The sequence below is a fragment of the Clinocottus analis genome, unplaced genomic scaffold (assembly GCF_023055335.1).
Source record: "Clinocottus analis isolate CAN_PGR_092001 unplaced genomic scaffold, fCliAna1.0.p SCAF_21, whole genome shotgun sequence".
In the NCBI taxonomy this organism is placed as follows: Eukaryota; Metazoa; Chordata; class Actinopteri; order Perciformes; family Cottidae; genus Clinocottus; species Clinocottus analis.
The window spans coordinates 6,135,974-6,358,473 of NW_027175943.1; the positions used below are offsets into that span (position 1 = coordinate 6,135,974).

At 43.5% G+C, this 222,500-nt stretch overlaps 12 protein-coding genes, 2 long non-coding RNA genes and 2 other non-coding genes across 18 annotated transcripts; 3 read left to right on the forward strand and 13 right to left on the reverse strand.

Moving 5' to 3' along the window:
- Positions 1-1,691: 1,691 nt before the first annotated feature.
- On the reverse strand, positions 1,692-2,960 carry LOC137792586 (homeobox protein HMX1-like). The gene is made up of 2 exons (XM_068588323.1): positions 2,510-2,960; positions 1,692-2,230 (listed from the first exon to the last, which is right to left on the reverse strand). The coding sequence occupies exons 1-2, from the start codon at positions 2,958-2,960 to the stop codon at positions 1,692-1,694; spliced, it is 990 nt and encodes a 329-aa protein (XP_068444424.1).
- Positions 2,961-4,357: 1,397 nt separating this feature from the next.
- LOC137792644 (homeobox protein HMX1-like) lies at positions 4,358-6,171 on the reverse strand. The gene is made up of 3 exons (XM_068588387.1): positions 5,940-6,171; positions 5,280-5,423; positions 4,358-4,897 (listed from the first exon to the last, which is right to left on the reverse strand). The coding sequence occupies exons 1-3, from the start codon at positions 6,169-6,171 to the stop codon at positions 4,479-4,481; spliced, it is 795 nt and encodes a 264-aa protein (XP_068444488.1). The 3' UTR covers positions 4,358-4,478.
- A 25,268-nt stretch (positions 6,172-31,439) lies between these two features.
- LOC137792285 (alpha-2 adrenergic receptor) lies at positions 31,440-34,414 on the reverse strand. Its single transcript, XM_068587892.1, has one exon. The coding sequence runs from the start codon at positions 34,343-34,345 to the stop codon at positions 33,044-33,046; it is 1,302 nt and encodes a 433-aa protein (XP_068443993.1). The 5' UTR covers positions 34,346-34,414; the 3' UTR covers positions 31,440-33,043.
- Positions 34,415-62,376: 27,962 nt separating this feature from the next.
- LOC137792587 (protein Dok-7-like) lies at positions 62,377-86,828 on the reverse strand. Its single transcript, XM_068588324.1, has 14 exons — positions 86,675-86,828; positions 86,503-86,548; positions 84,780-85,010; positions 82,771-82,971; positions 79,250-79,369; positions 75,168-75,266; positions 74,045-74,832; positions 72,411-72,459; positions 72,102-72,223; positions 71,642-71,759; positions 70,704-70,792; positions 69,390-69,459; positions 64,623-64,802; positions 62,377-62,582 (listed from the first exon to the last, which is right to left on the reverse strand). The coding sequence occupies exons 1-14, from the start codon at positions 86,726-86,728 to the stop codon at positions 62,446-62,448; spliced, it is 2,304 nt and encodes a 767-aa protein (XP_068444425.1). The 5' UTR covers positions 86,729-86,828; the 3' UTR covers positions 62,377-62,445.
- A 969-nt stretch (positions 86,829-87,797) lies between these two features.
- On the reverse strand, positions 87,798-99,927 carry LOC137792370 (hepatocyte growth factor activator). The gene is made up of 14 exons (XM_068588028.1): positions 99,834-99,927; positions 99,688-99,751; positions 99,122-99,215; positions 97,529-97,602; positions 97,288-97,431; positions 96,010-96,141; positions 94,313-94,423; positions 93,847-94,021; positions 93,045-93,142; positions 91,755-92,019; positions 90,594-90,733; positions 90,128-90,268; positions 89,054-89,193; positions 87,798-87,980 (listed from the first exon to the last, which is right to left on the reverse strand). Exons 1-14 carry the CDS (start codon positions 99,885-99,887, stop codon positions 87,807-87,809), a joined length of 1,806 nt encoding a protein of 601 aa, XP_068444129.1. The 5' UTR covers positions 99,888-99,927; the 3' UTR covers positions 87,798-87,806.
- Positions 99,928-101,458: 1,531 nt separating this feature from the next.
- Positions 101,459-134,861, reverse strand: LOC137792009 (regulator of G-protein signaling 12-like). Of its 3 annotated transcripts, none has more exons than XM_068587345.1 (18): positions 134,683-134,861; positions 132,079-133,966; positions 130,352-130,444; positions 117,252-117,273; positions 115,120-115,289; positions 113,493-113,585; positions 112,925-113,068; positions 112,104-112,286; positions 111,831-111,981; positions 110,970-111,067; positions 110,555-110,740; positions 110,139-110,212; positions 109,895-110,021; positions 109,343-109,442; positions 109,115-109,173; positions 108,532-108,643; positions 107,712-108,275; positions 101,459-102,601 (listed from the first exon to the last, which is right to left on the reverse strand). In XM_068587345.1, the coding sequence occupies exons 2-18, from the start codon at positions 133,879-133,881 to the stop codon at positions 102,333-102,335; spliced, it is 4,248 nt and encodes a 1,415-aa protein (XP_068443446.1). In that variant the 5' UTR covers positions 133,882-133,966; positions 134,683-134,861; the 3' UTR covers positions 101,459-102,332. The 3 variants fall into 3 exon arrangements, with proteins under 3 accessions (XP_068443446.1, XP_068443445.1, XP_068443447.1); XM_068587344.1 differs by having other exon boundaries at positions 111,831-111,984; XM_068587346.1 differs by lacking the exon at positions 130,352-130,444 and having other exon boundaries at positions 111,831-111,984.
- A 1,109-nt stretch (positions 134,862-135,970) lies between these two features.
- Positions 135,971-138,710, reverse strand: msantd1 (Myb/SANT-like DNA-binding domain containing 1). Its single transcript, XM_068588064.1, has 3 exons — positions 138,281-138,710; positions 137,875-138,171; positions 135,971-136,835 (listed from the first exon to the last, which is right to left on the reverse strand). Exons 1-3 carry the CDS (start codon positions 138,532-138,534, stop codon positions 136,544-136,546), a joined length of 843 nt encoding a protein of 280 aa, XP_068444165.1. The 5' UTR covers positions 138,535-138,710; the 3' UTR covers positions 135,971-136,543.
- Positions 138,711-142,043: 3,333 nt separating this feature from the next.
- dtx4a (deltex 4, E3 ubiquitin ligase a) lies at positions 142,044-153,599 on the reverse strand. The gene is made up of 9 exons (XM_068587930.1): positions 153,367-153,599; positions 150,918-151,655; positions 150,395-150,857; positions 145,166-145,227; positions 144,699-144,860; positions 144,519-144,580; positions 144,116-144,436; positions 143,935-144,024; positions 142,044-143,818 (listed from the first exon to the last, which is right to left on the reverse strand). Exons 1-9 carry the CDS (start codon positions 153,572-153,574, stop codon positions 143,588-143,590), a joined length of 2,337 nt encoding a protein of 778 aa, XP_068444031.1. The 5' UTR covers positions 153,575-153,599; the 3' UTR covers positions 142,044-143,587.
- A 1,114-nt stretch (positions 153,600-154,713) lies between these two features.
- Positions 154,714-154,785, reverse strand: trnaa-cgc (transfer RNA alanine (anticodon CGC)). Its single transcript has one exon. It is a non-coding gene; the product is annotated as a tRNA-Ala (tRNA).
- Positions 154,786-155,556: 771 nt separating this feature from the next.
- Positions 155,557-158,378, reverse strand: LOC137792474 (uncharacterized). The gene is made up of 4 exons (XR_011078102.1): positions 158,244-158,378; positions 157,699-157,811; positions 157,278-157,404; positions 155,557-156,555 (listed from the first exon to the last, which is right to left on the reverse strand). It is a non-coding gene; the product is annotated as an uncharacterized lncRNA (long non-coding RNA).
- A 1,481-nt stretch (positions 158,379-159,859) lies between these two features.
- On the reverse strand, positions 159,860-169,289 carry coro1b (coronin, actin binding protein, 1B). Its single transcript, XM_068587757.1, has 11 exons — positions 168,807-169,289; positions 167,195-167,400; positions 166,821-166,943; positions 165,786-165,915; positions 164,431-164,612; positions 164,166-164,285; positions 162,843-162,947; positions 162,583-162,728; positions 162,007-162,064; positions 161,537-161,842; positions 159,860-161,449 (listed from the first exon to the last, which is right to left on the reverse strand). The coding sequence occupies exons 2-11, from the start codon at positions 167,396-167,398 to the stop codon at positions 161,327-161,329; spliced, it is 1,497 nt and encodes a 498-aa protein (XP_068443858.1). The 5' UTR covers positions 167,399-167,400; positions 168,807-169,289; the 3' UTR covers positions 159,860-161,326.
- Positions 169,290-170,850: 1,561 nt separating this feature from the next.
- Positions 170,851-170,938, forward strand: trnar-ucu (transfer RNA arginine (anticodon UCU)). The gene is given in 2 exon segments: positions 170,851-170,887; positions 170,903-170,938. It is a non-coding gene; the product is annotated as a tRNA-Arg (tRNA).
- A 631-nt stretch (positions 170,939-171,569) lies between these two features.
- Positions 171,570-181,017, forward strand: LOC137792518 (oxysterol-binding protein 1-like). The gene is made up of 17 exons (XM_068588251.1): positions 171,570-171,870; positions 172,732-172,901; positions 173,006-173,214; positions 173,326-173,494; positions 173,892-174,003; positions 174,199-174,382; positions 174,600-174,717; positions 175,010-175,067; positions 175,264-175,428; positions 176,478-176,723; positions 177,376-177,496; positions 177,710-177,813; positions 178,007-178,102; positions 178,485-178,669; positions 179,612-179,847; positions 179,965-180,003; positions 180,103-181,017. The coding sequence occupies exons 2-17, from the start codon at positions 172,765-172,767 to the stop codon at positions 180,243-180,245; spliced, it is 2,322 nt and encodes a 773-aa protein (XP_068444352.1). The 5' UTR covers positions 171,570-171,870; positions 172,732-172,764; the 3' UTR covers positions 180,246-181,017.
- A 2,453-nt stretch (positions 181,018-183,470) lies between these two features.
- Positions 183,471-185,976, forward strand: LOC137792522 (N-acyl-aromatic-L-amino acid amidohydrolase (carboxylate-forming) B-like). The gene is made up of 6 exons (XM_068588254.1): positions 183,471-183,739; positions 183,816-184,011; positions 184,167-184,260; positions 184,365-184,472; positions 184,591-184,703; positions 185,731-185,976. Exons 1-6 carry the CDS (start codon positions 183,471-183,473, stop codon positions 185,974-185,976), a joined length of 1,026 nt encoding a protein of 341 aa, XP_068444355.1.
- A 62-nt stretch (positions 185,977-186,038) lies between these two features.
- Positions 186,039-190,873, reverse strand: LOC137792523 (claudin domain-containing protein 1-like). Its single transcript, XM_068588255.1, has 4 exons — positions 190,084-190,873; positions 189,295-189,402; positions 188,871-189,008; positions 186,039-188,062 (listed from the first exon to the last, which is right to left on the reverse strand). Exons 1-4 carry the CDS (start codon positions 190,373-190,375, stop codon positions 187,842-187,844), a joined length of 759 nt encoding a protein of 252 aa, XP_068444356.1. The 5' UTR covers positions 190,376-190,873; the 3' UTR covers positions 186,039-187,841.
- Positions 190,874-193,194: 2,321 nt separating this feature from the next.
- Positions 193,195-195,236, reverse strand: LOC137792382 (uncharacterized). Its single transcript, XR_011078097.1, has 4 exons — positions 194,688-195,236; positions 194,372-194,433; positions 194,140-194,288; positions 193,195-194,039 (listed from the first exon to the last, which is right to left on the reverse strand). It is a non-coding gene; the product is annotated as an uncharacterized lncRNA (long non-coding RNA).
- Positions 195,237-222,500: the final 27,264 nt, after the last annotated feature.

Here is a 222,500-nt window from a genome sequence, read left to right on the forward strand (position 1 = left end):
TATTGATGTCAAAACCATTTGCCCTTTCTCCTTGCGTTGCTGCTTTAATTCTCATAATAATCCAAACTGTGTTTGGTGCATGTGATTATGCAAATTATTTAGGAATTATATTTGAAAGTCATATTAGTTTTCCCCATGTCTATATATTTTGTATTTAAGTTTACTTAAGATTTAAGAGTCATCCTAATGCAATGATGTTAGAATGGAAAATGCTCTCTTCCTCCCATAAATCTGTCTGAAGTTATGAAAGTTATGAAGCTAATTTCAACAGTGTGAATTCAGATTATGTCTTTCAATAGATGGATCATCATATAATCACTAAAACAATAAACATGTATAGAGTTCTCAAGAGTTAATGCAGTTGGCTGAGACACATTACACATTTACACACATCACACTAAACATTTACTCAAATACTCTGATTAAGTCATGTACTCTGGTTTTTCCATTTTATGCCACTTTTTTTTTTTTTTTTACCTCAAATTATACTTCAAGTGCAAATATTGCACTTTTACCTCATTTATTTGATTGAGTTATACTTTGTAGATTTAGATTATCAATACAAAATGACAAAGCAACTAATCAATTATGATATCCGAAATCTATTCTGAAAATATTCTATAAATATTACTTTTACTGGTACTTTTAAGCATATATTTGGTACTAATTCTTTTGGAGGCTACTTTTATTGAAGTAATATTTTGAATGCATAACTTTTACTTGCAACAGAGTATTTGTACAATGTATTGCTACTTTTACTTAAGTTAGACAATATATGAATTTTACACCAACGCTAATAAATATGATGGATGGTGAACTAATAAATTAACTTCGGGATTATTTCTAAACTTTGTTTGCTATGAAGCAAATCATTGTACTTGTTTTGCTCCAACTCCACTGCGCATGTAAACCCAAAACTCCTAAACTTGTTACCTATGATTTCTCATTTTGAAGATGACTCAAACTGTCGTTGATTGTTTGTTTTTTACGCGGCACTAAATGCACAATAAAAAATAATATAAAACGTAATGAAACGCAACGAATAATCAAGAATACGGAAATTGGTTCTCTTCGCTCATCTTTTGTCCGAATATTATTCAGCTCACACACTCTTGCAAAATTGCAAATATTACACTTTTATTGCAAAATTCATCATGATATAGAACTGTCTGTCATATGAAAAGTCAGTGAAAACAAACAAGTGTTTCGTTATTTCATAAAATGTATAATAATAATAATAATAATAATAATAATAATAATAATAATAATAATAATAATAATAAGGCCATATAAATATAAACGGATTGTTGCTCCAGAAAAAAAACTTATTTTAAAGTTCAACACGCGGGACGACGGAGACAACGTGAGTGACGTGGAGCAATAAAGTTGATGCAGAGTTGACGTACATTCGTTCAGATGACATTGCGCATGTTAAGCTTTCTAATCAAACGCCTTAAGCATAATAATATCATTAATAATAATAGTATAATAATAATGATAATAATACAAAAAAAAGTGGCACATGCATGTCTTGGATTAGTTGATATGTTGACATTAGATTTGGGAAGATTTGTATTAAGTAAAAAAAAAAAAAAAAGAATCAAAGAAAGAAAGAAAAAGGGACGGGACGGCCCTACAGCCAAAAAAGGAGAACGCGTATGTCCGACTGTCCACACACTGTCATCTGATCGTCAGTCTGCATCAAACAGGCCAAAGTATTTGCCCGTGTTGGAGAAGTAGATGTAAGGCGCGGCGGTCGCGGTCGGGTACACAACGGGGAAAGGCATGGGTAACAAACATCCGCCCAGCAGGCTGCTGTCTTTGTAAAAAGTGGGTAATTGCACATTTTTGCCCGCCTCTGAGAGGTGCTCGGCGGCCAGCGGCCCCTCCATGTCCGTGGATAGCTGTCTCTTCAGCTTGTTGCGCCGGTTCTGAAACCAGATCTTGACCTGCGTCTCGGTGAGCTGCAGCGAGCTGGCGAGGCACGCTCGCTCCGAGCTGCTCAGGTACCTCTTCATGTCAAAAGTCGCCTCCAGCTGAAATATCTGTCTCTTCGAGAAGATGGTGCGAGTTTTCTTCTTCACCATGGCCTTAGAGTCCGCGGTGGGCTGCTGCTCGGACGTGTCCTCCTCGGCCGTGTGCGCACTTTGCGCTGCGGGACAGCAGCCGGAGGTCAGCGGCGACGTGTTTTCCCCGCAGTCCAAGCGCTGGACTCTGGGCTTCCTTTGCGCTGTGGATGCAGCGACACGAACGGGCTTCAATGCGTGCAAACACGTACACGGAAGCTACACAATTAACCTGATTTAATAATGTACGGCGGTCTTTAGCATTTATGAAAAATAATTGAAAGAAAAAGCACCAGTTTCTTGTATTTTCATCCATCCTTACGCACCATAAACATCTCTATCAGCCTCAAACTGTGTCTATTTATACAAAAGTATTCTTCCTAAAACACTTGAGACACTTTCTAGTGTCTCTGCGGGTTCCCAGCCCACAGATTCCCAGGTACCTGTCTCGTCTGATCCGCTGCCGTGCCTCCTCCGGACGTCCCACGTCTCATCGTACCGCGCGTGCACATCCCCCTTACATCCCCCGTCCCGCTGCTGCTGCTTCGCCCCGTCCGAGTCCCCGCTGCCCCGCTGCTTCAGGTTGAGGATGTTGTCGATGGTGAACGTCAAAGAAGCGCTCCGGCTCGGGGCATCCTCTTTGCTCATGTTCCCCGGCATTTCATCTGCTCCCCCGAGAATCCCGACACAGCGACGTCTCCGGACGCTCCGAGCACCATTGCTCCGCGGCTCCGACTGGCCGCGCGCAGAGGAGCGAGGGGTGCGACGCTCCTCACCGACCCGGAAGACTGCGGTTTGGCGGCTTGTGATTGGGCGAGTGGTGGAGGCCGATGAGGGCGGGAGGCAGAGTTTCGTCTGGCTGCCATATTGGAGCTTTAAACACTTTCCTGTCATCGAGACCGCTGCCCGCTTACTCCACGCAGCAGATCGAGATCAGAGTTCTGTTCAGCTCCCTTTGATTAAGAGTTGGAATCTTTCACTTAAATAATATATATATTTGCTTGATATCCAACTTTTTTGTTCACACCACAGCTTGACATCTCTTTGGGGTCACGAGAACAATATGAGCTAAAATATAATTACATCGTTTCACTCGTGAAACGATCGTGTTTATGTTGATGTGTGAAGGCTAAACTTTCTTGTCTCGCTTTAATCCAACGTTTGATTTTGTCCACTATTTTACCATATGCTAGATGTCTTTCTATGCAAGTCTATTTCTGGAATCAAAAAAGAATTATGAGATAAAAATAAGTCCTAATTATTAGATGAAAAGTCATAATTATGAGATAGAAGTCGAAATTATGAAATAGAAAGTCCTAATTATTAGATAAAAAGTCATACTTCTGAGTTAGAAAGTCAGAACTATGAGCTAGAAAGTGAATCATGAATTCTTATTTCAAAATTTCGACTTTCTATTTCATAATAAATACTTTTTTATCTCATAATTCTTTTCTTTTTCTGGCAGAAATGGGCCACTTTGCCACTAAGGACGGAAAACAAATCTAATGTCGCCCTGCAAGTATAAGCCCACCAAACAATTTGTGCATCCATTTTATTAACATGTGAACATAACAGTGTACAAAAGTATGAATTCAAATATTCTTAAAATAAACAAAAACTGTGTCAAAGTATATTGCTACTAACATGCTCACACAGCTATCAAAAGACCATTTCATACATGATCAATTTTGTGTTCCCAAGGTGTGTGTATGGGCTTACAAGGATAAACAAATGATTCATAGCTGTGTGTGTGTGTGTCTCTCTTTGTAAACATATGACAAAAATCTGCATGAGGCCGGAATGCAGATTGAAAGCAGACAAGGAATTGAAAATGGAAGTTTGGGGCCTGATTATGGCCGTTAAAGTGGGGCTAAAACACACACACACACACACACACACACACACACACACACACACACACACACACACACACACACGCACACACAATATTACATTCACAATTTGTTTGCACCGAATCTTAAACTGTTTACAAAGCCTGATGCACAGTATGCCACAGGGTTGTTTCACAAGTCTTATTTGACCCTCACGTGTAACTCGTCTGTGAAACAGCGTTGCACAATCGAACTATACCATGAAACCGGTGTAAAACATCTTCAGACTGAGCTCAGGTTTGTGGACGGCTCCACAGGACCCGAACATACCTCTACATCTTGCACTAAACCTCAAAATCACAACTTGTAAAACAACATTGGGGAGGAGAGAAAGTTTTGTTTTAAGGGTTAAAGCAGCCACTCAAAGATCTTCTTAAAAACTTAAACGCAGGATAAATTAGCTTTATTATCAGTGCCTGAAACTGAACTAGTAAACATGTTTTCCAGCATCTTTATTTGATTCATTTGTGTCAAAAAAAGAAAGAAGTTGGTCTCTTCCGAGTCCCCTGCACCCTGAAGGTCACCCGGGCCCAGTCATCTGTGGCGTGATGAACGACACCGGGTGGCTGAAGTGGGAAGTCAATGGATAGTTGACGGCGTTGGCGAAGCCTACCACCGGCGACGTCACTTGAGGCAGCTTGGTCAGCGCGGCGATGTTCTCGCGATACAACGCGGGAACTCGGACGACCCTCTGAGCGGCGAAAGTGACGCCGGCGCTGCTGGCCTCCATGTCCGCCGCGACCTGCCTCTTCCACTTGTTCCTGCGGTTCTGAAACCAGATCTTCACCTGGGTCTCGGTGAGCTGCAGCGAGGCGGCCATGCCGGCGCGCTCCGAGCTGCTCAGGTAGCGCTTCAGGTCGAAGGTGGACTCCAGCTGGAACACCTGACTGCGGCTGAACACCGTGCGCGTCTTCTTCTTGCGCGCCACCCTCGTGTCAGCTAGGACGAGGAGGGGGAACGGAGACATGACAATAAGTGGAACAGGATACAACTCCAATGGGAAGCATGTGTTGGGATAAAGGTTAGAGTTCCTGGAAAGACAATTAGCCAATCCAGAGAATCAGATGGATGAAACATCAAGGTACGTATTGACTAATATGACACAACGACTCTAGGAACTATTAGCTAAAATCATGCAACGTGGTATATAACATGCCATTGGCTGCTGGTGCCCTCTGTCAAGTAAAATAATCCAACTCCACCGACACGTTTGTGAAACCGCAACAACTAAATATCCAGAGGAAGCGCTTCAGGTGCACTGCGCATGCGCGGGGCTCTCTTGCAGGCGTAGGATCCAGCCTGTGCATATTGTTGGCCTCACCTGTATCGCAGCTGTAGGAGGAGCGCGCGTCCTCCTCTCTGTCATCCGTCAAACTGTCGTCCTCCTGCGGCTCGTCCGGCTCCTCCCGCCCGGTTGAAGTTGGAGAATCCCGGTCGCCCGTTGGCGCAGGGTCCGTTTGAGGACCTGAGGAAGGTGGGGGAGGTCAATACATCACTGATTAGGTTGCATTTCGCTCACAGCAAAGCATTATCAAGCGTCTTTCCCGTCATACACGGGCGTCAGATCTCCGCTGCTGGTCCCTTTGGGAGCACCAGAATGACACAGTTGTGTTGATGCCAAACACACTGATAACTGGAGAGTTACGCAGAGGAAGGGACGCGCCCAGCTCATGGGGCATGTCCTCTCGTGGCCCGTTGAAAAACCAGAGTGAGATATACACTATGTGTTTTTTTTAATGTGAGATGCATAAATGCTGGACTCTGTATAGCCTCATTCTAATCCAGATGATGGGCATTGCTATATTGCAACGTGTTTACTGAGGGGGTAACATACTTGTTGAAACCACAGTTTGTAATCCCGACTCAACCCTGTGAAAGCAGATTATCCAGAATTACCAGCAGTACTTTTCACAACGTGTGTATTTCCGTGCTCTGTATGAACAGATTGGGATAGATCGTATATACAGACAGGTGCACTCACTCCTCGACGTGCCGCACACTGGTGCTGTCCCGCTCCAGTGCAGCGCTTCGCCGCCGTTCAGACGCTTAGCTTCCGGTCCCGGACAGACCACCGGGCTGCGGACGGTAACTTTGGAGCTCGGGGTGTCCGCGCGCTCCTCGCGCGAAGCCCCTCTGTACGCGGTCCGCAGCAGATTCTCAATGTAAAAAGACGGAGGACCCAGCTTCGACCTCTGCGCTTTATCATCCAGCATGTTTACTTCGTCTGTCCTTTAAGTAGCTTTCTCCTTTTTTGAAAAACTCCAAATCATCAGCAGGAATGCGTCTTGGTTCCAGAGTGTCCGCTGCTCCGCGTGAGCCATGCCGGAGCAAGCGAGAGCTCTGCTGTCTGAGATCCAGACCGGGATTTCGTCTGGAAGAAGACGAGGAATAACACAACACGAGACTGTCTCGCTCTTCGGAGACTCCTCGTGTAAAGCTGTGTGATGGTCTGCCTTGAGGGATCGTAGATCCAGTATTTAGGTCAATTAGGGGAGCAAACCAAAGCAGAGATGCAGCGCTGTCCTCGGGGCTGGAGAGATGGAGAAAGCGTCATGAAGAATGGCACAGTACCGCCTATTGGTTACATCTCACCATGCACACTTTGGGTTTGCCATACACTCTGTAAATATATTATTCTCTCAATTTGGGCTCATTTCGAGCGCATTTTTTTCTATAAAGCGGCACGTGCTTGGTTAATAATTAATATACGCTTTATTCACGAACATGGTGAAATTGTTTCTTGGTCATGGAAGCTTCTTTGACTTTTTATGACTGAGAAAGGTTGTTTTTCACTTATTCATCTCAAACTAATTCTGAAAACAAGATCAGTAAAAAAAAAAAAAAACACCAATCGAGCATAAAGAAGTGGTAATTAAAAAATACATTAAAATAAACAAATGGAAAAAACTATGTTGTGCTACAAATATTATTATTATCAGATTTTCAGTTATATTCATTATCAGCCAAAGTTGTTTTACGTTTGTATTTTATTTTTATTTTTGTCTCATGTGATTTTTCCACAAAGTATACTTAAAAAAATCACATCTGGGCCCTTTTCTCTCATTGCATAATCTATTAATATATGCAAATATGGATTAATCCACCCAAAATGTCTTCCATTTCACTCAGAAGTCCATTCTCTGTATTTAGAGGTTTCAATTGCCACATCACAGGCTTGTGATGTCACAACCTTTGCTCTCATGACCCGGTTCAAACTCAGATTTAAGGAGCAGATGGACTTTTCTCATTTTCAGCAGTTGAATGTAAAAGATGATCTTCTAGTGTCAAACTCTGAAGGTCAAAGTAACAATAAGCAAAACACATGTATAAGTGGGCTTCAACTCCTGTAAAAAAAAAAACACACACACACACAACAAAATATAACATCCAAAGTAATTTATGCTTCTGCCCGCGTTGTTTGTTTGCAAACATGCATTTCTAAATCGAGCACAACACCCACAAGCCTCAGCAGAGGACGTCGCCTCACCGCAGGCCTCTGAATACGTCTCACTTTCACGCTGATTGGCAGGCCGGGACGGCGTCTCGCCGTAAGAAACCTTATAAATCCTAATATGAACACTCAAGTGTAGCTTATCCGTGAATACATCAGGGTTTTTTCCTCGGTATTAGAGCCTACGCTACCTTAAATGTCCGTAGATGGAGTGACAGTGTGTTCCAGCTTAACATGAGTTAATTAATGCTGAAGGTGGAGAATGTTTAGTCAGCTTGGAAGCTGTGAACGGTGGAGTAAAACACCACTGCCTTTGGAGTTGTAATAGGATTTAAACACTATGAAAAGCTTACTTTCATCTGGAAGGAGCCTTGAACAAATGCTCAGAACATTCCAGGCTGCAGGTTTTCAGACTATGTCCATCCACTCTTATTGCATTAAAATATTTCCTTCTTCATTTTGCAAAGAAAACCTTTCAAGAAACAGGAAGTAAAGAATCCCAACAAGAGGAAAGTGAACAGTGGTAATCTTGTCCGTGTGTTAAATCCCTGCACAGCTGACCGGCCATCGGGGAAGAGAGGCAGAGAACAACACGGCGTTTGTTTTCTCAGAGGAGTTAGTGGCACAATTGTTCCCCATTGTGCCACTAACTTGACTTTATTTAAGCCTCTTTTGCAGTAATAGCCTATCAACCTAATACTCCGGATTCTGGTTCGGGTGTAACACCTCACAGATATTTTTTACAGGAATTCCCAATTTACAAGGGAGTTTCAGACAAGTAAAAGTGATTAAACTCCTTATACAAGATGCTTTGTTTATTTGTCCACTCTGTGGCCTGAAGTAACTGCAGCGTGTGACGTATTTATAGCTGTTTGTGATTAAAAAAGGAGGGTTACGAGTGGCGTAATATATTGTGGAACGATTTCAAATCTGATGCTCGAGTTGAAGAAGAATTTGAAAACACTGCAGCCGTCAAAACAACTTGTATTATTCTATCAAATTAGAAGGAAAAAGGCATCTTTAGTATGATTTATTAAGTGTTTAATACTCAACACATCCGCTAATCGGCTTCATAAGGACTGTGTGGGTGTGAGTTATCCGATTTTGATGACAGAAACCAAAAAGCCTCCAAATGTCTTAAAGTCTGATTCAAATGTTGCCAAACCCTGATTGGTGCATGCGAGTATGTGACATCATTTACCTCCCAAATGTAGCCACGCCCATGTCAAACAGAGACAGAATAAAATAACAAGAACCGTTTTGAGGAATCATCACTGAGACGGAGAAGCTGCTTCAGCAGCAGAGCCCATTAACCCGACGTCACAGGATGAAGAGTTGCTACTCCTCCTCAGAATGATTCACTTTTTAATCATTTCTAGTGACTTCAAGATGTACAGAGCAACATGTAAAAAGAAAAGAACAAAAAGCAGGAGAAACAAGAATGAACACTTTGCTGAAATCCAACTTTTCTTCTTGCTCCCTTGAGTACTTTTTAAAGTATTTTTCTTTTGTGCACAAGTGTTTTAAGGCTTGTCCTTAAGTGCCGAGTAATTTCAATGTGGTATTTCTATCTCGCTTCGTGTAATTAAATGCTTTTTGGTCAGCGGTTTGTGAAGAAATACAGAGACATGGCAGAGAAAGGCAGGGCCATGATTGCTTCAAATGACCTCACATCCTATTAATCTGGAACTATTGTCTAGGCGATAAATAACCGTGGGAGGTTAGATTTTACAGACACTTGCATGCAGTTGAGGTGTTTAAAAAGATGCAGAATCATATTTGCAGAATTGAGCTTTTCTGCCGTTTTCTCCCCAACAATCTCCCTCCAACAATAATTCACACAGACATGTTTTTGTGTCACTTTGAAGCTCGCTAGAACCGATCTCGCGCCACAATTACCGAACACTTCCTTTCCTGTCTGGCCTCATTGTGAAGCTCTGCACACAGGCGTGCTCAACATCTCCTAATTGATGATGACTGCAGCCTCGCAAGGTATATGTGATGCGATGAAGGACTTAACCTCAACATTTCCTGCTGCAAGATCTCTCAGGGTGAGAGTTGTGTTACTTATTGTTTAGCAATACATGAGAAATGTATTTAAATTCAATTTGAAACTCAGAAAATACATTTGGCGACTAAATGCTCATGTAAATGTACTCTGTTAAGAATTATTACACTTTTTTTTTTGCTGTGGTGAAAAAACAATGAGCTTTTTAAGCAAAAGTAGCAACAGCGTAGTATTGCAGTTACAAGTGTACTTCAATAAAAAGTATACACATTTGATATGCAAAATGCACTTCAAGTATCAAAAGTAAAACAATTCATGAGGCAGATTAACTATAAAATGATATATTACATTATTCTGTCTTATAATTATCCTCACTGATGTATTTTAATGTTGTAGCCGGTTAAAGGGAAGCTAATTTCACTATTTTACATTTTCCATAAGCTGATTATATTTGTGTATGTTGAATCTTTTGTATGCAGAGTACCTAAACTGTATTTAAAGTAGCATAGCATACAAGTAGCCTGTACATCAAACTACCCCCAAGTACTTCTTTCTTTCCACTACGACTACATTTTACTCTTTGCACGAGATGAGATCGTTGATTTCATTGAGCTCAAAAGAAGAAGTGCAGGACAGCAAATCTCTGCATTTCTCTCTGATTACTTTGATTTCCCGACGACTGTTCACCCGAAAGGAAAGCAGAATAAATCTAATACATATTGGGGTCCTAATCCGGTATCATTAACAGTGTATATGTTTGTCTTCCAGCCGGATGACGATAACTGTATTAATAGTCTGCAGGGGCAATCCTCCACATCATTACTGGCACTATAATGGGCTTCTGTGGCGATGCAAGCTGTTGAGGTTAAAGCCATGGCCTACAATGCAATAGTTTATATATGAGGTCAGCAAGGTCCAGACATCTTAGGTTGGCCTAAACAGAGGCAGTCAACCAGAAGGCCCCTTTCTGCCACATCAAGCGTGGCGCTGTATTGACGACTGCGTCTGATTTCCAGCTCTCCTGAAACTCCTCACCGTCTGCGCGGTTGCTCTACTTCGCCAGCAGTCGCTTCTTTTTCTTTTTTTTTTTCCCCCTCCTGCTCACAATGCTGAATTCCCATCAGATGAGATTTTAAACACGCTGTTTTCTGGCAGTTTGTGTCAAACAGGTCAGCGCTGGAACCCTGCGTGAAAACAGACCTCCGGGCTTCCGCTGTCACTTATCAGAAATGTTACTTAATCTGCGTTTTATACCTGCTCAGAAACTCCAAAAAGAAAACTCCAGATTACGAGCATCGAAACTGACACTCCTGCTTAATCCCTATTAGCCCTCACTTTGCTGCACCCGGAGTCCAAGTCATCCCCGCACAAACCAAAAGGCATTCTGGGAGCTGTTTGTTTGGTTGTCAGCTTCTGCGGCCTCTCAAAAGCCTGGCGACAAAAAAAAAAAGTTTTTAGGTTCGAATTTTATCCCTCTAGCCTCCAACGAAAATGCATTAGAGTCTCGGCTGGACTGAACTATTAATGCCTGTTTGTTTAACCCTTGCACGGCAAATTAACCCCCGTTAGAGCCACCTTGTCAGCTCAAGACAAAGGGGGAAAAGGCTTGATATTTTAACCACATTACGGCCTCCACACCCTGTCTCTGTGACTGAAAGAGTAGAGCAAGAACATGTTCTCTTTAAGAAGCAAAAAACACAAACACCCATTGAAACAATTAGGAAAAAAACAAGCTTTTGCATCATTCTCATCAACTTATTGAAGTGTCTCGCTTCCTCTAGGATCCAACGATCAGCGCCTTTTCCCATGCACATTACAGTGATCAGGGTTAATCATGGGATAAGTGCAGCCGCCGGCAGGTACGGTATATACCTACACAGGAAACATGTCTTCTCCCTGTGGGTGCGGGGCGGGAACGAAGGAGCACTTCAGATGGATTACAGGCCCTCCACAAATACCAGGACTTATGGGACATCAGATCAATGAGAAAACATCAGCTCCCCTTTAATACCGCTAATGTCTTTAGCTGTGCCAGGAACTGGGGGTCAAATGTTAAGGGAGCACTTGATTCTTGGGATCATTTCAGCTAAATAACATTTGAAGGAAAGCTTTTTTTGATAATGCTCAATCTTTGAAGAGGCTTTTCTAACTTTTTTAAGCAGCCATGTGTCTAATGATGGAGCATTTCCTCCCTGTGTGCATGGCGTCCGGAGCACACTCTGACTCAGACGGCGTTTCTTTACGTTCAAACTTCAGGAAATGTGCAGGAAAAAAATGCACATCCAGCTCAGGGAATCGCGTGAGAAAGAAGGCAGCGGCTGACTGCCGAGGAGAGTGCACTGCCCCTCGAGGTCAAAGCACTTCTGTCATATTAGCTTATACACAGGATCCATATTTTTTAATAAATCATGCCCCTGAGGGACACTGGGAGCACACAGGCTGTTAGATGCGGCCTGCGTGTACTTTCTCGTGTGCTATTACTGCTGAATTACACTTAATGAGGAAAGTTAAAGAGTTTAATGTGGACCATATCGATATGCAGCATGTAGAAACGTGTCAAATATAAATTCCTCAAGGCAATAACATTTTACAAACTTATACATCTTGTACAGATTGCATAGTTTGTCCTTCTAAGTTAATTGAGCGGACGTGCAGATACAATTACAAAGCAAAAGACCAAATGAATTTAAATAGAGAGTATTGAAATTCATATTTCTGATGATTCTCTCGACCTACATGAAACAGCCTATAGGTTTATAAGCTCTCCTTTCCTTGTGTTTCCTCTCCGTTGGGCCTGAAGAAGAGAATAAACATGTGATGTGTCCACTCTGACTCTTTGGTTGGGCTCGGGGTCGATCTATACAGAGTCTGATTAAACATACATGCAGAAAGGCAAGAAAAACGCAGAAGCGGCAGGAAAGATGGACGAGTCCACTTTAACGTTTGCCTGCAGGACACATCTCCAGCGTCGGGTTTTCTCTCCTCTTGTCACGCGAGTCCTCCGTGCCGCTGCCCCGGGATCGAACCCGCAACTCTGATGTGACGCGCGGACACACGGAGAGTCAGCGGGCGAAACAACATCTGCTTCTTCTCTTTCTCTCTTTTCTTTTTTTTTTTAAATCCGTGTCCGTGACACACTCGTAGTTATTTAGACGGCCGACAATGTGTGTATAACTTGTAAAAGGATGGAAGCCGACATGTTGAATGTGACTTTGTAATGAATATAGATGACGCCACACGTACATTTATGGATCGTTGAACATCTAATTATTATTATTATTTTAGGGGAAAAGATGCAGAGTAAAACTTTTTTTATCCTGTTGCGTGAGTTTTTTTTTTTGTTTTTTTTTACAAGACCAAATCTTCTGCTCGGATGTCTCGAATAAAACTATTTTAGATTTCTCAAACTTTTAAAAAGATTTGTTTCAGAAAATGCATTATGTTTTTCCCGGTTAGGCCTGTAACTTCATTACTTTTTTAAAATGATTTTAGAAACAAACATCTCTAATCTTTTACAACCGTTTTGCGGCCCAACTTTTGTCAAACTCAAACCAAACTTTAATTTAAAGTGAAGTCGAGATCAAATCAGAGTTATTCATTAATAGCAGACTACGGAAGACACAAGTATTTATACTTCAGCTCTGATTCGCTTTGGCTCCGTGAATTCAACGTAATATAATATCACAGCCGACTTTAGGCTTTTTATTTATTATTTATATCTCTCAGTCTGATTGGCTGATCTGTAAAACCTACAACTGATAAACCGAAACCAATGACCTTTAAAACAGCCTTTAAAAAATATCCTAGAAAGAGATTGGAATTTTAAACCGTTTGCAAAATGTGTTACAGCATTTATTTTTACGAATAGCATTTATTGATTTTGCAAATAAAAGTCATCGAACCCCAAAAACTATCCAAATTAAATATATACTTAAAAATTAGGATTTTATTTTCTTCTATTGTCCATCTTAACGCATTTCACATGTTTTTCACTTTCAGGTGTTTTATGGAATGATTAACTTACTTTTTTTTTAAATCAGAAGGCTATATTATTTTGAAAATTAGTTTTAAAACTATTGCTTTTTGATGAAAAACAACACACTGAACAAATTGAGTGTCTGTCATAAAACAAGGTTTAAAATTGGGATTTGTAGAATCAGCCTATTTTAGCTATTTGGAGGAGTTGGATGTTTATTTCCATGGCTTTAGGTTGTGTACACTTTACACTGCTTTCCTTTTTTATACTCTCAACATCTGAGTTAAATTATTGTATAAATGCTTCTTTTCACACATACTATAATTACAAAGAACCCTGGAAACAGGCCCACTATTTTGGCCAACTTTGTCGTATAGTATATCTAAATATAAGCAGAATGTGTCCAACATACAGTAAACAGGGCAAGCTGTAAAGTTCATCACATTTAAAGCACAACACAATGTTCCAACAACATGTGTTTCTGCTTAGAATGAAACAAACCAACAAATATATCAGAGACATTTCTTCTGAAATGGCCAACAAGCGCTTTCAATTTAAAAGTCTCAAAGTCTCACCATTGCTGCGTGTGTGTGTGTGTGTGTGTGTGTGTGTGTGTGTGTGTGTGTGTGTGTGTGTGTGTGTGTGTGACATGAAAGAAGCGGGCTAATGTGAAGTTGTTTCAGAGGGAGGTCAGGTCACTGAAGCGCCTGCAGCTGTTTTTAAGGCTGCGAGGCCGAAAACGCAGCGTATTGTAATCTGCTGTTTGAGTTCAGTGTGTGGAAACATATAAAAAAAAAAATACACTTTCATCTGCTGTCTGCTCTTGATTAATGCTCCTCTGCTTTATATCTCTTACTGGGTTGAAGACACAACAGACCGAGAAACACATCAAAAGGGTGACAGGATGTGATTGGTTAGAAAGTTCAGTTTTATTTGTGCCTTTGTAATGATAATGTACAGCTGGACACCAGTAATACAAACTAAAGTGAGTCATTGTTCAACGGAAGTACAAAAGCCATGCACAGTTCTGAAATACTGCGTTAGATTTTTTTTTGTATTGTTTGTGTAAGTATTTCATGCCCGCCGCCCGCCAGCGGAGGGCAGCAAAGCTCAGTTCATACCAATCAATAAGTTTATTACATGAAAACATCCATTTTCAGCCACTTATCCGGGGTCGGGTCGCGGTGCCGGCAGGCCCAGCAGGACGACCCGGCCTTCCCGCTGACCCGCAACATGTTCCAGCTCACTGAGACCCTGAGACGGTCCCAAGCCAGCCGGGAGATGTAATCCCTCCAGCGTGTCCGGGGTCTTCCCCGGGGCCTCCGACCAGAACACAGTAGTAGTTTATGTTTGGCATGAATTATAGAGAGAACCACTGTGAATAATATAATAATTCATATTACATTCAAGATGTTTACTTGAAAGCATAAACCAAAAGCGTCTCTTGTAAAAATTCAAATGTGACCAAACTGGGAAAATAAACCAGTTGTAGTTGGAAAAATATATATTTTTACACTTTGTAATTAATAATCATGTCCACCATCAGGAACTGAGAAAAACAATATTGTTTGTTTTTTTTGGTTAGTTTGAGTTCCAATACATTTTAAAGTTAGTTTTGAAAGTTCATTGTACGAGTGCAATTAACTGCAGACGTGAACTGACTATGACGTCATGGTTGTAATACTAAATCCTTACCACGAGGTGGCAGCGTCGTACTTCACAGCTGGTGTATCGTTTCTTCTGTGCGTTTCATTTTAATCAGCCATCATCCAACAAGAAGCTAGACAGACATATAGAAGCGATTATGAAGCCGCTCAGACAAGGAGCATTTTTTAGAAGATCTTGTATGGACCCAATATGAAAAATATGTCCATCTATATGTAGATCAACAAGTGTAACTATGTTGTAGTCTAGAAATGATTGATTATAGTTTAAGAACATCCATCACACACGTAGAGCAGTTTCCTTTTGAATGTAAAAAAAGGAATAATGAACAGTATTTACTACTTTTACAGTACAAATGCAGCATGTTAAAATACATCATTCTCCGTTGTATGCTCACTACAGTAGCTCCTTGTTTCCCTGCAGAACTCAGAGGCTCATAAGCTCCAGTGAGGGCTCGAGGACAATCAATGGAAAGCTCATTAATAGGTAATGTACTTGAGTGAAATGGGAAAAGCCTCATCTATCAAGAGGATTGTAGGAGCTGCTCCAGAACAAAATTACATTATCATGCTACCTGAGATTATTATATCTCTGACTTTATGAGGACAAGATGACATTCAAAGCCCGGAGATATTTCCCATTAGAGACGCTCACGTGCACATCTTCATCGTTGAATAATGTACATCATCAGAAGTCTCTTCATACAGCTGACTTCGTCCAACCGTCGGGGCGTACTGCATGCAGCACTCTGTCCTACTGGCTGTAGATCAGCTCCTTCTCCCTGAACAGGAGCTCTGCTTTTCATAGTTTTGATCCTCTTTTCTGTTGGTTATGACAACAATGTGAACACTTTAACCCGATTGCCACTTTATTTGTCGGTAAAATTAAAAGAGCACCTGAAATGTCAGTAATAATCCCTCATTGTACAGAACAACTGAGCGTGTGCGCAACTATTTTTATTATTATACAGTTTGTCTTTGCTTTCTTTTCCCAATAAGAGACAAGTTTAAAAACACACACACCTGGTTTAAGTCTTCAGTGGTTATTCAAGCCACTTTTGGAGAGACACAATAACATGAGCACCACACAATGACTCTAAAAACATGATTATGATGAACCTAAAGTTCAGTTTTTGTTGTGACGTTTCAAGGCACTTTATTGTAAAGGCTCAATAATGTTTTTTTTTTCTCTTTAACATTCCAGATTGGGATTGTATAATGTCTTATTGTGCAGTGCAGACATGTTTTCAATCTTTAAAACAGTGTGTCAAAGGACAGATTGCTATGAATTTTTAGATTTTTAGGGCAACTGCCTGTTTCTGAGTCATGCATCACTTGAGGCCGCTCTGATCTGGACCAGAGCCGGCGAGAGTTACACATCACCACCAGTATCGTCATGACCGGACCAAGTGAACGTCCGGTCTGAGGCCCGGAGCTCTCTCTGAAACCTCCAAAGAGAGGACGAATAGAGCGGTTTGGTCCCCGAGTGCATTTTGACCGGCGCAATTAACACCTGCTGGGGTTGAAAATTACGACGAGCACCATTCTCTGGCAATTATGCACGGCTGGCTGGAGACCCTGCGAGTGACTGGGCCCATGTGCATAATGCACGGCTTAATTCATCACAAGGAGACGCAGCGCGCCTGCTCTCGCCACAGCCCACCGAATGAAATTAGACCGGCAGAGATATCACCTGTCACAAGGCTCTTGTGCCGAGACAAAACTAATCTGAGCAATTGTGCAACGCAAACTCTCTTTAGAGAAAAACTCTTCCATCACAATGAAGATTGGCGGTACTGCTTTCTTACCTTTTGAAAATCATCAATATGCTGGGAGGCCGTTCCTGAGAGTCCGGGGTTGACGTTGCCTTCACGCGGCTTCCTCAGCTGTAATAGAAAGTTATTTCATTCTCCAATGGAAAACATCTCATTTAGCATGACAGTAAACACAGAACAAAGGAGACGCTGCAGTCCAACCTTGGAACATGCGCCCTCATCTCTTATCTGAACGCAGGACTAATGCAGTGTGAGCTAAGTTTGCATATTTAAAGATAATTGAACCTCAAGGAATAACATTTCAGTTTGTCTGTAAAAAACACATTCATTTCAAGAAAGTAGCAAATATCTTGGAGGAATGATGGAACAGTTCTTTTAACAGGATTTCTTGTTGAAATGCCAGATGAGGTCGATACTGATAGGATACAATCTCATGTGAAATAGGGTTGACTAAAATGACCAAATGATTGTTTTGGCGTGACTAACTGGACTGCAATATTCAATAATATCTGATGAAAAACTGCATTCCACACAAGACAAAGACAACATTTTACAATAGCCGACAAAGTTAAGAGAGAAAACATTTGGACTAAAAAGACTTTTCACAGCTAAACTGGACTAACGCGTTTTGACTATGAGGGACAAAAAAATAGGACAAAAACCAAATAAACATTTTCATCTAAAGACTAAGAAAAGTTGCTTAAAATGAACCCTGGAGCAGTGTACGCCTCACATTCTTCATAAAGCATCACTCCTCGGACATCATTTGCATCCTGTGAATGTGAGACTTGTCGCGATACATCACGGCTGTTTCCGTTCCCTCCACATGTTGTTCACGCCCTTTACCTCCTTATCGGCCTCCCAGACGGTGCTGCGGCTCACAGGCTCTGTGCTCCGTCTCCTGGCTTTTCTCCGGCTAATGGAGAGTTTGTCTCCGCCGGCTGCAGGTGTCCGTTCCTCTCCACCTGACTCTGACGGTGCAGGCGGGCTGCAGGTGATCACACACCTACGACGACTTAATCACAGGCTCCCACTAATAATCCAACAAAAGTCCTTTGTTTGCACACTGCGTGCAGCACATGTGACTGTGCTGTTCTGCAGACCAACACACACACACACACACACACACACACACACACAGACACACACACACACAGACACACACAGTTGGACAGTTTGATTGGAATTCATGAGCTTCACCAGCATTGAGTGACAGCTGCGTTTGAGACTCCTCGTCCCCGATTGGTTGTTTTACTGAAATCTTGCAAATGGCATTAGGAGCAGTAGAAAGAGGCGGAGGGACCTGTTTTTGTAACATGTTATCAGTTTTGTGATCTACTCTCAGGATACAGGGACAGTTTTTATTAAAGTTACCAACTGTAGCTTGAATGTGAAATCCCTTCCTGGTTCTCTTGTGCAACAGTGTGATGAGTAATCTTCAGTAGGAGCCGGTGGAGACACTTGAATACTTTCCCTGTGGCTGCATTGTGCTCTCCCTCTTTTAGTGGAGACATCTGTGTCTTCTCTAATGGACTTTCCCCTTTGTGATTGGCTACCCTGCACAAACACTGCACGGTCCAGAGACAGCCTTGATCTTTCATTTTGAGGAACTGATGCTAATAGCTTGAAGTTTAGCGTTCATGTTGTTGATACATTGAGTACGTGGGTGGATTATAAAACCACATTTTGCCTCGAGTTGTAAGGGTTTTTGGTGTCTTTGGGGTCTTTTTGTGTCTCTTTGTAGTTGTTGTGCATCTCTTTGTAGTTGTTGTGCATCTCTTTGTAGTTGCTTGGTGTCCATTTCAACACATTTTGTGACTTTTTTTGATCGTCCAGTAATCCATCCATCATTCAATGCTTCCTCCTCACTTCCCTGTAGCTTGCATGCTGTCACACTAAGTTAAGATGCTGGAGATATCTGCTAAACATCAGCTTGTTAACATTATTATAAAGAGCGTGTTAACATGCTGATAAAAGCATTCAGTTCAAAGCGACAGCATGCTGTGCAGCGAGACTATTGGTCTTGTTTAAACATGTTTTATCAATCAAGTGTCATCCCATGTAATTAGTTTTTTTTAATTATCTCACACTAGCTGACAGTAACTTTGTCAGTTAGCAATGCTGAGTGAAATTAAAAGCTTGCTTTGTTTATATTGCTGCATTATTCCAGCAATGAGGAATACACGTCAATGTCACAACAAATGGAGCCATAAATGGTTTTCCTTTGGAAATGTTGGATCTTCACTCGAGGTAGAAACACAGATGTGTGTGTTTGAGTGCTGCACTGCATGAGTTTGTGGTGACATTTCTATGGCATTTTTGTACACGAAGACCTTCCCCATTGTTTCTGCCGAGTGGAGCTTTTATATTCTCCACAGTAATTTATGGACGACAGTAGGGCCACATTTGCAATTTAAATCTACAAGAAAACTGCAAACCCAAAGCTGTGATGGATCAATTTCATGCATAAACGTACTGTAAACTGATTTCTTTGCACCCAGGTCTCTTTCAATCAGTCCATCACCTCCTAGACCTTGACTTCTTGTTATCCATGCTGCTGCATTATTTACCAGTGCCCTCTTATCTCGACTCTTACTGTGGGAGTGTGGTCATTATATTATGCATGAGGTAAAGAAATACACAAGTTGGCTGTTGAAACGATGACATTGTGAATAAAATGGGACCAAAGTCAAGCGCGAACCCGAATATCTGAGCATGAGGAAGAGTTCAGAAGGTGCCGAAATATAGGCCAACTATATTCTTGTTCCAGATGGTGAATCTATTGTTTTATCAAGCATCTTTCTCCTCCTTTTTAAAACTAATCTAACCCCATCTCACTTCAGCTGACCTTTGCAGGGAGTGTTTTGTGAGTAGTGTGGATTTGCAGAGATAAGGGCCACAGCTGAGGCAGGTGTGGATTTAATAGCAGCTCCCCGGAGGTTCGAGCAATATGAACTCCTTGACAATAAGCTTTACAACACTGAACATTACCAAAGCTCTCACATGAGGGGATGCACTTCACTCAGAAAGACTTTGCTTGGAGGAGCGCACATAGAAAAGTTACTTCTTAGAGTAATTGAAAGGCTTAGAGAGAGCGTTGATGTCAAAGTTTACTGCTGATTGCCGAGTCTCCACTTTAATTAATCCTCTGAAACATTTGTATCTGTGGCCTCTCAACTCTTAATTCCACCATGATGGGAAACGGTGTTTCATCAGCAGCGAGACCAACCTTCTGTTTCAGCGCCGCCCTCGGGGGAATCAGCTCGCAGCCGGCGCAAACTAACATTCGCTTTATTGACTCAGAAAGCAGCACGACCACCTGATGGCATGGATGATAACAGCAACACCATGTTGCCATTAGCAGCCACACTGATCAGGAACGACAGCAGCTGAGAGGCGGTGATACATCAGAGGACCGAGCAGGAAACAGAAGCGCTCGCTGAATCCACTTTTTCCTCTCGGATCGTCTAAAAATACACAAAATATAGTGAAAATGTACGTGCTTGTGTAAGTGATTGTGTTATATTTGATTATAAAAGTCGAAGCTGCCGAGCAACAGGACGCCTTTGATCGTTTTACACTTCCGTGGGGAATTTCCGTCACTTAATTTCAGCCCTGGGAATTTATTGTTTTATCTTCTTCTTTTTATTGGCAACGCTGTGGAAACGGTTTCCAGTCGACCGCTTGTGCTGTCAGAAACGTTTTTAGAGCAGGTTATAGAGGAAGATGTCTTTTTCTGGCCTAAATAGCATCTTCTAAGTTCCTCGCAGCCACATTTAAATGCCCTCCGACCAAAACTCTGCATAATTAAACCTCCGTTTCTGAATCCCTCACACTGAAATAAATAAATAATGCGGTTATTCTGGGACTGCTATTATAGAAGCTCCAGCATCAATTGATGTTGCATTCTTCGGCTTAAAATAAATAAAATAATTATACATATTTACTATGAAACTTCAATCTTCACATTGCCTGAGGCAGAACAGTGTGCTCAAAACGTTACTAGGTCATTAATAATTTAATACATTTCAGGGTTCAGACTCTGTGTAGCACCTGGACCTGTATCTCAGAATACCTCCCACAAAATTGCATTGGAAAGTTACAATTTAATCCCTTTTACCTCAGAATAGGTTATTTATTTTTTGAAGCATCCTAAATATTCTTTCAGCAATGACGTCGCTGTTTTACGACACTCTTAAAAACTCACACAGCAGAAATTGTGATCATGATTTGCAGTTTCTCCGATGGCGTGGTTTGAAGTCGTACATCTTCTAATGTGTAGCCTCTAGTGTGTCTGTCAAAGTAATACATTTATTGCCAAAAATATGATGCCAAAATCAATATGTATATCAGGGTATTCGCAACAATGAAATTTGCATAGAAGACTGGACGTTAACAAGCTAATCCTGTTAAACAACACATGTACATACAATATACACACTGGAAGAAACAAACTGTGAAATTCACAATTATTAACTGGCAGCCATTGACAAGTAACTTTCTGTGAAACAAAAACACAGTAAATAACTCTCAAAAAATGTCATTTACATAGTAGCCTGTACGTTAACAAGCCACTCTTGTTAAACAACACATTCACATCCAACATGTACATCAAAACATCTCCATCAGCACATCTCGGCTCTCTCTTCGGAGCTGCTGGGACTCGTCTAGATCTCTCCGGAACGTCGACAGAAACAGGAGTCATTTCCAGAGTTGATCAAGTGAAAAGCAGAACCGTACATACTGAACCGCAATCTTCTTCTTGGTCCCTCCGAATGGCTCGGCCTCCGACACACGGCTGGTCCACAAGGTTCTCCTGCCGATAAGCAGAGCTCCGTAGGTCACGATTAAGGAACTCATTTGTCTCGCCCGTTCCGTCTGCTAAGTTTCAGCCTTCCAAGTAATTAAAGGGCTGTGCGACACCGAATGCTTGATGGCCTCGGGTGTTTTTTTCCATCTTACTTTCATGCATCCGTTAGCAGCCCGGCCAATGCCTTCCAGATGTCCGCCCGTGCTCGGGGATTTGTTGCTTTCTTCACGGGAGTCCTTCTGTAAATTGCAATTGATGTTGTAATTATTCTTTGATATTTATTTCAAGAAGAGGCTCTGGGGAATAGAAGTAATATGAGAAAATAAATTGATGTATTTTTCTTTAATGCTCGTATTAGCTTGGGATGACCTATATCTTATGGGTATCCGTACCTCGTTTTCACATCTCAAACGCAAGATGGATAAAAAACATTATAGAATACAGAAGGTATTATTCAGTCTAATTAAATCTTGCAACACGTTTATCACCTGAATATCAAGGCGAGGTTGTTTTAATCTCATTTCCTTTCAGACAAAATCCCATTTCTGTCACCTTGGATTTGGCAGAATTTGTATAAAAATGGGGTCTCAGACATCAAACGCCTCCTGCAATAAACAGATGTCACACACATGAAAATGTGGCTATTCATTTAATGATTCATCCCAGTGTGCAGGTGGAAGACGCAGCGTGAATACACAAGAACTCACGAGGCAGCAGGTTGTGCAAAAATATTTGAAAGCGTGGCTCGGTGTGCCGTGAATCTTGGGAAGCTTGTGTACTGTTGACTGACAACTAATCAGAAGTCCCAGTACTTTGACACGTAAGACAGTTCATCCTTTCTTTTTCTTTTAAGAGATCCGGGAATACAAACGGTTATCTTTGCTGCCTCCTGCCGCCGCGTGGGACAAATGAGGAAATGCTGCACATGGAAGTTTAACAGATACATAGTCTTTGAAGGAGGAGCCTGACAGCGTCTTCATTTGCAACTGAAAAGTGAGGTAAGGTCAGTATTAATTACTCCATGTGGGACATTTGAATTGCATGTGTACTAATATAATATGACCATGAATATCATTAGTGGCATGACGCATGCAACCATTTTCAACCACAAAGCGACTCAACCTTTGAGAGGCAGGTAGCTGCAGGTTTTAAATGAGCATTTAAATCAATACGTCTTCTGTAACTTCTTTAGCTTTTTTGCAATTTATTGGATGCAAAGTTAACTTGTCAAAAAGTGGATACTTGACAACTTCCTCGCACGCTAAATGTGCTATCGAGCTGGATCTTGATTTTAAATCGATATGCAATTTGAGCGTTTTGAAGGCTCAACAGATTCTGGCGGTTGCTGCCACTTCGAAAGACAATCCAGATATAAATCACTCGTCCTCGCTGGATGAAGGTTTTGTATGACAACTTTTAATACTCAAATGCACATGACAGAAAACTGCATTTCTTACCAATAATATTCATCACTGAACTCCAATCACGAGCCAGAGCTCTGCAGCAACGCATGTTTTAGTCTGACAGTAATCACAACTGTGCAAATAAGAAAAGTTGACACTTTGGGGGCGAAGGTTTGAGGATGTGAAGGCAACATGCACTGGATTCAACCACTTGGATATGGTGCACATAATTACTCAAAATGTACATATAATGTACTCGCAAACTAGCAACCAGCTGTTCCATCACTCTCGCTAATCAGGTTGTTTATTCTGTATGTCTTAATTATGTGAAGGAGACGAGAGTCGCAAATACGACTCTGCGAAATCACATGAATCAAGCCGGAGCACTGCCGTGAAGAAAGACTGCTCTCCATCTCAAAGTGTAATCTCATCAACGTGGATAATCCTGTGAGAGATGACGGTGAAAGTCACATTTAGCAAACATACATTGAGCTGTTTACAATCACTTGCCCGCATTAACGGAGACATATTTATGGCCGTATGAGAAGTAATCGGTGTTCATTCTCAAATGATGGCAGGCGACTGAGCATACATCCTGCAGGATATCAGTAGGAGCTGTGGTTGGTTAACGCATGTGCTATCTTCCTCCATTAACTTTGGCTCCACAAACCCAGCATCTGTGGGTGCAGCTAAACTATAATTAAGCAAGAAGAGATGTAAACTAAAATTAGTTTTGAGTGGGTCGGTTGTAATTTCAGCCTTCAAACCCAGAAATTAATAATTTAATTCAAGGCTGTGCTGATTTCCCCGCTGGCCTGGCCTGTAATATACAACATGATGTTCAATTTAGGGCGTAGCAGATGTTTCAGCAGCAATAACTCCTAATGGAAGATGAACATGCAGACACCCGCATGGTGCTGGATGAGGTAGGAGCCACTCCATTAGGGGAAAATCCCAAACCTGGCCCGAGCTGAGCTCCATTAATGCAGAAAGTGGTGAATGGTAAAAACTTCCATCTCAGTAATTCCTCTGAGTTCCCAGCTGACTTGAGACGTCGCCTCCTGTCTGAACTCGTTCATTTAGAAAAGATGCTGTGAGAAAATGAAAAACAAAGGCTCTTGCCTATGCTCTTCGGTGCAACACGTCGGAAACGATGTTGGATTAAGTGCGAAAACACAGAAGGCAAAATTGGATAAAATGTGAGCAAGAACACTAAAACAATGATTTAATTGGACGTTTTAAAGATCAGTGCGTTTCAGGCAAATTTAATTTCAATTTAATTACAATCTGTACACAGATGACATCCCTCGGCTCAGGACAAACCTTTTCACGTGGAAAAAAAAAGGAAGAAACCTTCGGGAGAGCAACAGAGGAGGATCCGTCTCCCCGGATGGACAGAAGCAAAAGAGGTCATGTGTACGGAGCGAACAACGTAAAAGAGTTACAGCACATTCAATGAAATGAAAAGCAGAAATGGGCACCGTTTGGCAGGGAAAAATATTCTTGAGGCCTTGTTTTTCTTAAATACTTAAGCTTTTTTATTTCTTGGACACGCTCTCCTCCTGCTGGCAAAAAGTGGGACACCAAAGCCAAATCGGTGGCCGGCAGGTGCTGAAACAAATCCAGTGACTGAACGGAAAACACTGTGAGCCAGTTGGACGACGTCGGCTGTGTCGGGACGAGACTTCCCTCTCCGTGTGGGAGACTTTTGCCTCCGATGGAGACGCCATCAGATGCTGTTATGAAGCTGTTAAAACTTGAAAAGGAACTTTCTGAGAAAGCCGACATTGGAGCACATTGTTAAATGCTGTAATATTGGGCTGCGTCCCATTTATCTGTGAGCGAAAACAAAAGCTGCTTCGCAAAATCTCACCTCCAGGTTGACCTCCTGACCCCATTTTAAAAAAACCTTGACCCCAATTTTCCCTCTTGATCGCACCCTTTTTTTCTTTGATTAACCACACTTGGCATCAATGGCGACGCGTAAAGTTTAAAACAGAGGTCTTTATTGTCGAAGCTGAGTCATGAGAGAAACTCACCCTCCTTAAGAAATGAGCAGACGTCCACATTTTAGACATATATTTCAATTTGTGCCGCATGATAACTCATTTACAAATATAAAATATGTGTAACATATTGATCTAAAATGCTGTTCCAAACAATTCTTCACATTCCCAGTGATGTAATTCTGATCAATAATCACTTCATGTTATTAAGTGTTTTACCCAGAACCCAGAATCATGTGATATTTGACTGTCAATAAAAATGCAAGCTCCCTCTCAGGAAACAAAAAATCTGCAAAACTAGTGAAGTTCAGAAAGAAAAGGAACGATGTCTGTGAGCTTAACTAAGGTCCCGACTGGCGAGGTGCAAAGACATGCTTCAAAACTTCAGGAGAGGCATTAAAATATGACACTGTGAAACTATATTCAATATTTAATATGCTCTTCATATCTCTGGGCTCAGTTACCACCAGCTCTCCGAAGAAGATAACACTTTCACTGAAACTGTGTGTGGCTACTAACGCTGATCTTTGTGAATGAGACTGTTCTCCGATGAGCCAAATGAAATACATGCACAAAGCACAGGAGCGCCCAGACGCTGTTCGCTTGGCAGCGCAATTTTAGATGTTCGGTCTCATTTGATCTTATCGATTTTGAGACCACGAGAGTCGTGCAATCTGTTTGTGAGTTAGCCTCTCTGTCATTTTATAGTGTGGAACATTGCTTTTCCAAGTTTATTGCCAGTATGAAATTGCCACGAGACATTCTGTTGTCTAAAAATGCTTTATTTCCTGTTGCTGCTCTTTGTCGTATTTGTATGTCTTCGTCCTTGGAGGACAGCGCTGAACTCTCAAGAAGTTGTCTCTTACGTCTCTCATATCTTGTTCTGAATCACGAGTACGATCCTGATTCAGCCGAGGACGTCTAGAGGATGGAGACGATTGTTTCGCTGACTCATAACTTGACAGATGGATGCTATTGAGACTTATTTACAGATGCTTGAAATCTCAATCATAATGCTAACGGTGATACATGGAGACATCCAACCATCTGAGAGTGGTATCGATCGTAGTCAAGCCAACCCGCTGTTGTGAAGGTTGAAATTAGTTCACTCACTTAAAAACGTGCCTTCTGACAGAGTTTCCTACAGGATACAGCGGGGCGCTTCGCTCCCAGACGTTTTAGTTTCCTTTCAAACCCTTTCACTACGCCTCCGAGTTTGTGTTCCAAAGTCTCGGGCGTTCTTTCCTAAAAGGTAGCGACTCACAACATGACATTGATATGTATTAACTCTCATCGTGCACGTCATCCGTTTCAGAGTCCAGCGCTCGCCGCGTCCCATATAAAGAGGCTGTGTGGCGCGGGTCAGGAAACCCGTGTCCAATCCTTCACATGACACATGCGCTAATGGAGGCGGAGCAGTTAGTCATCGCGCCACAGAGAGAGGAGCTTCGTGAGACCTTGGGAACCGATGCGGGCTGTTTGCTTTGATGGCGAGGCTGTGGAGGACTTTCTGTGCAGCAGCCGACGACATCAGGCTTCTCTCAATACACCTTATCCTCTTAGTTATTGCTCCGTAAGTGACCTTTATTGTGTGGGCGGTTCCATTCTGTTATTTACAAACCGCCCCACTGTGAGGCCTTCATCGGCGTTTCATTTTCTCTCTACGAATGCAGCCGGTTTCGCCAGAGAAGATGTGAACAATGCAGGATGTTAACATGTTGGTGATGTGAAAATGAAAGCGACGTCAAAAGTGTGTAAATAAACCTGCGACAACAACGGCGTTACCCGAACATTTCACATCACGCTGGATCTTTCGCTCCAGGGCCGCGGGTTTCCACTCGACGGCTCGGTCCTCTTCACGGCCGTATACCAAAAGTTTCCAGATTGTCCCATTAACATTATCACGTTCTCTTTTAGCATTGGGCGTAAATTTGTATTATTGCCAAATAAGCGCTAGACACCAAATCCTCCACTATCTTCTTATTGGTCCACTCGCGTGACAAGCATTAAGAATAACGACCAAGAAATAGCTAATAGTCTGCTTGATGGTCTCATTTACTTATGCAGGTCATACAGAGTCATAACCTTAACAGCATAAAACACAACACGCGCTAGTTACTTAATATTCCTTGTTGGCTTTACAGCATTCACAGTTACTTCCAGTGTAGCGGCGCTAGCTTTGACACATGAAACCGTGGCATAATGAGATAATAAATGACATCTTGTTCTGCGCTCTCTTACAACTAATTATCACCAAATTCACACCGGGCCTCAGGCTTTGAGTTGCAGGCTATAATTCTAATTGTGAATTAGATTTGACAAGGATTGGACAGTGTTGACGTGGGAAAATGACTCATTATAGTATATAATTCCATTTAAACAGATGTGGCTGGTGTTGCGTCAGACTTTGCGGTGCAGACGAGGCGACCCTGAGCCTCGCTGTTTGCCTTCATGTCCTCCCCGAGGCTGGAGGAGCTCAGTGGAGCAAACAGAACAATAAAAGTGACTTATTAGGTGTGGGAGAGTCCTCCTGTTCTTCTGTATCTCGCTGCCGTTACCCGATGAACACAAGATAAAACACTGCAGCCAAAATGTAACAATAAATACAATCTTGTTAGCTCAGCTAGTTCACAGCGATGGCGCGCGTGTACAGAACTTCAAAATGTACCTTTGATGTCACTTTCTACTTATTGTACACTTTCCAAAGGGAATTAATGCACTGTTTACTTCACTTTATGACAATTATGTTCACATTTGACCAGCTATAGTGACTACGTTACAAGTTCAGAATTTAGACTGAATTATGACGCATTGTAAGATATTAAAATAGCCAATATGATTATATCAAATCAAGTTAGCTCCCCCTCACCCAACATGCCACAACAGTAAAATACAACTCAAACATGGATGCGTCAGCAATAGTGATGAAATAATCTCACATCTATAACAGTATAACAGTCACATGGGACGTAGTTCTGCATTGGGGCCTTTAAAGGTTGATATTTTGTTTTAATTTAAGTACATTTTGCTAAACATACTTGGACCACTACGTCCTTCTGCTCGAACACACAGAATGTGTATCTATATATGTGTGTGAACATATAATCCACCTTTAAAAAGAAGCCACTCTCAATAGACCGGACCAACAAGTTGATGTGTTGTGTCAGTTCATGAGTTTTTTTTTAGAAACATCAACATCACCCCGCTTATTATTTAACAATTGGTCGACTTCTTCATTATGACGGCACTGTGCGATGAACACAGTGACTTCCATCCTCTGTACATTAAGTGCGCTGCGTCTGTGGAGAAAATGGATCGCGAAAATCCGGGTTTTTGGACGAAAAGCTTTTCACACGTCTCGGTCTCCGAGCTGTTTGGGAGGACGGCCAGCCGGCTTTCTGTCCAGGCAGAGAGTTGTGAGCTCAGCTGTGAGCCAACAGCGACTGATGTCCTCTCCATCATTATGTGTGACTGCTACTCTGTGATGTATGATTGGCTGAAGTCAACAGATGGGATAATTGATCACACATCAAAATGGAGATATAGGTGTCACAATGGTTTGATGCCGGCTCAACAAACTCGACCGTATCGCATCAAACACAAACCAGGTGATGAATTATAAGCATTTATGACATTTAAAGGGTGGGAAAGCTCATTTTTAACTACATACTGTCATCCCACATGATGCTCTGTGGATTATTTTGAGACTTTATGATTCCTCCTGATCAAATAATGATTTAAGAATCTATACGCCGCTGCGAAAGCTGAGTGATTTTATGTATTCATGGTTCAAAGAGGCTTTGAAAGGTAAACATACATTTCAATGTATCTTTCTTTTTTCTTTTTTCTGAAGGCCTCAGACACCAAATAGCTTTTTTTAGGTTGATGGCCGGCCCATATTTCCTCACTGGGTCTGATGTCTGGCAAGAAGATTGAAGGCAGCCAGGTGTGGCAGCGTCACAGAACTCTGAGGCCTTTCATCTTCCACAAAATGTGCCAGGATTAATGATGACATGAGGAACCTCATCTGCCTTTTAAAGGGAAGTATATCGTGGAGGGCAGCGCATCAACACCGTGTTTGCTCTCAAAATGTTTCTTGAAATTGAAAAACACTGAATTAGCTAATTACTCAGACTGCATTTGAAGGTCTATTCCTAAAGGTCAAACATCTAATAATGCATCCACTAACGGTCTGTCAAATGCTTGTATCCACATTGATGGATTCTTTTAGTCGCTCTTGACTATGAATGTCGGATGTTTTGTGGTATTTTGTGTTGTCGAACCAAAGGGGATGGTAACACCTGGAGAAAGCTGTTGTAACACATTTAAATTCCACCCAGAGAACATTCCAACACCTTTTTGTTGCTCTTCATAGTAGTTCCCACCTTGAATCTTTTTCGCTCCAAAACAAACCAAACGAATCGTTCAAAGTAAAGTCAAAGCTGCGCCGATCCAAATGTTGACATCAATGACTGAATGAAAGGAACGATGGCTGCTGCTCATCTTGAGAAACCCAAGCATGATCATCCCCCGTGACTCTTTAGCACTTTCAGTGTTTTTCAGCTCATTGTTTAGCATTTTAAAGGCCTGCAACTTTACTATTCGCTTCACTGTGTCACAGACGCGTTGGTAAAACCTCTCTGATAAACAGTGCACACGAGCAAGTGAACAGCACAGGGGCAAAGCTCGTGACCGGCTCGTGAGTATTGTTGTGCTGTAAGCAGCTGAACGGCCGACTCAGGAATTCAGTTTCTCAAGGTTTTACTTCTTGAGCCGCCGACTAATAGCATCGGCTTAAAAGGAGCAAACAGCTCTGATGTCAGAGGGTTGTCGGTTCCTACTTGTTGCTTTGTTGCTTTGTTTTCTGTTGCTCATGATCTCAGTGATGTGGAATGCGTTTAAAAAAAAACGGTTTTACCAAATTAAAACTGTGTGGTCAAACTCTCTTTCATACGAATATAAATCTGTTTCCCTGGTGACGCCTTCAACTTTGATTCCCAGCCAGAAAAGAAATTAACAAACTATTCATGAAATGCTGACTTTTCAAAGCCATACAATCTCAGCGCCTGGCAAAATGATTGTTGAGTCATTGCTATCGATCACACACGTTGTTCAGCCGCTGTTGGTCGACTCCCTGAAGCTGCAAGTGTTTTATGTGCGACCGAACACATTTTATTTATCCTGGTGAAGAAGGCACTGTCCTTACCAAACCATTAAATCCAAAGGGGAACATTGGGAGAACAGCACTCCTAATCTACGTCATCCTTCTTGGGCTTTAAACAAAACAATGTTCATTTCAGCTTTGGGAATAAATTGTGCAAAGATTTAGCGCGGTTTGACAATATTTTGTGTCATTGACAGTGGTGAACTTGTGGAGCTTTGACTCAACATAAAATACACAGACTGGTGACAAACACACTGTCCTCTCTGCTTTACACCTGTTTATACTCCTGCTTATTCAAACCATTAAACAGACCCGGACACTGTTTTTTTGGGGGGGCATAAATCTCCGGTGACCTCAAACAGCAGTTGGAACATTAGCAGATGTACCCGTAACACGCTACTAATGACTTTTGGTTGTGCACATTCAGCCACAGCAATAAAAGGAGGAGGAAAACAACAAGAGTTCGGTGTGGAGAATTCAGTTTCACCTCAGTCCTGCCCACAGGGGCCCAGGAGCATATTAGATTATGAGACGGCCAGATCCAACATCAAACCTGTTGTGCCGAAAGGTCGCTAGCACCCTGAAACAGACATGGCCGCTCTCCATTAGATAACTGAACCCTTGTCTTTGACCCCCATCATGGCACCCTGATTGAATTGAAAGTATGAGTTTATGGGCTTAAAAAGATTTCATTCATCCCCTGATAGAGATAAGAGGCAGTTATGTGGTTGCATTTTACACCAAATTAAGACACATAACTGCACAAATCAGTGAAACCAAACATCGTCTCGCACTGCTTTGCACGAAGGGGGATTTTCTCTTTCATCTCAAGAGTAAACTTCTGACTTTTGTTTATTAAGCGTGTCAAGTTATAATGTGATGAACGGTAATTAATTACAAAAACCAGCGTATTAATGATTAAGAAGCAAAAATAAAAGGCCTAAATAATTAGAATGATGGACTTACAATTGAAGCGGTTACAGCGCTTCGTCTCTGCTTTTGTATTCACGTTGTCTTTTCATTCAAAATCAAAACAGCCACTCTACTTGATATGATTGCATCTGTTCATATGCATGACCTTTAAAGAGGCGCCATATCGCAACATGACACCAAAGGTTCACAGAAGGATTCTTCATCTTTTATTTTTGCACAACAGCAGACAGTTTAAGCAGGAAAAATGTTTACTGCACTTTGCAAAATGTGAAGAAAAAAAAAACCCAACACAAACTAAACAAACAGAGGTAGATTCTTAAAAAAAAGTTTGTTCCTTGACACCCATAGTTCATGGCCACTGGCAAAGGAATAATACAAATAATAAATACAATATTGACTTTTCTCAAATCTTTAAGGCCCAGTCAGAGCTCAGAACAAGGACTCTAGTGATTTAGTCTCCTGTTGTGCTTCACCGCTTGTCAGCCGTGTTATGAAGTACAATGATGACGCTGGGATTTCGCACTCGAAGCACCCACGTGTTAAAAAACACTGCTAATTCATTTGTCCTTCTCTTATACCATTTTCTTTTTACAGCAGAGAAGCAAACAGACAACAAAAAAAAAAGCCAGGCTCGCCAGCAGGTAACAAAATAAATCTCAGGGGTCATTTATACTTCATGACTTCTCTGCAACAATTCCCCTTCACTTGTAAACAAAATACAAGATAGATTTACCTCCTCAGGCTTCCGAAATATTGATTTCAATTTTATAATTCGAGACGGTGGAATCACTGTGACTGCAAATGACTCGTAGACATGTTAAGGTGTAATTTGGGGTTATATGTAAACAAAAATGTCTCTCTGTGTGTGTGTGTGTGTGTGTGTGTGTGTGTGTGTGTGTGTGTGTGTGTGTGTGTGCGTGTGCGTGTGTGTGAGCAATCTGGGCTGAGCAAACAGCTGATCCAAAAGCTCCAGGCTTGCTGCGTGTGAGCTGGTTTGGAACTTATTTTTTCTTCACAAATGTGCAGAATTGAAACACAACACTGACGTGACGAGGGACCGCACGATGGTTTCTGCGTCATCGCCAAATTTGAAAGCGATAGACATGTTGGGAAAATAAACGTATGCGCTTTGATCTCGTGCTGTCATTCAGCCAGCAGTTGCTCGGTTAGCTTAGCTTAGCTTAACATAATCCACCAAAACCGCTAAAGCCCACAAATGAATCGAATGTTGTATTCGGAGAGTTTCAGGCGAGCTGTTTCTCCTGGTTTTCCAGTTTATGCTAAGCTAGGCTAACCAGCTACTGGCTCCAGCTTCATATGTACCACAGTATGGTTATCTTCTCATCCAACTCACGGGTTAAGGCTCTGTCTGAAAAACGATTCCTTGTTTCAAAATCCATCTTTAAAACCGTCGCTATTTCAGTATTGTGCTTATGTATGTTACATATTTCAAAAATCAATATGTTACCACCAGAAAATATGTGACCAAGTCACAGACAGTATCAGTATTCTATCACAAAAATGATAGAGAAATGGCTCACATTGTACGGTGAGTGGGCGTGTCTTAGTGCGGTGAACCGCCGTCCAGGAAGTCATTTTGGCCACGGCGTCTCCACGCAGAAACGTCCGGCCATGTGTGTATCTTTTGTGGATGTATAAAGCGCTTGATAATGATCAAACACTAAAGCATTACGGCACACATCAGTAGGAATAAAAAAAAAAGGATGGTGCTCACTAATGAGGCCTTGTAGAGACACCCAGTAGGTGGCTGACGGTGCGCAGTCATGACTGAATTACAACAGGACAATGAGACAAAACAGGCTTCTTCTTTTTCAAATTCACTTTGACGCACCCTCTCAGATTGTCACGGTGGTCCAGCAGTTCTGCTTTGCGATCTAAAAGGACTTTTTCCACGACTTGCAGAGGATCTTCTGGAAGGCGCGTCTGAAGTCCCGGTTGAAGATGGTGTAGATGGCGGGGTTGAGCGAGCTGTTACAGTAGCCGAGCCAGAAGAAGAATTTAAAGAGCGGGTCGGGGATCTTGCAGGAGTCCCTGCACACGCCGTACAGGCTGTAGCTGAAGAAAAAGGGGAACCAACACACAACAAACACCCCCATGACCACAGCCAGGACAAAGGTGAACCTCTTTTCCCTGGCTTGAGAGGCCTTCTTCCGGGCTAAGGAGCTCCGGCGGCGTTTCCTCCTGGAGGCGAAGAGGTCCATGGATTTGTTGCTGACTCTGGAGATGCGTGTGGACTGTTTGGACACGGAGCTCTTCTTGTGGCCGGTCCTCTTGGCTTTCTTGACGTCCTCGTGCTGGGGTTTGTGACCTTTGCCCTCGGAGGAGGAGCTCTCCAAGTCTGCGTCCTCGGTCTGTTGGCCGACGGTGACGGTGCGTTGGCTGGGCGTAGGCGGGCACTGACAGTGACCGTTCTCTCTCTCGCCGTGGAAAGGGGAGGTGGCTTTGCTCAGTCCATTCTCAGTTTGAGTGGCACCATCTGGCCGGAGATTTTTCCCCGACATGGTCCTGGTTCTGGTTTTGGCCACTTGGTATATCCTGATGTACACCAGCACCATAATTACGCACGGGGCGAAGAAGGACGCGATGCTGGAGGAGAGGATGTACCAAGTGTCATCATTCAGCTCGCACTGAGGCTGAGAGCTCATATTGGTGTTGCTGTCTATAGATAAGAGCGGCGGGGATGAGATGAAAGCAGAGATCAGCCACACAATCACGATGATGCACTTGACGCGTTTGGGAGTCCGCTTCAGGTTGTACTCTACCGCCTGCGTAACGGACCAGTAGCGGTCCAGGCTGATTGCGCACAGATGGACAATAGACGAAGTGCAGAACAACACGTCCAAAGCCAGATAAATGCCGCACCAGACGTTTCCAAAATACCAGTATCCCATAAGTTCATTTGCCAGGGAAAACGGCATCACCAGAGTGGCGACCAGGATGTCCGCAGTGGCCAGGGACACCAGAAAGAGGTTCTGCGGGGCTTTCAGCGCCCTGCTCGTCAACACCGCAATCACCACCAGAATATTCCCAACAACGGTAAAAAGAATGAGAAAACTTACAAGAGCAGCGATGCTGGCTATCGCTCCTAAAGAATATCCACTGTCCAGACTCCAGGTGGAATTCAGATGGATCACCGTGAACGCGTCCATCCCGCTGGCGTTGTTAAACAAATCCATCCCGACTTGTGGGCGCTTTACGTGTCTCCCGGCGTGGCTGAATCTGGGCTCACGTTCACATTCAGCCCCTTAATGAGTGAGGAGTCCATCAAAAGGCGCAGCTCCGCGGCCAATTTACTGGCGAAGATGACCAGATCCCCCCCTTAGAGGAGTCTTTGGAGCCAGTGGATCACATCTCAGGATAACTTACTTCGAGAGGAAACCAATCTCCCTCGCGCCCCATCGTGTCGTCACGCGTCTCCTGCTTGTCAGGAGTTGAGTGCCGTCCAGCAGCTCCCGCTCCTCCAGCATAGTGCGCGCTCCCCTAATGATGCCCATGTGTTGTTCTCGTCGAGCTCACGCGCTGCTGCCCCGCCCCCCCGCCACGCAGCGTGATTTTCATATTGTTGGGGCCAGGGACAAGACTGTGTCCTGTTAGTTCTAGTTATTAATACGACATTTCAATGCGTGGGGTTGTAAACCTCAACACTTTCTAGATTTTAGGATTCAAAATGAGGGAGAGGTCAGTGCTTTTAGTGTATTGGTATTGACGTGAACCTTTTTTTTCCCCCTTAACCTCAGCTCACTGGAGGTTAGTATTTCAAGTATGTTGCACTTTACGCTGCTCAACATCATCTTTGAGATAATTGAGGTGCGACTTTTGTAAATGGAAAACCAGATAGACACATGCACGACTTGTTTTTTTTAGTTGTGTGTGTGTGTGTGTGTGTGTGTGTGTGTGTGTGTGTGTGTGTGTGTGTGTGTGTGTGTGTGTGTGTGTGTGTGTGTGTGTGTGTGTGTGTGAGCGGTCTTGAAGAGGAGAGTGTGAAGGAGTTGTGTTACAGTGTGATGTGGGTGAGTTGAGGGAAGTTGAAGATGTGAGGCTTATTGGGATTTCTGAGTTGAGCTCATCAGGCAAGAAGCAGGCTGCGGCTGCAGAAGATGGATTTGACGTCCACATTTATATTTTAGGCTTGTTTTGTCAACACACACACACACACACACACACGCACACACACACAGCAACACATGGGGCCATGCCAATACTACTAAGAGAGATGTCATGACACTGACAGCTGCCATCTTCTCAACCTGTTGATGAAACCGACCTGATCTCACATGAATAATGTAACTGCAGTGTGTCTGGTGTGTGAGTCCAACTCCAAGCAGTACATTGACGTGTGGGAGCTGATTTTAATGAACGGGGACAAACATTCTTCTGTGCAACGTTGGGCAGGGAAACATGCTTTTTCTCCTCTAAACAGCCATTCTCCAGTCACAGTGCACTGCACACGGCTGTGATGGAAGTCAGTGCAGCTACCCCTTTCCCTCCTAAAAGTCACAAAACATCGTTTCACTTATCATTGCTTTTCATGCAACATAAATGTTCAAAATGGCCTTTATGCTTCAAATGTGTAAAAATGCGAGGTTAAAGAGCAACAACTTACACAACAAACTCCTCCCAGCTGCTGTAGGGAAGTGTGTGCATTACATAGTACATTTGAATAAGCCTTTGACTCGTTATAGGATTATCTTTTATGATTCCTGCACATCTCAATGAATAGCATTCATCATTTAAAGATGTTTCGTTCTTTTCATGAGGTGATTTTGAGCAATCCTTGAAAAATCCAACAAAAATGTGCGAAAAGAATAATGTGAGAATTATATTGAAAATGTTTTGATGAATAGCAGTTCAACATTTTCAAACTAAATAAAACTAATAACACTTTTGGAAATAATCCAGTGTTTTCATTGGTGGTCGATTATTATTATATTAGGATATTTTCCGTCATCTTTTACTCTTTGGTTTAAGTTACATGTTATCTGATATAAAACACCATCGCGATAAAAGTGAAGGCTTCAATAACGACAGAAAGATTCAACATAAAACATTCTCTTTCAGGATAATGCATGATGATTTCTTATTGAGCCTGAATCACAGAAAGAAAATCTATTTTTCTCTCAAACTAAAAGCTACCTGAAAGGACGCTCAAAGGATTTATGTGGCTTTCTCTTAAAGTGCTCCGTTCTTTGGTGTCAGACTTGAGAAGATTCAGTTCTGCGATTGAAAACAGAAAAGAGCTCTCCAGCCAACGTCTCCCGACAACTTCAAGCCTCGCAAGCTCACTTTCACATTTTTTCATTATGAGTCTTATGGGGGCTTCTTTGTTTTCCATAATTCATATTTGTTCATAAATGAACTCTGCTATCAATAGATTTTGACTTTGAAAGGACCTTTCTGTTAACTTTAATTTCATTGTGCAGCTTTGGTCGACTTGTCTTCTTCAGCAGTTCAGTATCCGTTGCAGGGGGAGGGGAGAGATGAATCGCGGCCTTACCTCATCCTGGAGCTCGTCTGTGGAGCTGAACCGCTGACCTTTCAGTTATAAGCCTCTCTGTCAGCTGGCCCCTCACAGCTCTCTTCATGACACCGCAGCAGCAGACCAAAACACTAACCTGGCAGCCCTGAAGACGAGGAGAGGAGAGAAGATGAAGAGGAGATGAGACAAGGAGAGGAGAGGAGAGGAGAGAAAGAGGCGATGAGACGAGGAGAGGAGATGAAGAGGAGATGAGAGGAGAGAAGATGAGAGGAGATGAAGAGGAGATAAAGAGGAGAGGAGAGGAGAGTGATCAAAGGCGATCTGTAGAGTTGAGATGGATGAGTGTGCAGGAGGTGCAATGAGCCTCACAATCATTCATGTTTGTTAAGGAGCTCAGTGATGGGAACTCCTGCCTCAACACTGCTCTTGCTCTTGACTGTCATGTGACCGCAGCGTCACCGCAGTAGGATTTGTCTTCTTTTGCACTTTTTTGCGTCTTTCTTTACGAGCTTGGTCTGTTGCTTCTTGGGTCTTAGGTGGAATGCAGTTCCTTGTTTGGTTTAACTGGTTGAGATATTTGTTTTTTTCCCCACAGAAATGTCTGTTTCCAGGTGTGAAAACGAGTGCCGGGCATCCGACTTAATCCTGGTGCATTACTGCACACGCTCCACCTTGAACTTCACTGATTGTCCACATCAAAGTCTGTTTTCAGGTTCCTGCAACACATGAAAAAAAAAATACACACGTTAAGCTTTTTGTGGCTGCAGAGCGAGCTGTGGGAAACACACACATGGTGTGTATCCTCGTGGACTAAAACATGTCTTGAATGCATTTCTTCCTCGTAAGATATTTGCAAAGCCGATTTCCTTCAAGTATTTTAAATCCAGCATTGTTTGGCCCCGTGTTCACTTGCTAGCAGTCTCAGTCTCTTGTGACCGCCACCTGATGATTGGCGCAAAGTGTGACCCCATTGGAAGAATTGTGTCACAAAATGTGTGTGTGTGCACAAAATGGACAAAACTATGTCTTTAGTAGAAGAAAAAAGAGGTTAAAAAGGACACTAGATTTAGTTAAAGACGCCCTGCATGTGAGTGTGAGTGGAAGAGTGAAGGTCTGTGACGGTGATGAATGTGGTGAAAGTGAAAACAACCACGGGGTTTGAACTGACAGGAGAGGCAAAAAGGTCTCAAATCACGGCATTTTAAAGTTGTTTTAAACTTAAGAGAAATGACCATGTTCCTTCGCCACCTTTACAAAAGCAGGAAGCATGCTGATGCGTAGCGTGCACGGAGTCAGAAACGAAGAAGATGAGGTTCATCGTGGCAGCGGCGCTGAGCCGCCAGTCGTGCAGCGCTGCTGAGGACTGAGTGGCGTTTTGTTAATTGAGCACAAAAAGCACTTGTGAGGCGCGACGAGGAGCCGCGAGCTGTCTGCGAGCTCAGCGTGAACCCTTTTGTTGCCTCATCATTATGGGTGGCAAGTCTTACAACCCTCATTAGACTTTTTTCTTTTTTTTTTGCAGGTAATAATTAATAATGGTCTATTACATTGACATATGTTAATGTGTCAGCATCCTCGGCGTGATTGAGAGAACTTTCATGCTTTATCTGGAGCGAGATGCATCTTTCTATGTCATACAGTGACTTTGGCAGTTTCTCCTCCGAGCAAAGTGTTGCCATTAATACAATTACTTGAGTCTTTTCAACTCCAAATCACAGACAGTTTGTGTCTGCGCTTTAATATTTGAGTCAAAAGTATTTTCCTTCAGTTGCAGTGCCCTGCTGGATTTGTAAATTAAGGTTTTAAGTCTTTTCCAAATATGTAATACAGCATTGCATCACAAGTACTAGCCAGAGCAGCTCCTATTGAGGAGAAGGTAACGTCCTTCATGAAGAGGAATTGTGTTCAAAATGATGAAAGTTCACATATTTGTTGCTGTGCATAAACTAGGAGGACAGTGAAGCTCGCCACGGCTTGTATTGAGGCGTTGAACAATCGAGATGGAAGCCAGAGTGCAACCTTTCATTGTTGTTGATGCTGTACAGTCAGTGAGTGATCAGTGTAATTCGTGAGAAAAATGGCCGGCCCCTTGATCAGTCGCGTCAAGAACTTCCCGAGTCGTTCGGGATGTAAAGATGTATCGTCGTCATAGATTGAGGTTTAAAGTCGGTTCCTAACCATAACCTTGGAAACAGGCAGCTGCCTATTTGGTAAAGAAATGCAGGCGACCGTCATCAAATGTTATCAGACTTGAATCAGTATCGTTTGTTTTTGCTCTTATTTTCCTGCTTCAGTAGGAGAATGCTGCGCATACTGATCGGTCAGAAGGTGCATATTATTGATCATAATCCAGATCCATGGTCATGCTGCAGGCCTTGACGCGGACAACTTCGATAAATTAAACATAATACGCCGTTTGTCCGTGACCTCTCGACGGACCGCTCGCAGTGAAAACTACTGGTCGGGTTTTCGTGAAACTTTGGTCCAACGAAGATCCCATTCGTTTGTTTAGTTGATTTCTAGGAGTTGGAATAAGCGCTAACACACATCTACAGTATGGTAATGATGACAAGTCTTAATGCCTACTTAATGAAGTGAAAGCATACCTTGTGGGCATCATAAGCCTTGTTAACGCCTTTGCACAATGCCATATGTTAACTGGAAATAAGCTGATTAATAAATGTTATTAAGTGCCTGAGGGACACTGACATTTAAAATCTGATTTTATTCAAATCTTTATTCAAATCAAGTCAGTATTGTTTTTCCAAAAGTAGAATCCTGTAACGTGGGAGGCGTACATCTATAAAGGATAAAACATATGTCTGATAACGGCGCTCGTCTGAAAAACACAAAAGCGATCGACAGCTGTAAATGAATTTGGTGTCGACGCTTTAAAATGTTTTTGTAGATCACAATCCGGACGCGAACGCAGCCGCGTTAATGATGCCGTAAATGTTCGTGAAATATGGCTCCCGGCTGCCTCGTGAGTTATTTCATTTCCTGCTTTAAATTGTACTGGTTCAGCGTTGGCTCCCTCGCAGTAATCGCTCTCATTAAGTGCACCACGGCTCGTCTTCATTGAAGTTCAAGTGGCAGCGTGCGATGCAGGAGGCTTCTCCAGCTTTCACGGAGCGGGAGTCGGGAGAGTTGTTTGTACACGTTTGATCCGTCATGTGGTCAGAGACACGGGCTCATGTGTGCTGCAGCTAATATCAACACATTGCAGTGACAACAGACACAATGTGCAGGTATTGTGAGGTCAAGTTCATGTCAGGCTCAGGCGCAGCTTGACAAAAAAACTGTGGTGAAGTCGGTTTTCAGCTGCCTTCAAATATGACACGGGAAGTCACAGAAAGAAACGACTTCCTGTTAGTTCCGATCTGTAGGCTACTTGTAGTTCACAGACCTCGTTTGGATTCATTCATATGTGTTTGTGAATATATAATTATGTAGAATGTGTGTAGTTGCATCCTTTGTTCTTTTTATGTCTGGCTGTGAAATACATGACCACTGCTTTTGGTGTGTGCGGTATAAATAAGCTTTATTATTATTAACCACACACAATATGTTTTTAGATTAAACATGCGACTAATAGACAAGAATCAAGCATTGAGTATTTACAATTACACATAAAATAATGATTTTCTACAACACGTGGCGTTTGATGTCAGATCTAAGAGCCAATCAGCTCTCTGGTGTGGCGACAGGCCAGGCGTTTCCCATCATGCACTGGGCCAGGCAGTCACCTGGCTCTAAAATCGTCTAAAATTTTGGATCAAGTCGGACACAAATCTAAGCGGCGTGCATTACCCGCCGATCGCCGGTGATGGATTCTGCACAGATGGATTCAGAACTGACTGATCTCGAGCGAACCTCTCGGCTCCAGATGAGACCTTCATGTCTCGTCCACATTGTTGCCTTTCAAAGTGTTTCTTTATTCCTCAGAAGTGACATCACGGCCTGGTACAGATTGCACTTGCCAGAATGTTTTGGTCTTTTGGCATTGCAAATTAAGTGAATTAACAGTTAGAATCACACATTTTGGTTGTCTTTATTTCAAAATGTCTTCGAAATAATTGGATCAGATTGAACCAAAACAAAGTTACAGGCATAAGTTCCTCTTCCCACATCCAAAAATACATCCGGCAAAGCAATATTTCCCAACACCACAACATCTCGGAGGAACAAGTATTTTACTTATTCATATCTGTTGTTGACTATTCCAGACGAGCCACCTGCCCAGCAGCCAATAAAACTAATAAGCAACGCGGGGAGATTTAATGCATCATTGCAGGGCACTCGACATTGCTGCTCTGCTCTGTGATGGCTTTTTAATAAGAGCAGTGTCATGGACGGGTCCCTGATGAGCCAGAAAGGTATTGGTGCTTGGTTCAGCGTCCACTCAGTCGTGTTGGTTGGAAGGAAGGGTTGGAGGTTTGATCCCTTTAACCTTAAAGTGCTCCAATAGAAGTTGCTTTTGGAAAATTAGCAACTGATTTAGGATTTTAGTAGATTTTCTAGGTCTTACCTTGTAGTAAATTGGCTGCTATTGCGTTTTGGACAGGTTTAGGATATCTTTATGGGACATTTTCACAATTTAATACTGTATTACTCACTAATTAAACCACTGACTAATGAATCAAGAAAATAGTCTTCTAATCCAAACATATATCTTGTGGTTATGGATCATCTAGTGCTTTAAACTGGATGCTAAGAGTGCGCTGATAGAAGTTATGTTGCAGCTTTCTGGATGAGCTGTATATGAGTGATAGACTCATGGAAGATTGTGAGGAGGGTTTGGTAAATGGAGTAGAGCAGGTGGTACTTTACTTCTACAATAAGGATGGAGAGATGTGAGGGAGCAGGAAGAAGAACAAGCTCCTCATGACATTGAGTCCAAGCAGCAGAAATATTGGAGAGAACTCAACACTTTGCAACGGTGGACGAGTATCGATCACTCAGCACATTGTGAAGGTATTTTAACTGAGTGTCTGCTTCATTAAGATGCTTCACACAGCAGTTGTTTACTGGTTCTGCCTTTCATTCGTTCTTCTTAATAGAATCGCCCAATTTTCCATCATGTGATTCTGGCAGAGCTGCGTGACTAAATACAACGAGCACTTCCATCCTCATCAATAGCTAATCTTTCCCTCTAAGTGAGGAAAGTACCTCCTTTCAGTTCCTGTTAGCTGCTGCTTCCTCTCTCAAACAATGTGATTCACAAAGTCTTTTAACCTCCTGCGTTCAGCTCGGCACCGACACGTTTTAGGTTTTAACACAAGAGATGCTAACAGAAAGCTAACACAGGAGGAAGCTTAAGATTGACACTCATCCATCACGCAGCAAAGGTTGATGCGAGACATTGATCATTAATTTAATGTGAGAGAAGCGAACAGATATTTGAAGGCCTCCATGTCAAAAGTAAAAAAAGAAATGCAATGTTTTCACATCTTTCACTGTTTGACAGTTGAAAACATGAAGACAGTAACTTTACGTTCATCTCAAAATAAAGTAGCAGAGCTTCACTTCTGAAGCTCTGATTCTGTTGCTTGAAAACTTATTAATTAGTCAGATTCTGATCAATCAATGATCTGAATTTTGGGTAATTACATTTCTGTCAATCAAAGGATTGATTGATTGATTATTTCAGCTCTAATTTCAATATATAAAGTTTCTTACGTGAGTTTTCAAAGATACGGCTTTGAATTTATATTTTGACTGTAAATTAATTTTTAGGTTAATTACTAACAACTTGTTCAGTTTTATTATCATTAACTTCTCATCATTGACCTCTAACACTTTAGTGGCCACACTGAAGGCTACATGAACATGCAGGCGCCTGCAGTATAATAGAAGTATTTGTTCTAGTTAAAGCCAGATAAGCTTTGTTTAACCATAATGACAGCCACAGAAGATTACAGTGACACAAAAAAACAATATTTGACTGTGACATCGAGCCTCACAGCTAATATACATGTAAATGTCTGCGGTCTGTTTGCTTGGATAATACGATTTACATAATAAGATTCATAAACCAGTCAGTGTTCTTGTTAACTTTGGCATCTCATTGAACGCCCAGCTTGACCATGTGTGTGGCAGCCGTCTGCTCAGTTTTGAGGCATTTCAAAATGTCAATAAGCGTCTTGATTGGATGCCCATCACCCAATCGCTGCTGCGCTCCCCATTTCCATCTCCATCGTATGTGAAGGAGATCACTGCAAGCTGTTTAAGCTTTGATACATTTATTTTCTTCTTCTTCTCCTTCTTCTTCTTTCCTCAGTGGCCGTTCAAGACATTAAGCCGACCATGATGATCTGTGTATTATGCATGTCTTTTCTAATTCAATCAAACAGATACAAACTGTCCTTTTCGCACGAGTGTGAGTCATGGTGTGTGAGTAACGCAGTAGATGAAGGTGCTCCGGGGACTCTTTGTGCATCAGTGTTCACGTTGGCCGTCTGTATCTTCTCTGCTAATTTGCTCTAAGCTCCTAATTACAAACAACAGATTCCTCACATTATTTTTAAAACATGTATCTTCTCTCCTGAAATGTCTTTGAGCCAGACGTTGCTGCTGAGGGAGTTGTGCCGAGAGATGTTTTCCCCTTTTGAAGATCAAAGAATTATGACACTACCACAATCTCTTATTTGAGCATTAATGAAGCATTTCATTAGTATTATTACGTGTCAAGTATTATACTCCACATACACAGCAGCGTGTAAGCAAGTGGAAGCCAAAACGAGGAGCTCATGCTTTCATATCTACCTTTTTATGGGCTTCTAAGAAATAATAAGTAAGACGCCATGAATAATTGATCAGGCACAGATTCATTTTTTTATATTTTAGAGAGACACTTACCATATGCTGCGTCTGCTTTCAGTCATGACCTTCTGAAACGTTCACGTCACTCATCTAAAGCTGCTCAGCTTGGGAGCCGAGCAGAAGATGAAATGTGCTCATTGAATAGCTCTCTGTGAAACAATGAGCAGAGACAACGGCAATGTGGATTCACTGCACGGTCAAATATGCACTCTGCAAGTCCTCTCACTTCTTAATGAGACGTGAAGTCAATTTTTACCCCAAAAAATATGGAAGAATGCCAGGAAAGCGGGAAATGGACTATTTTGTTCTTGTAATGCATGTCACATAGTTTCTATGTTGTTACTGACTATTTTAAAGACAAAATCACGTTTAAAGCCTTATATATATATATATATATATATATATATATATATATATATATATATATATATATATATATATATATATATATATATATATATACACACATTTACATTTAAATCACTTTTGCAGTATTGCTCAAGAGTAGCAAGAGTAGAAGTCTTACGACAAACAAAAAGTGCTCTGATTACACTGTCAAAGGACGTTTGCAGTTAGTTTCTCTTTCACAAATATCAGACACTGCCGTGTTTAATTAAACAGAAGAATCCCTTTCACGCGGTGGCAAATGGCTGCATATTGAATGATACACAACGTTATAATCACTCCTACCTGCCTGCGTCGGCCCGTCTGCTCACTGAGAGCGCCGGAACATTAAATGATGGAGTTTAAAACACACGCGTGCTCTGTATTTGGCGTGCAGTGAATACAATATGTAAAACCCGATGAGACTGAGCTCTGGCTAATCATAGTAATTAACTGTTAAACAAACACTTTAACTCTCACCGTCCCGCGGGCCGACGTCTGTGATTGTTCGCGAACATTACGTCTGACGTCATCGCCGTGAACCTTGACCTGCGGGCCTCCACGTCACCGACAGCTCCAACATCAGAGCGCTTCATCGTGTCAATCCATTTGGCATGAAATGGGATCCAAACAACATAAACTCGTGCTATCTTCCTCAGATTATTATCCTCCTCAGATTATCTAAGAGTGAAGCGGAGCGGAAGGATGGGATAGAGATGCCGCGAGTGCAGTTCAACGTGTGGTCAGATGGTGTTCTCGTGCCTCATTGAATGCCATAAGACACCTAAAGACAGCAAAGGTTGGTTGGAGTGATAACAGCGGAGATATTTAATAAATACACATTCAGGTGTAAAGTGGACAAAGACATATAGCTGTTACCTTTGCACCAAATGTCGTTTTTCTTTTTGATTTGTGGGAAATTTGTCTATAGTAGACATCACTTACCTTTCGCTGAACTCTTCCCCAAACAGCCTTTTGTTTGTCTTTTACCAAAACCACAAGATAGTAAGACATTGATTTAGCGGTGTGTTTTCCTTTTGTGCTCAAAATAACTGTCCGACTAACTAGTAGAGTTGCCAACTGTCTTACTACCAAATAAAGGACACCAGCTTCTGTCTGGTGCACAGTGTAATGCATCTAGTCTATAGATTTACTGAAATGAATACATTAAGTGAATATAGCTCAGAATACATGATCAAAATCACCACAAAAACATTTCGGTGGAAGCTTGCAGAGTGAGGTCTTTCTTAATTGAGAATTTCCGGCAGCATAAAATAAAGGAGGCATTATGTATTTCACCTGCTAAACAAACCAAACAGCACCAGACATAAACTAAATATTCTGGAAATATACCTCTAAAAACATGTAGAAAGAAAGAAAAGCTAAATTTGCAAGAATGCATATACACCACATGGATGTGTGTAACAGGAACTTGCTTTAAATGTGAGTACAACTTTGGTTTACAATACATTCATTTCAGTTGCAGCTTTTTGGTGCATGCATTAACTTCTTTGGATTGTGTCTTTAGAGGGAAGGAAATAGAGTTGCAGACAACAATCCACCGCTTCCCGTTAAATTATTGCATGTCATAAAATGTAATTGAACATCAATTAAATGATTAGGTCCAAGAGATTCTGGCGCTACAGATCCAGTGTAAAGATGGGCTGTCCCTCCCTTCACAGCCGCACATCAGATAACAGATCCAGATTAATATTAATGCACTCGTCGATGTTAATGGGCTGACAGTGCTGTCTTGAAATACTCCACACACTTCACAGGAGGAGTTTTGTCAGCACTTTAAAAGCAGCTCAGTGTCGGCAAAAATAGACTTTGGGGATTTTCAGGAAGAAGGTTAATGACTCAAAGTTCAAGGTTGTCTCCTGAGAGAGGAAGTAGTCATGGATTATGTGCATTCCTGCATACACATCTGACTTGTCACAACTACATCATTCTCACAAATATCATGCCGTACCATATCCATGAAGTAGTTATTCTTCACTAAACATACATAATGAGGTTTTTGGACACTGTTGTAATCGTCAAGGAACATGCTTTGTAAGCTTCACATCTTTTGAAAGCAACGAAATATAATTACACTCTAATCTTCTCTCCTTCAAAGTCTGTGCGTTACGTTTTCCTACGTAGCAAAAAAAAAGACGATTTCCATAAAACAATTAAAGATTTGGGGCGTAGGGGGCGTGGTCAGTGTTGTACTCTGACGTCATTCTTCCCCTGTGGGCAGGAACAGAGGGGGGGGGAAACCAAACCAGGCTGACTGCTTCATCCAGCAACACGTATCAGTTCACTGGGCTGTGAGCGGCTCAGCAATGCCACACATCAGTGGATCATCTGAGCATCTGTGCAAATAATGTCTGACGCCGCGTGAAAATGAAATAATGAATCACTGCCGTGCCTCTGATGTCTCCACAACTCGTTTGAATCACTTCAGCGAGCAGAGAAAAAGCCCGTATGAGGGCGGATATGCTCCCTGTCGTCATTCCTGAAAGGCAACAATAGCGCGTACTGATAATAAAACACTCAGAAAGGGAAGGTTGAAGTGAAGGTTGAAATATCTATCAGTCGCCTGGCGCCTGCTCCTTTGCAAGCAGCCTGCAGCTAAATCAGAGTTTGATTTTCTAATTTACCCGTGTATATTGAGTTTAAGGGTCTCTTTATTGATGTAGAGACTTTTCATGAATCATTTTTAATAGTAACATCTACAAGAAACATAACCCCACTGTGCCAATTGGATTACAGTTTCAAACTCAGAGATGCAGAGAAAGAAATCCATTATGTTGTGTTAAAGTCTTCTTTGTCCTCATTTAAATCAACTTTCCTGTTGTAAAGAATAAATGAGTCAGTATTGGTGTTCAAGCACTTATAAGATACTTGTCTAAAATGTTCTCATGGTTTTATTGTGTCTTCAAACGCTGAAGCCAAAACTCAACAAAGGAACAAGAAAAACACAAAATGCCTTTTGACACACAACAATATGAACTTGTGCGACAGAATTTAGAATGAAATAAAGCTAAACGCTGCTTTGAGCAAGTTCAAATCCCCAAATGTTGTGCCAATCTGGCAATTTGATTTTACGATATTTTATTTCAACTAAGAACATTATGAACAAGAGAAAACGTCAGGATGTCACCAGTCAGTAGGATTCATCCTCTGGGGGGCGTGGGTGTCTTTACAAAACTGCATGTCAGTCTAATAGTTGTTGAGATACTTCAGTCCGGACCAAAGTGAAGTAACACACGCACACACACACACAGGCACACACACACACACACACACTTATTTTAGCCATCTGATAGTCCTCTCCATGCAATATCACATTGTTCTGTAGCCACGTGAGTGGTATGTATATTTCTCGTCATATGTGTTCATGTTCAGTGAAAATGAAGTTAATTGTGTTAGTGGGTGCAGTCGGTTCTACTCATGGTGCTGAACATCGTCCCCTCGAGGCTGCACTGTACTCGCAGACACGTAACGCTTATTCAAAAAGTACTTCCAAGGGCCATGATCTGTTTGATACATGACACTTTGACATCTGAGCATTTAGCTTCACTGTCCAGTCAATTGTACAACTTGAATTAAAATACTGCGGGACAAAAAAACAACAACAGAACTTTCAATAGCATTAAATGCAGTTCTGGACTTTTTGTAAAAATAGTTTCGTAATCAGAAGTGAGAACGCGGCTCATCGCTCCTGCATCCATCTCGTGGTGAAAACCTCCTTGATAACAAATGTATTCCACGAGCCTCAGGCCTGATAAGAGACACACTCAGTTGATTAGTAGTTGATTAGGCCCGTTATGAATCATGGGGCACATTGTGCATCCAATGCATTTCATCTCCAGCGAATTTAATTACAGCCAAACATCGCTCGAGCCTGAAAAGTTTGAAGAGGATATTCTCTCTAAATTATCGTCGTGTGCGGCCGTGTCTCGGCTCCGTTTGTCCAAACAACATGTAATTGCGTGTTGTGGCCCTTTTCGTGCTGCCGCGCGTTCAGAATGTGTGCTCTTTTGTGAGGCCACCAACATGCTTTAAAGCATCAAAGCAATTTTCTCGGCAGCCCTAAGGGCAGAGTCCTTAATACAAGGAGGCAAGGAGGACAAGACATAGGTAGGGAGTGCATGAGGGGTCAGAGTACTTCCTCTCCTTCAGCCAATCAAGTGCAGAATAAATGTCAAGTCCTTGAAAGGCCAAGCTTAGAAATGAAGATAGCTGTTGACGCTCTGAAATGTCAGCTAATTGTCCTGCAAAGCAAATTCAGAATTCCCTGTGAACATAAGTTATGTCATGGTCAAAGGAAATCTTTCCTAAATGCATATAATCCTAAACACTAAATACATGACAACATGGTAATTGACATGGAGTCTCCACTAAGAAATGAAGGGTTTTCTAAAGCCTTTTAGACGTCAGGACAGACGATTATAAGCTTTCTTCTCCGCCTCTACAAACTTTCAAAAAGACTTGTTGGTCTCACTTTGCTGTCACAGCTTGTTAATAGTTAATAGAACATTTGTTATGAATGTGCCTTTTCGGTTATTTTCCATGCAAGTCGGGTCATGTAATATGGAGGATGAGCTGTACTGCAAACCAGAATGCCAATAAAACAGAAGTAAATAATTTACCATCATATTCTCCTCTTGTGAAGAAGATAAACAAGTTTCTTTGTGAATTTCAAATTTGGTGCTGAAAACGTACTGTCAAGCTGAAATACTTCCGTCCAGAGTGTGTGTTCATAGCTGTGCTTTTAAAGATGAGTGAAAAGCTAGATGGTAGAGACAGAAGAGGACACAGTATTTCTTTAACCCTCATACATACTATGGGTCTTTAGCTAGCTGGGACTATATTACACCCTGTCTAATACATGTATGTAATTGACCAAAGGATGTAACTCAACAACATGGCAAACATTATAATGAAGTACAAAATGACTGTTGTCTTGTAAAAATACTGTCGCCTCCGTGACAAATACGTTTGTGTTTCTACTTCACAAAAAAAGCCGCCTTGTGTCTCACCTGCTGACTGAGCTATTGTGATAGTTCTAATGGAAAGAAAGTCATTTGACTCATTTATTTAATACAAAAGAAAATAGCATTAACAACATCCGCCACTCCACGATCAAACCAGAGCTACATGATACCGTTAGCTCTGTTTTTGCAGCTGCTTAAGCCTGTTAGCGCTATAGATTGAGCTTTGTGTCTTTTTCCCATCACGACTCTCTCGGCCCTCCCCGGTACAAACAACAGTTAAACTTAAAGTGCGAAACCGTGTTTGAGCAAAGATAAGTCACACCAGTCAGCCTGAGGAGTCAAAAGCTTTTCTTGCTCTCTTGCTGAAGGGACAAGTGTCCTTCCACGTTGGTGTTCTTGGATGCGGTCGCCTCTATCTCTCTCAGAAGATTAAAAACATCAGAAGTTTCTGACCGCTGTCTTTACAAGCGCCCACAATAGTTTCCAGAAGGTTTTCACTCTACTTTTGGTCCATTGATAGTTTGAATATCAATAAAAAAAAGAAGGAATTCTCATTGTTGGTCCCACAAATGGTCTAAAACTACACAAATACCACTAAAAAACACAATCGTCACAAACCAACAGCCACACAATCTGATTCCTGACACTCGGCTTCAATAATCCCAAAGCGCAACCAGATCCTTCAAAGTCAAAGCGTAGTCAGCGTATTTTTCCCAGCGTTCCCATTCTTGCTGCTTTCATGTTCGCCTCAAGCCCTCTTGAGAAATGGGGTCGGGTTAAAAGCGGTCGAAGGTCAAAGGTCACTCTTTGAAGAGTTGCAGCACCAGCGCCGGTCTGTGGACGCGCCTCCAAACTGCCGTGCTGATTGTCGCCTTGAAAGCTCTCCTGCTGTTTCGAGGTTATCGCCGTGTACAAGTGAACAAAGGACAAGCAAAGCAGGCATCATCTGCAGCCTGCACGCATGGGAACCAACAAGCACGGAAGTACAACTCATTTATGCAAGAGGGGAATGTGATAGTTTTCTTTTCATAATCATTGTTTGATGCGTTTACTTGAAAACAAGTAGCTGTCTTCATCACAATCTTTCACCTTATCAAGCAGATTTAGTTGGATGAACATCAACAACTACCCAGTGATGTGGCAGATCAGAAAATATGGACGGGTTTTTGTAATTGTTAAGTTTTTCTTATCAAATTTGAGGGCAATTATGAACAACCCACGCCTGAAACCAGCTGTTTGTGAATTTACATCATCCACATCTCAAACCTTTGTTAAAACTGCATTGTTTTAACCCAAAAAGCCAAATGTACACATTGTACTTTGACGGGTGCTGATGCAGAGGATGAAGCTTTAATGTGGAGGTGGAAACAGAAATGTGTGTTTCTTTGATGATGGGAAACACAGCTCGGCCTTCTTCAGATGAAAGGAGAGGCCGACTTAATGCCAACATTAATTCACCTTGACAACCAGAGTTGCTGAATATGGTTATTCAATAATAGCTGTTTTTCTGTACTGGGAGAAGAAAGTAAGGGAAAGTAGGAAACAACTTCACACCCAAGGCTTGAAGAAGCTGCACTGACATGTATTGATCTGTAATTAGCTATATTAATGATTCACATCATCTTGAGATAAAAGTCTGACTTGGAATTCATATTTTTGGAAATAACTAAAAGCTCTAGCTATTATTGAGACGGTTAACTGACAATCATTTTTGAAAATTGGATCGTTAAAAGATAAACGGCAACACATCTTTGGTTGGTAACAAGATCTGCGCAAATTTTGAAGGTATAATTAAGAGTTTTTCTTTTACACAAATAATGATGGGCTCCATGATTTAGAACAAAAACTCAAAATAAACCATTAAATTACGGCATAGGTGGTGTATTTCAAATATAGCTCTTCTATTTGCACAACATTGTATCAGATATTTAGTCTTTAACTTTATTTCTTTTCAATTTTGCACTGTGAGCAAAAAACACACAAAAAGAACAAAAGGATGTTGTTGTTGTCAGCCTTGCGGTGATAGGATTTGGTGCTTTTATTATATATAACAAGTTTCTACACATCCATCTCCTAATTGACATGTTTCCTTGTATTTGAATATAAAAATGTTTTTCTATGAGCAATATTTACCTCAATTCATGGGCTAATAACAAATCTTCCCGTTTCTTTGAAATGGTTGAAATTGGCTCTTGGACAGAACTCTGCTTGCAAATGATGCAAAAGTTTAAAAAAAAAAAAAAATCAGGATAAATGAAAATAAGGCAGAACATGAAGAACATCTCACAAAAGATCCATTCAAGGACTTTGGTTTCCAGATACAGTGAACTGCAGATCACTGATATATTCTTTGCAAGAATGGAAAAATAATTACCGCCCTCTGTTGTGGTGTCTGCTTGCTGCTGAGGGATTGCTTGAATCTGTCAGCATCAAGGTTACTGAGCAGAGCTACGAAGCAGGTCATCCCTTTACGGTTACATAAGTACAGTCTGCTCTCTTGTGATGGTTTCCTGGCCCGGAGTGGGGACAGCCGTATCGATTCTGTCCCCCTCTTCAATCCATTAAAGGCTCTATCAGGACAGCCGGGAAGCCCGGTGTCTTAATTACACTGCTAAATCTGGTAATTGCTTCATAATGACTTTGCTTTTCCTTATATTTCTTTTTGACAAGGTACTTTTCATAGATCAGAGGAGTCCCCTACAGTGCATAACCAAACAAAACCTCTAAGTGTCTGAGTCTGATCAAGCTCCCCGATTGTAGCGTCCGGTCTTTCTTGGAAACACATTTGTATTTATTTGGAGCCAGTTTGGAGTCATTTAAATAGGACTTCAGCATTTTGTATGTTTTATTTCCAAGAGTAGGATCAGAAGCCTGACTGTCGCCAAAGTTAGAAAAAAACTGATACCAGCACCGATGTTTCTGTTCTTGGAAAACGGCCTATACTACTTTGTTAACAAAGACGTATCATAGGTTGAACACACGTGCATGTACCAAGGTTCCTGCCTTTTTTCAATGCTGCCATTAATAAATGACAACAGTTGGAGAGCCACTATGATATAATAATCAATACTGGTGTCAATGGACACTCAAAACCATTTTATTTCAGAGAAATATTGAGTACATGTAGGAATCAACAGCCCTGTGAGTCTGCAGTGAAAGCTAATCAATACAGAATATATATAATGTGGTTTTGGTCTTCTATTTACTTTCGCTGTACGTCAATACTCCTACTGTAAGCGAACGCCCCTTTATCTTTAATCAACAAGGCACATCAATATCCCTTCATGAAACTCTGCATCGGAACATATTCGGTGTCATTATTCATGAGAGCGTTCATTACATACTGTTAGAGGTGCCGTTTCTTTGTGCAGGTCCATCCTTCAAATCTGTTTGTTTGAGCTGGCGTGCTGTGACAACTCCCACTCGTCCTCTCTTGTGTGAAAGTGAAAAGAAAATGGAGAAAAGACCAGAGATTTAAGTGACTTTTAAAGCACTGCAATTTAAATAAATTGTCATTCAAAAAAAAAGCAGCGCTGAGCCACCAATGCGTTGCATTAGTCAATTGATTTGACAAAACACTTGGGTTTATTTCAGTTCCTCTTTATATTTGGCTCTAACCTTCAAAGACATAAAATTAACAATTAACCAGCAATTATTTAAAAGAAAATGTTAAATATCTACCTTCCACTTCATTAACTTGTCCATTATTTCCAACTCTGATAGAAAATTACGTACTTTCTTAATGCATTTGTGTTTGAATAAATTAATAAAATTGCACCGATGTCGAACTGAAGCGACGGCCAGATCGACAAAAACGGTCACTCGGCAGTCGGCCTATTCTTGCTATTTCTATAAGTGCATTAATGCTGTCGTAAAAAGTATTTTCAATGTCAAGGAAAAGCTTTGGGCATACAGACCAAATACCAAAGACTGATCTTTTGAGTGTGTTGTGAGTAGTGTGGTCAAATGACATCTGTCAATCTTCAACAGTTAACACCATGGACTAGTTTAATATTTAAATACCGACAAATACCAAATTGTGCTGTTGACATTTGTGATTTATCGGTATATCTGTATATCTACAGTCATTGGACAGTTAGCTTAGCTTAGCATAAAGACTAGAAGGGACAGCAGCTTGCCCAAAGTCCAAACATCTGCCTACCAGCCCCTCTGAAGCTCAGGAATGAAGACCTTGTACCTTGTTCATGAAACCTTACCTTCACACAGTGGCAGGCTAGTGGTTTCTCTCCGCGAGGAGTCTTTTTGTGATGCTAAGCTAACCATCTCCTGGCTGTAGCTTCATATTTATTATCAGACATGAAAGTGGTATCCATCTTTTCAACAACCTCCTAGCACAAAAGCTAATACGTATATATATTTCCCACAATGTCAAACAATCCCTTTAGATACAGATGAATACAATGTTTTTTGAGATTATCCCCAAGCATCTTGAAAAAAAACTATGGTGACAAGGAAGTTGTGAGTGAATGTACAGCGAGAAACAAGACAAGCTAGCTAAAAAGAATGATCTCCAGATACTTCAGCTTTAGGAAGTCAGGAGAGCAGCTATCAAATGTGACGAGTGCACCTCTTGCATCGTAAACAGACCATGCACACAGACTAAAGCTTTCCTCCTGGATTACTGGTATCCCATAACATTGTCAGCTTTACACAGGAGTATTGCAGTATCTGCACACAGGCACTGGCTATACAGAGATACCAATGTTTTGCTGAGCAATAGTTATCTATTTTCTCAGCCTACACCCTTGAAACCTTGTGACTCATCTCCAAAATGCCAAGTCCGTTGGTGTGCGACGAGTGTGTCAATTGATTCTTTCTTGAAGAGCTAATTGAACCCCATGTTTTTCTGCTCGGCACAGATGTGCCAGAGCTTCCTTCAGTTGAGAAGCCCGAAAGTGAAAGCTGAAGATTTTCACCGAAAGAAGTGCCACGACAAAGGCAGCGGATTTAAACCACATTTAACTCAAGAGTAGCACAGATTAAAAAGCTATCACAACTCTGCAACAATACTGGGTAATACTCAGTGTATGTGCCGGGGCACTGAGGCAAAACAGGAAGTGTAGTACCTTTCCAAAAACTAAGGTCACTACGTGGTTGCTCTTTTGCTAACTTTTCTGACGCGTGTCATTGATGAACAACATCCAGGTGTAAACGTAGAGGTAGTTTATTAATTGGTGCATATTTCTTGACACAAAACCAAAAGATGACTGCGTCCTGGCACAAACCTATTAGCGTATCATCAAAAAAATAAAATAAATCAAATTTTTGTCCTATCTACGATACCACATTGCACATTGACATCTACTCCAAAAAAAAAAAAACGGTTTGCTTCTCGAATCAAGCAACAGCTCGCTGATTATATTGGCCTTGTCTCACTTGAACTCAGCCTAGCGCCCCCAAGTGGTGGGAGGTCTAACATAACAAAGCACCTAAATATGGCTCTTACAGAAAGAATATGTTATGTGTTGACAGGTTTCAACCATATAATATAGAACAAAAAGTCCGTAAAAGTGGACCCGGTCTCCCTGGACAGACGGGTAATAGTGCGTTCTCCTGTGCGGGTCACACCCGGTCGGTATGTGTCATATTTAATGTAACGCAGCACCAAGGCCTCTGCTCCGGTCCGGCTTTTGACTCTGTGTATCACCCTCTCTCGCACCATCACATCCATGGATGATGACTCAAATGAGGCCTCCTCATTTCAGCATGTCAGCGTTTCTGCTTTACGGGGCGATAAGTGCCACATGCCCCACTTTGTCGCACAAAATGTGCATGTAGTGCGTCTGGGGGCGCCATGTGTCACGCCCGATGTGATACATGGGATTTCATGATATCATAATATCGTTATGTTCATTTTTTAGCACTTAAAAGAAAATTGACACGTACACAGTCTACAAAGTCCAAGTATTTCCTGTTTGACTAATTTGCCAATTTTTGCATCACCACATCTTGAAATGTTTATTCTAATGAGGGGAAGCAAAGGAAATAAAAAAAAGAGCATCTCAAGAAATGCTAATCAGGACATACTGTATAGCAAAGCCACAGGACTGTGTGAAAGAAAAAAAGAATCAGATGCCGCTCACAATTATCATCACTTTTAGGATTTGTCTGCAGACTCCACCCATCACATCCCCTTTTGAAAAAGCCACGACGTATTTTCCGAAAATCAGCGAGTCATTTCAAAGATGATTTCTACCATGTTGAGTCGAGTCACGCTGTGTCACACGGCCCTCACTGTGATAACTGTTCTGCGTTCCAAAGCAACTTTTCTCATTCATCTCTCTGATCCTCTGAAGCAGTCAGTGAAGTAAGTTGAGGATCAAATCAAGACAAAAACAGCAAGGAGACGTTTCAGCAATGTTAGGTATGATGTAGTGATATTAACGCAAAAGAAACAGGATCATTTTGCTCAGCCGTCAGCGCTCCTGTTTGTCTGAACAAAGGACAAATGGATATTTAAAAATACGCTCTACACAAGACAAAGGAGAGAAAAAGCTCTGCTTTAGTGCCGATTGCCGAGGTAATGATGTCACTAAGTGGATCATTGTTGATGCACTTGTTCTCTGAGCCACTTCACAGTTTCTGTTGTTTCCCTCCCCTCAGTAACAGTCAGCAGATGAGCATGCAATTATCAAGCTGAAGTGTTTGTGTTTGGCTGGACATTCATTCTTGTTAACTGCTACTAACATAAAAAAAAATGTAAAAAAACGGACCCCATTTGGTGCATTACGTAACTCACACCCAAACAGGGCCGAATACAGCAGCCACTCACTCGTGTGATGTGTCACAGAGGAAGAGAGGGAGGTCAGAAACTGAGCGATTCCCCCCAATGTTTCACACACAGTAAAATATGAAAGCTGTTTCTTCATTTTATTTGATTCTTGCAGCGATATGAAGGATTTTAAAAGCTCACACATATTACTCGCCTCAGCTCAGTCAATATTAGGCACCATGATCTTCTCTCCCAAAGCTATAAGTGAATGAATCATAACGACACAGATTAGCAGCGCAGCCCGGAGCAGCTCGACGGATGATGAGAGATTGAGAAGTGAAGGAAAGAATTTGTTGGCTTCAGTAATCAGATACGGATGTCCTTCATGTTGTGGTGTTATTTTGACCAAAACAGCTCATTTAGCCCCCGGAAAATATTCCCAAATGCTGTCACTGTATCCTTTCCCTATTTCTATGAATGTTTTTTTTTTTTAATTTGTGTGTCTGTGTAGAGAAATTGAGGGCTATAGTAGTCTTTAGCTGTAGTAACTTCAATGATCCAAACCTAATTATAGACCCATTCATTTCTAGGCACTCTGATCCAGTCATATTAAAAAAGGGAAGAGGGGAATGTCAATGAATCTATTGAGAGAAGTACTGTACCGCAGCTGATGTTTGATATGTGTGTACTTTCAGTCTCCACAGTATTCAGCGGTGAGTCCATGCGGAGATAATGATCTTTGTATCCTCCGCTGTCCTTTAACCACCAACTATTAGCAAATGATGATCCAACACATGAGCTCATTTGAAAGTGAGAGACAAACACACATGAAGTCAGCAAAGCGTCAGGCAACCCAAACAGCTGCAGTCCAAAAAAAAAGAATAAAAGCTTCATAAGAAGGAAAAATAAATGAAAAGAAAACAAGATTAAGGCTTTTCATCTTAAGATGCCTCCTGGCCACTGCCTGCAACAGGCTCTTTGTGTGTTTGTGTGAGACATTAGGGCTCGTAATTGAGTTGGGCTGAACAAAGCCAATGACGAGAGCAAAAAGGTCAGCGGCTGGAGTTTATTGGGTTGTCGTTTGGAAATGCTACTAAACCCTGCAGGCTTTGACCATTTGCAACAAATCACTTCCGACAGATAAACCGATCAGCTGCTATTTGTGGAAGCATAACATTTACTTAGGAGCCATGAGGTTGTGGGCTCGAGCGTCAGTGCGCGCGAGTTAAGAGACCTGACACTCGGCGAAGCCAAGCGCAACACTTGTGACGTGACGTACTTGTGAAAGCTCTCGTTATGAAACCTCTCCCGACCCAGTCTGGCCTTCGTGAATGATACCAAGGTTCATACTAACGTACTGCAGGAGACACAGTCGGGTCTGGAATTCACTGTATCAGTATAGTGTATCTCTGGCGAGACGTTTACCCGACAAATGATTAATGTTGTGTGTTCTCTCTGCTCTCTGTCGCCCTGCCAGACACCTGAAGAGCGGCTGCAGTCATGTATTGTATCGCTGGGCGCCACACAGAATGATAATTGATTGGAACTTGAGGAACAGAGTGGCATGAATAACAATATCATGGAGCGAGGACGACAAGGACAATTAGGAGATCCATATAGTCGCTGGGTAAATGAATGGTTTTGTGATTACAGGTTGGATGAATAACATTTAGCTGCCTGGGTAAGACAGCGCTTGATGCTGAGGTGAACAGCTGTGAGGTCGAGGTAAAACAATGGGAGTTCAGTGAATAATTTTCATGTAATCTGACAGTTGAGCTTTGGAGCTTTGCACATACGATCCATTAGTGTGAATATATATATATATATATATATATATATATTGATTAGCGTGGCTTTAAGTTCCACAGCATAGCGTAGATTTAGATGCTATGGCAGTTATCATTTTTTCATCAAAACTGCTCACTTTAAGTCATTTTCTCCTACTTCCGTTTAAGGTCCCGTAGAAACTTCATTTCTGTCTTCATGACTTGTAAATAAGAGACGGTGTTACTGCTGCAGTGAAGTAGATGGTTATGGTCACATTTGGACAGATGCTGGACGCTGAGGCTGAACAAACAATAATGTATTCAATGTTCTTGGAGAATTATTGATGGACTTTGTGGCACAAATTTCCTGTTAGGCCTCAAAGTGCTGCTGTGGCTTGAAAACGAACCTCTCTCTCGGCTCGTGCATAATTTAGTCTTTATTTCTTTTGAGTCCTGAAAGCAGCAGTGGGATCAGTGATGAAGTACCAAAACGCCTCGGATAAATAATGAAAGATTGAGTTGTTTGAATTTGTTTTCTAACACGTACGTATGCGATTGACAAAGCAAATCAGACAGTTTGATTTGCAAAGAGCAATTACTTCTTCAGAAGATGTCATTTCCTGAGAGGAGTAAAGGAGATTTCAGCAAATTGAACCCGAACAAAGAACAGAACTGAATGGCCCTGAATCTATTAGCTCTACCTCCACACGCTTTATTCTTCGAACCCATTGTACCCGAGAATCTGAACACAATGGCTCATGGCGTATGGCTCATAATAGGAAAGCATTTGTGTTCTTTCTGTTCAGTGCATTCCCGGAGAGACGGACATTGTAGATAGCAAAAGCTGGGTTGTTAATGCTTTTTAGTGGACGTGAGTGTCAAGTCAAGTCTTGAGATAAGTTATAAGTCCTTAAAGGACTTTAGTCTACGTCTCAGGCCCGCCTGCTGTTGTGTTTTGTTAAGTTTGAAGTAAATTAAGTCTGACTCAAGTCTGAGCCAAGTCTACAGGTCCAGGTTCTGGCAGACCGACTGAATTGAAACCTGTGGTGTATTCACTGTTGGTGGGCACAGTGGGAGAGATTAAAAAAACTCCACCCGCAAGAGTTAAACTGTAGTTTCTTCCATCAAAACAGGCAATTACACACAAGCCGTCTGTGGATTTGCATAGTTCATTTAACTACTACCACCAGTTTCTCAATGGCATTAACATTAATTTATTCAGATCAATATTGGACCGCAGAGACAGCCAATTACGCTTTATCGCCCCGCTCTCCCTGCCGATATTTAATGAGAAAACGAGTTTCGAAGACACGCTCGGTTGACCTGTGTGGTTTCGTTCCAGGTCAGTGCCGTCGCCTTCCATATATAATGCGAGTGACCGCGAGACAAGTCAACGTGAATCATGTCGCTCTGAGAGCTGGCAGACTCGACGTCGGCATCTTGTAAAAACTGTGGAACAGGATCAACCCCTATTATTAGTCCCTCTCTGTGTGAAAGCTTTTCATTTGGACCTTTTACCACCTGATCCATAGCAAACCGTCCGAAAGTAATCTGCACTGTCTCTCTTCCGAAGCTTTCACACTTCAAAGCTGGGGCTCCCAGACCCTTTCCGCCAAAGACCAGTCTCTGCTTGCCAGCACTCTGATCTTGATAACGCATGTGCATATGATTGAGGCTCGCACAGGAAAGACGCACACATAACACAACATACATTTTTACATCATCGTCGTTTTGTTGTAGCGGGGTCGTCCTCCATCTTCTGGTGGCTACACTGGTAGCTACACTGATCCAGAGGAGAACAGCGCCGCCGGCGTGGAGATCTTCGCCCCCAAAGTGCATTAAGTCCTGATCCAGAAGCTCTCTCCTCCACGGGGGGGGGGGGGGGGGGGGGGGGGGACGTTCCCAACAGGAAGCGAGGGCGCCTCCTGATAGTTCTCCGTTCTCCTCGTTGCAGATTTCGGGACCCCCGCTCTCACCGCAGCCACCAGGCCCAGGTGGGGTTCCAGGTGTGCGTGCGTCCGGGCTCCTACAAGGTGGGGCCGCAGACGCTGGGCCACAGCGAGCCCCTGGACCCTCGCTTCAGCAACTCGGAGGTGGAATGGGTCACGAAGGAGCAGGGCGGCACGCTCCTCTACGGACTGCTCATCCGGATCGAGTGACGGGCGCGGCGAGGGGGGCATTCGGGTGGAAGCGGGGGGGGGGGGGCTGCGTGGCGCTCCTCGTGCTTTCAACAAAGTGACAACCGAATCCAATGATGAGCTGGAGGAGGAGCCGGTGGTCTGAAGCCGGCGGGGTCAAGACTGTCCCATCGTCTTTTAAAGAGTAAACATTCAGGTTGTTTTAGGCAAAAGTCTTTCGTAGCGTGATGGACTTTAGGCTTGTAGTTGATGCCACTGTTTCTGACTTTATTGTGGCATATTATTCTACTAATATACTACTGCAACATTTTTAAAACATACTATACAATTTATCTTTCCCGTCTGACTTTTTAAAATTTATGACACTCCTTTTTTTAAAAACTTTTTGTAGAGTACTCTACAACACAACTTCTTAAAACATTTTTGATGGCATTGTATACGTCTTTTTAAATGCAATATTTCATGGTATACTTTATACTATGACCTCTTTAATCCTACGATATACTTTTATAAGCTTGAGACATCCAGCTTGATCACCAAAGGATGTTTATTATGCAGGCACGCACAAAAAGAGAAGGAACAACAAGTTACATTTTAAAGCATTTATTTAATGATTCTTTTTAAAAGTCCACAGATTAATTCAATCCTGTACAGACAGGCTGCGAGGTGATGTGTGGTACCGCGCTGTATGAATAAAACTAACAACTTAAAGTATTCATTAGCAAATTTAATTATTTTTTTATTTAAAGTGTGATAATGCATAATTCAATAGCAGATGTTATCTATTTGTATTGGATTTCTTTTTCCACATCAAGTTCAAATTCATAACTTACTATATAAAAAGTATTCCACGAGCACACTTCATAGCCCAAAAGGTAAAGATGTTGCATATATTTTGATCAAATGTGAAAAGCGCTGGTAACCTTCATATCCAGACATTCAAATACTGAAAGAAAATAAATAATGAAAAAGATGCTTTATCTAATATCTTACCAGACCGGTTAATAACTGTTTACGGGGGAAAGTCCCATATATGATCCACTCTTGCTCTAAAATAACTGTTTAAATTCCCATCAAAGCAGTAATTGTTAGAAATAACTTAGATGAAAAATGGCATTACTTGAACTCATCATTTCTGTACATACATAATGTCTTTACATGTATATTTAATAACAATCCATATCATCTAAATAGAAAGAAAATGTATTTACAGATATGAAAATAAAGTGTAATCACAGTACAGTATGAGATTAAAACAAAGACTAAAACAGGCTAATACAATAGCTCTTCAAAACACTTAATACCTATTTTAGTTTGAGTAAAAATGCTTATGTGTACACACAAAATTAGGAATAATGATGAAAAGTATTGAACCACTTCAGTGAGTAAAAAAAGAAAACTTAAAATACATCATTTTGATAAATGATGGCCGTGAGCGCCCGACAGGGAAATCTGGGCTACACGTGTTGTTACAGAGTGATTATGAAAATCCATCAATTTTCTGCTTTGCATTATGAATATAGAGATTCTGTTCATCACAAACACCATCCATTACTTCCATTACTTCCATTACTTCCATTACTTCCATCCAGGCAAAACGTCACCAAGGTGGAAGCTTCACGCAGAAGCATCAATTATCCTGGATTTACTTCCACATTCTTTAAACTTTTAACAGTCTGAAATTGGTATTCTGAGTAAGACTGGATGAAAGATTTCCCTCAATATGAGCATACTAAAAAAAGTGAATACAGTGAAACCGGTGGAATCACTGATGTGGTTGTCACTGAGCAATAGATGACTGAACTCCTTGTGGGAATAAACACAATCTCTAGTTCACACCCCGCCTCCTTCTCGCAAACAAGGAACAAAAACCAGCATGCTGCAAGCTCATATGGATTGCGCGAGCTGTGGGGATCTTACTGGTGTTACTGGGGCCGGTGACTCAGCTCAGGACTCGCACAACTTCCTCCAAGTCAGCCTGAGGCTCGAGTCCTGACATAAAGAGATGCCCGAGTCCACGAAGAAGAACCAGATTGACACGTTGCTCCTAATCCTGTGCTCCAATCTCCAGGTTGCCGTGTGATAACAGAGGCACGTCTGAATCGAAGAGCATCGGTCACGGGCTGTGCAGACGGTGTCTAGACCGGGAGAAGCAACTTCCATCACGAGAGCAGAGAACCAAGTCCGCAGTCAACGCCAGAGGCCGGTTATGACCAACTGAGCTTAACAGTTACCAAGGTTGCATCACCGAGGCTGAAGCCTTCGTCTGCCCGAGCCCGGCTGTAAATCTCACGTCGAGACAGAATTTATTATTTCTTTTAAAAAATTCAAACCGCTCCGAATAACAGCTCTGAATAACAGCTCTGAATACGACAGCTGTGTGTGAGTAAAGCGGTGAAGATGTGCAGAGTGTGTGGCCACTCTGTCGTTCACCGGAGCAAATTTCTTCACAAACAATCGGCTTTGTAGCCTAAACGCAACTTAAAACACATTATTAGAATATACTACTGACACTCTGTTCTGCAATTCTTTAACGCCATTCAGGGACATCTTGGATTTTTTTTTTACCACCGATGACGACAGCTGACCACCACTGTCGGTAGCCTTCTCGGCCCTCCGGATAATTGATTTGCCTTCTATCTTTGGTGAAGACGATAAGATGAAGAGTTTATGCCTGATCAGACGGGTCGGCGGTTAGTTTGGACTAAGATGCTTAACAGCTTAATTAATGTACCTCAATGTCTATGAGATTTCCTTTTCTTTCTTCTCCAATCCTCATTCATGAAATTGCCACAAAAAAAAAAGTCCAGTCCATCATGAAGACGTGGCCGTTAGGACCAGTTGGTGCAACCTGCAGCAGACGATCTGAAAACCTTCCCAGAGAGATGCTTCCTGCAAACTTTGATGTAGTGCGCTGTCACGGGGAGAAAAAACACCACCGTGCTGAGGCGAACAGTTCGGTGATGAAGAAATCAATGTGGCGTCCCCTTCCTCCTCAGATCCAGGGTGTGAAGGCCCTCCTGGCGCCCCAGGGCGTGCTGCGTGCCCACTTTGTGGGCCGTCTCCGTAGCGGTGATGTCGATCTGGGCGTACTTGGTGGAGCTCTTTCCTGTCGAGACAAAAATCACTGCGGAGTTAATATTCAACACTCTGTCGTTTGGTTTGCTGCTTTTTCATCGTGGCATTGGGCGGATTGATTTTTTTCGTGGAAACTTTTCATTTTAGATGTTTTTACAGGCCGCTCTGTGGCACGCTATGAAGATACTGTGGGCTGTGTTTCTCTCCCAAAGTTTCCACACTGCGAAGCCGGGACTCCCGGTTCCTTCCCCTGACAACATGTTTTGACTGCAGATACAAGAAGTCTTATGAAAAGTCTTATGTCGTGCATAACAGTAAACTTTGCTCGCCACCGCTCGCCCTGTGACACAACCTCTGGAGCCGAGGCACAAATACCGTCAGCACATCTGGCTCCATCGTCGAGCAGTGACAAAAAACAGTAGACGAAACGAGCGATTTCTGATATGAATATATATGCCGTTTATATCAGTCTTGTGTAACAGTAAAATGAACGTTCTTGGGTATCGTCCTATTGGACAAAACCTTTCCTTTAAATCATGAGCTGCAGCAAATTGTAACCCTGACCTTTTAATGCGGTGAAGACCATTTTTGTTGTCGGATGCAACAAAGGCATCGCTGAATCAGCGTTAAAATAAAAAAAAAAAATCCAATTCTTGCCAAGAGAGTTCAGAGTTAAGTGGCTCTCTGCCCGGCTGCCAACATGGCAGCTTGGAGAATGCGACTGAGTGTCGCCACACAAAGCAGAAAAACATTGGCATAGATTCATCTGAAGCCTTTATAATCCGCGCTTGCATAGCCTTCCATACACACGCCACTTAACCCCCGACATCTTGCTTATTTGATTTCCACACAAAAAGGAGGGCGCCAAATGATGGCCGCGTTAAAGCAGAAAGCTCCCTGCGGCCGCACGAATAATCACTGCCGAGCGTGGCCTCCTGCTCGAGTAATGGACTCCACAGGAGATTGAGACACCTGGCCATTGGAGGAGGATCCCATTTGAGCCAGTGAAGTCACAGCTGTGGTCCGAATGCCCAGCGACCCGCTTCCAGTGTGGAGATGGGACGCCCTCTTCTCCCGGGAGACAGATTGAGGCCGCGTGCATTGCTGACATTAGATATTAACCTCTCCCGTGGCAGAGTCTGAGCGGTCCTCGTATTCCCGAGGGCGGTGATGCCGGCAGCCGACTCGTCCGTCAATTACGGCGCCTCTGATGACCGGGACCCGGCTGTCTTTAAAAGAGGAGCGAAAGGGAATCCGCCGACTCGTTTGGGGGGCGATTCCAGTGAGTCAGACGATGTGAAGTAGAATTACAGACTCGCCGTGTACAGAGAGAGACTTTTCGTCCTCTAGGTTTGGATATCCTGGTTTGTTTTAAGTTGGCTTTCTTACCCGTCTGCAGGACTTGAACATCTTTTTTAAATATTGCTTCTTTTTTTTTTTTTAACAATGCTGCACGGATCAGAAACACGAGCACAAGTGCAAAAGCTTTCAACGCCGTGTGAACAAAGGCGAGAACAAAAGGTCAAGACTGAGGTCATTTCGCAGAAAGTTGAATCAATTCAGGATTTTTTTTTAAATTCAAACCGTCGCTTTAAACACCAGCTTATATAAAAAAAACAACTAAATGTCCTCATGAGATATTCTCATGAATCTTTCATGGATTTCTGATGAGCATCTGAATATGCATTGACGGCCACTCGTGATCTTCCAGTTTACATTGAAGATGATTTACAATATGTCCGTTCGGGCGGCTCTCCGGTTCACAGATTGATATCGTGATTAACATTCAGACAGCGGAACAGTTGATTAAAAGCATGATTTAATATACGTCTAATAATAGCAAAGGAGTTCGGTGTGCGTGCTGAAGTATATCAAATATGACGCAATATCAGTAAAAAGAAGATCAAGACAATAATCCAAAAATATTGCCATTACTAAAATATCCCTCCTACTTGTTTTGCCCCGAACTGTTTAACATGCTGACGTCTCAATGAGTCAAAGAAGGTACTGACGGCTTCAGAGAGAAGCTGGTTGGATATCAGGACTCATCAGAAGCGTATGCATGCCTTACTCTGAGGGGGGAGGTGTGTGACGGCCCCTCTGGGGCCGGGGGCCGGCTCCTGCAGCTCCAGCTCCATGTAGTTGAGCTGCTTCTTGGACGTGGGACTAACGGGAATATTCACATACGTCGCACCTTCACTGCGAAGCCTTTCGGAGAGCGGCGCCTCTGGAGGGAAAACGAACACTGGCCCTGTCAACACAAGAGTGTTAATTGAGTTTTGTTAAATTTGTGTCGTGCTTCTTATTACCCGAATAACAAAACCAGAGAAGAGACTCAAACTAACAAGTAGTTCTTCCTGCGAACAAGATTCGTCTTTGAAGCCAAATAACTCTGTTTTATACACACGAAGGAGGCATATAGTTGCATTTAGATGACTATTTATTCATTACAAAGAACACAGGTGTTTTGCTCAGGAATTTGTTTCAATCTTTCGTTGTAATAAACAATATTTGTGTGTGTTTTTTGGAGATCTATGACACAGAGCAATACGCTATGGAGACAACACTCCACGTGTCCTTTCACTGGATGTGTTGTAATATTAAATCATTTATAAAATAACTCTGGCACACATTTAAAAGAGGGGGACTTTTTTTAATCATTTTATTGTCATTATGACCTTAATGAAACGATAACTATGACGGAATGAAGGATACGGCTTTGTTATTATAACCTTCATCAAAAGCTGGAAGACTTTTCCCTCCAGAGTTGGGAAGTCTTGAGGCCGTCCTCATCCACAGCCGAACGTTAATAAGAGTCATTAAAATATAGACACCTGCATTGAAGTTATTATATTCTCTTTAACAGTAAGGCACCGCAGCAGCTCTGACATCAGCAGCTTCACCGGCACACAGCGTGTCCCTTTCCCCCAGAGGCTAATTATGCATAATTAGTTCGGCCCAAGGGAAAATTTATGGATCCATTAGGGTCATTTAATATTATGAGGCTGTAAAATTCCTCTTATTCACCTTTTAACTCCACCGGCAGCGCTACATATCCAACGTTCAGTTCTTTAAAACGTGTAGAAAACTTTGTGTGTTTACTGACGCAAAGTTTTATTAATCTCACAAAATATCACACAAAATCCATTTAAGCAGATTCATTTCTCCGATATTGGGAACACCAACAGGGGTGCAAATCCCTGGCAGATTGTATATTTTGAATTAGTAAACCAGTGTTAAAAATAATTATACATTCACACAATTGGCTTGAGACGGATATACAAAGAATAATTGCTATAAATTGCAATCTGAAAACAAGCAGAATTACAAATAAAACAGCAAACACCTCAAGAAGCAATGCAACTGTATAAAACATGTACAAATATCAGCTCTGTGATGTGAACATTTGATTGTAATGTTACTTTTAGAACACCGAGTAGAAAAAACACATTAATGGAGACTGATTGATGAAATTAGGTCACCCACATCAGCACTGATTATCGGCAACACGCATTCAAAATCATCATCATCATCCCACAGCATCGAGCTCTACCAGCAGTTAAAGAGCCAGTGTGTCACATTTGGCGGGATCCAGGAGCAGAAATGGAATATAATTACATGCAGAGGAGCACGTCTTAGCAACATACGGGGCTCTTCAGTGGGCGCGACCTGTTGCACCGCCTCGAACGGACAAATCAAACGCCGGCTCCAGCGAGAGCCTTTTATGTTTTCATCCTGCCTGAAGGCCACCGTAGTTCTCCGACCTGCTTGTTAAAGCTGTGGTCACGTGACCACGTCGCTTCAGTCTCAAGGGAGGAGTGAGCGCGGGAGCGTTCAGCGAGTCGCAGTTTGCGACTGGGCAGCTAGTTGCCACCAGATTCTGAACACTGAGCCTTCACCAGGGCGTCCATTAGCTCACCCGCTTTGAAACAGACACGCAGTACAAAGTGGCAACACGTGCATGAAGTTACTGCACGTGGGCCGATGTTTGAAGGTGAAGGGGAATATGTAGATCGCAGAAACTGATCGTGTAATTACAGTTGCTTTGTGTGGAAGATGATCCCGACAGCAGGAGGAGCGCAACAACAAAAAGCAGCTCAGCCGCGCGCATTTACTAATGAGGCTATCAGGAGACGATTACAGTTATTATACCCCCGTTCCAGTTAATATGCACGGCTTAAAACACATTAGTTTCAGTGTCGTGGTTTCTGTATTGTTACAGCCATGGCGTAATTACACTTTGAAACATCGTGAGGTACAGCGTTATAAAATTGTGTTGAAAGGCTGGGTGAGGCGTCACCCTTTTGGGACGAAAAAGATTTCACGCACTTTGACAAAAACGCAACAGGCGACAACCCCATGGGACACTCATGTGCTCGGCGAGAGGCCTTGAGACGCCAGCAGAGTCTCGGCGGGCGCCGCCTTCGGCGACGTCTCACAGGCCCGACCCCTGATTGATCAAACGCCAAGCAGCCCTCGCACGAGAGTTGTGTTTTCTAATGGCTGCCATCACAACAGGCGTTATAAAACACAGCTATGAGGCTGAAGGACTTTCCCATCATCCACTCTGCCCAGGAGGGAAAGACCTGGCTGAGCTCAGCGACCAGAGTTCACAATGTCCGTGGCTCTTAAAGGGGGAACATGGCGGGTTTAATGACAGCCGTGTCTTCAGAGAGAGAGAGGCCTGTTCAAGCCGGGTTTCCACCTTTTACGTGTTATTCCAGCAGACAGACACGGAGGTGGAGGTGGAAACATGTCGGAAAACCCAGAGGAGTTATGACTTTACTCAAAATAGAAGCACAGAGAAATATTTCTCAAGTAAAAGGACAAACTTTGTGCTCTGTTAAGCAGTATTTTTAGGTATCTTGAGCGTTTACGTGATGGTTACTGGTGAATAAAACAAACAACTTTGGTCATGATCCCTCACCAGCTTCCCACAAGAAACTTTTCCTCATCAAATCACATGATCGGGCCAAAGAAACCACAGCCATGGCCTCTCTGGTGGGAGTTTCATGCAATCCCACAATGCTGACTTTTTCATAAAATGAGATGGTGTGTCTGCTATATTTCATGAATGCTATATTTTGGTGACGGAACTCATTTTGGAGGATGTAGTTGGTTTTTTTTGCTGTATTGCATTATACATACAGGTGTTTTTGTTATTCAGCCCAAGGTATATAACTATATAAATGTGAAGGGAAAAACATTCCTAGAAAGTTGAACACCTCCCTGAAAAAAGTCCGAACAAAAGCCGAACACTTGAACTTACTAAGGATTAATCTTTAAAAAAAATCGGACACAACACAAACTTTATCTCATATAGTTTTGTGGAAAATGTGTCCAATAGAAATGGAGACATTATACTTTTATACAGAGTATAGTGGCATCAAGAATAGTAATGCCAGAGTGAAACTTCTTAACGCTTGCACAACAGGACAGCCTGAACCGATCTCTCGATGTGGAACCAAATACATGAATATAACACCAACAGTAGTAACTGCTAAATGCACAAAAGTGTTCCCGGACTACGATCCCGTCACCTCAAAATCTTTTACTCATTTCAGTTGTCATCCTCCTCAAGTAAACTTGAGCCACCGGACGTGGCCGCCTCCTGCCTGTCCCCGTCCATTAATTGCTTGCTGAGGCAGGTTGATGGGGAAGATGACATGGGGAGGCGAGCCGTGTGTGTGTATGTGTGTGTGTGTAGGTACATGACCATGACTGATGGGTTCGGTGCCACATGGTGACAGCTGCTGGGACTTCCTAGAGCAGGTGTGCATTAGACTGAGGGCATGTTTCGGAGTGTGGGATGCTTAAGTGGCCAAAAGTCCCCTGACAGCTGTCCTCTCACCTCAGCATCAGGGCAGGTATCCCGTCACACATCGCCGCGCTCTCTGTTTGTTTGGACATCTCGTCCTCTCGACACAATCGGCTCTTATGCAACTCCAGTTAATGGCGTTGCAAAAAAATGCAGATGGGCAAATAAATGTTGGCGCTGCAGTGAGCTGGCTGCTACACGATGACAAAAGAGAGGCTGCTGACCCGGGCTCTTTATTCCAAATGATATTAAAAGCAAGTCAAATTTCATATGTGACTCATCTCCGGGCGCCTCACAGGGCAGCCCACTGCTCCTTAATCAAGGATGGGTCAAATGCAGAGAAGAATTTCCTCAAGGGGATTAATAAAAGTGCATGTTTCTTTTCTTTCTTTGTCTGATTTTACATCAATGAACACAATTTCCCCAATTTGTCCCTGACCTAACATGGTTTTTTCTTTTGTGCATCTGGTTAGTTGGTTATTTAGCTCTGCAACATGGCAGTTACTCGTTGTAAATACTATGTAAAGACTAGTTCGTATGGGCATTCTGCTTTAATGTACTGTCGTACTTTCCGAAGTTTAAATTCACGAGGAGTTGCTGCATCTGGCTCTCATGTTACGAGTGTTTATGCAGCTCTGTGTTTGATATACTTCATGAAAACAACTTCCTCTCATTGTCACAGTCCATTACCTTGAATAGAGCTGAGTAAACATCATGCGCGTGGTGTACGTGTCCGTTCCTCACGTCATCAATGGCGGCCATTTCCCAAACTGAATGAGCTTCAATTCATTTATTTCTTCGCGCACAACAAGAAACCCGGGATGTGCTTATAGCTCGTGTTCACTCAAGTGCATGAGTCATGAATTTAATTCACTTTTTTGGCAGCGAGTCCTGGTTTTCGTTGGGAGCCTGGGTTTCGTTCAGACATCATTGCCACAACCGACGATCTGCATGATTTAGCCGTCCTGGTCGAGAACAACAGCCGGATTAAACTCCCTGCTTGATGTCGGTCTCACTCACCTGGAGTCTCCTGAAGGAACCTCTGCTGACCACAGCTGCCCATCAGCTCGTACTTGCTTTTCTCTTCTGCCTGCGGGACACACAGACAGTGCGCTCTGGTGATTAGAATTTGCGGGCAGCGAGGAAACACATAAACGTATGACTTAAGAAGTGCCGCGACGACTTTGTCCCCGACAGCTCGGTGGACACGTCAGGAGTGTTTACGGACAGAGGCCCAAACTCCGGGTTTACCGAGAGCTCGGGGCCGTGTCCTCCATGTCGAAACACTGTCTGCAATTGTTCATCGTCGTGGATGGATGACCATGCCTTTTACATTGCAGCCATGTAATCTTTAATTCGAGACAGACACTGTAAGCACAGTTATCGTGGTGTGAAAATGGGTGGCGGAGTGCAGCCATGTTGCTTTCAGTGTTATTGAGAGGCCACTTTCCTCACATTCAGAAGATCGCTGTATACTGGTACACTTTAAATTGACAACTTCTTGTATTGTTTTTTTTTCATGTTTCATATTCGGACTTTCCAGCATCAAGGCTTGTGATGTCCCGCTGGCATGAATAAATGATCTGTACCCAACACAATATGTTGAGATGAATATATTGTGGAATACACATATTTACTTTCCACCCACAAGTTACATCAGGGGATTTTTGCCACTCCCATATCTCGGTGTGAAGATCAAGAAGGCAACTAGCTTAGCTTAGCATAAAGACTTACAGCAGGAAGAAACTGCTAGCATGGCTCCCAACTTCCAGAAACCCTCACCTCTGACGTTGATAATGAACATGCTATATTTAGTTTGTTAAACCCATAAACAAACCAAAATATCAAATCATCCTTTTAAATAGAGCTACAACAACTAAGAACAGGTTCAGAGAGTGAGTACATATTCCTGTACAAATCTTTATAACGTAAGAGATAATACATAATGTACTGAGTTAAATAGTTACTTCTGAGGTCTTATTGTCCAACCCTACTGCTGCTCGACTTTCCTTCCTTTTGGCTGAATAAACACCTCTGAGAACAACGTGTCTCATCAAAGACCAACGAGGAAGTCCTAAGCGCGTTGACCGAGATCATCTCTGAGACAATCCAGACTTTCTCAACAGGACGAGTTGAAAACTACTACAACGAACTACTCCCCCTAACTTAATGTGCAATATGAGATATTACTTGCGCCAATTATTCCCATAGTGCTCCCTTGATATCAGACAATTGCCCCAAAATGTTAAGCTCAACTCAACTCGCAATAAGTTGCAGTCCCAATGTGTCAGTGGTTGATAGCATAAAGCGGATTAGCGTTATGAACGGGCATACCTCAGAGTTCCTCTCCGGCGCCCGGCTCTCCATGATCTCATAAGAAGGATCAGCTCTGCGTCTTTCCTCTTTACTCTTAAGCCTTTTGTCTGGTGGGAGAGAAAAACACAGGCGCTTTTAAATATTAGAAATTAAACTGAAACCTCTTGTGCCAATACCCAACACATGATTATTATCCCACATTGTTTTTTAATCCATTTTGGGAATCAAATCAGACACGGTGCTCTTTGGGTGTAAATTAATTCCTTCGGAAACAAATAACAGTGGATTGACTCATCAACTCACAATAACACCAACTATTACTCTAATATAGGGCAATAGCATCCCTGCTGGAAATAAGAGCTGTATTGATAACGTGCAAAAAGACATCACAAAGAGGTGAAACATGCCGCCGGTTAGTGTCATTTCATGTCCTGCTCTCTGTGTTACTTATTGGTTCACATAAATATAGATTTATTGTATTAAGCAAATATCAGCTCAGTAGATTTATTGTTCTAAATATAGCCAGTTTATTAGTGTACTTGTACAATAAATACTGTTTAGGTTTAGAGGGTTATAGAGTTTGGTATTTGTTGAAACTGTTTTAAAGAGGTGCAAGTCTCTCGTGGAGCCTGTACATAATTTATGATTTCATAATTCATCCACTAACAACTTAAGCCCCCTTTACTTTTCAAAGCCCTCAAACTCAATTGTACGAGCAACACAACAAAAGGAAACGCAGCACAGTGCGGAGAGAAAAACAAGCAGTTGATTAAACAAAAGAAGCCAGAAGGAAGGGAAGTTTCTTTCTTTCTTTTTTTATTGAGGATAACGAGAACAGAACGGAGACAAAGAGGAGATCGGCGTCGAAGCTCCGCAGAAGAAGGAAAAGGACGCCAGGGGAATCGGAGAAGCTTCGTTGTGAGTGGAAGAGGAAACCCGGAGAAGAGGCCTCTTACCTTGGCTCATCTCTTCATGCAGACGGGGCGTGGCCACGCCCTGCGAGCCGTCATCGGGAGCTCGATACGGCGGCTCCTCAAGAACAGCCGCTTCCTGTCCTTGGCTGTTCTCGAGGCGCTGTTCTCGAGTTGGAAAGGTTTGGAAAGCGGGAAAGCTCCTGTTGCGGTTCATTTCTGCCGGTGCGACCCGCGCAGGAGGGCTGCAGTGCTCTGCTCGACACTTTAAACAGTTCTCATAGACGACGGCTCTTTTGTCTTCTTGTGATGGCACACAGGTGCCAGTTGGTGCAGATTTGAGCTCATTTCCAAAACTAGGGCTCATTGACTCATAAAGGTTCAGTCTGTTCGTCTTTGCCTCAAGCTGTCGATCCGCATTTGGGAAGCCGAGCAGATCAGCGAGGAGACTGACTAATTTCTCTCTCCCTTTTTTTGGCAGCAGTGAATCCTCCATTCTCCTCACTGTGGGCTTCTCAAAGCTGTGGATTTTTCCAGACCCGGGCGAGGCACAGGGTTTCTCCAGCATGTTCCTCGCTGCAGTGGAGTATTTACTGGCGGTGCTGGGTGATCTGTCAACACTTTGATCTGCTGGATTGAAAATATGACGTCCTGGAGGCAAAGAAACCCCAAATCTCTCCAAACAAACCAGCAAGCTGTGGCTGCCGCGGCATATTATGAATGTGTTGTTTCTCCAACATGCATAAACTCTGTTCATGCACACAACATCCAATGCATGCAGTGCGCATGCAATATTTCAACTGATTACACTCACCTGGTATGGCAGGTATCACTGAACCACCTGCAGCGATGCACGACGTCCCCTGTGAGACGGAAGAGAAAATCAAACTTCAATAATTCTAGAAATGCAAAGTGGTTTAATTAGAAGAAAAAGCAATAACAAGCTACACGCCTAAGAGGCATTTTAAGAAAAGGAACCAACAATGCCAACAATCCCACGAGAAGAGGAAAACATACAGCGCAGTAATTGGACTCTCAACACTTCAGACTTCCGCAGCCTTTTTATGGTTTTACACCAAACGACAATTGTTCCTACTGAAGAAGTCAATCTGTAAAAACGGGTTACAATATTGCAATATTGTCAGTCAGCTCATTGTCTTTTCCTGGGATTTGTTGACAAGAGGAAAATACAATATGGCCAGCTTTATCCATTACAAGCTCACTACAGTGGACTGCTAATGTAACTTAAATACATTTATATTTCAAAGTCGTGAGGAGAAATGACGAAATGCTCTCAATGTCATGTCCATGGCGGTCAGATGACGTCAATCACACAGAGCATATGTCTTTGTAAAAGTCCAAACTGCCCAAAACTAACTAATCTGTTGACAACAGAGTGACTATTATAGTACAAATTCATTATAATGAACTCATCCCAATGCTTGTATAAATATACTCAACAATGTGAGTTGACATTGTGGTTGTGATGTTTTCTTTGGAACTGGCCCTTTAACTGTGAGCCAATAAACACGACAGAGTGGATTGTGTTGCTCGGGCGGAGGGTGATAAATAACCTCCCACACTGCTCATGTCTGATCCGTGAGCTTCTGGCCAACAACTCACAGACTGAGTTTAGTTCACGGACGACTTGAAGAAAAGAAACAAAGGCGAAGACATTTTGTTCAGGTAATCAAAAGCAATTTGGCTTTCTTAACTAAATGCACCGCCAGTAGGTGGAGCTATTAGTTTATTCAATGACAATGACACATAACTAAAATATAACTCAATTTTAAACTCAAGAGCGCAAGATATTTTAAAATGTCTTGCACGCAGGGTTCTCCTTTTTTTTTCTTTTTTTAAAAGGCCTTTCTGACATTTTCCGGTGATGACCACCCTTTTGAGCCCCAGAAAAAAAAATCACCACTAACTCTACGATGGACAAACCAAGGATGAAAAAGCACCATCGCGTCCGAGTTTTTACGAGAAGCTTATTTTTGTCATCACTCGTGTGTATGCCATTCAGCTTGACGACTACATGTCATTCTCCCTTTAGCTCAACAGCGTTAGCTTGAGTAATAAAAGTGAAGCTGCCACAACAAAAACAAGTCAGTCACGAGGTCCAAACATTCTGCATACGATGACATCTTCTGGAACAGAAGGGCAATGTGAGCGCGAGCGGCTTCACCGTCCAGCCTGCACACCTCAACAGGTCATATTGACGCCGAGCTACAGAACAGATGATACCGCCATGCCGCGGCCTGCTCATACAGGCTGCTACTGTATGACGAGGATTATACAGCAGAGCGTGTTCAGGAGACCATTTAAACACAGGGGGATGCCATTTCTTTGAGGTAACCAGGTGGCCCACGGGAATAGAGAGTGACACTTATATCTGAGGCTAACCCAAAAGGATGTAAAAAAAAGAGCAATCTATATTTTTCTACTTACCTTATATCCCCCACAAACTGAGCAGATAGTCACAATGGTTTTGGAGACAGATGTGAGAGAGCTGCAGATGTTTTCACTCGAGGCCAACCTGGTTTTCTTAATCTCCTCTGAGGGGATTTGTAAGTGTTCACTCATTGACTGTCTTTCGGGAGTTTCCGCGTGACTGTCAGAGGTTGTGGCGCCGCCGTCCTCCTCCTGTGCCGAGTCTGCGGTGAGGCCTGAAGAGGCAGGCGGGTCCTTAGCTGAGGTGGAGGGTTCACTGTCTTTGGCATCCCCGCTTCCCTCCTGTAACAGACTCCTGGGGCTGTCATAGAGATACCTGAGTGATGTCGGTACTTGGTAGTCATGTCCGGGGACAGTGGCGCATGTACAAGGGCTCAGTTCTTGAGCCAAGTGGGGAGGCAAGCTGAAAACCGAGCCGAAGTCCTCCCCGGTGGCGATGTCCAGGCTGCCTGTATAGGAGGAGAAACTTCCAGAGTAAGAGGAATGGCTGCCGGTGGCGATGCCGCTGTCCGACGAGCTCTGGCGGCCGATGTCCTGGAGCTGCCGGGGGGGCTTGGCCACAGGCCGGGTTCCGCCTCCCTGGTTGACGGACAGCTTCTCGATGCTCTGTAGCGCCGCTTTGGCTCCCGAATGGCCGACGCCGTCAGGCGGGTTGGAGGCCGGCTCGGTCCAAATGGCCATTCGGCTGCCAATGCTGCCGTCTGATTGGCTGGCGTCGGAGGCGTCGGAGGAGCCAGATATGCTGCGGTCGTCTCCCCCAGCGGACGGGCAGTATGAGGACGAGACTGCCCGGGAAGACACAAACATTGACGCATTTTTTTTTATTAATATCATCATCAGTAACATTTATTTCATCAATAAAGCATTTTTTAAAGCATCTTAATATCGTTATGCCAGTTTTTCTCCCCGGTATTCGCCACATAACGGGAACGATAAATGTCAAAACTTAATTGCAGCATCATTAAAAGCCAATGTATGCAGTCTGCAAGAGGGATCGCTGCAGTTAAACCAGGATTGTGGGTGCTTTGGGAGAATGTGGCGCACATTCAAAAGCAGCAGTTTTTGTCAAATCGCCAAACTTTTAGGTGCAGTTTCAGCGTTTTTTTCCACTTTAAAGTACCTGTGCTGCTCCTGTGAGAGAGCATGCTCAGTCGCTTCTCCAGCTCCTGGGCCTCGTGGTTCAACCTCTCCTCCAAATTCGTCTGACTGGCACTGGGGTCTGTTGGAGGAAGAATCCCAAGAAAAACCCACAACGGCTCAAGTTAATTGAATAAAAATCGACAAAACGTACACGCCCATCGACTTACAACGGATTCCTCAAACAAACTAATGGCGACGCCGGACGTTTCTCGAGAGCCTCTGAAACCACAAGAGCCTCTCTCTCGTGAAATAAGATGCGGGTGCATAGAATAATCAACAAGCACCTCGGCAGGCGTGTTGTGTGTATCGCTTATCCTGTGAGTGTAAAAGGCCTTTGCACAAGCGCAGAAAACAGTCACACAGGGGAAGAGTATTTATGTAACACTACAGGGTTTATTATTAGCGTCGCCACGTGGTCTGTTGGCAGGCGCTCTGCGGCGAGTGGCTGAAGATCGTTGGTGCCGTTCAAGGATTCGTGTACCTCGGAAGGTCAACTCTTCGCACTGGATCGATCCCCCCCCCCCCACCCAATGTGGCCTCAGCAGTAAAGTGGCAAATGGACCAGAACTCTGCATGTGGTTAAGTCCACATCCTACATGTGGAATATCGACTTGCAGTCCACAAAAGTGTCCTCCATTTAAAAGATGACTGGGACAAACTGTAGGATGACTTTAGTGAGCCAGCGCTGACCCTCGTCTCATACAGTTACACCTTTCCTTTTAAAATCCTGTGAAAAATATGCAAAACGACTGTATATCCTACTGGTGTTCACAAAGATGTCAAAAAAGTCATATTATAGTCAGAATTTGGAGGTTTAAATTGAACATTTGGAGTTTTCCGGCTTTAACTAACATTTAACTTTTACAATTTACTGCGATATGTTGATTATACACGTTTATCTTGAACTTAAATACGAAAGCTCTTTGTCTCGCTATCACATAAACATCAGGAGGCACAGATTTCCTGCTGAAAACCATCCGTGCATCTGCACTACCCAACTCTGACTATTGGCCGGATGGAAACTCGTCATCTGAACTGGTTTGAGTCCAACGAAGATACACAGAGCATTTCCAACGCCTGTACACACATTTGAAAAAACAAATGCTTCGTACCAGTGACACCTGAAACGTGTTCAACAAAGCCAGAAGGTTCTCATTAAAATAGCTTTCCCATTGTAACGAGATGTTTTCCTCAAGATGAAAACACACATCATCTTAATACGACACCAATGTAGGAATGTTTTTCCTTTTCATGACACAGCTGGTGTGTGTTGGTGGTTTTAAGCGGCACGTAAACGTGTACGATGTTCGCGAGCATCATCAATACAAACTGACATATTTCCTGACATTGTCATGGCTGCATCCAAACAGAAAGACGTATTTTACTGCCTCCAATGCATCTCTACCACCTCGTGCTGAATCTCTATTCATCACACGGATCAGAAAGAAGCGGGGTCATCTCTCTCCGGCTGGCAGGTGTCGCAGCCGACCACACGCTGGATTTCTTGTGGCTACCTCGTCTCAGCTAAGCTCCACTAATACCTGCTCCCCTTTCACCAAAATAGGACTTCCTGGCTACTGTAACTGGCAAAGAGCAGTCCTCTCATGTAAAGTCAATGTGTATATGATAAACAATAAGAAACGGACACTAACAGCACTCATGACAATCCTCACAGCTGATTGATTTGTTATATTGGGCTGTAGAAATAAAACAAGTTCACTTTCTCCACTTCATCCTGAAGCAGCCATTGTAATCTTCATCTCCTACATTGTCATCCGCTGGGCGCTTTGATTACTTTCAATTTTTCAAGATGAAGGTGCTAATACGAGTTTTAAATGTTCCTCTCGGGCGTCATCCTTTGTGTCCGGGAGAAGAAACAGAGAGCCGGAGAGGGAAAAGGGTGACAGGCTGATGAGTGATCCGGGGAACGTAACAGCAATGAAGGAAAACAGAGGCGGCGCCGCAGCAGTGTGCGACACGTACAAAGACACACACAGAGAGGTTGAACCGCAAGTGAGAACGAGGGACACAATTAAGAGCCGCGGAGGAGAGGAAGAGTATGAAATGAGAGCGAGGAGCGGTGGGAGACCGAGTATGAAACGCATGGGGGGCGGGGGAGGGCAGTGGAATCCTGTGGATGAGGTTACATACATGCCCGGAGTGATTAGGAGGCTTTGGCTGCTCCGCTTGTGTGAACTGTGACTTTGACCCCGTGCTCCCCCTCAGACATCCTCCCTGCTATTTATTCTACTACGCAGCACAATAACAGGGGTATGAGCTCAACCTGCGACTGGGCGACGAGATGTGTGAAAACCAGAATATCCTCGAGTGCCCGCAGCTGCCCGGTCCACATTTCCTGTTAAGTCGCACACCGGGTGAGACATTTTCTTATAAAACTGCGAGTGTGGAAAATGGAAGGTGTGAAAAGTAGACGGCAGAAGAGCAGATAATGTTCAACAGCTTCAGGAATATTGGACCAAATGTGTTATTAAAATAACACCCAATAAATAAAAGATAGGATGGAGGGATGACGGTGTGCATGAATACTGTTGTCAGAGACCATTTCCACCTAATATTTGGTGATTTGAGGCGGGGAACATTTGAAAAAAAAGATAGTTTGAAGGTACGAGTTCATTTTCAGTTTAAATCTGCACTTTGTTGGCCACTTCAGGGCTTTAGAAACAAGCTGTACATGCTATATCATTGTCGAAATAAAATGTATGGCTCATGTGTCAGCAAGCAGCAGATATGATGCATCGTCATCATTCATTCAGCCATCTGGCGAATAGAAGTGCAGCGATCAGTCTCCTAATGGCTCCATAATTTAACCTCCTGAATGCTGCATTATGGTCATCAGGGAGTCTGTGAAGGTATCGGTCCGCGTTTAGTCGTGTACTTTGTTTTCATTGGCGGCGTGATGACTGGCGACCGTGAATTTGTTTGACATAAACTGTCAGAAAATACCAAACAATGTCCCACTGAAAACTATTGATCAGTCAAAATAAACTATTTTTAAACATCCGTTTCTTATCATCTAACACAAAGAAAAGCAGCAAATCATCACAATTGCAAAGCTGGAGCAGAAAAATATTGCTATTTTTGCTCGAACAATTCCTGAATCAATAATCGATTATCAAACTTATCGGGAATTAAATTTGCTTCCCAACTTTCAGCACTGAAATTAAACTGACGTCATCTTACAAAGACGAGACACTGTCAGGTTTTCTGGATGGGCGGCAGGAGAAGAGGAGCCGGGCGAGGAAATGTGCCGGCTCATTAAACAGACACACTTCACTGCTACACAGCGCGGATTCAAATATTCCACCGACTCGTTTGAAAACTTATTAGACCTCAAGTTTTCAAATATTCCAAAATGGAGATCCTCGACGGCCATCATTTAACCTTCGCGCTCGACGTCTGTAACTGAAATCTTGCGAGGCAGCCCTGCTTCACCGAGAGTATAAAAAACCTTAACGGCTAATTGGACCTGGGCCCGTTGTGCCGCATGCCCACCAGTAGCACTACACCCTCGACTAAACATAGACCGCAATTCAATTTGCTTTCCATAACCACAGCTCGTACAGTAGTTACCCCCTCGCTGATGTTTAAGGTGACCCTAAGCTTTACATTCACCACAGTACACTTAAGTCAGGGGTTAGGGCGTCCGACTAAAATTAAAAACTGCTTCAAAGGATTACCCAATTACATAAAAGCAGCTGTCAGTCACAGTTTAGTCACATCAAAGCGTGTCCATCCACGGAGGAATCCTCTGACTCATTGTGCCAAAAATGGTTGGCTTCCAGGAAGGCAGCACACCTCACAGCTATGATAATCCCTGGAGGCACAGCAGGGGAGCCAAGCACGCTTTGCGACAATTTAAAGTTGTCGTCCTGTTTTTTTTCCTTCATATTCCTTGGCAACAACCAGGCTATTATTGATCCAAATAAGCGCCACACAGAGATCCACCTTCTTTCTTGTCTCCTCTGCGCGCTCAAAAGTCTGGTTTTCCATTCCTTTTTTCCAGCGAAGCGGCTTTTAATGAAACACCGCTCTGGTACTGACCTGGCAAAACTGGCCGCAGTCCAAAAGGGCCTCTGTTGGGGGAGATGCCTCTGACGATGCAGTCGAACAGAAAGCTGATCTGCTCGCTCTCGGCAGAGGCGAGCAGGAAAACGCCGGCCCCTGGAGAGGAGAGGGAAGAGAACAAACGGGACATTTTCACAATTGGAGACTTTGAACAAGACTGAGGGTTGACTAAGCGTTGCTTTCACGCCTAAAAGAATTAGCCACTTGGGGACAATCGTAGAACAACTTTGCCGAAATAAAATATGAAAACAAGAGCTCTGTGATCAAATATTAAGAGAAGAAACTGGCCGGGCGTTTGGTGATAACTGGTACTTGACAGTTTCTGATTTAAAAGATAATTGCTGTTTGAGACATCACATGAAGTCACAAGAAATATCGAACATTCCTCTTCAATGCTCCCAGTTGGTCTTTCGCGTACATTTAGAGTGGCATCAAAGGTGATGTAGGAATGTAAAGGTCAGAGGTCGTGGACCCTCAAGGCCCCTTGACAGCCCTCTGACAATACAACTGGCTGTTGGTTACAAAGTGTCGCCATTAAAAGGGTCAACGTGTCGCCCCGTCCCTGAGACCACCCATCTCAAGACAGGCCTCCATCACATTCCCAACACTCCTCCTGCAATGAGCAGGGTCAAAGGTCGGCAGTGAACTGCACAAATGTCTGCACCAGTCAACATGTAAGATGTACTGTCTGCTGGTGTGGATGATGGAAATCGAATGAAGTTGAAGTAATTAATCTTATCCCATATTGTGCTCCTCTGGCACAGAAACTACTTCGGTTGGATTGAAGAGTCCATCTTTTCTTTTTGAAAGCACCAACGGACCGGAGGACGACTCATTTAGTTCACAATGAAGATCATAAACAGTAAGAAAAACAACTCAAGTCGACCCTTCGGGTCTCTTCTACTTAAAATAAGGACTCATTAAAATGTGTGTGGACTTTTTATTTATTAACTCAGAAAAATGTCATCCAAGTACACAAACTTTAATTAAAAGTCGAGTTCATTTTTTCGGTAAATCACACTATTTCTTTCTATTTTTTTCTTTCTTTTTAAGTGAGATGAACTCCGTGATCTATGGAACAGCTGCTCCAGAGGAACGATCGACACCTTCTTCAGGACAATGGCACTTGTCTTTAAAGCAGCACAACACGCTAGAAACACAACACATTAGATGATGACAGCCAGCAACATCATTAAAACCCACCGAGAAACATGTCTGACTCTTTTGCTGCACGATGTTCATCTCACCGATAAACCAGAGCTCTGCTTCACTGCTGCACACGTGTTCGCTCACAGACATCTCGCGTAACCACTACACACACACACACACACACACACACACACACTCTTCTATTCTCAAACTGACTTACAGCAACTTGCTCTCGATAGGCACAAGTTTTCACTTCGTAACACCCCGAACGGAAGCGTTAACAAGTGGAAGATGACGCCAAAACCTCCTAAAAGCTCAAAATAAGAGCTGGGTGATAATAATCTGTAGGGAAGCCACTTCTCATTACATATGGTTATTTTTTATCAAATATGCAAATATGCCCGTCAGAAGTTTCCTTTTCAAAAACATCTTCAAAATGTAAAAAAAAGTGTCTTTTTTACTTGATAAATTCCTAAAATGATGACTTGGTAATCTATGTTGGATCTACTTTTTATGGTTTGTTCAGTCTCTATTTAAAATTGTATTGATTTATAATTGTATTATTATATTTCTTTGTCAACCTCCTTGAGTGTAATAACAGCATGTTGCATATTTTAATGTGTCATTCATGTGTGATTTCTCTGCAATTTCCCGCTGGGATTAATAAAGTATCAGGATTGATGATTTCTTTCCCCTCCGACGGCTCATCAGAGCGGCACACTTTGGCTACTTGACTCGCATATCCTTCGAAAAAAAAAAAAAACTAGAATCAGTAAGGATAAACTCAACAGGACAAAAGGTCGGACAAATACAGCTTCAACCACAAGTGACAGGTTCAACGCCGTGACACCACTTCTCCCTCTGCTGTGGATAAACTGCGCTGAGAGATTACATGTCACAGGAATGCAACCGCCTTCAACACTCAAGCACTAATATGCACCTTCACGTTGACGCTCAGTTCCCTTTCTTTTACCGTCTTTCTGGACTTTAATGTGGACGTGATTTCTGAACGTCTCCCTGTTCACCGCCGCAGAAGATTTAATGGAGCTAAATAAATCACACGTTGCATACTGAAGTGTCATGTTTCCAGCGAGGTCATCGAGTGTCTGCAATGCTCTGATGTCGCTGGCGTTCCACTCGTGTCTCTCTGTCCCCTGCAGGTGTTGACACGCCGCTCATCTCGGCTTTAACGGCTTCATGTCTGTTCCAAGATGTACACTGTAGTTTACCTACACACACACACACACACACAGCTAGGAAGGTTATAACCGAGCTCAGATTCTCAAAAGCAACTTCTCCACAGTGACGCGTGGAGTCAAGTTTTCGGCACAGCGGGCGTGATCCTGCACAGATTAATACTGAATGATTTCCTCCAGCAGGTTCCTTGTTGTCATGAAGCGGCTGTTGTTTTTTTTTTTATGCACAAAGCACAGAGGACTAATGAGAACAAGTGAAAGATATTTGAGTGCCATTTACATCCTGTGCTTGCCATTACTCATCCAAGCGAACCAGATCACCCACAACAGCACCTGTACGTGGGCGTTAACCACATACTGGCAAACTGAAGAGAGTATGGAGCAACGACATACAATTGTTTATCCAAACTGGATGACAAATTGGTGTGATATTGAAGTATATCTGATGACGCAACAACCAACAAACCACCGGCTACGATCGGCCGGCCGCAGAGGGAACTGGGCCGGGTGCAACACATTGACGATGTGCCGAGATTAAGAGCGCATGCAATGTATTTAGCAAGCAGGCCGAGGAGTCAGAATGGCTTTAAGTAACGGATGTATGTTGCAATGCAGGGTTTCAGTCATCCGTCGAGTATGAACGCTAACGTGACTGATCCAAGAAGAAAGAAGGGGCTTTTTGAACTCATCGCCTAAGGTTGTGGAGCTTAAAAAAATATGATAGAATAATTATTATTGAAACCATGATGAACGCAAACAAAAGCATTTTCCCTCCTCTAAATGGAAGAATAAAATGTTCGACTCGTGACACTGTTGTCCTGTGAAGGAGCCTCTCTTCCACACTGTTGAATGAAAGCAAGAAATGAATCATCTCCAATGAGATAATACTTATTTGATAAGCCGTTAGCCTCTAATGATGTGACCCACTTGTACTCTCGACATTATTGTGATGAAGATAGTGATGGTGCGAGGTTATTTCTTCTCCTTTTTTTCCAATATATTAATTGTTTTAATTTGTTTTCCGGTCATTTTTGCTGTTGATGTTCAGTTTTTGTAAGCATCCCATTTTGTCAAGTACTCACTGGAATGTATGGGATCGATCGTATTGTTAAAGTAGCGTGAAAGCAACAACATTAAGAGCAAAAAACTCACAGTAACCACATCGTGATCCTCCCTCGAACACAAATCCATTGGGCACAGGCCCATATCTGCGCAGGTCTGGAAGGTTCCAGTGGCCAATAATAACAGGAGGGACGTCTCTGGCGAGAGCGAGCAAGTTGTTGCACAGATGAAGAGTCGCGGGTCCATTCTCCAGCTTGGTCCCTGGTAAGACTCCAACACTGAATCTATGAACTGAGGAAACAGAGAAACTAGTCAAACAATGAAATCTTCCATTCGTTTCCACCCCTTCTTTTCAGTGGAGACTTTCCTGGACCAGTAAAGTCTGTCTTAGAAGTATTAAAAGCCTCTTTTGGATGTGTTGATATTCACTTTAATGAGGTGTGCAGGTATTAAACTACAGGTTAAACATTACAAAAGCATGAAGTCGAGTTAGCAGACAAATTGCAAAAGTAAAAAAGAAGATTTCTTTCTGTTTTGAGCTCTGATAAAGTTGACTTCTCAGCCTGCACATGTTTCACATAATCATTATTCAGGAAGGCACATAAAACAGACACGCATGATCATATACCTGTATGCATACTAACACATGCAAGTACCTGACAGAAGTCCATTTCTCAAACTGTCAACAGGTTGGAAATAGTTGCGTTTCAGCTTCACGGGGGATAGAACCACCGCGTCCTTAGCAAAGGATTACTTCCACACGGATTTAATTTCCTTCAGCAATAAAAAAGGAGAAACAGCTGCAGACTCAGAGTGAGATCAGCGAGCTCTGAACGCAACCAATCACAGCCCGTCACAAACATCTGTATGGCCGAGTCTGTGTACGGCTGCTAATAAGAAACAAATGACTGGATGCAAAATTAGAAACTACGAGCATCGTGTTTGTGTTTCTGCCCGCGAGTTCGGGGAACTTCATTCAGAGCACGTGTGGAGTCCAGACTGTGACTGCGCTGAACAAACCGTGCCGGGTGAGACTGATGGAGGCGATGATGAGGAAACGTCTTTGCACAAGTTAAGAAAGACTCACAGAACAACAAAAGATCCGCACAGAGTGGCCCTCGGCCCACAGGTGACCTTTGGGCCTGGACTCACTACACACACACACACACATTCGAGGACAACTTTGCGGCCATAAAAGCTAGCAAACACAGATATTTTCACAGGCACGCGCTTCAGACTGGAGAGAACAACTGCGAGTTTGTCTTTAACGCCATGTCCTCTGCCAGTCAGGTCCCATAACACTGTGATTAGTGACTGCTTTAAAATTCAGCTGGACTCCAGCCACCAGCCGAACAGTCCACTGCTATAATTAGCCCCTTTGTGTTCGTCACTTATAGAACTTATAGCATAAACCCACACAGTGAGTGGACTGTAGGCCACAGGCTTGCAGAATCAGTGGCATCTTTTAAATCACTTCAAATAAGCATTTCATTTATTCCTTCATTAATTAAAAAGGGTTTTCATCTCTCAGGCGAATGACATTTTAACTCCAGATGAGAAAGTGTTTTCATAAAAGCCAACAAGAATTTAGAAAATCATCCATAACCTCAAAGAAAGAAATCACCCCAGATACGTCAGCAAGCAATTTCATCTTGCAAAGACAAAAGAAGCATAAACATCAATTAATAATAGCTTGCTGATGTATCTTTCTGTCACTGTGACAGCCCGGCTTTACTTTTGAATATGAATTTGCGCCACGCTGAGGAGAGTTTGTTGGTTTATTTGTTTGTTTCTTTATCTTGTGCTCTTTCTTTTCATAAACTTTAGAGCCCCCGGTTCTCAAAACGGGGCAAAAACACTGACTTGACATGAAAATTGCTTGTTCCTTGGCACAGTTTGGAAAACTGAAGTTCATCACAAACACTGAAACCTGCCAGCATGATGGATGAACTCATCGGCTTGGTGAGAATTGCTTTGATTCCAGCGGAGCGCGGTCAAACCTGCTGGATGTCTGTACAAACTGTGACGGACAAAAAAAAACACACACACAGAAACCAAAAAAAAAAAAAAAAGGCACAGGCGGCGCTTCCTCCCCCCACCTTCTCCGAGGCTGTAGCGCAGGCGGGCGTCCCACGCCTGCAGGACCTCCTTGCTGTCGAAGCCCAGTAGAGCCGCCTGGTTCAGGCAGAGGATGGCCAGAGTAAACGCCACGCCTTCGTACCACTGTCCCGCCTCCACGCCGCAGATCTCCTCCAAGGTGACACTGGTCCTCTCCCTGCTGCCCTGCGCTTTGTCCGACTTGTCCTTGAAAACCAGCAGCAGGAGGCAGTCTGGAGGAGACAGAGAGCAACGGTGGGAAGAGAATACCTCTGGTGTCGACGTAGGAGTCCGTACTTAATCTGCAATTAACAATATATGTTGTGTGTGCGTGTGTGTGCGTGTGTGTGTAACTGGAAACACCGCCCATAGAATCCATAACTAATGACATTGTCAAACACTAATAAGATGTATTCGGACACAGTAGCGGTTGAAGTGTCCTGTGGGCTTTTGGCACCTTCAAACAATCAGTGTCAACTGACAAAACAAGACTGTGTGTGTGTGTGTGTGTGTGTGTGTGTGTGTGTGTGTGTGTGTGTGTGTGTGTGTGTGTGACAGCTGTGATAACAGTGACATCAAAGATCTGAAGAGGAGCAGCGCTCCGTCTAATCTGTAGAGCACGTTAAGCTGTCCAGAGACAGATATCCAAAGACACCTTTCTGTGCGATGCAATATAGCTTCTTCGTCACTTGGAGATCCTCGTTTTTTTATTCGCAACATGCGAGGAGGCCGGAGGGGCTGCAGCCGGGTGAGACGACCTCGTACTCCACTCGAGGCAAGATGAAACCTCCTCAGTGAATGGGAATAAATAACAAGTTCCTGGAGCGTCTAAAAATACAGCCGGCCGCAGTCTTTAGCAAATCCACTTTGAGGAAGCCGGTGAACGTGGAGACAAAAATAGTACGATGCGCATTCTGAGTGTCAAAATAAAATCTGTGGACACATTACATCAACAGTGAGGCGACACAGACACACACTGAGGTACAGACACAAAGCAGGAAACAGTGGCATTCTATTTGACTCATGAATACACATTTAAAACGATATTTCAGACGTTTAACCGGACTTTACTGTCAACATTTGCACGTTACATGGACTGTCATTGCCTCTTCTGTCATTTTGTTCCACACATGCAGTAATTTAGCCAAATGTAAAAGGATGTGAGATGTGCATTCATCATGTAATCTCTATGAAGTCATGAAAGATGTCTTAATCTACCTGCAGATTTCATGACTTTATAGAGATTACATGATGAATGCACACTTATTATATTCACCTTTTGTTTAACTGCATGGTTGAGTTGTCTTTCAAATTTGACTTTACTTTCTTAACTTGTAGCTTCTGCTTTGAATGGATCACTTCAACTCACCTTTCTCTACTTTTTTTTTTTTATCCAACACAGAAACAAACTTTTACTACAGCTCTTGTACTTTTGTCACGTGTATATATTTAAAAAAAGGGTTGAAATACAACAACAGGTTTAAAACTTCACTTTTACAAACTCCAAATCGCACTTGACTCTTATTTTAAGACAAGAGACAGCTGAAGCCAGGCCTCGTCAACACAGAGAGGACTTATGCAACTGGACCACGCGCGCACCAGCGCAGCCTCCTCCTCGGTGGCGCAGCGAACATGCGCATTCCCTGCGCAAAACCCGCACAGACTAGCAGCTTGAAACGCAAGTGACCGGTGCTACTTTCTGTTAGTTTGAGTTGTTTTCGTTACCTGCTACTGGGGACGGCTTGCGAAGAACGAGCCACCTAGTTTTCCACTGTGAAAGAAAGCAAAAGTAAAGACAAACTTCTTGGTTGTTTTTTTTTTTTTCAAGCACAGACGAAAGTGCGCTGAAAGACTTCTGCCCACATCCGTCAGCAACACATATTGACACGCTAAAGACCTTTTTTCCATCTCTGAGTCTGGCATATCCCTCCACGACAACAGAATCCGTCATCTTCAGTCATGGTTCCTGACAGCTGCTCAGTCGCTGCCTGAATGAGGGGTCACTTTCAAAATAGCCTCTCTCTCTCTCTCTCTCTCTCTCTCTCTCTCTCTCTCTCTCTCTCTCTCTCTCTCTCTCTCTCTCTCTCTCTCTCTCTCTCTCTCTCTCTCTCTCTCTCTCTCTCTCTCCCTCCCTCCCTCCTTCCCTCCCTCTCTCTCTCTCTCTGCCTGTGTGCCCCCAGCAAGGCACGTGTAAAATGGCACGGGGCCAGTGTCCGTATGCGCAGCAGCCAGCCCACCATGCTGCTGCCACCATGCTGCTGCCACCTGGGCTGCGTGACGCCACCTGCTACTACTGGAGGAAAGAACCACATGGCGCTCATACCACAAATACCACCTTTCATAAGTACTTCTGACAGTGTGGGACCCTCTCTGCACTCTGGTTTAAGAACTATCCTACACACACACACACACACACACACACACACACACACACACACACACACACACACACGCACACACACACACAGCTGTGCAAGTTATTCCAGAAAGGGAGTTAAATACAAATTGAAAATAGGGGAAGAGGCCCTTCAAGTGTGTGTAGGTAGTGTGCGGATGTTTAACAGCATAAAGGTCATGATCTCTGGTGAAGATTTAAGTGTGCTTTTTGCCAATATGTTCTATTATGTGTTTTCATCTTAAAATTAAACCCATGAATATGTATAGCCAGCATTAAGTAAGTTGAAGTACTGGAAAGAAGAAAATAAGCTGAAGCTCAAGAAGTGACGTTTTCACACACGTTTTTTTTTTTTTAATGTTAAATGATATTTTCTATATACTCGGCCGGCTTTGGACAATGCCACAAAATGCTCTTTCTCGAAAGAAAATGGTGAAAAACTGTCCAGATGTGTACCGATTCATTCACTCAAAGCTTCGTCAAGTCAGTAAAGGTTTATTCAGTCACAAAAGGTTTCACAGTTAGAAAAAAAGACAACCTATAAACTTCCGCGAGCATTACAAATAAAAAAAACTTTGAATACATTATAGTACAATATCTCATATATTAAAGCAAATGTCCAGGTATCGTCCATTCATGAAGCCTTGGGTTTGCGTCTGATCACTGAATTGATCCAATCGATATAGTTCACCACGTTAGTGTAAACACCAGGTTTTTTCGTGCGGCCGCAGCCGTCTCCCCAGCTGACGATCCCATACAGGAAGCTGACGTCATCCCTCGCACAAGCCAAGGGGCCCCCGGAGTCGCCCTGCACGGGGAAAACACATAAATGGATACAGTTCACACACATAAACACGCATGCACGGATCAAAGCGGAGTCGCATAAACAGCTGAGTCACGCACTTTAAACCTAATTCATTCCTGAAAATTGCACTCTACCCGAGAGGCAAACTGATAACTGTGACATTTAATTCAAGAGGAAGGAACTGAAATCTACTACACACGGCAGGTTGAGGCGTCTGACGCTGCAGACAGACCCTCGCCTACTTCCCTCTGGCACTTCTCTCGGGGGGAATCCCGGCTGCCATCTTTAGTGTTGTTCCATTAGTCTGATTCCTTGACTCAACTTTCTGATATTCACACCCAAGGGAGGCGGGAGGAGGGGGGGAGAGGGTCTATATTTTCCAGAACAGTTTAGTTTCATACTTCAGAGCAATAAGAGGAAAAAAAAACAGGCGGTTGCACCGGCTCTTTGTTAGCCCTTATTCCCTGTTTCCCCATGTTTGTGTGACAAAGTGAGTAAATTGGTTGCGTATTTTTTGAAGGACATAGGATTAGAAGACATAGAAGACACATCTAAGTAAAGGACTATATGTACACAACTCAAAATAAAGGACTAAGACATTCACTAGTTTGTGTGAAATTGTCATAATTAGCACACAAACGTGGTTTTGTGAGGTCACTGTGACCTCTGACCATCTAAATCCAAACAGTTCATCCTGGAGTCCAGGTGGGCGTTTGTGCCAAATTTGAACGATTCCCTCCAGGCGTACCAGAGATATTGTGTTCACAAGAAAGGACCGGACAAAGACATTTTTCCTATTTCAAACAATACATTTCTATCCAATCATATGGTGCCCTGGCCAGCAGATTATGACATGATTCATGGTGCATGAGCTAACTTCCACTGTTGGACAAGCGGTCTCCTGACCCACATGATAGCAGCCTGGACCCCTTCAGGATACATCGAGGGAATGATGTCTTTCAGGGTGGACAGATAAATTGGTCCATCGAGTGGGAGCGCTGCAGACAGCAGCTGCGCGTTTCTGCCACCGACTGCCCGGCTCAAAATGTTGTCCGACTGAAAAAGGTCTTTCCTACCTGGCAGGCGTCGACACAGTTGAGTCCCGCACAAATCATGTCGTCGGTCACATAGTTGCCGTAGACATCTGGCTTCCTACAAGCCTCATGAGGGATCAGCCTCACGCCGGCCTCCTGCAGACTCGAGTAACCCTTGGCCTCTGTCGAAATACAGCAATGACACAAAAGTGGAACCGTGTGAATATGAACAGGGCTTCAACAACAGCCTAAGTGATTACTATTATTTTTAGATTTTTCAGTTCGTTGTTAATTAATTCTTTTGCCGACACGTTGCAGACAATACACCCGCAGCTCACCCGCATAGATCTTTTAAATGTATGCCGCCTAATTAGACCTCTACGCTCGCATGACTGTGTGGGCGTGAACCGACTGAGCTTAATCTCCCTCTCAGTCTCCCTCACTCTCAAGCGTTATTAGTTAATTAAGTTTTGTGAAAAAAAACGCATAAATTACCAGCGTAGCTCCACCCTATTGTCTGATTAAAGGTTTACTGAAGGGCTTTTAGGATTAACGAATCCAAACTATTATTCATATTTCTAAGAAATTGCAGCTCCACAAGAGAATTGTGTTTCCATGTCATTTCCCATGATGCAGGTCTAATGGTACATTCTCCTCCAGGTTGCTCAGATATTTCGCAGAAGGGTACAACCACAGCGGTCTTAATGGGAGCTCGAGCTCTGAACCTTAAGCAATACATAGATAATTGTTCCTGATTAGTTGCGCGTCACGGACGTTCTCTAGGAACTGATTTACACATTACTTAAGTCTTTACTAGTCAAGATATTCCCAAGCGCTCAGGTTTCAATGGTACCTCCCAATTCACTAAATGCATTTGTTGAAGAAAGAAGATTGAAGAACCTTGGAAGAACTTCACACACAGTTGCTGTGACGGATTTGCGTGCAGTAAGCACATCGACAATAAAAAACAACAACATTTTGCTAAAGTGCACTCCGGCTCTGCTTTGATCTGGCAGTTTAAAAAACGAGAACGCCATTCATTGCCAACGTCCGCTCCGCTGAATATCTCGACGGGTGTCATCACGGTGACACTGCCAGGGTTTCCTCATCACTCACTCTCGTGTATGTGTCCCCAGCCGCTGATAGTACAGCAGTAGTCATCGGGGAACGTCACGCTTCGGTCTGGGAGACAGATGGGTCTGATGAACGGGGTTCTCCTCGCGCAGCGCCCGTCCTGCTTCGCCAGCTTGATCAGGACTGCCGAACAGACACACAGCGTTACCACAGCACGACCCGGAGCGTCGCGAACGCGATGACACAAGTGGTAGACTTGGAGACTCCGTTGGCCAACGAAAGCGCCACACCCCAACCGTCAATGTGCGTGTGTGTGTGTGTGTGTGTGTAAGAATGTGTGTGTTTGTGCGGGGGAGCACAGCTGCTTAGTGACGCACAGCTGTGCACGCAGACTTCACAGGGTCTTCAGTGAGTTTGTGTGTTTCTGAATGGGAGGCAGGAGGTCTTCTAGTTTACGTGAGTCACTAGTGTGTGTGTGTGTGTGTGTGTGTGTCCACTTAATGCTTACCAATGTCATGTAGTGTTGGATTAAACACTGAGAACTGCTTTGGAAAGATGTACTTCTCCACTCCAAATGTCCTGGTGTTGGGACCGGTGACGTTGAAATGCTGCTGGCCGAGCACCACTCGAAGCTGAGACTTCAAGGGGCTGAGGGAAGACACACAACTGTCAGCCTAACACTCGTGTTCGTCCGCCTTTCCAACATCGTCGTCCAGGGCCAAGTCACCCTGAAAAAAACCACCGGCTGAATTTCCCTGAACTTTGATCCCCAGACGGTGAATCGCGGGATGCCACCTCTCTTTTACCACCAACATTGATGGGCCATAAACTGGCAATGATTGCACCATAAATATGAAAATATAATGAGCAGATCTCCATTTAATGTATCTGGTACATGGATGCTCCCCAGAGGATGAACCCTCCCCATTTCAAAGTGATTTAATGATCTCTTGGCTTTCCCTCGGGACAAATATTAACACTTTAGGACCCAAGACTAATAATAACTAAATCTCCTGCATGTTGTTCATTATGCTCTGCATGTCTGTACTGTGTTGTGTGAGGAACATTGTGGACTTTTATTAGTTCAATCAAATCACTATCAGCTCATCCTGAATCACTTTAGCAGTGATGGCACGTGTAAAAGAAAGCCTTGCAGATATCATGTTCTGGATCCTTTTCAAAAGCCCTGAAATAAAAAACAACTGTTCAACTACTTTGCTCATGCAACGTACTGTAATAATATCGGTGTCCACTTCAATTATGTCATGATTTAGCATCAGATCTTTGAACTTGAGCAAAGACAACAGAAGCCTGTTAGCCGGACATAAAATGGGAAATGCACGCACTCGCATGTAAACAGCATCTGTCCGTGAGATGGTTTTAGGCTTTCCTCGAACTGGACGTCTAAATATAGGACGATCGCGAAGCCGTGACCTCTCGTTCGGCTGCAAAGGTCGGAAAACAGTCAAAACACTGCTCCCCTCGGATCTCCCAATGTATTCTGAACGATGATGTTTCTCACGTTGCGGACTCAAACTGAGCACTTTCAGTCTTTTCAACACGGGCTGAAAATGGCTCCCAAGGACACAAAGCGTCCCAAACGTTTTTCTGCTGCGACACCAATACAAACACGAGCTTCCATTGCAGATGCAGCGCGTCCGTGACGTACTTGCGGAAGAAGCAATGAGCCGCGGAGACGATCCAGCAAGAGGAGACCAGGGTGCCGGCGCAGAAGTCCGACTGCCCGATGTAGATGGCTGCCATCCAGGGGTGAGTACCTGGCAGGGCTGAGTTCCCGCCTATAATCCTCCCCCTGGCTATCGATAACCTCTTCTTGTGCTTTCTGCCGCACACGTTCTTCTTGCTGGGCACGGAGGGCTTGGGTTCTTTAACGCCGGGCAGGACATTAAACGGCATAATCCTTCGGGAGGACGCTGAGTGGAGAAAACAAAAAAGTGCAGGATTATTTCAGACGTAGTGGCATGATTGCCACAACGAGAACAAGAACTACAACTACAACAAACCGGTCTAACGGCTAGAATATTTTGCGAGCGCCCTCCCTAGAATAGCGCTTCTGAATATTTTGGCGTTTGCCGCTGGCTCATTCTCCCCTGCAAGAAGCACAGAAAAGCTGTTCTTTAGGCGGATAACGTGAGCGTATAACGGAGCAGCCTCCTGCCATAAATCGTGGTTGAGGAGGGCGCTGCAGATCCTGTGCACACCCCTGGCACCATGACAGACGGTTAACTGCGCCAAATCCCACTCATTACATAAACAGTTGGCTGCACCTGACGTGACATGTTGATTCAGGGTGAGTCATGCCTTGTTCCCCCTTTATCTCATCGAGCCCACGTTTATTAAAAAAGAGCTCTGCCAAAAACCACACAAAAATTGGCTGAATTCCACTTTGCGGAGCAGCGTGACTGCGCGTCTGTCTTTATTGCACACGCTGGATTTCTGATTGAAAGTCGTGGTTGAGCTCTTCGTGAGTTCGGCCCTGAACGTGTCACGCAACGTGTCAAGCAGCGAGAGGGGATGATATTGAACGATGCGGCGGGTGGCCTTCGTGAGAAGTTATCGCTTTCCATTGCTCATAATGATACGTTCATGATGTTCAAATAGAGGGTTGATAATAAATAAGGACAACGGCATGAATAAGCAATCCTTGGTGAGATACATGAGGGGGACAAAAAAATGTTTTAGCTTTGACTTACCTTCACAATAAGGCCAACAATAACCAAGGCCATCAATGAATGGAAAGAACAGAGTTACAGCAATATTTTTTTTAACTACCGACAAAGGCAAAATCAAGCTGCTATATCTGGCCAAGCTAATATATATCCTTCTTTACCAACACGAGGCGCATCAATGTGCATCAATACACCCGTTCAGTCATAAAAACTTAACTCCAAAACCACAAAAGACGACAAAATCCCTTTCCTGCGCCCCGTTTACTCACACACGGGCATCACACAGGAGGGGACGTCGCAGTACTCCCAGGAGATGGCGCCGTCATTTAGTGTGTAGCACCACGGCATCTTGTCCTTGTCTGGGTTTCTACACACACACACAGAAACACAGCGACAGAGTGTGTGTAGGTGTGGCTGCATCGTGTGACAACACAGCTAAATGGCTTCTTACAGGGCCTCCATCACGTTTGAATGTGGAGGATGAGAATGATTCAGTTGGAACAATCAGGAAGTAAGTTTCCCTGAGCTGCAATATGAAACTTTCCCGTCGACACAACGTGTGTGTGTTCGTGCCTAAATCCCAATGTTTGCTTGAAATGGACTTTTTCTTTGATGTTTGGGACCTTTTGGGGCGCATGCCATTTGCTGTGAGCGTGCCATATGGCTGCTGTGTAGCCGTGGCAAGAAATGGAAGAGGAGCGAATGTGGAATAAATCATTTTTTTATTTAAACACAGGCTGGATTCACCATGTGCTCCTTTAATGCTCCTGGTGGTTTTACGGTTGCCTCTGAGTAGACTTCCTCCAAGGGCTCATCAACATGAGCCACGAGGGTTGCCACGTGAACCTCACAGATAAGGGCGAGGCCCAGCAGGTGGCTTCGCTAGCTCGGGGGTAAAAAAAATAAAGTTGGATATTGCAGCTTGAAAAGAAACCTGGCCTTTCAGATAAGCCCGCTTCCTACGGTAGCAACCACAGCATCGGCAGAAGATCTACTCAAACGGGAGGTAGCCTCCGTCCGTCACGTCGCTCGCTAGCAGAACTAGCGGCACGTCTCGACACACACACACACCTGCAGTAGGCGTGTTCCCCGAGGCCCCTGAGGGGCGGGGCCACCACCGTGCCCACGTGGAGCTCGTCATACAGCAGGTCGGAGTTCCACGCCACGCACCGGGCGCCGGACACCGTGGTGCCCGCCAGCCCTCTGTAATCTGTGCCCCTGCTGTCGTAGCACTCTGTCTCCGGCTCTGCGCGCACACAGACACACACACACACACACGCGGGCGGAAAAGACAGACAAAACGCAATTATCTCAAGCACGTCTCCATTCTGCAGAACACAGATATGTTAATGTGAACGTCCTTCGAGACAATATCCAGATGTGAGGTCCTGAAAAATAAACTCTCCGTCTGCTTTCCGAACAGTTGCTCGCCCAGGTCTTCTCTTCATCAAAACCATTGTCACGTACCGGCCATGCACGACAAACACACGGGACGGCACACGTGACGAACAACACGCCAGTCCTGCTTTTTACTCACCGATGCTGCAGTACGGCCCTCTGTAGCTGCGCCTGCAGTTGCACACCTCTTTGCCCGTGGCCGTGATGAGTCGACACGTTCCGTCATTCTGACACGGGTTGGATTGGCACACTGGACACAGAGAGGACGCCAGGTCACATCCCAATGCCGTACACACTGAATAGTTCCACAATAAGCCACGTGAAGCGTTTAAAGCTCATGTATATGTATAAGAAACGAGTTGTGGACACCACATTCACATGTTATATATGGCTGCTGGCCGGCGGTGAAGTCTGAAGTTGTGTTTCTGGCCACCTGATGATGTTCACTTTAATTCAGCTCTGCTTTTGGTCTCTACCAACTCCAGAGGCAAATGAGTCAAACGTGTCAATGCCAAACATTTTTGTCAAAGTTGCATCTTCAGCATGCTGTGGCAAGAAAATCCATTAAGGTTAAACAAAATCAATCTCTCCACTGATACTTCACCAATTGCACAAAAGGTACAGTGCAAACTGGTCCTGGGCTCTTAATGTACAAATAGTATAACTGATCCAGAGTATGCGTTTAAGCTTTAATGCCGGAGAATAGCATCGCTGCGTCTGCATTGGGATCATCTAAAGAGCTCAAACACAAGCGTTTTAGGGGTTGAATTTGTCCCCTAGAGAACAAATTAGTTCAAAATTGATCAAGTGCGAAGTGAAAAGTCAAATGTCATTGTAAAGTCAACGGGCATTCAGCTGCGTTTAGCTTCAAGCTGCATGTGTATACATGAAAAACTGATAAAATGTAGTATTCAAACTACCAATGAGAGTTCTAAAGCAGACAGTATGCCTTAAATGACACAAAGAAAATATCATTTATAGAGAATAAACATTCATACATATACTCTGAACAAACTCAGCTAAATGAACGACATGAACAGATGAAGATCACAAATTTCCATGACTTTTCCAAAACTTTTGGGATTGTATTTTTCCCAGTGACATTTCCGGGCCTGTAAATAACCGTTTTAAAATGACATGACTTTTCCAGGGTTTTCATGACCGTACGAACTCTGTTTAAGAACAGATTTATTTCCCACACTGTCGAGAGTGAGATAAGCCTCGGCCATCACGGCAAAAATGAGAAACAGGTTTCGTCTCAGCGAGGATGAAACTCCCTCGCTGCCTTTCTCTTTCATGCCAGGGAATCTGTTAAATGCCCATGAACATCCCCCCCCACATCGAGATAAAAGCACCTCACGGGCCCATGGGGTGTGTCTTAAAACACCATTCCTGAGTCACGGTGAGTCATATAATCTGTCTTTTCTTCCATTGCAATGTTAGTCGTGTAACTATGGAGCTGTGATCAAAGAGAAAAAGCATGTCTCCGGGCTGGGAGGAGATCTGACACTTGTATCGTGTGAGGCTTGATAAGTACGAAAAAAAAAAAACCATCAGACGTCTTTTTCCCTAGAGAGCTAATCTACATTGACGGTCAGCATTTTACATGACGTTAAGTATTAAAAAACGCAGTGTCTGCTGCAAATTCAGCAAATTCTTAGAAACCACATGCAGGGTAAAGAAAGTACACTTAACCAATAATCAGGTTGTGGAAGAACATATTGTTTAAGTTATTGTAGATGCGTCCCCTTGTTGTGTTTCGCTCTCAATCACCTCAACAAAAGCGGACCACGAAGACACAATTGAAGCAGAACAGCGGCTGAAAGCACCTCGTACCTGTGTAGCGAACTCTTTCACACTCGATTTCCCCTGCCACACACGTGCACTGTTCCACATTACGGAGGTGAATTCGTCCCCAAGACTCTCCGATGTCATAATGGCGCAGGTGTACGCTTTCATAGCACTTCTCTGAAAAGCCGACACAACACATAAAAAGGCATGAGGTTGAAATGTGAGAGCAGACTGAAGAGCTCAATGGAGGTTTGATGGCTGAGCTGTGCCAGATTCTTTCCAAGTGACACTTTTTTTTTTTATTTTGTCGTTGCTTTTGTTGCATCGGGAGCGCGTTAAATGATTTTGAATGAGTGAAATCTCTTTTGCAATTGACTCAGAACAGACTTCTCAGAGAGGAAGTAGAGCGTGAAATTTCATTCTTGATCTTGGAAATCATGTTTGGCTGAAAAAGGTTTAAAATCAAGAGAAGACATCATTTAAATATTACCCATGTAACTTAATTATACTGCAAAGCTTGTCCCATTTAAGACTTTTTAAAGTAACATATGCAGGTTTTTTTCTTTGTTTTTTGACATAACATCACTTACAATCTGAACTAAACTAAACTTTTATTGTCAAATACATTACATTTGACCCCTGCATTAAAGCCATCCTCAGCCTTAAAGGAGCACTGTGCTGCCCATGGAGCAACTCGGTATCTGCCATCTTTTATGTGGCTGTCCAATCAGTGTTGATGGTGAATGTAGTCAAATGAAGCAATACATTCCTCAGTGTCTTTTAAATTGACCAAGAAAGCTGATTTTCTCCTGCTGGCTGAGACTTCCTGGCTATTCGAAGGCGGAGACTCGAAATCCGAGATGAAACTGTAGTTCTTCCTCCCATTACCTCCGTCACTGTCACCTCAAATGACGGCGCTGGATGCAGTCTGAGGCTACGGAGCGCACACTGAGGCATGTCCAGTCCACTATATTTACCATCAAAGCCGATTGGACATCCATGTAGAAATCTGGCAAATTTCCAAGTTGAAGAATTAAAAATAAACTGAAAGAAATCCTATCCCTGTTCGCATAAGTTTCCTTTCAACATCCTGAGGCTGACGATCGAGTTTGTTAGTTTTTCCAGGCACAGACTTCGGCGGCCGTCATGTGATTGGCAGCCGAATGTGCACAATGTTATGAAATAATGATTGAAGAGAGAATCTGACAAAACCCAAACAAACAACTTGCTTACAAGATTATATGGAGGATACGCATGACACAAAACAGTGATATTACACTTGTCATTCATAAAACAATAGCAATACTCATCGATTGTACCCACTCTGCTCACAGACTCTCCCAGTGAAGCCTTCGGGACAGGAGCACTCAAACCCGTGTCTCTGTGCGATCAGCGTGCAGACGCCTCCGTTCTGACACGGGTTCACCTGACATGGATCTGTGACCCTGCGTGACGTGTTGACAAAGACTGAAACGCAAATCCACAAAGAAAACAGTTACAGGATGACCAGTACAGTACCCCGATGGACTGATTGGTTAAATGCACGAAGGGTCAGTGAACTAACCGCCTGGCTGAGTCTTCTCTGGTGCACAGAAGCCCCACTGCCGGTCCCGGTCAAAATTACTTGTGAGGGAGCACCTACAGCAGAGGAAACCGACATATACATACAAAGAAAATGAAACAATTAAGAAGGCGCAAAACTGCAGAGTATATGCAGCGTAGATGAGTATATACGGTTAAATAGAAGTATGTATGGCCAATATGACCACATTATAAACTGTCAGAGATTTCACAATATTGTTTATTCTGTGACATCTTTCCCTTTAACACCTCGGGATGTGTGATGTTTTACCTGTTAAACATCACCAGGTAATGTGCAGATATTAAAGTTTTTTTATACCCTCGCCGGGCTCGACTTTTAGTCTTGCTTCAGGATTTTTGCAGGAAAAAACAGACTTCCCTATCTGAGTATTTATATACAATTATTAGATAATTGATTTTTCTGAAAATGTTTTCACTGTGACATAAAACTACTTATAACAGAAGAAATGACTAATTTCAAGCCTACAAGTACGAACAAGCTGCTTATAAATGCAGCACTTTCTGATGCCAGTTTTATTCTGAGAAAAAAAAAAAGGAAATCTTTCTGAAACCTGACCAACAACCTTCACTAACTCTGTCAATCATCCACAACTTTAATCAAAGTCACTCCAGCTGGACGGCTCGTGCTCGCTGCAGCTGCAGAACATAACGACAAAACTATCCCTAGCTCATGAGCACATCACACAAACACGCACAGTCACATTGTGTTAACTTCATGTGTAGGTGGACCACGGATGTTGGGACATATATAATTGCATTCACGTTGCTCCAACTTGCTGCTGGCTCCCTCCCTTCTCGCCTCAATTCCAAGGAATGATGACTGGAAAGCCCTTCAGCAAGTTGCTCCAAAATAAAAAATCCAATAAAAAAGGATGATTTTGTTACTACGTTACAATCTGAAGCAACTCAAAATGCAACATGATGGTTTAACTGCGACGGCTGTTTATCTACCTTGAGGATGAACTGTATCTAATATCTTATAAACTACAGCCGTTGTCACAGCTAAAGATGGATTTTCTACAGTCTACCTTAAGTCACCTTTAATATCTTCTGGTTATAATAACATAATTGTACAATATTCTAGTTGGGGCACACAAATCATTATGAAACCACCAACGATTCAGCGATGAGCAATTTATTTAAGCAATTAAGCTCCTTACCTCGTTAAATAAAACATTAGCATAAATCCCTTCGACTACACACAGCATCAAAGTGCCTTTGAGCAAATAGATGCCTTTACCGCATTGCATTATGGGAAATACCTGTGGTTTGATCATTTTGAGGTCATCCCAACTTGAGGACAAGTCATTCATACAAACGGCCGTGACGTAACACCTGCGGTCTGTCTGTGTGTGTGTGTGTGAGCGACGTAGACAAGGTGTGTAGCTTATGAGCTGTCTGAATGTCACCAAATGTGATGACGCAGCACTTCTACCTGTAGTAGTGTTGCGATGCCTCTTTGCATGAGTCGAGCGTGTGGTAACTTCGTGTGATTGCATGCCCATTAGTGGTTGTTTGTGTAACCAAAACAGCAGACTGGCTAATGCGGACTCACCATGGCCTTGAGGAGAGGATGGTGAGGCAGTGATGATGAATCCTTCCACCCTGACGAAATGGGAATTTACATTCTTTGTTTGTTGTAGTAAGAACTGCCAGCAGAGCAGAAAAAACAGCTTGTTAGTGATTTACAAAGAACACAGTTGGGCAACACACAAAAGAGTGAAATCAGAAACTGTCTGAATTACATTGTGTGTGTGAGATGCGGTTTCCCCCTGCACCTCACACACAAAGGCTCCTTTGACTTTGTACATAGCTCTGATGTGAGGACACCGAATCCACGAGCCCCTTCCTCAAAAGAGACCATATACAACAGATACAACGAAGTGCAATAACATAAACACACCAGCCAACATACAAACGTGAAAATTCACATAGAAAATGAAAAAAAAAGCAAACAAACACAGTGTGATATTTAACAGATGTTAAATATCTCACAGATTTAACACATGTTGTCGTTTCATGTTGCACCAGTAACTTTCTCTGTTACTTCAGCTGGAAATACATCACGCTCAACGTGCACCTCCCTCCCTCTTTTCTCCCCTAAATCAAGTTAAAACTTACCTCTCCGACCCTCCCTGAACGGCTCTTTGGAGGTGAGTCTGTCATACGACGGGACCAATATCCGCTGAAATCAGGGAAGATAAAAGTTATTGCACGTATTCTTGCTGGGATAAAAAATGGATTTAAAAAAAAAGGTTCAAACTTACCGCCCGTGTACTGAAGACACAAGGTAGAAAAAGTAACATAAAGTATGCCATCATGGAAGTTCGCACCCGCTGGTCCCTGGTTGTCCGGAGGAGCTCGTCTCCAGAAGTCGGAAGAGGGTCTGTGTGCCTGTCACGTTATATCAGTGAGTTTCCGAGTCCGCAGCCAGGTTTTGGTCATAGGAAACGTGGGACACCCTGCAAGTAGTATCCTGTCCCTCACAACTTCAAGCCGGATTGAGTAAACCCGTTGCGTCATGAGGCTCGTCTACCTCTGAGGCATCCCGTCTCCCGGCTGGTGTTCCCTCTGCACCTTCTCCGCTGACGCCCACACAGGTTATCACCGAGAGTCATCGAGAGAGGACGAAAAAAAAAATAAAAAATACAAAGTTTCCAGAGGCAGAGGCGCGTGCTGCTGCGGCGGGCACCGTGTAACGTTCACGCGCTGCTCCGGCGTCGGTCACGTTACTTTTTTTGCCATATAATGTATCAAATTTTACAAGTTCAAGCTCTAATTTATGTTTTTTTTTTAAATATATATTAAAAAAAGTGGTTTAAATAAAGATGTTTGTGTAAACAAGGTCAATTTAGACATAACAAAGTGATTTACGGGTTTATAACAGAAACATTTACATTAACGTGACAATAAATAACGCTTCTAGAGCATGACACAGGATTAAGCTAATATAAAAATAGCTAACGATTTTATCTCTAACGTTAGTAACTAACTTAAACGTGGTAGTCTAACGCAGTGGTTCTCAAATGGGGGTAGTACTTACTTACATATTTATTATTAACATCATTTAAAAAATACTTTAAAAATAGTTATTTAATACATATTCAATAATATAAGTGTAAGTTCTTACACTGAATTGCATTTATCTTAAAGCAGACACTGATGGCACAGCGCTGCGTAGATAATGTCACAATGATGGATTTTCTTTAAAGTCTTTTAAACACTACACGTGTAACTGGCAGAGAAGCAGTCTAGACATGAAACCACCCACTGGCCTATATCTCCCCCTTTTAGGATAAGGCGTATGGAGGAGTTGGGAGGGAAAGGGCTTCTGTTCTGATGAAGAATCTCGTAATGACAGTGAAGTATGAAAGTGAAGAGCCCAACCCTCTCGGATGCCCCACGTGTTGTCAGCATTCCGGCAGCAACATGCTGTGTCAAGACAAACTGCAGTCCCATAGTCTAACCTCTAATTTCCACCAGCTGTAATAATCTCTCCAGATGCTGAGCTAAAAATACAAAGAGGAGGCCGGACGGCTGAACTGTACGTCCGCATTGGCAGCAAACCCCCAGGTGAAGGTATACAGCGCGTTTCCAAAAAGGGAAATTGTTCGACTAAGACAACCACAGGCTTTCCATTAATTATTGACAATTATGACTAACTTGGCAAACACATTTAGCTCTCCAAATATGACGAGTAGGAGAATTCCGAGCTGTGAATGTCTTGCGTAAGACTTGGGGAGTTATAAACTCCAACAAAGAAGTATTTCAAGTATTGTTTTTTTTTTTTTATAAGGCGGCGAAAGGGGCGACAGGTTCGGATGGGATGGTGAGGATTTCCCTGCTGTCGTAAATACCAGAATTATTCACGTACAAAAGATAACAGCGTCAGTTTTGTTGGAATTACAGCCATCAAAGCTTTTTAATCGTTTAACATCGTTGAACAACCTCAAAACCACAGAAGCAGGAAGTACAAGCAACAAAAGTCACGGTCATGTATTATCTGCGAAACATAGGAATGATAGAGAGGAAATATTTAAATATATGCATTCAAAGTGTGATTTGCCGCCCTTTTTGATCCTTAAAACAGACTCCTGTCCAGCATAGATGGTCCAACAAAAGTGGGAACAACATTATAATCGGGTAAAACAGTAGCTTCACAAAAAAATCGATCTCAAGGTTCACTCATTAGCTTTTTGCTTTTTTGCTTTCAACTGCAATCTCACAGATTTCCTCAGCATAAGACGAGCCGGACTAGCTAGCAGGTGGACATTCAATCAAGATTTTTAGGTCAAACTTCATAACGTCTTTATCCCGTTAGTTGTAATAAATAGCTTAATAATGGTTAATCCCTTGGCTTGTACAAATTGCTCGCTCTTAATTCATTTAGATGGTTTATTAGAAAGCAAAGACTTGTACAACTTATAAACTATTTGCAATGTCCGCTCTACTTAGAAAACAGTACCCAAAAGTTCATTCCTTCTATTGGTTGTCCCTGCTCTAACATGGCTCTTAATGCACGTCATTATTAAACTAAACCATAACAAAAACATATCACTGTTCAAATATCACAACCAGTACTAAATATAAACAAGAAGACGCCAGAATCAGTAACAAATATACAATATCTATCACCGTAATATTGATTTCTTTTTTTTTCTTTTTAATTATCATTATTTTTGAGTGAACATGCAGCCCATCAAACTAATTCCCTTTGGAAAGACAGTGCCTCAGGCTTGAAAAGTGCAGCAGTGGGGCGCTTCCCTTCAGACAATCGTGGCCTTGTAAAGGTCCGTCTTGCAGTCTTTGCCCTCTGCTGCGTTGCGGCCGTTCTGGGGCATCTGGGTATTCCTCAGCTTGCTCTGGCACTGCCGCAGCTCCGCGACGTAGCCCTGGAAGCTGAGGCTGAGCTCGGAGTCCTCTCCCTGGGACGCTTCCGGCGTCGCCTCCTCGAGGTGAACCCCGTCCACGTCCATGGCCTCCTGGAGCTCCTGTGCAGCGTCGGCTCTGTCGGCGTTTGGGTTCGTCCCTTTCTCTGTGCGACGGAAGAAACAGACAGACATGGGAGATTGAGGACGAGCCGATGCATCGTGGACGGCCATGGTCGGTTTAAACAGTCATGGACGTGGTCACTATGGGTCTTGGATGACTGCAGCTTTAAATGAGCAAATTAAAACAGGCAATGTATATATGACTACGAAAACATTGTTCCATCTCTGTGCAGCTTTGACTCACGTGATGATGACGTGCGCGATGAGCAGATGCTTAGCATGACTGTGTGAGACTTTAGAGGATCTTAGGAATTGAGACTGTCACGGGTGCACATGCGTTTTAACTCCACGCCGCTCAAATGAACATTTAATATGTGTGTGTAATGCGACAACTGTACAGGCTGTGTAAGCTGGACAGCTGTTGTCGAGAGAAAAAAAAAACAATGACATAACTGCTTCAGCTCAAACTTGCTGAACTCTCTTGCCTAATCCTGGGAAAGAAGTAAAGGGAATTGCAACAGGATTAAATGTATTATTTCATAGACTTGTAGTCACATGCGGTGGATTTCAACATTACCACTTTTTTTGTCTTGACAATTCAGGGCTGCATGACCTCATCAGACAAGTTAATGAAACCTTGAAAATCACATGTGTTGGAAATGGAGATCCCATCTCATGCCAGTGCACTCAGGCGGCTACGACGCAGAGGTTCTGGGATGCAGGACTGATAAACTCTCCCCTCCTCATGTGAACCCTGTGGCCCCTCTGACTGTAAACACAGAGGCCCGCGTGACACAAACACAGAACTTCCAACACACAGACTCTCCTAACTCTGCCGACTGTGATTCACTGCTGTTCGGTTCGGATGTAAACACAGCCCGTGAGCTCCAACAGCTGACCTCACACGGACCCTCAGCCCAACAGCGACGGCGCAACTTCAACCGCTGAGGGGATCTCGAACCATATCAAAGGATTTTTTTCAGCAACTGCCCAGGTCTTTGTCTGAAGGTCGGCCACATGAGCCGGACTGATTATAACGTAATAGAATTGATGATGCATCTACATAAATCTCTGTCACAGGGTTTTTCCCACCGGATGTGATTTATTGACGCTGGTAAGCAGAGTAGCGAGATGATGCTTTTAGATAAATTGGGATTGGTCGGACTAGAAACTAATAGTCATGAATGTATTCATCCATCCCTGACCCCTACTCTTGTCCACTCCCTGCACCCGTGGTTGGGACCCCTGGGTGTCGGATCCCTCAAGATAGATTTGAAGGGAACGGGATGAAAGAAAAAGCTACGTATAAAAGTAAAAATCACTTCCTGGCTCAGGTCTTTATTACTCGTTAACCCATGTCATTTAACTTCCCAAGTAGAACTGCAACTTATTCTTTGCTTAAAAGATAACTTGGACCAATTATCCAAATATTTGACAAACCCACCGTAACCATTAAGCCTACCACCATACCATACCAGTTTTTACCATACATAATAACTAGTGTTATTTAAAATAAATGGCTCTAGACCACATTGAGATAGTTCATAGGTGGTCTGCATGATCCTGAATCTCTGGAAGATGGGAAACTCAAAAGAGATTTATTCATTTTAAATTCTACGGATCACTCTGCACACCTTAATTACCCGACACTTTTCTCAAACATGTTTCCACTGCCCTCGCTTGCTCACACTGCAGCGATGCGTAACCACGATGTCTCGACACCGCCGCTAAACACGACATGTCGCCGTGTCTCTCCTGTGGCGAGTCTTCGTCAGCAGCCGGGTGCTGAGACGGACCAGCCAGACTGGAACTGACCCAGCGACAGTTCTCACTGAGGATGACTGCCCTCGCCTGACCGCCAGATGGAGGGTAAAGCTGGCCCAGGGTCAGAGGCACGATGAGGAGACAAGCCTGAAGGGAAACTGAGCCATATGGTCCCTGAGGTCAGTACCGCTGCGTCACTACAGAGCATTTTTTTTTGGAAATAGCCTGGGCTGAGAGTGGATGTCCCATTTACTCCCAGGAATCTTCTCGTATTGGGCCAAACCTTTCCTCTGAATTTAAACCCCCAACCCTAGTTGTGTAGACGGGGGAGCAGGTAACACATGTTCAACATAAACTCGCTGACTAAATTCCTACAATTACTTTGTAATATTTATTACTAAACTATGAAAACTCATGACAGTCAAAGCAGCCGTGATGGAGTTACACTGTGTGATGTCGCCCCCTAGTGGGCGACCGCGTCCCCACCAGCCCGGCCTGCCGGTCCAACGCGTGCCAGAGGGAGAGGTGATTACAGCCACGATTAGGAAATGATCGCGCTAACAACAGGGCGGCAGTTCTCAGTTCTGGTCCTCTGGATACAGACCAGAGGCCTTTTTTTATTTTAACAGTCTAGTTAGGGGACAATTTACACTTCATATGCCAAGAAAAGTACTCTGTGTACTATAAACTACCCAAATGCTCATACCGATGTCTGGCTATATTGTTTTTTTAGTACCCAACTAACTCTATCCCCTAAGAATAAATCTATAAAACTATTGTAATGTGCTCCTTAAATGCATTTACGACTATTGATGACATTGCAGTACAATCAGAGGAGGCAGTAGTCCCAGTAAGTATCTTATTTCTCCTCGCAGCATAACTTCAAATGAAGAAGATGTACCTGGACTTTGTCCTCTGCCTTTCTATAATGCTTTATTACTCATGGCATAGTGACAGTGGTGTGAGGAAAATGTTGATCCACCTCAGCAGCAATTATTTATTCCCTTGGAACAGCAGAGGGCGTCAGTATAACGCACAAACAGAAAAGGGGGCGTCTGCAACTGCTGAAATCCTGCAGATTGAGGCAGTAAAAGAGCATAATTGCTCCTGAACCATTGTTTACTTGCGTGGTCTGACGACCTTCGACTTACTCCGTGGGTGTTTGTCTTATTATTAAGCCCGTCAGCATGACTTTCCACCAGAATTCAAAAGTAACAACTTCATGAAGTCTCTGAAAAGTGGAGGCGTGTTAACTCGCTTTGCATATCCGTGCTTGCAGACCCCTCACAGCTTCACCGCGGTGACAAACCAGAGTCAGAGATGGAGGCCTGAATCATAGCTGTTTCTATTTTAGCTGGTGGGAAGAGAGGGGGAGAGACGGGAGAGAAAGAAAACCGGCAGCGACAGTTTCTATCTGTAGCTCCGTCAACTCGTGGATAAGGTTACCATGGCGCCCGGTGGTGGGAAGAATCAGGCGGATGTACTTAGCAACCAGAAAAGAAGCGCGAGCCTGCGGAGGAGCCTCCATCCTTCCTCGTCGTCTCTTGCACACACACCTTTCATTTAAGCCTCGCCATCAACATCGACGAAGGGCTTTGAAGTGCAAGAGACTCGTCAGCTGTGTGGTTGGAAAACATGTAAGAGTGATTATTTTCTCTCTCTGTAGAGTTCACAGGGTTTCAAAGGATTTCCAGTTAAAGCCAAGAATCCAAAAAGATGTTGCCTCTGATTGGATATCTGAAAACAGAATATATATATATATATATATATATATATATATATATATATATATATATATATATATATATATATATGCACACATACAAAAACCCATCACCATTACAGATCAATTCACCACTTGATTGTTTACATTATGTCTGAAACAAACACAGTGGAGTGATGGAAAATTACATGGAGAGGGAAATAGAAAATTCAATCCATCTGCAGGAGATGATGATGATGATGATGATGATCTAGCACTTTATACACAAAGAGTCAACACACGAACGGCAAGCTTTGAAAACACAAGTTTAAAAGAGGACGAACCACAAAAAAAAAAAGACCCACAATGCCACGCGGAGGCGACACACAACAGAGTAGTGACCCCCATCGCATATCAATACACCAAGCAGGCGGACCGAGCGGCGGTTTAACGACGCCGTACAAACACGCCACACTGAACAATCTGAGCAGAGCACACACGGCGAGCGGTGACACCCTGGAACGAGCACACACACACACACGCAGACACACACACACACACACACACAGAAAAGTACACAAAGGAGTGGGAGCTGATGAGAGGAGGAAGCCACAAGACAAAAATGAGACAGAGCTGAGGGAGGAGGCATGCGGAGGAGGAGAGGTGGTGGCGGCGGAAGAAGAAAACTGAGCTCACAAACGTGTAAAAAGACAGACGAGAGTGATTTCCAATTCTAACATTTATTAGATCTACTCAATCACAGGTACAGAGTTTATTGGCAGTGATTATCTACAACAGGCATCTAGAGAGGGAGAGAATGACCCAGATAGAGAATGACAAGCAATTCAACAATGTCACCGGAGCTAAGGAGCACTTGTTCTCCAGTGACTAATTATTTATGGCATTGCTTAATTTGCTGACACCATTTCATGACTCACAGGTTTGAGAGATTACAAAAGAAAGGGGAATAAAAAGCTTTTTGACACTGTTGAATTGCTCTTAACTCGAGGTGGTGGGATGGAGAGGAATACAGTATTCATATTGTACTGACTGTTGGCAGGTCCAACACTGTGACACAATTGCATGGGTCTGGTTTGCTTCCATGTTTTCTAATTGTACATATTGAACCCACATGCCAGGAAACACAGCTGCTAATCGCATCACTTTCAGTTGTTCTGAATTCACCGACTACAGTACTGTCAAATATTGATCTAATATTAATCAGTGTGCACTGTGCAGGTATTGTTAATATTCACAAGCTCTGCAATCAATTATATCTGCATTCTCATGCACCCCGGACTACAAAATGAACTGAATATTTAACTGGAATGACCTAATCCCAGTCATGTGGCGAACCCCAACTATTCGTGGCGTTAGAAGTGACATCCAAGTAAACGTTACTCACTGAACAAAATGTACACATCCCTATTTACAAGACGATCAGAGTGTAATTAATCAATCACACACATGCTTTGCGAAGTATAATCAAAACAAATCCGTTTAAATGAATGGCAAACTGAGAAAGAGTCAGGATCAATTTGTCATTAAAGTGCATCAGAGTCAGTGTAGAGGGAGTTTAATCATGAAGGTGGTCGGGTTTAGACCACCGGGCAGAGAGCGCACACATGCACATACCACACGCACGCAAACACATGGAGAGCACTGGTTTTGTCACACTGTAGAAGTACCTGAACTGGACTTTCCCTCTGCACCTGCGTCTTGAGACGGGGGGCAGGGCGGCGGCGGAGTGAAGTTGGCTTCGGGCAGGCTGCTGTCGAAGGACGGCATGAGGGACGGCGACGGAGGCATCAGGGTGCTGTTGGGGCTGCTGATGTCGCCCTCGCCCACGAGAGTCAGGTCGTTGTGGGCGTCCTCCTCGACGGTGCGGAGGATCGGCCGGGTGTCCAGGGGCCGGGGGATGGGGGAGAGGTGGGTGCCAAAAGTCGGGTGGCGAGGAGGGGGCATCAGGCACCGCCTGGTCCCGGAGTGTCCGTTGGCGCTGGAGCTGAGGGAGGAGTCCAGGCTCTCCGAACGGAGGCCGGCGGTGAGGGCCCCCCGCGAGGAGACGCCGTTCTCCCGGCTCGGTTTCAGGCCGCCGGGGGTGGAGCAGGCCAGGTCAGAGGAGACGAAGCAGGAGGAGGTGGGCGGGGTCAGGCGCAGGAAGTCGGGAAGCACCAGGTCTTCTTTGCTCAGGAGTCCGCGCTGGTCGTTGGCTCGGGTGCTCTGCGCCCGGCTCAGCAGCTCAAAGAATTCTGCAACAACAGGAAGATCAAAGAAGTTCCCTCACTTAAACTGTGCACATAAGGGTGCTCCCGGAAAGACATGATAAGTCGAGGGTTAACGTTCAGCGTAGCAGCCTCACACCTGACAGAGAAAATAACCCTCCAGAGTTATGCCAAAGATATTGGTTAGTCCTGAGGCAAAGCAAAGCAAAGCTAAGAAATCCACCAATAAGTCAAAGAGAGAGGGAGAGAGAGAGAGAGAGAAAGAAGGACAAGAGAGATTTACCTTCAGCTTCATCTATATTAATCTTTTTCTGTTTTCTCTTTTCCCCTGGGAGTGCTGAGTCTGGTCCACTTGCTCTCAGAGAAAAGTCCTTTGGTGTTGACCTCTCATCTCCCTGCAGATGCAACAATAACAATGCACTCTGTTAGGGGATGGAGGGATGGAGGAGCGGGGGAGTGGGGTCGTAAAGGGGATGCTAAGCATGAGCTGCCGAGCACCCTAGTGAGCAGAGTGTCTGGAATTACTGACACCTCATGTATAGATGAGCCTCGTCCATCTGTCGGCTCTCTGTGTCTTCCCTGACCTCGCGAGACCGAGTGCTATCTGCCTTTGTAAATAACTCCAGCATGGAAAGTGAGCAAGTGAGTCAGCCACAGGCAGTGTTAGGGCAAGGAATACAAACACAACAGGAACCCACCAATTTAAAGCACGTCAAAGATTGTACATGTTAATAAAGGTGAATGTGGGCCGCTAATGAATGATACTGAATGTTGCATAGGCCGCACAGCAGTGGAAAGGGACCAAACACCACACCGGGACTTTTCAGGCCACACATATAAGAGATAAAGATGTTGTGAGTACTTACTGTGGCGGAAAAACTTCGACTTGGAGGGTGGTTTTTTAGGGAGGAGGCCTTAGATTTGTCTATTTGAAGACAAAGAGAGATGTACAATAAAATAAATCATTAGGCTGAGAAATTGACGAGGAGAAAAGGAGAGAGGAGGGGGGCATTTTAGACATAATAAACCCTGGGAAGTTCCAGTAGGAAAAACAACGACTTCTCATATCCACTTAAAATGTTCGATGGTCTTACCTTTCGCTGAAGCTGCTGGGTCGATCCGCTCCAAAACAACTCGCAGGCCATCCAAGCTCGATATGGGGGCGCCCAGGTCCAAAGGCTCAGTTTCTCCGCTCTGACAACGAAACACAATTTGATGGTCAACACGTCAGAATCTTCACAAGCTAACATTTGACTTCACAATTGAAGGGTTTACCTTGTGAATAGTTCACGAGTTAAACGTATGTTTAACTCGTGAACTATCCTTCAGCTCTGGACTACTGTAAAATACAGTTACAATGCCTAAAAAACCCACAGGACGAAAATAAATCTTCTTGCAGGGGCTTAAGGGGAGGAGTTGCCATGTTTAAGGAGTGTCGTCATTCTTAATTATAGCCCCGGTGCTCCATCTTCCGAGGCTGGCCTGAGTCAGAGAGCTAACCACCGTGTAGAGATGGAAAAGGATGCGGTTTCTTCCCTCCCCTAACCATGATGCTCCACCCTGTGGCACTGTCACACACTACACAGGCTGCTGCCTGGACACACAGAAGCTTCAAAAAGATTACGGCCATTGTAGACACGACTTACTACTTTGGCCACAAGATCGCTGAGGTGGAGGCCGTATTTGGCCACCACGGGGCGCAGGACCTCAGTGACTGGTTTGGTCGGTTTGGCTTTAAGCCCCACTGAGCGGTTAATGGGGACCAGGTCCAATCTACGGGTCGAGAGAGAGCACAAGTAAATGTCAGCACAGACATGAAAGCATAGACACAATAGGTTGTTTTGAAAAGAAACTGACGGATCCGGGAAAACTTTGATGAATTATTTATACCTAAACAAAGTCCGCTTCTCCACTCTCAACTCTCGAGAGCTGAGGGTCATGCAGTCTTGGTCCAACACCAAAGGCTATGAGGGAAAAAAAAAATGTAATTGGCCATTAGCAACATATAAAGCTCCAGCAAAAATAAATAAAAAAAAGACTGTACACATTGTCCACTTTAATCCTCAGAAATCCTTTCCATTATCTTTGGTTGAATTCCCTTTTTTTTACAGTCCTCACAATGACTCATTGCTAAATAAAGCCTGTGTAAATGGTGAGTGTCGTCGTGCAGTGTTTACTAAAGTTTGATTCATTTTAAAACAGATTGTTGAGTCAATTAATTAAAGCGGCGCTTGCAGCAGTGCTCTGCTCTCTGATCTATGAGCAGCAGATGTTTCTCGCGATCATCAGTCGTTTGCCTCCCTCACCTTCTCCCCTCCCACCAGGAAGAGGTCCACAGCAGCGATGTTGATGCTAATGCTCTGGCAGAGCTCTTGCAGGACTTCCCTTATGGAGGCACCGGGCCGAAGGCTGATCGAAGGGCAGGAACCGTTGGGCAGCATCACGCTGCAATGTTTGGGGGAACGCTCCCATACCGAGTGGCGATTATCAGACTAAGGACACGAGATTTGAGAAATAAAGAGTAAAGATCTGGATTATGGCTTTTAAATTGTAAACGATACATAGTTTCACTTGAAATAATAGCTTATTTTTGTTGTACTCTCATTTTTGTTATCCATAAACAAACAATGAGTGGGCTGACCAGTGAAAGAAAAAACAACTGTGGCTTCATCAGGCATAGGGCTCTGTGTTGCCATGGTGATCAGTCCAGAGGAATCTTACCTCAATCTTGCCAGCAGAGCAGGAAGTGGGCATATCCAGACTGGTACCGGACGACAAGGAGCCCTGGGACTCCCTCCGCCCATTACTGCCCCAGTAATCTGCACAAAAGCACACAGAGGATGAGGAGTTCATGCCGATAAAAGACTTTTGCGGCCCGCTCGCATCGAAAGGACACTCAGAATACGTAACGCCACGACAGCGTGGAGCTGACCTGTGATCGTTGTTTGACAATCACAGAGGATAGTTGTGATTCAACAGCAGGTGTTTCATTAAATTATGGTTAAGCTATATTTAGTGAGACATTTATGTTGAAGCGCCGGTGTGATGGTCGGTTGAATTGAGCAGGAAATCACATGATTGAAATGGAGGTAATTAAGATGGTAGCAGAACTGTGCTATCTGCAATGTTTTGTCTACCAGAATTACTACTTTCTGAGAATATTTACAAACAAAAAATGAGGAACGGTATTTATATATTCGACAAAGCTTGAATGTGTAAAAGAGAAAATGATTGAAGCCTTGAAAATAAGAACGTTTAAGCTATAATTCGACATTATAATTGCAAAAATCTCAAACACAAATTTCAGAATCAATATATCAACATCATTTTAGTATTTTGCCACCTTTAAAACATTGGCCTCTAACTCTCTCCGGTGTGTCTGAGTGCCAGAATTATACTGTGTATGGAATACTTTGAGGACTGTGGAGCAGCTGTGTTTCTTTGTGCCTCCCACGCATCGAGTTCATGGCAACGCCGGAGCTGGCAGTGATTTTGGTGTCTTGTTCAAGGACACATCAGCACTTTGGAAGTTTGTGTGTTGCAAAAGTCCTAAACTGTAACCAGAAAGCATCAAACTCTTACCGAGGTTAATGTCTCCTATGTCCTTCTTCTTCGGACCCTTCCCGAAGCTCCTGTTGCGTGACCACGAGAAGAAGATGCCGCGTTTCTTGTCGGCGCTTTCATCCCTGCTGTCTTCATTCAGTGACCTCCCTGACCTCTGCTTTCTGGCCTCCTGCTGGTTGGAGAACAGAAACTAAAGATTGGTACTGGTCGTACTGGTGTGCCGAGCGATGTCCGCAACGTTCTTTTTCCATGACCGGTGGCTTTGGTACAGTCAGAAAGCAATAGTGGCACCTTTTTGGGAGTGGAGAGGGCGGAGCGGTCAGAGCTGGCACTGTGCTTGGAGGGCGCGGGACTGCAGGGAATCTGGTGGGGGTCCGGCAGGGATCGGCCATCCACCTCGGCACACATGCACTCTTGGTAAATGGAGGACTTGAGGAATCGGGAATAACTGTCAAACTTCATCAGGTTGAAGATCTGAAGGTGGAAAGAGTGGGTGTTTGCAAGTCAAATAAAACAATGAAAGTGATGAGGAGGGAGAGGTGAGATACACAAAGAGGCACGTCGGGGTCAGAAATAAGGGAGCGAGGAAGGGAAAATGACACATAGGCAGAAACAAGAAAGAAGAAACGACTAGTGTAACATATGGTTACAGTTGATGTTATGGCAGAGCTGAACAGTTAGCATATTATCATGCCCGTGTGCAGGATGAAAATATACAGAACTCTGACTGCATGTCGATGTGTCAGTGTGTACAGTATGCGCTAGATTCCCCGTGGGTGTTTGCCAGTTTGTGTTTATCACTCTTGCAAAGGCTCAGAGCCCTTTCGTAAACAAACCCAGATGGCCACCGAAAAAACCCAATATGCTCGCGCAAAGTGACTAAAGGCTAAATGAAAATCAAACCCCCCACTGTCAAGGAAAATGTCTCGGTCTTCAGTGTCCATACGGAACACTGAAGATCGAGTGTGTATGTCGTACAGATTGTAAAGCCCTCTGAGGCTATTATAGGGATATTGGGCTCTCCAACTACAATACAAATTGAACACTGTAAATACATTTGAAAGTCTAAATTAACCAAAGGGCTCGAACTACTGCGGCTGTCTCGTTGTTACCTGGAGCTGCTGCGTCTTGAACATGTCGGGCCGTGGGGAGGTGAGGACGTCGTCGGCCAGCTGGGCTTGGCTGTCGATGTTGACCGGCATCGTGGCCTTGCTGGACAGGAAGCTGTTGTAGATCTCTCCGGCTCTCTGGGACAGCTGCAGCGCAGCAGAGGGTGGATGATGGAGAATTTTGAGAACAAATGTTTTTTTTTTAAACAATGTCGCCACATGTCTTCTTGTGTACTGTTTCATTGATGTACTTTACACACAAGTCCTAGAAGCAGTCAGGTGTAATTTTATGTGGATTGACCCATTGTAGATAGGGATAATATTACTGTCATTCTAACAGAGAATACAAATCTTACGTTCTACACATGCAGCTACTCAAAGTTATGTTGACTAATTATTTGTATCTACGACAACCCAGCCCAAAATCTACAAATCTATTATATAATAAATTGGAAAGGGGACGTCAGGTTTGACTGTTTTATTTGCGTGGATAGTCGACAAAAGGTTAGGAACCATTCCAGTCAGCGTATATGTTTATAGCAATGGGATTTGCCTCATACTGTGGACTCACCTGCTTTTTATCAGCTGCAGGGACATGACCAAAGTATTCGCAGGCCTGCCAGAACAAGATATTCTCCTCACTGAATTCTTTCTTGAGAAATTCCTGTAGAGACACACGGAAGAAGAGTTTCTATATGATCTCAAGCTTCGTTCCTTCTCGTCGCTCCAGTGCTATTGTTGTTGAGACCAGAAGTGAGGCCAGAAATGATCGGGTGTGATGTTGTGAAGAAGACTGGTGTAAGTGTAGGCGAGGGATAGTGTAGGCGCACAGTGCAGCTCTGAGGGAAGGTGAGGAGCGAGGTGGTTCTGGGACGCCACAACTCAATGTCGAGCGCTCTGAAAGTGTTGTGGGCTCACTTCAAAGACACATCTTTTATGTGGGAGGTAACATAACTGAGGTGCCCGTGCTCGGAGATGTTGGACATTGAGAACCGGTTGCGAACCTGTTCCAAAATAAATCTCGGATTTGTTTTAGGAAATCTGTCAACTCTCCAAAGTCTGGCAATGATTTAGAGAGAGAAAAAAGGTGATTCAACAAAAAGTAATGACGCGTTGAAATAATTCTATTCACGAAGGAAGCTGGTCTAGTCAAGACTATTAAACCAGAACCAAGTCGAGACCAGACCAGTGTGAGTCCTACACTATATGACTTCAGATAAAATATGGAACATTCAGACCAAAGGTACTCCTCAAATTGATCTAAAAAATCCTTATGCCCACATAAAACAAAAGAAGATTCCTTAATTTCACCTCTTGTATTCCCATATATACCGTATATGCATGCAAGTGAGACATTTCTTGATAAAAAAAAATGTTTAAAACATTATATTATATAGTATTTTATGTGTGTTTAAGTTCAAAGCAATCAAGGTAACACATAACTCAGACGATGCACAGACGAGACACAAGACGAGACCTTCAGAAAGAACGACCTTGAGTGTTACGACACTAACACGATAAAGCATGGCTTTAGACTGAAGCCATGTTATGTGATAACAGGCAAAGTCAAAGTAAAAGTCTAAAAGTGAAGAGGATATTTTTCTTTGTTGCTTCCACTACATGTTGGTTTCATTTTCTTCTCAAATAACATGCCACAAAAAATGTAGAACTTCACTCATGTAGTTAAAAGGAAATCTAATACATTTGCCAACATTTGGGGATTATTTATAGAGTTTCTGGAAGGGGAAGATTTTGTTACAATCCTGTAGTTTATTGTTTCCAATTATTCTTCTTTTTTTGGGGGTCCTTTTTGAGATATCTACCCTAGTTGCCTACATGTGCCTTTCTTGTTTTTTGCTCTTCGGTTTTGTTATGTGCCTTGTTTTGCCTCGTTTTGTGCCTTGTTTTATTTTGTTTTATTTTGTTTTGCTCTGTCTTGTTCTGTCCTGTGTTTATTTGTGCAATAAAAAAAAGACAACAATAAAAAATATTTGTGAAAAGAAACAACATGCCACAAGTCACAACAAGGCTTCAACAAGAAACCAAATTAATAGGCGGAATCGCCCACTTTCTGTTTTGCTCTTGAATCCTAAATCTGAGACACCGAGACACTTCATGCCGCGGGTTTTCGACAACACTATCGGTTGGTTTATTAAGACAAGATGCAATCCATTTAGGAGAACTTTTTGTTTTCTTACCGAGAAGTAGCGCACACCCACTGGATCCTGGAGGAGGCGTTCGAAGCAGGCGGCCCAGCTGGCCACGCGCCGCTCCGGAACCCCTCGAAGGCTGCCTGCTCCTGGGAGACTGCCATTGCTGTTCAGGCTGCTCTGGCTGCAGCATCCCTGCAACTGGACTCCACTGTAGTCTGCGAGACGGAGAGAGCACAATGCAAAAGGTTAGAGGGGTTTAGTGTGAAAGGGTAATCCCAGCCAGGGGCGCCGTTGAAGCGATTCTGTCTTTTTGTTGGGTGCTTTTAAGAAGGTAGACGGTAGGTAGACGGAAGGTAGAGACACCCTTTTAGAAACTAACAAAACATATCTTGTCTTGTGTTGGTACACATCTCACAAAAGTGGTTTTGGTGATCGTGGGAGTAAGAAAGCGCAATAAAACTGCACATTTTCCCCATCAGATTCGGGTTACGGTGTTAATTACTCCACATAAATCTCTCACTTCAGTTTTTTCAACACTTTAGTTCAGAGTACAGGGACTGACATATAAGTTGTCTGCAATCTGATAAAAGTCGTGATCCTGTTGGCGTTAAGAGAGGGAACAACTTGCCATAAAATGATCTCGACATAATGGGAAGCCAAAAGGTGCCCTATATCTGCACCGAGCGTAATTGCAAAAAGAAGATGGATTTAGACTATAAAGTGAGGGTCAAAGGATTTGCAGGGAAAGCTCATGGCTCTTCACTGTACCCATTTCTACACCTCCCACCGATAAATGTCACACACTAAGTGAAAGTCAAAGTTCAAAATATGTTACGGGGGAAGTGTGGAGAACAAGGCTAACAGATCTGACTGCATCCGACAAACAGCAGATGTCACTCGGTCAGCGGGGACAGAGAGCAGGATAAAAGAAGACAAAACAGAGGAGACGAGGATGATTGGAGGGACACGAGGATGGGAGAGCGGGTGAGTCAACTAAAGCGGGGGCTTCGGCCAGCGCAGTACCTGCTATCATGGCAGCAGATGGCCACTTTAAAGCTGTGGGGCCGAGCAGGCACAGTAAAAAAAAAAAGAAAAACGCAAAAACAAAAACAAAGGGGTCATGGTGAGATACATAACAGACACATTGCCGTCGTCATGCTGCTGAGAGTCAACTGGTATTAACAGAGTGCATCTTTGCTGTGAAAGGTTGCGAGCGAACGGATCCTCATCTTGTCCATACGCGTGCACATGAAGGAGGGTGGATTTACAAATAGGTGGAGTTCAACTGTGGCGAAATAAAAGCGCTGTAAACCGTACACGACGTCACCAACAGCTGTTCAGTGATCTCTTTCAGAATATTACTCAGGTGGCCTCGACATGACCTTTGAAAACAGAGCGCATCTTAGTCAGCGGTGTTAGTCCAGCTGAATGGAGTGTGTCTTTAAACTCGCGCAGGCTTCACGTTAAGCAGGAGAGATTTGTTTTCTTACGATGAGGCCAAATGGCTGGTCCCCCCCACCCCCGGGCCTCTGGAAGTCCCTGTCTAAAGTTTGCTGACAAGCCATTTGTTTGGACTTGGTTTAATGCATTATGACGGAGGCTTTGGGGGACGTGTTCACCACATTGTGTGCCGCTCGGTTAATGAGAAGGCTTTGGAGAGCAAACAGCCGTGCATGTCTGATGCACATCCACGCTGAAAGGAGCAGGAGCTGCCATCCTCGCCGCAGCCTGGGTCAGCCTGTTAGCAAATGTTATTAAAAACGGCAATGAAAGGGAGGACCAGACGGCGTATGCACGCTAGCCTCGACTGTAACCCAAAACACGCTCGGCAAACATCCTTTGTTAATGAGGCATGCTGCTGCCTACAGTGCATCCTCCTCGCCGAGTCTTTTTATGAGACCTGTTCTGTTGAGCAGCTGCAAAGTTGAGCGCCGAGCAGAAAAGGTGAAATAAAAACGCAAGACTCTGATGAAAGCACCGCAAGCTGGACAAGATTTAAAAGATCAAAAGGCGACGATTAAGAAAAAAAAGCCTTTCAATCGTGTTGCTCTTGCGATTTAATTCAGTTTAAGGAATTTCCCTTTCTTTTTTTTCCCACGCTTCACATCAAATGATCACATTTAGATTCTTCTGCAATGGTGTTTTAAAGTAGTAGGGAACAAAGGAATTGTACTCACCGCCATCGGAGGAAGCAGCAGACTGAAAGAGAACAAAGGGAGACATGAGTGAGAGGCTGCCCTCATGACCTTCTGTGCTGAGACAAGAAGCTGAAGATAGCAGCGTCTCTTCGGGCATCCCACCAGTCATTCTGAGGTGTGGGTCCTTGTGGTTTGTAAGTGAGAGTGTGTGAGTGTGTGTGTGTGTGTGTGTGTGCGTGCGTGTGTGCGACTGGGAAAGGGTTGGATCTTGGGTCCTTACACAAGGCCATCAATTTGTCAGTGGGTGGACCCCAGGCCTATACCACACACAGCTGTTCACACCTCCACACCAGGACCCACCCTTCATTTTATATTATCCTCTCACACACAAAGACACGCACACACACTGTGCATTCTTGCTAACTTCAGTCACAAAGATCAGAGCTCATCGAGGCAGAGCTACTGGAGAGGCCCTCAACGGCCATAATGGTCCTCTTTTCACTTGCTAATTCGAGCCATCGGGGGTTTATGAACGTGAAGACGACCATGAATAAAAAGCTAAACAGCACAAGGTCCCCCTTGCTGGCATGACACTGCGAATGGTGACAAGTTTCCATTATTGGGTGTAATTATAGAGAAGGAATAATGCTGGATTCAAAACACCACCTGTGTCTGATCTTACGATGGATCAACAAATATTCTCGTGGGGAGGTTTCAGTTTGAAATCCCGGCCTCAGCTTTGGGCTTCTCTTAAAAAACCTGTTAGCATCCTTTTGGTGAGGCTGATGAAGAGAGATTTACTGTGGTGCTGCTGTCGTAAATATATTTAAATGCAGGGGAGGATATGAGAGGCGCATCTTAGGGTTTGGTCCAAGAACACAAGAACAAAACAAAAAAAACACGGCGCGTTGGAGGATTCATCTGAAAAGGGGAGACTATTTCAAGAAGAGTGTTTTCTGAGCTGCCACTTCAAAGTGTGAATATCCGAGGCTGATAATGCGGCTAAACAGGGCTCTTATTGCCAGGCTGGTGCCTCGGTGGGAGCAGTACATACAGTTTGTACTTTAGTGCAATTGCATAATACTGGACTGCAAAGCTGCAACGCCGCAGAACAATGGAAAGGAACAGAATGAAGCCGGCTGTGAATTTAAATAGCCGTTTTCAGCTCGATCAATCGGCTGAAAGAACATGCCGAGACGCATTGTGGAGCGGCCCATTCTTTATAGTCTTTGTTGGTGCTACTGGTCGTCTGAAGGTTGGGGACGCCACCACGGCCATGTGCGCTGACGTGATGCCCCGTTCCATTTTGGGACAGACCACATGTAAAAGCTCTATCAGACACAGACCACTGCGACCACTAATTGTCTGTCGCGGCCTCTTTACAACTCTGCTGCTGCCGAGTCCAACCCCATGTAGTCAACACCCAAAAAGCCACCCCATCTGGGGTGGCTAGCATGTGTACAGTAATCACGGGTGGGAACAGAGAAGAACACCCACTCCATCGGTCTGTCCCTTTTGGGTCTAAAAACAGTTGAACCTCAAACCCTTAAATATATACATTGAGCGGTTCCTTTTAAAAGAAGCAGACAGACATCACACGACGTGACGTAAACTTTGGTTTGGAACAAAGGTCTCCGGGCTGAAGAGGAAGATTTGGTGTATTTTCCTACTCCCTATTCTTGGGGAGTTGAGACTACTTTCCAAACCTATGTATAGATATTCCTTTATTAGTCCCGCAGTGAGGAAATGTGAGGATTTGGAAAAAGATTTGACTTCGATGGTGACAAATAGGATATATACCCACTTCCTCTCATTCAAAGACATGTCATAATATGAGTGGGAGAGGGAAATCATGATGAATGCCTTCTTGGTTTCATGCGATAGCTCGTCATTTAAAGCAAGCTCGTGTCAGAGGAGAATTATGTTGATGACAAATCTGTCTGCATAGGTTGGTATGCAGGGGGAGGTATTCAACCAACCCAGCATGAGCAAGAATGTTATTCACACAACCACTGCAGTTTTTTTTTCAATTTTATGATCACCAATCAGGCCGTTTGTTTTGTTCATTTAATTTACATTTCCGTGGTATAAAAATACATAAACCTGTTATAACACGATCAAAGCTTTTGGCCATATCGCCACACAGATTTATTAGATCACACACAATTGTTTTAGATTTAGTTATTTCAACTTTCGATTCATTTGTTCGTAAATTCATTATTTTCTTCTACCTCAAAATCAGGAAACAACAAATGTTTGGCTGGTTTGCTTGATAAACAAACTAAACAGAAAAATGCATTGTCAAAATTGTTGTTCGATCAAGAAAATTAATAATCAAGCATCACATTTGTAAAGGTTGGTGGTGTTTGTATACGTGTGTGTGTGTGTGTGTGTGTGTGTGTGTGTGTGTGTGTGTGTGTGTGTGTGTGTGTGTGTTTGAGGCTGCAGGGATTAGACCACACACACACACCCCTGGTCATTACTCCCTTGCCCACGAGTCCCCTGCAATGAGGCACACCGTCACCTCTTGTCCACCTTCCTCCGTTGACACCTCTGGTGACGAGACGGTCCACCATGGGTGGCTCTGCGGTACTACAGACCCGCTTTAATCCTATTCATATACAGCTGAACTGCAGAGATCCCACCACTACACAGCTGGAATCCCTCTGAAAGACGTCCACTGAGAGGCCGTTTTCAACCAAATGGACGAAATCCCGATTCCAGTCCAAGTGGAGCCAGAGTACTCTGGCTCTCCAGTTGGAAAATACTCTCCCCAACTTTAGTGTGGTAGAGCCCCCACGCCGTACAGTCTGGCATCCCGAGACTCCACATCCTGAAGGGGCGTAGAAGATCCCGCCGATACAGACTCGTGTTGATCTCTGTAGTGAGCCGCCGCGACAAAAGCACACTTTCACCCACCGGCGTCGAACCACTTCGAGGACAGGCCACATTTACAGAAATGCAAATGTCACCCGTTACCACCTCTCACAAAGTGTATTACTCCTGATCTTTGAAAAAAGTGATTTCTATTACCTTTTGCGCTTGTTTAGGCATGTTCTGTCCCTCACAAACTGGGTTGAGAATTGAAATGTAACACACTCAACACTTCACCACGATCAAATAAATAAAAAAACCTCCAACTTTTACACAAGTCCAGGCTGATTCTAGCATCCCGCAAACAAACAACCGTGAGTCCCCACCGCTTCAAACAGCTGTTCTGAGAGGTAGAGAGACGAGCACCAGCGAGGAAGATTAATGAGAAAAGCAGCTGACTGAACAAAAGGAGTCTCCCGGCTTCGTACGGAGGAGGAAGAGGAGGCTCGCTGGGCAAACCACAGTTTACTTACAGTGTTGAAGTTCCAAGTCCTCTTGAAGGAAAGTCTCTTTTTGAGACTCATTGTTCCCTAGTCTGTTACACGAGCAGCACACAGACAGATTGTGTGTGTGTGTGTGTGTGTGTTTGTGCATGTGTGTGTGTGTGTGTGTGTGTGCAAACGCATACCTGAATATTCCCCACCCAAAACTCCGCAAACCATGTCTGTACAAGTCAGAGAAAGAGAGAGGAAGAGAGGGAGGGAGAGCGGGGAGGGAGAGAAAGGGAAATCTGACAAGGTACTGGACAGAAAGACTTTGGAAGAGGAAGAGGAGAGGAGAGGGGGGGGGGGTGAGAAAGAGGAAGATAGGTTCCCTTACGCTGCAGCTGTTGCCATGGCAACGCACCCGACAATACATACAGCCTCTGCCACAGTGGCGTGAAGGAATCAAATGAATTAACCTCCCCGCTTCGTTCCACACACACACACACACACACACACACACAAACACACACACACACACACACACACACACACACTATGTCCAAACCACAGTGGCCTTCCCCCCCTCTCCTGTTTCCAGTTGGGGCTCTCTCTTTCTCTTTAGAAAGAGAGAGTGAGAGGAAGGAGAGGAAGAAGAAATACCCAGTCTGTCTAAATTAAATCCAGATGAATTTAGTTTGAGCAAAATAAAAGTTTGGTCGCCCACGAGTTGAACTCTGAGCTTCGTTAGCCGCTGTCACAGAGCACCGTTGCTACTCCCCTCCCGACTTGAATCATGTCAATTGGTGTTTTCTTCGAGCAATCTATCTGACGTACCGGCAGAAAGAGACAATTCTGGCGGTGCCGTTCACATTTCTGGCAAATCTCTGCAATGAGCATGCCGACCGTTTAGTTGGCCGGTCTAGTATTCTTAAAGCATTGGCGGCTCATCCGGAGGTTCTCCCATGGCACACGAGCTGGCATTAAACGGCCTTATTTGTTCGGTGAATAATGGATGAGATAGGGCGTTTAATTAACGGCTTGGTTTTCCCAGTAGATTTCTCCTCTTTAATTGGGTTTCCACATGTCTATCACTTTGGAACCAGGGATGTTTGTTTTGTCATATGTGTATGGTTGTGTTGATGATTGAGAGGGGTGTGTGTTCATGTATGTAATGGGAGATAAGGGTTGATGAGTCAAGGCCACTAGGTCGAACAGTCTACTTCAACGCTGCACGTTTTGCCCTTTCCTAAGGCAGAGCGTCCACCGCAGCCGGGGCGAGCTCATCTACACACACAATACAAAGAGCAAAGAAATGTTGGAACTCTTCAAACCCCCAAAAATGTCTCCAGGAGAAGCATTTCCCTCCCTCTTGCTTCAGGACCGCGAACAGAAGAGGCCCGCTGCCACAAAGCGAATGGGTTCCACGTGAGCTCTGAGCCTCCACTTGAATTTAATCAATTCATAAAACCTTTGACAGGCTTTAAAGCGGCAAACGAGAGCGCCACTTGTCACAAGACCGGACTAATTGAATGTCAAGTTCTCCGCCGGCGCGGACGGAAAAACAATCTCGGCCCCCGCTATCTGTGGCAGACGACAAACTATTCTGTGACAATAACATCAGGAGGGGACCATTCGCATGGAGGCCGCTTCCTTTCGAAGGCAGAACGGGGCGAGGGTGCGGTGGCTGATAAGACCGCGGAGACATTTCATTCCCAACCAAGCGAGGAGTGCGGGGGAGAGAATTATGAAACACCCCCTGACGGTATCTCAGTGAAGATTGTGGAAGTCGGACAACAGGGTGTTTGATTTTCAGCGGTTCAGGAGGATCCAGCGTTTTATTACTGTGGGAACATCTCGTTTGGCACAGCAAGTCTGTCAGACACTCACACAATCCCATTAACAAGGGTCTGATGAGGTCAGCATGCTTAAGCGATAGAAGGCGGGCAGGAATGGTAAACAACACAAACAAACTGTAATTAGAGGCCCCTTTAGATTTCCTATCTGTATTATGTCCATAGATCAAAGGCCGTGATATTGAGTCCCTTCAGACAACAGCATATTTATGGGACTCACGGTCGTGCTCCGTTGAGAAATTCCTATTCCTTGAGCCTCAGAAATTATGCCAGTGGTGTAATTCAACCTCACTTAAATTATAATCTAATTTAGTGTCACATATTCTGGGACACTTAATTTGATTTTTACTGAAATCAAGGGGACAGTGGCAGGCATGTGATTTCAGGCGTTCCGGCTCTTTATTTTTAGACAAAATGTTATGGTGTTATTGCCAAAATTATAATTCAAAATGTTAGAAATGATCTTCACCAGTACATATTCAGTTCACATTCAAACGGTAGGATTTTTTTTCCCCACAGTGTACAAATGCAGATGTGAAATCCAGAGTCACAGATGCGACCATATTCCAGGACTTGATACTTACCTCAATATTTGCGTTTCATTTAAACACAAATTGAATAAAATGGTTGAATACATAAACAAAAGATCGTCCATCAAACCTTACAGTGATGCTGGGTGCATACGTGTCTGGCCTTCAGCTGCCGAGCCATAACGGTCCAGACTTAAGTGTAATCCCCTGAACCTATAGGGCTTGTTCTCAATGTCTTTAAAGACACCAGTGATTTGCGTGCTAACAGGCCATCGCCACGACGCGTTTCATCTCTTAATCCCCCTCATCAGCAGTAATGTACTGCCTGTTTCCCAACTTCAACCGGTTAGCAGATGGGTACGGCTGTGCTCCTGTCTGGATTAAAGCGGCATTACTATGATTTGTTCAGTGCTGCCGGTGTGTGTGTGTGCGTGTGTGTTCACCACTTGTTGCTGACAGGGAGGACTAGCATTCCTCTGAATGGAGATGTTTACCTTTTCCCCCCTCTGCTGCCCTACTTCTCACTGCGTCAGGAACGCGGCGCTTGAACCGACATCAGAATTTGTCTTTCGCAATTTATGACGACAATGTAAATTCATATCTTGTGATCTTCGCCTGAACCTGTACAGCTCACGTCAGCGCTCTCTCTCTACCCGAAGCTTCCCTGTGAAGCCTAAAAGCATGCAAGGAAAGATGACGGTATTGTTGGAGTAAAAAAAAAAAGAAGAATGTTAGGTAAAAGGAAATGCAAGTAACAAATAAATGTCATTTATAAGGCACAGCTAAACAAAAATAGAATAACTCCAGAGAGGGAAACTGTAACCAGTGACCACAACCCCTCCCATCTCAATTCATCATCATAGAGAAAGAGCTGCGCTCACATGAGCCTGGAGGGCTCGAGGTGGGTAAACCACATAAGATACCACCACACCCTATTACTGCTCTCTTTCTCTTCCATAAAAAACACCAGAAATGGACTTTCCATTCGGAAACCCGACACCTGTAATTAGTCCTGTGAGGTTGTTTTTTTTACACCAAGAGTAACTGACACGAAAGTCTAACGCACAAAAGTCTGGGTGCTTGAGTACATTTGTTGTGTGCCGATACATAAATGAATACCTGCCTCCTGGATGTGCACGAGGCTATATGTTGCCGCTGACTAAGAACTGCCATAATTGTTTACTTCCTGTGTAAGTCCCACTGATCTTACCACTGTTAATCCTTTTGGTCCTGCAGGGAACCTGAGCTGGTTGAAGGAGACTGGAAAAGAGTTTATCCCTCTCGGCTGAAATACGATGGCATTTTGTCTCTATGGGAATTTGGCACGGCGACAAGTGCACGCTGATGCTCACAGAGGCAACGCATGCAGAAAGTTCAGACTTTCTCGACACACAATGAACACAGCATCTGCATTTCCTTCAAAAGCTCAATCACTTCAAACTCAATATGTGCGACATGTGCTGGTCATCTTTTGCTGCAACAACTCACACAGCGCTGCATAATTTGCATTTCAAGGCAACCTTTTTATCTACTGCCATGACACGGCGAAGGTCAACGCATGAACAATGTGTCGCTGTTTACTCCACCGAAAGCCGTGATGTCATGCAATAACTGAGCCACATAAACAGATTTATCGGATTTCTTGATGTGGACCACGGGATGAACATGTTAGAGGAATAGTTCACAAGGGAAAAGTTGGTGTTTAGAATTCCAAAGTAGAGCGCCAAGCCGATCCCTCACAGTATCACGGGAAGAGTAACTTGGCCGCCCCAACAATCCATGTTTATGACTTCCACGGTGGGAAAGAGGACAAGGTTTTGGCTCGGTTCCGCGGGGCAACCTGCGCCAACACAAGGCCGAAAAGACACCAGCGAAACTCACTTTCCGAGCCTCACCGCAATCCTCTCCAGCTCAAACAAGACGAGCCGCCTTGCTCAATGTTTTAAAGACCAGACATGAAGCAAAAGCCAGAGCTACAGGTGTGAAGTCAAGTGTTGAGCACGACGAGCAGCCCACTGTTCCCCAGACATGTCTAAACTGTTTCCAGGGAGGTGATACAAGACTTTGGCACTTCTAAAGCCGTTCCTTGTTGAGTAACCTCCACGCCCTTGGCAGTAGATTCACCTTCAGTGGTGCAGAGAATAATAATAGAACAATTGAGGAAGGTAAACATTGAATCACCCCCAGAAGTTGTGCACCACGTTCATTACGTCCTGCTTCTGCGACTCTTTCCTATCGCCAATCAGCACGGGATGATGAAACGCTGTGCGGTTAACTCATTTAAATAAATACATCGTAATCCTGAATGTTGATGGATGATGTCATAGCGTTGGTGTGACAACGGCCCATATTGGAGCTGCAGTGCGTCTCCGTCCAGAGATGGCGAGGCGGCGGGTATTTTCCGTGGTCACATTTTGGTCAAACAGCAAACTCAGCAAACCACAGCCACATCTGGCCAGCTGGTTATTGGCTGTTGCATATTCATACCCTGAGCAGCTGGACGGTTAAATAACTTCTATTCAAGTTCTGTTGTGTTTATGTACTGTTTTTCCCCAGTCTGTGGGTTTGGAGACAGACGTAATTGTAATAAAAAACCTCTTGCAGGAGAGGAGAGGCAGAGAAGGAGTCATACTGGAGACATCCAGGAAACATCAGGCTGCTTGGTGCTAGCCTAAGGACACGTTTCCTAAGCGCTGAACGTCCACCCACACTCCAGAGCCGGCCGTGTGATGTCAGCCAGATAAAAGTGTGTCGTGTTCTCCTGCCTCTCTCTCTGCAGCTAATCCCCAGGAACACAAATTCACGCTTATGCTCTCAAATCATGAAACACTCCACATCAAGAATAGAAGGAAGACTTCATATAATGAAGTACGGCATCTCAATTTAGCAACAAACGGGACTATTAATAATACTCATGATTCAACTCATGAGGAATATAGGTCGGTTGCTTGGATTAAAACATATTGTATGAGCCACAAGAGATCAGGCAGTAGTCATGTTGACATCTTCTTGAGTAAAATGATTCAGAGGGCTGGTGAATCAGATCTGTACATGCCTGCACAGGGGCAGAGGCAAGGAACAACCACAGGCAACCATTTCAAGTTCAAACTAAACTGCAGCTCTTACAGGATCCCCTCAAATCAAAAATGCAAGATTCAGTTCGATCAGACAACAGTGACCTCTGACCTCCGCTTCCCTCACACCTTAACACAACTTCTCCTAATGCCACCAAGTGATTGCAACAACAACAACAACAACAACAACAACAAAACGAGCCACTTATCAGGATGAAACGCAACAGAGCACACACTTCATTCAGCAACCCGTAAGCGTGCAGTTTACGAGTATAAACTTGTGTGTGTGGGGGAGGGGGGGGGGGCACAGGGGGGGATCAGGTCACAAAACAACCTTTTAGTGCGCCGTCTAATTTAAAGTCAGCGTGCATCCCGATATAGATGCTCGGACACATCTCTCTGTATAGAGCAGCGCAGTGTGTGTGCGTGCGTGCGTGCGTGTGTGTGCGTGTGTGTGTGTGTGTGTGTGTGTGTGTGCGTGTGTGTGCGTGTGTGTGTGCGTGCGTGTGTGTGTGTGTGTGTGTGTGTGTGTGTGTGTGTGTGTGTGTGTGTGTGTGTGTGTGTGTGTGTGAGAGAGAGAGAGAGTCCCGCTGGCATCGGTCAAAACATTCCTCCGGCAGACCACACAAGCCAACCACTGTATGCCGCTCAAACGAGCAACAGGAGCTCCAAAGAGCGCAAAGACGGAGAGACGCGACCGGGACGGACAGACAAAAAAAAAACATGCAGACTCCGGGATTTCCTTGGCAAGACTTACAGGGCTGAGAGTCAAAGTTTGCTCCATGTATGTCGCCCGTGTGCGTCTGGCTCGTCCCTCAGCGCTGCTCCACACGGCCGCTCCGGGTAGACCGATCCATCCGCCGGGGCTCCGCGGTGCGTGTGCGCGTGCGAGTCGGCGCTTTTGCGGTGCAGAGAGACGGAGCTCTACAGGGGAGGAGAGAGCGCGCGCAGGAGAGCCGAGAGATCCTGACAGCTACTGGGAGTTCAAAAGCTCCCTCTCTCTTCCACTGCTGCCTGCTCCCTCCCTCTCCCTCTCTCTCCCCCTCCCTCCCTCTCTCTCTCTCTCTCTCTCTCTCTCTCTCTCTCTCTCTCTCTCTCTCTCTCTCTCTCCACCGTTCTCTCTTCGCTGTAAATTCCTCCTCTTTCCCTCTCTGCGTCTTCATGCCTTCTCCTGGTTTCTGCTACGCCTACAAGAAAGATCCATTACCCGCAGGCGCGCCAACAAGAGCAGCTAATGTCTCCAACACCTAAGAGGAGAGGAGAAACTTCACACTCATGGGGCAGGAGAAGAGGTGCCACAGAATTTCCCCCAGCATGCATCGCCTGTATAAAACGCTGCACTTTGACAAAGTCACATGAACAGATGTTTTCACCTCAGGGGACACTGTAGGACAACTGGCTCCACAGTGGTGGCGTGGTGTGTTGGGATGCCTTTGCAGCCGGACTCTTGACAAGCTCCGGCGTGGAAATAAGACCAGGAGGTACAAAGCGCCACATTCTTGGACATGCCCCAACATAAGGGGATCTGACAACGAAAAACAGGATAGGAAGACTAATCGATACAAACACAACGCTGTACCGACGTTTACGGGGATCACATTGTTGACTCGATTTGTGGGTTCGCAAAGGCTACGTGTCGGAGAAAAAACAACATAGGCTCATTCCTGTGCTAGCCACTGTGACGCACGACGCGGCCGCACGCTTCCGAATGGTTTCCGAGCTCGTCCGCAACAGGCAGCGAGGCCACGTCCCGGGGTTACCCGCAGGGGTCTGCCCCGAGCGCCGACCGTGTTCTCCAAAATAGTCTCACGGCGTCCTTGTGAGTCCAGATGCATGCGCTGGCTGAGCGCTCATCACGTATCTTTTCGAAGCTCTGCATGAGAACAGTCTCTCGGAAAAAATCCTACACAACAACAACACACACACGCACAGACGTTGGAGAGACCAGAAACCACTTCAACCTCTCGAGTGCACACTCGCACACTGAATATGTAGAGGCGAGGAGTCAGTCAAGGTCAACGGCTTCGCCGTCTCTCCCCGTCTGATGCAACGGCTCTTCAGAGAGACGTTTGCCAAAATCTGTTGCTGAAGCAAAACCACCAACGTGTGCATGTGGAGGCCTTTCTAACGACACACTTGGTAGTGCTATTGGAGTGTTTTTTAGTTTTCTGTGGCAGGCGCTCTTAGGAGTGCACCACGAGATCTCTGACCATGAAGCTGAAGCTCAGCCCTTGAAACAAGAGTCCTGGGGCAAGCGCTATACGTGAGGGTCTAATTTCCCCTTCGACAACCGTGAAACCTCCCCTGTGGTGGACTACCGTGACTTCAAACTGCACCTAGTAAAATGCCCTGTTCCTGAAGATTAGATGCAGTCTGAGTACCTATTGAGCCGGATGCAGAACAACCACAAACCATCGGATTTCTTGGATGTTATCTCACAGGAGGTGGAGCGATATAATCTCCAGATATCGGCTAATTGGATTAGTATAACATCTGCGTGTTGGTCTGCAGACGTCACCGCACAGACCTGAAATCAATACTTTTTGAGAACTAAGAAATACTGTTGCCATTATATTGTTGCATAAAGTCTACACAGTACGCACTCTCCACAGAAGAATGTCCAGATGGGGACATATATTGGTCGCAGGGACTTTTGTCTAAGCTGTTTGTCTTGTGGGGAAATTGAACGTCGTACAGTCGATACGGCTCTGTGCACAAACAAACAGTGCACAACTCTGTTTGCACAGCCGTGATTGTTTTCACTTGTGGAAATGGAAATGGTTTCCCATTCAGGTTGTAAAAAAAAGGGGGCTTTTTCCTTGCAAAAGGCAATTAAACATGAACATTCTTCCGTTTGTCATCAAAAGATGTCTTATGAGAACACAGCGTGAACCTACACCAAGGAGCATTAGTCACACTCAGCTGTCTTTTTGCAATTTATTTAACAGCCAACATGTCAGAGCATGATCATGTAACATTACCCATAATGCTTGCATGTGAGAGGCCAGAGCTGATACTAGCCTGTCCTAATAGAGCTCCTAATAGAGTATGTGTGTGAAGTCCAGGTTTTACATTGTGCACAACTCATTATGTAACTAAGAACTCCACACAATACTACAAGTGTGAAAGCATCCTGCGTTCTGTCCATGCCAATGTTATTTTGTTCGGTGAGAAATAGTTCCACACGAGAAGCGTAAAGTAGAAAAGTGATTATGGCTACTCAGTTCTTTAAAATATATATATATATATATATATATATATATATATATATATATATATATATATATATATATTGCTTTTAACAAATCATGGGAAACTGTTGGATGCATCAGTTGTTGGGGATATTTGTGAACTGCTAGGAAACCATGACCATAGCAACTGAATAAAATTAAACACATGACAGAACCCCGACACAAACAGGGTGAGGGGATCTCTGCACATCGGCCGACTTGGAGCACAGAAACAAAACTAAAATGCATAATTACCAACTTGTTCAAAGGTATGTGGTTTCATAAAAAAAAAGAGAAAAAAACACTGCCTCGATGGAATTCTTTAGAACAAAATATCCCAAACAAGTTTCTTGTATTTGAGCATACTGTAAGGATTGGGAGGGGTATAACCATTACGTTAATCAACAATAAAAGAAAGCATAAAAAGTTGTGCTATATAATCCTGAGGCTGTACAACAGGGGTAGACCTGCTCTGAACCTAGAGCTTTTCACCAACGGAGCTGTTTAGTGCGCCGGGACAACCCTGTAGAGGGCTTCCATGAGTACAATGTGTGGTCGGAGGGTGTGTCTGCGCCTGCTATACACACACACAACACAGTATTTGGTTTGTTTTTGTGTCTGTTTGTGTGCTTTCAGGGCAATTATGAGAGGTAGGACAGCCCAGCGTGCGTGTATTTCTGTGGATATGAATCAGTGTGCATGAGTAATGCCCGCATGCGAATGAGTTCCTTTAGCAACATCAAAATGAGAAAATGTGTGCACGATATTTAGCAGTGCAGTCGTGCTCATTAGCGAGGCCAAACAAACAGGACCACGCCTCTTGGTGCACACAAAGACCACTTTGTGAGCCACCCCGTGCCACAAGTTTAGCAGTTCAAGGCAACGGAAATGAAAGGTTGAGAAAGAGCTGAAAGTGGAGCAGCATGAGAAAGGAGAGGGGAGTGGGGGTTCAACTGAATGTCCTCGGTAATGTAGCAGACCACTGATGATTTTCTATTTTCAAACAACTTTTGTGGAAGACGTCACAATCATATTAAAAGCTTAAAATATATACCGAACATGAATGTTCTGTTTTGAATAAAACGAAAAGACAAAATACAGGAGAAGAGAACATTGAGGAAAAATAAATGAAACATAAAAACGCAGCACCGACCTCAAGGTCATCCAGTGATCGTGCTAAGCTCATTCGTTTGGAAGAGCGGCGCTTGGAGGCACGCATGACACCCATACCCCAAAACCTGGAGCCCTGTGAGAATAAAGGGATAACACATGAGTAAGAACACAACTACCAACAACATAGACAGTGTATTCAACACCCTTAAGCTTGTATTTCATTGTGAATTAACAGAATGTTTGTCAGTCAACAATACTGAATCCAAGAGACTGAAATTAATTTCAAATGAATGTCATTACACTCGATTGTATTGACAGTACTGGTCTGGATGAATGATTAAAGATTACCAATAAGAGGTGACACTCTCTGGAAATGCACTTACTAAACCATTATAAGAGATCAGACAAAACCACCATAGTTGTCTGCCGATCATCACTCTAGAAGAGATAAAGCAGTTTCACCAAACACCCCTGTTCTTATGAGTGGAGAGGCGGAGTCTAATCTTTGATGGAGAGTTGAAGAATTGCAGATAATTACCACTGCATGACACGGACTCTACCCTGTAATTTGCCGGCTTCCTGTGGAAGATTGTCTCCTTTCTGATCTAATGCGGGACACAATCTGCTTCTGATTTGTAAACACAGCTAAATGCTTCGCCTGTGAAAATAAAATACAAAAAGAACACCAATAAATAGTGTCAACGAAAGTTCAGAAACGATATGTTTTCAACGTAGAAAAAGAACAGGAAAGAGATAAATATGTGGAAGAAATGGATAGGACGAAGTGGAGTAACACAGAAGTGGAATTTGATAAAAGCTGGAGTAAATATGTCACGGAATAGATAAAGTAAAGTAGAAAAATTAAGAGATCTCTGTTTGGTTACAAAACCTGAAATTACCTGAATTTATATTTGTAGCTACCGGCATATTCACATACACGTCTAATGGCTGATTGTATTAATCCCCTTGGCTGAGAGAGTTCAATATTCTGTGAGATTCTGCATAAACATTATGGATTTCCTCATTTACGGGACTGTGTGGATAAACAGGGCCATCTTGTGGGCAGAAAGGATAGTTACATAAAACAAATCCCTTTCTCTGCATGGTTATAACAATGACATCATTGACTTAAAACAGGTGCTTTCTTGAGTTCAATTCACACTCGGCACCAATTGACTGCTTAAAAAGAGGTGGATTGTATTTCATTGTAGGTGCCTCCAAAACAGGCTTACTAACACCCACTCAGTGTCTGGAAAGTCAACTCCATCCGACCATTTAATACTTCCTGTGTCGCTGTGTTAAACATAAACCAAGTACTAAAACAGATGTCTTAGTGTGACTGTGCTTCCAAGGATTTTTCATTAACACATGGCTAAAATAAGGACAAGATGTGCAAAGATACAGTATAAGTAAGCAAAATTAAGTCTCTGCAGTACTCCAAATCAGATGTCTCGGAAAGTCCACACAAATCAAGTTTTGATTTAAGGTAAATTAATTAATACCTTCTTCAAATAGAAATGAATTGCAGCCAAGATAGTGGTTACAAATTAGTAAAACTAGCATTGACTGATCAGTTATTGTCACTAAAGCAATTCATTTAGACCATAACTTAGACAGCTATGTGTACACAAGATGAGCACCAAGACAGGAACCATGTAAACTGATGCTAAAAACATGTTGAACTTGTCAGACTGCCCAAATTTTTCCTGTTATTCCGATGAATAATTGGACATGTTTTGGAATGTGAAAAAAAAGTGTTTTACTTACATTTTTGGTGCTGTCATCTTTCTGCTGTTTCTCTCTCTGATCAAGAAACTTTCTGGTCCATTCCTGTCTGGGAGGGAGCATCATGACCTCTGCTGGGCAGTACCTGTCTGAGGGGATCTGGTTCATGGGGGGAGGCAAGTTATTTGTGCCGGTGCTCAGGCCGAGGCTGGAGGACCAGTTGTTGATCACCGAGGGCTCAGCATCACCGCTTAGGGCTTTAGACCACTTTGGCTTTGAGAACCATCTTTGGCTACCTCTGAGAGGGTCTCCAATTAAGTTAGTTTTTTTACTCAAAGGCAAGGGAGGCGGTGGGGGCTTGAACTGGAACTCGAGCCTGGGTGGAGGACCCCCATAAAAGCTATGAAGAGAATCAGGGCCAGGTAGTGACTCTGAAAGGGAATGTGTGCCGGAACTGTTCTCGGGATTCAGTTTTTGCCCGCTCTTGGAGAGGTTTATTGGGGTGAGGTCTTCAGTCCGGGGATAATCCCATGGACAGCTGGGGAGGTGGGCTCCAGGGTGGTTTCGGACGGCAGAAGGGAAATCCCTGTCCGTTCTCTCCTCAGGGGGGGACGCATTTCCAATTCCACTGTCCCCATTGCTGCTGGCGCTGCCTTGTTTGCCCCCGCTGCCGATCTCCTTGACTTGCTGCTGAGTCTCGATGTCAAGTTTGACTCGAAGCCTCTCCACAGCCTCCCCCATGTCACTGTACAGCACTGTGACAAAGTGAAGAACATCTTGGGGAGTCTGAGGGAATTCCAGGCAGCCCAAGGCATCTGGATCTGGAGTGCAGTCAAAGCCAAAGCGTCCGGCAATACCTATATGGTCGCCGTGAGTTCCCAGCTCTGGGTCGATGAAAAAAACATGGCAGGAGGCCCGCAGAGGACCATCCTCAGGGACACGGCCATTGATTATATGTGCTGTAGTGACCAGGCATAAAAAACGTGGGTCTTCAGCACACACGGCCCCTAAAACCAGGTTCTCAGCGGGCAACGCTGCCAGAACAGCTCCTGCATCGTCACAAAGTCGGATGCAGTCAAACATGATCTTCATCATCACCAGAGTGTGGGTGCTCTGCTCGGTTCCCAACAATCGGATTCGCTCCCGTATGGCTTTCAAACAGTCCTCCTCTGAGTCTGTAGTGTTTAAAATAAGCTCTGTGGAGCTCAGGTAGCCCACCACCAAGGTCATGTTTAACACACCCCAGTCTGAATTAGCTTCTTCCGAGTCTGTAAACACAGAGTCTGTGTCCCCGGCTGTGAAGGTTTCCTCGTGTCGCTGCTCAGCTAAAGAGTTCCACTGTTGTCCGCTCCACTGAGACCACTGCGACATATCAGGCTCGGACACCGGCCTCTGTTTGGTGGTGCTAGCATGACTTGAGTTAAAGGAGGAATTGCTTGAATCATGCGAGATAGTGCGGACAACACCTGCCTTTTGGAAAATACCACTTTTCGGTCCACTCCCAAATTTGGCATCATTAAGAATGGGGTTACCCATGATTCGGCTTGCAGCATGCACCACCAACTGCAAGGGTCCTTTGCAGCTGCCAATCAACTGCACCACGGTCTCATGCAAAGCAGTGGACACGTCGTTCCCGTTGATGGCCATGATGTGATCCCCCTGTTTGAGACCCGCCAGGTCAGCAGGGCTTCCCTCCAGGATGCCACTCAACAGACAGGGTCTCTGTCCCCAAATAGTAAAGCCATACCCGGCCCGTCCACGGGTGACCTCCACACCCCTCAGCTCACCGACAGCATTTAAATCCAGACGCCTCCGTGCACCCTCAGGCTGTCCCTGGATCTTCATCTTTCTTGTTGGGTGCTGTGAGAGATCCAGTGTGCGGGAACTGAAGCACTTGCAGGTCGCCAACACTTATTACATTGTTGTCATCCTAAAAAAAACAAATTGGGAAAAAACAGGAAGACACTTTAGCGTTACACTAGAGCTACAATACTTATTTTCAGTATCTCTTAATCTGCCGAATTCCCTAACAATGAATTTACTGTGGTCTTTGTAAAATTGTGGAATCACAATATTGGCTGAAACTTCACCTCTGCTTCAGATCACACAGTATAATAACTAGGTTATATTGAAATTAAAATGTTATACTTGCATAATACTTCTTGTTGAGACAAAACATACAAATAGACGTTACACATTATGGGCAGGGTGTTTGCTCAAGCTCTTTTTTACTCGTATTAAAGTAAATTATAAACCAAGCAAAGACTGACATCAATCTTTTTAAGCAATTATCTGTCAGAGATAAAGCAAGGACAGCTTTCACGGCCCAGCAGCTTGCAGGGTGCTCACCCCTCCACCCGATGGCCCAAAACAGAGAGCCAGCTGGCTCCCTTCTCACGGCAACGTTCAAACGAGAACCAGACTCTTTGGTTTCGGTCAACCACTGGATTTAAATGCGCCAATACTCTGCTGACCACATATTAAACATGTTCAACTCCGGAAACACGAAGTCTAGTGGTTTTATTTTGTATTGTGTATCAGTTATTTAAAAAATCCAGCACTAGTATAAGCCAACGTTACGCTCGTTAAATCCGAAGCTATCGCCACAACGAGGCTGCGCGAGCACTAACTAACTTTTTTAATTACCTTTTACGGGAGTGAAAAAATCCAAAACGCTGCCACGGATTTACATTTACGCTGCTCAACGTCGAAAAGTTTACATTTTCCCTTTAAAGGTCCTTTCTTTTGATGGTTCAAAGCTGCCGTGGTTGAGTATTTAGTCCATGTGGCAGCGCGCGCGAGCCCTGGCTCGCACCATTCACACAGCGTCTTTCATTGTAACCATGACAGCGTAACGTCTCTGGAGCACGTGACCTCCATTCCTAACCAATCACCATGTCTGTCACGTTCAATATTCAAACGATTGGAGGGACGCTATTGGCTGACGGTGACGACTGTTGACAGTCTTTACTTTGACAGATAAAACTCCTTTAAAAGCATAGAGTTTTTATTATTATTATTAAACAACGTCACGTAAATATGGAAATAGTGTGATTCAAGCCAAGTGTAAGCTCTTTTATCATTATGTGCACATTTAAAAATGCACACAAACATTAATAAATTATCAATATACATTTCTAAAAAACACACATTTTAAGTCTTACCTAAATGATTTTTCTGTTACTGCAGTGTCTCTTAATCACTGTGCATGTGGTTTGCCACCGCCTCTTCCACACAGGTGCAGCAACAGTTGACTGCTCCTTGTCTGTAAACAATATCTCTCTGTTCAAAGGGCAGCAACAGTTGAACTGTCACACGGTTATATTGCATGTATGTGCAGCAGCCTACACATTTGCAAGAAAGACGGTTTGATGTTATTTGTCATGAAGCAATTGTTTAATTTCTATAGTTTTTGGTAATAGCACCATCAAAGCTAAGACTTCAACAAACAGTATTGCATTTTCTTTTTCATGAAGCAGTGACTTCCATGGAGTTGGTGTATTGTGCGATGGAGCTAACGTAATCCCCAGTTTCTCCAAATCCTCTTAAAATAGGCTGAAAGGCAAGGACTTTGACTCTATCAGGCCGTACCTTCTGTGTATTTTACATGTCAATAATTACTCTGAAGTATAAAAAAAAGAAAGATGATAAATAATGGCAGAATGTGTGTTGTTTAATTTAATAGAAGTGCACACACAAACAGGGCATTTTTGCATTTTCTAGAAATCACATAAAAAGGGTTTTCTGTTTCTGTTGCCATTTAGCCTTTATCGAATCCTAAAAGCTCAATGATTAAACTGCATGTTATTTTTTTGTCCTTAGTCCAATTAAAGTGCAGGCAAAGAACCAATCTGTATTGTCACGACATTGTACAGTGTGAATTTCCTGGATATGAACAGAAGAAAGAGTCAGTGGACTCAAAAATTGTCAGATTTCTTTTTATTGCAGCTAAATAAGAGTCACAAAATAGACATATCTGTGGGCTGCAGCCAGTCATGTTGAGATTTGCTGACAACATTTACAATCCATTAATTATTGCCTCAACTTCGGCTTCAGAATGCTACACATCGTTTTTCAACTTATTATCCCGGCACAGTGGAAAAGTGACAAAATAAGTATGTTTTTTTTTGCAACGCTGTTGTTCCCACAGTGATTTAATAGGGTACTTGACAAATTATCACGACAGAATATCGGATACAGCTATCCCTACAATAAAAGCTCACATTGGGTCCTGACATACATTATGATGCTAAAGTGCCGGTCATTATGGTTATTAGCATGAGCAATTTCATTAATGATATTCAGGTCGAATTAAAAAATCATAACGGTATAAGTTTGAAACTCTCAGCTCTGATTAGAGCTAAACTTTGACATATGCAACATCATAAACCTTAAACATTTTCAGATTGACCTGAAATCAAAAATAAATATACTTTATTCTTGCTTCAACAAGGCTACGAGTGAGCCAAGACCATAATCTCTCCCCCAGCACCAGAACCCTCACACTTCATGGCTTTACTGAATCTTTGACCCCACTCTGACCCCACGATGCCGACGTGGCGGATGGAGGCTGGATCATCTTCTCAAGAAGGTTCATCATACGTTCCTGCAGCTGCAGACACTGGACCTGCAGGAGGTTCTGTTGGTGCATGGCGCGTCGGACCTCCCTGCACGTCTCCTCTATGGCCCGGCTGGACTTCTTTTGTTGCTGTAACATGGCCTGCATCAACCGCAGTTTCTTTCTCTTCATGGACAGGTGCTTGTTGGCATGTCTTTTCCTGGCTGAAGTCGGGTGAGAGCTGGAGAACAGAGAGTGGAGCTTTCAGAGCAGACAATGTCTTGTAGTAAGAACCTCTGAATGCAAGAGCTTATTGTTAGTCCCTCGATCTAAATCAGCAACTCTCGACAAAAGCCAGAAAATGTAGAACTTAAGAACCAAGAGTACTTTAAAATGAATGAAAAATATGGAATAAACTAATTAAATTGGCATAGATAAAAGTCAGAATGCAGTGACTAAGTCAAATTTTGGTTTAGATCAGACACACTGTAAAGGTTTTACCATCATTATTGTTATCGTTAGTTAGCCCATGTAAATAAGCCAGCAGTAAAATCATTGAGGATAAAAACAGTTGAACTACTTTTGCCTCAAAGGTAACTAGACTAGTTTAGCAGAGGAGCAGACACTGCAATCTCAGCTTTTTACTTTCGGGGAGTTCATGACTTTGTGGCTAAGTTGTTTTAAAATCACATATTTAGGAACTTGGAAATAGTTTTATTCAGTTCAGGGAATCAGTGGAATACATCATGTTTCATTTAAATCGATATTTCTAAATCATGTATTTCCCTGCAGATGTTCCCTGACATTTTTCCAGTGGTTGTCGTTTTTTTGTTTGATGTAAAATCCCCAAAAACTTCAAAACCCCTTTTTCCTCATCTTCAACTTTTTGATGTAGTTACGTCGCTCCGCTCTCTAAGGGTGCGGCTACAGAAGTTGTATCTAATAACATGTTTACTTGTGAGTTTGCAAGTTCAGTCTTGACCTTCAGTCTTAAAATCTTCATTTTACAAAAATCATTACCCACACAAGTTCTGCTTACTTCCTGAGGCTTTCAGCCACATCCTTTGGTCTACCCTCGGCAGACGGAGTTATTAAGACTTCATATTATTTGAAATAATGTCATATAAATATATCTTTCTCTCTCTGACAACTCCATCAGCTCAGGAAGACGACACGATACGGCTGAAAGCTATAATCTTGAGTTTTTTGCCGTTAAGTTTGACTGTTGCTTTTGGTTTTCTCTTCTTCAAAAATATATATTGATCACTACTTCCTGTTACCTGGAGCCCTGCGTGGGCGTCTCACTGTCAGAGCTCAAAGAGTCCAGCTCTTCTTTGATCTCCATTTCATCTGAGGAGCCTGTGTACTCTGGCAGGAATCCAATCACCCCCTCCTCCGACTGGGGCACCAGGTTGTCTGTAGACTGGGAGGAAGTGGAAGGCCCTGCAGCGGAGGCCTGAAACTCCAAAGAGTTCCCCCTCCCGTTCTCCAGCGGCTTGGAGAGGATCTTCTCGATGGCTTTGAAATACGGCCAGTCCGGTGCCTCTCCACTTTCACAAATTACGGTTTTAAGTCGCCTGTTAAGATGGTAAAAAAAAAATATACATACATAGCTGTTTAAAGTCATGCAACAGCTGAAGTTTTCAGTCATACCTCGGATTGACCATTTGGATCTGCTGCACTTACCTGTATTGAAATGACATGTTGGTGATTTTCATCTTGATCTCCTCTTTGAAGCGCTGCTCTCCGGTCAGCTGGTAAAACCTCTGGGACATCTTCTCGTAAACCTTGGCGTTCCGCTTGCTCATCTTCAGTTCGTGGTGGTGGTCCTCCCACACGTACAGGAGGGCTTTCATTTCGCCGTCGGTCCAGTTCGGGGCCCGCCGGTGTTTCTCACTGTGACCTGCCATGAGGTAGCTGAAACCGTCCTCTGTTGCCATTTTTGAAAAAAAATGGTGTCTCCTGGCCTGTGTGTGCAGAGGCAGGATCTTTGGTAGTTGTATTTGAAAGTCTTTTACTGTGCTAAGAGCTGTGTTGAATCTGCAGTGAGGGATGCATGCAGGCACACACACCGTCCTGCCTGTGCCCTTCCCCCTAGCCTAGCTGAAAGAGGACTCAAAATGGGGCCTAAGGCGGGAGAGGAATCCGGTTAAAAGCTTTTAGTGGTGCGTGATGTCATCGTGACATCAAGTTGCCTTGGCAACGCCGAGGGAGGCCGGGCACTTCATTTTCCCTCCCTCTCCTCTAACCACTCCCATTCGCTCTCCTTTCCCCTCCACTCTGCTCCACTGGCAGTACAAAAAGCTTTTAGCTGAAAGGCAGCAGTGTGAGCGCATGAGATTGCCGACAGTTTTGAAATATGAGCCTCTGGGGACGAGGGGGGAAAAAAAGGGAGAGTCGAAGGTATGTGTTTCCCTGGCAACAGGGCACTGGATTTGGTCGGCAGCCAACACACTGCTCCATTTAAAAGCTTTTAATAATAGACAAGTCGTTTTGAGACAGGCGACAGAGGTTTCGCTTTATCCGGCATGATGCAGAAAAGAGGAAGACGCTTCTAGTCTGTGGTTTAGACCTAAATGGAAAGAAGGGAGAAAAAAAACAGCTCGCTGAAAAACTGTGAAACACTTTAGATGGAAATACAATGGGGGGAAGAGGGAGGAGGTATCTGGCAACATGTGGTGTTGAACCATTGGCACCATTGCAACGGAATACAAATTGCTGACTGCTCTGTAATCTGTAATCAGCTTTCTATTCATAGCCGTGGGTTGAAGACAATGGACCCCTGCAGGAGGGGTTTCTCTGACCAGTTGGAGACCCCACCCCCATTCAGATCTCAGCAAGGGGCGGATCACCAACCTCCCCCCTCTCTCAAGCGCCCTAATCCACCATATTATGTGCATGTATTTCCCCTTGTCTCTGGCTCCCCTCCTCTCTTCCTCCCTCTTTGTTCCTATCCTTCCTTCACGAATATTTATGCATCAAAGCCACACTGCACGGACCTCAAACCACTCTCTCCCCCTGCAGCATTTTGCCATTTTCTTTGTCTCTCCATATTTAGTTTTCATACCCAAAAAAGTGCAGGGGATGGTGCAGCACTAACACACAAGCCCACCCTCACTTCATCTTTATTAGAGCCACTAGTTGCTGTCAGTGCGGCTTAACTAAGTTCTAGCCTGATTAGTCATTTAACCCATCTGCTCCTCCGTAACCTGACAGGCGGCCGGTGCGTTTTTAAGCCACAAATGTGCATCTTTGCCCAATCCATCACATCTGTCACATAAAACAAACCTTAATCTCTGCGGTCACAGAAATGGAAGGTCAAACGAAAGTTGATGTGAAAGGTTTTTTTTGTGTGTGTTTGTTTTTCCACCGGTGTTTTTTTTTTACCGATGTGCAGATAAAAAAGATGTCTCTTAAAAACTGAATGAGCCTTTTTGGATATGGGTTTATATGTATTGCTTTCTGACTCCGTGGCGGTAAAATACTCCCTTTGCAAGGTTGTGATTGTTGCCTCAGAATTAACAGGGTGGGTGTTTTTTTTCACGGGACAATGTGAATAGTCACCAACCCTTGTCCGTTTCAATATCCTGACTAAATCCTCTTGCTGGGGTCCACTATAATTGTGTCTAATTATCTCCGTACATTTTTTTAATTCATTAAAGTGGAAGTAATCCAGACTACTAATCCAGGAGCCAGACTAATCTATAGATAAACTGGTCATGCGCCGCTCTTTTCTTGAAGTAATGGACCCACATCTATAAAATCCCAAGACTAACAGGATCTACAGTCATTTCCAGGAATTTTTTTTTCTCAGATTTTTACTCATCTTGCTTACAATGGCAGAAAATGTATCATAACTGTCTTTATAACAAAGAAAGGAAATGCGGTATGGTGTTTAAACGGCAAAGCAGTTTAAATAGATTATTTCAGAGTGGATGATGAATTAAAAACGGATTTGATAGTCCCACTTCACAATACTGTACAATATATTGAAGTTGCATGCATTTTGTACTGCATAGGTTTCTGCAGTACAACACGTTTACTCTTTTCACAAGTATTTCAATAAGGACATCAATTTTAGTTACAGTTGGCTTTACAGGAACTTCAACAGTGGAGAGTTGCAGAACAGACATTTATTTAAAAAACTGCAAATGCTAAATCCATCGGATGACATGTTAAAAAGAAACTTCACCATTAAACTGCAGTGCAAGAATCATGATACATCTCTGGGACAAACATTCTGGCTTTTCTTTCCAAAATGTTGATACAAGTCAAACATACCTGTTCATGCTAAAAATTCAGCAGCTCCCTTTTTTTTTTTTGCCACAGAGAGATGTGACGTAACGTTCACGGGCTCAGAAATCTTCTGAGAGAAAAAAAATAAACCATTCGTCCTCATACAAAAGAAAAGTTACTGACACAAAGCTTTACCATTCAGTATTAATTTGTATTCATCACATTTAAGAGTAGACTTAAGACTTTCTTTTAGGATACACTGAGCACCTCTCTCCTCTTCTCTATTTCCTTCTAAATGAATTCATGTCCCATCAAAGCACATAACTTTATTCCTCCCCCAGAGTCTCTGTGCTTTCTCACCTTCACAGGTTGGAGGATTGTGCTCCTGCCGGACACCAAGCTACTGTTATTATTAATATTATTAGTTCTATCGCTGTGAATCATTGTCAATACATTCCTGCTATTATCATAATGTGTATTCTACTGCATCCACTGCTACTTTCCTCATGCCTACTACTACTCACATGAATCATTTCTGTCACATGCATTGAATGTGTTATAACTCTGCTAAGGTGTTCATTCTGTACACATAGCACATATTGTATTTCTGTACTTTATGGGAGAGGGATCCTCCTCTGTTAGTCCCCCTAAGGTTTTGGGGGAGTTTTTTCCAGGTCCTGAGACAGAGGATGTCGTATGTGTGCAGATTGTAAAGCCCCCTGAGGCAAATGTTGTGGTTTTGGGCAATACAAAGTTAATTTTTCTTTCGTTTACAGTTAGCCACAGCGTCTGCTGTTTTCAAAGAAGTTACAAAGTCCTACTTCAAAGGTGTTAACTTTTAATTACAGAGCATATCTATGTCCTTCACATGGTGGGGGTTAAACGGATGACAGTGCAGTCAACTATGAGCTAACCTGTGAGGCACGCGCACAAATAAAAGGCATGAAGGCCGGCCGGCCGGCTACGTCAACAAAGCAGAGAGAAACTCAGAGTACAACACACGCAAAGCACAAGGGACTTATCTGCTCGGGTCGGCATTTTCCCTTATATCTTATATTTCAAACTGTTGTTTGATGCTGAATTAAGACTTTGGGTGTTGCACAGCAAACATTTAAAGTAATGAAAGCTCATATGTGGGCTGAATTAACCCTTAACGAAGAGACCTTAACTAAAATGAAGGACCAGAGTAAAGTTCTGTTATCTCTTTGAACCTTAGAAAAACGTTTAATGCAAATTTGTGCACATAAAACACATACATACAGTACAGTGCATACAGTAAGTATCATAAAGTATAAATGCTTTTAATGTTGGCCTACATTAGTATGTCAACACATACTGTTGTACATCTCATCTATTGTACCTCATATTAAACGGGTCCACAGTGGACCGAATGCACACTAACTGGACCACTTTGGCCAAAGCTGGATCCACAACAAGAGATAGTCTTCTGCACCTGCTCATGGCAAAAACTACACATGATGAAAACAACTGATGAGCACATTTTGGAGTGTGAGTAGAGCATTTGAGGCTGGTGTGTGTGTGTCCTACACAATAATACAGTAGATACAAGCTGTCCGGTTCATTTTGATACTAAGTAGAAAGCTCTGTGCAAGTCTGAGCTCAGGCAGGAGGTCCAATCCTAGCTTTTTGGGAATTTACTTCTCCTAGGGGGAATGGTGTAATCCATAGTCGCCTTTCCTCTATCCGTTCTTAACATTACCGCAGATACAAGAAGACATAGAAAGCTATTAAATGCACCCATGCTCTGAGGGCAGAACAATTAAGGAATGTCAGTTTGTGAACTAATCTAATACAAAATACTGAAAAAAAAAGATTTTTGTTAAAGAAAGGGGGCTGGTATATGGCATATAAAGTGTCAGGCAAACTGTGGTACACCAGCAGCTTATCTAAACTTCACCCCACACCTGAAAACAATGCAAAGAAACACACCATATAAAACAAAATGTCTAATTAAAATATATAAAAAAAACATGATAGAATGGAAACAATATCATATATCAAGTATTCATAATATACAACAATACAATAAAATATAAATCAAACCTAAACAGGAATGTAGTTCTGGAAAAGTACCACTAGAGGTCAGCAAATATTCATGCTCAGATATCCAGTTATACATTTGAAATATTTATCTGCAATGACAAGTTTCTTCTGCCTGTGGACTTGAAACACTTGAAACAACGTACAGACCTTCCCTCCTTCCAGTTCAACCTCCTTTCAGTTCCACATAGCAGCAGCAGGAGTAGTAGTCGTGGTAAACACTTGATCAATTCAGCAAAATTCACTTAGTTACATTCTTGAAATGAAGTCTCACAGTATAAATGACAGTTGTCGTTGTTTTTTTTGTGTGTTTTTTTTTTTAAACTAACACTGACTTGTATGTGCACAGTGGTCTCAAATGTCTCACTGAATAACATCTTTGTTCTTCACTGTTACTGCATTGGGAGAAAAAAAAAAAGAGTCTTCCCATGTATCGTAACTGACCCATGCAGTCATGAGAGACATTTTATTCCCAGCAAATTCTGCTGAAACGCTTCCTCCAACGTTGCCGTCAAGAGTTTTGCTTTTTGAAGTGGTTGTCCATCTCGCTTGGTAAAAGTTCTCTCTGTTGTTTTTGTTTTGTTTTTTACATTTTTTTCCGCAGACTTTGAAAATCATCTGTCTGTCCGGCGGTGGATTCCGTTCCAGGATGGCGTGTTTCTCGTCGCGTCGGCAGCGTTTTTGCAACGCGTCTGTTCAGTCTCTGGGCAGGCACTCCTCCTCGGTGATGCCCTGAGCCTTGAGCTCCTCCAGAACGTTGTCCAAGTGGCCCGGGTCGGGGTAGCCGTGGCCCGTCAGGTTGGAGCCGAACTCTGTCTTGTGGTGCACCTCGTTCCAGATGACTGTATCCGACTCGCCGGTGGTGCTGGACGTACCCACGGAGAAAATGAGCCGGCGGTCCCACGCTACCAGAAGAAGCCTCAGAACCTGGAAGGGAGAGACGAAAAGACAAAAAGAAAAAGAAAAGACGACGTTTTTGTCACAGAATCCCGTCACAATGACTTAAACAAAACCAGGAAGTTAAACCGCTGAGAAGAGGTTACCTTGCGTCCCTTCTCGCTGTCAGGGAGGTAACAGTGTCTGGGGAACCCGCGGGCAGTGAAGGGTTTGCCTGGATTCGGGTGCTCTGGGCCCTGAACAGCGAGAGCAAAAGTCATTTAAAGCAAAATCCAATAACGCTTCCTGTTGTCGTCATTTAGACGCAAAGCTCGGGCAGGACTTTACCTGGATGCCAGGAGGGATGTTATAAATGATACGGATGGTTTTGCAGTCTGGGTGGCCCGGTAGCGAGTGGGGGATGACGTGGTACTCCATCTTGCCCGGGGGCTGGTTGCCGGTCTTGACTCCGTAGATGGTCTTGCAGGTGGGACACTGCAGGCTGCCGTCCTTGTTGCCGTTGTTGTACATAGCGACGAGGCATTGGAGGTGGTACTGGTGGCCACACTGTGCGAGGCGGCCCACGGACTCGGCCCGGGAGATGCCCCCCACGCCGGGGCCTTTGTAGCCCGATGGCCCGGCCAGGGCCTCCATGCAGATGGTGCAGTCCTGAGACGGCAAGACAAGTACGAGTTAAAACCAGGTATTTCCAAATGGATGAAACAAAACCCATCAGGAAAGGAGAACTCACCTCCTCTGGAGGATTGCGGACTTTCTGAAGGTACCGCTTCACCACCTCCTCAGGGGTCTTCCCTACGAGACGGAAACACGACATAAGACGATCCATTCATGACCAGAATGCACGTGATAGGCTGTGACTGCACGCGGGTGACAAAGCCAACGCACGAGCTGGTTTTATCGTCAAACGCACCTTTACGGGCCTGTTTCTTCGTGGTTTTGCGACAGCAGTGGCCCAGACCGGGTATGGGCTTGATGTCACTCTTGCTGACCGGCGGAGGATGAAGCACCAGCTTGGGAGGGCGGGTCAGGCAGACAGGGAGTCCAGCTGCGCTCATCAGGATGCCTGTAATGCCTGCAAGCAGCCAGCAGAGGGGGAAGGTGAGACACTGTATTTGGGGTTTAGTCAGAGCGTGGTGAGCTCTTTATCCAGGGAATTCTCTATTAACTGTAATCTAGAGGGCTAGTCAGGAGATTTACTTTTTAAATTTGGGTCTAAATGTCATTAACTGTGGTGTCTGCAGGGCAGGGAATCTATTTAAAGAGCCAGATGAAGAAAGATATCTAAAGTTTTGAAACAGACCTATTTTTAAGAAAGCCCTTTTGATGGATTTAAATAGAATGGGGGAGGAAAACAAATGGTTGTCTCAATTAATTTACCTGCCAGCGCAGGATGTACAGGGCTCGATCCATTCAGGTTCTTGACTGGAACAGTTGGCACTCTGAAAAACAGGAAAACAACCGCATTAATCTGCTGATTGAGGACACACAAGAAGCAGACATGCAACTGTCCCGAGCCGCCTCGGCCTAGATTGGAGGCCTCGGTGTGAGTCACAGGTAAACAGGTGGAATGACCCAGAGTATATCCTAGCTTCCGGTTCACTCGGCGTCAGAGGGCTAAGGAGCTTTCGCTGAGTCATGTGTAGCGAAACAAACAGATGCTGCTCGTCACGACTTGGCTTACTGTCCTATAATTACCAGGTAGGACTTCCCGCTATGTAAGGCTTAAGATTAGGATCGTGTGTACTGCATTATCAAAGATGGGCACGTGGCGAATTCGTTATTTTACTATTCGCTATTTTTCAAGATCGAATGAAATCAAAGCAGCTTTCATTTTAATACAGAGATTAGTCAGTACAATCCATGTTTTTCTAAAGAGCAGAATATGTATTTCCGACCGCAGTAAAGGAACTGTTATCTAACCGGAGGAGTCTCTGTCTGCCTGTCTGTGTTTTTAGCATATCTCAAGAACCGCTCATCCGATCTACTTCACACTCAGCGGGTGTGTTGCTATTGCTGGGGATCCAGTGGATTGCTTTATCAAAGTTGGTGCAGTTTGGATACGCAACACGTTCAATGTGAATAAACCTTGAATAAACAAGGACACAGCTCTGTGCGGCAGAAGGGGCGGAGCTTCAGGGGGTCTGCGGACTTGCGCAAGTCGTCTGCAGCGCGCAGCAGACTCTGTACACCGTGGGTTCACTGAAATATGCAAAAATGCAACGGCCGTTTTAATAACAAATACTGACAATACTAATAATACCACACAGTAAAAGTCCTGCATTCAATTGTTTCCTTTAAGGGAAGAGTGATAAAAGAGGCATTATCAGCACAATGCACTTAAATTTACCTAATGTCTGGGTAAAATGGAGCTTTCAAATCTAACATGATGCTGGATCGTTGAATGAATAACGATGTATAATAATAATAGATGTAGAAGTAGCCTGGCTGAGGACCCAAGAGAGCGCAGTGTCGAGTGTGAAGTTGTTTGTATGAGCGGTTCTCCAGACATTCTGCCCGTTCTCAACATGCTTGTTTTGAATGCTACGAGTTTGAATTCAATATCAACCCATGCTTCACCACTGCCGTACTGTATCGCTGCTCATTTACAGGCAAAACACACACACACGAAACGCATGACAGCTGTCACTATTACTATCCAGTTAGAGGTGTGTACTTACGGCGCGCCAAGTCTGATAATAGTCATTTTTGACCAACTGGAGACTTTCCAGCAACACTTTCTACTCCTCGCTGTGTCTGACTTCCTCCGGTACTTGTCCGCCTCTCCCTCTCCCTCTCCCTCTTTCTCTGTTTGTTTGTGTGTGCGGCTGTCGGGTCTCCCTCCCTCCTTTTATAGGGATAATCCACCTGTTTCCATCTGTTGACTGAAACTCTGGGCCGGCGCTCCGTCACAGGAGGGATTACCCGTCAGTTAGCGCGTCACACTGCCAGGCCGCCATAAGGCCAACGGACACGAGCACACATACGACGCAATGATGCACCAACGAAGTGCCACCGCGTCGGCTTCACGCGGCGCTATCCATTGACGTTGCCCTCTGAACTCACTGTGATCTGTGTTCTGAGTGTTTCTCTTTACTCCTCGACTCCAAGTGGAGATATTTCTCTTTTATGTATTTTATTCATTCTTTTTACCCACAAAGTGAGCCCACCTTCCACCCTATATTTATTCATTTGTTGTTATTATTTTTCTTTCAAGTGTCTGGGGTTTCTTTTTTCGTGTCTTAATATGTATTATTATTTAGCTTTTATTGTTGTCATTTCATTTCTCCTTTTGATTTATGCAATGGGAATAATATACATCAAATAAACGGCACTCTGTTTTTAAAAATAAAACCGTTCCCTCGAAAGTTTTTACATCCTTTTGCTCCTCTGACCTTATCTTAACCAGCAAAGGGGATACGTCATGTGAAAGGGTCTTTGAATGTCTTTTAGCTCACTGTTTAAATTTTTTTGGCCCTCGACTCGGTTGACTCTGACAGTAAAAAAAAAAAACCCCAGACACACCAAACTGCAGACAGTTAGAAACTAGCTGGTGAACAAAGATGACCATTGAGCAGCTGGAAGATAAGCGGTGGCTTAAGATAACGCTGGGGGCGATTGATTCGGAGGAATATAAAGACAGAACAATCTTCTGTGCTCGCTCCTGCTACAGCAGGCGTGTCCACTGAGTTTTGCCCCGGACAAAATGTGAGTTCAATATCAGCTAACACTAGATGAGAACCTTACGTCAGCTGATGAAGGCAATGCTTCAAAAGGGTCAATTGTTTTCTTCATTCATTTACTCAAGACATAAACGTGAGCCTCATTAGCTCCGTGTACTTAAATGTTTGAGCTCTACGTATGGGTCGGTTCCCCCTTCCTCTGCTCGAGTAGGCATGTGGTGGTAGTTGTGAATTTGGGGATGAAGCAATAAGACGATGACAGCAGGAGCTCGAAGTGGCGTCGGGAGCAAATAGAGGGAGAAGAGCGAACATCGAGGGAGGGGGGGGGTGCTAACGGGATCTCTTGATCTGTGACGTCGGCTCTTCTAGCAGCAGCAGGTGCTCTCAGCCGATAGGTTGAAAGAATGGGTTCAACATACAGCTCACCCGCCACAAAATACAGATTACTGGAGCGGGAATATGAAACCCGTGGTGTTTAGTATTAATCTGAGGCTTAGCTGGCTGGCTAATGCGAGGATTCTGAGGGTTGGGGGTCTCTGTTGGGGCAATGTTGGGTTTGCTCACGCAGGACATTCGCCTCAGCATGTGGTCTTGTTTTTTTTCGGTGTTTTTTCGTATAGTCACCGTACAAGTAGCTCCGTGCAGATCTGCCAACGTGCATGCGTTTAAATTAATTTCTTGCTCACAGTCGAGGCAACTGCATACCGGGTGAAATCTAGAGCACTCCGGAAACGTCACCGTCTGATATTGGTATAAAAAGAAAGGCTATAATTGGGATTCTAGCATTTGTGGGATGCTCATAACAAGGCGCTGAGAGAGAACCAGCTGCAAAACTGACAGGAAGGATAAAATGATGAAGGAACAGCAGCGCTCTTGGTCCACGAGTCTTCTCGTAACCTCTTTACAGCCCCGACCACAGATGTCTTGCTAATCAGCGGCCGCTGGCTATGACACCTGGATACTGTGATTTGTTCCATTCATTACCAACCATGCTTTGACTGTTGGGCCTCTCGACATGTTTGAGGACATATACGGTACAAATAGTCTGCTTTGAATCACTATTTGTGTCTGATGTGGATAAAAAAAGAAGAATTAAAAAAAAAGTACTCTTTCAGAAAAGAATTTCATAATCTATAAATATTTGTTTCAATTTTGAAAGTCTAATTTCTAGAAAAAAGATTCATACCTCTATTTCCTAAGCTGCATATGGGCTTTGAAACGCCTTGTGTTCTCACAAAACTCATATAACAACGTTATATAAACAGAAATAACAACATGCTTTTCTGGGAGGAGGTGGGCATTAATATGAGCTTGCGTCACGTCACATGATGCCATTGGGCCAAAAATACTTACTTTCAATAACTAGATCTTTTTTTGTAGATAAATCACTTCACTGTCACTTGACTACACACTACACACACACATGAAAAACACATATTTAAACTATTATGTCATACAAGTTGTAAAAAGTACTAATAGCCAAATCCAGCGAGAGAGGACTGTGACTACACACACACACACACACACACACACACACACACACACACACACACACACACACACACACACACACACACACACACACACACACACACACACACACACACCATGTTGGTGAGGCTGTGTGGTGTGGTCAAATCCAACACACGAGACCTTTAACTCAGTGTGTCGACTGAAGATCCTCAACAAACTAAGAATAAACGCCCACAAGAAGGTCTGAAAACACGTCCAATTTGTTGCCGGCGTTGTGCACCAACTCCAGGAGAAGTCTCGCGTACAAGAAGACCACTGATGGAAATATCAAGCATCCCTTATCGACGGGGACATCCCAGATGTCACACCGGTTCCAGATGTTTTTGCTCAGTGAAACCCGCAGCGTGTCATCTTACAACCAGCCCATGTTTCAAACGTGAGGTATTAAAACAGCCAAGTTATCCGGATATCTCCGCTAACCTGCTTCATGAAACAAGCCTCTGGTCCACACTGGTTGCTATGGTTACCAACCCCAGTGCTGACACACACACACACACAAAAACACACAAAGCATTTTCCAAGCTTTTCAGATTTCTCGAGGCCCTGAGCCACGAATTGTTTGCGTGAAAACGATACACAAACTACGTGCTGTATACATCCGTGTGTATGTATGTGTGTGTGTGTGTGTGTGTGTGTGTGTGTGTGTTGGCAAAGTAAATCCATCATTAAGCGGCGGCATGACGAACGTCTGGAATGTGAAGCACTCGCTCGGCGCGTTCAGCGTGAATGCTCGTCGTCGCTCTTGCTTGGACGTGAACGCGCCCGAATACCCGACGGACGAAGATGAAAGGCTCCCGAATGCTAATGAGCGCTGATGTCAGACAGTCGGTGTAATGAGCGCCTCAAACTAATTAGACAGCCCTGTCTGGATTGTCTTACATTTCTGGGTATGTTTCATAAACAGCACATTGATAAGGGGTGTCGTGTCTGTGAGGGTGTCGTCGGGCTGTCCCATCAAACCTAAAACAATAAGCGCCCATTAAAACCAGCTGGCGCCCGAACCGACACACCGCTTACACGCTTGTTATAATGTCATTTGTCTTACTCATTTTACCGTCTTTTCTTTCTGATTTGTTTGCTGGTATGTTCATGAAAAGCTTCTTATATTCTGATACTGAACTTGTAGGCAGACAGTCACAAACGCTCGCCAGCTCGTCACTAACCGTCTGGAGGTCGTTCAGAGTGGATTTTCAGAGCTTTTGCACTGAAAACAGCTGCCTGCTGCTGGTGGGGGATAATTCTCCGAGGCTTCATCAATACGAGCGGCCCAGATCGCCATTTGACCCCCTTTTCCTACGATAATATTACTAATAATGTGTCTAATTCAGTATTGCCTTATACATGTGTGTGTATATGTATATCGTATACATACAGTAGTCGGTTGTGTACTCACCCAGAGGCAATAAGGGCACGCGACTGAGCCATGGCTATGCGCTGCAGCGCAGGTCGGCTCAGCCCCGCCAGGCTGGACCGGGGCGGCAGAGGGGCGGCGCATGCAGCAGCGCCAGACAAAGACACTGGACCCAGGACGCGGGCCGAAGGCGACGGCGTGCAGGTGGAGGCGGCCGTGGAGATGAGAGGCGGGCCCGGGGCGGGCGCCGCGGGGGCGGACCCGGCGACAGAGAGGGAGGCCGACGTGGATGGGTGAGGCGGGGAGGTGGCAGCGGACGAGAGGGCGGTGGTGGCGGGAGTGGGCGGCGGCGGAGGGGGCGGGAGAGGCGGCGGAGGGGGCCGGGTGGAGGAGATGGAGAGGGCGCCGGTGGCTGAGCTCAGGAGGGACAGCGAGTGGGGGAAGCCCGCTCCGTAACCGAAGCCGGCGCTGCCGACGCCGCCACCGCCGATGAAACCGCCGCCTCCTGCACCACCCATACCACCCATGCCCCCCATACCACCCATGCCACCCATGCCCCCCATACCACCCATGCCCCCCATACCACCCATGCCACCCATGCCACCAATACTGAAGCCACCTGTCGCCCCAACTATGGACGTCCTGTGGGGGGAGTATGACCGAGACAGGGAAGGAGGCCGAGGGAGGGTCAGCGAGTACGACCCCCCTGGAATGGGGTAACTGCTGATTTTGGGACTAGGTGGCTTGGTCTGTGGCGGCCTCCGACCCAAAGTGTGAGCGGACATGGCGCCCGCTTTGACACTCAGCACCAGCATACACTGCTGACAGGCGCAGGGCTGTCCCAAGGAAGTGATGGCTGAGGCCGGGAGCGCCCCGCTGGGGTACGCGCTCCCGTTTCCGGTCCCGCCGCTGCTCATCCGTATCCCCATGCCCACCCCAGACACGTCCACGCCGAGCAGTCCTCCATGGCTGGGCATGGACATGGGCCCCCACGCGTGGTGGGATTTGGGCAGGGGCCCGGACACCAGCGGGTAAGCCAGGTCGGAGCGGCGCTGGATGCGTCGGCAGCGCTGCGTCTGCCCGTTGATTTGGGTCATGCTCTCGAAGTCAATGAGGTAGCAGAAACCCAGCGGCGCCAGGTCCAGCCAGGGTTGCTGGCGATCGCGCGCTGCCTGGATGGCGATGCCCACCTCCGTGTCGTACGCCGTCCAACTGCCAGCGTCGTTCTCCCACTCCCACAACCAGCCCTGGCCTGGCGCTGAGGTGGGGTCGTAGAAGCTACGTCGTACCGGTCGAAGGGTACCTGAGGCAGGGATGAGGAGGTCAGAACAATGCAAAAGAACAATGCACTTTTTTGTATTTTGACACGGTGCAACAGCTGTTGGAAATACAGCTCTATTACATTTGGACTATTTCTGTTAACAAGACGTTGGACCGTTTCAATGAAGATTTCTACATGACTTCCACTGCCACCATAAAGTCATTCTTTGCCCCTAGACCTGATGGACTACCTCTCGCTTGGTGACGAGAGGTAGTTCCAAATAGGAGGTACGAGACTGTTTACTGTCGACAAGTGGATTGCAACCCGAACAAATTCAACATGTCTGTGTTTGCTTGCTAAGAATTTGGGCAAACAGGTTGCCCCTGGTAACAGCACACGGTGTTCTGAATTCTGATTGGCTGGCAGCCTTGATCCGACCCAAAGCTGGCTGTGTTTGCTTTCCCAGGGTGTCCAGAGAAACTCTGCAGAGCCTCCATACTGTAAAGCCTTCACGCGTCCAATCCTGTGTCTCAAACTTTAAAAGCAACGCAAAGGTTGCTGGAAGATGAGTGAACTTGAATCCACAAGTGTGAGGTGAATTCAATTCCGGGATCACAAAATCTTCCCGGAATATACTTACAACAATAAAAGGCATCTGAAAGACATGTAGAGTCAAACATATATAGCAAACCATCTCTGATGCCCTCTGAAAAAAAAGCAATAATCTCAAATAAGACAAAACAATCATGTACAATTCCTATAACACGTCATTTGGAACAGTATTCTTTGACATTTAACAAGACAAGGGAGTTCATTCATGAGCCCATCGACCCCATTTTATCAATGACCTCAGACTCCTGAAATTCTTCCCCACCCTTTTCTCTCCTCCTCCTCCTCCTCCTCCTCCCTGTCTCCAATGTAGACTGGGGCACCCTGCCTGCCTCCCCCATTTCAGCTTCTACTGGGTTTGGAAAACAAACTTCACAAAGGCTTTTGTCAGCCAATGTTTAGAGAGAGAGCGAGCGAGAGAGAGGGGAAATGTTGGGTTCTCTGCCAAAGTTAAACGCCTGACAACTGACAACTCCCTGCTTTGTCCTACTGCTCTGCTTGCCTCCCTTTTGTGAAGCTTTGACTTGTGAAAGATGATTTATTATGCCCACATTCTGCCATAAAAGACAGCGGTGCTGATGACAGTGAAATGAAAATGGAAAGAAAGAAGTAATTTGGTGTGCTTGGCTATGACTGGACACTTCAGCTGCCACTGTGGCCTTTGTGTCGGTTTCTAACACACACACACACACACACACACACACACACACACACACACACACACACACACACACACACACACACACACACAAACACACACACACACAAGCCCAACCAGTATGACTCACTTCACCACCGACACCGTTCAGAATCACAGACAGCGTCTCTCCCATACCTTTCAATGAAATGTCACATAATACAACAACAAAAAAGGTGTAACCTATAGGGAGACTCGACTTGGGAATCCACATTAAATAAACAAAAGAAAAACAGAACGGTATTGTCATTGCTTGCAGAAAAACAAAACACTCCCAACCTGGGCATCAACATCAGGGCTCACAAAGACAAAGTAGACACACATGAGCAATACACAACAACAAAAAAACAGAAGAAGAAAAAAGGGCCTCCACCTAAGGCCCGGCTATACACCGCTCCAACCTCCGCCCCTGAGTGTGTGTGTGTGTCTCTCTCTCTGCTGTCTCACCTGTGTCTTGTCGGAACTGGTGCATGGAATGCAAGTCGATGATGTAGGGCGAGAGGCGAGAGTCCACCTGGCCGAGGACAACACTACCACACCGCGGGTCGCTCCGGATGACTGCCTCGATGTGATGACAGACAGCCGGGCTGTAGGGCCGCCAGCGTCCGTGCTCGTTCAGCCATTCCCATACCACCACGGCGGATGCTAGTAACATCCTCCTCCTGCAGAAAGGTGGAGAGAGAGAAAAAAATTAACTGACAACATGGAGGCAGAGATGTAGGCAAAACCGCGAGGATGATGGGGCGTTTAAAGACAACCTGCTGCCGCTCCACCGTGCATCCCTGCGCACAGCGGCGCTGCATCCATCTTGGACAGTTTGCAAGCCAGATGTGTTTTCCTATCTGTGAATACAAATTTATATATATATTTTTTTCTTGCCATGACACGACATGCAAACCGTACCTTCCATGTTTGTAGTTTCGGTTATGCCGCAATTTGTAGGTCCTTTAAAATCACACGGCGAGGGTACAGTGAGTTTCAGGGCGCGAGAAGCTTGATGCAGGATGGTTGCATTTTACTCCCTATGCAGATGAGTGACGTCTGCTGAAATCATTTCTCCGGCACAATCAAGTTAGGGTGAGAGGAGAAAATGCAACTTGGATGCTCACGGTGGTGCGGCACTCCTGAAGTAGGTTACTGTGACTGAACGGCTCTGACCGTGCCCGTGCAAGGATGCACTTTTTCGTTTTCTTCTTTTTTTTTCCTACTAGATTTTGTGCTGTGTCGGAGAGGGAGGGTCGTATTCCTGAAAGCAAATGATTGCAATATTTACCGGATTAGATCAGCTCCAATGTCTCCAGTCAAAGCACAGAAGAGTTTGGGTGCTTTAATGGTCCACCTGTCTCTCTGACAATGTCTCCAGTCTTGAGGTAAAAACACGGATTTCTGGTTACATAATTGCTTAGATGAGGTTTCACTGCAATAGTGTATGTTTACTTTGACTCTGTTATACTTATTGGTTCAGCCATAATGTCTCGATCGAGTGGCTCTCACCCACCACTGAAGATATTTTTGGTCTGTGCAAAATAAATGTTTGACACTCGCGTGCGTGAACACTCCCACACTCACGCGCCTCGAAGACCTCCAACGTCCAATCCGATTTGAGCCTGCGCGCCGTCTGGCCAATCACGGGCATGTCACATCTCACACGCACTCTGCACACTTCACGCCACTTCGTGTTCTAATGTATTAGTATTTGTTGCTCATAATAAAAACAGCTTAAAGACATGAACATTGTCTCGTGATATTTTGTACCGTATAGTCAACCTGGAGAGAAAGAGGTTGTTAAAAGTATGGAGATGCCGGGGATTGAACCCGGGACCTCATACATGCGAAGCACGCGCTCTACCACTGAGCTACATCCCCATCTATCCAAAAGCCCAGCGAAATTACTGGTTTTCACCGCAGAAGTAGTACTGCTGTTGATCAGATTACTGAAATGTTAGTACTAATGTAAGAAAAACATTAGTACATAAAGTTACGGTTTGCATGTATCTCTATTTATATATATATATATTTGTATTCACAGATAGGAAAACACATCTAGCTGGCAAACACAGATCCTCTTTTATAGATTTTGTTGGTGTACAAACGTTGTACACAATGTAACGTTACACGTTTTGCGAACACAAACAATCATGAAGTAACTAAATGTACATCTGTATGTATATATATATATATATATATATATATATATATATATATATATATATATATATATATATATATATATATATATATATATATATATGTCATCTATGTTTGCTACACATTATAACTCTCACATAACTCTCTAAATGCCAGTTGATGGAAAAGTTTGACTCCTACATAATGAAACCGGCTGCAACCAAAGATTGTACTGTAAATATTCTGCCAATTGCCTTGTCAGCTTATCATTACAGCATCAATCCACATAGCAATCCACATTTGAGAAGCTGGGACCATCTACATGTTGTTGGTTTGCCTAATAAGTGATACAAATCTTCTGTGCTCAATCAATTTATTTACTAATCTTCTCAGCTCTACATATGATATCAAGAACAATACACACGCAGTCAATTTTTTGTTGTTGTTTTTTCTGCTTTTATTTTTCATGAAATTCAGAAAAAAACATTTAAAGTTATAAAAACAGTCCACAATAAACAGTACGCAATAGCCTGACACAACAAAACAAATTTAAATGTGAACAGTTTTACTGGTAAACATTTAAACACACATTGAAAATGCAATCTATTGTACTCCTACATTATAATATCAGCTTCATCCATCAATCACCTTTTTACCATGGTGATGCCAACAGGAAGTGAAATCAAGATACAAAACATAACTATCATCAAGGACAAGACCTCCAGCGATATCTATAGGGTGATTGCAGTATTTTAGACTACTTTGAGGCTTTTCTTTGGCAGTGTGCAACAGCATTTAGAACTTTATGTTGGAAAATCAAATTTAGTACTTCCGAAGCTTCTCTTGTAATTGTTTATTTATTCTGTTCTCACAGTGCGGTCACATTACTCTCTATGCCCTTACCTCCCTCTTCCTCAGACCAGATGGCACTTCCAGACAACTGCTTTAGATTTATCAACAATCCAGCACCCCCACTTGCTTTGCCTTGACCTTCCCCGTCTCCCACTTTCTCCCCTGTCTCTCCCCCTGCCTCCGCATCATCCGTTAGTCTGTCTCGCTCATCTGCCTCCGAACTCTTCAAACTTGAGTCATCATCGTCACGTCCTTTTCCTTTTGCCCCACCAAACTGCTGCTCCTCCTCCTCCTCTTCTTCCTCCTCCTCCTGGTCGTCTCGCTCGCTGTCACTTCCCTGGCTACTCCCTTCCTCCACCTGTCCCTCCTCATCTTGGACTTCCTGCATTTCCTCTCCATCCTCATCAGTATTACTTTGAGGCCACAGCTGGACTCCGAGACGTGTCTCCAGAGCCAAGGTTGCCCTTCTCACCCGGTCCCTGAGCCCTCCTTCCTTATACACAATGCGCTGCAGAGTGTACTCTCCATTGGCCTCCCTGTTCAACTTCTTGTACAAGAAGAAGAGCAATGCAAGGAGGCCGAGTAGAGAGAATAAAAGGATCAGCACGGTGGTAGTGGATGATGCATAAGTGATTTTGTTTCCAGAGTCAGCCATGTCTAAAGTAAAGAGAGAGAGAGAGAAAGAGAGAGAGAGAGAGAGAGAGAAAGAGAGAGAGAGAGAGAGAGAGAGAGAGAAAGGTTACCATATTCATTTGGATGTATTCATTTCTTTGAATATTGTTGTAATCTGTGCCACTGTCACTTGAACAAATAGTTAGACATTTTGGGAAATTCCCTTATTTGCTTTCCTGTCGTTCATGTCCCGCTCTCGTCTGCACAGTTCATACATAGCTGAAGCAGCTAGTTAGCTTAGCTTAACATAAAGAAAACTTGCCTGGTTTTCAGGCTTGAAGATACTGTAAAGTTCAGTGCCGTAAAACAAAAAGCAAATTGGCATTATTACATGTCTTTATTTTGCTGTTTCCCCCAGTTTTTATGGAAAAACTACGCTAGCTAGCTGTAGCTTCATATTTACCGTACAGAGACAAAGTATTTTCTTTTTGTGATATATTTTACTCGGGTCCCAGGTGGGTGTGTTTTGTACAATGAAACAAGGCCTTTTGTGCAAGAAAGATTAGTTGATTTAGATGAAATGTCACGTTTTTCATGAAGCTATCAAAACTTCCCCAGAGGTGATGTAAAACAGGTTGACACAGATGCTGAACACTATGCAGACTGTTTGAACTCGGCCTCAATCCACTACTATTTCTTTCCAAGAGCAACAGAAGTCTTCTCATTCCACAAAACTGAAACAGATTAGATTCATAAATGTACTTTACCTCCTTAGAGTAGAGTAGAAGAATCCCACTGGCTTGAAGTCGCAGTTACAGGCAGAATCTAGAAGAACTCGTTGTACTTTAAAGCAGTTGTGAAGTTTTCAGGACATCCATTGATGATATTAAGGATCTAGAAAAAAGAAAATTAAAAAACTAAATAATGGTTCATGGTGCTTCCAGCGAAACTATGAGATGGCTTCACATAAAAGATTACCCATTCAGTTCAATTGCTGTGGCGTTTGAAGTTTAGCTCACCAAGAAATGACAATTATAGCTTAAAAAAGTCGCGTCAGCGGCTGAATTTGAACAGACAATATTTGTTGTCAATACGGATATTTAATCCAGATACAATTTACAATGAGAGTCACCATTTCTGCCAGCTAACACGTAGCCAAAGGTTCATAATTGCAATAAAGAAACGTACATTGGAGATGTGACAGGAAGTCTGTATTGCCTTTTATCTTATGTGACTGTAAACTGGTTGTGTTGTCTGGGGTGGCAGGAAGCTAGCAGACTGCTCGCAGCGTTGCTGGTTTCCTGTTGAAAGGATATTTGAATATCAGTCAGCTTGCCATGAGTGGAAACTTTTTTCAACACGGTTAATTAGAGTCATAAAGATCTGCGGAGTGTTACAACATCATTTTAACGAAAAAATAAAAATAGGAATGGGAAATAAGTATGTACCTAACATGAATTTAAAGGTTGAAATCCCACTATGTGGGAACATAATGCTTGAAATACTGAAATTATACAACCATTTAAAACACAACATTAAGTTTAATATCTATATATTTAAACTCATAAATATGGATAGAGATAGAGAATGTCAATAGTGAAGAGCAGCAGAAACATGAGACATTCAATATCACAACTATTTAAGAATAGACAAAAATGTGTGCAGCACAAAAGAGATATGATAATGTTCAAAACATTTTTAAAAGGTTGGAAAATAAACTGTAAAGCACTTACCCAAGTTGTGAGCAGATGATAAAGTTTGCGACGTCAGAACATGAACTCGGCTAAGAGGCTGACTTGTGTCATTTTGTGTCTACTTTTTAACTGTATGACAGCGCGTGTTCGTGCGTGTATGTGTGTGTGTATGTGTTTGGAGAAAAAGATACAGTGAGAGAGAGGCTGATGCATGAAATGTGTCGAAGAAAGCATGCTGCAACCCTTTGTGGTAGAAGGAGGCTGGAGGGGGTGAGGACACAGATCAAAAGACGAAACCATGAAGGGTGTGGTGGAACACACAGATAAGAAAATGTGCATTTATTTCTAAAAAGAGGAAGAGATTTTGTATTTTCTCCCCGCAAAGTTGACTTTCGGTTTGCAGCACAGGTGGAGATTACATCGTGCAGCATATATCACACGCATTAAAAAAAAATAATCCTACTCTTCACTGACTAGAATCTCCATCCAGGAAACAAATAAATGACACGGTATGTTTATTTCTTGTGACGGTTCAACCAGCTCAACTACACAAAAAACAGCCGAGGTGAACATAAAGTCAGGGTGCTTTGTATCTCACCATCAAAATTGAATTTCCTTTTCAAAAATAGAATTCAAGCATTTCTTGACAATACATTTAAAAAAAAAACATGTTTAAATGAGCCCAAGAACTCAACCATGTTCTGGATATGTCTTTTTGATTTCCACAAAAATACTAAGGTTTTGGCTAGAAACTAAAGATTTGAAGAGAACTGAAGGAGCTTCGTGACGTGAAACATGAAGACCACATCCTGCTTTCACTCCGGAGGCCAGGCAGCCACAGCTCAGGCGCCGAGCGGAGGCCGTCGCTTTGCACCCAATGAGATCGCTGTGTGCAGTCAAGAGATCATCTCCCTTCACAGATGCAGACTGACAACAATGAGAAATGGTTATCAGATTATTATTTTTTGTCACCTAAGATAATAGAGCTTTATTTTGAAGTCTGTACATGATGAGAATCTCGGAACAGTTTAAAAATAAACTTATTTGCCTCATGTCCTTCAAGGTTGCTTGGTTATTTCCATTCTTGTGTCTTTTGATTTTGATTTTGGAGTTCTATACTTTTGCAATGAAAATGTGATCCGCTTCCAATTTGTAAGTTCATAAAATGATTATTTCAGTTTACACAGTTAATTAAGTACAACAAAATCCAGAGACTCGCTCCAGTTAGGTGAACTTTTAGCAACTGTAACGCCTTTCTGCAGGTTACACTCCACAGGTTTGTGGGTTCCTCTGAAAGAGGAGACGGCCTCAGCGAACGTAAATTACACATTTAAATTTAGAGCTATACACATTTGACTGAAGGCAATGTGAAACAGGTCGACACAAATGCTGAGATTACGTTTATGAGCTGCGTGACATGAAGGGTGAAAAAAGCCACTGTACAATGTGACAAATAGCCAGGGTGTTACATCCTTTATGGAGGCAATGTGCTGCATTTGTGTCCATGTGTCTATTTATTTGGAGTATGCAGCTGTTGCTTTGCACACACTCATCATGGAGAGTCCACATGTTGAGTGTGTGCAAAGCAACGGCTTAATTACATTGTAGAATATCCAACACGAGTTGACCGAGTAATTGAAATACAGCAAACGTGATCATGATCAGAACATTTCTTTTAATACAAAGGAGGAATGAACGCTTATTAAGTTTTCACAATGTAGTCTCATATAATCTGCTACTAGTTTTACAGTTAGTATTGTGAGGTCAGTGCATACAGAATTATAAAGTAAGTAATAAAGGGATAAGCTTGGTGTGGAATGTACCATTGTTACACGATCATCGACCGACAGAGGTAACAGAAAAATATTTCTAAAATAAAACAAAAAAAAACATAAAAACAAGGTAAATAATAATAAAAAAAAAGATCAAACTATTTTTAACAGCAATATAAATGCAATTGTAGACTGTTACATTTTTCCCCATTTCACAGTAACTTCTTCTTTTCTGAAATGGCGTTCTGAATAAATCTAGTGTTTTAGTCAGACTGCACCGTTACTTCTTCATTATGGTTATGTCATATCTGCATGTGTTGTATACAGAACAACTCTCATTTTAGCTTACAGCTAAAACTCAAAAACCAGTTCATTTTAGGGGGCACAAGACTCTGCAGCCTTTCTCCACGAGTCATAAGAAGGAAAGAGGCAAGTATTTCTGTGCATTTATATCTCTTAATGATTCTGTGCACACATACTATACCTTGTGATATTACAGAAACCTTTGTAAAGCCGCAGCCCGCACCTGACAACGTGTAAAAAAAAGAAAGAAAAAAAAATCAAACTCACAAGTGCTACCTTTTCATCGACTGCAAAGACGACACAAAAATCACGATACACATAAATATTCAGCTACGCTCTCATTAGCTATCAGTCACATAACTCTCACTGTCAAGGTATGTGTACCACAACATTTTTCTACGGTTACATTTACACATGGCGTCCTATAATGAAAGCAGTAAAACAAAGCATAAGTCACACAATGAATAACAATTGGGGGCCTGATATGACATCATAGTTTAGCAGCTTCAACTACTTGATTAAATAGCCCTAATGGTTATATTTGTGAGTGCTTTAGAGGAAGAAAATCATGTTGGAGGCCCTCCTTTGCTTTGCTATAGTAGGTCAACCTTCATTAACTTCAATACAATGCTTTTAAATCACAACTTTGTGCATTAACTTGAGGCATTCGTGGAATTGTAACACCTTCCAAGCCCTTCAATATTAGTGTGGGGATTTTGCAAAGCTCAAAGCTGCATTATATGTACCACCAAATGGCTGCTACAATACTCCTTCATATGAAAAACAAAATATTATCTCACTGTCAGAATTCCCCCTACGTAGATGACGCCCCGTCCTCAGTCACAGTCTGGAAAACGACCACAGAAATAATGAGCGGTCTTGTTTTCATCACAATATTTGACCTGGTTGCAAGCCACTGTGACCCACAGCTCGTCGCTATCCTGCACTACATTCTCCCACAGCTTAAGGTACTGTTGATTCTAGTAAGGCTACGGTCTGTGGATTTAGTAAAGTATGCCCTCCGAATGTAGTGGTTCTCTGCCCTGCTCATACATCCCCGTCTTCAATTCGAGCCAGCTGTCTTTCCAGCAACTCTATTCTCTGGCTCTGAGCGAGGACGACCGCGCGCAAGGCCTTCATTTCTGCCAACAGCTCGTTCAACAACTCCTCCTGAAACAAAGAGAGAAGGAACAAGTCAGAAAACAACTCGGAGCACTTAAATTGTCGGTGAATAACGTCTCATTTCTGTCACCTCACCTCTCTCTTTGGCCGGTCACTATTTCCATCCGTCTCCCGCGTGGCTACTCGTGGCTGTGGCACCTCTTCTTCCGTCTCCTTGGCTGCAGCAGCTGAAGGCGGGGCGGCCCCCGTCCCAGAGTCCTGCGAGGACAGCTTGGGTTTGCTCCTGAGGGGGTCCCTGTGCTTGGATGGAGGAGCCGAGTAGCCGCCGCTCAGAGACACCAACAGGGGCGGCGCGTCCTGCCCCGCGATCCATTCGTCAGCCAGGAGAGCCGGCTCTGAGCCGGCTGTGTCCGGGTAAAGGTCTCCCTGAAACAGATCCGACTAGGAGGGGAAAGCCGGAGACAGAAAAAGCCATACATATTACATACTACAGTTATGGATGAACTTTCCAGGCATGCAAATGCTGCTTTGACTTCCTTTTAAAAATAAGAAATACAAACTGCTTTTTTTCCTTTTCTTTTCTAAAAAGGCGGTGCATCTCTTACCTTTCGTGGTACCGTCATAGAAATGGGTTCCACTTTCCTTTCATGCAGTTTGTAGAACCTACAAAAGAGCAGGAAAATTAGTAATCTCATTGAATTATAAGGCTTGCTTATTCAACATATTCCTTTTTGTTAATAAAAAACCCTGTGAAAACAACATCTGTCTAAATGCTTTGTTCCTACAGAACATGAACAGGAAATCCAACATCTTTTCATCTTAAACAAAGGTTCAGTAACTTCCTATAAAAGCTGGGCACTGTAGTTTTAAGAAAATATTACTCAAAGAGGAGTAAATAGTGCATCTTCAGCCGCAGATTAATACACTTTTTGTGCGGTAGGAAGTACGTTCATGGTAATGACGGAACGTGTCACCCAGTTAGAAGGTGTCGCTGATTTATTTTCAATAGATGACTAAGACACACAAGGTTTTGGCTACACAAGCAATACTTAATACTACCTAGTTAATCATAGGATACATGTATAGTTGTTTTGTATTGTTGTCTTTCAATGGACTAAGTTGACGATAAGGAAAACGGATCATTTACCGCCAGCCTCTGATAAATCACCAAACTTATTTACCTGGCAATTTCGCACTTGTTGACATCGACACCTCTTTTACTAAGAAAGCCTGCACCTCTCTGTGGCTCCTTGCTGCTGAACAAGCTGAGGAAGTGAACATACGGGGATTCGTCCGTCACTTCAAAGTACCGGATGGTGCAGTCCCCCTGAAAGCCAGCAGAGAATCCAGTTAAGACCACTGACCCGAAATTGAATGGGTATCGATACTAAATTGATCATTTAAATAATTCTGTGTTGTCAGCACAATCCTTAGGTCCTACCTTTCCACACAGGTAGACCATGTTTGTGTCAGGGTCATAAAAGGGTAAAAGGACCCCGTTACTTGTATCCATCTCCTGGACTGCCATTGGCTCAGATAGATCCTTCTAAAAAATAAAAATAAAAATAAGAAAAGCACAAAACATGTATTTAATCTATTTGATAAAGTTTATGTACATGCAAAAACTTTATGGTTTGGAGCAGTGGTGTTTAACTGTTGTGGGTGCGGGACCCACCATCGTCCCTGAATGACAAGCTGCGACCCAAATCAAGGAAAATGTTCAACTTCTCAAATTGATTTCATGAAAAGATGGTGCAGTTTGAGCCTGAGATGGTACAGACTATCACAGCATGTACGGGAAAAAAAAATGTTTTAAATATTCCCTTTTATAGTCAATTTAAAAAAACCCAAAAGTCCATTTTAAGGACAAAAGGTAATACAACATGCATAACAATTCAGTAGCTTTTTTTCTATTTTTAAACAGACTCAACAGCTTTCATGCACAAACATGAAATATAAAAAGTCCAACTCTGAAGTTTCAAATAATGTAACTTTAGCTGAGAATACTCACTCACTGAATCTAAGCTTTTTGCTCCTGACAACAGTCTCAGAGTCTGGAGTTATACACCAGAATGGTTGTGAGTAGATTATTTGCAGAGTCAGTGCACACACAGACGCATGGATGAGATTAACGCGCATTTCCTGAAGGCGGTGTGAATGACGAGACATAAAAAAAGTTTGCCTCACTCACAGATTATATTTTGAACCTGGACACGAGGACGTTTGTGTGACTTCCTCAACAGACCGGCCAGTAAACTCACGGAAGTAAAGCGAGGTGTGAACGCAACCATAAGGTCTGTGAATAAATGGCACTCCCCTTCAAAATAAAAGCGGAGGATTTTTTTCTTACAATTTATTTTCACTCTGTCGTGGACCCTCGACCTACTAAAGACGGGTCCACGACCGACCAGTTAAAAATCACTGGTTTAGATTATAGATTGACAGTTATAGCATGTACACTACAGTTATGGCATGTTAAATGTTAAACAAGTAAAAATCTTAATGGAATAGGGACATTTTCTTGCTGTAATCATTCATCCAGCCGTGTAAATTATTACTAAAAAAGACTTGAGGATATCTGCTTGTTTTGACTTGCTCCAACAGCTGAAGCCTCATGTTGCCTTAAATAAAATAAGATACATTTACTTCATGTGCGTCCACCCTCTCAACCAATAATAATTGTGCACTACATCCTACATTGACTTGAAGTTGCCGTTGAACAATTGTGCCCTGAAGAAACATTAAATATGAACGCGAGACTTACCGGATCCCACAACGCCATCTGCCTCTCACTCATACGGCTAAAGCCCGTGGTGAGGATTTTCCCATCCGAGAGGAAGACAGCTCTCATCGGCCTGGTGCCATCATGGACCTTCTCCTTCACCTGGGGGAACAACAACACACCGATATAGGACGAATGTGGATGCAATGTGACATCGCAGTGACAAAACCCACATGGCCAATATAGTGTAGCACATCTTGTTCTTCCACATGCATCTATGCACCCATGGCGAGAAATGTGAAATGACCTTGAGGACGGTGCCCCTTCGCGGGTCGATGACACGCAGAGCCTTGTCCTTGCAGACGGTGCAGATGGCGCTGCCGTCTTTGTTCCAGCCGACACTGTAAATCAGGTCTGGGTGAGCATCCCCCAGCTGGTACACAAGCTCCCCCGTGCCCACGTTCCACACACAAATCACATTATCGCAGCCTGGAGAGAGGAGGACACAACGTCCAATTCTTTTAATGCAGGAACATAACATTTCAGGAGATTGGCGTCTTCTGATCTGAGAGATCTGCTGAGTATATAGAGTATGTCTGATGTCTGTGGAGCCACGGCATTAGGGGATTTGTAGAGCAAGAGGAGGAGCAGAAATGGAAATGCGAGATAGTACTGTTCAGCAAACTGGGAGCTAATGTAGGATTCGGAGGATTGTAGTAATGTGGTCTGATTGATTTAGGAGGAAGCAGACAGATGAGACAGAAGGGTCCACCTTTACAGATGAGAGGGACACATAACATTTAAACTAGAGTACAAAGATCTTAGAGGGATTAGCGAAGAGTTATTTAAAAAAAACTATTTTCGAAACAAATTCTGACAAAGTTTGACTAGTTAGGGTTGTTTTGGAGGTTTTTGTCACTGGTTTGACATAGCTTGGTTGGAAAATGACGACATCATGTACTTCCTTTCACCAATTAGAATAGGATTCCAGGTGGAAACGGCTGGACAATGTACGGTCAATGTGCTAAACTGTCACAGGAAGAGTGAATATGAATTCCTGGATATTAAATCTTCTTCTGCAATTTTCTGTCGCATTCCCAGTAATATTTCTTTAAAAAGGGATTTGAAGTAGCATAAGACATGGCATGGTTAATGGGTGACTTTTGTATTGTTCAACCTTGACCTTTTATCCCATTGTTTTTGTGTCAAAGAGAAACAAAATGGTTCTTTAAATTGGTCCATTATTGAGGGAGAGCACTGCAGCCAGCAGCCATAAACGGGCTAAAAAATATTCCTTCCTGACAATAGTGTGTACATCCACTAAAAAGGCTCAAATTGTTATTACAAGCGTCCAACAACATTATGGAAAGGACCCTACAGAGAATAAAACACTACCTGTCGCTCAATCCAGTCTCTGATCTGATGATGTGAAGAGTTTAGCACATGGAAAGCAAAACATAAATAATGTTGGCAGCCATGCTTCTCATAGTTATCGGGAGTATTTGTTAACAAGGGAACATGGAAATGTATTACGTGTCAGAGGCGATTTACATTGGCTATATAAAAACTCATGCTACTTTGACACGTAAATCTATGTAAAACGACATATAAACCACATCGGTCTGGTTGCACGGCGTCTAATCCCCACAACAGTGACGTTACCTGCAGTCAAGAGGATATTGAAAGCGGTTGGGTGCCACGCCAGGATTCCCACTCTTTTACTGTGTCCCTCAAGGTTCACAACGGGCTCCGTCATCGGGCTCGTCAGGCCCCCGTCTGGGATCTGCCACACCTTTAAACCGCCAGGCAAAGCAGACACTTATTTGTGAATGGGAGCCATTCAGGTACACGAGAGCTTATGTTTTATGTAATGCATCGACATGTAATTTGCAGCTTTCTGGGCACAAATACAGGAAAAATCTGCATGCTTAATTTATTCTCTCATAAATATATAGAGGCTTTTAAAAGAGACTGTTTTCTTCGCTCTGGAGTAGATTTTGAGAAGTACTCTTTCTTGCTTTCTTCTTCCGTCCGTTAAATATGAAGCTACAGTTACAAGACGTTAGCTTAGTATAAAGAATGGTAGCAGAGGGAAACCGCTAACACAACTCGTCCAGCACATAACACCCCATAAAGTCAATTCAGAATTTGTACAAGATAAAACAATATATCCTGTGTTAGTTATTAATAAGTATAATAAGCATTTTATAATGAAGTGACAAGTAGAAACAGGCTAGCTGTGTCCCACTGCTTCCAGTGTTTGATCTAAGCTAGGCTTACCTTCTCGTAGCTAAAGCTATATATCATCTTCTTATATAACTTTCGGCAAGAAAGAGGAAACACATGTATTTCCCTAAAATGTCAAAGTATTCCTTTTAAGGTTCTCTGGTACGCACACGAAGCCTCGGCAGTCTTCTCAGAATCGTATTGTAGCGACCCTGTACAGGTATCTGTTGTCAGAATTAACAGCGGCTTTGAAACAGCCGTTAAAAACACAAGTAGTTCTTCAACAGCAACAACAATATGCTGTTTTTTTTTATTATATAAAACTGAAAAAGAAATAAATTCACTGTAGGTGTTATTAAATCTAGTTTACACAAATGTAGTGAGGCGGGGTCCTCTGTCTTTTGTGACAATGATAACCGATGGAGGACCACGAAACCACTAGCACCCAAGCTTGACCGAGAGTGACGCTACCTTGACTGTGCAGTCCTCTGAGGCACTTGCGATGATGTTGTCGTCATGAGGAGACCACTGGATGTCCAGGACCGGCGCCGCGTGGCCGCACACCGTGGGACACGCCTGGTCGATTCTGCCGCTCTGCGGGGGGGAAACAAAAAGTTACGGCCTGTGACGGCTGACGCGAGGAGCTTTTAAAAATGCGTTACCGGTGAAAAACACGTGTTCACTACTGGTGTTGGAACTGTACAAGTGCTGCATATGCGTCGGCCAGACATGGAGTGAGGCGTCAGAGACTTGCTGACACATTGCTTTTAGTGGAAGACGGGCAACAAGATAGTAGGCTTTTAAAAAAAGAAATATTGATCGATTGCAGAGAGGGGGTGTTGAACCTTGCTGATAGGAACGACGAGGAAGGAGCCTCCACCGCCGGCTTCGATGATAACGGCGATGAATTTGGGGTTGACCGCACAGAGGCCGGTGTCCCACGTCACGCGGGACACTCTGACGTCGTCGATGCAGTGCTCGGCTTTCCACGCCTGGGCAAAGACGTGGCGGAACTTGCTCTGCCTGACGACACCACGCCGGAAAGACATGTCTGCGGCGAAGACACAAGAACACGAGACGTGAATCACGTGGCACATACAGCTGAAGACATATGAGAGAGCGAAGAATATAACAAAATGGGACTTTTGATTAATTGTTTAAGCAATTTTCAGGAAAAACACGCTTGAAAGATATTCTCCAGTTATACAAATGTGAAAATGCTGTTTTTGTTTGACACACATGGTTGTAGATATGTTGGATTTAAAGCAAACAGACAACATCTTCTTTACACTCTTGGCAGAACCAAACAAAGTCGGAAAATAACAACCTATGCCAAAGTTAAACTCATGCGCTGCAGATGACGTCGTAATACATTTGTTTGAGTGTTTAATATTGTGGAGGTCATTCAGGTTACAAGCACACTTCCTCAATGTGCCACCTTAATTGCTTGGATGGTTTCTAAATCTGTTTCACTGGGAACAAAACTATACTGTTCACAGATTAAAAACATGGATCATGTTGGAAAAACTGAGTTCACTGTTTACATAAGAAACAAGAAAACAAACAAGACAAAAACTAAATTTTTGCCATGTGAAGCATTTCTATTCTGATTTTTGCTTATTTAGTTCTGAGTTTTGTCAATGTGTAACTAGATGATGTCTTGTTGTACTTTCGGTGTTTGATAAATAGCTGTGTTTTTTAAGCCCCATTTGAGAAGGGAAAAATGTTTGCCATGAAAATAAAAGTCTGTTAAATGCATGATGAATTCCTAAAAAATAGAGCAAATACACTAAAATGTGGCTGAAAGCTAATTTAAAAAAAAGAAAGTACATTCAGTTATTTCACAGCTCATTCAACAAATGCCCAACACCTTTGGGTTGTCAGCGAGATGAGAGAGGGAGAAAAAAGGTCAAACAGGCAAATTCTTTCATACTGGGAGCCTGTTCTGAAAAGCTTCAGTGCACAAAAGGGCATGATCCGCCTGAAACCAAAACAAGCCGTGGCAGTGAGGGGAAGGGGGTTGGGCAGGCAGAGCTAGCAACTCAATGTTCTCAAAGCTAAAATGTATTTTAGCAGCTATGCAGGTAGTCGTCTCCATTTCCTCGCAGCAGCGCGTGAGGATAAAACGACTCCACATCCAAGCAGCTTTGTATAGTAGAGCCGCACAGTGTAACACTCTGCATCCGCGTTAGGCCAATACATGATGTCCTCTTACTGAATGACGGTGGTTTTAGTTGCCTTCTATATAGTTACAAAAACATCCACATACTTTACACCGTTTCCGTTGGGGGGGAAGGGGGTCTATTGTTGCCTGCACAACAATGCAAGCAAATGTGGCTTTTTGCAAAGAGTAACTACATGCATGCGCGACAAAGGGTGCGCAGAAACGCACAGTTGATCCCAGACTGACACATTTGTATGGAAACGAGGTTATTAGTATAGAGTATAATAGCATACCTGGCTTTTCGACTTCTCCTAATTGAAAAAAAAGGATCCCTAAAGACTCGGGCGTGACAGGATGAGGCCAATAAAAAATAATCCGCCGTCAGAAGCAGTAACTTAATCCTCTACTGTGTCCAGACAGGCGTTCACGTAGATTGCGCAGACCTATAACCAAACACGTCCATTAGAAATAAACACGCATCCGTACTATCACCCAACACTGAGCTATCCTCGCGCTAGTTCCGTCAGTAATTGCGCACGTCTGTTGTAGTACAAGCCGATCCTGACTGCGCATGTCCCGGGCCGATACAGAGCGACAGGAAACGATGCACGGCGACGCTGGATGGAGTCGGAGGACCGAGCGCGGACCGGGTCGCACTAAACGCAAGACAACGTCGGTGTTGGCCCCGTCTCCTTTTCGCAAATGGCCAATTTGAAGAGCAGAGCAGAATCCCAGACACTTCCGCCCATGGCAGGATATATCAAAGACACTCGGGAGTCAAGAGGGAGAAGGTCCGTCTACAACCGGATTCCTGTCTCACAGACCGGATGTGTGCGCATGCGCAAAAGCACCAAATACCAACATATGCCCCATTCTCCCAAATATGTGCCACCCGCTCAAAGTCGACTGAACCCATTGTTCGTTTACAAAACGTAAACGCGCACGCGCACACGTGGGTGTGTATGGATAACGAAGACTTGTCGAGTTGTGTTCGTGTTAAAAAGTGGCATGAAGAATAAGCAATATGCTGGAAAGGTCCCCAGCACGCTGCACCACCTTTATCTGCGCCCTCTTGGTTAGGAAGGAGCTTAACCAGAAAAGCCTAACCAATGCTATTAAAAGGCTGGTTGATGGCACACTGCTGGTAGAGGCAATTAATTAGGTTTGAGGAGACACATGCATGTTTACACTACATTTCTGTGTTATGTCTACGGGTTTGGATGTTTCTGTGTTCATTTGATTTCATTACTTTTATTGCGTATTTTATTGCACTTTATTGTTATTAATAATAATATTGCCATCATTATTATTTTAACTGTATAAAAACATACAAAACGGATATTTCTGTGTTCTGTGTATCTCTCTCATCATCTTCTTCCAATTTATTATTACTATTACTACTATTAATTTGTCATTTCAACAACTTCACTCAAAGATGTACAGGTTTAAATGTAAAACTAAATTTTCTGAACTCAAACTAAGTCAATACATTATAATAATCAAATCTGTCCTATTCTTATCTTCTTCATCATCACATAATGCTCCAAGTCATCAATCGAATAATTCTTCTTTGCAATACGAGCACTGATTGGCCGCAGCGGATAATTTCTGGTTGATTTGTGGCTACAGAATGAAAGGTGATTGGCTGTCACAACCAAGAATTTGTTCAACTCCCAACGGCACTGTTTTTGGTGAAAAAAACAAACAAACAACACCCGTGGACGCGTTTCAGTGAATCAGATTGATTTTAAAAGGTGATTCCCATGAATTAAATCAATTACATTTAATTTAACTAAATAATGGATGTGTTTTTTTAATTTTTTAAATAAAATAGGCATGAGCAAATATCTCTGACTTGGTCGGGAACTGTAGAGTCACCGGTTCAAGACCCCGCACGTCCAAAGTACATCGTGTCCACGCACATCTACCGATCACCATATTGTATTGTGTTTCTACTCTGAACAGAAAACCAGAATACCACCACTTCTCATGTATTCCCATAAACCCTATTCCCATAGACCCGATTTAATAACTACATTACATTTTCATTATGTTATTTCGCTAACGTTAACGTCGTCATAAGTAGAGTTAGCCCTTCTCGCGTGTCGTGAATGGGGCTCCAGCGCCACCCGGTGGTTAACATCCCACAACGCAGGTTGCATTATTTGTTCCCAAATGTGGTGTTTGTGAAGCGAACAGTGGTTTTAGACCAACGTAAAACAGCGCTAACGTCTAGACATTATGAACAGAATATTATCCATACGTCATAAAATCTTGATATAGCTATACTGGCTCAGATTTTGAATAAATTGCGTATAACTCCACATATCAACAAGTGGCTCCGTGGCGCAATGGATAGCGCATTGGACTTCTAGGTCAGTTTGAAGTGATTCAAAGGTTGTGGGTTCGAGTCCCACCGGAGTCGAATTTTTGTTCTTGTCGTTTAACTTTAGTCACATAATAATCGGAATAATGCAGTTCAGTACGTGTGGACTCATATTGTGCCCTTTTAATAAGTAAAAAGGCAGTTTTACAGCTTGCTCCAACGTTTACATAAACGAGGAGTTCAATATATCTTTTTTTTATCTGTATTGAATGTGCTTCAAATAGTGTTCAGTAGTTTCAATTGTATTTTAAGATGAATATATTTGACATTATGTTGCTGACGTACACGTTAGCTGAGCGAACTAGTGAGTAGTAAAAAAAATCACTGAATGTGTAAAGTTATCGGTATTCCATCAACGCTGTTTCCGCTTGTATCCTTCAAAATAAAACACATTCGCATGATACAATTGTAGTGCACTACAGGAACAGTTATCAGTAAATGTAATGATAGCTGTTGTTAACAGAACGCATACGCGTAATCTATTTATGGAGATGTAGATATTGCTATATATATATTTATATTTATTTTTCGATGGCCGCTAACTGAGATGAACATTAAGACAACTAATACCGATACAATGTAGTTTTACTTTGAAGGCCAATCGGTGAAACAATGTCGTTTATCTGTTTCCAGACGAGCCAACATTATGTTGCACCGGGTGTAACCAACGAGCCAACGTTAGGCTAGTTAGATGTAGCTAGCTGTAGATTATTAACCGCGTACGCAGCTGTAGAATGAACACAATACACACAAGTATTGAGGGACACTCATGAAACCCATCGGTGTCTCCTTATTTTACAACCACCGCGCTTGTGTCGTCGACGGCTGCTTTTATCATAAATTGTCCTGTGTTGGTCAGCTAGCTAGTTAGCCTCCCCAGCTAGTTAGGTGCAGTAGCGTATGGGTGTCAAAGTTAGCTGTGACTTCACCGGGTGTCTGCTTCCCTCAGCTCACATTTCGGACACGTCAAGGTAAACATTTGTCCCGTCGGCGAGCTTGAAAGCGAGCTAGTGGGTTAACGAGCGTTAAGCTGCGCGACTTTCTTTTTTTTTTACTACCATGTAGAGAATGTGCACGTCAGCTGGTTGACTTCGAGAAAACACGACACATCGGGGTTTCTTTACTTTATGGGCTGTTATTACGATGGCTCCCACTGGCCTACGTGGAGCTAACGTCGGTTAGCCTCTGGTGTCATACTCATCGATGTGTCAGAAGTTTTTATTTTGTTATCGTTTGTTTTCTTTAGTTGATTGCAGAACTGTCACATTGGCCTAACTATATCAATATCACAGGTTTTAAAATATTGGCTACTGTGTCAACTCTGTCTCTCATTTGTGCACGAATAATTCCAGCTGAAACAAGTTTTCCAAGCAAAACGTGTTAGCAGTACATCTCTATTGATTCCATGGTTAATCATTGACATGTCGAACCACACTGAAAGATCAATATCAATCAAAAGTGTCTTAGTCCTTTTACTGTAAAATGAAATGCTGAGAGGATTTATATCAATGTAAGACTTCGTCTAACTGATGTCTTTATTATTAATGAATTATTGCAATTTCACAAAGTCCAAGATAACTCATAAAAATAGCTTGCCTTGTCTGACACGCGGCCCAACATAATTAACTACATAAATATGCTCATTTGAGAAGCTTTGAAGCAGCAAATATGTGGATTAGTTTGCCAAAAATAAGTTGAATGGTGAATCAATAGACAAAACAGTTTATTAAATTAGAGGCAGCCAGCGTATTGATAAATAAAGTCACCCCTATATGACAACACAAGCCCCCTTATTTGACATAACATTTTTTTCATTTGAATTTCCCTTCAAGCTTGCTAAAATCCGTCTGATTTTGGGGGCTGAGATGTCGGAGCCCAAGAGCCCCACCCCTACGCCTGCTGGCGACACATACAAAGGATGGGTGTTCAAATGGACAAATTACATCAAAGGTTATCAGCGGCGGTGGTTTGTCCTGAGCAATGGCCTTTTGTCATACTACAGGTAGGCTTTCATGAAAAACACATCAATTTAAGCAACAATTTTACTTTTTGTTGTTTGGTTACATTTGTCCTAAAATTGTCAACTCAAACATCTCTGATCATTAGGACCCAAGCAGAGATGGGCCACACGTGTCGAGGTACAATCAACCTGGCCACAGCAACTATCACTGTGGATGACGCCTGCAACTTTGTCATTTCCAACGGTGGAGCACAGACCTACCACCTGAAGGCCAGCTGTGAAGTAGAACGTCAGCGCTGGATCACTGCCCTGGAACTGGCCAAAGCCAAAGCAGCACGCATGCAGGCTGAGTCAGGTAAAACGTACACATAGGAAGACCAACAAAAATAATTTTCAGTATCTCATAAAAGCCTTTTTTTATTCTGATGTGTTTTCTTTGCTTTCCTTTTACTTCGACCGTAAACAGATGACTCTGGGGACGACTTTCCCCCGTCTTCCCCGCCGGCAGCACCAGGACAAGGTGGCGGATCACAGAATTCAGAAGTTCAGTCTGCTCTCAGAATTTTAGGCAGCAAGGTGGAGGATCTCAGCACCTGCAACGATCTAATTTCAAAGCACGGATCTGCCCTGCAGAGGTCAGCCTTGATCAGCCTTTAAGCTCGCTCTCTCTCACTTTCTCTCTCACTCTCACTTTCTGCTTCACATTCCAAAGTGTCTCATGTCTCTCTTCTCTTAACCTGGAAACAAAGTATCCAAAACTCATACGTCTGAGACGCGCGCATACTAATATTTGATGTGAAAATTCTATTTCAAAACCTTCTTTGAAGTAATCGCCTTATTGCCAGAATATCATATCACTCTTGCATTGACAGTCACATGCCGTACAAACAATGCCGTTGACAGACAAAACAAGCGTGACAAAACAATAACAGTCCATTAAGTCTGAAAGCTCATGGCCTTTTACAGTGTGTGCACTGATGATATATTGTCCCAACTGCTTAGTCACGATGTACATTTTGATATTTATTACAGGTCTCTATCAGAACTGGACAGTTTACGTATGACTGGAGAGGCTGGGGATAAGATCCGTCAGGTGACGGAGAGAGCCACGCTGTTCCGCATCACCTCCAATGCCATGATTAATGTAGGTGTCGCCTTCTTGCTCATTTGATCTATTTCTTTACCATGTTTGATGCGTAAATTAGTGGGCCATATGAATCTACCTTCATGCAATCTCTACTCTGTGCAGACCAAATGAACTAGTCAAAAAGTCTCATGTTAATTGAATCTCTAGTTTCAATGGTTCTAGTTTGACCCTGTTGGATGTTTTGCCCCTCAGGCGTGCCGAGACTTCCTTGCGCTTGCGCAGGCTCATAGCAAGCGGTGGCAGAAAGCCCTTCAATTAGAACGGGACCAGCGGGTCAGGCTGGAGGAGACTTTAGAGCAACTGGCCAAGCAGCACAACCACCTGGAGAGAGCATTCAGAGGGGCTTCTCAGGCCAATGCTACTTCAGACAATAAAAGTAAGATGTGATTCTGAAGCTTGTTACAGTGAGGATATGCTCATTCTTTCCCAACTCTCTTATCAGGGCTTCTGTAGCAGTTTGCTTGATAATTGTGCATTAATAAGTGTCAGCAATGGGGCAAAATGCATTTAATTTAAAAAAAAAAAGGGTTCATTCATAAATAGGTTTTCAGTCTCTATATTGAACCCACTGACAAAGCAGTATTATTTTTAAGGTTCTGCTGGTCCGGGAAAAGGGGAAGCCAGCGACGATGACGACGACAATGAGTTCTTTGATGCCATGGAGGAAGCTCCTGAGTTCATCACCGTGCCGGCAGACCCTCAGTTCCACAAGTCAGTGCACATTCATTCGCCGTACATACTTTTTTTTACCGCAAATGCGTCACACAAGGAAATACTTTTTAATTGTCAAATTCCCACGGGCCCTTTAGTCATTCTCACAATGCTTCTGTTCAACGAATTTCCTTGTATGACCTGCTTGATGAGATGTGATGAAGTTATTCAGGGTGATGTCTCCACCACTCCCTTGTTGTGAAACATTGAGTTCCGTGTCAGTTGAACATGTACATGTTTAATTTCCTTGTGTGATAAACTGATAAACTTTGGTTTTTAAACCTCTTTGCAGAAGGTCAAGCAGTAATATCAGCGGTTTCAACAGTGAAATGTGTCCTGATGACCAATCGGTAGGTTTCATTCTGAGATGACAGTTTAAAGACTGCTTTTTTTTCAGCTCGAACCTCATTTAAATGACTTTAACCATAATTTACTACTTTTACTATGCATTGCAAACATGTTTGAACAAAAACTGTAAAGCTGTTTTGAAAGCTTTCGTTATTTCGAGAAATATGCTGTTTATTGAAAGAATGTTCTGCCTTTCAGCTTAATGAGGAGCCTCTAGCGATGAACCAGGAATCTCCCTCACAGGAGTTGGTACCACTGAAGAAAAGACGGACACACATTTCCGATAAACCCAACTACTCTCTCAACCTGTGGAGTATCATGAAGAACTGTATTGGCAAAGAGCTGTCCAAGATCCCGATGCCTGTGAGTGTTTTTAAGGTTATCAAATGTGACCTACAAGAAGCTTGTCTGTCACCTTTCCCGCTTGAGGCCTCAGGCAGTTTCAGCTCCTCTTCCGCAACCAACCCCATCGGCGGCTCTTTTTGTGTCTTTGCATGATGACAAAAGGAATGCATTTACTGTGACAAACATCTTAAGGTCCTATCGGTACATCTTATGCTATTGGCACCAGCCTGCAGTTGTGACGTGGTTTCTATCACAACACAATAAACACTTTGTCAATGTCATCTGTGGTTAAAATAGCTAAGCTGACAGTTTGAGCGGCAGATCAGTTGAAAAACAAAAAGTGTTTATTCCTTTTAGAGACTTGCCCTGTATTTGTGTTCTGTCCAACCGCACATTTCTTTCAGCACAGCGGAAATACAAAACATAATTCATTATAACAATTTCTTTTTGTCGCTCAAATCTGACTTTACATAACACTTTGTTTGAAAGAGTAATACGGTAAATGAGAAAATAAAAAAATAGACAGATTCAATCCAACATGGAAAGACAAAAATATTTCACAAGACAAAATACAAACCAAACACACCAATCATCATCATAATACTTTAATTTTATACAACGCTTTTCTAAATACTCAAAGACGCTTTGAGTCATCATCATCATCATTACTTATTATAATTTTTCTGTGTTTAAAATAAACATGTAAAATTATTTATCATCATAAAACACTCGTCGTCATCATCATTACGACTTACCATCATTGTTGTCTCACTACCTCGTCTCTTTCGCTCTTTTCTTTGTTATTTCGCATCAGCCAAAATCCATTTCAGTCACAAACATACTAATTTTACCTGTCGCAACACGGACCAAACTCAATGTATGTAACAAGTGAATTATACTGTAAATATTATATAGTGTAAGAGCATGCCCTATGTTTAGATGTGGTAGTGGGCCTGCTGTTGCTTAGAAAGACCATGGTATTAGTAGAAATTGACAAACTCAATATTAATGTCACTTTGAGCAGGAATGCTAACATCACTTTGTTTCTGAATCCTTCTGATCTGTAGGTAAACTTCAACGAGCCCATTTCGATGCTGCAGCGGTTGTCTGAGGACCTCGAGTACCACGAGCTGCTGGACAAGGCCTCCAAGTGCCAGAGCTCGCTGGAGCAAATGTGCTACGTGGCCGCCTTCTCCGTGTCCTCCTACTCGACCACCGTGTACCGCACGGGCAAACCCTTCAACCCTCTGCTGGGAGAGACGTATGAGCTGGACCGCCGGAGAGAGAGCGGCTACCGCTCCCTCTGCGAGCAGGTGAGAGAAAAAGAAACGGAGAAAGACGTACAAGTATAACTAAGGAAATTATACTGATCAAAGAATCAATGTCAGGAAGAAAGTCTTAATTTTGAAAAAAAACAACTTAATTTTGTTAGTGTTTAGCTTCCTTTTTAGATTGTTGTAAATCAGTTACAGAGAAGTAGCAAGGGTTAATTTGTGGTTGTGGATTAAACTAAACTTGTGCTACAAGTTATTGTGGTTGTGACATTTTGACATGAAGATACAGGACTCCAATGGAAATAGGTTTTTGTGATATTTAATTTGGTGTATATTCTGGCATGGAAGGTTGAAAAGGGCAAAATCCATTTTCTTTTGTGGGTAAAAAGGAGAAACAGAAACTGACTGCAGGACACAGATTGGAGGCTTATTGTTGGAAAACGGGCAGAACTGGCTTCTATTCCTGAAGACCAAACTTAATATATCCAGTCTAATAACACAAATCCGGTGATCCTGTGTCGCTGTGGAGAAAGCCTCTCCAGACAAAGTAAAACAATGGAATTGTTGATTCTCAACTGATGAGTTGTTGTCACAAAAGACTTTGCACAATCTGTTGACATACTTTACATCGTACCGTGTCAAGTTTTATTTTAAACCAATTGTACCCTTCACGCCTTTACCTCTTTCTCAGGTGAGTCACCACCCCCCTGCAGCAGCCCATCATGTGATTTCGGATCGTGGCTGGATCTTGAGGCAGGAAATAACTGTTGCCAGCAAATTCAGGGGAAAATACCTCTCCATTATGCCTTTAGGTAAGAGGCTCAGAACATATTAAGCAAAGCTTATGGTCTAATCATGACGTAGGTTGAGGGTGCGACTCCACACTTGGCTTTATCTGAACACGCATGGCCTGTACAAATCATTCAGACTTCTTGTAATAACATTCTCACACCTTTAGTTAGTGCTAGAGCAACAAGTTGACGTGACATTTGTTTGCGCTGTGTGCTTTCTGTCTTTCCACGCAGGCACAATACACGCTATCTTTGAAAAGGGCAACAATCATTACACGTGGAAAAAAGTCACCACCACAGTGCACAACATCATTGTCGGAAAACTATGGATCGATCAGGTGAGACCGACAGATAAAAGTAAAATGACACATTTAAACATGCAATTTGGACCCATTTTATGTTTTTATACATGCAAAAAAACATACAAAATTCCACAACATTCTTTTTATTCATTTTGTGCTACCGTAGTTGTTGTTTGATAGCACACCAGTCTGCGTTCTTTACATCTTTGTTTTTCTTGCTTTCTGCCAGTCAGGAGAGATAGACGTGGTGAACCACACCACCGGAGACCGCTGCCACTTGAAGTTCGCTCCTTACAGCTACTTCTCCAGAGACGTTGCCAGGAAGGTGAGGAAAAGGCCGCGACAGCGTGTGACGGGCCCTTCCCGTCCCCTACTTCAACCTTCATTTTGAGCCGGCAATACACACCCTGAAGCAAACTGCTGTTGTTTCGTCACCCTAAACACACAGGAACAAACACAACGTGGGCCTTTTCCAACTTCCACCTGTACTAAAAGTTCATCTCCTTCACGATCTGTCAGACTCAAGTGGATCTGTTAGTTCATTTCTAAATTAAAACCAATTGGGGCTACTTAATAACCATAATGTGTCGTAATGAAAAAATGGTGTGCATGGAATCAAACCAGTTATCACGGTATAACTAAACCCTGTGACCAGTTTCTTTAGTTTAAATGACCCGTGATGCTTCACTCCTCTGTAAACTCCTCAGGTGACAGGTGTGGTGATGGACAAGGACGGCAAGGCCCACTACGTGCTGTCGGGCACGTGGGATGAGAAGATGGAGTTTTCTCGGGTGATGCAGAGCAGCAGAGGAGAGAACGGCACGGAGGGCAAACAGAAGACCGTCTATCAAACTCTCAAAGCCAGAGAGGTTTGGAGGAGGAACCCTCTACCGTAAGTACTATCAGTGTTGGGTGTGCGTAACATTATGCTGACAGACTGAAAAGCACTAAGAAGACATCAGTGATCCAGCAAAATGGAATCATATACTGTACAAATCGTTTTTTATTCATTTTTAAGCAGAAATAATCACATGATAAAAGATGGTTGGCAAGTAAAATGTGTGCTTACTCATAACATGCCAAGAACCCATCCATTCATTTACTGCAAGAAATGATCTTAATGCATTTTGTTTAGTGAGTAGATGACGACCCAAACGGTAGGCACCATAGCACATCGGCTTATTTTCCTTTTATTTTGCATATTATTCATGAATAGTTCATTAATTGTCATAATTACATACTATAATTTTACCCAAAGTTAAAGTGGGTAAAATATTAAAAACATGGTAAGATTAGGGTTCTGATTTTTACAATCATTATCTACAAACTATGAACAGGGATAGTTTTGATGTGCCAAATACATTTATGTCTTGTGCTGCAAGATATTGCCTGTACTTTCTTGTAGTACTACTTGTACCTCGAGTACTACTTGTAAGTAGAGCTGGCCGTCCATCGACGGTCCATGTGCTTTTGATAGTTTGTTTCTTGCAACACATCATTCATATACAATAGCAGTGTCACTTTTAGTATGCATTTTGTGTAGCCTTGCACTGCTGGTAGTTGGTTTGGCTTTTTTATTTTTATTGTTTAAACAGTATGATGGCCGGGTACTACACATTACTCCTTTTTTTTAAAGCTACATTCAAACAATTTAAAATATAATAAAAACAGAATATTCAATAGAATAAGCAAGAGGTAACAATAACAAGCTCCTTAAAAAAGTTAGTTATCGTAGTTCTAGTTTACCATCCGTAAAGAGAGAATCGCAACTAGTCTAAAGGTCTATTGGGCTTTTTGACTTTCCGTGCTGTTTTTCATCTTGGCTTCACCACAGTGAGAGAGCAGAGACCATGTACTACTTCACGGACTTGGCGCTGACCCTAAACGAGTTTGAGGAGGGCGTGGCCCCCTCTGACAGCCGGCGCCGGCCTGACCAGCGTCTGATGGAGGACGGCCGCTGGGACGAGGCCAACTCGGAGAAGCAGCGACTGGAGGAGAAGCAGCGCAGTGTCCGGCGGGAGAGGGAGAGGGAAGCTGCCAGCCAACGCACATCCAGCCAGTCAGAAGAAAGTGAGTGTCTCGTGTGTGTTTACTTCATCTGTATTCCCTTTTACCACGCAAATCTTGAAAATCTTGGAATAAAAGAGTAAAAAAAAAGTCTTTGATCCCCCCTTTCTCTTCCAAAAGCTGTCGATGAGGACTCTCTTACTGATCCGTCCTTAAAAAGCAAGTACTACTTTTTTGCCTCATGCTGTCATTCCTGTTTGAGTGTTCTATCTAGAATAGTTTTGTCTTTGCTGTTAACACCATTTCTCTGTCTCTCAGGCTCGCCTCATGACAGCCACCAGGCACTTTGGTTCGAGCGCTGCGAGGACCAGATCACAGGTGAGCAAATCCATATCTACAAGGGAGGCTATTGGGAAGCCAAGGACTGTGGCAACTGGGAGGGCTGTCCGGACATATTTTGACCTCAGCATTGAATGCAAAGTGCCCCGAAAAGACCCATCGAAGCCACCTGGTGGACCGCTACCGCAAAGGCCGGCTTGTCTCTCCTCCCCCCCCTCCCGCCCCTCACTTGGACAGCTGACCCTCTCTAGTGGCTCTCTGTTCTAAGAGATCTCCAGGATGACCACTGCTGTTTGATCCAGTGGTGGAGCAGTGTTTTCCCCTTCATCCCAGTTTGGTTCCCCTCTCCTTGAGTCTTAGCACCTACTCCCTTGTTGCCATCACACATCTGAGAAGACAGGAACAAAGACATTTTGTGCTGCTTCGACTCGGGTCCGGCTGAAGGGGAGGAAATGAAAAAAGCAGTGCTTCCAAATCATTAGTTGATCATTCTTTTAGTCTTTCTGCTGAAGTCAGGAGCAGAGCAGCTTTTGTGCTGATAACACCCTGTGAGATAATATAGTTTTCCTGTTGTCATCCACAACATTGTGTGCTTTGGTAATCACTCAAAAAAAAAAATGAAGGGTAAGACCTGATTAATATATACAATTATGTATAGATATGATTCAAATAATGTCTTTAACATGTCGACTTGTGGCCTTCAAAACGTTAGCGAGGATTTCTTGTGTATCTCTCTGATTTAGTGTCTTAATGTAATGAAGTGACAGTTCTTGTGTGCTTGTGTGTATGACTGCATATCTGCTCTTCCATCACTTTACACCACTGCCACTGTGCAGTACACAGTGTTTAAAAAGAAATGATGGTCTAAAATACAGATTGAACCTCGGTAGGTAGAACAGATTGTTTATATATATATATATATATATATATATATATATATATATATATATATATATATATATACATATATATATATAGGTAGAACAGATTGTTTATGTGTATATATATGTATGTATGTTTTTTCATCACAAAGGCCTGTTAAAAATGATGATGGTCATGGACCCTTTCTCTTCGCCTCAGAAAAGAGCAACCTGCTCTTGTTTGTGTTTAAATCCCTCATCAGTGGATTTGTTGCTGACATTTGTGGAGGGTTCTTGTGCTTTGAAGGAGGAGGGAAATGACTACAGAGCTGCAATATGGCAAAATACTTGTTCCAGTGCTGAGAAAATCTCCCATTGGTGCAGTTTTATTTAATAACAATTATTGAAATGACCCCTTTTGGAATAATGTTCTTTACGTTTTTCAGATTTATTTTTTGTTTGTTGAGGGAAACACGGGCAAAGAATACAATTCAAAGTAAATGCTGTGGTGAAAAATACACCTTTGTGTATCTGCTGAAGAGTTCATACATATGCAAGTACATTTTGACACCAAAAACATGAGATAATGTGTGCGTGTGTACACGTGTGTTTGTGTGTGAGAATTTCATAATTTTGTTTGTAAGTGTACTTAAAAATGAAGAATAAAGAAGCAAAGAATTTAAAAGCATTGCAAATAACTATGATTTTATAAATGTAAAGAAATTCATTTAGTATTGAAAACCGTGAGGTAGTTTTTATTTTTTTCTGCATTTTTCGTTCCAGTCATGTGATTGGAAAAGGACTGTCTTCATTTTCAGAAAGAAGGGAGTTTCTGTCCTGTACTGAGGAAAGATATGACGTTGTTCAGTATTTTGTATTAACACGAAAAAAGATAATGTAATAAACAAATGCTGTGATGTCAAATAGCTTCCGATATTGTTCTTTACCTTCATTTGCGCCAACATTTCTATTAATGATTAATTAGGTAACACAATTACCAACTTACCAGATCAATTATTTTGGGAGTTTCTGTCCTCTTGTTTTTAAGCTCAAGATGGGACGACAAATCTTGTCTGCATGTGTGTGGGAATGGGTGAATGTTGACTGTCGGAAGATTATTTAAATGAAAGTTCATTTTCCGGGCATTAATGACTGTTGGTCTTTTAAAAAAAAACGTATTGGGAGCAGCAAACAATTATACATAATAGAAAAACACAAAAAGATGAATGAAATGTGTGTTAATAACACTCTTTAAATACAGAAATTAGGCATTTAAAAGGCCAATCGGCATCCAACTACCTTGTATATACATTCCTCGCCTCCAGGTACAGTCTGAAACCTATTTTTAGCTTCCAGGACGTTGCCCTTTGTCCTATTTAAATGCTAGCCTAATTATTTTAGTTTGAATAGTCCAGGGAGTGGATACAATAACATGACCAACGATATTAATATAACCTCCTTAACACTATTGGGCAGGTAAAGAAATAAACTTAGCTTGTGTAAGCACTAGTCATAACACAGGGTGAGGCCTGTTTGTATAAAATGTTTAAGATTGAATCTGTGTTCTCTTTGGATCAGCCGCTGTACACATCACAGGCGCCTCTCCTGCTGTGTCATGCCAGCAGATTTATTTTTAGCCAATATCTCTGAAAGGTGGACTGGAACCTACCATCCTATACATGGGGCAGAGAGAATTGGAGAGAGGGGAGGGGGGGGGGGGAGCTTACAATTTGGCGGACCAAAGGAAGCAACTGATGCACCACATCACACTCAGGACACACCCTGCCTCCCATAGAGTATAGTACAGTGCAGTGGACAAGAGGTGGTAGAGAGACGGTGAGAGTTTGCATAACAGGCAGCTACAGCCTGTTCAGAGGGAGGGATGGGAATGCTGAATCAGTGAAACTGCATGAAAGCCTGGGAGAGGGTGAACGACGGGGGGAGAGGGAAGAGAGAGGGTAGGGATAGGGTAGACTGGGTAAGATGTACAGTACGAGCCTCTTTATTCATTTCACCTCTTATTTGTGAATGTGGAGCTGACAGGTAATCCTGTTTTACCTCGAGTTAAGAGACTTTGAATAGACTTTTAATCTCATTGACGCTTTCGGGCACAGTAAAGCCGGAACTGCCCCTTTACAGTTTCCAGCGAGGCAGAACAGTGAGGTAAGGTTTCAAAAATCAATATGTCCGCTTTGTGTTGCGGTTGTTGTCTACAGTGTGCCAAAATGACATCAACACTGGAGAAAGTGAGTGAAGCCAGGGAAGTCAAACGTGTCATTTTACATCGTTTTGATATATAATGCACGCGGAATAAAGAGAGATACAAGTAGCGTACGAGCAGAGAAAATGCAAAGAAATCTGTGCATGTGCCGCTTGAAACTAGACGTGGAATATACAGTAATAGAGGACGAAACAATGAACTTCCCGTTGCATAAATCCTTGAATTCTTGCACTTTTCCCACTGTATGTCAGTCTGCTCTCGCTCAGATGGAGGGGGGCGAGCTGCTGTGTTTACCGAGGCTGTCCCGGGTCGCTGTGTGCGGTGGTACCCATGGCAATGAGCTGTCTGGGGTGTACTTGGTGAGGGAGCTGCTGAAGGCGAAGAAGGAAGTGATGGAGAAGGCAGAGGAGCAGCAGGAGCAGGAGGAAGAGCCTCTGTCAGTGTTGATGGTGCTGTCGAACCCGCGAGCCGTGCAGCAGTGCCGCAGATACGTCGACACCGACCTCAACCGCTGCTTCACTCGCGCCACCCTCAAGTAAGGCGAGGAGAGGCGATGCTGCTCGCGATGATGACGACGACGATGGTGATCAGGTTGTTTCTCTGTCTCCCAGCGGTCCCACGTCAGGCACTGTCCCCTACGAGATGATCAGATCCCGAGAACTGAACGCCATGCTGGGTCCCAAAGGAGGTTCGGGGGCAGTAGATCTCGTTTGCGACCTCCACAACACCACCGCCAACATGGGCCTGTGCCTCATCGCGTACTCCGACTGCGACTGGATCTGCCTGCACATATTCAGACACCTGCAGGCAAGCGCAAACTGTGCCGGCACACTCAAGTACAAATCAGTTCACCCTGCATGTTTGAGGAGCTTGACACATTTGGGTACACTCACAAATGGAGCAAAGCAGCGAGATCGGTAAATGCCAGAAATCCTAAGTCACGAGTGACTTCTCATTTTCAGAGGAAGATGCCAGATATACCAATGAGGTACATTCATTTTGAAGTCTCGAACAAAGAATCATATTCCCTTGATTCAGTGGGAAAGCGTGGCTTTGGTGAGTTTTTTTATATTTACCACAAGCCATTTACCAGTTTATTGAAAGCGACCGCATATTTTGATAATCTGCCGTATTTGCCATCTTACATCCGCTCTCGGCAGCCATGGAGATCGGCCCTCAGCCCCACGGTGTGGTGAGGTCCAACGTCTATACGGCAATGAAGGCTGGCGTGCAGCACATGCTCGATTGGGTTTGTTCCTTCAACTCAGGTACAATTTGAGTATCTTTGCTTCGCTGCACAGCTCCAGAATGTCACAAGTCATGCTACCTTTGTGCATCTTCTAAGCCCTTTTTGGTCTTGTTTTAAACCAGTCATTTTATTGTTAGGTACTATTTTTGAAGGAGAATCTGTGGATGTGTTCACCATGACGAAACACATCGACTACCCAAGAGACAGTGAGACCCGCAACATCACAGCAGCCGTTCACCCTCACCTCCAGGTACAGTCTGAAACCTGTTATTTGCTTCAAGGACGTTGTCCTTTGTCCGATTTAAATGCTAGCCAATTTATTTTCATTAAAGGCCAGGGAGTGGATACAATAACATGACCAACAGTATGAAAATAAACTAACAATATTGGGCAGTTAAAATAACAAAGACGTTTGACTAAAGGAAAATAAGCGATTGTGTGTACTTGGTGACACTATAATATATCCTACAATGAAAATGCCACCATGAGTACACAGTTGTGTAAGCAGTAGTCATTACAGAAGGTTGGGCTTGTTTGTGTCAAAATAAATTCCAATCCAACTCATGAAACTCAGTCGTGACGTCCGCAACATGGTTTTCATACCAGCTAGTATCCTTTAATTATCACTTGTCATGTTAAATTACGCTTTGAAGATGGCTGTAAATAAGTAAGAAGTGAGTAATCAAATATCTGTCAGCTTGCAGATACACTTTTTTTGACAGGTCTGTAATTTATATATCTAACATGAACAGCATCCTTTCCATAAATAACCAGCTTTTTGAACGTCCACATCGCCGTGTCTGGTGAAAATATAACACAAGTGCTGATGGAGATCTTTTCAGGGTTGTTCAGTGGGTATCTGGTGTTTGGCGGCAATCCTGAATCAGTGAAATTTGAATGGTCACTGCAGTTTCATGATTTTGAATCAGGACAAACAACCACGAAGGACCTTCAGGCCGTTACAAGCTAACTATGACATGAAATGGGTTGGTTTCTTGTACATTAAACAGAAAACCTTCAGCTACTAGCTTTAGTATCCAGATACACGAGAGTAGCTTCACACACACACACACATATACATATATATATATATATATCTGTCATTAGGTAGTTTGTGTCTACCACTCCAACCACAGTAAACAGCTTGTTAGGACCTATTGTTTGCTGCCCGGCTGCTTTAAAACCTCACATATATGAGTGGAGATTGTGTTAAAAACATTACATCTCACAGGTGTTGCTCGTTAGCAATTAACCTAATTGACTGTCCCTCCACACAGGACCGAGATTTCTGCCTTCTCCGGCCCGGAGACCCACTGTTCCAGACTTTCTCGGGGGAAACCCTGAGGTACAAGGGAAGTGAACCTCTCTACCCTTTCTTCATCAATGAATGTGCTTATTACGAGAAAGGCATCGCACTTTCACTTGCGAGAAGAAGGTGTGTGATGATTCCCGCAATCCGGGTGCAGACGGAGCAGGAACGGCAAGCTGACGCACAGGAATTTGCTTCAGAGGAGGAGGAGTGAGGATGAACTTTAAACACATGAGACTGACGTGACGATGAAATAAATTTTACAAAAAGCTTTTATTGAAACGACAGCAGTTGATTGGAACACACACACTTGTGTACGCGTCGCTTACACTCACACATGATATTTAGGTGTACAAGTATTAACCATTGTGGCTCACAACTGGAGAGTAGACAACACATCCACTGTAGTTTTACAAAAAGCACAGTCACACATGGACATTGGGTGTCATATTTACGCTACAGTGAATTCAGGGATTGAACAATTTCTTGAGTTAAAGGGTTGAATATGCAAAATACAATCTGACCCATCATACCACATGTTTAATTTCAGACATTCTTTAGGTTTTTTTTGTATTATTCATATATATATTTATATCTGCAAACATATATCATAGTTTTACTTTTTTTTTCTAAAATTATTATTTTTGGGATAAAAAATAGAAATTCACAACTGACAACTCCAGCAATATTCAGGATATGTTAAAAAATAAGTTAAGTGCAAAGTAATACTTTAGTTTATCACAATATGGCCTTTAATTTACATTCATAATGCTTAACAGGAAACACTGTTTCCCTTAAATCCTGTTGAATTGAAATGGTGGTTAAAAAAAAATAATCAACAAACAAATATAAATGAAATACATAACAACAAACGAGTGAATTCACAAAAGGAAACTAATTCATAAGAGCACGTATGGGCGACAAAAAAAACATGAAATGGTGAAAAAACACTACTTTGTTGAAAAATATTTCTGCAAAAGACTACAAAAGACTACAAAATCTTGAAAACAGAAAACAATTCATTGAAGAAACAAATTATAAACATAAACACATTCTGACCTTAACATATGAATAATTAAATGCTGCTTAAGTACAAAAGGGATGCAAATCTTTTGACTTAAGATTATATACACAATAGTCTAGTCGTCTCTATTCACAATGGAAAACCAGACATACTAAATCTTGATGCGTGGGTTTTTGTTTTGCTGCGGCAGCAGACTACATACTCAGGTGTATCCAGTACGCCTGTGCTGCCGGGTGTTTTTACAAGTGTAACAAAGGAGAAATGTCACCACACCTGTCTGAAGTCTGGGTGTGAACTTGACTTGAAAAGGTTAACCACAAGACAGCAGGGTAAACATTGCTAGAATTAATTGTTGTACCGATTGAAGAGTCTTGAAATATTTTAAATGTTGTCTTTGGAGGAAAAGAGAATAAAGAGTCCAGAAGTATCGTGTCCATTTGCTTCGTGCGTAACATTGTAGGATAGTCAACAACATTCTTCGAAGAAAAACAAAGATCAACAATGAACCAGTTTCAGTAATAACATCATTTTTTAAACTTAAATTTGTTCTTGAAATAAATTTGGCTGATCGGAGGATTGGCTCTGAAACTACACAGCTCATGTTTCTTGGTCCGTCAAATGTATTTCTTAAGCGATGTTGCTGCATTCCTAAATGTGTGTTGACCCTATCATTGTTTTCACTCCTCCAATGTAAACACCACAAAGCATTCAGAACCTGTAATATGAAACTGGGACACAGCTATTGCTTTTCGGCTTAGTGTTAAGTTACTCTTTGGGTGTTTACGTCTTTAAAATGTATTTATCAGGTTGTCGAACATGTCCCTTTTTTTTTTAAAAATGTTTTAAAACCCATCTTTCTGGTTGACATTTTTCAAACCAATTCTGGAACCTGTAAAGAGATAAGAATCTGATATTTGTCTGCAGAAGATGGGATCATAACTATAAGCACTTAATCAACCCACTTCCTGTTAATCTGAGATCGATCGAAATTGCATCTTGGTGACAGAGGAGGATATAAATTGAAACAGGGCAGAGATCCAGAGCTCAATCTCAGCCTATGCCACCCGGTAGGCGCTCATGCGGTAGTAGTTTTGACTGTGACTGCGTGCCGCCCACACAAGCAGAGCAGCCGCCATCATGTGGAGCGGCGAGGAAATGAGGGCCAAGTAGAGGGACCATCCCAGAGAGCCGTCCACCTTATCAGGCAGCATAGACACCCTGTGGAGCAGGTCCATCCCAGCCAGGTAGCAGCACACAGTGGCTAAGGTGCAGAGGCCTGCAGGGCACAAAACGAGTTCTCTTGTTATTCTTTGTTTATTGCAATAAATCCAAAATGTTAATCTGAAAGACACAAGCACTCTTCAAAGCTGATTATCAAAGCATCAGCCACAGATGCACCATGTGAACATGTCAATTGCAATTCACAGTATAGTCCGTGCACACAGCTTTATTGTCTCGTCGTGGAATTTGACATCATGGGACCCAGTGACTGGCTGCATGGCTTGAGGCACGGCAATGTCGGTCCACCACTTTGGTCCAAACTGAAATATCTAACTATCAGATTAGTTGCCTTAAAGTTTGTACAGACATTCATAGTCATCAGAGTCCGACTAACTTTAGTGATCCTATGACTTCTTAAACAGGCTAAGAATTCAAATTTTTTTGAATACTTACAAAAAATACCAAACAACTGTATGACATTCCCATCAGCCTAAAATGTACTTTGTGCTTATTGCTAATTCGTAAAAGTCATTATTTAACACACAATTAAGCCTCACAATTAAGCGTCATTAAGAAAAGGTTTAAAGGATTATGACATTGTATTATAATCATTATGTCATCACAATGTACTGTGTACATGTCTTGTAACAAGCACAAGAACATTTTGATTGTCTGTATGTTAATGCATGAATGTATGATCTAAAATAAAACTAAACTCATTCAGTTTTGGACAAAACAGAAGCCCCTGTGACTTCCTGTAAGTTTGGGCAAACTCACACCTAATAATTAATCATTTAGGTGATTCATAGGAAGCAAACTGTCAGCTACTTGGAAGTGGTTTTGTGCAGCAGAACAGATCTTACCAGCCAGGAGGTGAAGTATTCCAATGCCGAGTGTGGGGGTGAGGCTTCCACAGAGGCAGGCGCAGAACCCAGTCAGGCCTGCCAGGACCACCAGACCCAACGACACCAGTGGCAGCAGAAACTGGCTCCTCCACAAATCTATGCAGACATGCACAAAGACATAGAAATATATGAGTCTAATGGTGACTGTGATAAGGGTACATGTATTATTCAACATCCCATAAAGGTCTTAATTAATGCACTATGCAGAAAATGAATTGATTTATTTTTACAGCCTTATGCAACTTACAGCATTCAGCACACTACTCCTGAATACTCAATATGTGAAATGCAGAGGTCAAATTTCAAGTATGCACATGTACGTATAGAATTATTGTACAACATTTTTCTGAAGTTATAATAAGGGTGTTGTGACTGAGCTTACATGTGCGCAGCATGTCCTCTCCACTGTTGTGATTGCCTGGTTCTTTATACTTGGGAGTGAACTGCTGAGACAGAGTGAAGCTTCGGCACTCCAGCATCATCTTGGCATCTGAAAGAGTTTTTTTTTGTTTTTTTTACAACCAGTGTCTGAGCATTCACAAGTCAATACAAGTCACATACTACTAATAATACTTGTGTGTATTTTTTACCTTCCGTGGGCAAACTGCAGCAGATAAATAAAGCCAACTTACAGAGACACAGTATGTTCTGAGAGATTAGAAATACACAAGAGTGGTTTTATACTGAACATGAACCTATTACATTGATATTAATACATTTATATTTGGTGTGGATAATAATTAACTCCCCTGCTTAAACTTGTAAGACAAAGGAGGACCTTTCGTAGTGGATGTTGTACTTCAGTGGTGTACATTTCACAAAAGAATCTGCAATTAACCACATTCTGCAGACAGGAATGACTGGCGTAAACCTGAGGTCATAGCGATCATTTTTTCCAATGAATACAGATACGTTTTTCAAAGAATATGCTTAGTTTCGCATAGTATGGCTACGTCATATGTTAATAATAACTACAATCACCCGTGGGTTGCACAAAAAGGCACAGGGTGATGAATTCGGGGAATGAGCCACACCTGGCGTCATCTACCTGAGACGAGGTGGCTGTCATAGTTCAGATAGCAGCTCTGCTGTAACTGAAGGAGAACTATAAGCTCACTCGTGACTCATCTGTCTATAATTGTCATTTGGCACATCCGGTTGGCGAACATACCTCGCTCTTTGTGCCAGTGAGCGCTGGAAGGAACGAGCACGCACCGCCACCACAGGCCCACAGTCCCGTTGAGGCGGAATAAGGTGTCGCTGTAGGTTTTCTCGTCAAACTCCCCGTCCATGAACTCCTCGTACAGTGAGCGCAGCTCGGACACGTTGGCCTCTCCGCGCACGGTGGGGCTGCTGTACTGGTACCAGTGCTGCGTCCCGATGGCCACCGACAGATACACGGTGGCCAGTATGCTCAGCACACAGGCGATGACCAGAGCTGTAGCGTAGCGGTTGTCGACCATTGTTCACTGAGCCCGGGACGCGTCCGAAGGGGATTAAGTTGATGCCAGTGGTCGAGTCGTCACTCATCAATGTGCTCAATCTGGATCGCTGTCTGTCACGCGCACTCGCATCCAAGTCACCCAGGCGTGGGCAAATCAGCGAAATATCCCGTGCAACGGCTAACGGCAACCTTTTTGTTTCACTGACCGACTCGCACCTCCGGCGATGTCCTAATAAACCGCGTCAGCAGCCCTGCAGGCCGGCTCGGATGCGCCATCTGTTCCCATGTCCCACTTCCACAGATGGTGGGTAGCCCGACGCTGCGACCAACCCACTAACGTTAGTCCGGGACAACAGCCGCCAGTCTTCACGGAAGACAGTGAAACAGCACTGTCTTTTAGGATGGGCTACGTTATTCCAGCATGGACATGCAAATTGCATGGGTGTATTTTAGTCGGCGATGTAAAGTCGGGTGCACCCGGGATGATGAGCGTTGTAATACACTAATCCATGCGTTTTCCCTTTCCGGTTCCGCTGATGAGAGGTATAAATAACTCAGTCAGGACGCTTGTTTGTTCCTCTATTTTTGTCTCTCGTCAACGTTACTGAGATAATGCATGACATGATCATATTTAATGTTATGCCATGTTATAGAATCAAGTGAAACCTAACATGTTATGTCAAATTTTAGGTTGACAGAAGAAGTCCAAGAAGACTATAACTTGACAAAAATGTCAAATCTCGAGCTACAACTTCTGGTGAGGTTAAGCTTGATTCAGCTGATTTAAATTGTGTGCTTGAACTTGTTTACGTTTTGGTGTGACAACCCCAAAAAAAAGGTATGTGCATCTCAGGTATTAAAGGTAGTGTGTGTGGTTTATTAGTCTTGCTGTGTCATTGTGCTCGGGTAAGGATCCTGGACATTCACACCCTGAAACGTGTTAAGTTTAACATACACCTAATCCATCATGAATCAGTCATAAATATGTGCAGTAAATGCAAAATAAAATGTGATAGTAAGTTTCTCTGAAGCTGTACAATGCTTCTCCGACAAGAATCAAAAAGTAATTTGTCATGCCAGTAATGGCAGTCATGCAGTGATGCCTCTTCAAATGATAATCAGCAGTGATGCTATTGCTGGCTTGACAGGAGCCATGACATCAACACAAGGAAGGATGCAGTGATGAGACTGATCTTGTGGCTTACTCCACTTGAAACCTCTGTAATGGTTGAGAAAAGAAAACAAGATATTGCTTTAAAAAAATAAAAAAGTAATCTGTAATATATTTAAAACAAGTGTTAGTATTTAATAATGCTTACATGTGCCATCAACGAAAATGTTGTTAATGTTGAAGGCTGAGATGTTATATGTATGTATGTATATATATATATATATATATATATATATATATATATATATATATATATATATATATATATATATATATATATATATATATATATATATATTCCTTTCACTTTCATTGCCATCTCCGTGGTTAGGGGTACTTGGGAAGGACCTGTGTACCGTCTCAGCTTGTTCAGCTGTTTTTATATATTTATAGCAATTTGAACTATTTGTTGAACCTTATGTTGAACCTTTTTTGAAGAAGGTATGAGGTATAGGGCCCTGGGCATTATTTAGTCATCTCATTGGCTTTATAACTTCTACTTCTAATATGCTTAACTATTATGCTTTAGTGTGATGTTAGAAAGACTGACGGTCAGGGGATGGAGGAAGTAGGACCCAATTGCCGTAAAACAGTTCAAAGAACATGTAATTCAAACAAAAAGGCTGCTAACTGGTTGAGTGTGAGAGTATGTGAGGGCTTGACAGCACTTTGCTGCAACATCACTTGACTTACATAAAAAAAAATATTGGGTACAATTATGTATTTACAAGATGAGAAGTCATTTTTAATTATTATTGTTTTTCTCAAAATGAAATGTTTGATGAATGTGCAAAAAAACAAAAAACAACAACAAAAAAACTATATATATATATATATATATATATATATATATATATATATATATATATATATATATATATATATATATTCTACTTGCATTCCTCTACTTATGTGTTTTTATGTTCCATAATGTTGGAAAGGTATTTTATCGGGCTAAATGCCCATGCGCCTCTTTATTTACCTTTTTTTAACGTCTCTATTCTTTCATTGGAAACTGCGTGTTAAACCTCACGTTGCAATGCATTGTTGGTAATTCCCTTAGGCAAAGTCAGCATCTAATGTTCACTTAGAGAAAGGGTTCATAAAGGGCTCAAAATGTCGGCCACAGAGACTTCAGGCACTTCACAATTTGACAATGGGACACCCCTAAAACCTCAAGGACATTGCAGGAGCATGCCTCAAAGTCTGTGTCTCAGTTCCCAGGAGGATAAGACTTCTTTCTCAACTTTAAAAGGAGAACTATGGAAATAATGAGTGACTGGCAAGTTTCTAAGAAGATGTATGACAAACAAAAAGGCATTATCTTAATGTGTGTCTCTTACAACTTAGTTGTCTATAAAAATGCTTCTTATTGGTGCAGCAATTTCTTAAAATGAACAATGGGTGCTGCTGTTATTCACTTTAAACAGATTGAATAAGAATGTGTCTCTCAGGCTCTCTGAGAAGAATATCATTGGCAAAGTGTACTTCACACCACTCCCAGTTCTCTTAACAAACCTGATTAACTGACACAACAAAAGCTGAGGCTCATAGTAAGACATTAAACATTCCCTGATACAGTCTTTTCCCACCCAAATTGCAAAAGATCACACGAGAGATGATTTAAATTCTTCAAAAGTTTGTATTCTGATCATTGTAAAGTTTCTGACAAAAATTGTACAAACATAAAGAAATCTCACAGAATACAGACATACATGAATACATAAATACACCTTGTATAAATAAAAGAAATTGACACTACAATGTTTTGACATATGCCGTTTATACCATGATGATAAAAATCTGGGCCTGTTTGGTTCACGGTTGGTTCCACGACTCATGATGAGCTGCAGTATTGTTCCTTCAATTAACTTAAGACACATGTTCCCTTTACAATATGCTCTCTGATATTGCTATGCAATGTTATGGAATCAAGTAAAACATAACATTTTATGTCCATTTTAGGTCGACAGACGAAGTCCAAGAAGACTATGACTTGACAAAAGTGTGAAATCTAAAACTACAACTGCATTATGATAAGGTTGAGCATGATTTAACTGATTTAATTACTTGGTGTGACAAACAAAAAAAAGATTAGTAACTGTCATTATGTTAAATATTGCGAGAACATGTTTTTGTTTATATTAAATCTCAGGACTTAAAGGTATTTTGTGTGGCTTATTAGTCTTGCCGTGTCATTGTGCTCGGGTAAGGATCCTGGGCATTCACACCCTGAAACGTGTTAAGATTGACATACACCTAATCCACTGTCATAAATATGTGCAGTAAAGGCAAAATAAAATGTGATAGTAAGTTTCTCTGAAGCTGTACAATGCTTCTCTGACAAGAATCAAAAGTAATTTGTCATGCCAGTAATGGCAGTCATGCAGTGATGCCTCTTCAAATGATAATCAGCAGTGATGCTATTGCTGGCTTGACAGGAGCCATGACATCAACACAAGGAAGGATGCAGTGATGAGACTGATCTTGTGGCTTACTCCACTTGAAACCTCTGTAATGGTTGAGAAAAGAAAACAAGATATTTCTTTCAAATTTAAAAAAAAAATACTGTAATATATTCAAAACAAGTGGTAGTATTCATTATCACTTACGTATGCCATCCACGAAAATGGAGTTGGTTTCAATGTTGAAGGCTGTGACGTTTGAAGCTGCTATGATCAAAACATTTGCTATCTGAGTGCCATTAGGAACAGATGTTGATGCAAATCCAAGATTGAAGTTGTTTATGATTGATCCATTACTGCAAAAGGAATTACAAAATATTATTGTTTCATTCATATGAATTCATGATTATATTTTATCATCATAACTTGAACAAATTACCTGAATGATGTCACAGTCAAGCTGCGATACGAAGTAAATTCTTCTTGGTAGCGAGGTTCAAGCTGCAGAAATGAAAGGAAATCATTTGTTACTACATTTACTTTATTTGCTTGTGTTTCTCAGTGTTTTTTGAATTCACGACAACTGTGAGTAGTAACACTATTCCAATGTTATCAATGACTACCAGATCATTTATCTGAGTCCTGTTAACTGGAAATTAAATAGTTTTGAATTTGAAAACTCAATAAAATAAAAATAAAACCACTTTTTTTCTGTCAATTTTGAAACGAGATACAATCTATCATCTATTACTTACTGTTGACTGTATCAACGAGGCTCGTTCTGTGAACGCTGGAGATCCTGTATCCAGCAAGTCAGACGTAAATGTCTCTCCAACAGATCTGAAACTTATCGTCCTCGTTACGACAAGCTCGGCAGTTGTGGTGGTAGCTGTAGTTGCAGCACTGGTAACTGTTGTCGTCCCGGTAGTTGCTGTCGGCGCGGGTGTTGCTGTCGGCGCGGGAGTTGCTGTCGGCGCGGGTGTTGCTGTCGGCGCGGGAGTTGCTGTCGGCGCGGGTGTTGCTGTCGGCGCGGGAGTTGCTGTAGGTGCAGGTGTTGTTGGAGCAGGAGTTGCTGTAGGTGCAAGAGTTGTTGTAGGTGCAGGTGTTGTTGGAGCAGGAGTTGCTGTAGGTGCAGCTGTTGTTGTAGGTGCAGCTGTTGTTGTAGGTGCAGCTGTTGTTGTAGGTGCAGCTGTTGTTGTAGCTGCAGCTGTTGTTGTAGGTGCAGCTGTTGTTGTAGGTGCAGCTGTTGTTGTAGCTGCAGCTGTTGTTGTAGCTGCAGCTGTTGTTGTAGGTGCAGCTGTTGTTGGAGCAGGTGTTGTTGTTTCTTTAGTAAAAAAACAACAAAAAAAGCAGAACTGAATTAATAATGGTAGTCAGAGGGCATTCTCTTGAACAAACACACACATTACAACACAAGTATATTTACATATTCATGTATATACAAGTATAAACAAAAAATGACATGGGGTATATTTTTTTCCTTTAACAACCATTGGAATGAAATGCAGGCTTAGTGTTTACTTACCAACTACTCTGATAGAAGCGGCATTGAAAGTGACGTTGAAGGTACTATTCGGGTTAGACACAGCATCTATTAAGACGTTTGCAACATCTGTACTATTTATAGTCACATTAGTTGAAGCGAACTCAGTCCCGATCAATGCATTAGTCCCATCCATTCGTGTTACGGCTGGAACTCGCCTGCATCATGAAAAAAAATAAATGTATCAAATTATATTAAGATTTATGACATACAAATGTGTGTAATATTTCTTTTTTTGTGACTTTATGCAATTTAAACATTGTGAATAAAGTAAGTACGAGTCTCAACATAGAAAATGTTACCTGAACGCAATCACAAAAATTCTGATCAAACGATTGCCAAATCTGCTTCTGTAGATAGCATCAATCTGTAGGAAAAAAACAAAAAACAAATATGAACAACCACAACATACAGTAATCTCCAAATTCAATGAAAAACTGCAAAAGCAACAGACAGAAAAATAATAAGAGTGAGTACTAACCACAGCTACAACTCTTGTTTCAAGAGCTTTGAATTCCGGGCTGGTATTATCACTGAGCGGTTCTACAAATGGTTCTTCCAAGTCTGTTGCAACAACCACAACTGTTATGGGAGCTTCAGTTGTTGTTACTGTAGTTGTTGCCGCCGGAGTTGTTGTTTCTCCCCGAGTGGTTGTTGCAGCGGTAGTTGTTGTTGCAGCCGTAATTGTTGTTAATCCAGAAGTTGTTGTTGCGGTGGGAGTTGTTGTTGCTGCCTCAGTTGTTGTTGCTGCCGCAGTTGTTGTTGCACCCGGAGTTGTTGTTACTCCTGTAGTTGTTGCCACGAGAGATGTTGTTGCAGCAGGAGTTGTTGCCGCCAGAGTTGTTGTTTCTCCCTGAGTGGTTGTTGCAGCCGCAGTTGTTGTTACTCCTGTAGTTGTTGCCACTGGAGATGTTGTTGCAGCAGGAGTTGTTGTTGGTGCTGCAGTTGTTGTTATTGGTGCTGCAGTTGTTGTTTGGGCAGCAGTTGTTGTTGTGGCTGCAATTGTTGTCGTTGGTGCTGCAGTTGTTGTTGGGGACGCAGTTGTTGTTGTGGCAGCCATTGTTGTTGTTGAGGAAGCAGTTGTTGTTGTTGGTGCTGCAGTTGTTGTTGTGGCCGCAGTCGTTGTCGTTGGTGCTGCAGTTGTTGTTGCGGCAGCAGTCGTTGTTGTGGCAGCAGTTGTTGTTGTGGGGGCCACAGTTGTTGTTGTTAGTGCTACAGTTGTTGTTGGGGCCACAGTTGTTGTTGTTGGTGCTGCAGTTGTTGTTGTTGGTGCTGCACTTGTTGTTGGGGCAGCAGTTGTTGTTGTGGCTGCAATTGTTGTCGTTGGTGCTGCAGTTGTTGTTGGGGACGCAGTCGTTGTTGTGGCAGCCATTGTTGTTGTTGAGGAAGCAGTTGTTGTTGTTGGTGCTGCAGTTGTTGTTGTGGCCGCAGTCGTTGTCGTTGGTGCTGCAGTTGTTGTTGCGGCAGCAGTCGTTGTTGTGGCAGCAGTTGTTGTTGTGGGGGCCACAGTTGTTGTTGTTAGTGCTACAGTTGTTGTTGGGGCCGCAGTTGTTGTTGTTGGTGCTGCAGTTGTTGTTGTTGGTGCTGCACTTGTTGTTGTAGGTGCCGCAGTTGTTGTTGGGGCAGCAGTTGTAGTTGGGGTCGCAGTTGTTGTTGGTGCTGCAGTTGTTGTTGTTGGGGCAGCAGTTGTTGTGGCAGCAGTTGTTGTTGTGGGGGCCGCAGTTGTTGGTGCTGCACTTGTTGTTGTTGGGGCAGCAGTTGTTGTTGTGGGGGCCGCAGTGGTTGTTGTAGGTGCCGCAGTTGTTGTTGTTGGTGCTGCACTTGTTGTTGTGGGGGCCACAGTTGTTGTTGTTGGTGCTGCACTTGTTGTTGTTGGGGCAGCAGTTGTTGTTGTGGGGGCCGCAGTGGTTGTTGTAGGTGCCGCAGTTGTTGTTGTTGGTGCTGCACTTGTTGTTGTGGGGGCCACAGTTGTTGTTGTTGGTGCTGCACTTGTTGTTGTTGGGGCAGCAGTTGTTGTTGTGGGGGCCGCAGTGGTTGTTGTAGGTGCCGCAGTTGTTGTTGTTGGTGCTGCACTTGTTGTTGTGGGGGCCACAGTTGTTGTTGTTGGTGCTGCACTTGTTGTTGTTGGGGCAGCAGTTGTTGTTGTGGGGGCCGCAGTGGTTGTTGTAGGTGCCGCAGTTGTTGTTGTTGGTGCTGCACTTGTTGTTGTGGGGGCCACAGTTGTTGTTGTTGGTGCTGCACTTGTTGTTGTTGGGGCAGCAGTTGTTGTTGTGGGGGCCGCAGTGGTTGTTGTAGGTGCCGCAGTTGTTGTTGTTGGTGCTGCACTTGTTGTTGTGGGGGCCACAGTTGTTGTTGTTGGTGCTGCACTTGTTGTTGTTGGGGCAGCAGTTGTTGTTGTGGGGGCCGCAGTGGTTGTTGTAGGTGCCGCAGTTGTTGTTGTTGGTGCTGCACTTGTTGTTGTGGGGGCCACAGTTGTTGTTGTTGGTGCTGCACTTGTTGTTGTTGGGGCAGCAGTTGTTGTTGTGGGGGCCGCAGTGGTTGTTGTTGGTGCTGCAGTTGTTGTGGGGGCCACAGTTGTTGTTGTTAGTGCTACAGTTGTTGTTGGGGCCGCAGTTGTTGTTGTTGGTGCTGCAGTTGTTGTTGTTGGTGCCGCAGTTGTTGTTGGGGCAGCAGTTGTTGTAGTTGGGGTCGCAGTTGTTGTTGGGGTTGCAGTTGTTGTTGTGGGGGCCGCAGTTGTTGTTGTTGGTGCTGCACTGGTTGTTGTGGGGGCCGCAGTTGTTGTTGTTGGTGCTGCACTTGTTGTTGTTGGGGCAGCAGTTGTTGTTGTGGGGGCCGCAGTGGTTGTTGTTGGTGCTGCAGTTGTTGTTGTTGGTGCTGCAGTTGTTGTTGTGGGGGCCGCAGTGGTTGTTGTAGGTGCCGCAGTTGTTGTTGGGGCAGCAGTTGTTGTAGTTGGGGTCGCAGTTGTTGTTGGTGCTGCAGTTGTTGTTGTTGGGGATGCAGTTGTTGGGGCAGCAGTTGTTGTGGCAGCAGTTGTTGTTGTGGGGCCCGCAGTTGTTGTTGTTGTTGGTGCTGCACTGGTTGTTGTTGGGGCAGCAGTTGTTGTTGCGGGGGCCGCAGTGGTTGTTGTTGGTGCTGCAGTTGTTGGGGATGCAGTTGTTGTTGTTGGGGCAGCAGTTGTTGTTGTGGGGGCCGCAGTGGTTGTTGTAGGTGCCGCAGTTGTTGTTGTTGGTGCTGCACTTGTTGTTGTAGGTGCCGCAGTTGTTGTTGGTGCAGCAGTTGTTGTAGTTGGGGTCACAGTTGTTGTTGGTGCTGCAGTTGTTGTTGGGGTTGCAGTTGTTGTTGTGGGGGCCGCAGTTGTTGTTGTTGGTGCTGCACTGGTTGTTGTGGGGGCCACAGTTGTTGTTGGTGCTGCACTTGTTGTTGTTGGGACAGCAGTTGTTGTTGTGGGGGCCGCAGTGGTTGTTGTTGGTGCTGCACTTGTTGTTGTTGGTGCTGCACTTGTTGTTGTAGGTGCCGCAGTTGTTGTTGGGGCAGCAGTTGTTGTAGTTGGGGTCGCAGTTGTTGTTGGGGATGCAGTTGTTGTTGGGGCAGCAGTTGTTGTGGCAGCAGTTGTTGTTGTGGGGGCCGCAGTTGTTGTTGGTGCTGCACTGGTTGTTGTGGGGGCCGCAGTTGTTGTTGTTGGTGCAGCACTTGTTGTTGTTGGGGCAGCAGTTGTTGTTGCGGGGGCCGCAGTGGTTGTTGTTGGTGCTGCAGTTGTTGTTGGGGATGCAGTTGTTGTTGTTGGGACAGCAGTTGTTGTTGTGGCAGCAGTTGTTGTTGCGGGGGCTGCAGTTGTTGTTGTTGTTGGGGATGCAGTTGTTGTTGTTGGGGCAGCAGTTGTTGCTGGGACAGCAGTTGTTGTTGTCGGGGCCGCAGTTGTTGTTGTTGGTGCTGCACTGGTTGTTGTGGGGGCCGCAGTTGTTGTTGTTGGTGCTGCACTTGTTGTTGTTGGGGCAGCAGTTGTTGTTGTGGGGGCCGCAGTGGTTGTTGGTGCTGCAGTTGTTGTTGGGGATGCAGTTGTTGTTGTTGGGGCAGCAGTTGTTGTTGGTGCTGGACTTGTTGTTGTAGGTGCCGCAGTTGTTGTTGGGGCAGCAGTTGTTGTAGTTGGGGTCGCAGTTGTTGTTGGTGCTGCAGTTGTTGTTGTTGGGGCAGCAGTTGTTGTTGTGGGGGCCGCAGTTGTTGTTGTTGTTGGTGCTGCAGTTGTTGTCGGGGATGCAGTTGTTGTTGTTGTGGCAGTTGTTGTTGTGGGGGCCGCAGTTGTTGTTGTTGGTGCTACAGTTGTTGTTGGTGCTGCAGTTGTTGTTGTTGTGGCAGCAGTTGTTGTTGTGGGGGCCGCAGTTGTTGTTGTCGGGGATGCAGTTGTTGTGGCTGCAGTTGTTGTTGTGGCAGTTGTTGTTGTGGGGACCGCAGTTGTTGTTGTTGGTGCTGCAGTTGTCATTGTTGGTGCTGCAGTTGTTGTTGTTGTGGCAGCAGTTGTTGTTGTGGGGGCCGCAGTTGTTGTTGTCGGGGATGCAGTTGTTGTGGCTGCAGTTGTTGTTGTGGGGGTCGCAGTTGTTGTTGGTCCTGCAGTTGTTGTTGTTGGTGCTGCAGTTGTTGTTGTTGGGGATGCAGTTGTTGTTGTGGCAGCCGTTGTTGTTGTGGGGGCCGCAGTTGTTGTTGTTGGTGCTGCAGTTGTTGTTGTTGTGGCAGCAGTTGTTGTTGTGGGGGCCGCAGTTGTTGTTGGTGCTGCAGTTGTTGTTGTTGTGGCAGCAGTTGTTGTGGGGGCCGCAGTTGTTGTTGTCGGGGATGCAGTTGTTGTGGCTGCAGTTGTTGTTGTGGGGGTCGCAGTTGTTGTTGGTCCTGCAGTTGTTGTTGTTGGTGCTGCAGTTGTTGTTGTCGGGGATGCAGTTGTTGTTGTGGGGGCCGCAGTTGTTGTTGTTGGTGCTGCAGTTGTTGTTGTTGGTGCTGCAGTTGTTGTTGTTGTGGCAGCAGTTGTTGTTGTCGGGGATGCAGTTGTTGTTGTGGCAGCCATTGTTGTTGTGGGGGCCGCAGTTGTTGTTGTTGGTGCTGCAGTTGTTGTTGTTGTTGGTGCTGCAGTTGTTGTTGTTGAGGGTGCAGTTGTTGTTGTTGGGGATGCAGTTGTTGTCGTGGCAGCCGTTGTTGTTGTGGGGGCCGCAGTTGTTGTTGTTGGTGCAGCAGTTGTTGTTGTTGTTGGTGCTGCAGTTGTTGTTGTTGGTGCTGCAGTTGTTGTTGTTGTTGGTGCTGCAGTTGTTGTTGTTGGGGCAGCAGTTGTTGTTGTGGGGGCCGCAGTTGTTGTTGGTGCTGCAGTTGTTGTTGTCGGGGATGCAGTTGTTGTTGTGGCAGCAGTTGTTGTTGTGGGGGCCGCAGTTGTTGTTGTTGATATTGCAGTTGTTGTTGTTGGGGCAGCAGTTGTTGTTGTGGGGGCCGCAGTGGTTGTTGTTGGTGCTGCAGTTGTTGTTGTTGGGGCAGCAGTTGTTGTAGTTGGGGCAGCAGTTGTTGTTGTTGGTGCTGTAGTTGTTGTTACAGCAGTTGTGTTTTGCGCTGTTGTATATGCTAAAAAAAGAAATTTTGTATGAAATGTTGGCAAAGAGTTTACCTTCGTTTAATTTTTTGTTGTTCACTAAAACGTATGTTATGTATTTTATGAAGAGCCTTCAAGAGCATTGGATTTAACTTTAAACAACTTACCAATCAGGATCAGGAAAATCACTACTCTCTTTCCGACAGCCATCTTGTTTTTTTCTAAATATAAAATACAGGAAGTTTTTTAAAGACACATTATGTCAAAACCTTTTGCATTTATTACTTTTCAAAACGATAAAACAATATCTGCATCAAATCTTTTTTGTATTCATCTTCCCTTTGTTTTTTAATTTTATTGAAATAACTAACTTGATTATTACTGATCACTGGTAACAGTGGCTCTTAATTATTTTTGCGAGAAGGCCCAGTTTCCTTTACAAGAAATAATTTCAGCCTTGATATAATCCAGTGCAAGAAAATGGAAAAAATAAACTGACTTCTTTTGCGTTTTCAGAATTTTCTGCTGAAACTGAACCCTGTCAGAAAATATCCTCCTGATCTTTCACACCTTGGTGACATATTTCTTTTCATATTCCATCTTCAATTTCTCATGTCTGTATTTTTTAATGAAGATCTCGTCCACGTTAAAGCTAATGGAATATGCACGTGTACTACTAGTAGTAACTAAAAAGTACTTTAACAGGCAGGTGCAACAATCTCTACTGTTCACAAGCATCAACCAGACTTAAATGTTGTAGAGCAGAGCAGTAAACCTCTATTAGTGCAGGTGTTTTAGTATCTGACTCTGACCTGAAATGCCATGACTGAGAAGGATGAAAAGACATCACTGCAAGAACCAGTACTGTATTACATTTTTGTTAAAGATTTGTACTTACTCTCTCTTGCTGTATTAAAAATGATGGTTTACAGTGAAGGAGGCTAGTGTGTTTGTACCCAAAACAGTGTATTTTTAACAAGCCATCCAAAGAAAGGTTACACCGACCGTTATAATTGACAAGGACGAAACATCTTTTATATATTACAATTTTAATTGGGAGCAAAACTAGGATATCAGTCAAATAGTTTTAGCAGGATATCACCAATTATTACCCAAAAACTTATGTTACTTTATAATATAATAAATATGTAAAAATTATGCATTATTCAGATTCAAAAACAGAAGTTTAATGTTATGAGCATACTAGCAACTATAGCAGTAGCAACCATGTTTGCTCCTGGTCTGATGGAGCTGACTGAAACACCACAAACAGGATTAAACTCCCTCCTGAAATGACTAAACATTTTTTGAATTTTTAAATTAGATATTGGTATCTGTGATATGCAAACCGTAACTGTTGTATGACAATCTACATCTATTAAGGTCTTTATTTTGGAACAGAATAAAGGCAAATTGTTTGTTATTACTTTAGGATTGTCTTTCACAATTATGGGACACCTGAATGTTCATTCCTTGAGTCTGCCCCTGAACGCAACTGACGTAACACACGTGCATATGTGTTTACGTTCTAAACGAGACTAAATACTAGCAGAGTTTTGATGAGGGAAGCTGAGCTTGAGCAGCTGAATATGAATACAATCTGACCAGAACTCCTTGGCTTTAAAGCTAAAGTCTGGAAGTATTTCCCTTCTTCTTCCGCCCAAAAAGCAAAGCTAGTCATAAACTCGATTGCACCTTTTTTACACAAATTTGCTTCCCTACTCAGTCAATGAGGACAAAGCCTTCACCCTTGTCGCACATTTTGGAACCGAGACACACTGTCCATCTCGTAACATCTTGTTTCTGGACATCTGTTGACACAGCATATTGTGTTACCGTAAACGTGCTCTTTATAAATGTATAGTTTGATATACAAAATATTCTTAGCGATATAATTATTTCAATCAACGCAAACTGGATATGGATACGCAGCATAAATGTATTGTAGATGAACCAATCTAAAATGCATTTATTCAAGCTTGTTGAAGCTTTTGCTTAAATTGACCGTTGCTCATTATGAGTCAATCAGCTAACTACTGTTGGTAGCTCAACAGTGTTTTCTCCAGGTGTGAAGGTACTGACAACAAAAAAAGATGAAATTTTCTCTTGAACGCACAATCAACTCTTGCAACAATCCCCCTTTCAGTTTGTATGGACCTATTTCATGACAGCATTATCAAAAGATTTAATAATGTACTTACCCCAAATGACAAGATATAATATGGAAAGTTATGGATTCCTCCTTTCTTTCTGCTTTTAATGTTTTAAAGTATTTCAGTTTCTCAGTCCAGGTCACATCTGTTCTGTTGCAAACCTTTCACCTTATGTGACAATCCACATCTCTGAAGGCCTTTATATTGAAATGTAATGAAGGTCATGACGTAAATCATGTGTGTGTTTTTTTAAGCTTGTGACGAAGAGAAAAATGACAATTGCAGCTGACAGTTCCTTGGCTCAATATCTTAGCACACTCCCTTCTTTTGTCCTGTGAATTTCTGGTGCATTCCACCTCTGCGATTGTGGGAAGACGTTCAACAAGTGTGACAGTAAAACTAATATATCATTTAAGATTCAGCTTTTTCATTAATTTCCATCAGTATCTAAGATTCATTCTTAATTACATCATTTTAATTAACACCCTTTGTACCTAGGTTAATGACATTATTGATGGATCAACCAAAGTATAACTACATCTTTAACTTTTGCTGAAGTTGAAACTTACCCATTATCGGTCATGAGCTTCCTAGCTGTAGGTAATAAATAGCTAGTTTACAATGTTTGCTCCAAGTCCGATGGTGCTGAAACTCTATACAAAAAAGGTTTAAACTCCCCTAATTGATACAACAGAATTACTCTTATTTATATTTCGACCTTCATCTTGCCTCTCAAAAATTGACCTCCTCTACATCTATGGACCCGCCTCTTTTGTTATTAAAAGACCTAATAATGTATTTCCTTAAAAAAAAAGATATGAGGAAACCTTCAAATGTTTTCTTTCTATCTGCTTTTGTTTTTTTAATAATTTCAGTATCTTTTAATTCAGTCCAGGTCACATCTGTCATAACGCAAACCTTTCATCTTATGTGACACAACAAGAATGGAATGAAGGCCGATGACATGATTCATACATGATATCTATTTTTAGAAAGAACCTTAAGGTGAACAAAAGACAGGTTACAGATGATGAACAGTTTATTGGCTCAGTATAATGGCACTCCTCTTCTTTCATCCTGGAGCATTTGCATTCCTCCAGTGTGATAGTCAAAAGACGTCCAATCAAAAAATAATGAAATATTTGCTCTACCAGGCTGTAAACATGAATATTTCTGCTGTAAAGTTAGGCCTTTTAATACGAGGCTTTATGGAGATTGACTGTCTTTTGGAGCCAACCTCAAGTGGTCATTTGAGAAACTGCAGAGTTCTGCTCTTCCCGGTTGGCTTCATTTCTCTGTTCCAAAGTGTATTTCAGCCGACTCATTGCTATTCGCGATGGGGGTGAGTGTATTAATTATCATCCTATAATGGTTATCATTAATGCATTATCCAGAGAAAACAATAATTTCGTTTTTACTGCTTAATGCAACTTACAACATTCAGCACACTGAATGGTGTAAGTAGCTAAATGCTCAATATGTGTGAAATGCAGAGGTGAAATTTCATGTTTGCACCTGTACCTATTGTAATAAAGTTGTCTTAAGTTATAATAAGGCTGTTGTGACTGAACTTACATGTGCGCAGCATGTCCTCTCCTGCATGCTTTGATGGACTGTGGCTGGATCATGGTCCATGCCTAGCACTTATTATATGAATGTTTTTGTCATATTCATGTAATGTGCTGCAACTTTGTTACGTTGCTAATTCTGTTGGACGGTATACTGATACTAAAAAGGTACCCGTACGTTAAAAACGATAGGATTTTGCATATTTTTAGTATCGATAATTTCTTAAAACAGCGCGGGGATCAGAGTGCAGTCACTGCTCCACTCCATCTCATATTGCTGCATACAACGGGACTTAAGGGGCGGGGTTTAAAGAGGTGGGGCTCAAAGAAACAGGGCTCAAAGAGGCGGGGCTACCAGCACGCACATGCAGCGCACGCTCACACACACACACACACACACACACACACACACACACACACACACACATATATATATATATATATATATATATATATATATATATATATATATATATATATATATATATATATATATATGTGTATGTGTGTATATGTATGTGTGTATATGTATGTGTGTATATGTATGTGTATATGTGTACACACACACACACATATATATATATATATATATATATATATATATATATATATATATATATATATATATATATATATATATATATATATACATATAGTTTATATTTTGAAGTTAAAAAGTTTGAAGATGTAGTTTGAATTGAAGCAAGTGTTTTGTATTAATCAATATTTATAGTATACTTTAAACGGGTAATATAATGTTCAATTTCAAGAAAAAAAATCGGTTCAGGCACCGCTTAGCACCGGTTTCAAAAAAGAAAAAAAAGTCACTCATCCCTATCTATAAACTCATGAATCATCTGTGTGTCATTTGTCATTTGGCAGGTCAGGTTGGCAAACATACGTCCATCGTCTTTGTGTCAGTGAGTGTTAGGAGGAACGAGCACACTCCACCACCAGAGGCTCACAGTCCCATTGAGACGGAATAAGATGTCACTGTAGGTTTTCTCATCAAACTCTGTGAATGAGTTATCAAATAAATAATAAATAAACATGAATAAAAAATTATTATCTTAATGTGTGTCTTTTACAACTAACTTGTCTATTAAACGTCTTCTTATTTGTGAAGCATCCATCCATCCATCCATTTTCCGCCGGTTATCCGGTCGCGGTGGCAGCACACCCAGCAGACCGACCCAGGCTTCCTTCTCACCCGCAACATTTTCCAGCTCGTTCTTGGGGCCCCCGAGACGTGAAGCAATTTCTTAAAATGAACAATGGGTGCTGCTGTTGTTCACTTTAAGCAGATTGAATAAGAATGTGTCTCTCAGGCTCTCTGAGAAGAATATCATTGGCAAAGTGTACTTCACACCACTCCCAGTTCTCTTAACAAACCTGATTAACTGACACAACAAAAGCTGAGGCTCATAGTAAGACATTAAACATTCCCTGATACAGTCTTTTCCCACCCAAATTGCAAAAGATCACACGAGAGATGATTTAAATTCTTCAAAAGTTTGTATTCTGATCATTGTAAAGTTTCTGACAAAAATTGTACAAACATAAAGAAATCTCACAGAATACAGACATACATGAATACATAAATACACCTTGTATAAATAAAAGAAATTGACACTACAATGTTTTGACATATGCCGTTTATACCATGATGATAAAAATCTGGGCCTGTTTGGTTCACGGTTGGTTCCACGACTCATGATGAGCTGCAGTATTGTTCCTTCAATTAACTTAAGACACATGTTCCCTTTACAATATGCTCTCTGATATTGCTATGCAATGTTATGGAATCAAGTAAAACATAACATTTTATGTCCATTTTAGGTCGACAGACGAAGTCCAAGAAGACTATGACTTGACAAAAGTGTGAAATCTAAAACTACAACTGCATTATGATAAGGTTGAGCATGATTTAACTGATTTAATTACTTGGTGTGACAAACAAAAAAAAGATTAGTAACTGTCATTATGTTAAATATTGCGAGAACATGTTTTTGTTTATATTAAATCTCAGGACTTAAAGGTATTTTGTGTGGCTTATTAGTCTTGCCGTGTCATTGTGCTCGGGTAAGGATCCTGGGCATTCACACCCTGAAACGTGTTAAGATTGACATACACCTAATCCACTGTCATAAATATGTGCAGTAAAGGCAAAATAAAATGTGATAGTAAGTTTCTCTGAAGCTGTACAATGCTTCTCTGACAAGAATCAAAAGTAATTTGTCATGCCAGTAATGGCAGTCATGCAGTGATGCCTCTTCAAATGATAATCAGCAGTGATGCTATTGCTGGCTTGACAGGAGCCATGACATCAACACAAGGAAGGATGCAGTGATGAGACTGATCTTGTGGCTTACTCCACTTGAAACCTCTGTAATGGTTGAGAAAAGAAAACAAGATATTTCTTTCAAATTTAAAAAAAAAATACTGTAATATATTCAAAACAAGTGGTAGTATTCATTATCACTTACGTATGCCATCCACGAAAATGGAGTTGGTTTCAATGTTGAAGGCTGTGACGTTTGAAGCTGCTATGATCAAAACATTTGCTATCTGAGTGCCATTAGGAACAGATGTTGATGCAAATCCAAGATTGAAGTTGTTTATGATTGATCCATTACTGCAAAAGGAATTACAAAATATTATTGTTTCATTCATATGAATTCATGATTATATTTTATCATCATAACTTGAACAAATTACCTGAATGATGTCACAGTCAAGCTGCGATACGAAGTAAATTCTTCTTGGTAGCGAGGTTCAAGCTGCAGAAATGAAAGGAAATTATTTGTTACTACATTTACTTTATTTGCTTGTGTTTCTCAGTGTTTTTTGAATTCACGACAACTGTGAGTAGTAACACTATTCCAATGTTATCAATGACTACCAGATCATTTATCTGAGTCCTGTTAACTGGAAATTAAATAGTTTTGAATTTGAAAACTCAATAAAATAGAAATAAAACCACTTTTTTTCTGTCAATTTTGAAACGAGATACAATCTATCATCTATTACTTACTGTTGACTGTATCAACGAGGCTCGTTCTGTGAACGCTGGAGATCCTGTATCCAGCAAGTCAGACGTAAATGTCTCTCCAACAGATCTGAAACTTATCGTCCTCGTTACGACAAGCTCGGCAGTTGTAGTGGTAGCTGTAGTTGCAGCACTGGTAACTGTTGTCGTCCCGGCAGTTGCTGTCGGCGCGGGTGTTGCTGTCGGCGCGGGTGTTGCTGTCGGCGCGGGAGTTGCTGTCGGCGCGGGTGTCGCTGTCGGCGCGGGAGTTGCTGTCGGCGCGGGTGTTGCTGTCGGCGCGGGAGTTGCTGTCGGCGCGGGTGTTGCTGTCGGCGCGGGAGTTGCTGTAGGTGCAGGTGTTGTTGGAGCAGGAGTTGCTGTAGGTGCAGGAGTTGTTGTAGGTGCAGGTGTTGTTGGAGCAGGAGTTGCTGTAGGTGCAAGAGTTGTTGTAGGTGCAGCTGTTGTTGTAGGTGCAGCTGTTGTTGTAGCTGCAGCTGTTGTTGTAGCTGCAGCTGTTGTTGTAGGTGCAGCTGTTGTTGGAGCAGGAGTTGTTGTTTCTTTAGTAAAAAAACAAAAAAAAAAGCAGAACTGAATTAATAATGGTAGTCAGAGGGCATTCTCTTGAACAAACACACACATTACAACACAAGTATATTTACATATTCATGTATATACAAGTATAAACAAAAAATGACATGGGGTATATTTTTTTCCTTTAACAACCATTGGAATGAAATGCAGGCTTAGTGTTTACTTACCAACTACTCTGATAGAAGCGGCATTGAAAGTGACGTTGAAGGTACTATTCGGGTTAGACACAGCATCTATTAAGACGTTTGCAACATCTGTACTATTTATAGTCACATTAGTTGAAGCGAACTCAGTCCCGATCAATGCATTAGTCCCATCCATTCGTGTTACGGCTGGAACTCGCCTGCATCATGAAAAAAAATAAATGTATCAAATTATATTAAGATTTATGACATACAAATGTGTGTAATATTTCTTTTTTTGTGACTTTATGCAATTTAAACATTGTGAATAAAGTAAGTACGAGTCTCAACATAGAAAATGTTACCTGAACGCAATCACAAAAATTCTGATCAAACGATTGCCAAATCTGATTCTGTAGATAGCATCAATCTGTAGGAAAAAAACAAAAAACAAATATGAACAACCACAACATACAGTAATCTCCAAATTCAATGAAAAACTGCAAAAGCAACAGACAGAAAAATAATAAGAGTGAGTACTAACCACAGCTACAACTCTTGTTTCAAGAGCTTTGAATTCCGGGCTGGTATTATCACTGAGCGGTTCTACAAATGGTTCTTCCAAGTCTGTTGCAACAACCACAACTGTTACGGGAGCTTCAGTTGTTGTTACTGTAGTTGTTGCCGCCGGAGTTGTTGTTTCTCCCCGAGTGGTTGTTGCAGCGGTAGTTGTTGTTGCAGCCGTAATTGTTGTTAATCCAGAAGTTGTTGTTGCGGTGGGAGTTGTTGTTGCTGCCTCAGTTGTTGTTGCTGCCGCAGTTGTTGTTGCACCCGGAGTTGTTGTTACTCCTGTAGTTGTTGCCACTAGAGATGTTGTTGCAGCAGTAGTTGTTGTTGCCGCCGGAGTTGTTGTTTCTCCCTGAGTGGTTGTTGCAGCCGCAGTTGTTGTTACTCCTGTAGTTGTTGCCACTGGAGATGTTGTTGCAGCAGGAGTTGTTGTTGGTGCTGTAGTTGTTGTTATTGGTGCTGCAGTTGTTGTTTGGGCAGCAGTTGTTGTTGTGGCTGCAATTGTTGTCGTTGGTGCTGCACTTGTTGTTGGGGACGCAGTTGTTGTTGTGGCAACCATTGTTGTTGTTGAGGCAGCAGTTGTTGTTGTTGGTGCTGCAGTTGTTGTTGTGGCCGCAGTCGTTGTCGTTGGTGCTGCAGTTGTTGTTGCGGCAGCAGTCGTTGTTGTGGCAGCAGTTGTTGTTGTGGGGGCCACAGTTGTTGTTGTTAGTGCTACAGTTGTTGTTGGGGCCGCAGTTGTTGTTGTTGGTGCTGCAGTTGTTGTTGTTGGTGCTGCACTTGTTGTTGGGGCAGCAGTTGTTGTTGTGGCAGCAGTTGTTGTTGTTGGGGTCGCAGTTGTTGTGGCAGTAGTTGTTGTTGTGGGGGCCACAGTTGTTGTTGTTGGTGCTGCACTTGTTGTTGTAGGTGCCGCAGTTGTTGTTGGGGCAGCAGTTGTAGTTGGGGTCGCAGTTGTTGTTGGTGCTGCAGTTGTTGTTGTTGGGGCAGCAGTTGTTGTGGCAGCAGTTGTTGTTGTAGGTGCCGCAGTTGTTGTTGGGGCAGCAGTTGTTGTTGGGGCAGCAGTTGTAGTTGGGGTCGCAGTTGTTGTTGGTGCTGCACTTGTTGTTGTTGGGGCAGCAGTTGTTGTTGTGGGGGCCGCAGTGGTTGTTGTAGGTGCCGCAGTTGTTGTTGTTGGTGCTGCACTTGTTGTTGTGGGGGCCACAGTTGTTGTTGTTGGTGCTGCACTTGTTGTTGTTGGGGCAGCAGTTGTTGTTGTGGGGGCCGCAGTGGTTGTTGTAGGTGCCGCAGTTGTTGTTGTTGGTGCTGCACTTGTTGTTGTGGGGGCCACAGTTGTTGTTGTTGGTGCTGCACTTGTTGTTGTTGGGGCAGCAGTTGTTGTTGTGGGGGCTGCAGTGGTTGTTGTTGGTGCTGCAGTTGTTGTGGGGGCCACAGTTGTTGTTGTTAGTGCTACAGTTGTTGTTGTTGGTGCTGCAGTTGTTGTTGTTGGTGCCGCAGTTGTTGTTGGGGCAGCAGTTGTTGTAGTTGGGGTCGCAGTTGTTGTTGGTGCTGCAGTTGTTGTTGGGGTTGCAGTTGTTGTTGTGGGGGCCGCAGTTGTTGTTGTTGGTGCTGCACTGGTTGTTGTGGGGGCCGCAGTTGTTGTTGTTGGTGCTGCACTTGTTGTTGTTGGGGTAGCAGTTGTTGTTGTGGGGGCCGCAGTGGTTGTTGTTGGTGCTGCAGTTGTTGTTGTTGGTGCTGCACTTGTTGTTGTAGGTGCCGCAGTTGTTGTTGGGGCAGCAGTTGTTGTAGTTGGGGTCGCAGTTGTTGTTGGTGCTGCAGTTGTTGTTGTTGGGGATGCAGTTGTTGTTGGGGCAGCAGTTGTTGTGGCAGCAGTTGTTGTTGTGGGGCCCGCAGTTGTTGTTGGTGCTGCACTGGTTGTTGTTGGGGCAGCAGTTGTTGTTGCGGGGGCCGCAGTGGTTGTTGTTGGTGCTGCAGTTGTTGGGGATGCAGTTGTTGTTGTTGGGGCAGCAGTTGTTGTTGTGGGGGCCGCAGTGGTTGTTGTAGGTGCCGCAGTTGTTGTTGTTGGTGCTGCACTTGTTGTTGTAGGTGCCGCAGTTGTTGTTGTTGGTGCAGCAGTTGTTGTAGTTGGGGTCGCAGTTGTTGTTGGTGCTGCAGTTGTTGTTGGGGTTGCAGTTGTTGTTGTGGGGGCCGCAGTTGTTGTTGTTGGTGCTGCACTGGTTGTTGTGGGGGCCACAGTTGTTGTTGGTGCTGCACTTGTTGTTGTTGGGGCAGCAGTTGTTGTTGTGGGGGCCGCAGTGGTTGTTGTTGGTGCTGCAGTTGTTGTTGTTGGTGCTGCACTTGTTGTTGTAGGTGCCGCAGTTGTTGTTGGGGCAGCAGTTGTTGTAGTTGGGGTCGCAGTTGTTGTTGGTGCTGCAGTTGTTGTTGGAGATGCAGTTGTTGTTGTTGGGGCAGCAGTTGTTGTTGGTGCTGGACTTGTTGTTGTAGGTGCCGCAGTTGTTGTTGGGGCAGCAGTTGTTGTAGTTGGGGTCGCAGTTGTTGTTGGTGCTGCAGTTGTTGTTGTTGGGGCAGCAGTTGTTGTTGTGGGGGCCGCAGTTGTTGTTGTTGTTGGTGCTGCAGTTGTTGTCGGGGATGCAGTTGTTGTTGTGGCAGTTGTTGTTGTGGGGGCCGCAGTTGTTGTTGTTGGTGCTGCAGTTGTTGTTGGTGCTGCAGTTGTTGTGGCAGCAGTTGTTGTTGTGGGGGCCGCAGTTGTTGTTGTCGGGGATGCAGTTGTTGTGGCTGCAGTTGTTGTTGTGGCAGTTGTTGTTGTGGGGACCGCAGTTGTTGTTGTTGGTGCTGCAGTTGTTGTTGTTGGTGCTGCAGTTGTTGTTGTTGTGGCAGCAGTTGTTGTTGTGGGGGCCGCAGTTGTTGTTGTCGGGGATGCAGTTGTTGTGGCTGCAGTTGTTGTTGTGGGGGTCGCAGTTGTTGTTGGTCCTGCAGTTGTTGTTGTTGGTGCTGCAGTTGTTGTTGTTGGTGCTGCAGTTGTTGTTGTTGTGGCAGCAGTTGTTGTTGTGGGGGCCGCAGTTGTTGTTGGTGCTGCAGTTGTTGTTGTCGGGGATGCAGTTGTTGTTGTGGGGGCCGCAGTTGTTGTTGTTGGGGCAGCAGTTGTTGTTGTCGGGGATGCAGTTGTTGTTGTGGCAGTTGTTGTTGTGGGGGCCGCAGTTGTTGTTGTTGGTGCTGCAGTTGTTGTTGTTGGTGCTGCAGTTGTTGTTGTTGTGGCAGCAGTTGTTGTTGTCGGGGATGCAGTTGTTGTTGTGGCAGCCGTTGTTGTTGTGGGGGCCGCAGTTGTTGTTGTTGGTGCTGCAGTTGTTGTTGTTGTTGGTGCTGCAGTTGTTGTTGTTGAGGGTGCAGTTGTTGTTGTTGGGGATGCAGTTGTTGTCGTGGCAGCCGTTGTTGTTGTGGGGGCCGCAGTTGTTGTTGTTGGTGCTGCAGTTGTTGTTGTTGTTGGTGCTGCAGTTGTTGTTGTTGTTGGTGCTGCAGTTGTTGTTGTTGGGGCAGCAGTTGTTGTTGTGGGGGCCGCAGTTGTTGTTGGTGCTGCAGTTGTTGTTGTTGGGGATGCAGTTGTTGTCGTGGCAGCCGTTGTTGTTGTGGGGGCCGCAGTTGTTGTTGTTGGTGCTGCAGTTGTTGTTGTTGTTGGTGCTGCAGTTGTTGTTGTTGGGGCAGCAGTTGTTGTTGTGGGGGGCGCAGTGGTTGTTGTTGGTGCTGCAGTTGTTGTTGTTGGGGCAGCAGTTGTTGTAGTTGGGGCAGCAGTTGTTGTTGTTGGTGCTGCAGTTGTTGTGGCTGCAGTTGTTGTTGTGGCAGTTGTTGTTGTGGGGACCGCAGTTGTTGTTGTTGGTGCTGCAGTTGTTGTTGTTGGTGCTGCAGTTGTTGTTGTTGTGGCAGCAGTTGTTGTTGTGGGGGCCGCAGTTGTTGTTGTCGGGGATGCAGTTGTTGTGGCTGCAGTTGTTGTTGTGGGGGTCGCAGTTGTTGTTGGTCCTGCAGTTGTTGTTGTTGGTGCTGCAGTTGTTGTTGGGGATGCAGTTGTTGTTGTGGCAGCCGTTGTTGTTGTGGGGGCCGCAGTTGTTGTTGTTGGTGCTGCAGTTGTTGTTGTTGGTGCTGCAGTTGTTGTTGTTGTGGCAGCAGTTGTTGTTGTGGGGGCCGCAGTTGTTGTTGGTGCTGCAGTTGTTGTTGTCGGGGATGCAGTGGTTGTTGTTGGTGCTGCAGTTGTTGTTGTTGGGGCAGCAGTTGTTGTAGTTGGGGCAGCAGTTGTTGTTGTTGGTGCTGCAGTTGTTGTGGCTGCAGTTGTTGTTGTGGCAGTTGTTGTTGTGGGGACCGCAGTTGTTGTTGTTGGTGCTGCAGTTGTTGTTGTTGGTGCTGCAGTTGTTGTTGTTGTGGCAGCAGTTGTTGTTGTGGGGGCCGCAGTTGTTGTTGTCGGGGATGCAGTTGTTGTGGCTGCAGTTGTTGTTGTGGGGGTCGCAGTTGTTGTTGGTCCTGCAGTTGTTGTTGTTGGTGCTGCAGTTGTTGTTGGGGATGCAGTTGTTGTTGTGGCAGCCGTTGTTGTTGTGGGGGCCGCAGTTGTTGTTGTTGGTGCTGCAGTTGTTGTTGTTGGTGCTGCAGTTGTTGTTGTTGTGGCAGCAGTTGTTGTTGTGGGGGCCGCAGTTGTTGTTGGTGCTGCAGTTGTTGTTGTCGGGGATGCAGTTGTTGTTGTGGGGGCCGCAGTTGTTGTTGTTGGGGCAGCAGTTGTTGTTGTCGGGGATGCAGTTGTTGTTGTGGCAGTTGTTGTTGTGGGGGCCGCAGTTGTTGTTGTTGGTGCTGCAGTTGTTGTTGTTGGTGCTGCAGTTGTTGTTGTTGTGGCAGCAGTTGTTGTTGTCGGGGATGCAGTTGTTGTTGTGGCAGCCGTTGTTGTTGTGGGGGCCGCAGTTGTTGTTGTTGGTGCTGCAGTTGTTGTTGTTGTTGGTGCTGCAGTTGTTGTTGTTGAGGTTGCAGTTGTTGTTGTTGGGGATGCAGTTGTTGTCGTGGCAGCCGTTGTTGTTGTGGGGGCCGCAGTTGTTGTTGTTGGTGCTGCAGTTGTTGTTGTTGTTGGTGCTGCAGTTGTTGTTGTTGTTGGTGCTGCAGTTGTTGTTGTTGGGGCAGCAGTTGTTGTTGTGGGGGCCGCAGTTGTTGTTGGTGCTGCAGTTGTTGTTGTTGGGGATGCAGTTGTTGTCGTGGCAGCCGTTGTTGTTGTGGGGGCCGCAGTTGTTGTTGTTGGTGCTGCAGTTGTTGTTGTTGTTGGTGCTGCAGTTGTTGTTGTTGGGGCAGCAGTTGTTGTTGTGGGGGCCGCAGTTGTTGTTGGTATTGCAGTTGTTGTTGGGGTAGCAGTTGTTGTTGTGGGGGGCGCAGTGGTTGTTGTTGGTGCTGCAGTTGTTGTTGTTGGGGCAGCAGTTGTTGTAGTTGGGGCAGCAGTTGTTGTTGTTGGTGCTGCAGTTGTTGTTGTTGTTGGTGCTGCACTTGTTGTTGTTGGGGCAGCAGTTGTTGTTGTGGGGGCCGCAGTGGTTGTTGTAGGTGCCGCAGTTGTTGTTGTTGGTGCTGGACTTGTTGTTGTGGGGGCCACAGTTGTTGTTGTTGGTGCTGCACTTGTTGTTGTTGGGGCAGCAGTTGTTGTTGTGGGGGCCGCAGTGGTTGTTGTTGGTGCCGCAGTTGTTGTTGTTGGTGCTGCACTTGTTGTTGTGGGGGCCACAGTTGTTGTTGTTGGTGCTGCACTTGTTGTTGTTGGGGCAGCAGTTGTTGTTGTGGGGGCCGCAGTTGTTGTTGTTGGTGCTGCACTTGTTGTTGTGGGGGCCACAGTTGTTGGTGCTGCACTTGTTGTTGTTGGGGCAGCAGTTGTTGTTGTGGGGGCTGCAGTGGTTGTTGTTGGTGCTGCAGTTGTTGTGGGGGCCACAGTTGTTGTTGGGGCAGCAGTTGTTGTTGTGGGGGGCGCAGTGGTTGTTGTTGGTGCTGCAGTTGTTGTTGTTGGGGCAGCAGTTGTTGTAGTTGGGGCAGCAGTTGTTGTTGTTGGTGCTGCAGTTGTTGTTGTTGTTGGTGCTGCACTTGTTGTTGTTGGGGCAGCAGTTGTTGTTGTGGGGGCCGCAGTGGTTGTTGTAGGTGCCGCAGTTGTTGTTGTTGGTGCTGCACTTGTTGTTGTGGGGGCCACAGTTGTTGGTGCTGCACTTGTTGTTGTTGGGGCAGCAGTTGATGTTGTGGGGGCTGCAGTGGTTGTTGTTGGTGCTGCAGTTATTGTGGGGGCCACAGTTGTTGTTGTTAGTGCTACAGTTGTTGTTGGTGCTGCAGTTGTTGTTGTTGGTGCCGCAGTTGTTGTTGGGGCAGCAGTTGTTGTAGTTGGGGTCGCAGTTGTTGTTGGTGCTGCAGTTGTTGTTGGGGTTGCAGTTGTTGTTGTGGGGGCCGCAGTTGTTGTTGTTGGTGCTGCACTGGTTGTTGTGGGGGCCGGAGTTGTTGTTGTTGGTGCTGCACTTGTTGTTGTTGGGGCAGCAGTTGTTGTTGTGGGGGCTGCAGTTGTTGTTGGGGCAGCAGTTGTTGTAGTTGGGGTCGCAGTTGTTGTTGGTGCTGCAGTTGTTGTTGGGGTTGCAGTTGTTGTTGTGGGGGCCGCAGTTGTTGTTGTTGGTGCTGCACTGGTTGTTGTGGGGGCCGGAGTTGTTGTTGTTGGTGCTGCACTTGTTGTTGTTGGGGCAGCAGTTGTTGTTGTGGGGGCCGCAGTGGTTGTTGTTGGTGCTGCAGTTGTTGTTGTTGGTGCTGCACTTGTTGTTGTTGGGGCAGCAGTTGATGTTGTGGGGGCTGCAGTGGTTGTTGTTGGTGCTGCAGTTGTTGTGGGGTTCACAGTTGTTGTTGTTAGTGCTACAGTTGTTGTTGTTGGTGCTGCAGTTGTTGTTGTTGGTGCCGCAGTTGTTGTTGGGGCAGCAGTTGTTGTAGTTGGGGTCGCAGTTGTTGTTGGTGCTGCAGTTGTTGTTGTTGGTGCTGCACTGGTTGTTGTGGGGGCCGGAGTTGTTGTTGTTGGTGCTGCACTTGTTGTTGTTGGGGCAGCAGTTGTTGTTGTGGGGGCCGCAGTGGTTGTTGTTGGTGCTGCAGTTGTTGTTGTTGGTGCTGCACTTGTTGTTGTAGGTGCCGCAGTTGTTGTTGGGGCAGCAGTTGTTGTAGTTGGGGTCGCAGTTGTTGTTGGTGCTGCAGTTGTTGTTGTTGGGGATGCAGTTGTTGTTGGGGCAGCAGTTGTTGTGGCAGCAGTTGTTGTTGTGGGGCCCACAGTTGTTGTTGTTGTTGGTGCTGCACTGGTTGTTGTTGGGGCAGCAGTTGTTGTTGCGGGGGCCGCAGTGGTTGTTGTTGGTGCTGCAGTTGTTGGGGATGCAGTTGTTGTTGTTGGGGCAGCAGTTGTTGTTGTGGTGGCCGCAGTGGTTGTTGTAGGTGCCGCAGTTGTTGTTGGTGGTGCTGCACTTGTTGTTGTAGGTGCCGCAGTTGTTGTTGGTGCAGCAGTTGTTGTAGTTGGGGTCGCAGTTGTTGTTGGTGCTGCAGTTGTTGTTGGGGTTGCAGTTGTTGTTGTGGGGGCCGCAGTTGTTGTTGTTGGTGCTGCACTGGTTGTTGTGGGGGCCACAGTTGTTGTTGGTGCTGCACTTGTTGTTGTTGGGGCAGCAGTTGTTGTTGTGGGGGCCGCAGTGGTTGTTGTTGGTGCTGCAGTTGTTGTTGTTGGTGCTGCACTTGTTGTTGTAGGTGCCGCAGTTGTTGTTGGGGCAGCAGTTGTTGTAGTTGGGGTCGCAGTTGTTGTTGGGGATGCAGTTGTTGTTGGGGCAGCAGTTGTTGTGGCAGCAGTTGTTGTTGTGGGGGCCGCAGTTGTTGTTGGTGCTGCACTGGTTGTTGTGGGGGCCGCAGTTGTTGTTGCGGGGGCCGCAGTGGTTGTTGTTGGTGCTGCAGTTGTTGTTGGGGATGCAGTTGTTGTTGTTGCTGGGACAGCAGTTGTTGTTGTGGGGGCTGCAGTTGTTGTTGTTGCTGGGACAGCAGTTGTTGTTGTCGGGGCCGCAGTTGTCGTTGTTGGTGCTGCACTGGTTGTTGTGGGGGCCGCAGTTGTTGTTGTTGGTGCTGCAACTGTTGTTGTTGGGGCAGCAGTTGTTGTTGTGGGGGCCGCAGTGGTTGTTGTTGGTGCTGCAGTTGTTGGTGCTGCACTTGTTGTTGTAGGTGCCGCAGTTGTTGTTGGGGCAGCAGTTGTTGTAGTTGGGGTCGCAGTTGTTGTTGGTGCTGCAGTTGTTGTTGGGGATGCAGTTGTTGTTGTTGGGGCAGCAGTTGTTGTTGGTGCTGGACTTGTTGTTGTAGGTGCCGCAGTTGTTGTTGGGGCAGCAGTTGTTGTAGTTGGGGTCGCAGTTGTTGTTGGTGCTGCAGTTGTTGTTGTTGGGGCAGCAGTTGTTGTTGTGGGGGCCGCAGTTGTTGTTGTTGTTGGTGCTGCAGTTGTTGTTGGGGATGCAGTTGTTGTTGTTGGGGCAGCAGTTGTTGTTGGTGCTGGACTTGTTGTTGTAGGTGCCGCAGTTGTTGTTGGGGCAGCAGTTGTTGTAGTTGGGGTCGCAGTTGTTGTTGGTGCTGCAGTTGTTGTTGTTGGGGCAGCAGTTGTTGTGGGGGCCGCAGTTGTTGTTGTTGTTGGTGCTGCAGTTGTTGTCGGGGATGCAGTTGTTGTTGTGGCAGTTGTTGTTGTGGGGGCCGCAGTTGTTGTTGTTGGTGCTGCAGTTGTTGTTGGTGCTGCAGTTGTTGTGGCAGCAGTTGTTGTTGTGGGGGCCGCAGTTGTTGTTGTCGGGGATGCAGTTGTTGTGGCTGCAGTTGTTGTTGTGGCAGTTGTTGTTGTGGGGACCGCAGTTGTTGTTGTTGGTGCTGCAGTTGTTGTTGTTGGTGCTGCAGTTGTTGTTGTTGTGGCAGCAGTTGTTGTTGTGGGGGCCGCAGTTGTTGTTGTCGGGGATGCAGTTGTTGTGGCTGCAGTTGTTGTTGTGGGGGTCGCAGTTGTTGTTGGTCCTGCAGTTGTTGTTGTTGGTGCTGCAGTTGTTGTTGGGGATGCAGTTGTTGTTGTGGCAGCCGTTGTTGTTGTGGGGGCCGCAGTTGTTGTTGTTGGGGCAGCAGTTGTTGTTGTCGGGGATGCAGTTGTTGTTGTGGCAGTTGTTGTTGTGGGGGCCGCAGTTGTTGTTGTTGGTGCTGCAGTTGTTGTTGTTGGTGCTGCAGTTGTTGTTGTTGTGGCAGCAGTTGTTGTTGTCGGGGATGCAGTTGTTGTTGTGGCAGCCGTTGTTGTTGTGGGGGCCGCAGTTGTTGTTGTTGGTGCTGCAGTTGTTGTTGTTGTTGCTGCTTCAGTTGTTGTTGTTGAGGGTGCAGTTGTTGTTGTTGGGGATGCAGTTGTTGTCGTGGCAGCCGTTGTTGTTGTGGGGGCCGCAGTTGTTGTTGTTGGTGCTGCAGTTGTTGTTGGTGCTGCAGTTGTTGTTGTTGTTGGTGCTGCAGTTGTTGTTGTTGGGGCAGCAGTTGTTGTTGTGGGGGCCGCAGTTGTTGTTGGTGCTGCAGTTGTTGTTGTTGGGGATGCAGTTGTTGTCGTGGCAGCCGTTGTTGTTGTGGGGGCCGCAGTTGTTGTTGTTGGTGCTGCAGTTGTTGTTGTTGTTGTTGGTGCTGCAGTTGTTGTTGTTGGTGCTGCAGTTGTTGTTGTTGTTGGTGCTGCAGTTGTTGTTGTGGGGGCCGCAGTTGTTGTTGTTGGTATTGCAGTTGTTGTTGTTGTTGGGGCAGCAGTTGTTGTTGTGGGGGCCGCAGTGGTTGTTGTTGGTGCTGCAGTTGTTGTTGTTGGGGCAGCAGTTGTTGTAGTTGGGGCAGCAGTTGTTGTTGGTGCTGCAGTTGTTGTTGTTGTTGGTGCTGCAGTTGTTGTTGTTGAGGGTGCAGTTGTTGTTGTTGGGGATGCAGTTGTTGTCGTGGCAGCCGTTGTTGTTGTGGGGGCCGCAGTTGTTGTTGTTGGTGCTGCAGTTGTTGTTGTTGTTGGTGCTGCAGTTGTTGTTGTTGGTGCTGCAGTTGTTGTTGTTGTTGTTGGTGCTGCAGTTGTTGTTGTTGGGGCAGCAGTTGTTGTTGTGGGGGCCGCAGTTGTTGTTGGTGCTGCAGTTGTTGTTGTTGGGGATGCAGTTGTTGTCGTGGCAGCCGTTGTTGTTGTGGGGGCCGCAGTTGTTGTTGTTGGTGCTGCAGTTGTTGTTGTTGTTGGTGCTGCAGTTGTTGTTGTTGGTGCTGCAGTTGTTGTTGTTGTTGGTGCTGCAGTTGTTGTTGTTGGGGCAGCAGTTGTTGTTGTGGGGGCCGCAGTTGTTGTTGTTGGTATTGCAGTTGTTGTTGTTGTTGTTGTTGGGGCAGCAGTTGTTGTTGTGGGGGCCGCAGTGGTTGTTGTTGGTGCTGCAGTTGTTGTTGTTGGGGCAGCAGTTGTTGTAGTTGGGGCAGCAGTTGCTGTTGTTGGTGCTGTAGTTGTTGTTACAGGAGTTGAGTTTTGCGCTGTTGTATATGCTAAAAAAAGAAATTTTGTATGAAATGTTGGCAAAGAGTTTACCTTCGTTTAATTTTTTGTTGTTCACTAAAACGTATGTTATGTATTTTATGAAGAGCCTTCAAGAGCATTGGATTTAACTTTAAACAACTTACCAATCAGGATCAGGAAAATCACTACTCTCTTTCCGACAGCCATCTTGTTTTTTTCTAAATATAAAATACAGGAAGTTTTTTAAAGACACATGTTGTCAAAACCTTTTGCATTTATTACTTTTCAAAATGATAAAACAATATCTGCATCAAATCTTTTTTTGTATTCATCTTCCCTTTGTTTTTTAATTTTATTGAAATAACTAACTTGATTATTACTGGTCACTGGTAACAGTGGCTCTTAATTTTTTTTGCGAGAAGGCCCAGTTTCCTTTACAAGAAATAATTTCAGCCTTGATATAATCCAGTGCAAGAAAATGGAAAAAATAAACTGTCTTCTTTTGCGTTTTCAGAATTTTCTGCTGAAACTGAACCCTGTCAGAAAATATCCTCCTGATCTTTCACACCTGGGTGACATATTTCTTTTCATATTCCATCTTCAATTTCTCATGTCTGTATTTTTTAATGAAGATCTCATCCACGTTAAAGCTAATGGAATATGCACGTGTACTACTAGTAGTAACTAAAAAGTACTTTAACAGGCAGGTGCAACAATCTCTACTGTTCACAAGCATCAACCAGACTTAAATGTTGTAGAGCAGAGCAGTAAACCTCTATTAGTGCAGGTGTTTTAGTATCTGACTCTGACCTGAAATGCCATGACTGAGAAGGATGAAAAGACATCACTGCAAGAACCAGTACTGTATTACATTTTTGTTAAAGATTTGTACTTACTCTCTCTTGCTGTATTAAAAATGATGGTTTACAGTGAAGGAGGCTAGTGTGTTTGTACCCAAAACAGTGTATTTTTAACAAGCCATCCAAAGAAAGGTTACACCGACCGTTATAATTGACAAGGACGAAACATCTTTCATATATTACAATTTTAATTGGGAGCAAAACTAGGATATCAGTCAAAGAGTTTTAGCAGGATATCACCAATTATTACCCAAAAACTTATGTTACTTTATAATATAATAAATATGTAAAAATTATGCATTATTCAGATTCAAAAACAGAAGTTTAATGTTATGAGCATACTAGCAACTATAGCAGTAGCAACCATGTTTGCTCCTGGTCTGATGGAGCTGACTGAAACACCACAAACAGGATTAAACTCCCTCCTGAAATGACTAAACATTTTTTGAATTTTTAAATTAGATATTGGTATCTGTGATATGCAAACCGTAACTGTTGTATGACAATCTACATCTATTAAGGTCTTTATTTTGGAACAGAATAAAGGCAAATTGTTTGTTATTACTTTAGGATTGTCTTTCACAATTATGGGACACCTGAATGTTCATTCCTTGAGTCTGCCCCTGAACGCAACTGACGTAACACACGTGCATATGTGTTTACGTTCTAAACGAGACTAAATACTAGCAGAGTTTTGATGAGGGAAGCTGAGCTTGAGCAGCTGAATATGAATACAATCTGACCAGAACTCCTTGGCTTTAAAGCTAAAGTCTGGAAGTATTTCCCTTCTTCTTCCGCCCAAAAAGCAAAGCTAGTCATAAACTCGATTGCACCTTTTTTACACAAATTTGCTTCCCTACTCAGTCAATGAGGACAAAGCCTTCACCCTTGTCGCACATTTTGGAACCGAGACACACTGTCCATCTCGTAACATCTTGTTTCTGGACATCTGTTGACACAGCATATTGTGTTACCGTAAACGTGCTCTTTATAAATGTATAGTTTGATATACAAAATATTCTTAGCGATATAATTATTTCAATCAACGCAAACTGGATATGGATACGCAGCATAAATGTATTGTAGATGAACCAATCTAAAATGCATTTATTCAAGCTTGTTGAAGCTTTTGCTTAAATTGACCGTTGCTCATTATGAGTCAATCAGCTAACTACTGTTGGTAGCTCAACAGTGTTTTCTCCAGGTGTGAAGGTACTGACAACAAAAAAAGATGAAATTTTCTCTTGAACGCACAATCAACTCTTGCAACAATCCCCCTTTCAGTTTGTATGGACCTATTTCATGACAGCCTTATCAAAAGATTTAATAATGTACTTACCCCAAATGACAAGATATAATATGGAAAGTTATGGATTCCTCCTTTCTTTCTGCTTTTAATGTTTTAAAGTATTTCAGTTTCTCAGTCCAGGTCACATCTGTTCTGTTGCAAACCTTTCACCTTATGTGACAATCCACATCTCTGAAGGCCTTTATATTGAAATGTAAAAAAGGTAATGACGTAAATCATGTGTGTTTTTTTAAGCTTGTGACGAAAAAAAAACTGACAATTGCAGCTGACAGTTCCTTGGCTCAATATCTTAGCACACTCCCTTCTTTTGTCCTGTGAATTTCTGGTGCATTCCACCTCTGCGATTGTGGGAAGACGTTCAACAAGTGTGACAGTAAAACTAATATATCATTTAAGATTCAGCTTTTTCATTAATTTCCATCAGTATCTAAGATTCATTCTTAATTACATCATTTTAATTAACACCCTTTGTACCTAGGTTAATGACATTATTGATGGATCAACCAAAGTATAACTACATCTTTAACTTTTGCTGAAGTTGAAACTTACCCATTATCGGTCATGAGCTTCCTAGCTGTAGGTAATAAATAGCTAGTTTACAATGTTTGCTCCAAGTCCGATGGTGCTGAAACTCTATACAAAAAAGGTTTAAACTCCCCTAATTGATACAACAGAATTACTCTTATTTATATTTCGACCTTCATCTTGCCTCTCAAAAATTGACCTCCTCTACATCTATGGACCCGCCTCTTTTGTTATTAAAAGACCTAATAAT

Excerpts from the sequence above, each read along its gene's own strand:
- LOC137792518 (XM_068588251.1), top strand. The coding sequence starts at position 172,765 with ATGTCGGAGCCCAAGAGCCCCACCCCTACGCCTGCTGGCGACACATAC. Across the intron at positions 178,670-179,611 it reads TGGAGGAGGAACCCTCTACC|TGAGAGAGCAGAGACCATGT; the intron begins GTAAGTACTATC and ends GCTTCACCACAG. Across the intron at positions 179,848-179,964 it reads ATCCAGCCAGTCAGAAGAAA|CTGTCGATGAGGACTCTCTT; the intron begins GTGAGTGTCTCG and ends CTCTTCCAAAAG.
- LOC137792370 (XM_068588028.1), bottom strand. The coding sequence starts at position 99,887 with ATGATGGCATACTTTATGTTACTTTTTCTACCTTGTGTCTTCAGTACA. Across the intron at positions 94,424-96,009 it reads TGAAAGAGTTCGCTACACAG|TGTGCCAATCCAACCCGTGT; the intron begins GTACGAGGTGCT and ends CTCTGTGTCCAG. Across the intron at positions 90,269-90,593 it reads TCCAACACTACATGACATTG|TCCTGATCAAGCTGGCGAAG; the intron begins GTAAGCATTAAG and ends TCTGTTCGGCAG.
- LOC137792586 (XM_068588323.1), bottom strand. The coding sequence starts at position 2,960 with ATGACAGGAAAGTGTTTAAAGCTCCAATATGGCAGCCAGACGAAACTC. Across the intron at positions 2,231-2,509 it reads CAGCGGATCAGACGAGACAG|CGCAAAGGAAGCCCAGAGTC; the intron begins GTACCTGGGAAT and ends CTGCATCCACAG.
- dtx4a (XM_068587930.1), bottom strand. The coding sequence starts at position 153,574 with ATGTTACTAGCATCCGCCGTGGTGGTATGGGAATGGCTGAACGAGCAC. Across the intron at positions 151,656-153,366 it reads CCAGTTCCGACAAGACACAG|GTACCCTTCGACCGGTACGA; the intron begins GTGAGACAGCAG and ends TCCCTGCCTCAG. Across the intron at positions 144,581-144,698 it reads GAAGAAACAGGCCCGTAAAG|GGAAGACCCCTGAGGAGGTG; the intron begins GTGCGTTTGACG and ends TCCGTCTCGTAG.
- LOC137792644 (XM_068588387.1), bottom strand. The coding sequence starts at position 6,171 with ATGCTGGATGATAAAGCGCAGAGGTCGAAGCTGGGTCCTCCGTCTTTT. Across the intron at positions 5,424-5,939 it reads AGTGTGCGGCACGTCGAGGA|GTCCTCAAACGGACCCTGCG; the intron begins GTGAGTGCACCT and ends CACCTTCCTCAG. Across the intron at positions 4,898-5,279 it reads CTCCTACAGCTGCGATACAG|CTGACACGAGGGTGGCGCGC; the intron begins GTGAGGCCAACA and ends TCCTCGTCCTAG.
- LOC137792285 (XM_068587892.1), bottom strand. The coding sequence starts at position 34,345 with ATGGATTTGTTTAACAACGCCAGCGGGATGGACGCGTTCACGGTGATC.
- coro1b (XM_068587757.1), bottom strand. The coding sequence starts at position 167,398 with ATGTCTTTCCGGCGTGGTGTCGTCAGGCAGAGCAAGTTCCGCCACGTC. Across the intron at positions 165,916-166,820 it reads CAGAGGACTGCACAGTCAAG|GTGTGGCAGATCCCAGACGG; the intron begins GTAGCGTCACTC and ends GGCGGTTTAAAG. Across the intron at positions 162,065-162,582 it reads AACAAGTGCGAAATTGCCAG|GTTCTACAAACTGCATGAAA; the intron begins GTAAATAAGTTT and ends GCTCTTTTGTAG.
- msantd1 (XM_068588064.1), bottom strand. The coding sequence starts at position 138,534 with ATGGCAACAGAGGACGGTTTCAGCTACCTCATGGCAGGTCACAGTGAG. Across the intron at positions 138,172-138,280 it reads AACATGTCATTTCAATACAG|GCGACTTAAAACCGTAATTT; the intron begins GTAAGTGCAGCA and ends CCATCTTAACAG. Across the intron at positions 136,836-137,874 it reads ACGCCCACGCAGGGCTCCAG|CTCTCACCCGACTTCAGCCA; the intron begins GTAACAGGAAGT and ends TCTGTTCTCCAG.
- LOC137792522 (XM_068588254.1), top strand. The coding sequence starts at position 183,471 with ATGGAGGGGGGCGAGCTGCTGTGTTTACCGAGGCTGTCCCGGGTCGCT. Across the intron at positions 183,740-183,815 it reads TTCACTCGCGCCACCCTCAA|CGGTCCCACGTCAGGCACTG; the intron begins GTAAGGCGAGGA and ends TCTGTCTCCCAG. Across the intron at positions 184,473-184,590 it reads GGTTTGTTCCTTCAACTCAG|GTACTATTTTTGAAGGAGAA; the intron begins GTACAATTTGAG and ends TTTTATTGTTAG.
- LOC137792523 (XM_068588255.1), bottom strand. The coding sequence starts at position 190,375 with ATGGTCGACAACCGCTACGCTACAGCTCTGGTCATCGCCTGTGTGCTG. Across the intron at positions 189,403-190,083 it reads TCACTGGCACAAAGAGCGAG|ATGCCAAGATGATGCTGGAG; the intron begins GTATGTTCGCCA and ends AAACTCTTTCAG. Across the intron at positions 188,063-188,870 it reads AATACTTCACCTCCTGGCTG|GCCTCTGCACCTTAGCCACT; the intron begins GTAAGATCTGTT and ends TGTGCCCTGCAG.
- LOC137792009 (XM_068587344.1), bottom strand. The coding sequence starts at position 133,881 with ATGAAGATCCAGGGACAGCCTGAGGGTGCACGGAGGCGTCTGGATTTA. Across the intron at positions 117,274-130,351 it reads GATCACTGGATGACCTTGAG|TCTGCTGCTTCCTCCGATGG; the intron begins GTCGGTGCTGCG and ends GTTCTCTTTCAG. Across the intron at positions 113,586-115,119 it reads TGGGTGTGCGCTACTTCTCG|GAATTTCTCAAGAAAGAATT; the intron begins GTAAGAAAACAA and ends GTGTCTCTACAG.
- LOC137792587 (XM_068588324.1), bottom strand. The coding sequence starts at position 86,728 with ATGACGGATTCTGTTGTCGTGGAGGGATATGCCAGACTCAGAGATGGA. Across the intron at positions 75,267-79,249 it reads ACTGCGGCCAGTTTTGCCAG|ACCCCAGTGCCAGTCAGACG; the intron begins GTCAGTACCAGA and ends TTCCTCCAACAG. Across the intron at positions 72,460-74,044 it reads CAGTTTGTGGGGGATATAAG|GGGACGTCGTGCATCGCTGC; the intron begins GTAAGTAGAAAA and ends TCCGTCTCACAG.